The 288,358-nt window shown below is 40.3% G+C and overlaps 1 protein-coding gene across 3 annotated transcripts; it reads left to right on the top strand.

Moving 5' to 3' along the window:
* Positions 1–48,996: 48,996 nt before the first annotated feature.
* Positions 48,997–216,779, top strand: EML4 (EMAP like 4). 3 transcript variants are annotated; one of them, XM_086744340.1, is made up of 24 exons: positions 48,997–49,206; positions 144,783–144,965; positions 156,295–156,424; positions 162,115–162,288; positions 164,406–164,534; positions 167,935–167,960; positions 168,405–168,437; positions 180,989–181,112; positions 186,350–186,499; positions 187,940–188,009; positions 189,367–189,477; positions 191,042–191,137; positions 193,276–193,410; positions 193,652–193,787; positions 195,644–195,795; positions 197,340–197,465; positions 197,613–197,744; positions 198,357–198,424; positions 201,414–201,502; positions 203,705–203,802; positions 208,329–208,416; positions 209,679–209,777; positions 215,270–215,400; positions 215,883–216,779. In XM_086744340.1, the coding sequence occupies exons 1-24, from the start codon at positions 49,182–49,184 to the stop codon at positions 216,345–216,347; spliced, it is 2,970 nt and encodes a 989-aa protein (XP_086600466.1). In that variant the 5' UTR covers positions 48,997–49,181; the 3' UTR covers positions 216,348–216,779. The 3 variants fall into 3 exon arrangements, with proteins under 3 accessions (XP_086600466.1, XP_086600464.1, XP_086600465.1); XM_086744338.1 differs by lacking the exon at positions 48,997–49,206 and adding an exon at positions 123,447–123,620; XM_086744339.1 differs by lacking the exons at positions 48,997–49,206; positions 168,405–168,437 and adding an exon at positions 123,447–123,620.
* Positions 216,780–288,358: the final 71,579 nt, after the last annotated feature.

Raw genomic sequence — 288,358 nt, forward strand, 5'->3', positions numbered from 1 at the left:
CACAGACTTTTTTACAACTAAAAGTATGAGTTAAAATGAACATATCTGGACTTGATCACTCTCCTATATATTTGAAAAGGTAGTCTATGAAGATCCTCACTGAACCAAAATATGTAGTGAGCCATGGATCTCTCAAAGCTATCTTTCCCATAGCCTAGAATCTGGAAATTAGTCTAAACTAGGAAACACTTAGATACAGCATGTATATAAGTAGTAAGCATGACTCTCTGTAATGACTTCTTAAGGTTCACATACTGCTCAGTATTTTCTTACTCAAGAATTCTGAATTTTAGAATTACAATACTTGCATGCATGCACACATAGATGTTCTGAAGTGTAAAAATAGAGTGCAAAATTAAAGTATGACACGCCATGCAGCCTTTGGGCAATTTTAGGGGAAGGAACGTCATGATCACTGACTTTTTTCCATTTATCCTAAAATATATGAACAATATTTCATGAATTTTTTTCTCTACTTACTTGGTTATTGTTATTTTCTTTTACTACTTTTGTTTTCTTTTATTACTTTCACTTTTCATTCATTAAGAGATAAGCATTCTATATTTTGTACCCTTTTTTATTTAAAGATAGGCAATGTAGACCATCATAAAAATAAGACCTATCTGAAAAAAAATGTAGACTCAAGAGGCTTAGAGTAATGGTCTCTGGGTAGCAAATTCCAAATCTTTCTGCCTGCCCAATGTGAAAAGATAGTTGTTGCTTCTTTCTCCTTTCCAAGTTGTCTGACAACAGGAACTTATAACAGTGGAAATGCAGAGTAAATACTCCTGAGAGTTCTTGACAGAAAAGCAAGCCATGTCTCGAATGGAAAGCTTAAAAAGACATTTTTTAATGGCAGCGATTTTGCAAAAAAAAAATTTCTTATAAGCCAATGGTTCAGTAGCATTTTCAAGATCAGGAAATCCTTTCTCTACAATGGATACTTTGTCATGCCAACAGACAGATCCAAAATTGCATCGTGACTCATTCATAAGGCATTCAAACGTTTTTATTTTCTTCATATGTCTGGAGTTTGAATCATCCAAATCTCCATCAAAAGAAGCAGCAAGCAAGCACTTTCTCCTTTCAGATGGGATGTTTTGAGAAGCGGCTATGTCTTTCGCTGGCCAACGTGGACACGTGTAGCACTCAAAGGTCAGTAACAGCAGTCAGCGGTGTTTGCCATATCCCAGGTGCTAAGGGGCTGCTTACCAACTTGTCTCTACAGATTTTTACCTCTAATAGAGTCTTTCAAAGAACAAAAGTACTTTGGCTGCAGTAAGGTATGTGTACATCATAACAACTTAGTACAAGCTATGTACCGTTGAAATCAATCTGTTTAGACAAGTTCCTCACCTGATTCACAGCTTAAGTAATATACCCATGAAAAGGTTTTAATGGGGCTTTATTAATTTCCTGTGTTGCTTCTATTCAAGTATTGCTGATGTAGATGTTTTTAGATGAAGACAGGAACAGCAAAGGTCTTCATAACTGACATTCACAAAACTACAAATTTTTTTCAAAAGTTATTTTATTCTCTGGTACACTGTATATTCCATGAAGCACCAATAATGAGATCACAGAGGGTTTGAAAGAATTAGTGCACAGATATTTTAATTCAATGTTCACTTGTGAAATCTCACTAAAAATCTGTGAGGATTCTTTTAATTCATTAAAATCTATCAGGTTCATTTTATTTCTCATTTTGACTATCTGCTGCACCTTTCATTACTGAGCACTTTTCACTTCTGAGTAGTGGAAAATGGACCCATAGGTGGAGAAAATGAATTTTGGTGTCTTCTTCCCCATTTTTCTTTTATCTGAGACTGATTGGGTTTTGATCATAGATTTAAGTAAGTACTGCATACAATACTGTATTTAAAATTTATATGAGAAGTACTGTACAGGTTAAAGGACCAAGAGTTTTGCCCTTTCAATCAAGTGCAAAGCATACTATGCCATTTTGTAATTGAGAACAAGTACATCACATCACAGATAAAACCAGGCAGATCACATAGTTTGAACCAAATCAGTATTGAAGTGGCTGGTAGGGTTATTAATGGCACATAATTAACCACTGATCACGAAACTGCAGATTCAGGATTGATAATGATAATACAACAGGTACAACCCAGTACTCTAAATGTTAATAAACACTTGAAAAATTCTAAACACATTTCTAGCAGGGTTGTGGTCACTGCTTTTCCCACCCTGAGGTCTCACCACTAGTTGCAGATCTTCATGTTTCCTTATAGATCATCGATCTCCTCCAAAACTTATAATAACTGTTAATAATAAAGGACTGTGAAATATCTTGGTTCTTGCTTACAAGCTAAGTGAAGCAAATTAACTAAGTTGTTACAATTTATTCACTCGGCTCTCACTGAACCCAAATATAACACTTCAATTTTACGACTCTGATCCTACAGGCTCCTACACATCCCTGTAGGACTGCCTAATTTTACCACAAGGAGCAATTCCATTCAGTCACTGACACAAAGAGAATAATGAGAGTAAAGCAAATTTATGAATGTGTGTTAGATTGATACTATGTCTTAAAAGTTGGTATATTGAAACAAAGTTATTCAACAGGTTTATTTAAACTCATTGATTACTTCGACTCTATTTTAATGATAATTCAGCCTTTAGTCTCTTCATTGCAATAGTGGTTCAGTAGCTACTTGCTACAAACTTTACAAAGTACTTAAAATTATGTAGAATTACACCATGGTTAGTTTTTAAGAAATATTTTTTAAAAATGGATTGCATATTTGATTAGAAAGAAGTCGATTCAAAAAGTTTTAATCTCTAAACACACACACAAAAAAAAAGCCTTATAAGTGGAAAGTACAGGCTCTTCACATCCTCAATACCTGCTTCTGACTTTTGCAAAGCAGACACTCAAATGCTGTGAAGACTGGCACACACAATTGTTGGTTAATTGAACACAAATACCATGGCCTGTATAACATGCATCAATCTGTGCTTTTCCACAAATGGCATGCATCTGGTTGCAGCAAGATTTTGAGGGTACGAAATATTTAATTTTGTGTTTTGCATGCTAAAATTAGAAACAAATTTTTTTTTTGCAATTTCTGTCAATTATAATGGGCTTTAAAAAAAAATTTAATCTCCACTGAGTACTTCTACCATATTTGTTTCGCTATCAGTTAGAACATTACAGAAAAATGCTCTACCTTTTTCTACAACAGGCTATTAATCCAGCAGAATTACCTTTTCAGATTTAGAGATATACATGCAATATAGTATTTCCAGTCTTTGTTCACCTCTCTTTAGAGCTGGAACAAGTCTAGATAAAAACTGCCAACTGGAACACTACTGGTGGGACAACAGATTTACCAAGGGCTTCATTACACCATGCAACCATAAAACCCCCAGGAGCATGTTTTAACTACTCTTTCTGGAATAATTTGTCCTTATCTGTTGTAGTAAGTCTTATTAAATACAGAGCTAGTTCAACATCAGCCTTTACTGACACTCACCAGGAGCAATAAGTGGCATTTTAAGGTAGATCATGACTATGGGCAAAATCCCAACCACAGTCTGTCTCTCTGGAACACCACTGACTCCAGTGGACAGAGGGCAAAAGATTGTTTGGATCTAATTGCTATTTTTGGAAAAAAAAATGTTTCAGAACTATTAAGCAGCAAAGCAGATTGACAGTTTTGCTTTAGATGCTGGTGTGAACCAGCATCAGGCAGCACTTTTCCTTTTAAAGGAAAGTTACAGCCAATAGAAGTCACGACTGCCTGCCACTAACTTGCAGAGAAAAATGCCCATTTCCACAGTATGATGCACTCAACTGCCTTTAGGGTGGATGTTTTCCTTTGTGTGCATTTGCAGTCCATACCATTATGAATACTCATGCAGCAGCAGATTGAAGCTTGAGTCATTGAACTGAACTGTAAAACACAAACTTCCCTGGAACAGGATATCCATTAATATACCAATTCATCTTAGAGAGCTTATAAATGGCTGTCACGGCACAATAAAGTTACTCTGAATAAAAAAACAATTAGCTTCTAAACACCACTCCAGCGGAAACTAACCATGAAGTCTACATAATAGTAAAGCAAACAAACAGAACCTACTGGGAAGGAGCTTAGTAAACCATGTCACATATTTTCCTCGCTATCAGCCCTGTGGACCCGTGAAAAAGAAAGAAAACATGATTAATGCCTCTCTGCAGTCCACCAGTCACTAGGTACCAGATTGTCCTTCTATGCCTGTCAGTCGCCAGCACAGGCTAGAGCTGAAGTCGGGATTATCACAGTTATGCCAAAAGAAAAAGATCAACCATCCCACTGGAGGAAGGAAAACTGCAGTCTACACTGTCTATGCTCATCCTCCTCTGGTCCTGCCAGCTTAGTCAAGAAAAGCTCAATACTAATAGAGTATGCAACATGGAAGTATAGTTTTTGACTTGAAGCAAATATGTCATGAATGTACCCAAGTAGAGTTCAAGACAAAAAAGTGCTCAGGAGTATTACTACTGAAATGCTCCTCCAAGGGGGCACATGTGATTCTGCTGTTCTGTTTCAAAAGTAGGCATGACGTGAAGAGCAGCTATGGCTCCTACCTTCATTCATTCACAATTCAGTTGTGTCAGAAACAAACACCCAAAGGCTGCTGACGCTTTTGTACCTAGGCACATATCCATGTCCATTACGACACGCAGCAGTGCTTTCCTTTGGGGAAAGCAGAAAATACTCAGGTGAACATACTCAAGCCAGGAGAGCTGAGGTAGAACATTTCAAGTCACAGTTACTTTCCAGGTGACTACTGCAGGTCACTGGTGACCTCAGGTCATCCCAGAACACATAGTTTCAAATGGAATCATATTATCAGAGGCAAGGCAACAAGTTAACAAGGGGCATATGAGGAACTTCTTCAGACACAGCCTTATGTAGAAAAAAAAAAGATACTTTTGCACTCGTTCTTTCTTTGAACCTTATTACGAGAGCATAAAACACTCTGTACTGTGAGCATCCGTAATTGCAAAGCAAACATGTCATGTAATCATGCTCTATGACTCTGTTTCCTCCCTGAATCTCAAAGTCCTTTACAAAGGAAGAGAAATATGGCTATTTCTATTTGAAGTGTATGGTTTCCATTTCACAGATGTAGTTACCATACCGCACGGTCCCCTCAGACAGCAGTAATGCTTTCTTGGTGCAGCTCTAGCTATAAAGAGAATCAGCCCAGTGATGCATTTGGACCAATGTGCCCAAGAGAGTCAAACACATGGTTTAAAGCATTTTATTTCAAAGTCTGTATCTCTAGAGGACATATGAAGATTAGAGAAGATCTTTCTTACAGACCCACAAGCCCAAACACCTGTATGTTCTTTTGGGTTATTGTATATAATGATTTTTCTTTCCATTCTGCTCTACAAGCACATCTTCCTGACAACTGGAAATGGTTAGAAAACAGCAGGAAAATGGGGGTGGGAGAGAAGCAAGGGAAAAAGAGAATATTTACATGCTGCCTCAAATATTTTCCAGATTTGAGGTTTCAGGGTGGGGGGGATGAAAAGGAGGGGCCTGTTTTTCTAAAAATCATGGGAATTCAAAAGTTGAAATCTTTAAATTTCCAAATGCCAAAAATCAATGGCATTAAGTCAAAACAGATATTTCATTTTTATTCACATTTTTAAAATGGATGCAAGTTTGAATATTGTCTTTTCACTAAAAAAAAACGATTCTGTTTTAAGAAGTGCTGTAAAGAACTCAATTTTCCTTTTACTTGAGGTTTTTTTTTGGAAAGAGATTTCCCCAGGGAAGTTTCAACAGGAAGAAAGAAGGGGTGTTCTAACCTCTTCTACCTCCAAGCTTGACTTTAATCTGCAATGAAAACAGCTCACCTCATGGTCTTTACTATGCTGTGCTCAGAGAAAGATGACCAAAGAAGGTGTTAGAATATTCCTTATTGGACACTATATGACGATACAATTAATTATGGGCATTGCAGGCACTACCTTTTACCACTTATAATTTATGGGGGAACAGTAGGATATAAAACTGAAGAAAAGTAAAGGACTTTGCAATGCAGAAACAGTGTATTTCTTATAGCTCTAGGGTGTTTTTATTTTGTATTAATTTTCCTGTCAAGTTTGTTCTAATGTGTAATATACTTTTTATGATCAATACTTGACATTTTGCATTTTAGTGACAATTTTTAGAAAGACAATGTTATATTCACTTGAAGGAACTTTAGAGTAGTCCATGCAAATATACGTATTTTGTATATGCAAGTGTACATACCTCTGTATTTTCACTTTTAATCTATTTTAATACAGCATGCCTTCAATACAAAGGCAGAAAAATTCTAAATACTGATTTTCCTTAGCTTAACTGTTTGCTATACTGAAAATGCTGCTTTGTGGATGACACAGTTGACATATTTGCATGGAAATGCAAAGTCTTTTATAAATTTTGAAACTAATCACCTGGCCTCTGCAATCCCATTCCCTTGTAAAGATTCCTGCACCTTCACAGTAACATTTATGCAAATATGCCCACTGAGATGAGACTGAAAGACCGGAGAGCAGTTAAAGGGATTTTTTTTTTGTACAACAGATAAGCATAATCTGAGAGGAAGAAAAATGCAGCTGCAAGACACAGAGTTAACAATGTGGATCCTGTGTCCAGGGAAGGAGTGGGGAAGGACAGCAGGGAACATGTGCCTGAGGATTCAGGCAAAGAAATACTAGAATTGCTTTGCAAAGGACAGAAATAGCTTGTGTGCTATTTTTATCTTCTGCAAAGTAAGTTTAAATAGCACACTAGAGCCCAGGCTCAGAATTTTTGAGATAGAAAGGATGTAGATAAGACACTTTGGGTGCAAAGAGAAAAAATGTCTTATCTGGCACCTAACTCCCACTGAAAATGAGGAGGTGAGCAACGCGCTGTAACTTTTTAAAGTCAGTCCCCACCTCCACATGCAGGCAAGTATGTGTATAAGTGTGTAGCATTTCATCATTAAAATGTTTTTCCATAACCCCTCAAACACTGACAGTGTACGAGGGCTCTTTGGCAGAGAGCAGAGTGCCACAGGAGCACCGCAGTACAGCAGGATGTCACTTCTTTTCACTACTAAATTTGCACCCTCGCTGTCCTTTTATAATACACTGCAAGAAAATGCATCCATTACATTGGATTCCATCATAGCTGAGCTGAGCCTGTGATTTCAGGGGCAAGAAGAAAGTCCACAGCTTTCTGAAAGAGTGATTTTTGCTCGCTTTATCTGGACCTCAGCCACACACCTCCTGCAGAGCTGGGGCAACCTTTTATTCTTCCGTGAATTACCAAGAATCAGACTTCAAAGTCTGGTGGGGTTCATCTACCCAGAACAGCATTTCCTGAGGGTGAGGAGGTGGCTGTGGGAGTGGGTGAGCTGTAAAACCCGGCTCCTCTGGGGAGCCCACACTTGCTGTTTGGTCCCAGAGAAGCAGCGATGTGTCATCCGTGGCGGGGAGGAGGATGCAGCATGTGTGGGAGCTCCCTGTCCTCCAAGTCGGCTCCATCCCAGGCTGTCAGCGCGGAGGCCCATCGCAGAACAACATTATGCTTACAACTAAATATATTAGCATCTCTGGCCCCATGCTGGCTCTTGATTCGGCTTGCTGCCTACAAGACGAGTAAATCCCATTTTATGTTGGGAATGTACAGCTAATGTGCACAAGGTTGCTTTTCATCTGAGAAGGGGCAAAGCACTTCTGCACTGGGAGGGTCAAAGCAGGACAGCAGCTGAAGCCCCAAAGCTCCTCTTTTTATTTCCATTGGGATATTTTCTGTTATCATGCGACTTTAAGAGTACTCAAACCCAAATGATTCCAAGCAGATGCTAAATAAAGTTAAGGAAGAGGTTAATATAAACTACACAGAAAGATATAAATTGCACAGAAGGGTTTTCAGTGTAAGCAGACAAGAAGCCCAGGGCGAGACAGTGAGACATAAAGAGAGCAGGTGTCTCAGTCAGCATCGCACAGGGAGCTGGTGAGAGTGGTACAGCTTTCTGAAGTCAAACCTGAATCTCCCTCCATTTCTCTAGCTATAAAACCATGGGTCACCAGTCCCCTGTGCTGCTCTTCAGTGGCTCAGGAGTGAGTCTTCAGTTCACAAATAGCAATTTTCCAGCTCAGTTTTTACTGTTTGGGTCAAACTTCCCCCTCCTTAAGTGTGTGGTAAGGTAGGTATTTCTGATTCATTAAACACAACATGTTCATATGACTGTGTGTTTCAGGACTGGAATCTTATTTCAATGCTTACTAATATTTATGGAAGACTATTTACACTTCTCTTAACAATCAGTAATCGTTATTAAACAAAACAGTTCCTTTTTTTTTTCCTCAGAATCAGCATTTTGAGCTCTTTTTTTCCTTTGTCCTTGGCCTGTTCGCATTCCCTTTACTTTCCCAACCCATCCTGTTTTCTCTTAGGTGATTTACAAAGAAAGTCACTGACCTACCACAGTTTAACTCTCATACAAACTGGATTGACGGATTACTGGGTTTTAAGAAAGTGGGTAGGTGGAGGGGTCTGACTGCTCGGCTGATGAAGCGGCTTCCCCAGAGCTCTGAGTTGGGCTACGCATTGCTCGCAGAGCTAGATGACATCGTTACACAACATTAGCTTCCCAAGAAGTAAGCAGGTTATACCACTATGTTCTCAAGAAATTATTACTTCTTGAGAGTACCTTTGTTTTGATGTTAGCCTCTATTTTACCATAACTGGGTGATTGAAATATTTATTGTGGCATTTCATCATTACTCACAGCTGAACAAGTGCAGTCAGTGATTAATTGCACATTCATTGTGGGTCTTGGATACCTGGTGATCTGCATCATGGTGCTTAGTCCCCAATGTCTGCTACACTCAGAAAACATTGTGAAGAATGGAGCATTTGTAATGTTCCTCTGAAGATTTTTAAGCATGTTTGCTTCCAGTGTGTTTACAGTAATCATGTCTATTATTCTTGTGCTGGTGGAACTTGTGAGCCCTGAGCTATGTCTTGGCACCTGCGTGCAGACATTGTATAAATATATACGTAGCAGATTTTTAGGCTGCTCAGGACTGGACTAGCTACTGCTTCCTGGCAGTATCTTAGCAGGCAAGTTTATTGGCACAAATACTCATCAGTTAAAACAAGTCTGAAGTGGCTCTTATAGAAGTCTATTCTGAATTGGTATCATGCAAAATCTCAGTAGGAGCCCAATTCCCTGAGGTATAGACATCTGATCGAGGAATGTGCTGGAATATTTGCATCCAACAAACACACATTCATCTCCACGCTTTTGTGTGATATTAAACACTTGCAGAGAACTGACATTTTCTAGCGCCACTCCCCATCCTGAAATTCCTTGTGCTCCCACTTCAACACTCTTTCCATCAGCCAAGTCCCCTACAGGAAAAAACCTCCCCCCTCCAAAACCATCTCACAAGGAGAAGGGATGCTGGTGTCTCTGCTGCTGGGGATGTCCAGGGTGGTCCTGATGGACCATAGCCCCAGCCAGCAGCTTCCCTCCGCCTCTGCTAGGGGAGCAGACAGGCTCAGCCGCAGTCTGCTCCACATCTGGTTGGCTGCCCTGGCTTTTGGCACCGAATCCAAGTGGATATTTGCAGTCTGTTGAGTGGTTTGATGAGCATGTCAATAAGATGGTCAAGCACATCAGTTTTTATTTCACGTAGCACTGCCAAAGTATGATTTTATTTAAAGTACGGCTATTTTGAAACTCCCTTTCATTCTTCCGTGATGTCTCACAGATTACTGAAACTCTCTTTTGGAAGGCTGAAGTGGCCTTTACAGCTTAAATTCCATGTATCCCAGGCTGCTCAGGGAATCCGCACACTCCTCCCCACCCTGAACTCTACCATGGGCAGGTAGAGGAGCTTTCAAGATTATGCTTTGTGTGTACAAAAAAAACCCCAGCAGTGCTCACATTTTGCAGTGTTTGTACCTAACTAACCTAACTGTTTGTACCTAACAGACTTTGTCCCTATTGGAAGGGGTTGGGCAGGATCTGAGCAGTGTAAGAGCTGTCCCACAACAGGGGAGTCTTCTTCAATTTAAGAAAGCACACAACAAGGAAGGAAAAAAGTAAATCTGTTTGTATGAGTCTTTCTGTACACAAGGGTTAAAGTCGGCTCCCTTTCTTCCTTGTTCATGTCAAATACCCCCCGAAGGATGCTTCTGCAGCAAATCCTTCTCTAGGAGTAACTCCTTCTTACTTTCTAGTCCTGAACCATTACAATTGACCTCATAAATTTATTTTCCCCATATCAATGTTTAGAACAAGGACTATCTGAAGGGACAAACAAAATGTGTATTTGGGCAAAGCTAAAAAAAATCTTTGAAAGGGGAGCTTCTGAAAAAATCAAGGGGGAAAACAGCTAAGCCATGATACTGGGGGAAGGTTCTTCATGAAAAGAGCTGTATGCAGGCCTATCTCCTTGTCCACTTCTTCATCTGCAAGGTTCAAATCTCACCCTTCCTCCCTCTTTCTACAGTAATCTTATCGAGGGGGCAAAAACATCTCACTGACTTCAGAGAGAAGCAGAGTATCAGCCCAGTTAGCCCAACAGCCGCTGCAGGAGAAATGTCTTAACATTATTTAAGTTCAGACTAGTCTCTGAGAGGGCTGTGTGCTTGTACAAATGAGGACACCCACCTGAGAAAGTTAATTCTTATTTGTTTTTGAAGTGGATTGATTAGACTAAATTAAACTCCCACATAGATACTTTTACCCTTCCAAAGGGAATAAGCACTGACAGCCACACTGGTGGGTTTAACAGTGTCCACAGGGCAGTTTAATTCAATTTAATTAAATCATTTTGGAATTCATTCCTTTAATTAAATTCAAGTTCACTTTCTAAATATATGATTTGTTGACAGGCCTTGAATGCATAGCCCTTCAAACAAGGTTGTCTTTTTTTTGCTTACCAAAAAATGTGAGAAATAAATCTAGAACACTAGCATTGCATAAGGGGAAGGAGCTGTAAGAGGAACTGGTACAAGAGGGTGCTTTGCTTTGTTTTAAATTACAAGCCTTTCTAAGACATTTCATATCACTCTTCTATTCCTGCTTCAGGTTTCCAAGGAAAAGTTCAAGATGCAATTAAATGATAAGAAAGTCTCCTGGTTCAGTAAGGAATCATCAGTTTCTGTAGATCTGTAATTACTCAAAACTTAAAAAAAAAAGCAAGACCAAGCACATTCCCTTGCAGAAATATGTTACAAATGGAGCCTGCTCATCCCAAGTCTGCATCTCAGATATCAAGAATGGACAGAGAGCTACATTCATTTTTACACAAAGAAACACCAGAACTTTTGGTTCAGTGAGCTAAAAAGTCAGAGACATCCAAGACCTGTTAGATGACTACAGTTTTTAGGAAAAAGAAAAACAAACTCGTAACATAGAGTGACATGACTAATGCGTGTATGGCACAGTTGTCTGTGGTCTGACTCCACAGCCTGTGGTATTTTCAGGATGCATGAATACATTGGTGCATAGCAAAAGTCTTTTTAAAAGGCAAATGCTGAGTGAATTGAATTGCTGTATATTGTCTGAGAAATTTTGGGCAACTAAGATACGATTCTCCAAGGGATTATTAGACATTATCTTAATCTAACAAAGCACTTAAGCACCAAGCTCAAGAGCTCTGCTGGATCTTTAAGTCAGAGGGCTCTGCAACACCTTGGTTATCAGTTCCTATGTGAAAGCTGCTTGGTGATGTCCAAGAAAATAAAGTGCTTCCAACCCACTAACAGTTAAAAATGCAGCTGCGGCATTCCCGTAATAACATCCGGGAAGCATCAGCTCCCACAAGATCACATTGACCACAAAAATCTCTCAAGCCTAAACACTCAGAAAATTGATTACTGCTACTTTTTAAAAGTGTAGTGACAGCAGGTTTATGAAGTAGATTTGTAGCCACAGTTATGGCCAGTATCAAGTGGATTTCTTCTCTGGAAAGAAGGAAGGATAGCAGCAGATGCTGTCCTCCAAAGGTCTAAAAAAATAAAACCTTGAGGAACTGTTCAGACTTTTCTCTGAAGTCCAGCAGTCATCACCTTCCACAGTTATGCAAGCTCCAGTTCACAATCCCACACAGAACATTAAGCCAATTTTCAGACTGCTGTACCAACCTAGCAGCACTGTAATTATATCTCATTCAACACCCAAATGTTTCGTTCAGTCAGACGGCTGGGTCATCAGTTTTGCTTAGTAATTATACAGCGCAGATGTCTGCATTTGCCGGAAACATAAGTACAGATCCATTGTGGCCCCAGGTGCATGAAGTACATGTGGGTAATCTGGAAATTATCTGTAAAGGGGCAGATCAGCTTTGGTGTACACACCCACAGTGATATGGGTACAACTGATCTTTGCTAAATGTATGGCTGCTGTCTCAGCTTTCCCTTTCTGAAAATATGTCTCCTGGGGTTGATTTGTCCTGAATTTCCTTTGCAAAGAAAAGAAAAGTCTGAGCACATAACTTCTCCCTTTATCTACAGGTTTTCTATGGGTTGCCCTCATGGTCTTCAAGGATGCCACAGAGGGCATTCCTGCCTGGAGGGCAATGGAGTGCTGACTCTTACAAGAAGACTTTTGCCTCATTGGTAGGGATCTCTCCACAACTCTTCCACATCAGTATTTTCTTCTGGCTCCGTAAGGTCAACTATGTACTTTACCCCTTCACCACTTCAAGGGAAACTCCTTATCAGCCAACACCTCCTCCTTCTCCAGTTTCTACCTCAGGGAGTACACTAATCAAAACACTGTATGGTCGGTTCTTTCCCTGCCCCAACTATTAAATACACCACTTCACCTTTTGTACAGGCCTTTGTCTCAGTCACCTTACAGTCTTCCTTAGCTTCTCCTTTTATTAAAAAATCTTTTTCAGGGATTGTGTTCCTTGCTGCCTTTCTGCCTCCACAGCCCTTCCGCAATCCTGCCCAAGGCACTGGAGAGATCTTGCCCAGCTCCCAACCTCTTGAGAAACCTCCCTCCATAGCTGCAGCACCAGTGATTCTCTGGGTTCCTGTCTGTGTTGGTTTTATTTAGTGAGGGAGTACTAAGGTGGCAGCTTCTGTAAGAAGCTGCTAGAAATTGTTTCCCCTTTGTCCAGTGGACTTGGTCAGGCCTAGGGTAGACCAGCTCCACTGCAGCATGGATGAAGCCAAAACGCTGAAACAGAGAAGGGGGGATTCACACATGGGATAACATCTGCAGGAGGTGGATAACACCAGGCTGATCTAAGAGACTGAGCAAGGTGGCGTGGCCCCTGCAGCCCAAGTTTGCATGAAACCTGCTTCTGATCCAGGCTGATAATGAAACATGAATGAGTAGATCTGAGCCCAACTTTCTTTTAACCATCAGAGCACCAAAACCCATGATCTTAGACAATGCTATAGCACTTGTAGACTAATGAGGAATTAATTTTTCTCCTTCAGGACTATTACTTGGATTGATTGTCCTCAGCAGGAGGTGACTTGTGTGCCCATGCAGAGATGTGCAGGGTGGAGAACTCGCCGTGCCTCAGTAGATATCTGTAAGATGGGAGATTGTTTCTTCCTGGGTGGTATTGATTTCAGCGTCTCACTTTACTGATTATTTCATGGCACCTTGACAAAATTCAGATTTATCTGCATGTCTGGCATTAAGTACTTCAAAACCACACCCATATGCCAGGACCAGCCTGAAAAAAAACCTGTGTATGGTCTGAAAACTATATGTATTTTTCCTACTTTTGAGAAGCTGAGCTCCATTTTTAATGATAACAGCTTCAAATGGCCATAACATTAACAGAGCCCAGAGTGTGGTATTTAGAGAGCAGCAATTAAGCAGCAGTTGAAAAAAGGTGTCTAAGCAGAAGAAATACATTTTATTAGACTTGGTGCTGTTACAGGAAGAAACAAATAAACTCTGGCCTTATGTGCACTGAACATCTTCTGAATATCTTTGTTTATTTTTCCCTCTACAAACCATGCCTTTCTTACATCTTATGTAATAGAGGAAGATTAAAGAAACAACAGATATAAATAAGAAGACAAAGTTGGTTCCATGAGAAATAAAAAAATATATATTCACTTTTTCAAATGTTAAGGTGTTAAGCAAAATCCTCTATTCGAATATGGTCAGTTTACTCAACCTCAGGTCTTAACATCTGCAGTATGGCACAATCCATATTCCTAATTTATTGCTTTCATTTTTATCAAAGCAAAGTAGCTCAGAAGCTCCTTGCCAACCCATATATTTGTGCCACACATGCAGAAAGCAGATATTTTCTGCTTCTTCTATTTTTTTCCAAGCACATCTTATGTCACTGTTTAAATCTTGGTAAGATCTATTCTCCAAAGCATTATAACTGCAGAAAATCAAAATTGCAGTCACAAACATGAAATACTTAGATTCTTGTTTGGGATCAATCTGTAAGTCTAGATGATTTCTCTAGTTCTATTTCTGAAGTACATGCAAGCACAGATGTAAAAGGAGAGGAATTATTTCAAGATACCAAAACTCAGTGGTAACTGAATCTCACATGATTTCTTCCAACTTTGGTCAAAACCTTTGCTAATACCAAGGAAACTTGAAGGATGCAGCGAAATAAGAGATGGAAATTCTTTCCTGGCAGTTGTTGATTTAAAAGCCAGTTCAGCACTGCATATAATAATAATAATAATAATAATAATTGGGGCTAGGTGAAGAAGGTACAACCTTACTCTCTAGAAAGGGCAGACAACTACAGTCATCACTTAACTGTCATTTACATCTTGATCTAAAACTTTCCACCAACAAAACCACAGTCGGCGAGTCAGAGCTTTTGCCAGGGAACCAGCATTGCCATCACTATCCATGCAGGAAAATGTCTTAATCCAGCAGCAGGCCAGAGCCTTGTCCCCTCGCTGGCACTGGGGACACGGTCACAGAGAAGGGCATCCACTAGCATTGGCAGTGCCTCAGGTCTTGGTCCCCATGGCCAGAGGCAGTCAGGGTTTGTGACAGGGCTGGTTGAAAGATGGGGCCATCAGCTCTCCCCCCAGACTTTCTGGAGGTGTGACTGAGGGCTGACTCAGAGGAAAACATGCCACCTACTGACTCTTGCAGCACCCGGGATTTTCCCTGAAAACTCCTCTTCAGAAATTCACACGGAGCTTCACTGATTTATGGGTAAGGGGTCAAACAAGACAAGACTCATCACACAGAATGAGAAATTGGATCTGCTTACTAGGCTTTCTCTCTTTGCTTTGTACCCTTTCGACTTCAGTTTTCACTCAGATAACCTACTGTAGATGTCAGAAAAAATTTTGCCCAAGAGGAACTTGTACGGTGCTGCTCTGCAGTATCATGCAAAATAAACTGTGATTTTCCAGTGAAATAATATTAGTTTCAGGTTGTTTATGAGATCATGCTGCTAATGGTCATCCCCAGAAATAGAGACTGTGTCATTTGTATACATTAGCTGCAGTGGACATCTTCCCCAGATTTGTGTTTGTCTAGTTAGAGTCAGTTTCTTCCGTACATATTTTAGAAGATTTACATCACTAAACAGCCCTTAATGATGAATAGTGAAAGAGCTCTAAAAAATGAAATTTTTTGTGATGCTGTTCTTTTACCTCTTTGTCTGCAGAGGGAAATAGGGGAATTACTGCATCTCATTTTTGTGCCAGATTCTGCTCTTTTTTACATTAGCATTAATTTTTAGCAACTTCATTCATTTTGTTTATCTGTACTATATTTTGTATCCTTACAGAAGAAACTGCAGCCTTTTATGACAGCTGATGAGACAAATTGTACTTCATTACATGACCATGCACCTAAAATGAATACTTTCCAAAATCCATTGCATTTAGCAGAGGTAGCATCATCTCTCACAATTTTCATTAGTGACTCCAAAGTCTTATTTTACTAACAAATAGGATAACTAATATCATTTAGATCGACTTGAAAGAGTCTTTCCTTGAGAAGATAAAGTGTCAGAGCCATTGAACCCATTTACAAGCTAATTAAACTGCATAGTGGCACTATGCTTGCTGTTTCTGAAGCTGTGTAAAAAAAAAGTCCTTTTTTTTGGCTGAGTGTGGTCCCAAAAATTTTCAGGATGCCTTTGTGGCTGTTTCATTACAAATTCAAATTTTATGTTTCAGAGGATTTAAACAAGTAGATAGCTGGGTAAAAAGCTGTGCATATATTGCCTTGCCTGGCTTTCTGACAAGATACCACCTACTTTTCCCTGATCAGACAGAAACACCCAGAAAAGAGCTCTGTGCAAGCCCCTGCTGTGGGCAAGTGAGTACACTGAATTTAGATTTAATCACATTCTGATGCATGCTCATTCATGTAGTAATTTGTCTTTTTGCATCAGGAATAAAATACACAAGCTGTCAGTTGAAAACATGCCTTTTCCCTTCTGCTTCTGTTATTCTTTCACTGGCAGGCCCCAATATCCATATTCTGAAGTGAATTTCCACAGTTAGGTTATGTTTTCTTTTGGCAGATCAGATTTCAAGGCTTTTCTCCTACATGTGTGAGATCTGAGGTTAGCTGAGCCTCATTGCCTCAAAAACGGGGCTACAAACTGGAGTAGTCTGCCAGAGGAAAGGGGTCAAGTACCCAGAAAAAGCACAGTGTCTATTAGAGGTTTCATACTATCACATACTCAGAGCCTATTTTTAGTTACAAAAATGATCAGTGGTGAGATGATTTTTTTGTTGTTGCAAGCAAAAAAGCAAAATGTCTTTTGACTTCCTTTCCCTTCCAGGCATCTCTGACTATTTTCTGCCAAAACCAGGTGAAGTCAAGTGGCCAAAAAGATGTGGGGTTTGGCAGTGCCAGGTCCTTGGTCTTGGTGGCAGGGTTCATGGCTACCCCTCCTCTGGAAGGGATGAGAGGGCCGAAAGACAGAACAACATGGAGGAACCAGTGGCAGCTTATCTTTCCCCAGCATCTGGGCAGATGTGCTCCTTCCTCGGCCTACTTGCTGCTGCTTCTTTGGGTATGAAAAGGCTGAAAGTTTGTGAAGCTGAATTTAGAGAAATGTCACACACAGACAGAGGAGATAAGATGGAGGAAAGAAGACCACCCTCTTAGTAATTCATTCACTCAGTCTCCTGATAACACCCAGTATCTTCCTTTTGCAATGCAATCTCTCACCCTGTAATTCTTCATTTCTGCTGTTTGTGCTGTCTCCCGTGACTGCTACATGCTCCTCCTCCTGCTCCAGTAATTTGGAATTGCCTCCCCCCACAGCCTGTTGAACAACTACGGCCCCCTTAGAAAAATTAACACCACTCCTAGCTGCACCGAGAGCTGCTGAATTCATTCTTCAAGCGTCTGCCAGTGCTTGAAGGGTTACTTCCCATTTTTGTTCAACATTCAGCCTTCTGGCCATATTCTCAGACGCTCAGTCTCTATCCTTCTCCCCTCCAGCCAGCTTTTTGTTTCCTGCCACTCAAATCCAGTCTCCCCTCTGCACCCCTTACTGAGAAGGAAAAAGATAAAATAAAACTATCCTAGTATCCTTTCTCAAATTCATGAAAAATAAACTTATCTGCAAAATGTCAGGCACCAAACTACTCACATCTATGACACATTTCTATTAGCAGATGGAGCAGCAACATATATTATCTCAGAGAAAGTCAGAGAGAAGGGAGCTTTTGCAACATCTGCATTTTCTGCTGTATATTCATATATTCATTCTTCTTTTTTTTTTTCTTTTCCTGCAGGGAAACTTAGTGCAATCAATATTTAAAATAGTGTCATTCTTTGATCTACAATCATACTGATATTTCAGCAGGGAAAAAAAATAGAATTTCCTAATAGCCACAGGGAAAGAAAAAAAAAGATTGCCTATTAAATAGCACCAGTGTTGATGAAAACAGATTCTGGTGACTGGATATTCACATTGTCTGCTGCTCATTACAGCAGCACACAGTTGTACCTATTACAGTTGAGACTGCCAAGGTTTCCATCCTCCACCGCTCTGGGCTGAAATGTAGCCTGCTGGACATGGGGCATCTTTTATTAAGCAAACAGCAATTGAAATGATAGCAAGCCCTTAGCCAGCGTTGAGTTTCCTCCACAAACCCATGAGCCCATGCAATCTACTACTAAATGCGAGAGAGAAATCTCCTGCAGCAACACGGCACTCCTATAACTCTCAAATAATGCCACATTATTCATCACAACAGTATCTCTCATTAGCAGATAGTTATCGCAATGAATATAAGCAAGGCAAGGCAAGACTAGGGCAAGACAATTTCTTTTATTAGACTAGTTGGCATATTTGGAAGAAATGAACAAGCTCTGAGGAACACAAACTCTTCTTCAAGGCACCATCTGAAACCATTTTCAGCCTGTTCTTTCCTCAGCCACTCCTCACTCCTCTCAGAGGATTTTTTGTTCTTCAGAGAAGTTTAGGAGATCATTATACAAATTACACTCCCACAGGCAGATTGAGTTTACACCACAAACATATTTGTATCACGTAGCCATGATGTCTGCTGGTGCAGGAATCAAAGGAACTGTATAAAAAGACATAAGTCCAGAGGAAATCCAGGGTGAACATTTTGGTATGAAAAGACATCAAATATCCAACTTCTGGGCTATAGTGATTTTTAAAAGATTATTATTATGCACGTTAGGGTGAACACTGTAGGTGAGAGGATCAGTGGCTGGGAGGGAGGTCTCCAGCCCAGTCTGCTGCTCAGGACAGAGTCTCAGCTGGGCTGTTGCCATGCATGCATCCCTGGCCGTGGGCTCCTCGGAGTGTGGCCCTGCCACAACAGTGAGCACCCCAGAGGCTGCAGTAGGAGAGGGGCATCCATGGGGACAGGAGATGCATGATGCTGGCATGGCAAGGGGGTCCCCTGGCCCAGGAGCCCACAGAAAGGATAAAAAACCCAGCCATTTGTAGCAATGGAAGATCTACCATCATTGCAGCAACGCACATGCCTTGTTTTTGACAAGAGAAGTGGAGGATGCACATAACAACGGCAGTGGGTGACAGCCTGGGGCAGATGTCGCAGTGCCAGAAGGGCTCAGCCTCACTGGAGGGTGCCAGCTCCCAGCCCTGCTCCCCAGCGAGGGACGTGGCTCATGGTGAACAAAGCCACTGCTTATGCAGCACTCCGGGGAAGAGGCCACTCTGGCAAGCTGTCACATCACAGTCTGTGTGTTCTTTCCTCATTCGGGAGCTGGCAGCCTCCTCTAGCAGACTCTGCACCTCTCCACCTATGCCTTTAATAGTCCTCACCTTCCCTTCAATACCTTCTCGGTTTAAACATCAGGCTCATGTTGCAATCACCTCTCAAAGTCTTTTGAGTGTGCTTTTCCTGAATGCTAAATCTTCAAAAATTAAGCATGTCATACAGCTTATATGCATCTTTATCATTGCACTTCCCATCCTGAGGTCTGACCATACAGACAGGTTAGCTTGCACAATGGTATCAGAATCTCATGCATTTTGTGATTTTCCCAAGATCTCAGCTCTTGGCATAAAGCAAGGGTTTGGCTTTCTGTTTAATTAAGTACAGTTCTAGTCCTTACAAAAGCAGGAGGTTTGAAAATGAACTGCTGTCATTCCAGAAAATAAAGGGCAACCAAAACCAGAATCCACAGTTATTATTTAAAAAAAATCCATGATGTCAGACCATCTCAAGGTTTCTGAAGGCTTGGGGCTGGCAATACAAAACCTGCCCCTGGTTCCTTCAGTCTGGAGAGAGATGTATCTGTATTGCAAAAGCACAGCAATAGAGATTTCATTCTCATCCTGTTATCATCCATCATCACTCTGCCAGGCACAGACACACACACACCATTTTGAGCAGACTGGGCCACATCCTTATTTAGAGAACAGTCTCAGCTTCCTTGTGCTTTTGCTCAGTGCCCGCTCATGCCATGCAGCACATTAACATAACAGCTGACAGAATTAATCAGCAGCAATAAAAGCACTTCCATGACTCGACCCGTATAATCTATCTGAGGACGTCTCCCTCTTGCCTGCTCTTTCACTCACCCTCTGCTTTTATGTCTAGCTCACTTATTTTTACCCGTCATCTGCAGAGCCATCTAAACACGCTGCAGCGCTAGTGTGATTACTGAGCTACGCAGCAGAAGTTACTGTTGGCAGGGGCTATTGTATAAAGCGGGTCAAATATAGCTGCAAAGTTGGTTTTGGGCAGCCTTTTTTTTTTCCTAAATGAAGACCTGTATTGGAAAAATGTCATTTGGTTTGAGACAAAAAAAAAAATGAATCCAATTAAGTTTTTAAATAATTATTAAGAAGAGGAAAAGCAAAAAGTAAAAAAAAAAAAAAAAAGGAAATAAAAGGAAGGAAAAGAAAAACTCTTTCTTGGAAATGACCACAGGAGTTATTATGCATGACAGGAGACATCACTCTTTTCTCCTGGTCTGTTATTGTTGTTAATGAAGTACATTTAATCTAATCAAAGGACACAAAAGGGAAATGTTCAGACTGGAGTAATGAAATTTTTTACAGAGCTGTGGGCCTCCCTTATGAGAAGAGATGAAAATGTCTGATTTTATTTCATGCGCAAAGAAGTAAATGATGAGGACATGAGTAATTCAACACAGCCAATAGAAAGGAACATCCAAGAAGAAATAAGGGAACAATTACAATTTCAGCTATAATCCAGGTAGAAAGATGATTCCCTGCCTGGACTGATGGTGGAGACGAGGCAAGTCAAGCAACAGGAAATTCCTTCTCATGAAGCTACACCTATGCATGTTTTTCCCTGGGAATACTGTTTTGTGTGTTACCTCCTGAGGGCTTATCCCAGGAGATTTGTATCAGTGGGATCCTCTGAAGAGCGGGACTGCATACTGACCGCCCTGCATGGCACATCAGCTGTCAAGCTGTGAGAACAGCTCTCCAGCGCTGGGCTGGCTCTTCCTGCTCCCATGGGTGCAGGTGACATCCAGGATGTGCTAGGAGGGTCTGATACTGCGACTGACATGGAGAAGGATGCCTTTCTGCCCCTAACTTCTCATGGACAGGGTGTCACTAACCCTTATCAAGAAAGTTGAAGTACTGGAGTACAGGCAGACGCGATTCCCTACGCTATTTTTAAATTTGAAAGAATGCAAATACACGTGCAAGCAAGGCATGGCCCAGGAGACCTGGTCTGCTGCCAGGGTACAGCTGCAAATCTGAGGGGGTTCCTGGATTAGGTAATTGCATGACTACTCCCCTTAAATAGGCTAATGATTACAAGATACATTCCCTGTCTGCGTTAGAAATGTGTTTCCCTTCCTTCGTTCCATGTTGCTGTGATAGACCTCACTTGCATAATTCTTGCCTATAAAAGTACCACAGAGAGACAGGTAAGGATGAATAAATTAACTTGTACCTTATTAAATAGGCTTCCTAGTTGTTTAGCTTATATGCTATCCATTTCCTGACAGCTGTTTTTCCAATTGTGTTTTAATTATAAATTTACTCAGTATCTCTCTGATTTCATACTGCGATGCCTGTGGAGCTGCCTGGACAGAGTTGTGTGGGGCAGCGCAGAAGGCATGATTTCCCTTTGCTGGCTCTAGGAGATGGTTAAGCTTCAAAAGAAAATGAGCATGATTAGGTCAGGTTGTAGAAACAATCTCATTTCTTTGAAATGTGCAAATCTGAACACTGGTAAATCTTTGCTGTTAGTGTGTTGCAAAAAGCAAATCTGGAAACAGAATTTCTTGGTTCTTTATTTACTGGGCTGAAATAAATGGAAATGGCTTTTGGTACAGAGTGGATGGGAGAGTTGGTTTTGCTTTTTTTCCTGTGTGCCTCATGACAGTCCTTAATGACAGCTCTCCCCTGAGACTTACAGTTACTAATGCTAATTAGACTTGTTAGAAATATCAGCTACTTTGGATAGGCACTCTGGTGTCTCCTTTCATGTTTGGACAAAACCAGTCACCAACTGAAAAGGTTCTGCAGTAGCTGAGGCTCTGGACTATCCTGCCCTGCACACCATGCAGATGTTTCCAACAACTCTTCCTCTTTCCATGCCTTGTCAAGGCATAAAATGCCATCTCCAAAAGGGTTCTGCAGCTCTTTGTGAACTATCATAAATTAATTACCAAATGTTCAAGACTTTGTGAACAGGCATCTTACATTTGCATGTGCTTCTCACTGGTTTAACTTGCAGATCCCTACACTCAAGATGATGGTGCTTCTCTATTTGTCTGTCTGCATTTCAGTGAAACAATACAGCTCAGGAGGGAAGCCATACATAAAACTAATTGACTGGCACAATTTCACCCCTTCTCTGCATATGTTTTTTACACAGAGACTGGCTGAGCCGTGGATCTCCTTGTCACAGAGCACTGCAGTTCCTAAAGGATGACATGATTTCATAATGTGAGAGGATTAAGATATGTAAGTAAATATCTGGGGCTGTAAAACCCACAAACATTACCTCTAGGACAAGAAGACTCCAAGCCAAACTTTTCTGGAGTTGGAAGAGATCCTTTATGGAAGTTCTCAAGCTTCTCCCCATGATCTGCTATTGGTGACTTTCTGGGAGGACAGAGAGTGAGGCTATACAATCTTTGATTATCCCTTGTCCTCTTTTCTTATCAATCAATGCAACAAATAAGTTCTAAAGGTATTTTATTTTGCTTTTTATTTCCTAAGTGACCTCTATATGCAGTCATACAATGGCCAGTAATGTTTCCTCACTTGAAGCCAGTTCTTGGTGGTTCTGCTGTGTCTGCTGAGCCTGGATCCACAGAAAAGCTCCAACACTACCTGGGACCAACAGAGAAACTGAGGGGGTCTTGACCAAACGTATTCAGGAAGCATCACTTGCTTCAGTTCAATGTAGAAAGAACTGGCCAACAAGAAATCAACCGGGAGGTCCACCATTTACACATAGGACATGGAAGAGGATGAACCTACTCTTCATATGGCAGAAGGCAGAAAATGGCCAGCAAGCCATGACTGTCAAAGGGAAAAGAACTGAATAAAATTGTGCATAGCTGGAAGACTCACGCAGAGTCAGTAGCACAGAGAATACAGAAAGTAGCCTTGAAATTTCAAAAATAGCCCATGGAAGAAAAAAGGAAGTTTATGATAGAAATGCGCATCAGAAATGCATTTTACAAAGCATTGTAAAAACTTGAAAAAGGAAAGCAAAAATGTGAGAAGAGATCTTTAAAAGATAAGGAGTGAAAGAACTAAGTAATTCAATGCATGTGTTGGAACAAATGGGCAACTTTGAGAAAGTGGCCAAATTTTCAACATAAACAAGCAAGAATGTCTGATAGTAGTGGGAAGGCTTGGAAAATTTCTATTCAAGACTTTTACAAGATCTGGCTGAAGACTTTTCTGAAATCCCTCCTTGAGTAATTTTTTGTTGTAGGGTTTTTTTTTTTTTTTGTATTCAGCAGCTCTTGGAATGTAGGGGAAAACCTGGGAAAAGAGATTAAAATCACTTAGGATTGTGCCAATATTTAAAACAGGTAGGCAAGATGAAAACTATTACATGGGTGCTCATCTCTGAATCTTGACGGCTATATCCATATATCTCTCATCAGTCTTAAAGAGTATATCTATGAAGCACAGCGCAGCTTTTTGCTGAGATAATATCTTGGTTTCAGGAACAATATAGCTGCATCAGTGCAGCCTCTGCCCTATTTTAACTAGCCTGGGCATACCACTGTGCTAATGCAGCCAAACTGTTCCCAGTTCTGGAGCTGGTTCAGTCTGAGTTATGTCAGGTATTGTAGCATACCTTGGTATTGTACCATGAAGACAGAAAGGCCAGACTCCGTATGTCTGCCCATGTAGTATATTGCTCAACGGAGAGGTCATACTTGTACCAGCAAAGAGAACTTCCTATTGGAAGAACAGGCAACAATACAACATAAATCTCACCAGCTGTCCTTCTAGCAGGGTAATTTGTACTTGTCTCCAGCAACCGTGCACTTACAGTGTTACAAACAATGATATATGAGCATTCATGTGAAATGTGGTTCAGATGTTGCCATCATATCATGAACTACTTTGCACGAGACTTCTTAGTGCAGATGAGGTCAAAAAGAAGGTGCCAGCCATGACGATTTATGCACACAGAACTGTAAAGAAAAAAAAAAGTTGAGAGAAAACTCTCAATTAGAAGGGAAAATAAAAATACTGAAGATATAAAAAATCATCACATATTCCAGAACATGGTTTGCTGAAGAATAGAAAATGGGATCTCTCATCTGTGTATAATTTTGTTTTTCTTTTCTGTAGTTGCATTTTTGGTAACAATTTCTCGTAGAGTCTTATGGGACTTCTTCCACAGTAACTGCCCTGGAAGCTATTATATTAATTGCACAGATAATTCCTGCAACCCACACGCTAGTACTTGGACTTGGCTTTCCCTGCTGCCAACTTTTCATTTTCCCCCATCTGATTTTCTTCCTTGTTTAGTGCCACACTCCTCATCTTTCTCTTTTCCTCCCTGCTGTGAAAATACATTTCTTTTCTGCTCTCTCTAACTCTAAAGCTTCTCTCGGCTGAGCAGGAGATCTGGGATCCCATGGAGCCATCCACATGCTGCTCGTAAATAGGAAAACGGTGGCTGTAGCAGGCCTTTGCGGGGCAGCACCTTCCCAAGGTGCCCAAGCTGTGTCCAGCAATGTCCTGCTGGCTGAGAAGCACCATCACTCACTCCCAGAGGAGTGGACACATGACTATCCTGCTTCTTGAAGCCGGTGCTTCCTGCTCCTGCATACCCTTTGATACCCAGTGAGCCGCGCTTGGTGCCATCAGCACACTGCGTTGTGGCTCAGGCTCTGGCGCAGCTGGCTTCTCTTTGAAGAACATCAGCACCCTGACTTGAACATATTTAATTGCTTTCATCACTACAATGACAAGCAGATAGGATTTGTGGGAGCACAGACAAGAGGGAAGCCCAGCTGGGCACAACAACAGGCCCTCTCTCCTATCCTCCAAAACAAAGCAGAGATTACAGACTCGCATCAATCTCTGCCCTGCTGCTACTTGGACTCTGTCCTCAACATTCATGAGCTTTCACCCCTAGTTACAAAACATACCTTCAACATCCCTGAATGTGCATGTAAAATCCTAAGAGCAAGGCTGTAGGAAGAACGAACGAGAAAGAAAAAATATTGTTTGTATCTATGGCTCCTTCAATGAAAGGGGAAGCGTGAGGTAAAGTACTAAGGGAAGCCCAAGGCTATTTCGTGGTGGCAGTAAGGCTTTCTTTCCCAAGCTAACACCCAATCTGCTTCACCGTGAGATTAGGGAAGAAAGAAATACGATCTTCATGATTAGTTCCAGAATTTGCAGTGAGATGCTTAGCTCTCCTCTCGTAGAAGGGCTTTTGTGTGTAGGCCTATGCTTTTTAAAGTCTTTGGCAACCTCCCATCACTACAATAGAGTCAGTGCAAACATGTGCATCATATTAGTAAGTTATATTGTCCTTCTTTACCTTCCTTCATCATGTCATCAGTATCAAGTTCTGGAATTAATTTGATGTCCTCTTTCTCCATTCTAATTGTAATAAACCAGTCCTTTGCAGCTACTCATGTAATATTTTGAGTGTAATATTTCTAACTTTTACCATTTGAGGGTTTCTTTTGTTTTTGTTGTTTTTTTTTTTAAACTCTGGTTTCTAGAGTCATGTAGATTTCATTTAAATATTAATTTCCCCTTGGGATTGCAGAGAAAAGTTGAAATTAAATTGAAAACTTCTAACAATCCAAGCAAATGAAAAGAATTGCACACGTAGTATTTTTCTATATCATTTTTTTTAGACCAATCTAGTGATTTTTTGTGATCTGCCTTTCAACTTCTGAATGCACAGGGCTGGTGTATCTGCTTCAGCTCCTGTTGCGCTGAGGGAGCATGCTGTTCACATGCTGAAATTCTAGCACTTCTTAGGGAAGAAACTTTTTCTTGGGAAGTTACTCTGCCATCTAGTTCGGGATGCTGCCCATGTCCTGTAAATAAAGGATCAAATACTGGGCCACAGCAGCTCCAGGTGAAGGAAGGCAGATGTTCTCTTTTCCATCAGTAATTAAAGGTGGACTTTTGTTTATTAACTTTCTGCCGGTGCTTCTCGTGCTCACTTAAGCATTACCTCCCAGCAGAAACCCCACATGCCGAGGCGTACTGCTTTCGTGCTGCAAAAAGCTTGCAGAGAGCAGACGGGAGTTTTCACTTATGAGACAAGGACAGCACATTTCTTCAATTTACATCTTAACCTCAGTGGATCAAAAAACCTTACTTCCTATTTACATCTTTATAAAGTAGGAAAAAATCAGGTTTATGAGATCCTGTGTTTCTCCTGAGGTATTTTTTTTGACAAGTGAGGTCCTGTTACAATTCGGTAGGTGCAGACCAGGGTCCATCAGCGCAAGCTGCTCATTTATCTGTCCCATGGACATCTGTGTACTGCCAAGTCTCAGCTCTAAGCCAGTTCTCAATACACATGCTGTACTAAGCAGCCCAGTACATATGCATACTTGAAGTAAAATAAGTCTTTTCTTGCATTCTCTGCACGTATTGTGTATCTTTAAGTTTCGTACAGCTATGGTAGAAGTTATTCCAAAAATGAAGGTGCTAAAAATATCTAGGCTTCAGAACAGAAATAGCATCCACATAGTGCAGCTTTTTTCCTCTTGGTATATGTCCTTCTTATAAAAAAAAATGCTAATAAGACTCCTGTACACAACCACATTACAAATAAAACAGCATCACACATCTTTTTTTTATAATATTATATTGTTTAGCAGCATATGTACAGACTGATAATCATTGGAAGACATGGCACAATACTACCCCAGTTCTCGCATTTATACAAAATGCTGAACCAAAAGGAATCTAGAAGACTCCTCCTCTCTGCTTTACTTTCATAAATTAAATACACAACATGCCCCTTCTGGAAAATGCAGACCACATTTCCAACATTTAGTCATAATGAAAACCAGAAGGCCACAGTCTGGCTGCTCTGGAGAGTATGTCTGCTGCGGAGAGAAGGAATAGGACCATTTCTTCTGTTTGCGTGTCTTTTGTGAGGGAGCTGAAATCTCTGTGAAATGGTGGGGTTGAGAGGCTGCAGGCTTCATGTCCTGAAGGTCCAGCCCTGAGAACCCTGTTACTGTGTGAGGTCTCAGCTGATGTTTCAGCCCTGACAGACACCAGGGGCAGGGGGGACAAAAAAGCAGGGCAAAAATCAGCTTTGGAATATGAGCAAAATCTCATTATAAAGGCTTTGGATTGGAGGGGTGGGAAGTGTCCTTCTCATCTCAGCTGCTTGTTGACACCAGGATCCTCAGGAGCACATTTGGTCCCAGAGCCCAAGGGCTCTGGCAGCAATGGAGACAGCGCCGGTGGAGACCTGGGACAACTTTGCCATAGGCCGCCTGTTCCCTGAGGGTGAGCAACGTGAAGGCATTTGGGGAAGCATGAGAGAGCCACTGCCTCTGCGGGCCCTCTGGCAGAGGGGAGCCCTGGGGTGCTGTGGGGACCCCCCACTGCCACCACCACCTCTGTCCCCGCAGGCAGCAAGGGGAAGGGGAAACTCCTGCCTGCGGCACAGCTCAGCCACCCAGTGAAACAGTGAGGAAGTGGCAGTTATGACCTACAGAAGGCTTTTGAAATAATTTTGAAATATTGGATAGGAATATAACATCCTCTTAGCTAATGTACCTAAGAGTCAGCTGAAGGCACTGGAGAGAGCCAAATTCTTTTCTCCCCCTGCAAATACATATGATTTCCTTCCGTCTGTGCACAGCACTGCTGGATAAGAACAGCCACAAACTGTACCAAAATGTACTTTCCAAACAGTAATCAAACGTGCTTAATTTATATACACATCCTTTTTGGATCCTCTTTCTGAAAACATCCTGCTAAAAACATCTCTTTTTAAGACTGCTCGTCTTCACAGAACTAACAGTGTAGAAATTCATAAGGAGACTACGTGGGGTTTGTAATGGCAGATTTGCAGAGACTAGAGGGTAGGCTGAGCCAAAACGGTGTCCTGGGTCAGAAGCTGGGTGTAGGGCTCGCATGGCTACCGAGGAGCTGGTGCTCAGGTGCTCTTTCACCGGTGCGCTGTCTATGCAGAAGTTCCCCTCCTGCACCTACAGTGAACTGAAACGCAGGATGTCTGCATGGAAAAGGAAGAGAGGCTGAGCCAAACATAAATCATAAACTCCATTGCCTCTCAGGAGGCTAACGGCCCTTTCAGGCAACGAGGAACACCACTGAAGACTGTGACTAGCAAGAGGGGTATTTCATGGTGAGGGAAGGATTTGTTACCTCCTCCGTGTAACAAGTGGGAAACTATAAAGAGGGGAGAGCACTAAATTGCGTATGCAGTCTGCCTGAGGAGCAGTCTGGAGACAAGGCAAGTCCAAGGTAATGTACTGTTGACAAGCAGAGCACAGGAACAAGGAAAATGCTGTCGTGCTAAATGCATTACACCGCTCTCCAGGAGCTCGCGGGAGAGAACACTACATTTTCCAAAGAGTGCCAGCGTGGAAGGGAGCAGGACTGAAGTTTATTTTCTAGGAAGCTCATCAAATCCAAATATTAGACTTCAAAGCTATAATAAAGGGACATGTTAAAAGACCATTGAAATAAAAAATAATTCCAAGAATTGCACCCAATCAATCGTGAAATAGAAATTAATGGTGTGACTGGTGCAACCAGATCAAAAGTCCAGATCACATTGTTTAAATGACAATTGTGGTTATTTTGCTGGCATAGAAACAGTTCTTGCAAAATATGTTCTTCATAGATAATTAGAACAACCCATACATTCATAGTCTGTGAGGAAAAGGAGAACGACATTGTAAGTACAAATAAACACAGAGCTTTGGTTTGACGATATGCTGCTGAAATGTGCCCTGATTTGCGTGCACCAGAAGTGGATCCACTCTCTGGTGATTTTTAACGCTACTCGATGTTAACGGATGCAGCAGATCTGACGGTATTCCCATCTATTTGCCCATTCAGAGCAAGCACACAGGATCTATCGTTCAGCCACACTTTCTGCAGTGGATTAGGAAGAAAGATCAGGTTGCTGCCAGTGTGGCTGTTGCAGGGAACCCATTGATGTGATTAAGGCATTACAATGGCAAAAGAGGAAGAGAGATTTTTACCTAACCATTATCTCCCCAGCTTTTCCTGCCAGGTAACATCTTTGTATGCCAGGTAACATTATCTATTTGTCTCTTTATAACTGTATAGCACTTTTTCATCATAGATAGACCTGCCTTAATATGAGATTAAGAATAAAAGCTATATTTAGGAGGAATTGGAAGACATCTATATTTAAAAGGAAATCTTGGGAATGGGAGTTTTAGGGAAATGCTAAATATATAAAATGTGGCCAAACCAAAAGGTGGTGTTATATTGAGAGAGAAGATTTTGTTGTGAAAAATGCTTACGGAGATTTCAGACTTAATGTCTTCACTACAAAGGGAGGATATGGTGCAGTAACGGACTGTGTGAATTTATAGAGCACCAATTATCCAGCAGTAGCTTCCTTCCCAGACATACCTAATGCATAATGGATGTAAGGTATCATATTGCATTTTTTAAAGTAAAAGTGCTGGTTTTCCTATGAATACATAAATGCAAGACTTTGTCCTCCATGACAGAGTGATAGCAGGGAGGGAAGAAGCAGTTTGCAGAAGCAGTTTGTCCTAGATGAAGGCAAGGCACCTGGCATGTTCACACCAGTTTCTGAGCAGGGCTCAGTACAATACCACGTACCTGTGCTTGACCTCTCTTATGTTGTCCAATAGCAGATGTACAGCGCTGTAGCTCCATTTTATTTTCAAAATGAGACAGCTAAGGTGCAATACAAAGAGGTAAATGCTTCATTTCTAGTGTTAGAAACGCACATTTCTGTGGTGTGCTTTATTTCCCTTGCATAACCTTTGTGGGTGCAAAGCACAAGATGTACTGGACAGGTGAAAGAGGTAAGGTTAACCATTAGTAGACAGTCTTCTGGTCTGTTCTTGTTTTCAAAAAAAAAAAAAAGACAGCAAAAACATTTGGTGGCTTTTCTTCACTGGTATTTTACAGTGTTATAACAACCCCACTAGCACTCGTTGACTTGTTGTAGAAACCATCCTTGGGGAAGTGAAGAGAAAGGACCAGGTAATGTGAACTCGTAGAAAAACAAAACTCTAGATTATTAAATGGACAGAGTTTTTCCAGAGAGCAGTAAAACTTCAAAATGTAATTAAATGAAGAATTAGCCCAGCAATAGCTTTCAGCAGAGTCATACATGTGTCTTTATGCAACTTCTTGCTCTACTTCAACACTATTCCAAATGAAAAATTGTCCCATTAAAACCAAACTCTATGGGGTTTAAAATATATATCTTAGATTTTGACTGATAGTGCTTGGTTAGGAATAAAGTACTGTTTGGAAAGAAGATAGAAAAAATTTATTTGACAGCCAGCAGAGAAAGAGGAGCCCTCTTCTTCCCAGAATAATACCACCAAAAGGACTGCAAGAATTACAGTGAATATTAACAAAAACAAACAGACAATGGAAATTTATACCTGGTATTTATTTGTGAGTTCAGCCATGACCCTTTAAAAGGAAAGAAGGAAGAACAGGAAACTTTAAGGTTCCCGTGGTATCATTTTAATCCTGTACTATGTATCCCACCAACTACAGGTAGAGCTGTAATGGGAAATGGGAGTTTGGAAGTTTGAAGACAGTGAAGGAATGTTTTTTACTAAGTCATTTATGTGAACAGTGAAAAGGCATAGGCTAAGTCACGACGGCTTTCCAGTACAGATAAACATCTAGAGAAATAAATTAAGCTAACACAGATTAGGAGGTGGATGTTAAAATCTTCTCCTGATTTTTTTTTTGTATGTCCACAACACTCAGTGCCTGATATGTGAAATTCCACCTGTGTTTACCAGCCTCAGATTCAGATAATCTTGACAATTGACGGCCATCTCAGCATTACCCTGGCAGATTCAGGAAAACAACAGAAAAAAAAAAAGCAGAAAAAAAGACAAGAGCTGATTTTAAACAGTGAAAGTAAAAAATAATTTAATTAAGACATACAGTATCCTAGGAAGGTTTTCTTAAGTATTTCTCTCTTCTGTAGGCAAGCAAACGTAGCTGTACAGACTTTGCAATCTCCTTTAAATCATGAGGAAACATTAGTCATTACACAGACAAAAATATAATTATACAAATTGAATTCCTGGTGGAAGGTTATCTTTGCGATCAGTGGCGTTAACACTTAAATAAAACTGAAGTTTTGTCATTGACTTCAAAGAAATCAGGATTTCATCCTTAATTAAATTTTTCAAGTGAAATTATAGGGTCTAATGCAAAACCTTCTGAAGCTAACAACAAATACTGCGATTGATGTCAGTGGATTTAGTGGGAGTAGGCAGTAAATTAACAATGTATAATAAAGGAGCTACTGAAAATACGCAATAATATTTCCCAAATCTTCTAGAATGTCTGTTTCAAATTCTGTACAGTATATTGGTTATTCAGACATATATCAGTAAGTGTGAGTGAACCAAAAGGAGTGGTTTAGAGTTTGAGGCTGCTTCTGTTGGAGTCAATTAAAGTTTGTCTCTCATTTTTGTTGGAAGCAGTCCTAGTCCTTTCCAGAGCAGCAAAGCAGAGCAGATCATGAAGTGAATCGGCAACACAGTATTGCTAAGGCGGGGTTTTTTTAATGAAAATCACTCTTGTGTGCCTAGTGTCTGCTAGACACAGCCCTTTCTTCTCTTTTATGTAGTTTATCGCAGAATCTCATTTTCTCTGAAATTATTATTGATAAAGAATATTAAGCCATGCTTCATTGATCACTCAACTGATAGCTTTATTTGGTCCAAGAAAGGTTAGAAAAGCACATTCATGGGTGGAGGGTGTGATACCAGATCGGTGTCTTTGCTTTCCTTGCTCTTACTATGCAAATTTGTCCTTCTTTTCAAAGAGGTGCTGAAGAGCCACATGTATTTATTCCAAATAAGATCCAGACTCAAGGGCTACACTCAGCAGCCAGCCTGTAGTCCTTTCTCACACCGGATCTCCCTCACTTCCTTGGGAGTCCCTCGTGCAAGGCCATGCGCCGGGGATAGTGTCCGTATCAATCACAGCCAATTCTTCCTCATATGGCAACGCTGGTGTGGTGCGACTGATAAATAACAGGTGGCTAGTGCAAAGGAATGCAGGCACATTACAAAGGCTGTGCAGGGTTAAAACATTGGGATTTTGCCTGCAGCTGTCCACAATAAATATGCATAAGTTCATTTTTTACTTAGTTATGGATTCATCCACCTGTTTTCCTGAGAGTGCCAGACATTTTGTACTCTAATTATTACCAGGTCCTATCCAAAGTCCATTTAAGTTAACATAGAAGAAGTTGTCAGTGATGTCAGCGAACTGGGATCAAGCCGTATGGAGTGGTTTCACTAGGATATTTATATTACAGGTTCTCAGTTTTGACCTTATAAGAGAAGAGCCTGGAAAAAAAAAAACATTTTTTTCCTGGTGCAAGGGACTTACAGATTCTATGCTGGTCTTATTTCCAGGTAATTTTTGAAAATAAACCTGTGCTCCTGTTCAAGTATTCCAACAGATATCTCTGCAGAACCACAAAGTCAATGGAGGATTCAGAGCTGCAGCCCCAGGCAGCAGAATTTGACGTTGCTCTGCTGATGGCTCCCACCCTGCTTCAGGCTTCAGACCTTCCCAGGCAGCACAGCAATGCCCATAAAGCAGATGAAGCACTGCTGCTACAGAAATAAGCATGTTTCCTCCTTCAGACCACCACTTTTGACACTTCTTCTGATGCTTGTTGCTTTCTACCTTCTCTTCTCTTCGACTCTCATCTTATCAGTTTACGTCTGATGATTTTATCTATAATGCCTTTGTAAGGCCATAGGGTATCCTACAGGCGTAGTTAATCAGTGAATAGGCAGAATAACAGCCCTCAGAAATATACACTCATCAGGAAAATATCTACGATCTGAGAATGCTCCAGAAAACTCCATATACAGGGGTCAAGATTTGCAAAAGAAAAACAGGATACCTAGACGTAAGTTCCCACAGGCATAATTCAACAACTCTGTAGATAATCAGATGTACAAAGTATCAAGTGTTACCAGTTTCCAGTGAGTTTCAGGATTCATTTTATTAATCTGGAAGTGTATCATATAACATACCATATATCACTTAAGAATACATTTAATGATGTAAGCCATCATATCATGCAACCTAGCCTTCTCTATACTCCATTTTCCCTCTTAGCGAAACAATCAGTGAAGCAATTTCTTGAATTCAACACTGTGTGGCTACTCAGAATCATTAAATCTCATGCCTTATTTTATAATAAGACCTCTAGTTAATCAACATCAGACTTATCTCTTTTTATTACTGTCTGGTATTTACATTGAAGATGTTGGCTAGTCTTGAAACTGAGGTGGTAGAAATGTGGTTTGCATTTAAAAAATGAACCGAAGTTCACTGACACCTCTCTGCACAACTATTTTCTGGTGTGAGTCCCTTGGGATGGAAATCCTTATCAGCCAAGTTTTGGGAGGTTCATGGATATGATTAGGTGATGGTGTCCCAAGTGGCCTGTGCGCACAAAACAACATAAAATCAGTCTTCCAGTCTTGGCAAGTAAATGGAAGAAGAGCTTGCCTAGACTTCTCCTTTTAATATATCTTTAGTTGTTATTTAAATGTCTTCATTCCTACATTATACTTAGGTTAACAGACTAAGCTAAAATTTTACAGATAGTTTTCCTCTCTGCAATACTGCAATTTGCATTAGCTATTCGTGTAGACTTACTTATGTGGCCCATCAGTAGCAATCAACGGTTTGGAGCTGGAAAAAAAAAATCGGGAAGATTATTTCCCCAAATCAGTTTGCTTTTTAAAGGCTGGAACAGAAAGTTAGAAATATCTACTCTTAATATCACATTGGTGAATCAAGGTGCATTTGCTTGCCACTGACTGCTTTTCATGGAGTACTCTCGTGACTATTTGAGTAAGAAAGGCCCCTCTGATACCACACAGGATGGGAATCCCTCCGTTGGATCCAGACGTGGAGAAGCAGAGCTGCTTGCTCAGGCTGCCCCAGGAGGGGCTGAGGAGCGCTTTGCTCTTCATGGTCCTGTTAGTACCTACCCAACTGATCCATGCCCTCTCTTGCTGAGTGCTGCGCAATCAAATCTAAGATCAGATCTATTCCATTGATAGACGTGTATTTTGGAAATAGAAATGGTGCTATGATTATTTCATCGCAGAAACACCGTGTGGCGTTTTCTGCTTCTGAAAATTGTTGCAGCTCTGTGGATGTCTAATGATTTACATACCATTTTTTTGAGACAGACCTCAACATTTCAGAAAATGAAACATTTCAGAAAGACAAATTATAGATTTTTTTGGTGCAACATTTGTATTAAAATACAGTGTATATCACAGAATAGATATTACATTAAAATATAATATTCAATACATTATTATTTATGTATCATATCATTATTCTTGTCATAAACTATTAATATTGTAACATTGATGATGGAAATTAGAAGTCTGTTCTTAAGTCCTGGAAATCTGATTACAAGACAATTTCAGGTATCAGTTAAAAGCAATTTCCATATTCTCTGGTGTGAAGAAAGTTCAAAAACCTAAGCTGAATGCAAACTGAACAGACCAAAGGAGAAGAAAAATACACATATTTGTTAAAGCCTTTTGTAAGCTGATTTCATTCTGCAAGTAGAAGCCTAGTAAAAGTTGATTAGACACCTGATTAAAAAAAGTAAAAAATGCTAGCAAGCAAAAACTGAAATAATTCTCTGCACAAGTATCCAGGCTGTTACTGAACTCTGGACCTGAATGCCTTCCAGCCTCCTCTGGTATGGCCAAGAAATTTTAAGAGATAGATTTTCCTTTCAAACTAATATTCAAAAGAAAAAATAAAGCAGGACTTCAGGAAGATAATCTCCTGGGAGTTGAATAATGCTTTTCACTGGAGTTTGCTTCAGCAAGTCAGTTTGTACTCATGACTGCTGGGAATTAAAGAGGCAATTAGCAAAAAAACAGGCAAAGATGCTTAATGGGGTGAACCTGTGCAGCTCCCATGCAATCCACAAAGACTGCCAAGACAAGATGAAGACAGAGTTAAGACTTTGCTTTGTTTTTTTTTTCTTTTGATATACAAATGCATAAGCACAAGATTAAAGCTACATTTTTAGTAAATCATATAGCTATCATACCTGATGCAAAATAGCACTCAGCTTTAGGGCTCTGGCCCACATCATAAACCTTATGTACGAGAAGTTAATTGATTTGGCTCTGTCTTCAAGACAAAGTTTTATTTCTCAGAAGCATTAGCGTATGCTGTAAAGGGACTTCAGATTTATGGGAAAAACACGCATCGCAGAACCATGCTGATTTTACCATAAATGATCTGCTTCAGGAAAAAAAGTTCTGCAAAGAAATATTCCCTGAACTTAATAAAAATACAAAGTGCTTGTTCCTAGTAAGCCTGAACTTTTTCTGGTGAGATTATCCCATGCAATAAATTTGGCAATAATTACCCCTTAAAAAATTAACTAGTCTTACTAAGCATCACTAATAATGTATTTAAATCTAAAAACATATATGCAAAGAGAGATTAACATAGCAAAAGAATTCTGAATTCTGCAGCAGCTGAGCATACGGAATCATTTCAGTACAAGCAGACATCAGTAACAGAAGACTTCATGGATACTATGTAAGAATTTATCCTTGGTTTTCATAATACATCATGAGCAAAGAACATAAGAACCTAGAACAGAATGAAGTACATAATATTAATACTAGGAAAACAAGTTCTGTTTTATCTAGTTAATGGTAATAACACTGCTGCCAGTATGGATGCTGGTATTTTAAATATCAATAATAAGAAAAAGTATATTTGGAACACTTTTATAATTTAGAGTGTTCTTTTATTAGTGACTTCAAAGACCTTTAAATAAATTTAATCAATTGTGGTAAATCTAGTTTAACAGTGACAATCTAGGTGGTCTGTTTTGATACTGTGTTTGATATTTCTGTGTGTCCTGAGACTTCAGGAAAATATTTTGATACTCAGAATCTGAAGAAGTAAACAATTAAGAACACTTCTGCTAGCAGTGCTGATTCTTCATCATTTTGCATCTGGTCTAGTAATTTAGAAATGTGCAGTGTCAGTGCAAAGCACTACAAAACTAGAATTACACTGTTCCAAATCCCTTTATGAAGGTGCACAAAATGCAAGGCAGGCAACTGCAAAGTCACTCCCAGTGTCTTGTGGATCTCCTACTGATGCTGGGCTGGATTCTAGTTTTATTCAAGTAAATTCTTCGGATCTGATCCTTTTTACCCTTAATTCGCAGTCAAAGATGAGACTTATGGACCTGAACTCATGAGTGCTCTCACGTACAATGTGGTTTCTTTGAAGAAAAGGTAACCAGCAGTAAACATGGGCAGACCCTCAGTTAGGTTCTGTGGGGTTTTTTTAGGCATTTGCTGGAATTCAAACACCAAGAGTCTGCTCTGTGCATTTTGCTGGACAGAATATGCACAAAAACATTTTCAAACTAAATGCAGCTGGTTCTAATCCTCTGATAATTCAATCTACATGTACCCCTAGCTTTAACATGAACCAAGCCATCTGTAAAATGTTAGTTACATTAGAAGACACAGATCTAGTTTTTGACCAGACCTGCGCCAATCAATATGACTTACTTTCTTTGATCTTTGTATTTTCTGGAAAAATGGCAAGAAACCAAACAAAAGTCACAGAAAATCAATCCAAGCCATAATGCAGTCTTATAACTGCTAGGCGCTCTTTTTGATGAGGGGCTTCTCTGCTGGTAGAGTTTCTTTGCTCCCCGCATGCATTCCACTGGTGATTCAAATTCCTCTGCTAAAATGAACTTAGAGGATAAAGTGTGCTTACAATCATATAGCAAGCAGTAGGAATACTGAAAAGGAAACATGAATTTTCTCTTGAAAGGCATATATGTCTCTCCTTGCGTTTTTTTTTCAGATGAAATCCAGACCCAATTTGTTTAAATAACCAGTATAGACAATACAGGAACTGAATGCAGGAAGAATGCTGAGAAAAAATGAAAACGCAGCCAATTCCAAGTACACCGAAAGGATTTTATTAATATTGTATGCTCACATTACATTCAAACTGTGCTTATTCCATACTCTCACGATCCAGCTCTAATGTGGTTTCAGTAGCATTTACAGGTAACAGTTTGTTTTTTTAAAAAACCCAAGGTTGTTTTATTAAAAGGAAATGAGTTCACATGACAAATATTGGCTCTTTTTGTGAAGGTCCCTTTATGCATCATGTAGTTTTCCTCCATTTGTGAGATGCATATTCTTGAGTCAGGATTTTCACTACCCTACATTTATCTAAGTGAGGGCTAGATGAGTAGGAATGGGCATAAAGCACTGCTGCTGGCGTAGGGTAGTGTTTTGATTTTGCTTGGTGAAATCATCCGTGCAATGGACAGATGAACAGAGCAAGAAACTTGTACCTGCCCACCAACTCCTCTCTGGGCCTTGGGGAAAGACTGTAGCACTTCAGATGCCCTTGAGTCATTTTTTTGGCTACATACAAAGATGACTCGGATGTCATTCTTCACTTGCTGCTTGAAGTACACAGCATGTTTTCAGCAATATTCCTCCTATCAACCTAAACCCATAAGGCACAGAAAATGATGATGAACTTGATTCCAGGTCTGTTAAAGAAAGGTTTCTCCATTCCTCCCATTATTAGGCATAATTCAAAAGTTCTCCTCCATGGTTTTTTTTTCGCAGTTGCTGCAGTCTCACATTTTTCTTGCCATTTTATTCATGTTTATTAGCTTCAATCTACATTTTCTGCAGTCCTCAAGATCAGTAACTCTTTTCTACTATATGGAAACAGCTAGAATAATTTAAAAGCCCTTCCAAATGCCTCTCATCAGAACCAAACTTTCACTGTTTCATTTACCTGAAACCCTTATAGTCTAAGTAGTGCCATTTTCATTTGGACTACTAACTAAGCTCTACTAGTGCTTGATGGTGCTATTTACCTTTTCCACTTTGCTATTATCTTTACAGTCTCCTCTTAAACCAGAGGACTGCTTGCTCATCCCTTTCTTCCATGCTGGTAAAAGATTTGGGCAGGCTCCATCCTTTCATGCACTCTACTGGTGTGGTGTGCCACAGCAGAATGGGTGGAAATGGTCTTATTCAGGTATATGGTCAGTACAGAAAGCCTCTCTGGTACTCTCAGCTCTGAAGGATGCTGGAAGGCTGATATAGGTAGGGAGGGACATGACAAAAAAAAACCATTCAGTGCAGATCTCCTGGGCTTCAGAACATTTCCTTAAGCACAAAATATAGTAGCAATCATATTGAAGTAAAAAAAAAAATAAGAGAAATAGATAAATTCCTTCTTTCCTATGCTGCGACCTGTCCTCTCCCAGCAAGATTCTTGTTTGACATTCTTTGTAGAAAGAACATTTGAACCACATTTTGATCTCCATAAATTGTAACAGCTGGAACAGCAAAAGATAAAACATCTCACAATGGCTTTCCATATGAAGAAACGCTGGAGACATCTCCAGATCCTTTGATTTGGCAGACAAAAATAGTATGTATAGCCAATGTAGTCTGTCTGGTGCATCTTTTATTCAGAAAGAAAACATCATTCACTATCATGCATACCTCAACCAAAGCATGCAGAGATACAGAAAAACAGAGGAAAACCTTTAAAAGGCTTCCACAGGAACAGGATAAGTACTGTAACTTTGAAGTCACTCGGTGACCGTAAGAAATTTTCTTGTTTAAATCTGAAACAAAGAACCTTCAGAAAACCACTATCAGTGGTGAACTGGGAATGGAACAGGCAGTCAACCCGGCAGGGCCATCTGAGCCAAAAAATCTCTTATATCCCACAGTGGAAAAGAACATGGTGAAAGAATTAGCAGAGTAAAGAGAAGAAACATTTGGAAATACATGGCTCTGAAGAGGGCTGGGTTGCCTCATCTGAGATGTGGTAAAGGAATCTACAGAGCTTGAGACATCTGAGTAGCCAGCATATAATACATGGGAAGAGTAAGAAAAAACATCACATGAGAATGTCCGCAAAAACAATGGAATTGGGGAACTTGCTCAAAAAAAAAAGAAAAAAAAGAGACAATATTCAGAATATCACAGGAATGGTTGAGACATTTTCACTAAATTTGACTCTGTGATGTTCCAATGCACTTACTTTGCTCAGCTATGAAGCCCTCAAGGAAACTTGCCCTTCTTACTGTTCAAGCTTTATTTCCTTAAAACATGTTACACCTCTGCAGAGACGGAGCTGCAGAACCTAATGTAGATGCCCTGAAGTACCTGTGGAAATCTTACCTCCACTGGCCACTGGCTGCTGTTTAAAGGATGAATTCATGAGCACCTGGATATTAAATGAAACTTTTGTCTTTAATGCCCACCTCACAACTTCAGCAATAGTAGTTTTTGAATGATGCTTTTCTTTCTCTTTTGAAAAGCATTGCCTTTGCCTGTGACTCCATTTATTTATCACATGATGCTTAGGCAGAAATTTTGTCATATCTTATCTCCAGTCTAATACATTCTCTGCATCCGGCAATAAAACCTGGGAGTTGTGGCCCTGGCTCATGAAGGATTTTGTCTGGGAAGCATGCTTGAGAAGGAGAAAAGTTTCTGTTCACCAATATATTTTTAAAAAATAAAAAGATTGAGTGGCTCTGGGCACTCACCTTTGCCTTCAGCATGATTTCTCAAGAATTATAAACCACATAAAAGGACAAAAGATAATTCAGTGCCAGGCCAGAGAGACTGGAGCCAAGAAATACGTTTCCAGGACAAAGATCACAGACCTTGAGATCACATGCCTAAAAGAAAAGGTAATTTTCAACTTCCTTATATTTTCATGACCAACTAGAAGATACATTAGCCAAGAAATTATTCAAAGCCTACCCACCAAAGCGAAGAAGGCAAACCCCAGGTTTGGATGTACGCTGTCTCTCTTGCTGCCATCTGCTGTCTTCATGTGGAAGCATGGAAAATTCCAAATATGATACCATGATTTTCCCTTCTACCTACTCCATTAACCCTACCTACAATTTGGCAAAAATTTCATGGACCACATGAGGAGGTATCATTCACACCAATTCATTCACTCCATGATTCCAGAAAACAGCAAGCACAGCTCTTTCCTTTGCAGAGTTACTGACAGAATCTGCTGTTACTGAAGATGCCAGAATTGAGACTGGCATTGCTCATGAGTACCTGCAAGAAAACCAGCCTGCAGCAGGAAAGCCTGATGCTGGCTGCACACCTGAAATGCTCTGAAGAAGCTGCTCTGTTAATCCTTCGGGAGCAGAAGGGCACCAGGGATGTGCTATCGGGCACTGCTCGGAACTGAGGACCCGCAAAAGTTGTGTGTATTACTCTGGTCTGACAAGAAACTCTTTGTGGCTGCTGCATGAATACTGTTCACAGGCTTAATAAGAAGTGGATGCCAGAAAGCTTTTGGAAGTATTTTTTAATGTGTTTTTGTTTGGCAAGTGCCTGGTAAATTTTGCTCATTATCTTTAAAAGGAAAACCTGAAGCAGTTCATGATGCTTTTACTGAATGACTCGCTATCCCCAAGATATGGGCCATCCTATGACAGAGGTGGCTCAATCCTGTGACATTTTTCTCTTGACATGAGGGGGAACTGGCATTCTGTAGGACTGGACCACATTTTTTTCAATTTCTAAATGTAATCATATAAGCAAAATTAAAGGGAAAGTTTTCATTTTCCCATTTAAGAACTATAAATTACTAATTTGATCTGGAAATCTTTCCTTTACTTTTGCTGCCTATTGCAAGGGGCGGTGGGGGCCTTGACATGAATTCCCATTTGGGGCAAAGGGAAAGCTTGGTCACTTCTGCTGAGAAGCAAAGAAAGCAGATTAATAAGGGAAATAATGTATTCATTCTGGTGTATTATATGCTTTCTATGAGTAAATTTTAATTGGATGACTTGCATAAATAGAATGTAAATGTGTCTACAGCACAGCATGGGTCTGGTGCTTTAAAAGGCAAAGTTCAACTCCTAATGTCATTAATCAGGAACTATAATTTGTAAATGTAGGGTAGGTTATGGAAATTAAAACAAATGTGCTTTATTAACGCATTCTTCGGGCACAGGTAAATCTATTTGAAAAAGAATTCAGTCAGCCCAGCTACATGCTGCGTGCTTAAGACAGCCTGATTATGAATAAGTCAATAATCTACTGCCTTTGACTGCAGAAAATCTAACTCCCCTGGCTACATCTCTTAGGGACCCATGTACAGGGATCATGGTGCAAGAGAAGTCTGAAGCTCTGTCTTTGAGTCTTCACAGATTTTGTCCAAAGAAAGATCAGCTATCATCCTCATCACGCTATCTGCCTAAATGAATTTGAAGGCCCTCTGAAAGCAGGAGGTACTAAGCTGAGACATATCATGCTTTGATAAGCATTAAGAAATCAAGATTAGAAATATTATTTTCTTGGTTGACGGCGATGGTCCTGATATTATTCGTTCAGAAAAGATGCAATCAGATACCTCATTAGACTTCGCAAGTGATACACCATTTCTGTAGGACCCACCCTGCAAAGGACGTAACAGTGCAAGTGTGTCCAGCAGCCTGGCAGAAGCCTCCTTCCTAGACCTACATTTTCTTGTGGAGTAGTAAAGTAAATGTCTGCTACTGCAGACATCGAAGATACCAATGCCTAAAAGCTCAGCTGCACAATGCTGGTATACAGAAAGCAGGCTTGCCCTTAATCCAAGTTATCTATATATAGATATTACTGCAGGATTATTTTTTTTTTAAATGGCAACAGAGTTTCCTTCCACTTTATTTCAGTTTAGCCTTTGCTGACCTGGTTTTGGTCTTCATTCTCCAGCCTATGGTCTTACATTAATGTCCTTGTTGGTGTTCCCAGTCTGTAAAGTGGAGGATGATCACTGTGCTGCTGGCTGAATTTGGGTGCTAACATTATCCTTTCTAAAAGAAAACATCACACACCTGCCCTGCTAGCTAATAACCAGGCAATAGGATGGTTGTCACAGCTTAAAAATGTAGAAATGGAAATGGGAAAGAATCCCAAACTCCCAGAGGGGAAAAGGCCAAATATAAGAGAGAACTTTATTGCTGAGCATGGCATAGCTGAAAGACAATAAACGATTCCTTAAACCGGCAAAACAACAGGACAAAAGAAAAACAAAACCCCCTAAACCATGCCTGTTCATTTTCATTATGGGGTCGGCTGCAGCCTGCCAGCCTGCTTTAAAATCAACACTTCACAGCAAGAAACGATACAGTAATATATCGCTTCTCTGCAGGCACTTCCTTCCACTGACAAATGGTTCAAGCGCAGTAATAGCTTAAACAGAACTGCGCAGAGGGGCGAACGGCACGGATGAGGAAGGATCTATATGAGTGTATTTATTTACAGATACAGACACATGCACGCGGGCTATTGTGTGGACCAGCTTCTTATTGGGGATAACGATCTGTATAAAACACAAAGCTACAGGAGGTGGTTTAACAGTCAGAGGAAAAAAAAAACTAAATTCCACACATGATGCTAATTTATTCTGTCCCCAAGGGTGATCCCTGTAAGATCTCCAGTCTAAAAATCAGCTTCTCTTACAGCAGTTTTAACACTTACTAGCTAGCACCCCTAGTTAACATTGCTAACCAGCTAGCTTTACCTTTTCTTAATTTTCCGAAGTAAGGAGAACAGAAAAGGTATCACTCCGAAGCACATCATAGAGGTCCTGAGTACAAGCTGAAGCACATTTTTGCCTGAGACAGAGAATAAACTGCCCCCTAATGTAAATGGCTGATACAAAGCCAATGCACCAATTTATGCTTCAGCTAAATCCTTAACTTAGCACTTATGTAAGACATTAGACTTTTATAGGGCTTGGACCACAGCATGAATTTCATGAGGAGCTCACTAATTTGAGAAAACAACTGAGTGTGCTCTTTGGTATGACAAACCAGACCACTTATCCATTGGGGAAAGATGAAGGAAGAAGATTCCATTTTTCCAGCTTTGCGAAATGTTTTTCAGATTTCCTAATTTAATGTAAGCTCCATATCAACAAAATTTCAGAATAAAATTTTTAACCTGCTCTCTAATATAAATGCTAAGCCTTTCCCCTCATGAAAAAAAAATTGTGTGCACAGAGTTTCAACTATCTCTGCTCGAATTCTGCCAGTTTTCGAATGCTTAGGAATTGCACTGAATCTGCTCATTCCCCACCAGGGCTGGTGAACGAATTAGCACTACAGCTCTGCTATTTTTCTCTTACTTGGTAGTCACATTCCTAGGAGACTGCCATTTTCTAAATCCATTAATGCAATAAGGTGAAATTTAGCTTAAGCTAACACAGTTTTGTAGGTCCTACACTTGAACCAAAATGCGCCTTTGATGAGGACCCCAGGAAACGATGCAGTTCTTGCCTAAGTTTCATTAAAGGCTTGGATTTGCAATTTTGGAATAATCAATAAAAAGCAGCAAACTGTAAGCTTGACTTTTCAGGAAGTGAGTGCTCAGCACTTCCTCAAAATAAAACCATCTCTATTGAGACTCCATTATGGAGGCCTTCACAAATCATTAGTACTTTTTAAAAATATGCTTTTTTTTTTTTTCTGACTGTCAGTAAATTATATTTATTGTATTAAATGAAGACATTTCTGAACATTTGGCAATGACTTTGCAAACTGTGATCAAAATCTATTTGCAATAAACTGGAAAAGTAAACATACAGAAGTTAATTAAAGACCAACTATATATAGCAGCAAAGACTGACTCTGCATGAGGTTTTTTTCGTGTTAATCAACAATGAAGTAGTAGCATTAGAGAAATAAGACTACAATCCATCTTACTACAAAAAAAGTCCACCTAACCGAGTTTAGCCACTTCAAACCTTCTGGCAAGCTTTGATATTTTTGTTTTGGAAGACAATTTCTGTTCCTATTTTATGCAGCAATGGAGGAAGATCAGGAGACCATTAGGTATGCCTTCACCTCAGACCTCTAGGAATAATTCACAAAAATGGAGAAAAGCAGGTACACAGCAGAATCATAAAATCACATAGTAGTTTGGCTTGGAAGGGACCTTTAAAGGTCATCTAGTCCAAGCCCCCTGCAAGAAGCAGGGACATCTCCAACCAAATCAGGTTGCTCAGAGACCCGTCCAACCTGGCCTTGAACGTTTCCAGGGATGGGGCTTCCACCACCTCTCTGGGCAACCTGTTCCGGTGTTCCACCACCCTCATTGTAAAAATTTTTTCCTGTTGTCTAGTCTGAATCTAGACTGGCTTCTAACATGTACTATACAGTAGCATCTAGGCATCTTTATCAAAATTAATGAGGATACACACAGCAGTTAAAAAATTCAGCCCCATTTAAAAACCCCTATGTCATATTTCAGTTAAACACATTATTAAAAGCCTTAATTGAAGCTCTCTAGTTCTCCTCAAGTCCCTGGCAAGGTTCTTAGTGCCTTCCAGCACGTTCAGTGTTACAGGTGCTGATGCCCTAGGGTAATTTAGAGGGACTGAACCTTAGGCTGCTTCTGTAGGGAGCCAAAATCCCAGCCCAGAACGAAAAACTCCAGCAACTGTGTGTTGGAGGTAAGAGGAGTACCCTCTATAAATCAGGAAGGAGTAATTTAACCTTCCTCTAGGTCAGGCATCCGATTTTTTTCCCTTACATCAGTGACCCCTGGGAACTTCTTACAACTTGAGCCTGGCTTGGGAGAATTAACAATATCCCATGCCTGATGGCAAGCCAGCAAAGTTGTTCCTCTTCAAAACAAGGTATCATAAAGAACCCCACATATCTGCGAAGGAAAAACATCTCAAACAAGGATCACAGGGAGTGATCCTACACCAACGACACCATCACCAGTGGCAGGGCACTGCTGGTTACAAATGGCAGCAGTTTTTCCCCTCTTCCAGGTCTGCCTGTTGGGAGCAGGCAAAAGGCAGGACCAGACCTGTGGTGCTGAGGCTCTCTGGCTGCTCCTGGCCACGCATCCAGGCTCTCACCACTTGCTCTGAAGAGGTGCACCAGAAAAACTGCAGGAGAGAGATTTCCTTCAGATGTTTCCACTTTGGTCCAGGAAACTGGATACCATTGTGAGTAACAGGAGACGAGCACTGGGGGAAGCAGAGTCCTCTACTCAACAGCGAAGTAACACTGCTTGCAAGTTCAGACTCCCAGCTTCACGTACAAGAATCTCAGCAATTTCATTTTCAGTTGTTAATCATTTTTATGTTTCCTCAATGGAAAAATGCTTAAATATCATTTACATTCAAGACACCAAAAAGTTATAAACAATTCCCAGGCTGAAGGTTGCCAAACTATGTCAATTGAAAAAAAAAAAACCAAACAAAACCTAAAACAAACAAAGGTGTTCTTACAAGAAGTACTGCTCAAAAACCTGCAGTCCAAGGAAAGTGTGCCAGAGAAATGAAACAAAGGGGGAAAAATAGCCTATTTCCTTCAAGAGCTGGGTAAAAATCTCTGGAATGTGTGTAGCCTCCACTGTGTATTTCAGTGTGACCTCTTTCTGTGTTTCATATTTTCCGTAACTTCCTTCTAGTAAAAGGGAGACTCCATGTGTATGTCCAGGTCCTCAGCTCGGGTACATCAGCCTTGTTTGGTGAAGTCAGTAACACCAAAGTGATTTACTGTGGCTGAGGTACCGGCTCGTTGCTCACTCGCTACTCTGAGCAGCATAGCCCAGGTTTTGCCCTACCCCAGCACTGGTCCAGCCACTTCTGGCATCACTGGGACTTGCAAAAGGTCAGGCTGCACTGCAGAGAAGCGTTTGGATTTCCTCAACTGTGAATCTGTCGAACAGATGTAAAAATCCTGCCTGGTGGTATCGCAGTTGTCTTTCTCTATTTACCATCTGGATGTGCAGTAAAGCACTGGATGTTCAGCTAATTTGAGAGTTGAGGTTTACTCCAACCCTGAATAATGTAATCTTTCCTCAACATCAAAACGTAAACTAAAAGGAGACAATCACTGAGCTTGTTAAAACTTTGTAACATTTTTTCTTTTTAACCATTGTCAACTAAGAAACAGAAGTTAAACTCCCTAGAGCACTATACAATTCCTCCCTCCCCCAAGTTAAGCTCCAGGTACTATACCAGAGGCAAGAAATCACCTTGTCCTTAGGGTTTGCACCTGGAACAAGTAAGACTGTTTCCCCATCTATAGGCTATATTAAGTAATTTGCCAGTACCTGTCTGAAACCTATGCAAACAAAAGTATTTTTTGCTTTAATCATAAGTTATTATGCTTGGCAGCCAAGTAAAATTGTTGAAGATGATAAACACACACCTGTATATGTATTGACTGCAGATTTTTGGCTAAAACTCTGCTTGTTTATTGTCTATACCACAATTATCTCTGTTATCTATGCCATAAACACAACCAATAAATAAATTAACACTCCAGTCAAAACCCCATCTAAATTTACGTATTATCCAGAACTTGGCTTAGACTGAAGAAGTTAACACAAGAATTTAAAAGCTGGAGTTTGCCCTATTCTGTTAAGTTCTGCATAGTGTTTGCTGTTCAGAAATTCCCAGTTAACAAGCTGCACAGAGGTAAACTTCCATGCTTTTAAAATTCTTTGGTTTTGTTCAGTTCCTTAACTCTGCAGCGATATAGTTTTACTTTTAAAATGTAGGGATCAAAGTTCGGGGTTTCAGCAGTACTTAAGTACCATACTAATCTTGGGTTTAAGATAAGATTATGGGGAACTAGCTTTCTTTGAAGATCTTAAACTTTATACATAGCGTTGCAGAAGCTCTGCAGGACCCAGGTAATGAAAGGTATTCATTCATGCTCCTAACCAACTTCTGTAGGAGTTGAACATCTAGATAAGCATCTGTGCTGTCATCCTCACCTCTGTGCCTCAGTTTCCAGCCTATAAAACAGAGGCAACACTTCTCTACTTACAAACCTAAGGATGTTTGCAGTGACTCCCTCTCTGGTGTGTCTGAAGGATGGTCCTGCTGGGAGCTCGAGAAGGCAGCTGGGCATGCTTTTTATCTGTTTGTTTGGGTTTTTTGTTTGTTTAACAGAACAGCACACTGAAGTACACAAGTCCCACCTGAGAATTTTACATAAGGCTCTGCCTCAGAGGCAAGGGGCCCTTTTCTAAAGGAAACTGTCCCTTTTGTAGCTAGAGATTCGTCCCTCTGTACTCCCGATGTCTTAAGCAGTTTGAAAACCTGGCCTGAGGCAGGTAATAAACAGTGGGGCACCGAGATGCGACTACAGCTGTAGTGCCTTGTTCTTGCTTTTCTTTGTAAAATGAAGCATTTTCAATGGAATTTTGACTGGACTGGACTGATTGCAGCATTCTTTTGCCACAGCTAAAAGACTGTGGAAACAGTCTACATAGAGCCATTATACAGCCACAGACCCCATGAGCAGGTAGGAAGTCTAATACTGCGAGTAAGACAGACCAGAACTTAGTGGCTAACGATGCACCCTTTATAGCAGATCAATTGAAAGGCACCTCTTCTGACAAGACTACAGGACGTATGAAGATGGATTATTTGTTTATGTAGTTTGCAGGCAGCCACACTGGAATTCATTGGTGCAGCAGCTGTTCAGTACAATTTGCTGGGAAATCTGGTGGAGATTAGGTTTTAATGGAAAATTTCAAGGCGTTTTTCTCTAATGTGAGCAAGCGTAAGCCTCTCGGGTTTATTTTATATTGCAGATCAGTATTTGCCTGAGCAGATGGAAGGTGCTGGGGAAATGTGTGCTGCTACCATCAGGTCTGTGCTGCTCTCCAGCACCATTTTTCTCCCCAGTTCTGTTCAACATCATCCGCAGAGGGCATGGCTGCCAATGCCAGAGACATGCTCCTGAGGCAATTATCCATTTCCCTGTAGGACCGCAGCACTAGCACTGGAGTGCGTTAAAGGAAAACGCTTAGAGAAAAACAGGATGTTGCGATGGGTACGTAGCTTTTCCTGAGCAAGGAGAAAGCAATGCATCACACAACTTGTTGATGTTGCTTAACGTATGAAACACTCTTGGCAAAGAGATTAGATGGTAACGCGGCATGGCTGACTTGAATTTCTGGTTCCACTTTCCCTTTTCCCTCATCATCAAGCACATGGCTGGAAGTTGGAGGAGAGAGGTGGGAGTGTGGCTGGCTGGAAGCGGAGGGAAGGGATCGCCCATACACAGCTGTAAGAAACAGAAGGTTACAGAAGCAACAGTTTCTCTGGCCTAATATCCAGCGAGGAGAAACTTCCCCAAACCAGTCCGAATGAAAGTTTTTAGATTAATCTATGAAAATCTCTGTTTTGATCGCTGGGATGGTTATATTAAACTGCCCCATTAACCCTGCCACAAGCCGCCCAAAACAGTACCAGCTTCTGAACGTAAATGGGGCTGTTCCTCCCAAACGGCCTTATCCCGGGGAAGGTGCGCTAGCAAAGACCGGGGCCTGGCACCGGTGCCCCTGGCCGAAAGCTGCCGTCAGCACCCCATCGTCCCACCCTCCCCTGACCCACGCTCCGAGAGGGCCTTGGCAACCTGCGCCCCCCACGCAGCAGCAGCCGAGGCTCGGCCGGGGCGCGGGAGGGGCAGCCGGTGGCGGCTGCGGCGGGGGGGGGGTCGAGTTGCCCGCCGGCGGGGGCCGGGGCCCGCCCGCAGGGGAAGCGGCGGCTGCCAGGGCGGGCGGAGTCGGAAGCACGACAGCACGGGGCGCTGGGGCGGCGCTGGCGGCGGCGGCGGGAGGAGCTCGGCACTCGCCGCCGTGCTGGGGTCGCGGCGCAGGGAGGGAGGCGGGCAGCGCCGCCGCCGGCCCCGCAGAAGCAGCAGCAGCAGCAGCAGCAGGAGCGTGAGCAGCAGGAGGAGCCGCTGGAGCCGCCTCCCGCCGCCGTTGCCGAGCGCAGGGAGTCCGCGGGAGCCGCTGCCCCGGGCGGCTCATGAGCGCTGGGCTGCGGCGCTGCCGCCGCTCCGCGGGTGAATGAACCTGTCCCGGCCGGCGACAGCGGCTTCGCCTCGGGCTGCGGCACTGGCCTCCCCCCACACAAAATGGACGGTTTCGCCGGGAGTTTGGGTGAGCGGCGGCGGGAAGCGTGAGGGAGAGGGCGGGACGGGACGGGATGGGACGGGGGGAGCCGAGCCGAGCCTGCCGGCAGCCCGCCCTGCCCTGCCGCGGGGGCGCCGGGACCGGGGCGCACACCTGCGGTCGCCGGGGCTGGGTTGGGCTGCGGGGGCTGCGCGGGGCCGGGCGGGCGGCGGGGACCGGACCGGCGACCGGGGAGCGGGGGGGGGTCCTGTCCTGCGCGGCGGCGGCCGGGCCGGTGCGTGCGAACAGCGGCCGCGGCAGGAGGGGAGGCAGAGGACAAGAGGGGAGGGGAGGGGATGCCAGCGCGAAATCTGGTCAGCTTCAAACCATCTGTTGCGAGGGCTCCGGCTGCACTTGCCTCCTTTGTTCTTCCCTCGCCGTGGGCTTGCGCTTCCTCGGAGTTAGTTGCTTGGATTTGGACTTCTGTTGTTTATTATTATTAATTTCTTTTTTAATACTCTTATTTTATTTTTCGTCCTTGCCATTTGCTGCGGGGCTGGGAGGGACCCCGGTCAGCCCGGGGCAGCGGGGCCCGGGTGTCGCAGTGATTTCCCCGGGGAGCCGGGACCGGCCCTCCCCGTGGCCCGGCTGCCATGCTGGCTCGCACCCCTCAAAAGTGGGGAGCTATGGGGATGGGGTGGTGGGGGTCAGCGTCGTCCCGGTGGCCACGCATCGGTGTCGGTGCCCGGGGGGGGCCGGGTTCCTCTGCCGGGAGCTGCTCTGCGATCGAAAACGCTTACTCCTCCTTTACCCAGATATTCCTCAAAAAAATCTGACAGGCTGTGTGCTCTTCAGTTTTCTCAAGGCTGCGGCAAATTGTCACCCGTTTCTTTAAGGAAAAACACTTCATGGGCCCACTTTCCAAGTGATTCGGAGGACAGATTGTGTGTGGTGCGAAGTCATCCTGATTAAAACTGTGAACTAAAGATGTATCCAACTGTAAGAATTACAAGGCATGCACACTCCCCTGTGTCTTCTGCAGGTTGTAAGGGTAACGGCGGTCTGACCGTTCGCTCTGCGGTGGCCTTGTGCATGGTGCGTACCTGCTGCTCTCGTCGCACACCTTCTGTTCGCTGCGGCACCTACTGCAGGCATTTCGTGGTCAAACTCGCTCCGTCTTTTGTAGAAGAATCAATCTGTGCCTCTAAAAATTAGATTTATTTTTTACAGCACTCCCATGAAATCTGTAATAATAGTGAATAGTTCTCAATTTTCTGGAAAAATTGACTCATTTAAATACTTCTGAGTGTGATCCTAACCTTTCAGGTTTTTGAAATGTCAGCTCCAGCATTTTGGGCACCTGTCCAAACCAAACTGGTGCACCATAATTAACAGTGCGCTTTGGTAGTTTGGCTCCTTGCCTGATAGGCTCTCTGTGCTCGCCTAACTTCTATGGTCTCTTTATATCTGATGATCAAAAAGTGACACACGGAGGAATTGTAGGGGTTTTGTTCCCAGTTTTTGGAGGAATGACAGTGCCTGTGGGTGACATACGCAGATGTGCTGCCGTTAATATTTATGAACCCCTTTACCCAGTAGTGGCACTGAGCACCATCTCAAAGGGTGCTTTTAACTCTGTTACTGGCCCCGCTGAGGTTAGTGATTAGGAATAATTCATTTGTGTTGTAAGTGGAAAAAAAAAAAACCCAATTATTTTTAAACAATAAAGTGTCATTTTTGTGCACGGAGGTTGCTCTGGGAGCTGCAGCGCAAGCTGGTTAAGTGGCCCAGCACCTTGTGCTGGAGTGGTGGTCAGCTGCTAGGGGCATCCCACTCGCCTTGCTAATGGAGGCTCCAGCTGAACCTTTAATTTGTTTCTCTGTTTTGTCAGGAAGGCTCTGTGATTTTATTAGAATTTAACGAGGATTAAGCTCAGCTCAACATTTTAAACTGTGTATCATGATATTCCCTGTTAGTTGGCTGTTGATTTTGCTTTTACAGCAAGCGCTGTGTATGGATTTGGGCTGAGGAGAGGGCAGTCTCAGAATCTTCATCCCTTTGAAGCATGAAACTTTATGTGAGTTTCTCATTTTCTGGCTTGAACCACACTGCTTAGTCCTCTTCTGTATTTATAATCGCTTGTTGGTTGCTCTAGCTGCTAACAAGCATGCAGTGTTCACAAAGATGTGTGAATTGTTCTCAGATTTTTTTTTTAAAAGCATCTCTAATTAAAATCTAATGGCTTGAATTTAATTAGCTGTCCGCTAAATGTCTTTTAGGAAGGCCATAAATTAATGTAATTCAGAATGAAATGTATAAATTAATTAAAATTATTGTTGGCAAAACTGTGCTATCTGTTTATGTGTGTGCTCAACCAGTCGAGCGAACTTATTAGAGAGCAAGTTGTCCTTTTAATGTCTCCTGTCATTATCTGGAAGGCAAAATGTTATTACAGATTGTGCCTTCCAGCAGAGGCAGAAATACCTTCTTACATGTTTCTTGCAGTTGAAAATACTGTACGCAGCTGTTTTCCTTTGGCTTCCACATTGAAATTTTTATGAGAATAAACAGATGAAAGAAACCATTTCATATGTAATTTAGAAAACTGTTTTGGTTATTGGTTTAGTAAATGCTTATATAGCACTCTACTTAAAAGTGTACAGTTACTGTATAAAGTTAAAAAAACACTATTATGAGTTAACTTGCATAGCTGAAATAAGTATTGATTTACTCTTTTGATAAAACACTGAGTTATTTCAGTACCTTCTGAGTATCACCAGCAGCAAAGTGGTTTTTGAATCCCATTTATTGTCTCAAGTAGGACTATCATACCTTACATTTGAGCATTTCCAACAGGACGGTTGTCAGAAGGCTCAACGGATTTTGGCCATCTGCTTATTCAGAAGCATCCCTTGAACTGAAATAACGTGTTTCTGAATGGGAACAAGAAGTCTGGGAACTTGGACTGGGGGCCTAGGCTCCTGCCTTGTGCCCTTGCCGAGACAGGAGCACAGCATGGGTGTCTGGCTCCGGCTCTGCCAAGTTCTCTCGTGTCTTAGGGTCCTGATCAAAAGAAAGCCCTGTAAATTCCACCAAAAGAAGTGAGTGAGAGAGTTCTACCAAAAAGAAAAAAGCTCTTTGTGCTGCAAACTGCTGCCTTGCATCTTGTCCACCCTCACATCAGTGCCTGTGAGCCCACGGTGAACTGGTTCAGAGATGCCCATCTGAGGCCTGCAGGACTACGGAAGGCCGACAGTTTTGCCAACAATAATTTTGATTTTCACATATCCTTATGGATTATATTCATTTACAGCCTTCCTACTTGCCCCAGGTATTTTGGTGAGTTTCTCCCTAAATTGGCCTGTTAGAGGGTAGGAGACGCGTGGCGGGTAGTGGGAGGGAGGTGGTGGGAGCCTTCAGCCGAGGGTGGGGGTGACGTAGTGACACTGGGTAGCTGGCAGCTCTTAGGTTGGCTCTGCTGTATTGTGAACCTGCTGCAGCCTGGAGGGTGATGCTTTTCTTGAGCCTAAAACTAAATTTTCTGGAGCTGGTATTTTCTCCAGTGCAGCTGATGCCCATCTTCAGCTGAAAAGTGTCTCAAAGTGCTGTCTTAATGTGAAGCATTTGTCACTGTCATTTCTCCATGGCACCTCTTAAGCTGTTCATTTATCTTACTTTTTGTAGGGTTAATTGGCTAGGGTGTGAGACCTGCTGGATTTAGGCTTGCAAGTCATGACCGGCTGCCTGGGGCTGGTGTTCTTTGGCGGATGGTTTTCCATGGCTTGTAGCTGCTGCGTTGCTTTCCCTTCTGAGAAAACTTCTGCTAATTGAGCTCTGTAACAATAACGCATTGTAAAGAAAGATACGGAAGCATTCATCAGATTAAGTTGTAAAAAATTACTACAGCTGTTTCCAAGTTTGTCACCGGCGTCTGATGATAACGTGTTATAAAGCATTTCAATAGGACTCTCCAGTGATGAGGTCTGTAGCAGAACAGTAACTCATAAAAATAAGTGAAGAAGTCTCAGCTTCTGGATTCAAACCATGGTTTTTGTGCAGCTGTGCAGGATGCTCTAAAGCTTAGTCGTCTTTACTGAAAAATTCTCTATAATTGAAAATATTTCACTGAGAAATTGGAATTAATCTTCTCTTGCAAGCAGAATAATTTAGGATTTTTTTTTCTTTAAAAAGAGAGTTGAGCTTATGTGTTTTTTTTTTTTCAGAGAAATAGAAGGCAAAGGAGAGCTATAATGACTAGGTAGAGACTGATGTTTTGTTCTACTGTTGATGTTATTGGAAAGAGCTGGAGAAATAATAAGAAAGATTAACTTTTTCATTTTATTTAGGATCTATATATTGTTCTGTCACTGTGCTACTAATTGCGGGGTATGTACTAACTACTTACTGGAGGGGTGGCATGTAGGTCAGTTCCTAATTTTTTATTTCCCCGTATTTGTTATACTGGGTATTGTATAAAAGTTGCTGGAAAACATTCCTGTTTCATGGGTATGTCAGGTCTGCATCGGGTGGCTATTGCGGCAGCGTCACACGTACATGCTCCTCCTCTGCGTTTGAAGAGCCATCAGTGTCTATTGAAGCCATGGCTTCGCTAAAACCCAGTAAGTTGTCTTCTTTGAAGCCCTTGGCAATGTGCAGGCAGGTCTGCTGGAGGGGCCAGGATCCTGTGGTCCTCTCAAGCTGAGAGGATCTTGTGGTCGCCGGCACTCTGAGCCTGGGGAGCGTGTGTGCGTCGTGAGTCATCTCTGGCTGGATTCAGTACCGAGAAAAAGGAGCGTGTGGAATGACTACAGCAAGGTTGGGGTATTTGTCACTTATTTGGGTTACAATATGAAGTTTTACGGTTGTCCGTCTAAACTGCGAAAGTGGCCGTGGTGCTGCAGTGCAATCGCTCACAGTGATGGCGAGCTTGGCTTAATTCACGGGGCTCTGTTCATGGGATTGCTGTGTGCTATTGTCAGTGTTCTAGTCATCTTAAAAATAAAAATGCTGGCAGGACGTCAGTCTGTCCAGCCTGAGAAGGATGGCCTCGATTGTGCCAGGGACGATTAAACTAAAGCAGCGAGGAAGACGGGCTGTTTGCTTTAGAAACTCGGTGGTGGCCCACCGTTGGCTGAAAGGGACTTTCGTTAATGGGCAGCGAGGAGGAACTCTTTGCTCTGTAGCCAGCTGAGAAGCAAAGGATCTTGTGTTTAAAAAACAATCCTTTTTTTTTTTTTTTTTTTTTTTTTTTTGCACAGAGCAATTGGCAATATTTGGCCTGGTTGTGAGTAACACTCTCGCTTTTGAAAACAACAAAAAAAACCAGAATCCCAAATGCAGGAGTGTCTAGTAGAAAGCCTCTCTTCTCTCTCCTTTAGAAAGGCTTTTAATGCCTAGGATGCTGAGAAGAATTTTTGGCCTGGGAGTGTGTTTTCATACTCTTTAACAGGATATTTTTGGTATGGGAGGTGCAGTTATCTGACAGAATTTTCTCTTATCTGAAGAACCGACTCTGAAAGGATTTTTTTTTCTTGTGCTTTACATCATGAGGTATGTAAGAGGGAAAAAAGTGGTCACAAACAGTGCTCTTATGAATCCTCTGGGTTTTTTTTTTTTGTAAGCAGCATTATGTTGCTAATTGTGCTGTTATTAATGTACAGGGAAATCTATATGCTGCTCATTGCTCTTCAGAGTAGCTGCTTCCCTTCTTGGTGTGGTTTCTATCAATTACTGAGGTTTATTTTTCCCTTCTCTCTTTAGGTCCTTGCTAAAGCTAATCCGTAATGAATGTGATGTTAAGGCCAAGAATGTTGTTCCTGTTTTACCCACACATAATGTAATAGGAAGGTTGTTAGAGGGTAATTAATTTTCTAGTACACGGCATGTATGATGACAGTGCAAGTCTCTCTGCTCTTGCTGGTATTGAGCGTTTCTAGTAGGGACATTCTTCTGGGTAGGAGATGAGAATCACCTGAAAAATAACTTTTTATAAGCTTCACTAACATTCTTTTCAAGAAATCTTTCTACTGTTACCTATGAGCTCAGGTGGAGCCACTGCTTGCCTCGTTTTTCCTCTCTGTAAACAGGTGAGCATAGGCACCAGCAGTTTAAAGACTGCTGGTTAGCCTTTCTTCCTTTCATCTGCTTGTTGAAATGAATGCAGAATGGTGGTTTTCTAGGGTTTTCTGTCACGAGGTGCTGAAGGATGGATACCTGGAAACACCACGTGCTGAGGTGCAAGCTCTTCTGAGTTTTGTGTTGTCTTGAGGAATAACACACTTGTGCCCTCCGATTTGAAAAGGTGGTGTTGGTGGGCAAGCCCGCAGTCCCAGCCGAGGGTGAGGCAGTCCGTGGTCATGGGTGGTGCTGGAGGGGTGGGATGCGAAGGGAGACACTAGAGACATTTGAGGCCTGAGTTTGTTGCTAAATCTTGGAACATAAAAAATGTTTTTCTCTTCTGGTTTTGCTCTTTTTTAATTTTTTTTTTTTCTTCCTCCTCCCTGCTCCCTTCTACTTGTTATTTTTTTTTTTTTATTTTTTATTTTTGCTCCATGCTGTGAGTATCCATGAGACATACCATCAGGGACTGTTACAATGTTATTCCTAAGCTTTCTGCCCTAAGACTTCTTACTGGGTTGGATTAAATAGGGGTTTTTTTTTTTTTTATTAGGTCTTTTGATTGTTTTGCCTCTCAATGTGTTTCCTTTTCTGCTCATACTCAATAGTTTCAGCCTAACTTGTTTACTAAATATAGCTGTGTCTTGATGTTCTTTAACTGCTAGTTTGCTGACAACTCTCCTGACTTTTTTGTATCCGTACTGCTCTACTTTGCATGACAGGGCCGTTCATTGGGAAGGACAATTATTTTTTTAATAAGTGCTGGAGAATCCAGTTTCTTTCTTTGGTGATGGTCTGTGCTGCTTTTTGGCCCCGTCTAATGACATGGGTTGCGTGGTCCTGCAGCTTTTGGGCAGGATACTTTTGAGTGCAAATCCGTGTAGCAGAAGTAGGTTTACTCTTTGATTTTATATATATTTTCTTTAGGTTTCTGTAGCTGCTTGTACATGTGTGTTGCTCTTACACATAATGAAAGTGCAGTGGAAGGGGCAGGAGAGAAAACCACACAGATAGGCTCTATAAACAGTTAAGATATATTTTGGAGAGGTAGAGCTACCATGGATTTCAGATGTTGTGTTAAATTAAAGAAAAATAGTCACTGTTGTCTCTCGATGGATTCTCTGTTGTTTCGCTGAAGCTCAGCTCGTAGCTGTGAATGCAGTGCTCCAGCCTGGAGCTGGTTCCCACTTCTCCTGCCAGTTTCTTTGGGCTTAAAAAAAAAGGAGGGGAGAGAGAGGGGGCTGAAACCAAACTGTTTTATGTTTGAATGTATTTTGGATTTGTGTAAACAGTTTTAATGCATCAAGCTAAATTGGCAGGCTTTCATAATCCTCTGGGAAAATTGGGAGTTTGAAACCCAGTGGATGAATTAAAGTCGCAAATGCTTCTAAGCCCCAGATTTGGCTCCCTGAAGGGACTGCTGGAAATTAGTTAGGCCTAGAAATGTGGTTTAGTTAAAGTAAATGAAAATACTTTTCATGAGAACTTCATAATTTTAAAGACAAAAGAGTTTGATTTCTTTATTCTAAGTTGAGGACACAAAAGCAAGAAAATGGCTGTTAACAAGAGAAATTTATATTTGCTGTCCAAACACAGGCGATAATGATTTCACCACTTTTTATGGTTTTTAATGAAATTCTGACATAAGGGTAGTAGAAATGGTTTTAAAATGCGTCATTTCGGTCTGCTGCTGAGGTAAGCAAGCACTCACAAGCGCAACTGAATTAACAATGCTGAATACATGTAAAATGAATGGTAGAAGTGTTAGTTTGCTTACTGTTTACTGTATGGTACATCCCCCCCCCCCCCCTTTTGAGAACAAAAGAAAAGTGTCTCCTTCTCGTCATGGTTCTGACGAGCTCTGCTCCCATCGCTGCACAAAACAACAGAAGCAGGGTGGGCTGTAGTTTGTTTCCTTCCCGCCTTGTTCAGGGTCACAAGCAGACCGTGCCATTTTCTGAAGAGGTTTCCTGTTGTGTGCATTATATGGATCTTTAGTTGATAAGAACACTCAATTTCATTGGCAAATTCTGCTTCAAAATGGCAGGATAAAGCCAAAGGTTTCTCTTGCAGGTTCAGTTTTTGAGGATAGATGTCACCATCCAAGTGGATGTTACCATCCACTTGGAAATCCCCAGAACATACTATGTTTTTTAGACTGTCGCTATACATCTTACAGTACCTCTGACTTTTAGAACTAATAGACAAATTTTTGGAGTGGCTTGGAATTGGAGACTTAATCATGTAGTTAGGGTATGGTTGACCTGATTCCTTTCCAGGAGCAGTAGCTATTGGAAACCTGACCACGTGGAATGGAAGGAAAAGTGCTGGTGTCAGAGGTTTTTCTCATGCATCTCTGGTTTGATGTAGCTGTGGTGAAATCACACACTGAGCCAGAGCAGTTCTGAGATGATGGCTACATGTGTACATCTGGGCTTCTCTGGGAGCAAAGTCCACTTTGAATATGTTGATATGCCTTACAACTGTTATGATTTGGGGTTTTTTTGGATGCCATTTAATTGAATGGAATTTCAGGAGAGCGTTCCTTAAAATGTGCATCTCTATGTTTCCAAGGAGAGGTATGGAGAGGAGGAACCTTCAGCAGTAGGCACCGTAAATTAAACTTTCAGCTGCAAGATTCAGAGACATGGCAATACTCACATCTGCATAGCATCACTTTGCTTTTTTAAACAAGAACTCTAACAAGGAGAAAATTACAACTTTGTTTAGCTATGAAATTCAGCATCGAACTGCTATCGCCTCCTCTCCCAACATGTACTGAGCAAATGCCATCAGAGATCTAGCAGGAAATCAGTGGTTTGAGTGGCTGTCATGCTTACTTTCTGAACTCTGAACATTTTTTTTTTTTTTTGAGATGGTTTTAGACTTGCATGTGTTAGAGTGGGTAATGGGGAAGATTTCTGCATGTCTGTTTTCTAAACGCTTAACGTGTGGGATGGCATTTTTCCATGAAAATGATATGACACATTTAAGATGACTTGTTGGCAGTGCTCTTCTCCAGATTTGGATTTTGTGCTGTATTTTCAATAATCTCTGATCAGAGTATTTTCTAAAAGATGCTCAGGGAGGTGAAGAGTTGGGTAGCGTGGATAAGGCAGCAGTTAGGCTGTGACCATGGTAGCAGTCTGCTTGTTCTTTGCTTGCTGTGATTCTTGGACCCAATTCTTGTTAGAGGAGTGAATGTATAGTTAATGTGAATATATAAGTTGCTTTTGAAGGTAGATGTGATGAAGTGCTTAGGAGCTGAATTTCTTTGAGTTTATTCTTTACGCTAGAGAACTGGAGTAATAAAGCCATTTATTTAGCCAGCATAGACGTGATGATGGTATTCCTGATGTAAATGTAATTTAAAAAAAGAAGTATTTTTTTAATTAAAAATGTGTTAGGGGAGTTGCTGTTTCTGCCTGTTAACACTTTTATATTAAGTTGTTCTAACTTCTTTTTAATTGGCTTGATCTGCAGAAACTACTGTAGCTTGGGCAAGCGTTTAGTGTGAATCTAAGAAATACTTGAAATCTTGTTCTGAATTTGGTACCTGTGCGTGTTTTTCAGGAAAAGCTTCCTGGAGGATATCTGCCTTTTCTGCAGCATTGCCCCTGCCCTGCCCTCAGGTTGTTTTCCTTTTGTTTGTGACCTCATAGCAGAAATCTGTTGTGGCTGAGGACCCAATTTCTGACAGGCTGGGTTAGAGGGAATAGGAACTGCACAAGGATACTATGTCGTTGCAGAGTTTGTGGTGAAATGTGATAGACTGAAGATGCAGTGGGCCCAGTGGTGATGAGGACGGATCCAGTAAGGAAGGGTAATACAAGTGTTTATATAATTCCTCATGTCTTCTGGTTTTGTATAACAGCATAGTATTCTTTAATTTTATGACTAAACCTGCATTTCCTGATGTCAGTAAGCTAGTGGAGTTGGGTTTTCCCAGTTTGTGGTGTTGGTTTGGGGTTTTTTTTTTTAATTTTTTTTTCCAAGGTAGACTATTTAGCCTTGATTTTTACTTCTTGTTTCAGTTCTGTTTGAATTTTAAAAAATCCTATGAACATTCAAGCTATTACTATTGTGAGGTTAATGGAAGCTATAGCTATGAAGTGTTTAGTGGCTCTATAAACAAAGTAGTAGAATCATAGAATCATAGAATGGTTAGGGTTGGAAGGGACCTCCAAAGGTCATCTAGTCCAACCCCCCTGCAAGGAGCAGGGACATCCCTGACTAGATCAGGTTGCTCAGAGCCTCATCCAGCCTGGCCTTGAACGCTTCCAGGGATGGGGTCTCCACCACCTTTCTGGGCAACCTGTTCCAGTGTTCTATAACTCGCATCGTAAAAAATGTTTTCCTAATTTCCAATCTAAATCTACCCCCCTCTATTTTAAAACCATTAGCCCTCGTCCTATTGCAACAGGCCCTACTAAACAGTCTTTCCCCATCTTTCTTGTAGGCCCCCTTGAGGTACTGGAAGACCGCTATCAGGTCTCCCTGGAGCCTCCTCTTCTGCAGGCTGAACAGCCCCAACTCTCTCAGCCTGTCCTCATAAGAGAGGTGCTCCAGCCCTTTTATCATCTTTGTGGCCCTCCTCTGGACCTTCTCCAACTGGGCCATGTCCTTCTTGTGTTGGGGGCTCCAGAACTGGACACAGTACTCCAGGTAGGGTCTCACCAGGGCAGAGTAGAGGGGGAGAATCACCTCCCTCGACCTGCTGGCCACACTCCTCTTGATGTAGCCCAGGACGCGGTTGGCCTTCTGGGCCACAAGAGCACATTGCTGGCTCATGTTAAGCTTCTCATCCACCAGCACTCCCAAGTCCTTCTCCTCAGGGCTGCTCTCAATCCATTCCCCGCCCAGCCTGTATTTGTGCCTGGGATTGCCATGACCCATGTGCAGGACCTTGCACTTGGCCTGGTTGAACTTCATGAGGTTGGCAGGGGCCCACCTCTCCAGCCTGTCAAGGTCCCTCTGGATGGCATCCCTCCCTTCCAGCGTGTCGACGGCACCACACAACTTGGTGTCATCGGCAAACTTGTTGAGGGTGCACTCTATCCCACTGTCCATGTTGCCGACAAAGATGTTGAACAGGGCCGGGCCCAGCACGGACCCCTGAGGGACGCCACTCGTGACTGGTCTCCACTTGGACATTGAGCCGTTGACCACCACTCTCTGAGTGCGGCCATCCAGCCAACTCCTTATCCACCGAGTGGTCCGTCCATCAAACCCATGTCTCTCTAGTTTAGAGAGAAGGATGTCATGCGGGACATCCTTCAAAAGCTGTGTCAAAAGCTTTGCACAAGTCCAGGTAGATGATGTCAGTTGCTCGTCCCTTGTCCACTGATGCTGTCACCCCGTCATAGAAGGCCACCAAATTGGTCAGGCACGATCTGCCCTTGGTGAAGCCATGTTGGCTGTCACCAACCACCTCCTTGCTCTCCATGTGCCTTAGCATGGTTTCCAGGAGAATCTGCTCCATGACCTTGCCAGGCACAGAGGTGAGGCTGACCGGTCTGTAGTTACCTGGGTCTTCCTTATTCCCCTTTTTAAAAACTGGGGTTATGTTCCCTCTCTTCCAGTCATTGGGAACCTCACCAGACCTCCACGGCTTCCCAAATACGATAGCCAGTGGCTTGGCAACTTCATCCGCCAGTTCCCTCAGGACCTGCGGATGGATCTCATCAGGTCCCATGGACTTGTGCACCTTCAGGTTCCTCAGATGATCCCGAACCTGCTCTTGAGTACAATGGGTGGTTCTTCATCCTCGCAGTCCCTGCTTGCACCTTCTGCAGCTTGGGCGGTGGGACAGAAATTCTTGTCGGTGAAGACTGAGGCAAAAAAGTCATTGAGAACCTCAGCCTTCTCCATGTCCTGGGTAACCAGGCCACCAGTTCCCTTCCGGAGGGGGCCTACATTTTCCCTGGACTTTCTTTTGTCCCCTACGTACCTATAAAAGCTCCTCTTGTTGCATTTTATGTCCCTGGCCAGATTCAGTTCTGCCAGGGCTTTAGCCTCCCTTACCTTATCCCTGGCCACTCGCGCAGCCTCTCTGTAGTCCTCCCAGGCTACTTGTCCCTGCTTCCATCCTCTATAGGCTTCCTTTTTTACTTTCAGTTGGTCCAGGAGCTCCTTGCTCATCCACACGGGCCTCCTGGCCTTTTTGCCCAACTTGTTTTTCATCGGGATGCACCTCTGCTGAGCTTGGAGGAGGTGCTCCTTGAATGTGGACCAACTTTCCCGGGCCCCTCTTCCCTCCAGGGCCGCCTCCCATGGCACTTGGCCCATCAGCTCCCTGAAGAGGCCAAAGTCCGCCTTCCTGAAGTCTAGGGCAGAGAGCTTGCCATGTAGTTTCCTTGCTGCCCCGTGGATCTTGAATTCCACCATGTCATGGTTGCTGCAGCCAAGGCTGTCCTTTAGTTTCACATCCCCCACCAGTCCCTCCCTGTTGGTGAGCACAAGGTTGAGCATGGCACCCCTCCTTGTCGGCTCCTCTATCGCCTGCAGGAGGAAGTTGTCGTCCACGCATTCCAGGAACCTCCTGGACTGCCTGTGCCCTGCTGGGTTGTCTCTCCAACAGATGTCAGGGTGGTTGAAGTCCCCCATGAGAACCAGGGCCTGTGACCATGAGGCTGCTCCTATCTGCCTATAGAGCGCTTTGTCTGCTCTGTCCTCCTGGCCAGGTGGCCTCTAACACCCCCACCGTAACATCCCCTGTCCGTCCCCATCCTCTAATCTTGACCCATAAGCTCTCTGTCAGCTCCTCCTCCATCCCCAGGCAGAGCTCCACACACTCCAGCCGGTTGCTGATGTAGAGAGCGACACCCCCTCCTCGTCTCCCCTTCCTGTCCTTTTTAAAAAGCCTATACCCTTCCATGTTGACACTCCAGTCGTATGTGTCATCCCACCACGTCTCCGTGATGCCAACGAGGTCGTAGATCTGCTCGTGTGCACGCATCTCCAGCTCTTCCTGTTTATTCCCCATGCTGCGTGCATTGGTATAGAGACACTTCAGCTGGGCCCCCGACAATGCTGACTTGCTGACCGGAGCAACAGGAGTTCTTTCAGACCGCAGTTTAAGTTCACTTGCACACACCTGCCATCCTTCCTCAGCTTCTGGACCCTCGGTGCTGGCACTGGCACCATGCTGACAGCAGTGGGCTGAACTGTGCTCCCCCTCCCCCAGCAACACTAGTTTAAAGCCCTCCGGACGAGCCTGGCAAGCCTTCATCCAAGCACACTCTTCCCCTTCTCGGTTAGGTGCATGCCATCCACCCCGAGCAGCCCGGGCTTCTCAAAGCACGCCCCATGGTCGAGATACCCAAAGCCCTGGCTGTAGCACCACTCCCTGAGCCAAGAGTTAACCTGCCAGATACGTCTGGCCCTTTCAGGTCCCTGCCCTTTGACCGGGAGGATTGATGAGAATACCACCTGCGCCCCAGAGCCTTTGACTGTTGAACCCAGAGCCCTGAAATCCCTTTTGATGTTTCTCAGGCTGCTGCCAGCTGTGTCGCCGGCCCCCACATGAAACACCAGCAGTGGATAATAGTCTGTGGGCCATATGAGGCTACGTAGTCTCTCGGTGACGTCCCTGATACGAGCCCCCGGGAGACAGCATATCTCCCGAGAGAGCGCGTCGGGGCGGCAGATGGGTGCCTCCGTACCTGTCAGGAGGGAGTCACCCACTACTACCACTTGTCTCTTTTTCTTGGTAGCGCTAGTTATTACACGAGCCGGGCATGCTACCTCGCACGGCTCCCGTGCCTCCCCCAAGGTGCTGGGTCTTACTTCTTCAGTCTGCAGAGCAGCAAAGCGGTTCTGCAGGGGCACCTTGGGGTTCTGGGGAAGCTGCTTCTTCTTCTTCCTCCTGCACCTTGCCCTTGCAGCTTTGCGCCTTGCCCTTGCACCTTGTAGTAGGTGATTTGAGATATTTTCAGAGTAGCTTTAAAACAGAAATTGCTTATTTTCCTGTTAAACATGGAGAAAAGTCACTATCAGGCATAGTAGTAGAAAACTGTAAGAGGTTCAGATTCTTGGAAAAAACAATTTTTTTTTTTCTGAACTCTTGGTCTGACTTACTAGTGTTTAATTGGAAAGGATACTCCAGTATGGCACTGCTCCTGTGCTATTTGCTAAAACAGCTAACCTGAATGGTCAGGTACAAGCGTTAAAACAGGTGTGTACCTGTATCTGTGACTGCTGGTGTGCCTCCTCCATTCTTGAGGTGAACGTGCTCACCAAGTGGGACAGATATGGCTGGATGACTGGGATGCTCTGTGGATTGTAAGCTAAGAGATGTTGGTGATGTGCGTTTTCCAGAGGGCTGCAGTACTGTGGAGGAACGCAGATACAGAAATGAATCATCTCAGATGTCTTCTGTGCGTGTGCGAGAGGGTTGGGAGCTGCTGCATCAGGAGCTCTGTCCTCATCGCATGGTGGGTTTGGGAGGAAATGATTGCCGACTCCCAAGCGCGGTAGAGCCTCAGGTCTCATCTCCAAAATCCACCCAGCACATTAATCAGTAATTGTATTACAAATTGGTATATGTTTTTTATGATTGGATTTGAAAACTTTCAAAGTGCACAGAATACAAGTAATTTTTGTGTGAGATTAACATCAGGCCTCAAGGTGCTAGCTGGTTTAGATGCAAAGAAAATAGATCTAGGCTTGCAATCTGCAAATTTCTGAACTCTGATATTTCGAACAACTGCAGCTAAGAATGGAAAATCAATCCAACTTTATTAATGATGTGGAAAAATACATACTAGAAGTTATTGTTTTATCATAGAATGGTTTGGTTTGGGAGGGACCTTAAAGATCACCTAGTTCCTACCCCCCTGCCCTGGGCAGGGACACCTTCCACTAGACCAGATTGTTCAAAGCCCCATCTACTAACAAATTTAATTCTAAAGTATACTTCCATTTTTCATTTTTTTTTAGATGTCAAACATGTAGATGTTAATAGCTGTTAGTTATTTAAATTCTGTTGCAGATGCAAGCTTTTGTTTTAAGATGCATTGTATGGGAAGTACCTATTTGTAGTTGATAACAGCGCAAATATACTCAATGAGTTGCTTAAAGACTTTAATGTAATAAAAGTCGTATTGATTCATGTGCTAGCATTGGAGAGAGGAAGTGGGAAAGATACTGATGCAGGTTAAGGGAATTAAATATACCAGGTAATCTGCATCAGTTATTTCTTTGGCACTGTTAGATACGTACAGTGTACAGCACAGGAAAAAAACCCTCCTATACTGGTCATTTGAGTGTGACAATTTAATACATTTAGATGTAATATTTGCAAGAATCCTTCCTATAAAAGGGGGTAGCTCTTGTTACGTTGTTGCATGCCCTTCCGGGCTTGTAGGCCAAATAGCTTTGTCACTGCGGGTCTGGCGATTATTTGGGGTGTGTTTTGGACTTTTTTTTGGAAGATAACTTGATGTAAGCTTCTACTTTTCACTCTGATGCTGTTTAAGTAGAGAAATGGGATTCCGTGCTTTGGTGCATCAGTAAACATCCTACTAAAGGTTTTATTTAAAAAAATATTTTAAACCTAAATCCTAACCCTACTTGGCTTTTTTTTTTTTTCTTTTTCTGTGCCAGGTCAGCAATGCTTTCTATGATATCAACATGCTAGTTTCCACTTACCTGATTTTGTGCTCCCTTTTGCAGTAAAATTGCTGACCGTTTCCTCAAGTGGGAGCTCCGAGCTCTGGTCCAGGCAGCTGTATTGCTGTCTCTGTGGGAACCTGAATTCCAGCCCTAAGAGAGGCAGGGCGAAGGCTGGATTGAATTCATAGGGGATCCTCCTGCAGTGGAACCTGCGAAAGGCACTTGTGAACTTTTAAAGAGTGTTGAGGATGCTGGCTGGAAAAATGAAAGGTACAGGCAGGGTCTGTTCTGGGTAAATATGTTGCCAAGGTAAATGTGGTGCAAAGGTATTCAAGCTGCAGGCATCAGACTGGCAGTTGTTATCGATCTCTGATCTTGATGTACTGCAGAGTGGTTTCTTTTGGGTTAAATATCCTGCATTAGCAAACGCAGAAAATGCAGTTCGCTTGGAGGAACCTTATGTTGATTTTCATTGGGATAATCTATCAGTGAGTTATATGGTATTGGGCAGGACTTAATCTGCCATCCTATTTCCTGAACTGGGGTGAGAGACAGGTTTTTTCTATCAGGTCATCGGAGTTTTGAGCAGATTTTTGATCATTCATTTTGTATGTGTGTGCTAAGCACGTGGTTCTGCTACAAAAAAGTGTTCTTATGTCTGTATGCGTGTATTTCACTCTGCTCTTAGAGGAATATGGGGTTGGGAGAGTATTTAATTTGAATTTTACTAGGCAAATGTTGAAGCAGTCATCCGTCTCAACCATGAAGAGCATGAGCTGTTTACTGCTGTGTTAAGGTATTTCGGAACACATGCACGTACAGCTTGCCAGCTGTGCGGGCACCAAGCAGCCGGTGTCCCTTTCTGTGTACCTGTGCAAAGCCTTACTGCTCAGTATGTGACTGGTTCCTCAGCACGGCCGAAGCGGTGGGACAGAGGGGAGGCTCTGGGCCGCTGCATGAGCACTGCGGTACATGTGTGCTCCGAACCCTGGGTGCTCGCCCGGGACCAGCAAGGAGTTGTTTCGTGAGAGGGAGGAAGTTGCTTCGTGCGTTGAGCAAGAGAACGTCTCAACTGCGAATGTGCAGCTTCCCCCCACGCAGGGATCACTTGGGACTTTTTCCTGTTGCTTTCACAGGGGGCTTGGACCTCTGATGCCCCTGTATTCAGTCCATTTCCTCCCATTTATTTGTCAGGTCTTCCTGTTTTAAGTGGTACTGAAAGCATGGGCCATCAAAGAGTTAAATGTCTGTCCTTTAACTTGGATATTTATGGGTTGTAAACTATGCATTTGAAATTCTGGCTATGCTGAAGTCAATAATAAAAAATGTCCCGTTGGTGTTGACAGAGCGGAGGTTTTACCTTTTGTTTCCCTCCCCTGAAGGAGGCCCCGTTCTGGTTCTCTGCCTTTTCTCCTGTTGGCCCCCGTGCTGGCAGAGCTGAACCCAGCTCGCTTCCTCTAAGCCTTATGCATTCGGGTCAAAGGCTGGGAGAAGGTAAAGAGAGGAGATGGTGCCTGTGTAGGTGAGATTTGAACCCCAGGTGGGACTTACTTCATCATCCTCCCCCTCTCCCACCCAGCATATCTAAATACGATGATTTGAAATCTTCAGAAAATAAGAGAATGAGAACTACTGTTTGTGCACTCTCTGGATATCAGTTCAGTTATTGCCTAGCTAAATAATACAGGTATGTATGTAGGAGTTCTTGCTAACATGCTTTTTAGTTATGCATTTATGTAATTAATATTTGCAGTACAAATTTCAATTTCCTGTTCCTGTAGCTATAGCAAACTTACCAGCAAAAGGGCTCTAACTTGGCTGCTGTTTATGTGAATTAATGGCAATATTTGCTGGTGTTTTTTTTTTTTTATAGACCACAAAAGGATGGTTTTTTTCAGAGCTGCAGATAAAATGACAAAGGGAATTGCAAGAAAGCAAAAGGGAATTGACAAGAAAGCATGCATGGAGTATTTGCTGCATATAGCATATATTGTATTTATCGGTATGTGTGGATTTGTGTTCGATAAGATCACTTACATCTGCCTCTCAGCCTTTAGTTGAAGTTAATTAAAACAGACAAAATTTGAGTAGTCCTTATTTTAGTTTCCAGAACTAATTGGTAAGCTTCCAGACTCAGGCGTATGCATACATATACCACCACCACCACCTCCCTCCCTGGGTTTTATTTAAAGGAACTGGTCTGGCCTTTCTTAGTTCATAACTGAACATTGAAAAGAATGTCATTACAGTTTGTTCTGGACCTGGTAGTATCTTACATTTTCAGCAGTGTCCACAACAGGTCTTTTTGACTTCTACAAAAACTGCATAAAATCATTACATAGTGCTCCTGTAAACTCATTAAAGTGTATATACATTCTTCAGTTGAAATGTTTCTATTATATTATATAGCCCTGTTTTCAGGTACTTTTTGTATGTATGATTAATACATGTTTTAGTTTCTTTTCAATATTATCGGGTCTTGATTATCTTGTGCACTGCAGCTTGTATTTCGGTTTTCCAAAACTTTAAGCTAATTTTGAAGTAGCTTTTTTCCTCTTTGCCATATTGCTGTTTACAAGTCTTTTGCATACAATGTATGGATTACAACTCAAACACCTTCAAAGTTAAACTAATTGTCAGGTAAAAGCAGATAGAAATCTTTATTAGAAAGAAGTGGCTTGCCTAAGATTAACAAGAAGCTACACTTTGGCAAACAACTCTCCTGTACTATCGTATGATCTTTGTGTATGTGTTTTTAGAAGAAAAATGGGCAGGGTTAATGTCATCTTAACTCTTCTTCATCAACTTAATTACCCAGGGACGTTACAGACCCTTGATTTGCAGTGCTAGCTGAACAGCCTCAGGTACCGGCTTCTGCTTTTGATCTGCATGGTTCTCTGTTGTGCAATAGGGGTGTAGAAATAACCATTTCATAGTGGTTTTCCTCATCTGTTTCATTGGCTTTGATGCATATGCGTTGATGTCCCCTCTTCTGTGCAGTGCATCATAGACGTTGTACCCAATGTTTTCCTCTAAGCTCCAAGAGAAGTGGCTGTCCAGTGGTCTTCAGCCATGTGCTACCCATGGGCACTGTCGTACTGGGAAGCAGAGCCAGGTCCGCACCGGGGTTTGGGGTAACCCATCTGGGTGAAAACCTCTGAGGTGTTGCTCAAGATGAAAACCATCCCCGCGGCTGCCTGCTCATCCCACTGCACGTGTGGTCCTAAGTGGTGTCTAGGGAAGCTGGAGGTGGGTCATAGGACAGCAGAGACTTCTGTGCGCTTGCACAAAATAGGAGTAATGTTAATCATCAGATATTAAATACAGTTTTGGCTTGCTGTGAACAAGCAGCACCGTAGTAGGGAAGGGAAAGGCAGACATCTGCCTCTGGAAGAAAGGCCTCTAATCAGAGGCTGTGGGAGCCACCCTTGGCTACTCTCTGGGATGCTGACAAGCTGCAGCTGGCAGGAGCCGTGCTCTGCAGAGCAACTCCCATTTCTTCCTCTTGTGTTAGGCTGCCATAACATGTGCTCCTCACCACAAATACCTAGGTTTTCCAACACTAAAATTTTGTAGAACTTCTACCCCTCTGCCCCAGTGTCTGTATGGATGTTTTATTCTGTGGCGAGTTTTTTTAACACTCTTATTCCTTGGGGAATATTATTTTCTGTTTTTCACTGACTGCCACTTAATTTCAAGTTTTTGTTGAAAAATTCTTGAGATGAGTCCTGACTATTCTTGCTGTTGGCTGCAAGGCTCTAATCCTTGCAGAAGAGACAGGGAAAGGTGATGATCATCCTGCCGGCATACTTGACAGGGAGAAAGATGTTACTGCACTCTTCCTTCACAGTGCTGCTGTGCTAGGGAGAACGAGGGAACTGGAGGTGACTTTACTTTTCTTTTTGTACATTAAAAATAAACAAATGGTGAAAAGGGGAGGCCTGTGGATTTCTTAGCCTCGGCTGCTGGCTGCACTCCTGTCGCTGCCCTGACTTGGGCTCCCTGACAACGTGTTCCCAACCCCGTGGTAGGGACAGAAGCACGTCATCCCTCAAATCTGGGGGCTGCTGAGGCATGAAGGCAGCCCTGCTCTGCACACATTTCTGTTTGTCAAAATCTGATGGTGCACAATGTGCCCCTCAAGTTGTCCTGCTACGCTTTCGGTTGTCATCGGCTATTTTATGTCATGTCACTCTTTTTCTAACCTGTGCCCTCCTCAGATGCTGACTTGGAATGGTTTCAGCATTATAGAAGCAATTTTCTGTCTCTTGGAAGCAGCTGTTAGAATAGATTTTAGGAATTTAACTTTTGTGTTACATTAACCATCAATATTCTCAAAATGGAAAACTGAATCATGTTGATGCTCTGAGAACTTGACATGTTGCTGGGCCGTTTCCAGGGAGCTTACAGCAGGAGGGTGCTGCTGCTGCTCCGTTCGGGATGTGCCGTCCAACAAGGATTTTCTCTTCAGTTCTCTTCTAACAAGAACCATCCCTCTTATTTAGTAAGATGATGGCTGCCATATGGCTTTCTTCTTTCCCCTCTTCCCATCTTTTAATTTTCATGTACATTTATGTACTAAAAGCATCAGGAAGACCATTTTCTCTACTATTATAACACTGAAAGTAGGTAAATTTCTACTTGGTTTTAGGGGTAGTTTACTCGCAGTTTAATGAATTAAGAAAATGTTTTGTTGATGTTTGTAAACTATACTCCTAGAGTTCTTGAAAGTTCTTACATTTATGGAGTTTTGATGTTTCTTTTTTTTTTTTCCAGAACAGTTAATGCATTTTAAGATGACTTTTATCTACAGAAATGTGACACAACTTGGTTTTGCAAAATAGAACTATGCTTTTTTAATATGACATATAATCTTATTTTAAAATAATTTGCATTGGAGAGGCCTTTTTTGTACTGTAAGTTAGGTTGTTAATCATTATGGTTTGATTATTTTGTTTGAGATGACTCATTTTTTTCAAGGACGTTTATTGCGGCAATTACACATGTACAACAGGAAGCCTAGAAGGAAGTGCGACATCGGATCACTGAAGATTCTCTGCTGCTTTTACAGCTGATTTTCATGTTTTGTGGTGTTAAAGTTAATGATTTCTTGCTGTGCCTCTTCTGTTTCAAGTGGGTAGTGTATCTTTTGTCTGCTTTATCACTGAGAATATTTTTCTGAACCTACATGCGTCAACATAGTATTAAACTTATCTATGGTTTTGTGATTGAACACACTTGTTGTATTTAAGAGCTTTCTAGTGCTGCTTCTTTTGTTGATCTAGGAATAGAGGTAGTGCAGCTCTTCTGCTACATATTGTGATCTTTTTATTGCCGTATGTGTTCTTTCACAGTCATTTTGCATTTTTTTTTCTGCTCCCTTTTGAGTAAGCCTGAGAGAGAAGCTGCATATTGAGCAGTTCAGCTACCTTCTACCTACCAGAAAAAGCTCAGTTTTAGTTTTGAGGTAGTATTTTTAGTCCTTCAGTAGGTCGTTGTTCCTGTTTGTATGAAAACATTACTAAGAGTGTTGGTGAGGGCAAACCAGATGGACTCGAATTCTGGCTGTGTTCTCACTGCCTGCCCTCCTTGGACCACGGAGGATATGCTGCTGCCTTTGGGACTGTGCTTTGCTTTATGAGTGTAAGCTCATCTGCATGGTCCTGTGCCATGCTGGACCTTGTCTGGAGATGTTCTCTGAAACTCATGGCTCAAACTACATGGCCTGTGAGGCTGTGTTGGAGAACCTCAGAGGGTTGGAGAGAGGCAGCTCTGGCAGCAGAGGACAACAGGCTGCCCAGTGCTGTTCAAGGAGAGAGCTCCTAAGCGTGGCCTTGGAAAACAAAGGACTTTTTATATATGTTCTTTTTAATAGTCAGCTCTTACAAACCCTCTTCTGGTGAAAACTAGGTAATGGCTGCGTTTGAGGGCAGAGGAATGAGAAAAATGAAAGGTGAGTGCTTGAATCCCAAATAATGTCTTGTATAAAATGTTCAGGATTAGCTGTGTGCCAATCAGCATGATAATGGGTACATTTCTGAAGGAAATCATCTTATTAATGATGTGGATTGCCAGGCTAGACGATTTACCTTGCGGTAACTGCTTTTCTGCATGTCTGGGGTGGCAGTGGTAACTCTTCTATTCCTTCAGTCATGATGGAGAAACCCTCCAGCCTTTCTGAGGAGTTTTGAGATTTTTGAGCCTTGTAGGCTCAGCTTTGCCCTCCACGAGGAGCCAGCACTGGTGGTGTACCAGAACTGCCTTTGACTTCGGTAAATTGCTCTTAGTGCCTATATAGGAGGTTACCAGGAGTGTAAATTTGTCATCTCTGGAAGACAGAAGATGTGGGTCTTGGAAGTGAGTGGGCAGATGGTGGTCTGAAACCTTGATTTGGGAAGTGCAGAGATAACGTTGGGCCTCCACCCTTTTGAAGAGCTCTTGCTTGGGAGGAAATTAGAAGGCGGTGCTGAGCTGTGGTGTGCTGCCTGGTATGGCCAGCCTGTGATCTGGTTCCCCTTTGCGAAGACCGTCTCTCTGCACTGTGGAGCTCCTGTCTGCCAACATGGTGAAGATGGTTCACCTCTCAATGCGAAGGGGAAAATACCTCCTGGAGGTATGGCTGCAGGGCTGAAGCTGCAAGGTAGGAAAAAGTACTTGGTATGGTGGTAGAGTGGTCGGGGAGCCAGTCGAGTGCTGTTGAACACCCCTGTTCCTCTCTTCAAAACCTAGCAGCTTGCTTCTCCCACTCTTCCTCCACTGATTTCCTTCCTTCTCCTTGTCATGCCATCCTCAAGAAAGGTATATGAAAAGAGAGACCAGATGCTTCCATTTTGGGAATGGATTTTCCTTCCGAAGCTTTCTGAAAAAGGTGAATGTATAGCGTTAGACTATGTCATCGCATAATCTCAAAAATCATACATAAACAAATGCATTACTGGGGCTTTTTGAGACAAAAAAAAAAAAACCCAACCTTGAATGCAGCTGATGAAATAATTTTCCCACTTGAAATAATTATTGTTATTTGTTTATTGGATTTGCATGGCAAGGTTTTAGTAGTGGGGATGGGGTATAGGGGTGGCTTCTGTGAGAAGCTGGTAGAAGCTTCCTTTATGTCTGACAGAGCCAACGCCAGTTGGATGCAAGATGGATCTGCCAGTGGCCAAGGCTGAGCCCATCAGCCACGCTGGTAGCACCTCTGGGATAACATAGTTAAGAAGAGGGGGAAAAAAAACTACACTACAACCTGCAGCTGGAGAGAGGAGTGAGAATATGTGAGAGCAACAACTCTGCAGACAGCCAGATCGGTGGAGAAGGAAGAGGAGGAGGGGCTCCAGGCGCTGGAGCAGAGATTCCTGTGCACACTATGGTGAAGCAGGCTGTCCCCCTGCAGCCCATGGAGGCCCATGGAGGAGCAGAGATCCACCTGCAGCCTGTGGAGGACCCCACGCCAGAGTAGGAGGATGCCAAAAAAAGGCTTGTGACCCTGTGGGGAAGCTTGTGCTGGAGCAGGCTCCTGGCAGGACCTGTGGCCCCGTGGAGACAGGAGCCCAGGCTGGAGCAGGTTTGCTGGCAGCGCTTGTGACCCTGTGGGGGTCCGAGGCTGGAGCACTCTGTTCCTGAAGGACTGCATCCCGTCGAAGTGACCCATGCTGGAGCAGTTAATGGAGGACTGTCTCTTGTGAGAGGAACTTCACGCTGGAGCAGGAGAAGAGTGTTGAGGAGTCCTCCCCCTGAGGAGAAAGGAGCAGCAGAGACAACGTGTGATGAACTGACCACAACCCCCGTTCCCCATCTGCCTGTGCCACTAGCGGGAAGGAGGTAGAGAGTCTGGGAGTGGGAAGAATTCGGGAGAATTCTGGGAAGAAGGGAGGAGTTGGGGGAACATGTTTTAAGGTTCAGTTTTTATTTTCTCATTATCCTACTCTGGATTGGTAATAAATTAAACTAATTTCCCCAAGTTGAGCCTGTTTTGCCTGTGAGAGTAACTGGTGAGTGATCTCTCCCTGTCTTTATCTTGACCCACGAGCCTTTCATTGCATTTTCTCCCCCCTGCCCAGCTGAGGAGGGGGAGTGACAGAGCAGCTTTGGTGGGCACCTGGTGTCCAGCCATGGTCAACCCACCGCAGTTGTCTAGCTGTCCTCATTAAGGCAGTTATGCATACGTTCCAGATGAGAAAATGTATTTTAATTCAGTTTTAGTGTTGCTGTGTGCTAAAAGAAGAAAAGAAGCCAACCTAATTCAGTCTGTTAGCACATGTACTTTTTATGGAAATAGCCTCAAATTAATGAATTAATAACTTTAACTTAATATTTCTTTTGAAAGACCAGATTGCAAGCCCCATATTCTGAAGCTAGTTTGTTATGGAGCAGCTAATCACAAGAAAGGTAAATAAGTATCAGATTACAGAATTTTTCTATGTTAAAAATATGACCATGTGTGCCTTTGAGTAATTCCAGATGGAAAGCTGCTGGTTTATAATTTGTTGTTTTGGATTTAATTTCTTCAGAATTCTTTTTTTTTTTTTTTTAATTGGTAAACAAGCCAATCCATAGTGTGCATTACAAACAGAAGAAAGTAAAGGAACATATTTGGTTTGCTAAGTATATAAATAAGTGTATAAATCTAATCTTTTTGCCTATTCTTTCTCCTCTACCACCCACCAAGACTGTAGTTGCATAGTTGAGCTATCAGGGATATGTCCGGTTTAAACTGGTTGGATAGACCTTTGCACGTATTATCATTATGTAGTCTCTAAGTGATCATATTTTGGACTATGATTATTTTCTAATATGTACTTTTAAGAAGCATATTGAGATGCTTACTGAGGGTGTTCCCAGAATGAAGATGAAACCTTTCAAATAAAAGGTAAACCTCTGAAAACAATCTTATAATGGAAATTGTTCTGCAGCCTGGGCTCTGGCTGCCCACATAGTGTGCCCTGCAACTGCTTAGGAAAGAAACATACTTTAAGAGCTTGACAGCTTATTCTCTCTACTGATTCCTTTCTAAAAAAAAAAAAAAAACAAGTGTTTTGTATTTATTAGGTAATTTTAAAGACTCTTTTGTTACAAAAGGAACCTTAGAAATAAACACAAGCTTGGTTTATGTTGTCAAAGGCAGTGGCTAAATATCCCATCTCAGTAATTGCAGCTGCACTTTCCTGGTAAGGTAAGAAAAATGCAGTTTTAGATTATAGCTAATGAAGTCTTAATTGTTCCTGTATCTGGGGTCACTTGGGACACCTTTGCTTCAGGAGTGGTTTGTAGTAGTCCTCCGTGCTCTTACTGTCCTGCCCTAAGCAACTTCATCATTCTTGATCCCCATGGGGAATGACTGAATCACATTTCATATCCTTATTAGTCCTTGTTTGCTTATTCTTTGTGATAAGGCACTAGGATATCCCAAGGTAATTCAGGATGTTCATTGCAGTTCTTGCTGTGTGTCTATTTGTGTTTTCCTTGGGTATTTTATTTACTATTTCCTCACACAGTTTTAACAGTATTTTATAAGTCAGTATAGGAAAGAGTAGGAAATAACTGTACTCATGTCAATAGATAGTTTATTTTTCATTTCACTCGGAGCATCACATGGGGTCCATGCGTGACCTATGAATAACACAGATGATGGGCTTGGCATTAAAAGTGCCTGTTCTATGTTGCTTTTTCATCTTCATCCTCCCTTAATTTATTTCTGCTGCCACAGTAAAATTTCTGGAGTTTAAGAAAGGCTGTGTACTGTATTTGCTTCATAGCGGAGGAAGGTATAGGATTTAATCTTGGCCATGACAATCACAAAGTCAGAATATCTGGAGAACTCATTTTCATGGATGAGAAATTTATCCTGCTTTTACTACTTCTTGAGGCTAAAAATATTGTTTATTGATTATTCAGGAGTCATATGAAGTAGGACTTTCAGAGCTTTGTAGCTTTTAAGCCTTTACAAGCTGGCCCAAATGACTTTCAACTCATTGTGTGAAGAGGTTCTTTGTATGATTTGGTGAGGTATTAGCTGTTCGTGTCTGCAAAATGTGACTTTTCTTTATGTAATTTAAGAAAACAAAGTTCTGTGATGTCCTTTTTACAATAAATGTGAGTCGAATGTGAGAACTTTTTAAAAATCAGGTCAATGTCGGCCAATGTTACAAGTATGTGTGATTTAAGAGAGAAATCATCTTGATTTCCTCAGAAGCATCATATTTTGTAGAATTTTTGTGGAAAAGTGCAACTTGAGTAAAATATTTTGTGGAGTACAGAACCTACTGTACAGTGCTATTTCTGAAATACTGCTAGGAAGGAGGCCAGGATTAGAAGGAGAGCAAAATTTAGCAGTATGGAGGACTGGGATTGCTAACGGTAAGCACTTTCTCATGCTTGTGACTGTACCGTTTTTATGCAGCAGTCTCTTAGAATGTTCAGAAGAGGCATAATGTGATATGCCCTTTTGGGCTCAAGTACTTTTGTGGTCATCTTTATCTGTGGCTTAGACTTCTTTTGATTCAAATTGTATGTCTTAAAGGGTTTTATCACTTTTCTGTGAAACTTCTGCCCTGACCCTTGAACATCTTGGATGGAAACAGTTCTGTGCAGCTAGACATTCCTGTTGACTGGCTTGTATCTCACTTGGTGTAGAAGTTTAAACATGCTCACAAGCCCTTGTGTAGAAGGAGGAGGGTTTCCATGCAGTTGTTTTGAGAAACCAAGGGATGAATGAGCTTTTGCAATACTAGGCTTGTTTACGAGCTCGCTGTTAGAACAACTCCCTCAGAAGTGCTGCTTTGCAAATTAAATTCTACTTACTGGTCAATTTGTTTTAAAATTAAAGATGGCTTGGCGAGCTGTTAACCTGGAAAACTTGCCGTGACAGGTAGGGCAAGTTAATGTGTACAATGTGGTGTTCTTTGCTTGCTTTTTAAAAATTATTTTTAGCAGCTGATGTAGCAGCAGTGAAGCACTGTCTGGCATTTTTCAAGCTCTGTCGTCATTCCTCTGCATCAGGGTTTCAGGAAGACACTGTCACCACAGCCCCCAGCAGCTCCCTGTTTTCTGAGGACTCCTTTTCCTCCTATTTCCTATGGTGTCTGAGGGATTCAGCCGTCCAGAAGCATTTGTTTGACTCATTGTGTGAGGCGACAGGATTTTGCTCGGGAGTCAGAAGCCCTTGAGCAAAACCGTTGCAAGCTTACAGAATCTGCCAGCGTGTGCCCCCGCATGAGATGCGGGGCTGGTGGGGGGCATGCGGGTGCACCTACGGTCTTGGAGTAACTTGATACAAACTGTGTTTTGGAGCAGAAATGGGTTACAGCAGCACCAGTTTTCTGTGTGGAGCATAAGGAAGCTATCTGTGGGGTGGATGCATAGACAGCTTAAAAAATGGCCAAACCAGTTACATTGAGTCTTTCTACAGAAATTGCCTTTAGGTAGAAATCAGGCATGAAAAGCACTGGCCCATGTGGAAGTAATTTGATAGAGCTACGAGGAATTAAAATTAGGTAAAAGAAAAGGCAATGCTGTAACAGGAGATGTGGTTGCTTCCCTGAGCATACCCTTCCAGACAAATTATTGGTGTTCCTTCAGGTGAAATATCGACTAACGGAAGACAAAAGTCAGCATTATATCTCTAAGTAAGCACTTAAACATTTAATTAATATACTATATTGATCTATGTAAAACCAAAAATGTGTGGAGCAGAGGATGCATTAGGAGCTATTGCAAAGCACTGTCAATGCATTCCTAAAGGGAGATAGCAGAGGTGACTTCTATTTACTTTTAAGAAGTAAAGATTTATTGAAGAAATAGCAAATATTATTATGAATATGAGATCCATGCTGTCCTCTCCTCCAAAGCAAAATATGTTACATTAAGTATGGATTTTTTTTAGTATATAGTAATTTTTATGCTATGCAAATAGTATGTGGTCTCACTTCTTTATAGTTGGGGTTACAGTAACCAAAATGTGTTGAAAGTTAAGGTGAAGCATTGCATAAAAATCTAAAGTATTGTTGAATGACAAAAATTTGTGATACAGTTAATTTCTTAATAGAGAAGTTTCTCAAGATTACTCAAAAAACATGCTATGGCTTTAGGCACAGGTATGTTTATGAATGGATAATATTTGGTTTGAGAGGCACCTTTTGATTACTTTGCTCTTTGTATATGGGTGTGTTTGAAATTTTTAGTTTCCTCTGAACAGGAAAATGGTAGGCATGTTCTTGCTTCTGCAAACAGTTGATGCACTCAAGAAAAACTGCTAATGGGAGGAAGTATAGCTGCTAAAAATGACCCTGTCCTGGTTCTGGCTACGATGGAGTTGATTTTCACCTGAGCTGGGAGAGGAGCTGGAACTGGTGGCCCCTGTGGCTGGGGGACACAGCTGGGACAGGTTACTCATTAGTCAACAGCTGGGATCATTTACCCAAATTGGCCAAAGGGCCGTTCCACCCCATGGGACATGGTGCTCAGGCTATGAAGTGGGGACAGTGCAGAGGGGAGGCTTCTGCTACTTGGGAGGGAGCTGGGCATAAGGATCCACTGTGAGCTACTGTAAGTTACTTGCTTAAGTGTTTTCTGTTACTAGTTTTTTATTTGTTTATTTTCCATCCCTGTTTTCTTTTCCTCTGTTGTTGTCTTAGACTGTTATTATCTCAACTCATGAGTTTTGCATTCTTTTCTTTCCTGAATCTCCCTGTCCTACTGCGGGAGGTGGTGAGGGGAGAGTAAGTGAGAGACTGTGGTATTTTAGCTGCTGAAGGGCTCAACCACGACAGCCTGTAGGCAGATGTTCTCAGGTTAAATCCCTAAATATGTAAGAAATATACTGTGAAATGTTTCAGATTTTTGTTTCCTTAACTGGATTACGCAATGGTTTCTCCAACTTTTTTTTTGGTTGTCTAATCTAATTGCTTTAATTGTCCAAATCTTGAGTGACATAAGGAGACCACCGAGGGACGAAAGAGTGCAATTGTACAATTAAGTTTTCTTGATATTTGTCGCAGATGTATGTAAACCTCTAATCTGTAGAACCTTCCCAGTTTAATGAACTGTGATATCAATATTAGGTGCGACTACGTACTTTCTTCAAATGCCTGAGTGGTTATTCAGTTTTTCTCTATTTTCTGAATGGATTAACCAGATATATCTATTTAAATCCTGAATTTCTGATGCCGCACTGTCTTCAGTCATGAAGTGTGTCTTGTTCACTCAGGCTGCTTTTTCGTAAATGACACCTGACAAGCCAGCAGGCAGGAATTTAGAAACTGCTAAGTGTTGGCATCTTCAGTCGCTGGTCAAACTCTGCCGCATTTGCTCTCTCAAAGAGTTTTAGTGTTCTGAGGGGTATTCCCCCCGCCCCCCCCCCCGCCTTACATCTGTTCATATAGGGCTTATTCTTTGCTTGTGAGCTGATTTGCAGACATATGTTAGTTGGGTTATTTTTGTGTTTCTTTCTTTCCAACCAGAGAGCTAGCAGAAACTGTTGGAATTAATGCCTGTCTGCACATCGCTTGCATTACTGGTGTAGGTGGTTTTGCTTTCCATCAGTGTAATGCATGCTCAAAGTGTTAATTTGCAACTCAGCAGAATGGTGAGGAATTTAGCATTTAACATCTTTCCCATGTTTTTGACAGCATTCCTGCAGTACCTATGCAACACATTCAAATGCACTCCTTTCATCAGATGTCTTGGAAGACTTAGCATTTTGACCATCAAAACAGGGAATCTTCTACTGAAATAATTTTTCCCTTCTCCATTATTTTTGTGATTTTTTTTTTTTTTTCTTTTCTTGCATATATGCTTACATAAATTGCACTGAGCTCAGTAACTTTTTGTACAGCTCACGTAGAAACAGTTACAATAGAGGCTATGCTTTCCAAATGTTGGAACTTGCATTCTTACTAATGGTTGAGTACCTCTCTGCAACCTGTCTCAACCTCACTTATTTTAATTACAGACCTTTTAGTGCACAATTTCTCCAGTATTTTAACTTCTAAAGGTCTGATCACCTCATTTTTCTTCATTTGCTTGTGGGCTTGTTTGCAACTGGATGAGGCTCTGAGCAACCTGACCTAGTCAGGGATGTCCCTGCTCCTTGCAGGGGAGTTGGACTAGATGACCTTTGAAGGTCCCTTCCAACCCTAACCATTCTATGATTCTATGATTCTAACTGCCCACAACTTTAAGCAATGTGGAGTGAGTGAGGTTTGGTTTTTTTTTTTTTTTTGGTGATGTTGTGCTGGACAAGCCTGGGTTCTTCTATCTCCCTTCCTTCTGCCCTCCCTCAGGCTATCAGCATTTCCTATTCCAGAGAAATGATAAGATTTAGACTGCAGTTCACAGTGTCCTATTAACCTCCTGAAATTCGCAGTCCCCAAGTGAAAACTAAATTTTTCAAATGAAACCAGCATTTTCAGTAGAGTAGATGAGATGTGTCCTTGTAATGCCAGGAAGCAGGAAGATCAGTGTGTGCGAGGGCCAGCTTATTACTGGCTCTCCAGGTTCTACTGGCATCTAATTTTTTCACCAGTGCAGGGTCCTCTTACTTGTTTTATCTTGCTAAGAAACCCAAATTACGCCCAGATTCTAGTCTCTGTAGTAAATTCTAGTTTGTCTCCTAAAGCTAACATTGACTTTAGACACAGAATATATTTTAATTATATTTTTTAGGTAAAAGCAGTAATTACTTCTGTATTCTGTGTGTAGAGTAGACTGGTTTCACATTCTTCAAAAAGGTGGTGTGCTTCCATCCACTCACAGCTTAAACATCGGACACTGAAACAACCCATCTCTTACCCTGTTCTCCTTAGACTTTCTATCGTGAGGACTGTCCACCAACATACATCAAAGTTAAAACAACAGAATTCACTGAAGTTTTTTCAACACGCACAACAAAAGCACAGCAGGCCAGATCTGCTCTCTGTGATGGGGTTCTGTTGATTAACATCAGCTGAATTTCTGGCCCAGCAAGACCAGCGCTCTCAATTCCGAAACAATTCCTGTACTCATTATGTGAGACACCAGGAGGATATTGGAGGAAAGTTTGTTGTATCAGCTGTGTTACAGAAAATCTATTTTCCCTGGGCTGTTTGTTATGGATTTTTATTATTGTGACTTTGACTAGCTCTCAGATGCCTGGATTTAAACAAACAAGTTCTTTCCCAAGTTTTTCTCAAGATGTTCTGCAGTGAAATACCTCTGAGACAGAATGGGTGATACATATGTATTTAATAAGTGACATCAGGATGTGTTCAAACACATTGATAAATGAGTCATTGAATTGTGACTTCAGAGTAGGATCTAATGGGAGTAAAACAGCAGAGGGCATCTTAAAAAAAGAAAAAAAAAAAAAAATTTCCATTTCAGAACGCTTATCTTTCATCCCAGATGTTTGTTCCCCTGCAAGTCAAGTCTATACTACCAGCATCTGTGCTACCTGTGTCTGTTACTCGAGGGTGAGCTGCAAAAAAGTTATCTGCTGTATATAAGGTAAAAGTCTTTCCAACATATCTGTGCATAAGAACTGTATTTGCATGTCTAGACTTCCCCCCCACCCGCCCTTGCCTCTGGGTTTTGATCCAGCATTTTGGAGCATCTGCTGATAAGGGTATGTCAAAAAAGACTGTAGAGTAGATCTTCTATTCTTGCATTTTGGCTGTCAGTGCATTTTGGCTTGCTGATATATTACATTTGTAATCCTATACGAAGCATGCTCTCCTAGAATAGATCATAGAACCACTGAAAAATGTAGATTGGAACTTCTGGAGGTCATCTGGTCCAACACCACCCAGCCCCAGCAGAGCTGGCTTCAAAGATGGATTGTGTTACTTGGGGTCTTGCTCCAGTTGAGTTTTTAATATCTCCAAAGTTGGAAAGGCTGCAACTCTAGGTACAAAGGAAAAAAAAAATTCCTCATTGGGAGTGGTTACGAGCTAAAACAGGTTGCTGAGTTGGAGTTTCCGTTGTTGCAACTTGTGATGGTTGTCTCCTGCATGTCCCTTCCCTGTGCACCTCTGAAAAGGGTTTGGTGTGCTGCTCTTTATAGTCCCTGCCCCTCAAGGTAGGGAAGAGTAGAGCTGTATCCCAGTTCTCACAGCCCCTGCTCATAAATCATGTGCTGCAGCCTCCTTACTATCTCAGTGGCCTTCCACTGGGCTCTCTCCTGTTGGTCAATCTCTGCTATACTAGGAGACCCCAAACGCGACGTGTGTCTAGCTGCCACTCAGAAGGGAATAAATGCTTCTGCCAACTCGTTGGCTGCACTTTTGCTCATACAGCCCTGTGTGTGGTCAGACTTAATTGCTGCAAGAGTGCCTTGCTGACCCCTGCTCAGTTTGTCCCCCTGGATTCCTTGCTCGTTTCTGCCAGTCACCCCAGCTGGCACTGCTGCCTGGGGTTGCCTTGGCACTGCTGCAAGACTCTGGATTTGTCTGTGCTGAATATTGTGAGACTTCTGTCAAGCTGGTCTTGCAGTCCCTCCTGATGCTGGGGAGTGGCAGCCCTATGCCTCACCATTTCAGTCCTCCCCCAATTTGATGTCATCCAGAAATAGGATGAGGGTCTGTCCATCCCGTTGTCCAGGTGAAGCAGTATTGACCTTAGTACTGACCCAGGAGGGATGCCACTTGAAATCAAACACCAGTTGGATCATTAGATCAGAACTATTGACGTTTGGACCAGAACCATTACACCACAACCACTGCATTTGAAGCCTGATGACCCAGCTAGGTTTTCACCCACCTTCTCAAAATGATTATGTATCTTTGCTCATCCAACCCTTACATTGCAGAAATGCAAATTTGATAAACAGATTGGTGGAAAGCTGAGCCGTGGAACAGAAATTGTTTATATTGTAGACGTCTAAAAATGCATCATTGCTTTTAAGAAGGAATGAGAACTGTTTGTGAAAAGGAACAGAGTCCAGCAGATTAATTTTTTTTTTTTTTTAACCAGTCTATATTAATGTTGAAAGTGGTACATTCAAAGTGATTTGAACTGGAAAGAAATTAAAGGGGGAATTGCAACTGTTTTGAATTAATTTTTTGGATACAAATTTACGTTATTTGAGCTTTATTTTACTGATTGCATGTGGAGGACCTTTATAGGAAAAGCAATTGAGGAACAGTGGTTTTAAGGGAAATACATGACAGTAAAACAAAGTGTCAGGAGAGTTCAGCATATTGGAACTATTTTAAAATCATTTTTCCTTTAAAATCACTGAAGTTTTAGAGTCATCTTTATGTATGACTGTCTTCATTTTTCGTTGTTTTTTTTTTTTTTTTTGGTGGGTTTTTTTTTTTTTTCCCTATAAGATTTGGGAAACTCTCTTCTGGACATGCTGGCAAATTATTGTTAGTCAGAAATTGTTTTGTAAATTATTCTTCATCTGAAAACAAACTTGAGTTTGGTTTGGATAACTCCAAGGTCTATGTGCTTGGCTGTTCTTGAAACACTTGAGCACTGAGCAAGGTTTGGCTGAGGCGTGGTGCAAGGGGATTGTTTTGTGAGACAATCTTAGAGAATGTTAGGAAGTCACAGCTGAACACCATGGAGCTGTGAACTTGCTGGGGACAAAATGGAGATGGGAGGACATGTTCCCAGCTCAGGAACAGCTGATACCCATTAGCTTTGTGAAGTGTTTTCCCCCTGTATGAACGTGAGGAATGGAGTTGCAAATCGGGGAAAACACACTCTGGGCAGAGGCAAGGTTTCCAATGTCGCACAGCAGCTTAATGCTGGGAGACTTTAGTCCAACAGTCCTGTTTCAAGGGAAGATGCACCTGGAAGTCCTGTGTGGTGTTAATTGCAGGGGTTTTATGCCTCTTCTTGCTCTCTGTCCTTGACACCTCCCTCTCCATCCCTCTTCCTGCCTTGGCAAACTAACCAGCACCTGCCACCATCTGCCCCATCGACAGGCGCTTGTGTTCAAATGAGTATCTTGGATCTCGAATATATATGCATAGCTGTGCATAAGTTAAGGAAATCTTGCTGTCGTACTTTAGTATATTCATTTTGCTAACCTCACTGGATCCATTATTACTTACACTTTTTTTTCCTTTTTTTTTTTTTTTTTTTTTTGATTTGGACTTGGAAAGGCTTGCACAACAGCAAAGGTGTATTTGAATGCCTTCTGACTAAGCCAAGCAGCTTTGATTGTCAAAAGATACACAAGTATGTTGACTTTGCAAGCGGACAAGCGTTTGGTAGATGGATTACATGATTCTATGGAAATCTTCTTCTATCAGGCATCTTAATAAAAACAAATATTTATTCATTGTGCCACAACTGACTTGTATTATCAAATTTAATGGTCAGAACATCACTCAAAAAAAGAAAATTCCATGGCGGAGATCGGCTCTAGTGTTCTGGAAATGAGTGAAAAATTATTAGCATAAATTGGCATGTGAATTTTTTTTTGTCCTAAGTGTTAATACAATTTGTTTGAAGGTTATAATAAAATTATGTAACACTTTCTATCCAAATAGCTTTTTTGTTGAAACAAAACAAAACAAAAACCAAACCAAAACCAACAAAACCAAATCCTAAGAATTCTTGCAATGAATTTGGAAAAAAATTCCTTTCCAAGTATGAATTTATACAGCTGTGCATGGTACTAGATATACTGACTTGTCAAATACAAAGGAGGCTGGAGATGCATTGACTTTTTGTTCTTAAATGCTCAAATTTGCTGGAAGCACAGAATAAAATAATGATCTATTGCACGAGATGCTGGATGTATAGATTGATGCCAGCAGAGGTACTTACTCAAAACTGAAGGCATTCTCTTTATTGTAAAAGCTTATTTCTCGTACCTTGAGGAGTAGTCACTCTCCTAAAAATAATTTACTGTCAAATACAGGGAAAAAGTGAGAGCTATCAACTTGCAGCCTAGTTTACCTAATGGAAGATGTGTAATTTTTGTTGTTGTTTTTTTTTTTTTTTAATTATTTTTCATTGTTGACAGTGGAAAGTGAGTAGGTTTTTTTGTTTGTAGCTTTTTACCTCCTCTCTCTGCATGTTGCCTGAAGCTCATCTTGCTGTGATTGAATGTGGCATTGGGAAGTGAGCTGTGTCTGCTGGAAGGAGCTGCAAGTTCACCTTGAAGTGCTGTTGCAGCAAGAGAGGGCTTTGGGGGAAATGGGGCAGGATTTTGAGAGCAAAAAGTACATGTACAGCTGGGAATTTCCCTTATTGTGCCGCAGGCAGAAATAATTTATTTTTTTTCCCTATATATAATCACTGGAGATCTTGGCCTCTGTAGGGACTTAGTCAAGATCATGTGCAATCTTCAAGTTTCTGACACAAGTCAGTAACTGTAGTTTGGAGAAGACCACTAACTTTTAGGCAACTTTCTGTTGATCATCAGGTACATGTGCCCCTGGGTATGACCCTTGATTTGCAGTTATAAAGGTGTTTAAAACATCTTGATCTTTCAGTCTGATTGAAATCTAAAAATCAAGTTAATTTTGGAGAATATAATCGCTATTCTAATAATTACTAGTGATCTAGTCATTACTTTGCAGCTGCATCAGTTTGTGGAATGCTCATGTTGAGCTTTAGGTTAATTTGTCTTTTGTGCTGTTAGAAATAAGCACAAAAAAACTTGTGATAAAAATCTGATGCTGATCTATAAGTTTGTTGGATGGAGCTACTGAGGTTGAGTACGGACAGAACAGTTGGACCACATGAGGCAATGGTGGCAATGGGATCCAGAATGCACAGTTTTTCAGCACACAGCTTTGTAAGAAATTCAAGAGGAAGAGACTTTATCGAGCTGCGCATGGGGTTTTATACGTTATTTTTTAAAGACAGAAATATAGTTAAGAGGGTGTTGTTAGCTTGAGAGCTTATTTTTTTTTACTGAGAGCATCACATTGTTGCTAAATATTTATTATAAAAAAAAAAAATTATTTTCCAGGTATGAAATAAAAAAACAGTTTACATGTGAAAATATACCTGTAGCTGCATATGATACTATGTACAGCATATTATTGGATTATGATGTAAAAGTTTTGCTTTTTCATTAATATTTCTGATGCTTTTCCCTGATGCAATAAACAACATGGTATAAATATTGTACTCTTTTTGTCAATTACATAGGTTTAAGTCATAGTAGCAGTTTTGAGAAAGATAATTATGAGAAGCTTTTATTATGGTCATCCAAAGACAACATGGTATCTTACGGGGTATAAAGCCTGAAATGCATGGTTCTGATTATGTATGACTTTATTTTTGGGGGGCTGTGATGTAGCTTTGTTTGGTTTTTTTAGTAGCTGGTGGTGTTCTTGTAGATAACTAGTGGGGTTTTTGTTGTTTTGGTTTTTTGTTTGGTTTTGGTTTTTTTTTTTTTTTTTTTTAAATTCAAAGCTTTACATCATTTCAGTGGATTCTGTGATTTCAGCAGATATAAGGCAGTGGATTCTTAACTAAAGCACTTGAGCTCTGAAATCATCCTACTATAATACCTTGTCAGGAAGAAAGCTGGTGATGAATATAATAGGAATTTTGAGCTTGTCTTTGTTATGAGTTGCTAAAACAGAAAGGAAAAGTATGTGTGCTGTTTTGGAACTGAGATTTGCCACTTTCCTGTTATGCAGTGGTCTTACCCAAGATTGCCTAAAGCCAGAGTTCTATAATGCAGGAGCTTTTTTTGTTGTATGGATACAGCAGATCAGCAGATCTGGAGCTGGTGTTTAGTTCATAACTGTGTTACATTTTACATAGTAGAACAGGAAGAAGAGACTTAATTTCTGCAGGAGGCAGAACACCTACAATGGAAATTTTTTTTTTTTTTTTTTTTTTGTTTCTGTGGATTATATCAAGGGATGCACAGAAATTGTCAGAAAAAATGGGAGCACAGGTAGACTTAAAATAGAAGTATAAATGGAATTAAAAATGAGGTTAGAGCTGAAATTGAAGGTAGTTTAAGAAATCTGTTCACTAACTTCTGTATGATCGGTCCCCCAATTAGTCAGTTCAGTTGCTTTTACCACGAACAAAAGAATGCAGAAGTTCTCATTACCTTCCTGAATGGGTTTTTTCGCCCCGCCCCCTTGCAGATCTAAAGTGCTGACTAAAGTTTGATCTGCTCTATGTGTGTCTACATATAAATTCAGACTGCAAACAATACTTTGTAGCATCAGAACTGCAGACCTGGAAGTCTCCCTTGGCGATGCACTGGCCTTTTCTCCCCCGCTGCCCCTTGCTGTACTGCATCCCTCTGCTCCCCTCCCTTGGCTGCTGCGTTTTCTTATTTCCCCCAGGTGCAGGCAGGTGCTTAAAACAATTTACTGGCAGGGACCAACAGCTTTTTCCTCTTTGCTGGCGGGATTTGAGGAGGTCACCTGGGCACTGGCTCCAGGAGCTGAGAAATTGCGTTGCAATCTGTTCCAGTTAAGTTTTTGTGAGTAATTGTAAGCTTCTCGTGTCTGTATTGTCTTAAGGTTTTCTATTGTTAATTGATTCGGCTGCATGAAGCTGTGACAGCTATGATAAGCCTTACCATTTTTTACTTCCTGTTAAATATTTATAAAATGTGGATTTCACAGTGTGTGGCTTGAAAGTCAGATGGTGAGTCTCTGAATGTATTTGTTTAACCGCCTGTAGCCAAGTACAATTAGCGTGTACTGAAAGGGCAGCGGTAATTTTCCTGTCTAGCAAGCATGGAGAATTCTTCCTTACTGGAAGATTATTTTAATATTCCCTTGGTGTAGCTTGGGGGCAGCAGGGGAGGTGGATCCCCATGCTAAAAATAATAAAGGAAGATGCGCGTTTGTGTGTTGCATCAGTTTTCAGCAAGCTTAAAATAACAGATTGTGCAAGAACGTGTCCCCTTCAGCTGGTTCTCTAAAGACTATTGACAAGCTCTGCTTCTTTGAACAGCCTTCCGCCCTGTATACCCTGTATGTACACGTATTTAGTTCATGTGGAGAAAGCTGCGTTCACTGTTCAGGTTATAATATAATTTGTCCATTTTTATATACTGTTCTAAATTCAGGAGGATCTGCACTTCAGGTGCAGATTAAATGGCACTGAGGAAAGGGAAGGATCTGTAAAAGTGATCAGGTGCTGCCAGAGGTGACTTGAAATGTCTTGGGGCAAAACAAGTTTGTTTTGCAGTTTCTCACTGAATGAAGAGGCTAGTGGTTTGCTTACGTGGAAAAGAAGAGGCAGTGATACCTTTAACTAAAATACAGTATTTTGAATTTGATTGATTTGGCACGAGCCCTGGTCTAATTAAATAAGTGCTTTTTGAAAAGGTTGTTAGGTGTCCGTGTACTTTCTTCAGTTTCTTTGTTCCCCAGGGAAGAGAATTGGAGAATGGATGTTTAATGTGAAAAGGCTTTTTGGGAATGAGGGGATGTGTGTGTGGCCGGGGACGTTGGTGGGGTTTTTTTGTTTGGTTGGTTTTTTACAAGTGAAATCATATATGGGTGTGTTGGCAGTTTTGGAGTTCTGGGAAATCAAGGCTTATTGTATTGCTTGCTTTGGAAATGTGACAGCCTTATTGCCTGTTTACAGGGCAGGACTAAAAAACGTTAAGGAATTGGGTACAGGATGAGGGAGATCACTGACAGTAACGTACTTCTAACCCTCAGCTTGCTGTTTAGAGAGGAGGGAATTTGTAAAAAAGGTGCTATTTTAACTTTTCCAATTTGAATGGATTCTTGCACTTATTGATGTCTGAGTCAATACTGAAATACAGCTTCTACTGTCTCTTTATATTGACAGTGGAGCAAAATGAGCCAATTTCATGGAAAGACACACTGTGAGCTCTTTTATTTTAACTTTCTGTAACAGGACTGATCTGAAACCATATGTCTGTTTAATTCTGTGTGCTAGGGCCAGGATCTCTTGATTGCAACTCTTAGTAATTCAGCAATAAACACATCCTTCCACAAATAATGATTATGCATTACTGCATGTACTTGCTTATAAAGGCACTACAAGAACTGCAGTATGAAATACCTTGTACAACTTCCACAGAGATGCTTAAAAATAACTACACATTCCTCTTTTCTGTTTTGCTTTAGTTGTAGAATAATATTTTTGTTCTCTGCTTTGGTGAGTTTTGTGTTTTTCTTCAGTATAGTTGATATTTTGAAAAAGAGCATAAATGATTGTTCCCAGCCCGCTAAGTAGCTATTGACCCAAATGTTTAAAGCTTAGCTTGGAGATGTGACATTGAAGTATAACTTCCATAAATAAAGTGTCAGCTACTGTGCTTGAGACTTTTATTTATTTTCTGCTCTATTTCTCACTGTGAATTTTTAGGTGTAAAGTAAATATAATGGCATCGTGAAGAAGAAATGAAAATGTAATTCCAATCTCTTAAGACAGTCACTTAAACATTCGCATATGCTGTTTCCTAGCAGGTATTTTCCTTCTGGGGCATGCATCCCCTCAGCTGGACTTGGCTTGGTGTGGTGCATCCCTGCTCGCTCCAGCACTGCTTCCCGTTTATTCTAAAGCAGATGGCAGCTGGCTGCCAAGCTTATCTGTAAACTCCTCAGGTCCTTTTGTCTGCTCAGTGCTTACTGCTCTGATCTTCATCTGGCATTTCTTGGGACGATAGCAGTGGAAATAACAATGCGTACAAATATCTAAACCCGTCTGACTTGGACTGCAAATCCATGTTAAATTTAAAAAGCATATAACTTGTGTGCTTGACGAAGCAGTATTACATTTAACTTGGAAGAGAAAAATTAAGAATCTGAATAAAATGTTTTAGATTATGGTTATAATATTAGAGAAGGCATGGTGCAGAAAATTGCACTTTTACCCAACTGGTTTGTTCATGGTCTCAGAACCAGGGAATAGGTAGGCATGAAACAGAAGGTTTTTACCTCATCCTGAATAAGGTGGTGGTTTTGTGTTTTGATTGTGTGTTTGGTTTTTTTTTTTTTTTTTTAAGGAGGATGTGTGTGTGCTTTCGAAACTTTCATAAAGAGCTGACATTTCTGTTTGTGCTTTTGTAAAACACTGGCACATCTAACAAAGTGAGACAATAAATCAAGGCGATTTTATGAGAATTATTTTCTCTACTTGAATAAAAATTTGAGCTTAAGTGTAGTTCACAGAATAGGCTTAAAAGTGCAAATTTGATTTTTGTCTCTAAATAATTAAAGGTTTCCAGATATTACCGCATATGGGAGTCTGTTAAACTACATTAAAATACTGCTGTATTAAAAAAAAAAATCCATATAAATGTGTAGAGTAGAAATTATAATGTGCCTAATAGTTTATTGATTTTCTGATGAACTTTACTAGTCTACAGTTAAAATTAAATAAATATAAATCAAGATCTGATTTTTTTTTTTTTTTGTGGCTTGAAATTTACATCATATTATGTTGTAAGGGGCTTAATCAGGAGCCCATTGCTCTTTACCTCTATGTTTTTACATAGAGTGCAAGGTCTTTTAAAAATAAATAACCTCTATATAAACAATGAATGTTCCCAGCCTTAAGTAATTACTGATACAGATAATATCAGAGGTGTAATTGTAGTTGTATACCTTACACTTTCTTACACTTCATTCTGGTTACCCGTAGGATTTTAAATCTCTTACTTCTGAGGGACACTTTTTGTGTTTTGCTGCTCTGTGTTTCTTGTCACTCCGAGTATGAAGGAGGAGAACTTTTTTGCCAGTGTGAGAACTACTTCATACAGTTTTGCATTACAAGGTATGGACTGGATTTCGGTAGTACTTGCTGATCTGGAAAGATGAGCTAAACTACGTAACGTGCTTTAGCAGGTCCCTGCGGATTTGAATGCCTGCCTTTTGTATGCAGTAAGTACAGAGGCAGCTGATGGGGATTGACCAAGTTCTGCTACATCAGTTATAATTATTTAAGCTTAAACATGTCAGCTGTGATTTTAAAAATTCAATTAACATTTTAGAAAGGTCTTTCTCTTCTCTCTTCCCCCTCCATACTTATTTAAAGTAAAAGCAGATTAGTTCTGAGGCAAAAATGTTTTGAACAACTTTGCGATAGACAAAGGAAACTAAGCCATGATATTTGTCTTTTTTACATATACGAGGTTTTTCTAGATATTTTCCTAAATATAATGGAAAAGTACTGTTGGAAGTAGTAACCTTGAACTGGTAACTAATGCTGTGCCCAAACAAGCCCAGTGAATTTGTGGAGGAAGGATTTAATTGCTGCCCTCCTACCCCTTCAGACAGAAGTGTGACACCATAATTTGACTTGGGAAGCAAAGAAACTTGCATAATTAAATTTAGGTCATAAAAGTTTAAGTAACATCCGGTCTCAGAAAGGATACGTATGTCTGGAGAAAAAAAAAAAAAAAGACAAAAGGGAAGTAGGAAGACTCACCAAGGTTGAGTCAACAGAGGCCCTTCAGAAAAGGGAAATTCAACCCTAGCAAAACTGATACAGAAAGCCATAAAATACATCAGACAAATGTATGAGGAGGAAATCAGAAGGGTGATAAGCCTATGAAGCAGATGGTCTACTTGGTAATACATCACCTTACAAAAATAGGAAATAAGCGAAATGGTTCTTTCTTTGGTAGATAAAGGAGAAAAATAAAAAAGGTGGAACTGTGGTGGTAAGCACTCTGGGTCTGTGGGGTGTTTTTGTTTTGTGCTTTTTTTTTTTTTTTTTTTTTTTTTTTTTTGTCTTGGTAATAAAAATGAATTACTGTCTGGCTATAGGATGTCAAATAAAAGGTGCTGGAGCTGGTGCATTGAAACACACTGCAAATGGTCCTGACCGGTTGGATCTGCCGAAGAGTTCTGAGAGAATTTAAGGATGGTGAGGTTGCTCGGTTCCAAACATGGGCATTTTACTATCGGTGTGAGCAGCATGGTGAAGTGACAAAAATTCTGTAAGAATAGTCAATTATTTAATTTGGTTAAGGCTAGGCAGGTTTATGAGAAAACTCAGAGTAACCTGATGAAGCAGTACGAGCGAGCAACAAGGATATGAGGACAGCACGTTGGACTTAAAGAGGATTTACAGAGGCTTAATTGCTGTCTTGGTTTGTGAAAGAAAGGGGCAGGACAAACATGAATTTACAGATAAGAGGACCTTGATGTAGATTCTAAATGCATAATTTAGCAACCAAATTTTAAAGCAGTCTATTTTCTTCCATAGTCTTATCTTAGTGCTCGTATCCAAGGGATAAAAAAAAAAAGAGTGGGGGAAGCTTATGAGACAATGGAAAGGTAGAACATCTCTTGTGAACAATGAACACTCAGCGAAACTAAATCCAAGGAAAAGGAAATATTCCCACCCACTCTTTTTTCCTTATCCTTGTTCTCACAGAATTAGTGTTTACATTGAAAAACACATCTCCTTCGGAGGCTACTTGAAGCCGAGAACTATCCTGAGAATTGAGATAATTTGGACATTTGTATGAGTAGCAAGTAAGAGGTGTTAGAGTAAATAATCTGGTTTTAGAAAACTAGAATTATAATGCTTTTGGCCATAAGCACATTTCAGGGGTGTGGGGATTTTTTTTTTTTAATCCCTCCAGAATGAAGCATTTCTGAATGTGTTATTAACATAAATGGAGAAGCAAATGCTGTACATTTTTAGAAACATGACGTAGGTTAGATGCACCAGTAGTCTCCCTAGATCAAAATTTTTTTCTGAAGTGCAGCCCTACCACATGGGCAGCTCGTGACCTCAGTGTGCATCTGGTCCTCCTGAGGTGGGAGGAACATTTCTTTACTTCCTTTTAAAAAAAAAAAAACAACAAACCAAAGTCAAATACTTTAGTTTGTATGTCGCTTGATTTTTAAATTTTTAAAAATTATTATTATTTATTATATTCCTTGGGAAAATCGTCAGGGATGACCATATGAGTATCTTCTCTCCCACTTTTAGGAAGTTGATACGAGGCTCTAGCATCAATGGAGATGTGTTAGGCACTTAGTTCTGTGAATATAAGCAGAATTAAATGGGAATTGCTCTGGCTGGAAACTCAACTGCCGTAGCAGTTCAAGTGCTTCCAAGAACTAATGACTGCTAGAGCCACATTGCCATCATCTACCCAGTGCTGGCTACTTTGCAGCCACTGCTGTCTCCAGGGAAAAGACTTGTGAAGAGCTGAGACCTTCCCTGCAGCACACGAATTTCCATCTCAGATATGCAAATAAAATCTGAGGGCTGAGCAAAGGCTGGTGCAGTAGAGTCAGTCCTGAAGTTGTCAAATGCAACTTTTGGCTTCTTTCTTCTCTTACTAAAGAAAAATATAAGTTAGTGGATGTCTGGTTTGGCATGTTGGATCTTCTTGTCACTCCTTGAGATTTCTGGGATCTGTTGTGCAGTTTCAAAATATGATGTAGAAATAATAAGATGAATTTTTAGGACGTGGGTACTTTGGCAAGTCATGCTGGAGAACATTCTAATCTAGTGCAGATGGTGACTGGTGGTCGTGCCCCTCTCTTGTGGTACTGGATGCTCCATAGTTTATGATTATGAAATAACTTTTTCTTTGGATGGTCAGGTTGAATCCTAGACAATTGCCATTGGTAAGCATTAAATGGTATGAAATATTTTTTCAGAGGGGCTCTAAACTTTACAATGTACTTAACAAGTATTCTTCTCCCATTCACTATGTGCTGCAGAGCACATCTGCAAAGCAGTTTACATGCCTACTGCATTTATACTGGATTTGTTACATTTTTTTACCCAGGTATGTGTATGTAAATCCTTGATGTGTGAATTGCTTGTGCAGATGTCCTCAAGTAGAAACCCTCCGTTTCAAAGTCTGTATGCTGCAGGTGTAAAGTACTTTTTTGGGCATGAGGAGGCCTCATGTCAAAGTGTTATCGCAATACATGTTCCCAAGGTGCTTAACTTTAACTTTTCTGCTTGGGGAGAGGGGGAACCAACACCCTTTAATTACTGTTTGCATTGAGTTACAGGAGTTAATCATTGCTCATGTGTGTATGTGCGTTGAGAGAGAATGTGTTCTCCAAAGGCAGTAAATCTAACAGTTCAGGTTGTTTTCTTCAGCTCTGTGCACTCGGTGAGATATTAAAGTATGATTTTCCTGTGCTAGCTGCTTTGAAAGCTTTTCTTAAATCTAGTAACCACTGGTGAACAGTGTCTTACCAAAAATGCTCTTGTGTTGTTTGGGTAGTGTATATTCTGAAAGGCAGGAAAGCTGAAGTGTAGCTGTGCATCCTGAAGTAAGTAGACATGACAACTCATACATTTGCCAAAGGCAAAAAATAAAAAAATACAGCAGTCACATTGTTTTCTTTGTCATCACTCAGTAGTCAGCTGGTAGTATTCAGTACAGAGTAGCCTGAAAGAGGAACACACAAGTGAATCAAAAGAAACTGTGGGTTTTGACAATTGTGTAGGAAAGCTCATTGCGATACTCTCCACTCACCTCATGAGCTTCAGTACAAGAACACACTGGTCTGTCTAGTCCAGTGTCTTGTGTTTTAACTTCAGGCATCAGAAGCTGATTTCAAGAAAGGTGCAAAACCTTCCTGCCAGGCAAACGTGGGATGACCTTCCTCCTTATTCTTAATAGAAGTTGTTTTAAATCCTTAGGGATACTTTGTATCTCTTCTAAAGCACTCGTGTTGTAGGTTTTTTGTGGTTTTTTTTTTTTTTTTTTTTTAAATAATCTTACCTATGATCTCTGTTTTAAAAACTGGCTTTTCTTTGTGGTTTTTTTTTTGTAATGACTATTTTTGTCAAAAATAATCTGAATGTATTTATTGGGCTCCTAAAAGACAGTAAGTGGCCTTTGTAAGAATGATTGCAACTTTTGACTTTGCTTTAATTAAATGTAAGTGGTTTTTATTAATATAAATACAACAGTACTTGTAATTAGAGTGCTATGCTGTTTTTAGGGAGGATATTGATATAGGTTACATAATCCTTATTAATAAACAAGAAAATGCTTTTTTTCCAAACATACAATTGCATTAGAGTTCCTACTATAAAGGAGAACAAAGTCCTCAGTAAATATTTTTTTCCCTGTCCTTAAAATTGTTTTGAAGGCAGCATTTTCTTCTACCAAAGTAATTAAAAAAGACATTTAATTTTGTTTTACTTTGCCAAAGTAATAATAACAAAAATAATTTTGCTTGCAAAGAATGTTAAAAATGAGATGTAATAAAGAAGAATATGAATCTCTGAAATATTTATTGCCTTTTTTATGGATCTTTTTGTTCATGTTTATTTGTGGTCAGTTGGAAGGAAGTAAGCACTTTGCATCCTGCTGAGTGTGGAAGGCTTTAAATATGTATTACTTGGTGTTAACTTCTTTAAAACATTACTTATGACTGATACATCCTGGTGTAGTTTACTCTTCCCGCCAGTGACCTTGAAAGCACGTCTGTGCAATAATTGCTTATTGCTGGAACAAAAGATAGTTCTGTCTAAGATTTGTTTGAATTCAGGAAGCCATGTTTGCCAAAGTAAAATCCTGGTGACGCAACCATGTCAGGTTTCAGCGGCCACACCTCTGCTAAGCAGTTTCAAGTTTTCAGTTTTAACCTTTGTTCATAGCTGTATTCCTTTTCCAGCAAAGCATCTGAGGCAGTTTTCTTTCTTCCTTTTGCAATGGAGCCGTGCTGAAGAAATGCAGAGTTTCAGAAGAAAAAGGAACGGCAAGTGCTGTTGAGGTTTGCAGTAGATTTGTGTTAAGGTAACTGGACAGCAGAAGGATAAATGGATTCTCTCCCCAATCATTGTGGTAAGGATAATCAATATTTCTAACTGTTGAAAGGTGTAGATGGTGTGGGTTTTGTGGAAGAGGATTTCATAACGAGCTGTGCGTGAGATCTGAAAAACAACGCAGAATGCCATCACTGGGCTCCAGTTGCATTCCGTTGCACAGGGGTACTGGATCAGATTAAGTAGCTACGTCTTCACTGCCGTCGTACAGATTTCAGCATGGCTCTGGGGTATTGCATTAACATTTGTCTTTGATATTGGTGTTTAATGCAAGAATACCTTTCTAATGAGCCGTGCTGCTGAAAGTGCTCCCTCTAGGACTGTGTGAGTGTAGTTTTCACTGCTTTATGATGAGGATTTGCTTTTCTGTAATTATGGATTTGTAAGAATCCCTTCAAAATTAATGGGTTTTGGACAGCAATTACAGTTCTGAAGCATATTTCACTATTAATGTGCTGAGCTGCGGAGTCGGTCCCTTTGCCTGTGCTGTACCTGCGTACATTGAACTCTGTTCCTGTGCTGCATGTGCTCTGGTGAGTGCAGGGCTGAGTCTCTGATTAGCGTAAATTCTCACCATTATCAAACTGAAAGTGAGCATGTAATTACAAATTAGCTGTTCTAATTGCTTTGGGGAAAAAACAGGGTTTTGAAACAGAGTCCTGAAGAATCAGCATTTCAAAAGCAGATCCATCCATTTCTGCGTGGCACCATCCATATTTATGGGCATGCATACAAACGCAGCTTTTAATAATCAAATACTGAAGTTTTGTACTGAAACTTCTGAAATCTGCCCCTCAGATGCAAATGCTAATTTGTCAAACCCGTGAGTGCTCTAAGCATCTCTTTTGAATATTTCCTAAATGTAGAGGGCTGAAATCAAGAGCCGTGATCATGGAGAGCGCTCAGTGTGTTGTTGATGCTCCTCTCCAGCCAGACGTGGTGCCAGGGGTCAAACCTTTGTTTATGGCAGAAAAAAAATTAAAAAAAGCAATGTTGTTATGAGTGGCTTGCAAAGAAGCAATAGTGGTGGTGTGTGCAGCCTCTGTAGTTTGCTTGTTTCTGTGTTCAGTTGTGCCTTGTCTTTGTGCTGTCCCGATTTACTGACAAATTATGGGACAGCTGACAAAGACCCTTATCGAAAGCAGTTTGTAATCTTCTGTGGTGAAGTACCTTTGTACTCAACATGGTGGCATACTTACCGTGATGTTCATCAGTACAGTCCACTGTCACTGAGTTAATGGACATGCAAAATTTGTTGTTTACAAAAATAGACATTTTTTATCCACAACTTGTCCAAGAATGACATGTTTCTCTCTCTTATGTTCCTGCTTTTTGACTTGACTTCTTCCAGAGCTACTCACCACTACTGCTTTTGTAAGTCCCTTGGAGGAGCTGGTCGAGGATACAAGCATATTGTGGTCCTTGAGGGACTAAACTGTATTTTCTGCTAGGCATGGGCTGGGAAAATGAACTTACAAACCCAGGGTTTTTACATGTGCAGCACTGTCGAGCTAACTCAATGATCACCAGAGTCAGAAATGTGTGTGTGTTGGTTTTTTTTTCGTGTGTGGTGTTTTTTGTTTTTTTTTTTTTTTTTTAAATATCTTAATATGGTTGCCGAAGTATTTAGTACAGTTTTCCATTAGGAAAAAAAAAAAATTCCATTTCCTCATTGAATGCATTCCCAGTCATTGATATATGTTGACTTGCCTGCTGTAATGCAAATAGGGATCTGCTGTGCTCAGCGTGGTCAGAGCTTGCATCTGTGTAGGAGACAGTGAGTATCTGCAGAGAGAATAGCTTCAGCTTTACTTGAAGTAAATCTGTTATGTGATAGATACAAGATACCTGGAATGAGATCCAGATACTCAAGAGTGGTGTTTCCCAAATGGTAAACAAAAGAAAACTTTGTGTGCCTCAGAAGTTTGGGGAATGTACTTCCACTAGGAATCAGGATAGTTGCTCAAGTGTTTCATATTTATTGAAAGTTTCCTTGAAAAAAATTTTTTTTTTTCCATTCTTTCTTCTGTGGCTATAATAGTAAAAAATTGCAGGCCTCAAATTAAAATGAAATAAAAAAAAAATACTTGTTGGAAAAGGCAGTGAAAAAGTGGAGGTATACAACAGCTGTTATGGGTGAAAAACCTCTTCTAGCTTCCAGGAGATTGACTGACTATTGCCTTCTCCTTGGGCCACACAGTGGTGAATGCTAGGGTGATGTGAAAATGGGATGGTAAAAGACTTGGAAAAAGCATGAAATAATCTAATTTAAGAATATTTTAATTGAGCATTGGTTTTCTGGCTGTATTTAAATATAAATGATACCCATTTACTTGGTGTGTGACAAGCTCTGAGAAGGGCCAGGGTATGCTCTGAGCTTTTTTGCTTAGTTAGGAAATATATAAAATTAAGAGCCTTGATAATTGAGTACTTAAATTTGCTCTATGCAGAGATGATGCTTTGACTTGAAGACAGATTTACGTGATATTCACAGCCTATAAATCATTCCTGCATTCCCTCCCTGCAAGACTATTGGCAGCAGTGTACGCTACTCAAAATATGCCTGTTTTCAATTAGCTCAAGGAAAATTCTCTAGTCATGGAAAGAACATCCATGTCTATTACCTGCCCTGAGAATTAAACACCCAAATACATTTGCATGAAGATTAGCAAAGTTTACTCTGCATAAACAGTGGTAAGTGCTGATTTTTAAATAGGAGAGGATAGGAAGATTTAACACAACTGCCTTTGAAATGTTGCTAATCCAGAGACTCGGAATTGTGATCAGTTGTGGGATAGCTCCTAAGAATCCCAGAAGCACAGCAAAAAGCGTTTTCAGCTTGGAAAGCAGGAAGGGTTTGAGAGCGGTCTGTGGCGAGTACGCTGTGTGCTGGAGCTGGTCAGTCACTGCCGCGGGATGCCAGCACGCGTCAGGCGCTATGGCAAGGCAAGGGGCTGCCTCGCTCATCCTCACTCACTCTTCTCTTTTGGACAGAGGAATAACGCGGGTAATTTGTTGCTCTTCCTCTTTAGCAGCAGTTTTCTGTACACTCCTTATACAGTCTTCCCCCTTTTTATATCTGGGGTGGGATATTTTGAGAGCTTTGTAGTTTTGTTTTGTCTTTAGCTTCTTCTCTGGAAAGCACTTAGACACCCTTGCTTTTTGTTTGTGGCTTGGCCCATTTGTTGTGCTTTGGTTAAAAAAGGGTTTTTGGTCCTTGCAGTTGCAGGTTATAGCATGGATCGTTCTCTGCTCTCCCAGTGTTTCTTGTATAGCTGGTTCTACCTCTCCTGCATCGACTTTGTTCTCTTAATGGGAGAGAAGGCAAGGGACACTGCCAGCTTTCACAAAAAGCTGCTTCTGTTCCAAGGGGAATTGAAATAGTTTCGTCTGTGGTTTTTACTATTGAAAACCAAGTTTGCGTGAACTGGCATACTTAGAAATGAACAATGTCCCATTAACATGGTCAATCCTAAATCCCTTTTTGAAGGCAGAATGGGTGATCTTGATTTGTGTGAGGTTGCCAAAGTAAATGTCAGTTAAAGCCCTGTGGCTTGCATTTAGCTGGAACAATGTACCTGGCCTTTAAATAAAGCTGCTTTTTTCACTGCCTGATCCAGGATGAAGAGCTAATTTTATTCTGTTTTGCTATTAGTGAACAGTTTTCTAAGGATGCCAAATAAGTAAGCACAACTGTTTTCTTTTTTCCTATGAAAGAAGTATTTACTTCAGCACGTACATCTTGGTGTATAAAACTTATGATGAACATACGAGTTTTTTAGGAGCATCTTGTCAGCTTGTTCTAGTGTGGAGTACAGGCCGTTTCAGAACGCGCGCGTGTGTATATAAATTAGGTAATCTGTTTTGTGAATGTGTATGCCTGCTGCTTCTAGACAGTGAAAATTCCCATAAAGTAATATCACCATGTGTGTTTAGATTAAGATCATGGTGGTGTGTGTTTGGGCTGCTAGGGAAATGCTAAGCATCTAATAATTTAAGTAGTCATCTCTTTATTGTGGTCAAAAGAAATGGGTCATTTTGCAACATGCATAAACCAGGAAGAAATACACTCTGTGGCAGGATACACTGAGGCTTTTGTTGCACAGGCATGCAAAAGAAACACTTTCTATTATATATATGTACTGGATCTTGGGAATCATTGACATTTTTGATACTAGCACACAAGTCTGCATTTATGAGACTTGTAGAGAAACATTCAAGGCCAGGTTGGATGAGGCTCTGAGCAACCTGATCTGGTTGAAGATATCCCTGCTGCTTGCAGGGGGATTGGACTAGATGACCTTTAAAGGTCCCTTCCAACCCTAACCATTCTATGTTTCTAAGAACCTGAGAGCATAGCCATGTCAGTGGAGAACTGGCCTTTCATTAACCTTTCAGTAGAGAGTTCTGAAGGACTGTTTTATCATGGCCTGAAGGGCCCAACAGGAGATGATCTGTTGTGGCAGACGACTGTTGAAGGACCTTTGGCTGCCTGCATTACACTTCTCAAGATGCAAAATATTCTTTCCTAAATGTAAAACCTTGGCTGGGGGTTGAATGTAATATTTAGAGGAACAGATTCTTTTTATCATGTATCTAACTGGAAGGTGAGGATAAGAGAAGAAAAGGAAGGCACTGACTTGTGTAGGTCAATTGTCAAGGGGTAACAAGTGTCATTTTATATATTGATTTTTTTTTTCTGTTGTTGTTGTTGCTTAGTTGTTTTTTTTTGTGTGTGTTTTTTTTTTTTTTTTTTTTAATATATCCATAGTCTCAGGCTTTTGAAGGCTCAAGGAGACTAATGCCCAGTTCTTATGAATTCAGATACTATATGAGTATCTCTGTACTGTAGGATTTCTGGAAAATGTTATTTGTCCTTCACTTGAACAATTAAATTAAAAATTAATTGGGGAACAGATTATTTCTTACCTAAGTACAGGTTCTGTGCTTTAGTCACAGTCGTATGCTTCCCTTTTACAAATGCTTTTACCCTCTTGACTATTGCCTCCCATGTAAACGCTTTCCACTTGAGGAAATCTTGAACTTCCGAAAAACCACAGATCTGTGGCAGGAATAGAAAGGGACTATTTTAATAATGATAATTGTTGTTATAATATTTTAAAGACTTCTTAGATCTTTTTGTAGAGCCTGAAGAGAAGGAGCGTTGGGGTTGCCGGTGTACCTTTGCAGAAGCAGCTGCAGGCAGTTCATTTGCCCTGGCTGGGCAGCGCAGAGGGAACTGCCACCACCAAACACAAACACCTGGTGCCGTTTGGTGTGCCAGGCTGTTGCAGTGCCAGCTGTCAACTCTACTTCAATTTGCCAGTGATTGTGTAGACAGAGCTGAGGGTAGCAACTGGGAGAGCTCCTGCTCCTTTCAGAGTTAGTGGGAGCTGTGCCCTTGCCTTCTGGGGAGAACAGGTGAACTCCCAGGATGAACCGAGATGCGTGTAAAGCCAGAATTATGTGCATCTCACGTGTCTTAATATTTTGTTCCTGTCGGAAGTATTTTTTAGAAGGATTTTTCTGAGCGATTACTGGGTTACCACCACAGCCCTAGGTTAAAACTGCTGAGGGTGGGTGCTGTACTGAAATGTTACGCTGTGCCGTGAAAGGGAGACAAAGCTGCCACAATGCTTTGAGTTGCTTTTCAGGAACAGATGATGCTCTTTAAGAAGTTCCTTTTTTTATGCCTTCCAGAGAGCAACTTTTAAAATTTAAGCATCCTGTTTTTTCGGTTGTTTGCGTAGAGCTCACACGAGCCCAAGGAGGAGAGAGCAGATGCTTTACGCGTGAGCATGCGCTCTGTTTAGCATAGTCAAAGGCTGATAGTGCCAAATACATAAAAGCAAGAAAACTGCTCTTGATTACTGAGGAGTTCTGTATTCAAAGGGAAAAGGGGAAAGAAAAAGTATGATGGGTTTCTTCCAGTCCTGACTGATAGGATCTCTGTTGCTTACATAATTTGTGAAAAGGAAATAGTCCTAATGGTTTTTCGTGGATCATTGGTTTACGGGCTTGGCTCCAGAAAACCTTCTTGCAGAAAATAATTTAGTTAAAACCCTGACGCTAATCAAGTGAAACCGAGAGGGTAGATGCTCAGCAAATTCAATAACAGGATGTTGATTCTTTTATCGATACTGTCTCCCAAGTCCAGTAACTGTGGTCTTCCTGAGGTTACTTGACTTTCCTAGGTGGCACATGAGAGCTTCATCTGACTTTTTTTTTTTTTTTTTTTTTCCCTTTTTTTTTTGGTGTGTATGTGTGGCTGCCTTTAGTGGCAGGATCCAAGGACCTGTGCATTCACCAGGGTCCAAGCTGGAAGGCAGAGGATCCTCAGTGAGACTTCTGGAATTGAGGTGGTGCTTTTTGAAACTCATTTTCCTTAACTATGTGTCTGAGCCTCCTTTGGCTCTAGCAGAGACAGTGTTTTCTAGAGGACCGAATGTGCCAGGACTCTGTCCCGCTGGCTCCCCCAGAGCTGAGAGCAGCAGCAAGCAGTACCCAGATTCAGCAGAGGGGTCTTGGCTCCCAACCCTGTGTGTTAATGGGTCTTTTTACCATCCTTGGTGGTCTTCTCCTAGCACCCCTCTTTTGCTGCTTGGCAATGAATACACTTCATGAGTGGATCAGGTCAAGAAACCCTGAACTGTGGGACATCTGAGATTCCCAGAATGATAACATACTTGTTACGGAAAAGTGTGGGTTTTGTTTGTTTGTTTTGGTTTGGTTTTTTTTTTTTTTTTTTTTTTTTCCCTGAACAGTGTCATAGTTTTCCAAATGTGTTCCTTTTTGCTGGTAGCTCCAGTACATTTCCACAAAGTGGACATTTTCATCAAGTTGCTAGCTTGAGATACAAATGGAGATTTTGATCCTTTCCCCTGGTGCCAAGTAGGTGTGTAGTGCAGCAGTAGGTGGTAGTACCAGCTGGTATGCACTTGTGCACGGGAGATGCTGGGGCTAGCAATGCAGTGGTGTGGCAGTAGCTCCTGGAGCAAATATTGCCACTCATTGCAGCGTCACAATGTGGAAAAGCTGTTAGCGATGGCTGGGTGTTTCATATGTGTTTTAAAAGCATGCCATGCACGAGTTTAATGCGTGTAGTTAAATACCAGTGCCACTTTAAACCTCCTCTGACCTGTGCATTGACCGGTTCTTCCAGCAACGTGAAGGTGTAGCGGCTGTGGGGGAGTTCCTGTAGGGATGACGAACACTTGATGCACTGGGCTGTTAGTGACACATAAAGCACCCCTGCTTCCTTTTGCTTCTCCCTGCAACCCACAGGTTGTCCTGCCGCCTCTTCCCAAAAGTCGAACCCGGATCCATGTTAAGCCTGGTGATGAAATTCAAACCTACACTCTCTGAACAGGACTTTCCTATGTTATTAAAAGGCTAAGGGTATAAGTGGTTCCTTACGCATGAGGTGTATCTGCCATTCATGCAGGTGCTGGATGGGTATCAATTGGCGGATACTCCATTATGTCAGTGGAAGAAGTTACAGGGATGTTTTCTTAGCGTGAGTTTCAGATGGCACCAGTATTTAACTGGTGGTAATAAACCCCATATTTAGCCCCTTGCATTTAAACAATACAACTTATATATCAGTTTCCTATGAAAACTTTCAGAACATCAAGTGAGCTTTCCTTCTATTCCTACTGCTACATGACACCAACAACTTTGTTCAGGAGGAGGTTTTTTGCTTTTTGGTGTGTGTGTGGTTGTCATGTTTGCCTTTGCCTTAATGTAATCCCCAAATAAAATTAACTTGCTGTGTATGGTATGTTTTCATAATCGATTTATAGCAGACAACGTGTTAACGTGCTGTCAGAAATAACAACATGTTCCTTTGGAGGAGGGAAGGAAAGGAAAAGAAAGGACAGAGTTCTTGTAAGTGGGGCTAGCTACATTCTTATAAAGCAGAGAAGGCTGGTGAGAGAGATATTAAATAACTTGAACAGTTTTGAATAGATTGTATACTGTCTTTATACTTGAATAAAAAAAAAAATCCACCGCTGCTCTGTAAAGAAAGTTTTGCGAAACATTTCTTATACTTCTACTAAAAGCAAATTAAAAAGAAAAAGTAATTCCCCTGTAGTTGGGAGGTCTTGACTTTTTTTATTCTTTTTTTTTAAGCTACTTGTCCTACTCAACTGCTTTTCTTATATTCTTGCTGACTTTATCAAGTTTTGAACAGCAGAAATGTGATAAACAGCTTGATGTCCTGCAAACTGCAATGCTTGAACATAAACTGAAATAAAGCAGGATGTTAACTGTGGGACTGCAGTTTCAGGTTCTTATATGTGTGTGATATCTTTTCTTATATACCGGTCTTGCCAAGGCCTTTCAATGAGGTTTGGATCCCATAATTTATACATAGAAAAGAAAGAAAAAATAAATAAAAAAAAAAGCAAAAGTAGACTTGATAGGACTTTTGCCCTTTATTCTTCCTTTCAGTTATTTTTTTTTCCTTCCTTCTTTTATTGACTGAAAAGTCACTATCGAGCAGGGATAAAATCAGGATCAGTTACACAAATCAAGAGCACCTTCCTCCTCTCATAGTTCATCTTACTGCTTTGATTTTACAGTAGCCTGCTGCTTTCAGGCAGCTACAGACCTTTTATCAAACACCACTCCTATACTCCAACCCCCTTCCACCCCCCCAACCCCCCCAAAAATAAAAATCAGAACAACTACAGATGGAGAGCTGAAGTTCATTTTTTTTAACAGGATGCAAATATGTTTGCAAGTTGGAGAAGGGAAGGTAACTACTCCAAAGTATTATAGGGTATGGCAAGCTGAACTTGTCTTAAAAACAGAAAAAAAAGGGGAGCAAACCAAAAGTAGCAGGAAGGCGGGGGGGGGGAGATGGCTAGTTTGCTAGAAGAATACTGTCATGCTTTCAAGTAGAGGGTAACGCTAGAGGCATAGTGCACACAAAGTAATACCTACATTTGCTGAAAACCAATCATTTTTGGGCATGCCTGTGGCTTCTATTGAAGTATCGTACAGATACTCCTTTTATGCGTTATGTCTGCCTTACCAAGAATATGAAAACAAGTAACGTGTGTATGTACATCTTTACAATTTAGTGATTAATATTAATTTTAGATACTACTGTATTTTGTATGTTATGCCCAGTGCAGGTAGTCCTGTTTGCTGGATGCCATGCAAATGTGAGGAGAGAACAGAAGTTATCATGAAGCATCAGTAACCAAACGAATCCAAAAGAAGTGTAATTTCATTGGTAGTCCAGTGCAGTTAAACAAATCAAAGGTGTTGCCAGTAAAATGGGATTCAAATTCACTTTGCAATGTCTAGAGTTTGTGTCTGTGAGCTGCTAGGCTGTGTGAGGCTGCTTGGCAGCAGCATAAGTTGGGGAGAATTGCAGTTTAATTTTGAAAACGTATTTCTGTTTGAAACTGACCCCTAAATAAATATTTCCTTTTTCTTTTAGCACTGAGATTTTTAGCAGTGGGGAACTTCTTGTCAAAGTGCTTAGTGCATACCTTGTAATGGAAATTGTGGGAGAATGTGAATAGAACAGAAATAGACCCAGCGTTTATCTGATAGTTCAACAAAAAGTAAATATTGAGATTTGTTTCTCTTCTTGTAATGGACTATTAAAGTACAGCTGACTGGGGAATGGAGGGCTGAAGGGGACAATTTCCCCAAACAGCCATGTAAAAAAAAAAAAAAAAAAAAAAAATTAAATCTAGACGGGCCTGTTGCTTACTCTCATCCTGTGTTCTAACAAATTTAAAGCCTTAATAAAAAGGCTGAAAGAGTGAATAAACTGTAGTGGGCCCTGGGGAAACAGCAAAAAAAAAGATCAGAGACGTTTTTCCTACATCAGTGTTACAGCAGGGAATGTACTAAATATAAATGTCTAGATGAGTGGGGAAAAGACCATACCTAAACTACAGAAGGAACTACCCAGGAAAGATTCGCTCAAACAATAGTAAAAATACAAGTGTGGCGCTGTGCAGACCTTGCTGAAGTTTGTTTTCATGTAGAAGTACAGCTTGCTTTTCATCCTTCCAGCTGGAGCAATACCCCTTGTTTCAGGGAGTGGGAGTCCTTCCATGCCTGAGCCAGGCAGAGGGTGCTTGGAAATTTATTTTTTTTTCCTTATCTCTCAGATAATCAGCAGAAGCTATCAGTACAGAATTTAAATTACTATAATGTAGTATGTGGTGCATTAATGAACCTTCTTTGGACTGCCTCTTAGGAAATCAGTCAGATTGAACACCTGAAGCCTCAAACCAGGAGCACTTTGTTCCTTACATATTTGAGATTCAGTCTTCCTCATCTGCCCCATCCAGTTCTTCAGGCACTCCCACCCCTTGGGTTGGGACCAGTCTCTGCTTTCCCACCATTAAAAATCCTCTTCCTTGTCCTATGAGGTCTGCCCTGCTCCTACACAAGTCACACCTGCAGAGCTGTGTTGCTTTCAGCACTTAATTGTTAGGCTAAAGCATCCCAAGTGCTTTAGCTTCTCTCATAAAATAGATTTTTCTCTCTCGTATCTTCTGAGTAGCCTTCTCTGCACCAGTTTCAATTAAATTGGTTTTGGGGGAAGGGGAGGCATGTGGCTTCATTTTTGCTTTGGACTAGGTAGCCACAACTATATGTGTGTGTGTGTGTATATATATATATATATATATATAACAAAAAATTACAAATAGTGGTTTATCAATACTTTATATAATTGATCAGTCCTGGTTTTCTACTGAAAATACCTTTTCGTGTGTATGTGGTCATTATTCATAGTTTTCTTTCACTTCATATGTTTAACTTTTGTTGCATTTGTGTTGCTCCAGCTAGCCCCAAAAGGCTGTCCAGTTTCTGTGAGATGCTTTCAGAAACAGCAAGTTCTCTAAACTTTGGTCTCCCAGAAGTTATTAGTAGATACCTGCTTTTTTTTGTACAGTCACTGTGTAACTTACTTAATAGCTCTGATTTCACCAAACCTACAGAACACAGTACCTTCTCTTTGTCTGGATATCTTCTCTGTCTTTCTTTCAGACAGTGCTTTGTTCATCTTTAAAATGTTATAGGTCTCTACCTTAAATATTATTTAATGGGATATCGCATCACTTCTTGCTTTAACTCTGGATTAAGATCACTATGTTACCCTTTTTTGAGGAATGAATTACTTAGTTAAAATAAAATTAGCCTTATCTTCGTTTCACTGTTTAATTACATTTCCTTGATTTCTTTTGCTTGGATCTCATATTATCAAGGCCATGCTTGTGTGCTTGTAGCACCAAGATTGCTTTTCCTTCTCTCCTGAACGGCTTCCTTTCCCCCTCCTTCTTGTAATGATTTTTGGTGTATCTGTCATTGTTGTGTGTGCCAATTATTTCAGTGTTGTGGGATGGAGATTAACCAGATCCCCTTATTTCTTTATTGTAAATGGTCTAGTTTTGTTTCCACACAGCATGTGGTAATAACCATTATCCTATCCTCATTTTCAGTCTATCGTTTTGTTATCTTTCTTGAAACAGAAGGTGAAGTGTTTGCTTTGGTGTTTGCTCCTGCTTTTTTTTTTTTTTTCCTAAACATCCTCTTAAACCTCAGTATGTAGGTAGCTGTCTTTCTCTTCTTCTTTTGAAGCTGTGATGCATAGTAGCAGCGATATCTTCGTTATTGCCTTTGCATGGTACAGCTTAAGCAGGCTCCCAGTTGGTTTTACTCTTCTGTTTGTACCCTGTAATCTCTGAAACATGCTTTTCTTAAGCTTTTTTCCACTTTGTGGAGAAAAGATTTCCTGCTTATTTCTTAGCATTACGGGTCAGATTTTTGTTCATCCAGGTAGTCTGGGAGTCCTCCTCACCGAATTTTTTCTTTAGCTTGGAAAAGAAACCCAAGGAGTGCGAATACCCTCTGAAACCTGTTTACCTCATCAGCTCCATTAACAAATTGCAGTTGTTTCCTGAGCTTTGCCCTTCCTAAATTCCAGACTGTTTGACGTGTTGTCCCTGGGAAGTGATTGGAAATGGTTAGGATTGGGTTGTGATTGCTTGAGCTACTGGTGATCAACTCTCCTGTCTGAGAGCGTGAACTGACTCTGAGACAGCATCTATGTTGACCTGTGACTGATTATGACTGTTCACCAAAGGAATCATTCAGCTATCATTTTGGGGGGGTTTGGGGTGGTTTTTTTTTTTTGTGTTGTTGGTTCTTTTTGAAACCAAAAAGTTGCTTTCCCAGGAGTTCACACATTTCATTGGCAGTGTATGAGAAGTAATCTGTGGACTGCAACCTTTGTTCAGGTGTAAATCTCTGTAGGATCCCAGTTGCTCTCCAAAGTAATAATTGCCAAAAGTCTGTTACGTTTCAACCATTCTTTATTTTTTACTCATTTCCTTGGTATGCAGTGCTTCCTCAGTCCTTTATATTTTTTTTGTCCAGCTTGAATACCTTGCAGCCCTCGGTGCCTGCACTGAGGTTGCCATTGGTGTGTCAGAGGATAGATGTTGCCCATGTGCTGCACAGCAGCTGGCTCTGCGTTCTACAGTCAGTGATCCTCCTTGGCAGTAAAACATAGGCTGAGCTCTTAAACTCACTGATACGGTCAATTGCGATGTCTTTCTATGTTAGTAGATTCTGACAGATGGGTGGATGAATCTGGTGATGAAGATCTATGTATGTTAGTACTTCTCTTCCTTTATTTTTCTCCTTCCCCATTGACAATTTTAGCCTTTGTGTAAGTATTGGCTACCTCTCAAAGGTTATGTTTCTCTTAATCTACTTCTTGTATTTCATAATGTGGCAGCGACTCGTCTTCTGTGAGACTAACACTTTTCCTTTTGAATATGTTAGTGACTTCTCTCTCTAAAAATGGGATGATAAATGTTAATTTTACTGAGAAATTGTGTAAGCTTTGAACAGTTAAAACTTGCTTGTACATCTGGATCTGCTATATATGTTGGCATACCATTTCTGAGTGCTCCCTTCATGGAGTTGCCCAGCCTCTCTTCTGTGCTTGCTGGGTTTTTGTGTCTTTGTTTTGTGTGTGTGTGTTTGCGGTTTTTTTTTTTTTTTTTCCCTTTTATCTTGCCCTCCCTCTTTTTTTTAATTTTGGGGTTTTTTTAATTTGCTTGTTTTGTTTAGCTTTACTTAAGCTCCAGAAGGGGAAGACATCATCAGGTCTGTTGGTTGTGGGTGTGCAGAGTGTGTGGGATATTTTTGTTGTTGTTTGTTTTATTTTTCTGAATTAATGGTGAGGAGAGGTGGGCAGAGGAAAAGCATTAGCAAGTCATGATGTCTGGCAAGGTTTGATTACATTGGAAATAACTAGTTGTAATTTTATGTTGTTTAGTTTGTGATGAGGAGGAAGTGGGACACATCCTGCCTAACAACTTGTGATGCTCTAGGATTTATGTGCAATAGTATTGCTCAAATAGTATTGCTCAAATTGAACATTTTTTCACATAGAAAACAGTGTTGTCAACTGTTGAGACTTCTGCCTAATATTATCTGTGCTGGTGGACAACTCCAGGCTTGATTCTTCTCTGTAAACCTTTGTAGTCAAGTAACCCCAGGCATGTTGTTGCTGCTGCCCTCTTAACAGGTGAGCGTGTTGTGTTTTTAATGTTAATGCCCTCAGATACAGGGAGGGATACGGAGAGATTCAGAAGGGGCAGGGTGAGACAAGGTCTCTGTTACTCTCTCTAGGGATCTGCAGAGATGTTAGTGTAATCTCCCCTTCACCAGTGGCTCCTGCCAGAAAAAGGGCCCTAACACTTTTGGGCCCAGAAACATGTCATTTATAAATATCATTTTGTCTTCTCACTTTACACAGTGCTTCCTTCCTCTCCTTTATGGTCACTGAGCAGATGCAGCACCTGTTAAAACTCAGTCACATGTTACAGTAAACACTCTCTACCGTGGTGCTAGGTTTGTCCTGTATGCACCCTGAGGGCCCAGGGGCACCTAGCTTTGTAGGTCCCAGATACATGCATTTATATGTAGATATATATGCCAAGTGGACTTGCAAGCTGTTTTAAACTGAACTTGCGAATAAGTTGCTTCCGACCTGGTGCTGCACGTTGCTTAGTGTTGGTGTCAGTCACTGTCCGTGCAGGCGGTTTGCCCCATGAGAGTTCCCCTTGTCTACCATTGCACAAGGTTGGCGATGCAGCTGTGTCCTCCTCAAGGAGCATCCACATAACCACCCTGGCAGTGACGGGGATTCCTCCATGGGCAGCTACTGCGTGTGAGGGTGTCTGTGCCTGTAACTGCAACAGGGGAATAAGATCTTTCGGGGCAATAACTCCTTTAAGAAGTTATGCTAAATCTTGAAGGCCACTTTTTTTTTTTTTGGTCTTCTCTGCAGGTGGGATCTTGTTTGCTCCTGTCACTAAGGAACCTGCTTAACCCCATAAACAGGTTATTTTAAAAATGACTTCATGTTGAGATCTAGGGACTATTATAACCCTGTCCCACTTTTTCAAGAAAGGGAGCCTTTAGTCTTTGTTTGGGGAAGTGCAAATCTCATTAAGTGTTGAGTTCTGTTATTTGCCACTTGACAAAAGAAGGGATAGTGTCAAGTCTTTCTGCTTTTGAGCTGGGGAGAAGGGAGAAAAACAACAAATAGGCATTTGAAATAAAGTGTTTTAGTGGTTGCTAATCCAGATGTAGGTTTCTTTTTTTTTTTTTTTTTTTTTTCCAGGGTCCTTTTGGGGAGTGGATCAATGTATGAATTTTAAATCTCTTTTCTCTGTCCTTTTAATGCTTAGAGAGGGCTGGAATTGTGTATGTTATGAGAAACCCTGCAGTAAGGGTATGTGTTTCAAAGCACAAATACTAAGAGAAACTTATTAGATTGGGAAGTAAAAAAAATCTCCTTTTTACATCTAAGCATCTCTTTTGGCATAATAAGAGTCTCAAAACAGTTCCTATCATCAACACTTCATATGAAGAAAAGCAAAAAAAAGGATAAAAGGAAATATTTAATGGAAATAAAGGTATTTTGTTGGCCCTCTATTCTCCCCTCATTGCCAATGTCCCCTATATATTATTTCCTGCTTGGTGCTTGATGTCAAACGTGCCCATTTTACACCTGCTGTGTTCCCAAAGATGTGGGGTTTCCACCTTTGTGCATGTTTACAAAAAGGAGCAAACAGTTTTAGTGGCATTATTTAAAGGCAGTCCCTGGAGGAATTTGGAAACAGAGGCAGAGACCCTTTGTGTGTGCGCTGCTGGGAGTTCGTGGAGTCTCCTTCGATGGTGTTCCCAGGAGATCATCATGGCTTTGGAGAGACGTGAGGCTGGTGTGCATCACGTCTGTCAGAGGGCTGGCAGCAGCCCTCCACTGTGTTCACTAGAAAAGCACTGCAGCCAAGGGTTCACCTTAGGAAGGGACGTGTTCAATGCAAGGTTTGGGAAACAAAATACTGGCTGAAGTAGAGAAATCCATCCTGTCACTGGGACAGTACAGGAGGGTTTGCGGGGTGATTGGCATTTGTGTGGCTTGTTTGGGCTTTTACTTTGTGTGTCTGGAATATTGTTATGTAACCCTGAACTGTTTGGCATGTCTAATCAATTACCACTTTGCTAGATTTTACAATCAATTAGAAATTTTACTGTTTCCTTAATATGGAAAAATCATGAGTTTGTTTTTGTCAATATACTTTACTACTTTGTTTTCATGATCTACAGAGAAATTACAAAATTGCAATGGGCACAAAATGTTGACATACATCTGAAAGAATGAAGAGGAGCCAAAAATATACAGTCTTATCTGGCTTAAACCGAAACTTTAGGAATTCTGCACTGGTAATTCAGATGTGTGGATTTGCAGTTAATATGTAGCCTAACTGTGTTGGGAATAATACAGCAATGTCAGTAATGCCTAGAGCAGGTTATGTAGTTATTTTTTAGAAAACTGAAATAGTGTTAATCTGTGGGAAGGTTCGAAAGGTAAACTCACAATTCTTTCTCATCAGTTATGTCTTGAAATTATTTTGGAAATTTACCAGCCTGTATATACGACTATGGGTTATTTTGCAGAACGGCACACGCTTCGGTCCTGTCTGACACAGCCACTTGCAGTTCAGATAGGTTAAACAGAAGAGAGTTTTAAAGGCTTTCTGCTTAATGCTCCAGTGCAATTAAATCCTGGCTTTGTTTGTAGAAGATAACGATCAGCACACATCGGAACAATCCATATGACCCATAAAAATAAGAGGCTTTGTTCATGTTTCTTGTGAACGTTCAAGTAAGCCAACGTGAAGCGAGCTTCAGGAAGAGCTGCTTGTTCAGGGACTGAACTCCAGCTGTCCTCCTGGTAGAGACACCTTGGGTAGCTCCTGATGTGGGTTTTTTTTACATCAGCAGCAGCTCTGTTGCTGGTGGGTGAGAATGTTTCAAGAGTTTGGTTTTCCTTAAGGCTACTCTTGATGAAGCTGTGAAGTACGATGAAGAGGATTTCTGTATTTGTTTAATAAAACTGGGAAATTAGCAGTTGCAAAAGTTGCAAAAGGAAAAAAAGCATGAAAACCAGACATCTCAGAGGTGCGATGGTGAGGGGGGAGGGGGAGGAATCTTGAAATAATGAACGCAAGATGACCAAAAACAATTGCCCCCCTCCCAGTAATTCAGCGTTCTGAGGGCAGCCTTGTATTTAAGATCTGCTTCATAAATTACAAGAACTTGGATGTGGCAGCTACCTGTCGTATAACAGATGGTTTAAACAAACATATTTACTTTACACTGACGCTGTTTCTAGCTGTCCTGTTCCAATGCTGTCTCACTGAACAGACCCTGCTATCTAGTGGCTGTATCCGGCAGACAGCCTCGCTCACCTGAGGAGGGCTTCACCCTGGTCCAGCTGCCCCATATACTGAAAAATTATTTTTGCAATTGTAGAAGATGCTTTTCCCCCTCCCTGACAGGAGGCTGATATTCCTGCCCTCCCCACTCCCTGGAATCATTGGATCATTTCAAAAGCAAATCCAGAGCAGGGGACGGATCAGTGTTTTATGTCAGCTGTGTTCAGTTCAGGCAAAGCTGAAACACCGATTCCCTTGTCTCTTTGGTGCTTTGTGAGGCCAGCAGGAAGCTTTAAACATAATGCTTTGTGCAGGACAGTGCACAGTCTTGTTTATGCTGCTTAGGTTAGATCATAAAGAAACCCAAAGCAATGGAACATTAAAAAACAAACAAACAAACAAACAACAAAACATATTGAAAAATGAAATGCCTTGCTTGGGGGCTTAGTTTATATTATTCCATACCATGAGGGGTGGTATCTACAACAGTACCAGGGCAGCAACCTATATGGGGAAAAGATGACTTTCTGTTATTAACTATGAAGATATTTATTTTTCAGACTTCAGTGATACCATCTCACCTTTTCTATTTAAGATAGAGCTTATACATAAATGACAAATCAGTGACATTTTCTCTCCAAGGAAAATGTCTTTTAGTAGTAACTAATGTTTCAGATTTTAGTAATGAATTAACTGAAATGGACCAATATTCAGGTTTACTTTCTCCTGGGAGGGAAAACTGCCCTCAATATATTACTATATAATACAATATAATTTTAGTAGGTAGACTCACTTACCTGGGATTTAATACGTGTTAGTGAAATTCATCTGTTGAAGAAGTATGTCACTAAAACCTGTGCAAGTCCTATTTCATGAGGTACTCTAAAGCAGTTTTTTCTATGGAATTGTATTAAATAAGCATATTTTTTGTCATCTTTATGGATATATTTTTATTTTCCAGCAAAACAAGTATGAGAAATCAAAGTATTTGAATAATTTGCAAAAGCAACATCTTTTTAACTCTGGTGGAGTAGTAATATTTATTTTTTATATTTATTTTTTTATATTTTATATTTATTATTATTTTTACAAAAGTAGCTCTGAGACTCAATCATTGGGAACATGTAAAAGAAGTAGTGACAATGTAATGTAGTATTTACTGTATCCCAAATTGCCCAAATGCTACTTCGGTGTAGTTTTATTAAAATGTTGTTTTTAAAAAGACTTTTGTGTCTACAAGGATGCTTTGTTTTAATAACTTGTTGTAATTGCCATAAGATGTTTAAATTATATCAGAGTAAAGGTGTAATAGTCTTGAGGTGAGTCCCTGTTCCCTTTTCAGTCAGCTGGAGTTTCTCGCTGATCTTTAGCCTGCCCAGCACCTCAGTTAGGAGATGGTCTGGGCAGGAAGCTGTGTCCCCCTTCTGCCCAGTGCCACAGCTGCCAGGCAAACTCCTTCCTGCAAAATTGTGCAGCAAGATCTAAAAATTTCTTGCCAAATCAAATCTTCCAACAGTGAATCTAGTTTAAACCACTAATTTAGTGATGACCTAAACCAAACTCCTGACTCAAGAGGTTCATGCCAAGTATGGGTTATTTCCACTCTAATCCTTTTACCGAAGAGCAGTACCTTGAAAGCAGTTATCTGCAAGCATTTTCTGGTGAGTTTTCAGGGATGGCTGGATTTGTTCCCACATCTGGTGCCTGGCTCCATCCTGTCTGTAGAAGAGTGGACCTGTGCTGAAAAGCCACAGTACTCTCCCCACCTGCATCAAGGTGCTCCACACCATGTATACGTGTGTGTGATACAGACAGCTCAAGGTGTTGCTTTGGGTTTGAAAATCAGTAATGTGTTCTTGTAGAGTAGAGGACTTTGCTAATTAACATTTTAAAATTATTGCCACTACAGATTCAGGCAGGTTTGTTTTTAAAGAAAATAAATGTCCAAGTTTTCTGAAGACCAAATGTTCATCCCATGTTGACATGTGATGCCCATGCTCAGTAGTCTTGGATGCAGTCTACCTTTGGACCATTTTGTATGGTTCTTGCAGTGGTCAAATAGGATCGGATTGCAAATTCAGTTTACTGTTTTGCTAGTTTGTTCCTTCCAATGTATATCCTGTCTAAGGATAGCAATTGATTTTTGAATGAGAAAAGGAAGGATACAATGCAAATAAGCTGGTTCTCTCATGTCGGTTTTAATGCCATAGACCTGATTTCATCAGTGGAGACAGAAAACAGCAAGATGCTTCCTCCAAATTGTTGTTTAGTTTAATCCTCTTCCCTCCACTTCTCCCCACCTCCCTCCAATGCACACATCCTCCATGGGTTTTGAGGATACTACAAGAACAAACTGATGTCTTCTGATTGCAGGTATGCTTTAAAACCTGTAATTTGCCTTAATGGCTGACCGCTTGGTAGTGGTGAAGCAGATAAGACTGGTTGTCTGATTACCCATCAAATGAGTTAATCATTAAATCAAGTACTCCTCCTGTGGTGAAACAAAATGAGTGATTTGGAATCTGTCAAGAGACTAGCAAGGAAAAATACTAAGGTATAAATCCTCTGTTAAGAATATCTGGAAAGGTGTGGAGTATAGTCATTTGCAATCCACAACTGCTTTCTCTTGACCTTGTTTTAAAGGGGCTGGGAGGAGCTGCCTCCTTGTGAGCCACCTTGCAGGGTGATAAGGCACTTTTCAACAAGGAGGTGTTTAGTGACAGGAAAAAAAAAAAAAAAAGCAGTTGTTTTGAGGATTACTTTTGAGATCCACATGTGTTTATGTTAAAATGTAGATATCCTGACTATTCAAGTGTAGGAAAGCTGCACAAGTGACTTGCAACAATTCATTAATTCCTGATTGCTATAGTGTAATTTTATACTTTATTTTCCTATGGGGTGGCAGAATATAGAGCAATTTGACAGAAGAGTGAAAACCTGTGGTTTCGATTGATTGATGCCTCTAAGGTTGCTTCAGATCTGTTACCTTGCAAACTGAATCCATCCTCAAGTGATGCCTAAAGAAACACACAACATTTAGTGAAAACTTCAGAAAAAGAGGCAGGAATTTTCTTTGGTATTTTAGCCTGTCTTCTCATTGCTACCTAATACCATTCCTTTAATTCTGGTGTCCTGCAATATAATTTGGTAGTGTATGCTTTCCTGTAGAAGCATTTTCATTTATATTGAAAACAGAAAAAAGGATATTCATGCTGTAAATACAGCCAGTGGAGAAATACAATAAAATGTCCAGCATTCCAGGTTTGTTACTTTCAAGCAGATGTTGCTGCAGGCTCTGTTATGTTAGGAAGACTCTAGCACTTCGTTGAATGAAATAGCTGAGTCTTCCTGTTTATAGAGATAGCAGGCAGTACATTGCTACTAAATAAGACTTAGGCTGAAAACATAATTTTGTCAGTTCCTTGGTGTCTTGTTAAGCTCCTGTGTTGATTATAAACTTACAGAGAAATAAATCACTGTTACAGTTTGTCTTCTGAAGCTTTGTTTTGACAAAATCTTTTAAAAAACAATGAAATTCTTTTGGCTTGGGAATAAAAGAAGGAATAATGTGGGGATTTGGAGGCTTGTATATTGGACTGAGTGTTTCAGTGGTCAGATGTGACCTATGGTATACATGATTTAAAAAAAAAAAAAATCTTATTTTTGTTAACTAGTTTAGAGCGCTTTACTAAGATTTGAACATCTTTTGTGTGTCAAGACTGCTTTGAGATCAAGAATTGCTTACTTTAAAAATTTGGAATATGAAAGAAAAACGTAGACTGTAAATATAATGATGCTTTATTATGTCCATAATTTAAAAGCCCTGTAGCCATATGCAGTTAAAATTCTGTGATCCCCCATTTTGGCTTTAAGCATTGTACAAGCTGATAAGAAAAAAGTGCTTACAATCCATTTCATAGGAAATACATAATTCAAATTGAAGCTGTATGTTCAGGTTCTCTATAGGGTTAGAACTTTGTGTTAAAAAAGAAACACACACAAAAAAAATCCCCAGAGCTTGTATTTTTTTAAAAAAAAAGCTATGTGTAAAGGTATAAGTCAAGTTTCTATGTAGAAGTCCAGGGGTGGAATTGTGCTCACATCAGTGTTGATTGTGTAAACTTGCACATAAGCAGCTAGTTACGTGAAGCCTGCTATTTCATGGATTGGCGATACCCTCTTGTATTAAGAAAAATACAAATGCTGCCATAGTCTGTATTTCAAAAAACAAAAGGTGAGGAGGTGGAATAGTTTTTATTCTTTTTCCTATGTAAATATATATAGATTACTCCTTATCCTAAGCCCTTGGGAGCTCAGAGCAGTCAGTACTGGTCTCTCTTCTGCTAGTGAAGAAGTTGCTTTTAATTGTAGTCCCATCACCCCTCGTATTTTATTCACTTAGATTATGGACTTTCAGCCTTCCCAAAGAGCCGGTGGGTAAACTCTTCATTTGAGGCTTGATTAAATTCCTGCTGAAGTTGTGACTTAAGTGTGTTTGGGATTGTTCTCTTCTTTTCCAGCTCTTACTACTTGAGATGACTAGGTAGATGTGGAGTACAGAAGCTTCCTGTGGTGAAACAGGACATAGCGAGTTTGATCATATACTGCCGTAACCATCCCCACCTCCAAGGGCTGGTGGTTTTGCAGTGTATGAAGATGCCTTTTACGTAATATGATAGCATCAAATTCCTGCTGCTTCTGACCTTTAGTAGGTCTGTGAAGCTCTGGCAAGCTGAATTCTTGGAAAATACAACTGCATTTCTTAAAGCCACTAAGGACCTTCTCCGTTTTTCTTGTGTGGTGTTTTTCCCCCCATAGTGTGGTGTGTCCTTGTCTACACGACAGCTGTTTAATCTGTCAGTTCAGTAAGACCTCTGCCGCTGCAGACTAGAGTTTTCCCCTCTTTCTTCCTCTCTCCAATTAGCCTTTTTGTTGCTTGCGTTGACCTGTAGCTGTCGTAACAGGATTGATAATCCAGAGGAAGAAATTACTTTTCCTGACCTATAGAATGGTTTTTCTGGCTATATCAACACACATTTCTGTAGTCAAAAGTTGACCTCAGTCTTGACCCGTGAAAGAGCTACCGATTGAAATGGTGGGTTGCTTGTTGTCTCTTACTGTCCTTTGGTTTTTCTACAGAGAGGTTGGCAAAGGTATGAATTGTGTCTGTTTTTTATAACATTACTATTGCTACAGGAAGAACAAATTGGAAATCAATACCTAGTTTTGTGTCAATAATGTTGTTCAGGCTTTCAAGTAAGTGTGACTTCTAGTCTGGCAGATTTCATTTGTTGACTTAGCTGAAAGGTCTCTTTTGACGTCTGTGTGTGAACCAAACTGGTTCCTTCTAATTACAATTTTTTTTATGAAACAATACATGGAAATAGTGTGGCTTGTTCTTCCCATTTGATATTCACTAAGTTTTAAAATGGAGCTGAAATATAATACTGAGAATACTGCTGAAAAACAAGAGAATTAAACAGGAGTTTCCATATTTGTCTTTTTTTTAAAGACAATCTTTTACATTCTTACAACAGCATAGGTCATAAATGCTGGCTGAGGATTTCACAACAGTTCAATCCTATATTTGTAAACAAACGATGATGTTTATTATTGTGACCCATTTTACTAAGAGTACAAAATCTACTGTCAACTAAATTTAAAGGAATGACACAGATACAAAACTGTCTGTACAGATTCCCTTTAAACCACTTTGTTTAGCAGTCTGTGCCATCAGAAGGGTAATTAATTTATGGACTGTACAGCTGTTATATATAATATGTCAAAACTGTGTGGCTGTAAATGATCTTTTGATAAGGTCAAACTCTGAAGTGCTGTAATACTTTAAGGTCTGACACCTACATCACATTTGCATGTACCAGATAATATTTACATCAAAAATATTGTGTTTATGGAGTCACAAATTGAGATGATCACCCCACCTCTCAGATGGAAGATTTGGGTTCTGCTGGCGTATGCAGAAGTCTGGAACCTGAAAGGTGTTCCTAGCCATCTAGATTAAGCCAGACTGGTGCCTGTGGGTTTTCTTTCTCATTTATGTGCTGTACCAAGACGAATGGTTACGTCTGAGCCACCCTCTGGGTTGTCTTTCCCATCCCAATCTGCTGCCCACACAGTAGCTTTCTGTGCACAACAAAGATTGAGTCATCCCGGCGCACTGCTGAGCCGGTCACACGCTGTGTGAGCCCTCGGTGGATCTGCAAGTCTTGTGCTGGACATTCTCATTAAGACTTAGTTTTATGTGAAGGATTGTCCTTTTTATTTCATAAAGGTTTTTCTACTTCCTCAGCATCTCAAAGTGGATAGTAAATGAGAAACTCTCTGGTCTCTGTCATAAATAGTGGACTCTTTCAAATTCTGATTTGATTTTTTTTTTTTTTAATTTTACACTTAGTTTATTTTTTACCACTTTAAAAATAGTCAACATTGCAGCAATATATTACTGGAAACAGGCAACATTTGGAGATGTTTTAATATGCAAGTATTGCATTTTAAGCTTTTTTTTTTTGAAAGAATATGCAACTTTTAGCAGTGTAATATTTCTAGAAGTAGATACTTTATTTTGAAAGTGCTTTGTTAAAAAACACTTTTGCAGTTGGTCTCTTCCCTACTGTTTTCCCTTTTCTGCATGGCAAAAGCAACATTTTTCTTTCTGTTGGCACGAGCTAAATGATTAGACAGCAGTCATTTAACCGTAGCTAGTCCATAACTATAGCTTTGATAGGACTAAAACTACCAGTTAGTTGTGCTTATTAAATATCAAACTTTTGCTGATCTCTTTCAGAAAGCGGAAACACTTCATATTTAACAACCTTGTATGATTTGCCTGTAGTTTTAAAAATATCACTTATGCAAAACTGCTGTGTTTGAAGCAGCACAGGTTCTTGACCGGAGATGAAACTGTGATTATCTCCACAAAAATACAGACTGCACCTAACAAGGATGCTGCTGTTCAGGCTTTTCCTTTTCCCAGGGACAAGGTTGCACGTTTTCATGGGCCACCATGAAGGATACGTGGTCTGGACTGTGGTCTAGAACATATGCCCAAAATAAAATTTGCAGAAGAAATCTTTTTGTGGCTGTGTTTTAAATTTAATACGTTTTCATCTTGTTTGCTAGTTGTTTCTGTACTGTGTTTGATGGGTAGGCAGGAAAGCAGCTGCAAGCAATCTGCTGTGCAAGTGCTCCAAGCAGGCAGCGGAAAGCATGCTACAGCTGTGGTTTGATGTTATGCTCAGTGAAATACCAGCCTTAAACAATGTCACCCTTCCTACTTTCCACATCAGCCTGCTTCCGCCTCAGTCGTGTTGGTCCAGTGGCCTCTGCAAACTAGGGTAAGCAGCTGATGCAGCAGAGGACCCACCTGACAAAAATAGATGTGCAGGTGGTTATTCTTAAAATATGCATGTGCATTTGGAGGGCTTTGTTATTGTTTGTGAGTTTTCTTTTTCAAATTAGTCTATGTGGTTTGGGGTGGGGGGGTGGATATAGGTTCCCGTTCAGATCCCTTTCCTAGGATGCATGGATGCGGTTATGGTTTAGTTCTGCAGGACAGCCTCAGGACAGCTTTTAAGATCTGATGTACATCTATTGGTTCTCATGTTTTCTGCATGCTAGCTCTGTTTGAGAAGAATGCCCATGGGACGTAGGAGTTCAGTTTAGCATCTGGTGGGGGGGTGATAAAGGAACCGCCTGTGGCACTGCTGTGTGTTCTCTGCTGTGTCCTGCCCTGGCACTGCTCACTCCAGGACTTCACTCTCTTCTGTGTCAGTTCTTATTTCGCTCAGTTTTCTGGCAGTGAAATGTGATTTACAAGCATAGCTGTTTCACAATCACCTTAAATCATCCACGGGCAGAGCTGCTGTTGATGGGCAGGGTTCCCGCGACTCTTTCCAGAGGATGCTGCCACCTCCCTGCTGCTGCAACATGGTTCCTTGTGCCATGTGCCATACGACTGGCCTGGTTAGTTTTCCTGTTTTGGTGTTGATGGGTTACTTTTCATGCTGTTCAGTCTCCCAGTGTGCTTCCCTGTGCAGCCCTGTGAGCGGTTGTGGAAGTGGCAGGAACAAGACGGGGATGAGAAGGATGCAGGAGAAGGGCAGGGATGCTTATTTTAGCAGTAGTGTTGCTGTATGCCAATTCTAAGTGACCTTAATCGTAGCCAAAGGTCCTGCCTTCCGTCACTCTTGGTATAAATACTTCAGAGAATGAGACTTCAGTAGGTTTTTTTATTGCCAGTGCCAGCACCTGGAGCGAAGAGGAGCGAGCAGAGGCTGCTGCATCTTGCAGGCGTGAATGAGGGAACTGGGTCCTGTGAAGCTGTCCTTGTCCTTCATAGCTTACAAACCTCTGTACACCTCACAAGTCCTGCTGGAAACAGGCCTGATGCATTGAGTGTCCTGAACTGAAGCGCCTTTTAAAACTCTGCTTAATTATTTTTGTCTCATTTGATGAGATGATTTTCATCTGTTGTGCTAGTTAGTGATTGCAGATAAAACATGGTTTTAAAAACAGTGTGTTGATTTCAGAAAGGTTTGGGTTTTGTTTTATTTTTTTTTCCTCTACGGAAAAAGGAATAAAAGGCTTCAAGTCTTTAGGAATTGGGTAGTTATTAAAGAAATCATTGTTGTTCTCTCTTTTCCATGGGGTAAAGGTAATACTGGAACAGAGATGCATGCAGCTGCTGAAAGGTGATACTGTTTGGCCATGAAGTTAATTGCCAACTGAAACATTGCTGCAGTTTCTTTTCAGAAAGAAGAAAGCAAAATAATTGAAGGATTGTTTGCCATGAAGAAACAGCATTAACTAGTGCCTGCCCTCTTGCAGCGTAACACCAAGAGAATCATTAAACTAGTCTCAGTCCAGTTATCACTTTATATTGTTTAGGTACAGTTACAGCTACAGGTTTTCTGAAGGAAAGGTAGGTAAGGAAGATCGCTTACCAAGGAAACTCAATAAATAATCTTCCTCTTTAGCTTTTAATTACTAAAGGTGTCCTGGGCTGGGTGGCTTTGGCAGGGACACCCCCAGTTCCCTTGGCTGGCTCTGGGTCACCAGAAGGCAATGGTGGGGGTGTGGGGCAGGGGAGCTGCTGCTTCCTCCTCTTCATATCGAAGTGATGGCTCCAAGGAGTTCATGCCTTCCTATGGCTCTCTTTGAAAGCTGGAGGAACCATTTGCTCCCACCTCTGAGGATACACGGTGGGTTGGAGTGTTTTTTGGCACGTGAAAACCTGAAGTGTGTCTAAAATGACTCCTTTTGTGGGTTCATAATCTGACTGATGCTGCTGTGGTCTTTGAGACATCTGCTGTTCTTACCAGATGTGTAGTGTTCCTAAATATCTGCGTGTTGGGCACATATAAAACCCAAATCTGTACTTTTGTAGTGTGCAGGGCTCTGTTCTTGATCTGTAACTGGCTTTATTATGTTAGATTGAAGAGTTGGGTTTTTTTTGTGGTGTAGCATTGCACTTTGCACCACTAATATTCTGAGATGTTTTTATCTAGGAAATGGTTACTTGCCTACATCATATGTGTTTTGTTTTGGTCTGCGCCATATTTTAAGTCCTCGTTTAATCATTTGTGCTTATCTAAAATACCTGTACCTCCTCATTCCCCACCATTCATGTTAAATGACAGCAGGGAAGAGGAGCCTGAGGTAGCGTTTAAGCCTTGAAAAGGTTAGAAGTAGACAGCTGTTGAAGATAGCAAGATTGCTTAGGACAGGTATGGGCCAGACCTAGAAGAGTGAAAAATCCTAATGAGGAGTTAAGGCTTTCACGGGAGATTTAAAGGCAAATCAAGAAATTTTGATCCAAGTCCTCAGCCCAGCAGAGAACAGACTGGATTGAGACTGCTTCTGCCATTTTCAGGATGAGCTGTATACAGTGGGCCATCTGAAATGTAATTTCAAATGTTAGCATTTGGAGAATCCTTTTGAAGGTGTTCTGACATTTGCTTTGCTTCCTTCTGCCTCACCCTGCATGCTCTTGATTCAGCAGGCATTAAGCTCTGTTTAAAGTACTGCCTTAACTTGGTTTTTATTATGTTGGGGAAATCCATTCTTTTTAGAGCTAAAAATCATAGATATCTGGAAATATCAGTATTTCATACCTTTTTAGTACAGTAGGAGATCTTAATTTTTTTTATTATTTTATACAAAGTGTTTTACTCTAAAAATGAGACCATCTAGAAAATTTTATTCACTTGAACTCCCTTGAATGGTTCCTGCCAATTGTATGTAATCTGTCATAGTTCGGAGCACTGGTGGCCACTTAAAATGGCAAATCAAGCCTCTCCCTGTGCTGGTCTTGACCAGCACATACAATATCTGTTTGGCTTCATGGAGGGTTTTTGCCTGCAATTTCTTTCAAGGCTTCATAGTTGTGTTGGGAAGGATGGTGAGTTTGAAGGGATACCAAAATGTCTGTCTGTGTAGGTTAAATAATTATGTGTGTCCAACTCACGCGAGGTAAAACTTAATGTTTCGTCTTGCAATGGTGATTGTTTAATCTGACAATGTAATCCAACATAGTGGTTGGGACAAGTTGGACGCGTGAGTTCTTGGTCTATCCCGGTGTCATAGCTGTGTGTTGAAGCTCTTGGCTTTAGTTAGGGCCCTTTCCTTAATTGTGTGCCCTTGCCTTTTACTCTGTATCATCTTCCACCATTCAGTTTCCTAGTTCCGTCCTTTTATTAATCATGGTAGTTGGCTGGCTGGCTTCATACTCCAGAGCTGCGTTCAGCTGACTGCCTTGCTCTTTTTATAAATCACTGTGGAGGTCGATTCCTTTAATGTTTCAGGAGCTGCTGGAAAATGAAGATAGTGCTGGAATGGTGTAGCTTGATAATTCTGGGGGAAACATACAAAACCTATTGTGTGCTGTCTTAACTACATGTGTTGTTATGAACCTTCATATCAACTGTTTGTGAGGGTGGAAAAAAAGTACTGCCCTTCTTTGTTTTTTGAATGGAGACATGGACTTTGACCGTAGGGGTTTTTTTGTTTGTTTGGTTTGGTTTGGTTTGTTTTTTTTCCCCCCTTACTGTCCCACTATTGTGTGGAAATCAAAACTTTAATCCAGAGTTATTTAATATGCTTGCAAGGCTTGAAAATAATAAACTATTTGAAGTATGATAGAGAGAAGAGGCAAAATATATGAAGTGCATATTCGCAAATAGTTTTGTTTTGACATTTATCTTGCTGTAGTCATTCTGCCAATTGGCTTCAGGCACGGCTACCAAAAGAATGAACACATGTTGCATTCATTAGTTCTCATCTGGCTGTGCTTCATCTTGCAAGACAGACGAAATCATGATCATGCTAAATAGATTGTAATGCGTTTGTAATACGAGTTCCCTTCTGCTGAATAGAAACGATAGCTTTGCAAAGCCACTGCTTTTCAGCCACATTTTTCTTCGTTTTAGTATCATGGACGCGAGTATATTGCCAGTGATGTCATTGCTTTTTTTTTTGTCTGGAAAGATGTCATATAAAAATATTCAAATATAACGCTAAACAAACAGCCACCCCCTTCCTCTCCCTCCCCGTGTGAACTTTTCATGTCATGCTGTGCTTTGACTGACGTGGGATCCGTGGCGTTTCTGACACACAGACAAACGTGCTTTAGAGTGGTAATGGTTTATCTGAACCGGCCGAGTATAAAAATCCTTTTCATCAGTCATTTGTGGTAGTTCTTTATGCTCGGACCGAGCGCAAATCGAGTGCTGTCGGCTTTTTATCGTCGATGTCACAATTCACACCTCGCGCGGTGCGGCGCGTCCGGAAAGGACGCCTGACAGCCCCGTTACTGCGATCCCAGTTGGGAAAGGGTGCGAGCCCCGCTCTGCGTGCACACAGCGGTCGGTGTCCTGCGTGGAAGCAGGTCGGGCGGGCTTGCTGTCCCTGAGGAAAGGCCTTCCCCGGTGCCGCCGTGTTCGAGGGGCGGCCGCCTGCCTGCCCCCGGAGCCTGCCTGACGTCGGAAGGGGAGCCACTCCCTGCGGCAGCCGCCGGGCCGTGTCCCCGTCCCGCCCCCGTGGGCCTCCCGCTCTCGCCCGGGCTGCGGGGACGGGCAGGCGGCGGGGACCGGCGCCGCTGTGCAGCCGGGGTTGCGGGGCGGGTTTCTCCTGGGAGCCCGCGGCATGCCGGCCGGGCCGGGCCGCGGGGGCCCGCTCTGAGCGGCGGGGCGGCGCCGGTGAGAGGGATGGAGGACGGCTTGGCCGGCCTGGCCGCAGCCTGCGAGCCCTCGGCGCTGGGCAGCTTCGGCACGGGTAAAGTACCGCGGGGCGAAGGGGGGCTCCCTCAAAATGACCTCTGGCTCTTTTCGTTCCCTGGAGGGGAAGAGGGGAAGGAAGGGTGTGGAGTGAATACCGAGGTGCAGTACTTGTATTGAGGGGTCAAGTTCGCTCGGCGCCCCCGTTAGCAGCCGGCAAGGTGTGCTCGCTCCGAGGCTGAGGCGGCTCGCTGCCGTGCGGCATCCTGACCTTGAGAAAACTTAAATTAAAGAGGAGTTTGATGCGCGCGGACAGCGGCTGCAGCGGCAGGCGGATAATGACGAAGTACTTGCTGGGCAAAGGGCTCCTGGCGTGGCCGCCCCAGCGATGTGGGTGCCGGGGCTCCCGGCGGAGAGGAGAGGAGAGGAGAGGGGGGGAGTGTTTTGTGCGGAGACCCCCGGCGGCCCCGGGGAAGGGGCTGCCCCTGCGTGGCCGGGCCCGTTTGCTTCGAGCGCTCGGCTCCGTGAAGGCAACGGCAGGGCCGGGGAAGGCGGGGGGGGGGGGAGGCAGCGCCGCCTCTGCCGGGCAGCGCGCGGGCTGCGCACGGGACGGCGGCGGCTGCAGGAGAGGCGCGGGCGGCGCGCGCGGCGCTGGGCTTCCTGCGCGTGCAAAAGCTGTGCTTCAGAACTGGAGGGGGGGGGGGGGGGGGTGAGGTGTCCCCTTTATTTGTCGTGGTGTCCCCTTTATTTGTCGTGGTGTCAGAGTGAAAATGGAGTATTTCTGCACATATTGCTTTTCTTTAACCAGCTGCCGTCAAACCAGCCGCTCCCGAGCTGGACGTAGGGTAACCCATGGCAGCTTTCTGCCTGTTACCAACCCAAAGTATTGGAGCTAGGCCGTGAAAAGACCAGCCAAACAAATGACCCCCGGCAGGAAATCATCATATCAGAGGTAAAACGTATAGGGCTTGTATATGGTGGAGAAGCGTTAGTGGGAATGAAACAAGCATCGCTGAGCAGCTCTTCTTTGTTTGCTGATTGGTGCCGTGCGGTTTTGGTACAAATACGGCGTCTTGCACAGAAAAACTTATGCTTCTGGCCTAAAATATGACGGTCAACAGGAAAGCGTTTTAAAAAAAAAAATTAAAAAGGGCAGGTGCGTAATGCATAGATGGCTCTGTGTATTTAGTGGGAGAAAGGAATGACTTTGCTACAGCGTACTCTCTTAAAGTGAGCAGCCCGCGGTACTTTATCTGCTTCAGAATTCAAAGCATTCAGTTTAGAATTCAAGATGTTGCAATGCGGGGGAAAGAGGGAGGCTAGTTGGAGATTTAAACACTACAAGTGCTTCATACAGTGATTTGTGAGCTTGCAAGAATTTTTACAGTATAAAAGAAAGGCTAATGTTTAACTGTTTTGTCTTCAGAATAAAAATTGAAAGAATGGCAGCTTTTATGGCTGTAACTTGCAACGTTGTTACTGATGAGTAGAGGTTTCTCTTGAGACATTTCCATTGAGTTTAATGGCTTTTAGCAAGAGTCTCTGTGATCGTCTGAAAACAAAACAAAACAAAATAGCTATGTCTTAGACTTGAGCTTGAGGCATATCTTGAATTTCAGAAGCGAGTGTGGCACTATGGGCTTACCTTTGAGATTTGTCCAGAAATCCATCAGAATAAGGTGCAACAAATACATTATTTTCTTAACGCATATGTTCTACTTCAATTTTTTTTTTTTGCATCTTAGAAAATAATTTTGCCTCAAATCTTGATACAAGACTGAGGATTTTGCTGAATGAGAGTTAAAGACAGCATTTGTAATTGAAAGAATATGTGGCTTTGGATACTTTTAGCATGGTAGTGTATTCTGCTGATTTAAAACCTGATTCCTACTTATATGATTAAACCTAATGTACTTTTTAAATAAAGTTTTCTGAGTAATGTGTGTTGGCTGGCAAGTAAACTTACAGCCATAAGAAAACTGGTAGGATGGGGGCTCAACAAGTGCTTTGTTCAGATGAACTGTCTAACCTCATCCTTAAGAGTTCCTTGCCTTGAGGGCTTTTAGCAACTTTGCAGTGGTGAGAAGCAGAGAAATATTTTCTTTTTTCTGTATATGCTCATTCTTGCTTTATTTGAAGGAGAGTAAGGCTTTGTACTAACAGTAGCATATTTCAGGTGAGGTTTTGGGGAACAACTTATTAAAAAAAATAAGTATCTTATAGTGATTTGTTTTTTCTATAGGAACTTCCTTACCTTTAATTGTTATTTGTTTTGTGCACAGGTATCATTGTACATATGTCCAGTTGCTCATTTCTTGATAAAGCTAAAAATAAATTCGAAATTCAGCAGTGAAGAACTAGTGCTCCCTTTTAACATATGGATTATCAGTGCTGATGAGCAGTTTAATCAGATTTTTTTTTTTTAATTGATGTCAGTAGGGGTGACTTATCTTTTCTACTCTTACGTAATTAGCCTTTTAGAACTAAAGCTAAGGCAGGGGCTTATGTCATAACATGTCCCTTCGTGAAGCGTGAAGATCTTAGCTATCAAATAGATCTGGGCTAGAATATGGCTTAGGTGATACAGATCAGGACAGAAATTTTCAGTTTGACCAAGGAATTTACCTGCAAACAAAACTTTAATTTTGCATGCTTCTTGATTAAATATTTACCTCCAGTGCCATTTGACATCATAAACAGTATTTATAAATGGGGAAAAAAACCAAACATGAATGTCCCCAAATTTGTCAACTTTGTTACTTTCAGATTCTTAAATTGATTTGTATACATTTATCTTTAATGTTAAGATCAGTAGAGAGTTTCTTAGGTGTTGTTTCATGGTGGGGATTTGCCAGTTGCTGGAGGCATTGATGGTGAAGGTGGTGGTGCCATGGTGACTCTGCAGGGTTTTTTGCAGGGGTGAGACCGAGCCCTCCTGGGGCTTGGTGCTGCTCACCCAGGGGCTGTCACTGTGCCTTGGAGGGGACCTTGACTGGCAGAGGCTTTGCTCTCCGCCTCACTGCCAAGGGAGTGATGGTGTCAGCACATGGTGCTGCTCGTGCTGCCTTGCTTCCCTGCCTGGGTGCTCATGGAGAAGTAGTACTTACTTTGGATTAGTATCTAACACATGGAACTTTGCTTTAAGTGTTTAGATGTTACAGGCGCTTTTTTCTTTCTAGTCCCTGTTATGTAGGCAAAAATAGACAAATTTGACCTAGAAGTCCTACATTCAGCTTGATGTTTTACCTAAAATGGTTAGATACTGGATGGGGACTAAATTAACCAAGTATCAGCCTATTTCAGGGGATTATATTTCCCTAAATAGTGTTTTTCTTGTCATCTTAGACTGCCACAACTACAATGTTTGTGTTGATGCAGTGAAGCCTTTTTAAATGAGACAACTTTAGCTGTAATTGCACTGAAGACTTTTGAGCTAGCCTTACTTTAGGCGCTGCCAGTAATAATGATGATAAATGTAAAACTCCATATTGCTATTTTAATAAAAAAATAATAAAAAAGCAGTCTGAAAAAATTTGTATCCTGGTAGTTAATTCACCTAAAATGTTGCAATATTCAGTGTTTGATTAAAAATGTAACTTGCTCTAGGTTTCAGTGTATTTGACACACAATTGACTATGTGAGAGTCAGTGCTGTCATACCTGGTTTTAAAACTAATTTAAATTATTTGTTCTGAGTCATTGCTAAGTAGTCAAGCCACGTTATAATTTCTGTCTCCCAAAAGCAAGTCCCTTCAGTTGGTACATTTTTATGGAGGAGGGGAGAATTCCCCCCAGCCTGTCTTATAAATGTGTGCTGGCTTACATAGTGCGAGATTTCCAACTGGCAAGACTGGGGAAGGCTTTTGACATACTGTGAGTGCTGCTGCGGGTCCATATCCCACATTCAGTGAGCAGCAGGGATGAGGCTCAGGCTTGCTGAGTTGCCCCAGACTCACTTAAGCGTTTTTGCTGTCGGGAAGTGACATTAGTGAGGAGGTTTCAAGAATTAAAAGCTATATTAGAATAGTATTGTCCACAGTCCAGGGCTAGAAATGTGTTAATAGTTTCTCTGAACTTGCTTTCCTGTTTTCTGGAAAAAAAACCCTAATAGATAGTAGCTCGCTTAAAAGAATGGCAGCGAGTTTCCTGGGTGAAGGAGGCAGTGTGTTCTCTGTTCTAGAAATGATGAAATGCAACCAAGGTGTTCTACAAGAGCTGCAGCAACTTCTCCCCAAAGTTAGAGTAGTCCATATACTTCAGGTTATGTTTTGGGAAAATTCTCTGCTTCCTATTGATCCCCCAATAGAAGGGCAAACTGGTCAGCAGTGACCAATAAATGAAAGTGAAGGGTTGCGTTTTTGTAGACATTGCCACTCATGCTTGTAATTGAAGGACTTAAATGCCTGGAAATCAAGCTTTCCAAATGCAGGAATGGATGGCATATTGCTGTCGTTGTATATGTTTCTTTGCTTATTTTACCATACTTTACAGAAGGGTATGATGACAGACACCACTCTACTGGTATAATTTTCCACATCAGTTTGACGTCTTCCGCTAGGATGTTTGTCTTGTGTCTAGAGGTGAAATCCCATCTCATTATGAAAATTGTGAAAATAGCATTGTTGCCTTTTATGCAGCCATAGGTCTACCAGAGTTTGCAGAATAATGTATACTTGTTTTTAAGTTCTACTTATTTATCAAGTTAGTATAGTTTAACTTAACCACCTTCTATTAATTTCACAGAGTTTAATGAAACTTTTATTGAGTGGTTATATTGAGTAATTATAAGCACAGTTGGACTAAGCAGTATTTGCTTGCTTTGTGAGTTAGCTGAGCCTACGCTTAATGAAGTGAGAGGTAAGCTAGATGGGCTAGCTCTTTCTAGGTTTCATTACATCCAATTTATTGTCAGAGTGCCATTTCATCATCAGATACTACCCCCTTTCCAGGTAACAGAGAGAAGAGACGTGCCTAATGTGACCTGGCTGCACACAGGACGCGCTGGTGTGGTGGCATCACACAGAGCCACGGGGATCGTTCTGTAAGGTCAAACACGGTGTTTGACTCTGCACGTCGCCAAGTGTGGATGTGCACGTGTGTATTTGCACGTACACAACTCACTAAAAAAGGTCTTTCTTTTTGTTTCTCCACTGGGAAACAAGAAAAAGTATATCTGGTACATACTTTGGTAAATATCTGCATTATACACTATAGCATGTGGCTAAATTTCTGCAGTATTGCACTGTAACAGCAGTGCTATGTAGGTAGGATGTAAAGTTACAAATATCGTAAAGGTCCGTAGGGGTTTTCATCTTGCGCTGTTTGGAAGGTTAATGCTTACCCTGACTCGATGGAAAAGTCTCATTTAACATGATAGTTAACTTTCAAATATGTGGTTACATTTTTTGCTAATGTTTCTTCTGCTTTGTCTGTTCGGGTCTCTATCTGTCACTTCTAACAGTTCTAGGAATATATATTAGTCATCAGAAGAGAGTTATGAAGATGATGACTTGTGCAGGGTAACGGTTAGCATTTTCTTAGCAGTCGCAGAAAGTAATTGCGAGGTGAAGTGACTGCAAGCCATGCTCAAAGTTGCTGAAGTATCAAAACTGGTGAAATATCAAAGGTGCAGTTGATGCAGTGAGCTTGTCGTTAAAGGTCAGATAAAAAGGTTCAGACTGCACACACTTTCTCAGCACTGAGTCTTTGCTCTCAAATTTTGAGTAATGCCTAGATTAAGAAACCTAAGAAGGTATCTTTATGAACCCTACATCACACCCCTGCTTCACACTGGTAAGTAAATTAATCAGGCAAGCAGCAGCATTGGAAACCTCCCTTTTGCAACATGCAAAACTAAAGTGCTTCTGCAAAACCTGCTCCTACTGCAGTGAGCCAGAGCAGCTCTGAGAGCAGAACTTGCGATGAAACACAGGAAAAACTGCTGGACCTGCAAAACCCACCCTGTGAGCAGGGAAGGAGAAGGAATGACCAGATGTGACAGTCATTAGTCACAGTTGTTTATAGTGTGATGTGAAGATGCTGTGATGTTTCCTAAAAACAGATAGAATTTAGGTACCATGTCTTCTACCTTTGCTCTTCTCTCCCAGCACCTTTTTTTTTGTTCTTCATATGCTCTAAAAATGCATAAATTTGTTGGCTTTTTTTTTCCTTGTTTGCGTGTGGTGCTCCTCAGGAGCATTTAAAACCATGAGATTACCCACAGTCAGATTTCTAATGCCTATGAAATGCATCGAAGGGAGTGTTCCCTTCCACAAGAGGCTGATTGAGTTGGTCGTTCAGGTTTTTACATGCTGTTGCCACTGGTGCTTTTACTTGTTTGCTCAATGGCTTAAGTGGCATGATGTCTTGCCCAATAAGATTTTTCTGTGCAAAAAACCCCTTCAAAACTGCTATTGATTTGGTTCCACCTGGGGTAGTCATTAGCTGTTGCAGAGAGGTTCCTCTAGTACCGAAGGTGCAAGCAGTTAGAGAATTTAGGGAGGCATCTTGGAGGGATTTTGACTGGTGCTGTTGGAAGTGTTGTGTTGGATCTAGTTTGTGATTAGAGAGATTTAGTCTTGCACTCCCAAGAAACAATGGCCTTTCAGAAATGTCAATGAAGAGGCAAAAATTGGAACTGGAAGAGGCTTTTGATTCCTGAGTGTTTTATACTGATCATGCGCAGTTTCTGTATCAGGGTTACGCTATGCGGGTGTGGTGAAGTGGCCCAGGGGCTGTTGGGCAGGAGCTGGCAGGGGCAACTCCTGGCCCTGCTTCCTCTGCACTAAAGCAGTGAGGCCGCTGGGGCAGGGTCACTTGTCCTCTCCTTCTGTGGATTGACACCGAGAGGTCTTCCCCAGCTCTCAGAGGTACAGGCTGTATTTCATGTAGCGCTCTCGTATGAGATCTTTTTGCTATACAAGTTGCAGGTTGCAAAGGACAGTCACACCTAGTTAGAGCGTGGACTTGCACACGCATTGGAGATGGCTGAGTGGAGGTAGAATCTTACCGCATGTTGACACAGTAGGTTAGTAAATGTGGATTAGTAGGTTAAACAGCCTGGCACTTACTCTTGAGTAAGAGCATATGCTTGAGTAGTTACTATGTGGAAGCTGTGGTGCTGTTAACTCCGTCTTGGGCTCACTCCCTGGTAGTTTATGTGGCCATACCCTAGGTCATAGCCCAGAGAACATGCTCGTACTAGCCCAGTTTTAGTTCTTTCTTGCTAACACTAAAAATAAAATAATATTTGTAAAATAAGACTTTTGGAAAGGTTAGAAGATGCTGAAAATGTATAAAACAATTCTATTCTTGTTGGTGTTGTGGGGGGGAATACTTTTCGTACATGAAGGATCCTGTTATTTGACTGACAGTATTATGCAGAAATAGCATGCTCCTGGATAGTTCTTTTATATGTATAAATAGCTGAATTAGTATAGCTAATGCTTAATAAGTGTATGTGGAATTAATCAATCTTAAAACATAAGGATTAAAGGAATAAAACTAGATAATTCTGTGGTTTAAGATGATAGCTGCTTTCAGAACAACTATTTTCTTTTTTTTTGCTTTAGGTTGTTCTCGCCACAGGTATCACAGATATCAAGCAAAGTTATAGAAATCTCTATGATTTTGAAAAGGGAAGAGAACTGAATTGCAAACGGTGGACACCTACAATATATAACTTTCCAGTATGTTTTTCACTTCATTAGTATGAAGTGTATTAATATGAGGCTGTTCACTTGCATCGGTGCTGGTGTACATTTGCAACAAAACGTTCTTGCTTTTTTTTTTAATTTGTGTACTTTACCACATAAAGATTCCTCTTTCTGAGGAGCCTTTGATTGATGTCAGTTCTTGATTAATTAATGCCTTGATTTTGGGGAAGAAGGAAGAAAATGGAAAAAAATGCAGCTTATTCCTGATTTGTGACACTGCTGTTACTTAGTCCCAACCAGGCTTAATTCTTGTTTCCGTATCAAGTATTTGTAGTACGTGGTCATTTCCAGTGCCAGACACATCCATGATCAGTCCCGTCTCCGTTGCTGTTTATGGGGACGTTTTCTTTACCTAAAACCTGTTGCATTGTAGCAAATAGTGGGAAAAGAAACCTGAAGATTTTTTCCACTTCAGATGCTCCATCTGTGGAATAAACAGATAAGTAATCTACTTATGATACAAAACATGATGTATTTAAGCAACTTTGGTAGAAATACGGCCCCTTTTGAGTTTAAAAAATCTGGCAAACGTTCCACATAAGAAGTATATGTGTTTTCCTACAGGATCCTTTGAGAAGGAAGGAAGAGGTATCTCTGTGAAAAGGTGCATATTTTTCCCATGCAGGCAAATTCCATGCACATATTTGTGATGTTTTCATATGATTTATCAATAGCGATTTTGGCACTTCAATTTTGTGTAGGATTTCTACATAAAATATGTTCAAGGTTAAATTTTAGAAGGTCTTAGCCTGCGTACGTCATCCAAAATGTTCTGTACAGTGATTGATTTTTCTCTGGGAAGTTGTAGCATCACATTTTTCTGTGGAAGCAGCCTAAGTATAGCTTTTTAAAATATGTACATAGTCACACCTACAGAAGTCTGTCATGCTGTTCAAGAGTTCTTCCTCTTCATGAATTAAATTAGTTTAATTTCACAGTTAGCTCATTTGTTTGTAGAGCACTTGTGGAAACTCATTGTTGATAGTGTCGTTGCTAAAGAAAATGTAGCAACACTTGATGGTAGATCTGCAGTCTGAATTGTTTAAAATAGTATCTTTCTTTGTGAAATAATAAACATTAATATTTCTACAACTGTTCAGATGCAGTGTGTTGCAAAACGGCAGGATCAATGACCGGGCAGTCAGTCTCCTGTCAGGCAGCGGCAGCCACAGTGGCAGGAAAGATATGAGCAATGCTTTCCAACCACACCTTGTTTATAGGTGTTAACTTCAAAGCTTCACTAGGGCTGTTTAATTGCTAACAAAACAAAAAGAATGTAACTAAAGAACTAGTCGGTTTTTAAGTTGTATTTGTGCTCAGTTTCCCCCTTGGAGATATTTCTGCTTGCTATCTGTCTGATCTGAGATGTTCTCTATGACACACAATATGCAAATATTCCCTTTATTTCTCAATACTTGTTCCTTTCTCAATACTTGTTCCTTTATCGTAATTGAAATGGAGATTGTGACTGATGTGCAATGAGTGGTTGCAGATATCACCTTACAGGTTGGCTGTGTGGGAGTCATGCAGCTTGTCCTTTTCCTTGAAACTAAGCAGATAGTTTAGCAGCATCTCTACTATGACTTGTCAGTATGGAGACGTTTTAGGTTGTGGTTTTCGGTTTTTGGGTTTTTTTTTTTGTTTGTATGCAAAAAACCCTCCAAAACTGCTATTGATTTGGTTCCACCTGGAGTAATCATTAGCTGTTGCAGAGGTGTTCCTCTAGTATCAAAGCTGCAAGCAGTTAGAGAAGTTAGGGAGGCATCTCAGTGGGATTTTGACTGGTGCTATTGGAAGTGTTGTGTTGGATCTAGCTTGTAATTAGAGAGATTTAGTCTTGCACTCCCAAGAAACAGGACTTTCAGAAATATCAAAAGCAAACCTTAGGGTTGTTCTTGCTTACAAGGTACAGTAGAGGTTTTACGACTGTGAGATGATATCCCCTGCTGCAGCAGTCAATGTAACATTTTCAACACTGAGCTGGTTTAAGGGGTGCCTTCTGCAGGAGATGCTGCCTGCTGGGACGGGCATGACAGGAATGCAAACAAAACTGGTTGACCTGGCCTTACTGCGGCAGCACTTCAGCTGTGGGTGGTGGGGTGGTCACCGGAGAAAAAGTAGCACTGGAATTAATACTCCCTCCAGAAAGCTTATCTCTTAACAGAGTTTGGTTGGGGTTTTTTTTTTTTATTTTTGTTTGTTTGGTTTTTTTCATGAGAAAGAGCGCGTGTTGTTATTCTTAGCTTTTGGATAAAAAATGCAAAGAACAACAATAACTTTTCAAGGTCACTTTAGCTTGTTGGGGAGAAAGTTGGCATTTTACTGAATGGTCTCTGGTATTGTGGAGTAATAAAGGTCTGTGATAATTGGAAGGGATTTGTATACCTGAAATACCAGAAAACTAAGATAAGGCAGTGAGTTTCTAAGTCTCTTTCCGAACAGATTGTGCCTCTGTCTGAAATCACTGTGTCCTGTGACTTGGAGAGATAAGAGCCGTCAAATACCCCGCTGTGTATTCCAGCCCTGGTCCCTCTCCCCTCCTCTGGTGTAAGCACGTTTCTGCTGAGCACAAAAACCCACCAGATCGCACTCTTCCCAGCAGAGCCGAGCAGGTTTCCTCCACTGGGTGGAGGAGTGTTTTGGGAGAGGGAGCTCTGAGTGCCAGGGGGATGCCAGCACCACAAAGTGAAATTGCAGTGGGTTGTGGGGAGCCATCACCCTACTTGGGAGGGGGTGCAGGGCTCTGTCCTGTGGGAAATGTGTGGTATCCTGCCCTGCTCTCTGAGCACCCATGAGAGGTTCGGTGTGAATTTGGGTGAGCACTGATGAACAGGGATGTCTGCGCTTTAAGGCTGAATTTTGAGCCTGAAATGATGCTACGAAGGACAGACTTGGGGAGCTTTTCCTTAAGCATGAAGGAAGATGAGTGAGAACAGTATTCACAGTGTACTCTGTGTTTGAGATTAGTATCAAGAAGTGAATCTCTTTAATATGGCAGTACCCTAGTACTGATATTTTTGTATGCGTGTCCATCATTTCAATAGGAGACTCTTCTTGTGTAAACATCATACTAACTCTGGAAGACAACATCCTATTGCCTGTGAAACATGCAGCTGCTGACAGCTGCACAACCTGTGCAGCCCAGATCCATAAGTGGACAGTATGGACAAAAACATATTTATTTGGGAAAGGAAATAATAAAATAGGCCAGGACACTATTTTTCCTGACTTAGAGTTTTGCGTAGTGGCATTTATGATAGAGTGGCTTAGAACAGCACAGAATGAGATCAAAGAAACTTAGTTTGTACAGTGGTATTTCTAATGTTACAAATTAGATAGTTATTTATGAGTCCTGGGGGAAGGAATGAAGAACAGCACAATGAAGCAGCCAGTACAACAAATCTCAGAAATGTTCCAGTACTTTTATTTGCAGAGATAATATCTGACTTGATTGCTGGATAACAGAAGCTGGGGATTATTCCTTTGTGTTTCAGGATTTGAGATGCGTAAAATCTTGTAAATAAACATTGCATGGTACGAAATAAGTTGTATACATAAAAGAAGAGGGTATGTTTCTGTGTCTGATGTTCCCTCACTTAATAATTTCAATGCTTTACTGGTTTGCTGCTGAAATTATGCCCTAGGATTGCTGAGAATATAGCAAACTTAAAGAGTAAAAACAGCTTTCCTCTGGGGCAAAAATGTACTTGATAAAAGCACATCACAAACAAAGACTCAGATAAGTTTGTTGCCCAAATAAGCAATAAATATTTAAGATGTTGGAAGGGTTCCCAAGTTTCAGATTAAAAGTATGTTAGTACTACTGAAATGTTCTGCAGCAGAGGAGATGCACTGCAATCATAGGGAATATTGGACTTCCCCTGCATTGTTGCAATCTAAGACTGAATGTTTTGCAAACTGCATTTTATTTGCCAATTACTTGGAAAAAAATGTATTGGAAATATATTTTGGAAATATAGTATGAAAGATAAATGGTATGAATTGGGACTCGATTCTGAAAAAAAAAAAGATACTCTAAATATACGGACACTTCACTGAAGAGGAATTGGCGTCATCACTTTGACAAGAGCAGTTAAAAAACAAGTGGCCCCGGGGGGAGGGAGGGGTGCAGAGAGAGATGGAGAATGAGATTGCTGTGAGTGCTTGCTCTTCCCACCTCTCGCCCCCCACCATTCCATTTAGAAACCTTCGCACCAACTTCCTTGCCTGCCAGATAACTGGTGGGTACCTGTTTGTATAAATGAGTTTGCAAAATACTCCAGGTAAAACCGGAGTGTTTGAGATATTCCCTTGTTTCTCTGTGAGCTGTCTATGACATTTGCTGGACTTTGTAATATTTTGGATCCTGGTACTTTTGTCCGAGCCTGAATATGGTTATTAATATCACTCATTGTGTTGAGCAGATCAGTGACAATTAATGCTTCTTTCTTTTGTAGATTTATGCAGTAATGAAATATGGTTAAAGAAAAGTGTTATGAGTGGGAAGTCGAAGACTGAACATAAAAGCCAGAATTGGAGTAGTCCTTCAAGCCTATATTTAATCTTCTGGTTCATATAGGTATTAAGATGGAGCCCTTAATTACTTGATCATAGTTTCCCCCAAGTCAGTGCTCAGAAAAGGTCATTCTGCCTAAAAAGCAGTTGCTCAGTATTTTGAGTTGCCTTCATTTTCTTTGTATGTCTCCCTATGTTATTTTTGTGGCAAGGCTTTTCATAGAATCATAGAACAGTTTGATTTGGAAAGGACCTTAAAGATCACCTAGCTCCAGCCCCCCTGCCCTGGGCAGGGACACCTTCTACTAGACCAGATCTTGCTTTTCAAATAAATGCATTAATTTCATCATTAACTTTACTGCAGCACTTATGGTGGTGCCTTAGTAGCCCACAAGTGTTAATTAACCTTCGTTCCTTGTGGGATGATGCTTGCATTTAACAGATGAAGAGTGAAGTTAAAAAGATTAAGGTCAAAAGCATCTGCTAATTACTTAATTTTCTAATTAAGTAGTTGCCCAATTTGAAACTTGATTGTCAAAGTGCATAGGTAGGACAGCCCTGTACGCGTCAAAAGCCGGATTGCTGCTGGTGTGAGGTACCTGTGAAAGCTCAACACTTTTCCACACCAACATCTGGTGTTTCAGGTTAGGCAGAACACACAGGTTCTTCCTCCCTGTAGTGCAGCCTTGAGAGTGCGGGAGGGATGCTGTCCTGCTCTCGGTGACCTGCTCTGGCCAACCTGCAACCACAGACAGTGTCTGACTTTGCCTTCGTTCTGCAAGGCTGGAGACTGTTGAGTTTCTTCATGGGGCAACTGGGGTCCCACCCACTTGTGGTGCAGCAAGATGTGTGGTGGCAGGGTGCTTCTTGAAGAGGAAGATCTCAGAGGTCTGATCCCTTTTCAGGATGTGAAAAGTTGTTTCCTTAGGAAATTATAACTGGACCAGTTTGGGCATAGGGGAGGGATAAGGGAAAGGAACTCCAGATGCTGAAATTTTTAGCCTACATAGTTTCATGCTTGTTAAAGTTATTAATTTGTAACTTTTAAGTTAACATTTTATTATAGAAATGTTCTAACACTTCTAGCACAGCATGAAATGTTTTCCACAAAGGAATGCTAATACATGTGTGCTAAACTGTTACTCTTAATGCATGTGTAACGTAGAGTAGAGCAGTTCATTGTGGCTGTGTCTTTGGTTGCTATGTGAATTTCCAAGCATTCGTGAATGCTCTCTGCTCCTCTTTTTCTCTTACTGCGACGTCAAAATAGGGTGGCATCAGATTTTAAAAAGAGCTTGGGGTGGCTGGGATTGCTGCTGACTGAGTTATGCAGGGGATCCCAAGAAGGTGCCTGTAGCCGCCGTGAATTATGTCTATGGAGTGCAGAGGTTGCTTATCTGTTTAGCAGGAACACCATTTTGGAAGATAAGGGCATGTCCTGCTGGTTGAAGGCCAAGCGTTGGAGAGTCTTGAGCTTCAGAACAGTGTCAGGAGCTTCAAGAGCTAAGCAATGCTAGGGGAAGAAAAATACTTAAAAACCACAAGGCTTTTTAAGTAGTGGGTGGTGAAAAATCCTGTGAATGGTCTTACTGTTGAGATGCATCGTAATGGAGGTGGAGCTGATACAAAGTATGCAGTTGGGGAAGGATACATGAGAGCGCCAGCATAATTACCTGCCTCTTCCAGTAATTATATGGATACCAGTGTCAAATATGAGAAGTGTGTTTAAGTCTTGGCTTTGTTTTGTTTTCTCAGTCTACATATCAAAACTAGTATTGGCAAGTATAAAGTCTGATCTGTTTCTTCTTAAAACTTGTATGCCCAATAAATTATACAGTTACTGGAAACTTAGGCACGCTGAATACTCATGTTGGTCAAATGCAGTATGGGTGGAGTTGTGCCTGCGAATTTCATGCTGATACATTTCTAGATTATTTGTATTAAAAATGAGTGTTTACAGCAGCAGAGGCACCGGATCATTACAAAAAAATATTTTTGTCATAACAGCTGTAATTTGTGGTTATTACAGAGTTATTTTTTCAGAATGTTTTTTTATCACCTTTTAATCTTTTGCATTATCTTGCTTTTTCATGTCAGAAAAAAAAAAAAAAAAAAGATACCAAAGCCTATGTGCACAAATCTGTTTAGCGTACACAAGTAGAGCTAGTAATTATTAGAAACAAAGTGACAGATTACCTTATACGTCAGACCAACCCTTTGGAATGAAATTGCCTGAGAACACGGGTGGCGTTCTCTGTAATGTAATGGTCCTGTGGTAGGCGTGCAGACATGAACTTGCTTGAAATAAACTATAAAGCAGTCCACATGTAGCAAAGATCAGTAGGGACTATTGCATTGCAGAATAGTCATGTGCTAGGTAAAATCTTCCCATGGATCATCTACAGACAAAACACTGCAGTTGTATAATGTGTATGTGTTGTGCTTAATTGAGAAGTCCTAAGGAAACTTTGTCCAGTGTAGTCATGTATCTTTTGTTGTTGGTTTTTTTTTGTTTTGTTTTTGTTTGGTTGGTTTTTTCTTTACATTTAGTTTTGAGGTGTATGATTATCTATATAGATATATACAGATAGGTATAGATCTATTCCACATGGGCTAGTTTACATTTATTCAAGTAATGCATAAATTCTTAACAGCATAAATTCTACTCATTTATGGGTTTTGACTGAGGTTTTAGGCACAGTCTAACTTGTCAGACATGGGTGAGTGTTGGGGGTTTTTTTTTTTTTTGGTGGTTTGGTTTTTTTTTGTTTTTTGTTTCTTTTTTTTTTTTATGGCCAAGTCCTGTATCCATCAGTTAATATGGTGGAATGCACTGCTATGTTTTAAAGTGAATAATAGACAATCTTTTTACACAATTTATGATTAAAAATGCAAATTAGCCATTGGGATGATCACTTTTGATGTTTAAGGTACTATCCGCTAAGCGTCGCACTCTCATTTTGTGGTCTGATTCTGCAGTAGGATCTGCGCAAATAAACTTACTGCTTACTGTGGACTTGTGAAAGGCTAGTAGAGTGTAGTACATCTTCTTTATTAGCTAGCATGCAGGGGGCTAAAATAACATTGGACTATGCAACATTAAACAATCTAATGAGCTGCATAAGGAAGACAGTTTTCTCAGCGTGGTGGTCCTCATGCAGTATCACCCTTGAGCAAATGAGTGGTGTGTGACAGCGTTCGATCTTCCTGGAGAAATGTCTGTGGAAGAGAAAAATAAAAGGTTTAGCTAGTGTTGGAAGTACTAACATGCCCCATATTTGTGAGTTGAGGACCAGTGTCTGCAGTCAATGATCTATCTGTACCCATTTCAAAACATCTGCATTGTTGTTCTACAAGAAAGTACAGTACTTTTGTCTCCAGTAATAACTGTGAGATCAAACAATGTGTTGTTTTTAATTCTGAATGGAAAAATTGGGAAATTAGGGCAAGAGAATGAAAAAATAGGAAAGGAAGTAAAAGATAATTGGAGTAATTGAGAGTGTTAAAGGCCAGAGTCCCGTGTTTGCAGGAAGGGGACTACTTCCATTCCACCAGGTCTAGCTTCTAGAGGCACATTAGAACTTGATACAGTATCATTTGGGTTGGGGAAGCTTTTTTAATCTTCCATGTTTGTGTTGTGTGTTTTAATTCCTCTTCTCATGTTCCTTCCATGACTCACATCCTTTACAAAACCAAGATAATTTTTGTGTGCTGGCATTTGAAGGAGGTGGAGGAGATACTGTGGGTAAAAGAGTGTAGAGCCTAATTCTGCTTTTTCACTATTTATTTTTAGAGATAATTATGTTTTAGAGGTATGGAACAGAATTCCTGATCTTTGTACCTCTTATAAGCTAGTCTTAAGACAAGTGAGCTGCCAAAAACTGCAGAGAATTTTTTTTCCACTTAACAGGGTAGGAAAAACAACTATGTCGGTTATCTCTTTGGAATGATAACCCTCATCCAGAGTCAAATTATTCACTGCTCTTCGGAATAAAAATTGCAAGTTGTGCAAATACATACCTTCCTGCACATAGTACTAGCGAGAAAGGGTTCTTCTGGGGCAATTATCTCCTGAAATTGTCAGCCAGATCTTTATACCAGTCCGAGTAATTTCTGTTGCGTTTTTGTAATAGAAGACTCATACCACTCTGGGGAAAACATAGAAAAATGTGTGGGTGCCTTGGCTGCCTGGGATTAAAAAAATATCTGTGGTTTGTATGGCTTTATTGGATAAAATGTAGGATTTTCCACCCTGTGGTTTAAATTTCCATGTGCTGGAGTTTGTAGATTTTTTTTTTTTTTCCCCCTGAAATCTTGCTTATGTCTAAAATCAAGTCCTTATATTTAGTCGAGGAGGGTAGGAATTGACTCAGAGAAGTGATGGATGCTCTGGAATTGTTTAGGGGCCCCAGAATAGACTGTTCAGTAGTAAGATATATATATTTTTTTTTTTTCAAATGTAACCAGTTCAAATTTCTCCTAGGCAGTGAGCGATGAAGGGTGATGCTTCTCAAATGCTGTTATCCTCACGTGTCTGGTTGGTGACATGTGAGGAGAGGAGCGATATGTGGGTTGGGAGGTTTGTTAAGTACCATCACTATGTATTTGATACCCCTTTCGAAGCTCCTGGCCAAAGTGTAAGGGGCAGTTTGAGCTGCTGCTTTGTTCAGTCTACTGGGAGTCCCACGTAGTGTAATGCATCTATTTAATGCTGTTTATTTGCTATGAAAAACGAACCCTAATTTTGAGGGTCATCTACATGCCTATTGAGTACTGAATGCAAGCATCCCGTATACATCCCTGCTTACTCCAAAAGCAGGGGAAGAATTAGTGTTTTAATGGCTAAAATTAACAATCAAACCAGTGAACTATGATAAAATAACAAGACATCTTATTTTGAAAGTTAAAGTACTGTATGTTTAGACCTAGCATGTTTTTGCTGTCTTATTAGTACCAATACTCTTATCTTAAACCACTTTTTAAGACTGGAGGACCTTAGATCCACATAGGTGTGGATGTCTCCTCACGGCTACCAGCAAGCACTGCAGATAGTGCTTTTTTTTTGTGATGGATCTTGCTCCCAGTGGCTACCTTGAATGCATAGGTCATGGATAGCATGGGAAATGTGACCAACTCATCATAAAGGATGCTATTTAGTTATAATAAAAATAACCAGATGACTAAAAAGATCTTTTAAAAATTAATTAAGTGAATGAATCAATAAGTCAATTGCACTGAGAATTTTTTTTTGCTATGTTCCCCAATCTGGTTTCCATCTTTAAATAAATAAATAAACCTCCCTCTGGTTTAGTAAATTGAGAGTGGCTCATGGAAGGCCTGGATGGATGTCTGAGACAGCATGAGGGAAAGGCCAGATGTTTAGCTGTGGGAGAAGAGGAAAGGAGGAGATGGACTTCTACTTCATAAGTGACTGACTTTGTATTTGCATAAGAGCTCTTCCCCCTCTAAAAGGGGAAGGGCATGCCCTTGAAGGAAACCTTTTATTTAAACATCTTTTGAAGTAGTTCTTTAGATTACAAGAAAAAAAATGTATGGAAAATAAAATTTGGAAGAGATTTTTAAACCTTCTGTGACAAAAAAAAAAAGGTATAGTTTTGCATTGTGCAGATTTGTCAAAATGATCTGAAGGATTGCAGTTGTGTTTACTTTCAAGGCATCTTCTTTTAAGCTAATCCCTAGACAATTTACTTTTCAAGACACTGCCAAGAAGGGCATGTTGGAGTTCAGTTGAATATTTGCTGTCATGGGTGAGGTATTTTGGTTGGGAATAATTCATTTTAATTCTCTAATAGTTGTCAGTGTAATATATGACTGCCATCACTTGAAACAGATGCTGCTTCTGTAGAGTGATAAAGAACAGTAAAGTATCTTCCCAGTGTGCTGTGTTCTTCGATCAATTAAAATATTCTTGATTTCCAAGTGATCTTCTTGCTCTCCAGCTTCCTTCAGTCGTTGCGTCTCACGTGTTTGCAATGCAAAGCAGCCACTGATAATTTGAAACCTCTTTTTCTCCCGTTGTACATAGGTAGCCTATTGCTTTGCCTGGTTTTGAATCAGCCAAATGACTTAAGCTTGGTTTCCTGTTCGTGCCCCACTTATACAGCTGTGTCACCTGACAAGCTGTTGGCATGAAGCCGAGTTTGAGGGTCCTTCTGCCTCTCCATGCCACATCTCAGAGTTAAGCATCCATAGCACAGGTCACAGAGGTGAATGCTGGCCAGCTCTTCTGCCATCTCATTTGATATGTGGAGGAGGTAAAAGCATTGCAGCTCACCCTTAGAGGGGAGAAGGATTTTCTCTCTGGTTCCTCTTTGAAGTTAGTGACAGAACTGTGGCTTTGAGAGCTGCAAGGGTCCCATCTAATTTGTCCCTTTTTTGGGGTGCTGGGGGTTCAGCAGAAGCAGTCTAGTCAATGTCAGTAGTCAGTGGGAAAAAAAGATGCCCATGTCAGGCAGCTTCTGCTCTGGTAGAGCACTCGCATCTGTGCTCATCGGAGAGACCAACCGAAAGTGGAGCCTTTCCTGGTTTGGTAATTACTATTATTTGGATTCTGCACAGGGAACACAGTGAGGTCTGGCTTCTAAAATGATGACTTGACATAGCTACTTACTCCTTTTACAAATGTTTTAGAGTAATTTGTATGTTTATACGGCCTGATAATTTAGCCACAATTTATCCATTATAAGACCTTTTAATAGTTCATTAATTGAAGGCTTTGGCAGACAAAAAGTTAAAAATTAAGCTTTCCCTTCTTTTTTTTTTAAGGAAGTGTCAAACTTCTGTGTTTGGACTATTACTCCAGTGTAAGATGAGATATAAAGATCATAATATTTTGAAAACAATTGGCACTGTTTTCTGCATTGTTCATTTGGACTGGTTTACTGCATATGTTTAAAGGCTAATGTGGCAAGGATAGCAAAAGTATGAATTATATGGTATGTCTTCCAGTCCATTTACTCCCCTAAAGTAAAAGCTCTTCTTCATGGATTAATCTATCTAAATTTAGCTTGGTTCCCTTTTACATACTGTATAGGTACGTGTGCTTGCAGGAATTTCTGTTAGCTCTGTAAAACAGATGGGGTTTTATGTCTTGAAAATGGAGGTTTTTAATACAGGAATCTTAGCCCTTCCCAGCCTGAAGTAGCTGTCACTGGTCTGGATTTGTAAAGTACTATTGAGAGAGCATTGGATATGCTGGGCTGTAGAGTAAATAAAATAACTTTTCTGCATATAGGAGGTACAGTTATGGTTGGTGATATTAAAGGCATTTTGTTCAGAGTTGTTCTCATCTGCTGTCTCCAAATGTCAGTCTTGATTGCCTGCCTTTTTAGTTCCCCTGCAGTTCTTTTTATTTATTAGCCTGAATGGATATAGTATTAACCATGAAGTGATACACTGCTGCTTTTGTTTTAACCAAATAGTGAATTAAATCAATATGCATAGCTGTCATCTTGTAGGAGTTGTTTTTATCAATGTAATCTTAATTGTTCTTTCCAGTTTAATAATAATTGTGAATACATTTCACTACTAATACTGGTTTGTTTTACTAAATCCTTGTAGGAATTTTGTTAATGTTGTGAAAGTACTACTGTGAGTCTTTATTTCAGTTGATTCAATTCTTGGTCCTTCAGTACTGAGTATTATGTTTTATCTGAAAGGAAGTTGGCATTAAACTCCTTAATCTCTTTCACATTTAATTTATTGGAGGTGTTTGGCTTTTGGTTTCTTTTGCATATGTTTATTTTAAAAGTGACCTTCTGCAAGTATTTCAAAGATTACGGGTTTTTTTTAGTGAAAAATAAGGGGTTTAGGATTGTGGCTTATATTTTTTTTTTTTTTTTTTCTTGGCATGTCTTCATAAGATTAGTGAACTGAAGTTTAGTTTATATATAATCGCAGTAATAATATCCAGCTATTTACCCTTGTGTGTAAATTTGCTGTGTTTATATTTCATACAATATGGACTCATAATGTCAGTTTGTATAATACAGGTAAATTTTGTAAAACTGTATTAGAAGTTCCTTTCTCAGTTTTTAGTAAGCCTAAATCAGGCTGGATAAGGAATTCAGTACCTTGTGATTGAGCAACATACTCTTTTATGGGTCTTTTTTAGTGATTGGCCTGTGATTTATTGAAACAGCCAAATACAAAAATCTGTTATGTGTTATTTTGGCTTGGCAGAAATAATGCAAAGAACTGTCAAAGACAAAGGGTATGCAGAAGCTGTAATTTCCTTTTTACCACTGAAGAATAGATTTGGCTGGATTATGCCTTCAATGCTAATCTACCTCTGTGTGGCCAAACAGATTTTTGGAACCTTTTTGTAGCATATTTATTTTCTGTTCACTTCAGGCCAAATGTTATAATGTAATTTTTTTTTTTTTTTTGGCACATGCTGGGTGGTGATGTGAAAAAAAAAAGTCAGAGAAGGAATTGGAGTTAAGAACTCTGATCTAGACCATTTAAATTGAGGTTGCCACTTTATGCAGTTAGGCCATGGCTAGCAATACATGTATGTTCAACTACATAGATATATATTTTTTTAAACTTTACAAACAGTTCCAAAAGAATATATTGTGAAATTTTACTAGGGCTTTATACTTTTTTTTAGTTAATTCTGTTGGCTATTTAAATAAGCTTAATTTCTGTCTGTCTTCTACTGGTAAGCACATTTTTCTACACTATTTTAACAGAAAGCACATTGCCTCTTTTAGTTGTAATAGGACCACACTCTTTAAGCCTTCTGTCTTAGCTAATGGTTAGTAACGTTTCTGTCTTGAAGCATTAATTTGATATGTTTAACATAATATCCATTCCTTCTTTGCCTGAACATGTTTTTTTTTTGAACATCTTCAGTATTTCAGAATGATGAGACAGGCATACTTATGCTGTACATGCTTCTTTCTGTGGCTTTTAGTTTAGAACAAAACAGTTAAATGCCTCTTTTTACTCTGCTTTCCTGCTGTACAGATGACAGCATATCAGCTACGAGTACGTCTGATGTCCAGGACCGTCTTTCAGCCCTAGAGCTAAGAGTACAGCAACAAGAAGATGAAATCACTGTGCTAAAAGCAGCATTGGCTGATGTGCTAAGACGTCTTGCTATTTCTGAAGACCATGTAGCTTCTGTGAGAAAATCAACACCAAGTAAAGGTAAGCCCATATTTGGTAAATTACTTTTGGAGTCAGAATGTTATCATTTAGAATGTTCTCCATTGATCACTTTTTAATCTTCTCTGTCTCATTTGAAAAGGCAGGTATATTTCGAGCTGGAGAGGTTAGTTTTTTTGAGTAGCTGTATAGTACTTGGCTACTAGGTATCTGAAATATGCTTATTAATTTTGCTATTTGCTAATATTTTTATGAACTTAGTGCTCCTGAAAATTTACCTTACTTGTTGGTGAAAGGTTCCTGTTTTAATTTAAATGGTGAAATGCTTTACACATGTGGTCTTTAACCTACCAGTGGGGCTCTGGGGCTTATGGGCAGCTCTGAGTCTCAACTTTGACTTAATCTAGAACTTATTCAACTGAAGGGGCATATTAGAGGCTACATTTCCCCGGCTCCTTAAATTAAAAACAATACAAAAAAACCAAAAACAAAAACACATTGCCACCAAATAAGGAAATTTTCTAGAATGTAGTTAACTTTTGTTAATCTACAGAGATAACTTGCCACCAGTAGGTTTTCTTGTAAGAAGTGACCATGAAGCCACTCAGCAGTATCTCTTTTGGCAAGTTGCTAGTAGCTTTCACATTGCAACTTTGGAATATATAGAATTGTTTTAAAGTAAAGAAACTAAATGCTCTTTGCATTAATTTTTACATACTTCCCCCTACCCCCCCGTGACTATTTCATTTTCTATTCTGGACAACTGTTTGAATCAAGTTATTTGAATTTACTCCAACTTAAAATTGTGTATTCAGAGAGGACTATGGCTATGTATATTTGTGGTATATATTAGGGCTCTGATTAAATTAAAGGTTAGGTAGTATTTCAGATAATTCACAGTTCTACTTCACCATAACATTGCATGTATCCCCATCAAACCATGCAGCGCAGAGGTCTCTGGGCTCAGTCCCTGTATTTCAGCCTTGAAGTACACTTATTATGCCAGTGCCAGTATAACACTGAACTGATTCATCGGTCTGTGTTTGTTTGGGTTGCTGCATTGTACAGGCTGAAAACGCAAAAGCTGAAAATGCTGAAAGTTTGAATTATTTTAGATGTGGCAGAGAGATCAAATTCCTTAATTAAGTTTTTTTTGCAGTCTCTCTGCCAGATGGAAGGAAATGATGACACTTAATTGACTTGGGCTCTGAATCTTCCCGTTCTCTCTTGCTTGCTAAGAGGTAGACTCTTGTCATCCTTGCTTATAAAAGCAGCTTTTATCTACGTGGTACATATCTCTGGTCTCATCAAGATTGAGACTTTCTTCTCTAACTCTATGTAAATAGAGCTCTAGCAAGTATTCCAACTAAATCAGTTTTTTGCTGTCTGCTCTCTGTTACAAAAAAAAAATAAATGTCCCAGTGAAAAACTATGGGCAAAATACATGCAATATATGACCTTATTCTTCCCATTTACATGCAGAGGATCTGGGATGTGTGTGAACATGGCTAAAGACCTTTGGCTTGGAGCTAATAACCAGCAAACTACATGGATAAGCGAGACGAATTTGCTCAAAAATGCCTTGGGGCTGTCTCCTTACTGGGACTCTGGGGGTATTGGGGCCATACAGAGTTCTCCAGGTGAATCTGCTTAGTGAAAAGGAAACTGTTTCTTGAGAGGGAGAAAGGGTGGAGTATCTAAATATCCTCAGCTTTGTGCTATTAAATATCTACCAAGTACTGATAGCAGCAGAACACACTTCTCTGAAGAAAGTGATGGGAGGGGTTGAGAAAGTTTGAGATGCTCACATATGAGCTAATACATTGAACATAAATAGGTTATGACTAATTGGCACTGTATTTAATTTGTGGAGGATGTGTCCCCATTGTGTTCAGTTACTGAATACCACCAGGCAAGATATTAACTTCACAGTTTATCATGAAATCAGCTACATATGGATGAAATAAAAATGTCACAAAACCAAAATTTTTACATACACTCACTGTAATTTTGTACAAGTCTAAAATTAGACCTAAAAATGAGCTAGAGATTAATATTGATTTAAACATCAGTATTTTAATAAATATTTCCATACAAGATTGTACGTAGCTTTTTGCTGTACCTTAGGTTCTACTTTTGATTTCTGTATTTTAAGTTCATCCAGTAGATAAAGAACTCTTGAAATGTTTTAACAAAGAGAAATGTATTATTTTTGTGAATGAGTAGGATTGGCAGATGATCTGAATTGTTATACAAAAATAATACTCCAGGAGATAATTGTTAATTTTTCTTTGAAGTATTTTATCGGTACATAATGGGGCTTTACTAGTCAAGTCACGGATGCTGCAAAGGTTATTGTATTCCTCCAAAACTTTTCTTGGTGTTTGTGATCCTGTCAAGAATCTGGATTAACATGACAACAATTGCAGTTTCATGGTAAATATAGGTAGATTTTCTTTAAAAAAAAATGCTGAGGCTTTGATTCACAGAAGCTGTCTCTACAGCATCCCTTAAATACTTGCAGACATAAATAATAAACGAGAATAGATGTGTATATACTTCTGAATACATTCAGAGAGATGTATTTAGTTTGAAGTATGGCAACACAGTGAGCTAAATACTTTTGAAAAACTGAGTTTACAAGAATCCTAGTACTGGAAAAAGCCATCTTGAATCTTTCCATCAAACAAAAGGGTTTTAATTTGAGTAAAAGACAGTATCTGTCCTAGTTTGAAGGTTGCTACTTGCTGCTGAAAAGGGTTTTCTGAAATCTCTCAATTTTTTCTGGTAGCCACCTCAGCAGTGTCTTTTGAAAAGAGATTTTTCATAGGCTAAAAATAAGTGTTGCGAACAGACTGAATTGTGCTGGACGGGACAAATACTGATCACCTCTTCACTGATTTTTCTCATTCTGAAGTTGATAGCCCAACTTAGTGCAAAAAGAGATCTCTTAATCCATTGTCATAGTCTGTCTGCATTTGCATATCTGGTGAGGTAGTTCTGTTCTTATTTTTCTTCTCCTTTTATTTGAGATTCACAGATTGAAGCTAAATTTTTTTTTTTGTGTTATCCTTGTAGTCTTTCTTCTTTTTTTTAACCTGCATTTCTGTTGCATGCTTATTTTGAACTCTAGTCCAGTCTTCAGTGAAATAATTTGCATGAGCATGGCTAGACTTTTATTTCTAACCCATGGGCCATCAGTCAGGAGGTTACTACCTATGATTTTGTCTGTCTAGCCCTGTGTCAGAAGCAAGCTGCTCTTCATACAGGGATAGGTCATTTGTGAACTCTATGAGATAAGTTAAAGGGTGAGGTTTTTTAGCCACGCTAGTGCCTCTTAGTAAAGCATGAAGCTGAAATACTGTGTGAGGGAAGTATCTCTAGTAGGGATTGCAACAGATCTAGCACTTGTCTGTTTTTGCACTGCGAAAAGCAGACTGGGAGTGTTCTCATGTGACTTGTTTTCCTCTTTAGTATTTCTGAATGAAAAGTCATTCAAACAGAGAAAACCTTTTCAAAATAAAGAGGCTACAATATTACTTCTCCATCTCTGCACACAGTGAAGAATAGCCGCACGAAGGAGAAATTACCAGGTCCAAAGATTGTGTTGAGAATTCTTAGAACGTGAAAGGCCTTGATTAGGGACCAAGTCCCCAGCAGCTACAGGGTTTGAGTGGATTGTAATGTGTGGGTGCATTTTTAGTAGTTTTTTTCTTTTCTTTCTATTCCACCCCCCTTTAAATAGATGGCCTGGTAAGAAGAATTTCTTTGGTGAGAAGTTCTTTGCTTTTGGCAGCTCTCTGCTCTTGTTGCCACATGTCTCTGCTGTTGATGCATGATTGATGCTGTTAACATTCACAGAAAGTTCCGAAAACAAAGATTACCTGGACAATGAAGAAAAGGAAAGCATAAAGCAGTCTGGTACTTGTGGCTGCTGGCAAGATAGATTGTCTCTCAGCTGGTGCCTGGTAAACCTATTAAAATCTTCCAGGGTGTCAAAATGTGTGTTACAGAATTCATCCCTCAGGCTCTGGGTGTGGAGACAAGTTTGTGGCATACAGTGGCACCAGTAAAATACCTCAGTTTAATCATATCACTGTGGTATGAGCTCTTGCCTGAAAAAGTGGCCATGTCCCAGAAAGTACGTCTGATGTCTGCCCATAGAGAAACAAAGAGTTTGTGTCCTTTTTCTGGGCTTGGAAGTAATGAGGAGACTTGTCACAGGTTAAACCTTTGGAGGAACATTTCCCATTGCTTGGACAAGAGCTGATATCAAAGAACTCATATGCAAATTGAAATCAAAGTAAAATTGGATCAGTGGGTGGCAGTTTGAAGAGAGAGTCTCTCATGACAATGAAGGCTAGCAGATTGAGAGGTATTGATTTTACTTAAAGCAGTGGTCTTGGGGACCTGCAAAAGCACCTGAAATGCAGATTTTTAATTTTTTTCTTAATTTTTATTTAATTTTATTTTATTCTATGTATTCCTTTGTGGAGTGGATTTTAATAGGAAGCAGAGAGTTTTTCTTTTGCTTTCATGCTCCCTTCTCTTACGTGAAATAATACGTCTCTTCAATAGGAAAAATCCTAAGTATTATTTTGCATCAATTTTCATGTCATTGCACTAACCTAAGAAAAGCACTTCAGATGTAGTTTTTAACTTATCTCAACAATGGTTTCATTTCAATAACATTAAGTCATTTTGGATTATGTTAACAAAAATTGACTTCAGGTGTTCAGCAAGCTTCATTAATGAAAGCTTAAGGTAGACTTGCATTTGTGGTTTTAGTCTTAACACAATGTTGCAGAATTGTGGTAATAACTGGGTACATGTTTGTTGTCTAATCAGTAAATGTTGAAGTAACAGAAAATAGGAGTGTTGATAGGAAAATGTGTATGGTAGAGGTAGGATGTAGGCTCCACGATGTTAAGACTAACCTGGCAAGCTTGTACGTGTGTCATTTTACTCATGGGAATAGTCCAATTGAAGTCTGCAGGCTGTATGCTCACATAGCAAATAATTATACTCTTGAGGTCTTAATGGATTTTCCAGGTATTGGTTTTAGTGCCATCTGTTCTTTTGGCATTAAAATTACTTTTTTTCTACATTTCTTCCCCATTTTTCCTATCTTGTCTCTGTCTTCTTTAATATTTTCTTTTTCTTCTGTCATACTTATTATTTTTCATGTTCTTCACTTATTTTCCTTTATACAAAGAATTTGAATCTAGAGGGCATTAATGGGCTAGTCACTAACCAACTAAGCCAAGTTTAAGGAAAGAGAAGCAAAGAAGAAAAAAGTTCAATTTTTTTAGCTTCTGTAACCTGATAGTCTTGTTCATTGGAGAAGATATTCAGAGGTTGTAGAGGAGTGTTTTTCAGTTGTGATGATAAGCATATTTGTTCTTTTTCCATATGCTTCTTACAGTTTTGGATATGTTTTGTACATTTGTGTGCCTTTTTTAAGAACAGTGTGGGCAAATTTCCCTGAGCGGTACTGTGCTGTTCTCCATGATCCTTCTTAGACTAAGAATTGCAATGTTGGAAGAGTTAAATGGTGCCACTAACTTCTTCAAACAAAAACTGGCTTGTTTATAACACTTGAGTAGCTCTTTCATCACTGTTTGCCAGAGTATATCAAATTGTTTCCGAATACCATTGTGAAAATTCTATTTCCTCTGCTTGGATATAGCTCATTTGGCAGTTGGTTGAGGAAGTAGGTGGTGCCTCAGGTAAAGTATAGCAAAATAATGAGGTGGTAGGGAGGGAGGAGGAAAAGGACTGCGTGGTTTGAATAAGCTATTGGCTCTTCCTCGGCAAGGAAGTCTTCAGTTTCCCTCGGTAATAGGTTTTAAAAGGTTTGCCCAAAGAGCCAAGTGCTGTAGCAGGGGCATGGCTCCCCTAGACTCTTAAGAACACAGCACCTGAAAAACTAGTTTTATGTCTCTAGGAAGATCAGTTATAGTTACAAACGTACGCATGGACAGTAAGCTACTAGATATAAAACACCTCTAAATAAATATTTAATTATTCTTAACATTGTAGGTAATTTATTTACCTACGGGGAGGGATTTACCTGCATTTCAAGATACTTATGCATTAGCTATACATTCTCAAACTGTTGCATACTAACATGCCTCTATTCAGGTAGTTATTTTCCTTTTAATAAGGAAATGACAAATACTGTATGTTTAATGGCCAGTTGACAGTTGAGATTTATGAAATTGAGTTTCCATTTAGAAAAAAGTATAAAAAGCACCTGATTTTTCTTCAACTAGATATAATTGTTGTAAGAATAGTAGGTTTTGTCAAAATTTAATTTGTCTTAGAGTTGAATTATTAACCAAGATAAAGTATAACCCATAAATAGTGAATGGGATTACTTTTTCCTGAATTATATTGCTCATTATTTGAGAACTACTGTCTGGCCATGACCTGTAACATTTGTTCATGTGATAGGAGTACTTTTTTTCTACTTAAGAAGGCTCAATTGGAATTTGACTCTTACTACGTAAGTGAAGTAGTTGATGAAAACAAAATGCTGAAGACCATTTCTGCCTATCCTTCAGAATACAGTACTCTTCTTTGAAAAGAGTTTTAGTGCTCCCAAGCTCGCTCTTTACTAGCATCTTCCATGAGCTGAGGCTCTTCGCATCTGTTGAAACTTTGGAAGCAAAACGGTGACTACAGTTAGTTGCTTTGATACAATTTATTATAACATCTTGAAGTAAGTTTAGGATTTGCCATAATTTCTAGTTCATTTTTGATGTCTTTCTTTTAGGAAGGAAGTGCAGATAAAATCTTATGTTCTGCTACACTTAGAACTATTTCAGACTGTTTTTCTGTGGCTCACCGGTGTGGGTTCTCTGGTGACTAACAGAGTGGTTGAGCCCACACTGTACCCTTCTTTAGTAAGAGTACTAAATTAAGTTTCTGTCCTTCAAGCCATTAGTTTTATTTGCACAAAACCCCTAAGTATGTAATACATTTGACATACAGAAATCTTCATCAAGTTTTGCTGAAAATGAAGTATTCTAAGGTTGTTGAAGGACTTGAATGTTGTATGACTTACTGTAAAAAGGAAAAAAAAAAAAGGAAGGCAAACTTTAAAAAAAACAGTTTAAGTTGGTTTTTTTTTTTTTTTTTTGGTAACATGTAATTTGTTGCGCTTTTTGTTTTAACTCCACTTGAATGAAGTATCCAGAGAAGTTATTTTAATATAGCTGCAGCTACTTACTTTAAATTGAAATTATCTGAAGAAGAGAAGAAGAGTTTGTTTTTCCTTTGGAAGAAAGGCAGTTTACTTGTCAGGATATCACCAGATACAAAGGTATTAAGCAAATCATTGTTCCAGTTAACTCAAGTAATAACATTAATAAATGATATTTTAATATAAAAAAACCTGTGATTTTTCAGTTTGGGGAAAAAGAAGTGAATTACTACCTGATCCCCAGCTCTAGTTACCTTATATATATATATTTGGAAAGAAAAGTTATCATGTTATCACAGGACACACATTTTCAAAACTTAACACTGTTTCTTACAGCTTGGCTTCAGTTTTTACCCAGTTAGCTAATCAAGGCTGATAAAGAGTTGGAAATAGATTCTTTGTTTATTGTGGTCTGGTTTTTTCTAATCCTACTTATCTTTCATTCACACACTTGTGTACTTGACAGATGTTAATGAAATGCTTCTTTTGAACTCAACAGATGCTATTCTATGAAAATTATCAGAACAGAGATGAATCCATTATCCATAAAAGACATTTTTAACCACTTTGATCTCTGACAATTTTGCTTTAATCCTGGTCACCATACGCTGACTTTCATTTTACATTCAGTCTGGCTTTTGTTCCAAACTAACAGATAAAGCTGAGTGCTATTCAGTCTGAAAATTTTCAGACTGTTTATGCTAGCAGGTGATGTATGACATGGTATTGGCAGAGATGCGCAATCCGAGTGCTGGGAGAACTCAATTCTTTTAGTTTATTGATCTGGAATTTGTGTTCTCCTGTGCCGCTTTGTTATTTCCCAGGCCTGTGAGGCAAAGTTGCTTGACTGCTATGAAGGACTCTCTCTGCAGTGAAGGTGATAGCGTTGTTAATTTTTGACATCTTTTGACTGTAGAGATGCCCTGGTTGAAAGTCATGAAGAGAGCTGCATGGTTTGGGACCAGTGTGTCAACTTCACTGGGCTTCTCACTGCTGGGAAGATCCTGGCTGCGCGTCTCTGACCCTGTGGGCAGCCAGGCGTTACTGCTTCGCTGCCTGGGACGTGCTCAGGGCTTAAACCTACTCTTTCTTCTCGTGGTTTAAAATTTAAGTGCTTTTTCTTTACGCATAATTGCAGATGAATTGAATTTTAAAATTTTTTCCTCTTTAAAAATAGATATTCTAAAGGTCACTTTTGAATGTCTAGTTAAAATGGAATACATAGAGAGCCTGGAAAGGGACTTGCTTCTTACAGGTGTTTGGTTTGGGGTTTTGGAGGTTTTGTTTCTTTGGGTTTTTTAATTATTTTTGTTAGGTTTTATACTTCATTGCACATTGAGTGTGGCACACTCAACTGTGACTGACCAAGATTTTGTTCTGGAGTGTAAGAAAGCCTGATATCTTTTTGGCACTTGAAAAAATCTCTTCCTAGATCTTGATGTTTTGGTCTGTATCCAGATATTTCAGTCACTTTTTCAAGAAATTAATGATTCAAGACGTCTGTGTTATATGCAGTTGTTAGCCATTTTACAGTAATTGTTTTTATGTTGATTCAGAAATTTTCATCTCAGATTTAATTTTGCACGTGAGTTGTTGAAATTAGGAGGTACTCTCCAGATCTACCATCAAGAGCTCCACTTTACTGAAAAACAAATAACCCCAAACCTTGCCGTACAGCTCTTTTTAAATTTTTTTTTAATTATTAATTATTATTGCATTCATCATTGTGTGGAGCAGAGCACATTCCTGTCATGAGTATACATTAGTGTCACTTTTGTGCACAGTTTTTTCCTTCGATGTAAGCAGCAACTAACACTTTTTGTACCTAGTAGGGGGAATTATTTCCGATAGCATCAGTGAACAAAATAGCAATGTGATCCTTGCTTGAGAAAACAGCAAATTTTTTGCCTCCATCTCATTAAGTTCCTGTACTCTGTCTGTAGTACCACTGTTCTTTACATTTTCCGCTAAATGCTTTCCCCACTGCACTAAGAATTACTGCTATTATGTCTCCTGATTCACGTTTCTGGAAAGCCAAGCTAGTGCTGGTTGGAGAAGCATTGGTCTATTACGATGAGCAGATGGAGATGTTAAGGTCATATGCAGTTCAAGAGTGAATCACAGGCCTTGATACTATGCATCTCCACAAAGAAGATGATTTACTTTGTCACTGAAAATAAAAGAAGCTAATTTATAGGCTTCTAATACTAAAAGTGCTTTTTAACCTCATACGCTTTTGTTCTTGCATCTAGGTTACGCAGGGGGCTAAAACTCTCTTGAGCTTTAGAGGTTTTGTACAGTATATTAACTTTTAGAGTAAAATCTGTATTGCAAATGTCTATGTTGCAAATAAAACAATCTCTAAGAGGTACTGGTTGGAAGGAATGACGTGAAGTTGATTTATGCAGAATTTAGGAAGAAAAACAATCTTTGCAGTGTTTCTCTATTTAAGTGTATCTTTACTTTCTTCAGATTTCCTTTATTCTTATTTTTGCCTGAACTATTCTGCATGCTCATTTTGACTTTCCTGATCTGAATTTCAGATGTGATCACATACTGCTTGACTCTTTTGAAGCGGTATATGGTTAGCACAGGTCAGCCCATTTCTGCCTTCATCCAAATAGTTCTGAAATCTGATATTCCCTTGATGGGTGTCTCTCATATGTAAAGTGCTTGTTTAAGATAAGAATTAATTTGCCACTCAGCCTGCCTGATCGAACTGCAATGTGGACCAAATGCTGATATTGTTCAAATGATGCATCTGTGCAAGTTTGCCTTCAGTGCACAGAGCAGTTTATTCTCCCCAACTACTTTTTACTCTTCACTTTTATCTGCAGTGTATGGCCTCATGCCTTATCTGCCTCACACTATTCCAAGCCTGCCGTAAACACAGACCTGTTATTTTCCTCTCAATCATATCCTTTGTGCTTGTTGCTGAAGTCAGAGTGGCTGGACATCACGACCCCATGAGCTGCAGTAACAACTTGCTGTTTGTGAAATGGAGATGTGGTGTGGAGATGGGGTCAAAAGGGACTGCTGATTTTTGGATGCTTAATGCGAGATTAGCCTGGGATTTTTTTTTTTTTCAGGGCATGTGGTGCTTCAGAGGGGAAGAGTGCAGGTCTAGCACTTAGAGGGAGGAGGGAGCAAAAGTCTTTTCTGAATAAGACCTTATAAGTAAGACAGGCACACAAAAAAAAGGAGACACAATTAGTGGGAAAGGGTGAAATGTCAGGTTTGAGTAAAATGCCTTGTATTTCACTGGCTGTCTGCAGCAGAGGCAGGTCTGGGAGCCAATTGCCAGACTAGCATTCAGCTCTTTAAATAGAAGAGCCTTCACTCCCTCCGTCTTCCTTGCAATCCCCTCCCACATTCACTGCATAGTTTCAAACTTCTGCAATGACTGAAGTGGGCATCAGCCTTCTTCACATATACAGTCTTGATTCATTCCCGGAGGGAGTCTGTAATGTTCACTGGATGTGGCAGACGTTCTATGGAGTAAACTGTATCAGAAACTTAATAACTATACCATAGTTGCGTGTACTCAAAGGTCAATACCTTTCAAAGATGGAAGGGGCAGCTGAAAACAAGCTGAAAAACTTTATTTTTGAATCCTTAGAATCACAGCCCTTAAATAACTTAATATTTTTTCTCAGAATAGAGAAAGCTTTTGTTTGCAACTTCTTTGAACTTTGGTAAAAACCAAACACACTGAAAGCAACAAACCTCATGTGGTATTATCTGAGCTGTGATGGTTTTGAACAACAAGAGTTGAAATAAACAAATCTGCTGTCCCACAGCTGTTGGGCCCAACCAGCTTGCCAAGGCTAGCCACAATCTATAATTCTCCCTGTGGATCACAGCTGGGAAGAGATGTGGCATGTTATTGAATTAAGGTATTTGCTGGCAGCACAGCAGTAGAGAAGTTGACCCCTATCAGAGCGTGTTCTTGCCTGTCTTAGCATCCCAGATCTCCTGTCTCCAGCTGCCTAGGTTAAGACTTTCATGAATGTATATCACTGGATATAGGCTAGATGGTTGTCCTGAATGCTGGGGCTGCTGCTGTGTGATACCAGGTCCACATCTGAAAGCTTTTGGTTTTTCAGATGGATCTTTGGATACAGCTGTAAAACCTTGTGTTCTTCAATATTTTTTATTTTCTAGGTCAGCCAAGCCTTCGAGAAGCTATCTCTATGTCCTGTATAACTAACGGGAGTACAGGAAGCAGGAAAACAAGCCACAGTTCTTCTGTTTCTGTTGCCAGAAAAGAAACTCTTTCATCTGCTGCAAAAAGGTACCAACTTGTTATTAAAATTACATTTTTTTAAAAAATGAAAAGAAAAACAAAAACAACAAATGGAGAAAGAGTTTGATTTTTGCCTCTGTGTGACTCTCAGCAGAGCTTTCTGAAGTCTGGTAAGGCACAAATAAACTATGGAGATGTACCCTGTTGTTGGGCTGCTTACAACAGGGTTCTAAAATGATTCATAAATGGAGAGTATTGAGAGTATTTTTATAGTGTATAGTGTCCAAAATGCAATCTCACTAAGGGACAGAACGGGCAAATGTATTTCCAATACAAACGGAAATTTTTTCCTTCTGGTGTTCATCTGCATCTTTTTTTTTTTTTTTTTTTTTTTTTTTTTTTTTTTTTTTTTTTTTTTTTTCCCTAAGGAAATTAAAAGACAAAACTGACTTCATGGTTTGGAGCGTAAATAGTAGGCAATAGCAAAATAGCTATGAAACAATAGCGAATTGTGTAAGATAAAAGTTTACATTTCTGTGTAGAAAATCTCAACTCAAAATATGTCTATTTAGTCTTTATGAAGAATGTATATATCAGATCTCAAATGTGTAGAAATAACACTGCGTGAGTATTTGTAAGTTAAATGAGCTAAGCACCAAACAACAGCTTTTTTTTTTCGTCCATGTAGTAGCTTCAGCTGCACACAGTAAACAAAGTGTTTGTATAACTACTTTCTTCTGTGAGTCTGTCAGGGATTGCATGGCTTCTTTAATCAATAGGTTTTGCATCTATTCCTATTTGTTGGGAAGAACAGGCTGCTAGATAGAGCCACGGGGCAGAGAATACTGTAATGTACAACTGTGGTAAATTATGTGAACAAATTCTTGGCATCTGTAGCATACTCTGGTAACTCCAGTGGCTGGATGTCTTCTGGTGTGGATGTAAATACTGTGCTATACAATGAGACAGGAAAATGATATACTTGAGGGAATAAAAATGCTGCACACAAATATAAACTGTGTGAGAACAAACCAGAAAAAGTTTTAGTGCCCTTTGGAATTTGGAAAGCAAGGGTAATGCCCTGATCTTCACTCTTTTCCATTGTTTAGAGTTGCATGTCTTTCTTTTTATTGAATTCTTATGTTTACTTTTCAACAATAAATAGAAAGTGATCACTGTATGTCTCATATCTGCTAGTGTGATAGGTACCGGGACAAAGACACTCCTGCAGGAAGGTATTTCTTAGTGAGCACTTTACCATTAATCTTACCCCTGTGGCTCTTGGCACTTTGATGACAGCCAGTCTGGTTCCCGTGGTGTGCAGCTTGCGTTCAGGCTGAATCACCTTGATTCATTGGCTGCTCACCACTTGACTGCAGAAGAAGAGCAGAGTGGCTGGCTTCCCTTCCATCCAAGTTAAGATCTTTAAAAGGAGATAGGATAGGTCAAAAGACGAAAGCCTTTGTTATGCAGAGGGCAGCTCTCCCTGGACCCCCAAATCACTGTCCAGGGGAGGTTTTTGTTCTTCCAATGTGTCTGAAGATACCTGACTCCCTTCTTCAAGGCTTGTTTTAGGAAGGCTTAAATCCTCTCTTTAGTTACCTTTTTAGCAGTTCCTTTCACTTTTCTGTCTTTATACACTCTTCCATGACATTTACTTGGTATTTGGGAGAAAATAGACTTGTCCTTTTGTAAAATTACCGTCTCAAGAAAGGTGAAAGAAAATGTCAAATCTCAGGCTTTGTGGTTGTGTTTTTTTAACAAGAGCAAAACTGTTCAGTACCAAATAAGTCAATGTCAGTAGTAGTCCTGTTTTTTTAAAGTTAGGGTAAATGTGTCTATTTCTAACATTCTTGTCACGGTGAAAAGGAGGGAGGACAAAGGAGAATATCAGCTGGTAATGGGATGCTTCACCTCAGCTTGTCCAGGCTTTTCTTCAGGCTGGAGATTGCACTGGTACAGCAGACGGACATGATCATTTGTTGATCTAAATTACACATTAGTTACTAATCAGCCCCCGTAGCCTGCTTATAGCTCTTCACGTTCTAAATATATGTAGCCATACATCTAGTCACAAATACTAGAAGGCCTGCTTGTGTCTGGACTGTTATTGTTGTTGAAGTTTAGTGTCCGTATTTTGTGAAGTTTTAATATTGTACATCTCTGGGTCTCTGGCCTCTGTAGACCTGCCATCTCTCAGAATTTTTTCTGTTTCATTTCCCGGAGTGTATAATCCTTGTTCTAGCAACGTGAACAGTGAGATCATGGAGATGACCTGATGGCTCAGTAGCTGCACAGCAACAGCACATCTTATTTCAACAAAGGTATGCTAAAATATCAGCTATCACTGAAACCGCAGCCCAAGAGTGTACTACAAACAGCAGGTAGATGATGTCCCATTGACAGAGATAAAGTCATGTAAATGTTGAGAAAATTTTGGCCCTGTATTCTGGAACTGACTTATGATAGAGTTGTCAGAACACTTTAGAACAAAAGCCATGCTGCATACCTTATGTTATCACTAGAGCTGGAAACAGGTTTGTACTTCGTATTGCAGATGACTGTCACAAAGATGTGCTGGATCATTTTCCTTAGGACTTAACATTCTTCTGAAAACAGCTTCTGGTAAGAATAGTCTTCATGTTTCAGAATGACCGTCCTCCACAGTAGCTGCCAATGTGCTGTGGTCCAAAGAATGAAACATTGTGCTAAGTGAAATCAGAGAATCTGCAAAAATAGGACAGATAGTAATAGCTCTCAGTTACTCACATGTAGACTGAAGAAGTGCCTCATCGAGTTGGGATTTTGAAAGAATTTTTGGATGCATTAAATGAGTGCTTCCCAGAACAACTAGTCTTTAGAAACCCACAAGAAAAGGTGCTGGTTTTGATTTGATTTCAGCTGTTGCACAAGACCTAGTTGAAGATGTATTAGTGCAAGAGCCACTATGTAATAGCCAGTCATAATACAATTAAACTGAAGATTTTAACAGAAGTGAGCAAACCAAAAAAATTCAGTACAATTCAGTTCAATACCAAGACTACCACATATCTACATAATTTACTTTCAAATTAAAATGACAGTCAAAGAAGCTGCTCATTTGCAGCCTGGTGGTAAAGCAAAGCATTGTGTTGGAACACAAGGTGTACCTTGTGCTGCAACCCAAAGAGAAATCCGAGTGGTCCAGTGATTCTCATGGCCCATCAGAGAAGTGAACCTCGTGGCAAAGGTGTGAAATGGATAGTCCACAGCTGAGAAGCTCAGTGAAGACATTGAAGAGATTCCCACACTGAACCTGTGGTTTCTAAGAACTGGATCAGATGAGCTAAATGAGTTTGGGTAAGAACACAGAAAATAAGAGACTGAGTTGGTGAGTTAGATGATGTGCTGCTGTCAGCAGGTGGCATTCACCTGAGCCTGCTGGAGTAACACAGAATTGGAGGATTGCTGGTGTCATTGTAAACAGGACATTACAAGAAGTATGGTGAAAGGGACTGCAGGTAATGACCTCACTGATGAACTCTCTTGTGCTACCATTGGAGATGGAACATGGTGCCAGGTGAGCCATTGTTCTGACCAAGTAGGACCATTCTTTGTAGACTTGCAAGCTGGAGTTGTGGAAGTCATTACATTTGTGTGTTCTGTCTCCTCCTGCTTCCCTCATCTCTTCTACTATTATTAAACTGTATTTTGAAATCCCCAAGTAGAGGCAAAGGGAAAATTGGAAGCATGTCTTCCTGAAAGAAGACAGTTGTTTGTTTGTTTGTTTTTAAGCAGTAGAAGTAGTCCATCTAGTAGATTGACTTCATTGTGAGAAATCCTGCATTTATGGAGAATGAATGCAGCAGTCTGTGATTCTATTTGTCAGAGTAGGAATAGAGACTCCTGTTTTCTTTAGTGACAAGAGATTCCAAGAATTTATTTTGCTATACTGCATTTCTTGCCACAAACTGCGAAAAGATTATGTAGTGTGCTTTTACATCCAGCAATGCAAGCTAAGTCTTCTGATTAAAAAGTAACAATAATTTTAATGCTTCTGCTTAATTAAGGACTTCTGGCTATAAATTATTAACCAAAATCCCACAGTTCTTCAAGCTTTGTTCTCTATGATCACATGTATGTCCTCAAGAAATGTGAAAGCTCTTTCTGGTTTTTTTTTATCTATTTTTCTGAAAATAAAATGTAACTTTGGATTATATTGACATTTTAAACTAGTTAATATGGTTTACAGAAGAAATCCTGAGTGATTCTTATAAATGTAGGTTTGATTTTATATTATTTTTCATGTTTTGACCTGTTCTTCAGTGCTTTTTTGGAAGCATTTAGGAAAGTTGAACTTTATATAAGCATTGAGGGCTTTGTCTCAGTGGTAGATGATATACTTTAATTCAAATAAGAAATGAAACAGAGTCCTATTAATGTTGTATTAAAATCAGAGACTCGGTTTTATTCCCTTATTTTGAATATTATCTTACTGATTTTCATTATTTTGCAGGGAAAGGTAAATGAAACACAAACAATTATGATTATACAAGGGTGCACGAGGGGGGAATTGGTGTGAAGGATTGTAAATTTGGATTCTCCCATTCAGTGAGATACTATTTCTTTTTTATTTTGTAGGTTACTTTGAACCTAAGAGAAAAATCTTTTTCCTTTTTGGATGGTGTTTGTATCTTGCTTTGGTTGTTTACTGAGAAATGTGTCTTGGAAGATTTTTTTTTTTTTTTTTTTATCTTAAAAAAACCACTGTGTACTACAGAATACTCTTCCCTTTCAGGTCCTGCTACTGTGTGTGTGTTATTCAGTATAGTGCAAAGCATACTATTTTATAGAAAAGTCTTTTAATTATTCTTTCTGTTTACTTAGTGGACCTTTGGTTAGGTTCTTAACAAACTTAAGGTTGTTGATTACTTGTATTTAAAGCTGTTTCAAATGTTAACCTAATAAACACAGCACTATGAAAATAAAGATGTATTCTTAGCTGTCGTTTACTGAAGGCATTAAAGAAGTGAGAAGACAGTCTGATGATAATCAACTACAGATCAAAACAGCGATGAGATTTCAGGGATGATTTCTTTTGAACTCTAGTGCAGCCAGGGAGAGCCAAGGGACTAGCAACAGCATTTCACTCCAGTGACAGCACAAAGATAAGCGGTACGACGTGTTTCCAGAAGTACAGAGAAAGAAGTATAGTTTCACAGCAGGCTTAAGCTAGTCAGAGGTAGTGCACATCACACTCCTGCCTTTCGCTTGCACTGAGCCTGAACTGGCAGCATGGTAAGGTAGTCAGTGAGCTGCACCAGAGGATGATGGGGGTTTTTTTTGTTTGTTTGGGGTTTTTTGTTTGTTTTTTTTTTTTTCTTTGAGGGACAGAAGACTTGTGGTGCATCAACTTTTGTCAGCTTTGAATGCTGTAGAAGGACATACTCAAATCAAAATTTTATTAATTTTGAAATCAGAGCAGACTTAGTTGACTACACAGTAAAAATAAGTAAATAATCTTCCATGCCTCACTCACCTTTTTTATCTTTGGAGCTGGTGGATAAATCTTATTTTAGCAAAACACTAACCTGAAAAGAGTGAGTAAATAAAGCATTATTTTGGTAATTATATATAGTAAGTTGTTACATACTTCTCCCATCTTTTCACAGAGAGAATTTTCTCCCAGCTTTTTAATTTATTTGCTTGTTCTCTTTTTTTTTTCTCTTTTCCACTCTGTGTTACACTTTATTTTACAGTGGTACAGAAAAAAAGAAGGAAAAACCTCCAGGACAGAAAGAAAAAAAAGAGGAATCTCATTCTAATGATCAAAGTCCACAAACTCAAGCATCACCTTCTCCCCAGCCCTCCTCACAGACTCTCCAAACACACAGGCAAACTCAAGAAAGCAAGAGTTCTTCTCCAGCAAAAAGGTTTTCACAGTACCACAGTACAGAACTAGAAAATTACTGTAATGATACTGAGTTCATATTTGACAACAAGTCATGTGAAATAGTTCCAGTCTCATGATCAAGTTAATGAATGTTTGATATTTTTTTTGTGCTAGAGAAGATGCATTCAACATGCGTTACAACAAAGCAAATATATAAAAATGCGGTTTTTCTTAGAGGAAATTTTTAAGCTAACAAAGGGGTTTTAATTATCTATAATTGAAATCCTAATATAGTAAATTACCTCTGATCAGTCATTATTCTAAAATATTTAATGATGACTGACTTGATCTTTCTCAAAATACACTCATAGGTTTTGTCTGGCATAGCAGAACTGTGGAGTGTATTTTGCACATGGCCATTTACTACATCTCATAACAGTGTTTGTTAAATACTAGTATCATTACAACACTTCCTTTGGGAGTTTTTCTTCTCAAATTATTCTATAAAGTGACTGCAGTTTGGATTTTTTTTTTTTTTTTTTTTTGTGGCCTTTCTCTTTTCAATTCCTGCTAGGTTGCAGGGTTGTTCATGTCACTTTTATTCTGATTCTTTACGTGAGTGAAGTTCTAGGTTTTTTTACATTCATATCATAGAACTGCTTGACTTGAGTGAATGTTGAAGTTTATTTAGGATTGCCTCTAAGTTCCCGCTCATTTTAGTGGGAATTAGGCACAGGAAAAAAAGCGTACTTTTTAAAATTACTCTTTGAATGTATTTTAAGATTTGGGTGATTACTTCTGAATTTCAGAACTCTGCAGCTCACTCAGTATGGCTTCTTTTTTTTTCTTTTTTTTTTTTTTTGGTTCATTGTCACCTTTTTGTTTTGGAAGGTGTGAAATTTTTCTTTTTTAGTGGTTGACATTTAGGAGACTGAAACAAGCTCTTAAATAAATGAAATTTCTTCTTCTGAAATTTACTGTAGTTCACAAGATTGTTGTCTTGCATTGCTCGAATTCACAGCTCTAATAAATATTTAAACTTTCACTTGACTGATGCATGTTATAACACTCCATAAAGGCTCTGTCTCCATGTCTTGCACAAACTCTTAAGTTGTCTGAAGCTGAATTTGTGGCCTGTTGTTCTTCTGCCTGGGTATCTCACTGTGAAGATGTTTGTCTGAAGTCTCGCTTACTAATCTTTTGCAGTGTGCGGAAAAATTAAATGCCTTTTTTAGTCTTCTAATGGTTTAACTTGATTTGATCAACTTGTTTGTCGCAGGACCTTTCAGCCTCTTGAGGTGCTGTGGAAGGAGCTTGCCATTTCTAAGGTTCCAGTTCAGGAATTACTCCTGCAAAAAGCGTTTCTGACAGGATGAAGTATGATACTGTTAGCAGGACATATGCAGACTCTAAATCATCTGGTTTGAAGAATAATTGGGGCTAGATCACTTTTGAACTTGTTTTCCGTTATTAAATGCGTGTGAATTTTCATGAACTAGTGATAGCAAAACTTGCAGATTTTCGTTAGTGTAAATTGCTGAAAAATTATATCAGAATTCATGGATTTAATTGTCTGTGTTACTGGACCGAACCTAGCTTGCATTATTCGTGCAAGAAGTTTGCAGACATTTGTTTCAGAAAGATTAAAGCCATTAATGTGGTTTAGGATGTGCTATTTGCAAAACAGACGTATGAAACTGTAATCTGATAGAACTGTTCTGCCTCAGAAATAAAGCTGGTGAACAGTTAATCAGGGCAAAAATTTCTACTTTTCTTTGTTACCGTCTTAAGTGATTTTTTTTTTAATAATTTATTCTTTAAGGCTAATATACTGTAGCCTCATTTTTTGTCCACTTTTGTAATTCGTTAGCAGTATAGTAAAGAAGTATAGAGTTATTTTGTTCAAGTCTTTATATAAGAACATTTGGAAATGGAAAGGAATAGATAAAGCATTTGGCAACTGTCTTGCTGAGTTGTTTTCATTCATCCAGTTAGAACTTTTTGACTAATCTTTTTTTTCCTGTTTCATGCTTCAGCTTGAAGGAAGACCTAGCTCTGCTTTTGTCTCCTGCTGCTTGATCTGTCAGTTGCATACCAGTTCCAGTTATTGTTATCTTATTATCTTGTCATTTAAAAACATATTTTTGTTTCTTCTAGCATAAAGAAATCCTTGACTGCTGAAAAACCTCACAGTGCTTGGGAGAGTTCAGATGACAGTCGTAACAAGCTGCTGAGAGTAGCATCAACATCTAAATTAATATCAAAAGTGGCAAAGAATGCAGACAAGTATGTATCAGTTTGTTACATAAAAGCAAGTGAACTTCAGAGTAAAAATATTACAAAATTGCATAATTTTAGTGAACTTATGTATATGCTAAGACCATTTACATCTTTATTTTTACCAGGAGTAATTAATTACTTGTGTGACTTGACAATGTGGCACTCCATGTGCCTGTGAAATCTTAAAATTTTTATAAAATATGAATGCAGGATTTGAGTGTAAATATATTTAAATATTGCCCATTTGGGTTTACAGAATTACGCGCCATGAGTTAAGATTTCTGGCTTAATGATACTGTTGTGAAGCTTACAGCCAGTTTTTTCGTAATTAAAACAGATTTGAAAATGCAAGTGTATTTCCTTGAAGTTAGTTTACTGGGTTTGACATAGTATGTGTGTTTCCAAAGTAGACTGTTTTAGTAAGAATATACTTTTATGGTTTCAGGTAGGTCTCAAATTACCTGTTTTAATACGTTCCTGATTGCAGTTTCTAGATAATAGGCAGGGATCTTCTTTTCAGCTTCACCTTCAGTAGGTGACATGCTGTAGCAAATTTCTCCCATGCTCTTCTTCAGCAGCAGATTTTCTCTGTGGTCTCCAGTGGAGGCCTCACTGGGGGTGAATAGCCCACAGTAGTTACTTCTTCTACTCCTGTCCGCACAGGGACAAGAGTTTGCTTTTTGCTATACCTACACATCGCTGACCCCTACTGTGACCAACTTTTTGTCATAGAATCATAGAATGGTTAGGGTTGGAAGGGACCTTTAAAGGTCACCCAGTCCAACCCCCCTGCAAGGAGCAGGGACATCTCCAACCAGATCAGGTTGCTCAGAGCCCCATCCAGCCTGACCTTGAATGTTTCCAGGGATGGGGGCATCCACCACCTCTCTGGGCAACCTGTTCCAGTGCTTCACCACCCTCATCATAAAATTTTTTTTCTAATGTCTAGTCTAAATCTACCCTCTTTCATGTTAAAACTATTACCCCTTATCCTGTTCCTACAGGCCCTGCTACAAAATTTCTCCCTATCTATCTTATAAGAGCCCACTTTAGGTACTGGAAGGCTCCTGTAAGGTCTCCCTGGAGCCTTCTCTTCTCCAGGCTGAACAGCCCCAACTTCGTATTAGTGTACTTAGTTTCTTTTTTTGACTTTGTTGAAATTTTGCTGAAATTGTTCTGTTGACTTTTTGACTGATCCCTCTCCTGTTTGCCAAGATCCCTCCAGTGTGCTGGAAGCTTCTCCCAGCTTGATCTTGTGTGTGGATTTCATACTCACTAATCTTCATTCAAATAGCCATTAACTGTTCCGAGGTAGACTTACCTGAAAACCCCTCCCACTATGACAAATAAAACTCTTCAGACCTGTCAGAGTAATTTCAGGTCTTTTTAAGGTCGTGTCTGTAGTGCTTTCCTTGGCCTTATAAGACTGTTAAATACATACTTAGAGTCTAGAGTGGTGCAAGTGCATTCCTTCTTTCCTAGGAATGGCAAGAACAAAAACATCTTAAAATTATCTTGGGTGTGGATATCAGCACATTTACTAAAAGCTTTATGCTTAGCCTGAAGAGTTATGCAGAGCCATGAAATGCTGTGTGTGAGAGTTTATGGGTTACATATTTTGCAAGTATTTCTTTTCCTTTTATAATTTATTTTCACTGTTGGAATTTAAAAGCCCTTTGGCAATTTAGATTATAGCAGAGTACTGCTAGATAATATTTTGGAATGAAAAAAACCTCTGCCTTGATTTCTACTTATCAAGCTTCTTTTCTTGGTTTTTGTTATGCTACTGAAGTATCTTTCGCAATGTGGTATACACTTCAAAGTTGCCAATAACAAAAAATAAATTTTACTTTTATTGACATTTTAGGAATGATCAAAATAGAGGTATCTTGTTTCATTTTCCTGTGATTCTGCTTATTTTCTAAAAGACTTCCACAGTCTCTAATGTAGGGAAAACTTCATTAATTATTGTTAGAGAAAGTTGTCTGTTCACAACTTGAAGCTGTTGTATCTTAAAGTATTTGGCAAAAACTAAAGTTTCAAACATTATCAATTGTAGACCACCATCTGATTGAAGACTGGGTATTGTATTGTTTATGTACCTTGTTCTTATGCTCAGATTTATAATAACAGCAGTATTTGCATTCAAGAGCATGTGTTAATGCTCATTTCTTACTCACATCCTGTGTGCCCAATTTCTAAAATAATTGATTGGGATTGCGCAAATACATGTTGTTATGTTGTATTTATCAATCCCAGTTAAGAAATGTTGGGCTAATCTGCCAGAAGTTACCCAAGCCTTGTGTAAGGGAATAGAATTCAGCCCCTCATGTGGGCCCCAGGGCAAAAATGTCTTACATATGCTTTGCACTACCAGCCAAAGATAGGAACTTTGTTTAGTAAGCTCAGTATTTAAGCCAGCGCTGTAAATCAGTCTGATAAAGCCATAAGAAGTAAGAGGTTCCCACGGCAGCCCATCATTCAGTGTTTTTCAGGCAAGACTGGGAATCCAGTTTCCATTTTTCATTTGGCAGTGTGGTGAAGGATGATTTTACCAATAGCCAGAGATTACTTTCCTTATGTGAATGCTTGACCGTTTGTCACTGTTAGAAAAATTTGACCTCCATCCAGCTAAAAATACTGGATGCCATTCATATCTTCCTGCTGAATTTCAAATGAATTTAAGAGGGTTTTTTATGCAAATACACTCTCCCATCAAGGAGTGTTATTCTGGTAAGAAGTAGTTCTGATGCTGGAAATTAGTATTTCTTCCCTCTTCACAAAAAAGGATTGAGATTTTTTGTGAGTAATTCATTCCTGATTCTGGCGAGGAGAGTCTGCACTCCTTTGAACACTTTGTGTTCTATGTCTGGTAACGCTGCTTGGATCCACTTTAAATGAAGCTGCAACTTGCTTACATTTAATCCATGTGTCCAACAGGGTTAATTCCTAGAAAAAGTTGTGTTGTTGTGTACTGACAGCTTATTTTGACAGGTGTTAAATACTTTGCATGCAGGCCTGAGGGTGTTTGGCAGCTTAAAATATTTGGTTATTACAAGTTTGCTCTCTCAAAATGGAATTTTCTGTGCACAAGGAATATGCCCTCCATAATTTATTTTTAAAAGCTTTTTGTATTTTGTTGTTATCCCAGTAATTCTTAGGAACCCTTACCATAGAGCCAAAGACTTTAAGTTACTTGAAAGATACAGTGAACTGCATGAAATAATATAAGGGTAAAAATGCACTACAATGACCAAGATTAGTTATTTAGCATCCTATACTACAGTTACACTGTACACAGAATCTGATGAGATTGCTAAATGCAATAATGTGTAAAAACTAGATGATATTGACTTGATAAGCATTTCACATATTATTAATGATATTATGTTTATTTTTTCCCCAGGCACAAAGATGTCATCATCAGCCAAGGTAAATAAAGCCATTTATTTTTAAGTACTGGCTGGAGTTGAAAAGATTTGCTCTTGACTAAGTGGTATTTTCTGTAAATAAATACATTGAGACATATGCTTATGAAACCGGGATATAGAACTAAAATAGTATTAATAATTACTCCAAGAATTCATCTGGCCAAATGTTACCTAAGACCTGTATAAGGATCTTTGAAATTATGGAGAAACGCCTCATCAAATTGGATATTTAGGAAGGACAGAAATTTTTTCTGGGTGGTGGGAGGATTTGTTTTATGAAACAACCTGTTTTGATTATTTTCTCTGTGTGTATGTGCATAAATTTGAGAGAGGTTATGAAAATAAAAATCTGAAGTTTTGACCTATGTGCCAGTCTTCATCCAAGCAGGTGTGAGTGAGACTTTAGAAATAGTTTTAAGATATTTTATTTCTGTCCCATAACCAGCAAAAATGTCAACTCGTGAAAAAAACAGCCAAGGTAAGAATTAAGCTATGCCCTTTGGTTGCTTTCTAATTTAGCACTCTCACGAATCTTTTATTTGGCTTTTCACCATCAAAGAGCATCAGTGCACGATCTCTTAAAAACTTTAGGGATTTAAGTAAATATTTCAGCTTTTTTATTATGGAAATACATTTGCATATTTACATTGCAATCTATGTGAGGATTATTTGAGGGTAGTCTAAAATAAATTACAACACACATAATTTCCTCAGAGAAGAATGTGTGTTCAAATAAGGTTCTAGAAGTCTTGCATTGTTGCCTAAGATATGAGAATATTAAGAACTGCCAACTGAAAGATTTGTTTGATCTCAGCTTTCTGTCTTGCCAATTTACCAACATATACACACTGATTAGACAAGAACAGAGACTGAAGGTTTTACTACAGTCTCCTAAAATGAAAACTGAGTCTCTTCTGAAGTGTACGTCTTTGGAACAGTGAATCTTGTGTTCTGTGGCTACCTGCTGCTGCTGGCTTTTTCAGACAGGAAGGGGAGCCATCTATCCGAATGTAGCGGGAGGGTGACAACAAAAGACATCCACTTTTTGTGTTGCAAAACTACTCTGCTTTGATGTCTTGCAAACTATACTGAAGCATGCAGTTTCGAAACTAAAGCATGTAACCCAAGTGCATGCTGTACACAGCACATATCTGTGTAGAGATGTTCTGTCTCATGCTTTTTTGCTGCCAATTAACAAATCTGTATTCTCCAAATTCTGTGGTGTAAGCAAGATTACATTATACACAGTGTGATTACTTCTGGTCTTCTCTGGATTTTCTTTCAAAAAAAAAAAAAAAAAACCCCAAAAAAACAACACTCAGGTTTCTTGGAAGTTAACACATGAATTGCTGTAAGGAAAACAAAATGAAGTTGAATACAATTGATTTATCTGATTCTAATTCATAGAGAAATTACAGATTTAAAAATATTCTAAATTGATGCTTACCAAAGGCATCCTTCAAAGACAGTAGGGGTGAAAGAAGTACGTGAGCATCAGAAACAAAGAAGAAATATTTCTGTATGCTAGGTTGCTTAACAGCAGCTGTGGAACGGTACATATGTGCAGCAATGGTTACTGTAAAAAGAAAACTAATTGGTAGCGTCCAGACCAGCTGCAATTTAGTGTTGCAAGACTTAAATAAAACTGTTATATTAAAAATACCCTTTTTACAAACATAGCTTTTCATAAAACCGAGTTGCATAGAGCTAAAATACCTTCAATACTAATTCTTTCCTTACAATGTGCTTGTATAATGCTACATGTTCTGCCAAGAATGGGCTGTCCTTCAGTTCTCTCATCCTGGTAGCTATAACTTACGTGGTCTCGATGTGTACCCTGCTATCTATTGTGTTACTCTGCAGATGATGTGAGCTTTCACTGAAAGATGAAACGGGTACCTAGTCTGTTCTGAGTCCAACTGGAATGAAAGAGAAATATAATGCAGATGACAGTGGCCCTGTGTATATGGAGGGTGGAGAGAAAGTCTTGTCATAGAAAATGCATTTACTAACATTTTAAACACGTGTAGTGGCAAAACATCATTCTGCCTTTAACACAGATGATGTTGCAATTAGCAGGATTCAGCCTCCAAAGATGATTTTTTTTTTTCTAGAATATGGACCAATTAATGTATTTTATGACAGTTTTTAGAGTGTATGTGTAAGGCTGTGTTGCACTTTGTGTTGTGTTTACTGCCACAGAGATAACCACATGTTAGTTAATCTAACAGTTAGTTGCAGAGGGTCACCCCATCCTTTCCAGTATAAGCTTAGCCATACTCAACTGGTTCTCTGTAGTGCAACATCCTGTTCAGGACAGGTGATTTTAGCCTCTTTTACTTGATAGTTGCCACATAAATAAACCAATTTCCAGTTGTCACCTTGACTGAACTGATCAGAACACTGAAGGGTTGCACAGACAGTTAACGTGGTTTCTGGAGGTAAATCCTGTGCAGCTGGACAACATTCTCTTGGGCAAGGTGGGATGAAGGGTAGCCTTTGCTCATAACGTTTGCGCAGGACCTTCCTGTTCTGCAACCCAAAAGCATGAAAAGTTTTAAAGCTGCTTAAATGTTCCTTTGTGGCTTGCCAGCCTTTGCCTCTAGAGGCGAGTGGTTTCTAGCACGGTGTTAATTAATTTACAGCAGCTCCCATGAGCTGCTCGTTTCACTAGGATGTGAAACACTGCATACGCCCCTGGCATACATCTCCCACGCTAACGGTTGTGTCAGTGCGCTTCCTCGAAATGGTGCGGAAGGGGACTCTTGGGAAGACTGCTGGTGTGCAAACCGTCAAGCTTCAAAGCAAATCTGTGTAAAAATACTTCAGTGTCTTTATGCACACATAAAATAAGTTTGGAAACACAGTGAAATTGCAAATTATAGCAGAAGGTGTTTGCATGGCATAATAGGATGGAAGGTGACAATTCTGTGTAGCTTTGAACATCCTGGAATCACTTCTGTTTCCTTTTTTTGATTCAGCTATTAAAAAAACTGCTTTGAAATCTATCTTTATAGTACAGTACCACAAAATGTAGAGAAACATGGTTTTGCATGTTTAGTTCTTGGAATTTTATTTTTCTAGCAGCATAAGTTACTGCAATATTATCTGTTCTGTGACCATCTGTGCACATTCACTGTGATTTCTGTTGATAGTATGTAGTAGCTGTAAAAGTGAAAGACTTGAGCAAGTGAGGATTAATTTTAGATGAGCTTCCGTAACGAAAGGTATTGGCTTGAGTATGGGGTCCTCCAGAGCATGTGCTGTAGGTATTGCATGTGAATGTCAGCAAGACCTGGGCAATTCTCTCCTCCTACCAGCAGCAACAGCGTAGGGAGCCACAGCCTCCAGATGCCTTGTGGGCAGTCATCTCAATTTTCTCCTTTTAGCACCATGCCGAGGCCATGCATGTTACCAGTGCTGGTCACGTCCCTTCTCTCTCGGTACTCAATTTTGCTCCTTCAGTGCCTTTATCACTCTCACTTGGGTTGAGTTGCACCTACTACACGTTAAGGTTACGCAGCTGGGTATATGCTGAAGCAGAGGTAATACAGACAGGAACACGTCGGTGATGCCAATCTAATGAGGGAAGTATTACACACACATTCAAAAGTTTGCAGAAGAGATTTTTGGGTTTGGGTTTTTCAGCTTACTTTTGAACATTCATTGTTTATTCTTGCAAACCTAAACAACCTTTTAACAATAAATTCCACTACTAACGAGGTATTAAAATTCTGTGAAAATCCAGTAAAGATATGGGTGAAATGAGCAGGTGCTTACTACAGACTTAAAAGGATGCTAGCTACAGTTATTCTTTCCAGTTCTTTACCAGCAGGTGTTTGTAATTGCCTGGAGAAGCCATCTTGCTTTTCACTTCAGCAGAGACATTTTAAAAGTATTAATCATAAAGTGTTCAAATTTTTATAACCAGAAGTTAAAGACCTAGGTTATTTTAAGATAAAATATACTTTTTTTTTTCCACTGAGATTCCATGTTTTAGTTTGTGTTTCAGGGATAGCAGCTCCATATATGAATCACTTGTTCACTTATTATAAAGTAATAAGAGACACTTAGACTTTTTTGGATGGCAATAAAAACCATATGTGAAAGAATTAATGAAGAACATTCACTGCATTCCTAAGTTTGTTTCTTTTTAGATTGTGCTTTATTAGTTTCCAGTACTTTTTCTTCTGTTAGTTTAACTGTACTATAGTTCTAGCTTCACAGAACAGGGCGATCCTGAAACACACGATGGAAAAATTTACCCTGCTGACAGTGTGTCCTGTCCACTGAGAGTGCAAAATTTAGCAACTACCTTGGATCGTTTTTTTTCGTCAGACACAGATCTTCTGTCAAGATGCTTATTGAAGGTGCTCATGTACCTGAGGGCAAATGGACACTCAGTCTGTCTCATTATTATTGGGCTCCTTGCTCTCATTCAGGCACAGTGCACATCATTAAAGACCATAGATACTGTCAGAAAAACAAATTGGTGTTTGGGAGTTTTGTCATTGATTCTTGGTGAAGTCAGAATTTTATTATTTAAGCAGGAAGCATTTTGATACAGCCCTATTGAGCTTGTTTGTGTCCAGTACTCCTTTTTATGAGTCTTTCTTTAAATGAAAAGATAGAGTTTAATATTAAACTTGAATCATTTCAATTCAAATGGTAACTTTTGTTAATACCTAGATTCTTAATGTCACCTGGTACATGCAAAACCAGGATTTTAACTATGATTTACTTATCGAGTTATGTAAAATTTATAACCAAAGATCTATTAAGATACCACAAGACAAAACTGTAAAATCATTCTAAACTGAGGCAGATTTCTTGTCTCATCTGCTTTTTTCGACTTTTTTATTTGCCTTGCACCAGTGCTCAATAGCGACAGTGCATGTCCACTTGTCAGGTTCAGCAAGCATTGACACATAGCTCAGGGTGAGAGAAGGCAGACCTGCAGCTGCATTTTAATTCCACTGTAACTTAAAATGTAGTGGTCTGAACATGGTGGCTAAATTTGGTTGTATTCGTCTCTGTGCTGTTAGCACTGGTATAAATTAGAAACAGGCTTATAAGCCTTTGTCCCTCAGGTTACTAGTCCTACAGAGTTCTTGGACACAGGCCTGAAAGCAGAAAGCTTGTGGGAAAGAAGCTATTTGTAGTATTAAAAAGCATAATTTCACTGGTCAAGCAACTAGAAGGTGAAGACAGATTAATAAATGTACTCTGGATGTGGTAGCTTATTGTATATTATTAGAGAGTTCGGCTTGGCCAAGCTAGTTGGAGCCTTGGGGTTTTTTATTTGCTTGTAATTCACTTTAGGGGTAAGATTCAGATGCTAAACACAAGTAGAACTGAGCTGGGGGTTTTGGTGCCCCGTGTTCCTCTTTCAAACTAGATGAGCCAGGACCTTTTGAAAAATAGTCACTAATAATGTGCAAGATAAGATTATTTTAATGATTCCTTAAGAATTAAACTTATAAACATGTAGACAAACATAATTTTGTTATTTATTCACTGTTACCTGCTCTGTGTGAGTGTGTGTGTGTGTGTATATCTATAAAATCTACTGTATGCCCATTAGACTTCCCATTACGCATACACTTGCTAACTGAAGAGCAGTTATTTACAGCACAGAATTGCCAGGCTACCTCAGCGTCTGTCTAAATAATGAGGCATACTGTGATATAAAATATGTTCTTCTAGTATTTTGTCCAGTTATGTTGAAGAAATCAGTAATTGAGGATGAGGGCTTCTCACATGCTTCTAGGAAACTACTGTGTGTTCCTTGATGATTTCATTTTGAGACATGTTTTTTTGGAAACCAGGACGATCTTGGTTTTGTTATGTCACTGTCTTCAAATTTCTGAAGGATCTAAACAGTAGCTTTCATGTCTCCTGAATTGCTCTTCCCTGTAGATACTTCTGAGTTAATCTACAAAGACTTCTTTGATCTTTTTTTTTCCTCCTCCTTTCAGTTCCTATTATTTTTATTATTTTCCTCTGAAAACTTTCCATATTTCCCTAAGAATATGATCGATGGAAGGTAATAAATTACTTAAGTGACATTGTGTCAGTGTTTCTATGCTGACTTCATGGAATCACTAATTTCAGACTTTCAGATGGTTTGTATTGTCATATCTTTGTTGTCTGTTATCACCTGCAGTGTTTTTCATTCGTCTTACCTTCCAGCTTACTTTCCTTAAATTGATGGGTTTTAAACTTTCTTCCAAGAGCAAATTAATGGGCATTGTTTGCTGTTACCTTTGTGCTGCTTTTTCTTTTTTGTTTTGTTTTTTTTTTTTTTCTTGTATAAGGTGTGATGATTAAAAGCTTATTTATGTTAATGAGGATCTCCTTTTGATACAAGGAGAAAATCTGGTAGAAAATTTTCAGCTGCTGTCTACTGTTTGTCTACAATTTTTTATTTGCCTGTAGTTTTAGTCCTGAGTTCTTGGTGTTGTGTGCCTTACCAGCAGTTTCCTTGCATGCAGAGTAAGTACGCTGGCTTACAGTGATTCGTCAGTGAAGAAGATGCACTTGTTTCCTTGCAGATCAGGCAGCTTTCTAGGGTTCCCTCTGAGTAGCAGCACCTTGTTTCACAGATGTATTTATTCCTCTCTTCTCTAGCAGTCTAAAAACTTTCAAAGAACCCACAGTAGATACTCTGGTTGCTAAAATCTGCCTGCAGCCTGCTGGGACTTATTTGGCTTAGTGTTTACACTAATGAACTTAACACGGGAAAGTAGAAGGACTGATGAAATTTCCCCGATGACATGAAGCTGAGATACCAAAATAATACAGTGGAAGCTGAGATTTTAAAACAGTAAGACCTAGATGTTCTTGAGACCAGGAGTACTATAAGACAAAATTAAATTACTCAAAGTGCAAGATCACACATGCAGGAGTTGCTAGCAATGTTTTAGCTGTAAACAGGCTGTCTGCCAGAATTAAATGGTGAGGAAAAGGGCTCTAACATGCTGGTTAATCACATGAAAATTGACTCACTCACTTATTATGAAAACACAAATGCAAACCCAGGATATATCAGAAGTAATTCTAACAGAGATACGCAGCCTTATGGAAAATGTTAATACATCAAAACCCTGGTAAGTTCTCCTCTGTAACACTGCATGCAGTTATAGCCATCCACAGTCATAAAAGGTAAATTTTGTGGTGGTGTGGAGCCAGACCTTATCACTCAAAAAGACAGCTAAATAGCTAGATATTTTCACTTGTGCAGAATGTAGGCTGTGAGGAGGAAGGGCGTGATAGCTGTTTTCATGCTCACCTGATGCACTTTCAGACAGCAGATGTGCAGACCTGTGCTGAAGGTAACAGCCATGCTCTCACCTGGCCAGGCTTTATTGATTCTTGGAAGTTGAGGTTCCAAACTATTAGGAGGAGGTTTTTGGATGGTATTCCAAAATCAGTAGAGTGTGTTTGTGTGTATCCAGTGATAGCTAAGTCTCTGCTGTCCAATGCAAGTGCTGCAGTACCCTGATCCAGTGAAAACTGGAGTGATGCAGGTGGAGACAGCACAGCAGGGCATGTTGTGCGTCAGTGCAGCAGAGGTAGTCTGGACTCAGCTGTGATGTTCCTCCAGCTCATGACATGGGTTTGCAGAGCCTCGTGGCTGATCCACACTCAAATGCATCTTTAGAGGGGCTGGGCTCTGTCTTTGTCACTCTCCCTGAGTGCTGCTTTGTGTCCCTTCAGCTGACTGGAGGCACAATTGAGTCAGATCAAGTGTTTCTGCGTCTTTGGGGCTGAGTTAATAATTTCTCCAGACCTCTGAGGATCCCACAGAGAGCTGAGACCTGCATGGAGTTTGCTTGGACCCAGCACAGCCAGAGCACTCCCATGTGAGACTAATAACCCTGAGCTGATCCTGAGAGTAAAAATTGGGAGTGCTGGTCCTGTGTCCCCTGGCACTTGTGCAAAGAGATTGTTGAGGCTCCAGAAGTGAATTGTTGTGGAGCCAAGCAGAGTCTGGCAAGGGCTATGAATCTGAGCTCAAAGCTGCACAAAAGCAGCTACAGCTGTTCCCAGTGAAGAGCTGGCCCCTGAAGCCAGAGTGCTGCACCAATGTGATGCTGCCTTTTGTAGCAACCCTGGGCCTGGGCTGTTCCTTTTCGTGTGGCATGGATAATCCACAGCACCTGTGCTATCTACAGAGCTTCAACCGTACTTTTAGGTTGGTTTGATCCATATTTGAAAGGATTTATAGCATATCTGCAGTTGCAGATTTATTAACTTAGCAAGTGCTAAGGTCCTTTCAGATATCCCCTCCTGTCCTGTTCCCTCCCCTGCCTCAAATGCTTTTGCACAGTAGTAGGGCCTGAACATGTCTTTATATGGCATAGAGAATTTTTACTTTCATAGCTACTGTTTTCAGACTGGTAGATACCAGAATTGTCGAGGATTTTTTGTTTGTTGGGGGGAAAGGTTCCCCACTCTCTTAAAAACTTCTGATTTTGATCAAGTGAGGGGAAAAAAGAAGTCTTGATATACTGCTTTGTACCTGGAAATAGTGAGAATGCAGGAAAAGAACAGGTAGCCTAATACTCTTGATTATTCATTTGAGCTAGTATGTTGTGAAAGAGTTAAATCACTGGTTTTCTTAACTTGCATTTACAAGAATTTGGCCTTAGGCAATTAGCTGCTCTTTGAGAATGGTTTTGTTGATATGCTGCCATCCTCTCTACTATTTCAAAAGATTTTTACATTAATATTATATCTGCCCTACAGGTTCTTCTGATGAAAGGAAATTTACTGTCTTAGACAAAAATCTTTCAGTGGGTTGTCTTTTTTTTTTTTTTTTTTTTAATCTTTCGTCTTCTGTAGGGAGAGGCTTAATCAAGTTATACCTAGCCTATGTCTCTCGAACAAGTGTGTTAAATATGTATCTTCAAAGGTAATATTGAATAACATGCAGATAGCTAATAAAAGCAAAAAATGTTCTTTCTTTAATAGAGAAGTTCAGGAAACTAATTTGTATCTGAATGCCCTGCAGATAATCTTTTTCCTGAGATCCAGGAGAGCCTCTTCTCTTCTGGCCAAAGACCTGACTGAATTCCTCTTGAACTCTACATCTCTCTCATCTTCAGAGTCCCAGAGGTGCAACTGCCTCCATCCATGTGAATTTCAATTGCAGCTTGTCTCCGCTGTTCTAAGCAGTGATGAGAAATTTGATCCTAAATTTGTGGTGTCATTTTGCACTGATCTTGTGGAAACAGAAGTACCAAGCTCAGTGTTAAATCAAGAATTTAACTTGCACAAGTGAGTGGCCTTTTCTAAATACCCTCAGGCTACGCTGTATTTTAAGTTGTAGGAGGTTGATTTTAAAAGGAAGGTCATTGTTAATACGTTAGTCTTGGTTTTAGCCAGTATTGTTTAATCTCTGTAAACTACACACTATAAAAAATAATTTAGTGGAAAAATCAGATCTGTTGATAGTTTGGAATAATTATCTAAACATTTATGTAAAACTATATTGACAACACCAATCTTTAGCTTTTCTCAGCAGTGCAATTAAGCAATGCACATTTGGTAAAATAACTATTGTTTCTAATTTAGCTACTGGGAAGTTATTTGTTCTTTGATATTTGATCTGAGGCAAGTTTTCTACTGTTGTCAGTGGATGGACTCACAGGGTTTTTGTTTAAAGGGGTTGTATTTGTTCTTAGAAAGAAGCGGGACAACTGTTTTTCATCTCTATTTGTCCCTTTAATACTGGATTTAAATGGGTCAACTTTCATTATATTAATATTCTAAATAAGGAAAAACCTTTATGCATCTGTTAGTTTTACATTACTTAATTGTTATGATTTCTGTTCAGGAATTATTTTTTGAGCCTGTGGCTTTTTTGCACTAACTTCCAAGTTGTATATGAACTGTCATAGGAAAATTACCATCTCTTGCCTCCAGTGCAGAGTAAACCTACTGTCAGAGTCTAAAGGGACACAAAATTCAAGTAAAATGAATTATTGGTTTTCGAAGGTTGACTTGAGCACACTAAAAGTGGAAAAGGAATCACACCAATCGTATCTTTTAAGTCTGGGAACTTGGTAAATTTTATAAACTGTGATTTGTTTCATCAAACAATTTTTAAAAGCATCAAGAAGTCAAACTACAGTGTGTTAAGAGGAAAAACAAAAATTTTTGACAAATTAAGCCACATGTGTTATGAAATCTTCAAAGTGAATATCAGACACGTAGTAGAATACTTTTAACTAGCTTATGTTTGGGTACATGGATTCATTGACCTAGCTAAGTTTGAGCAATGCTGTGACAAGTGGTGTTAAAACCACACAAGCTCATGGGTAGTTCTTTCTCTGGCTAGGAGTTACTGAATATATTATACGATTTTGTCACCATAGATTTTTTTACTATGTGTGTCGCTGCTGTCCAAGTCACTGGCATGTGCTAGGATCATCGGCTGTATTCAAAGCTAGTGCTTTCCAGTGTTTTCAGAGCTGGGGTGGTATTCCACAGAATTTCACACAACTCTGATAAAATCCTCTATGATCAGAAATACTTTTTTAAAATAACCTAGAATATTTACCAGATTTTTTTTGTTAAACTGATTGTCAATCTTCTTGTCTTGTCTAGCTGCAGAAGAAGGGCCTTGAGTGTCAAGAACTAATTTCCAAAATTTTTGCGAGACTGCTTTATATCTCTGGTGCATAAAAATAGTTACAAGTTTTTCCTCTCTCATTCTTTTCTGACTGCAGTAAGACAGAATATGTTTCTACAGTCTGTATAGTAGGGTTATATAAAATTCAGAGAATGGTAGAGACCTTGTTTTAAGGCTAATCTTGCTCACAGCTTTGATTATTTCTTGATCTTTGCATCTTCTGAAACGTTTCTGTAAGCAAAAGACTATTTTGGAGTCTATGTTGCTTCTGCTGTCACTGAAATTATCTGCTTTCTTTTGGCTTTTTTAGATCTCCATGTTTGATTTGAGCTGTTAAATTATAATTCTGTGGGATTAAGTCTGAGTTTCTCACAATTTCAATTTTAGATGTTTTATGGAATGCAAAACGTAGATTGCACATTCATGCAGTCTGAGTAATAATCTTACACTTAATTGGGGAAATACTTACAAGCATTCACTGATTATTTACAGGAAGTCTGTCTCATGTTTTTCTTTTGAAAGAAATAAAAATGTAATTGTTTAAAGATCTTAATTTTAGACCTCAATATTGGTTGCATCAAATGCGATTAGAGATTTCTTAGTACTGTATTACTAATTCACAGCTATTCTTCTGCTCCAGTCCTACTCAACTATTTACATTTTGGTTTTAAACTCTGAGTTCCCTCTGTCTGCTATGATTTTCAAATCCCTACTCATAAAAATATCAGAGCTCCAGATTCACAACAGAATATTATATTACTTTGCATTTGAGGTATTTGTTACGTTAACAATTGGATATTAATGACTAAAGAAGTTGAAGAGTGATAAAAAGTTACCATTTCATTCATGCAAAATTAGTGAAATACTTGTGTGTTTGTCATCAGTGCTTTTCAAATGAAACTCCTGTGTCAGCAGCACTAGAGGCTGGCATTAATTCCTGTGGATTTGAAGCCTGATTTAACCATATTTAAACAGCACTACAGTGCTGATTTTACTGTGTGGGTAGGGTGTAATGGCTTTTAAAAGCCTCAAAGGGCTCTTCTGGTTTTCTGAAGTTAGAAAATCATTATTGTTGTAGTGTGGAGGACACCTAATATACTGGTTGCAATTGTGTATCCCTTAGATGCTAATGACTTACCCTCCAATAACTAGCTAATGTCTTTGACCAAGTCACTTGGCTACTCTGTGATTAGCTTTCTTTGGTGGAAAATAATCTTATGTTTCTTGAACTCCTAAAGGCTTATAAAGTGCTCAGATGCCCCAGCAGAGAAATGCATGTATTTTGTCACAGCTATAGACAGTGATACAGCTGGAGTCACTAGGAGCTGTTGTTTCTTTCTGTTATTTAGGATATTATGCAATAGCATGAAATTTGAATGATTTCAATAAAATAATAGTTCAGGTTAGTGTATTAGTTTGTGATTATATATAATTTAAGATTATATTCCTCAGCAAAGCTTTTGACACTTTTTCCTGCAGTATCCTTTGGTCTTAGCTGGGCCATAATGGTTTGGATGGGTGGGCAGCTAGGTGGGTAAAAGAACCAGTTGGATGGTCGGCCTCAGAGGGTCGTGGTTAATGGGTCATACTCTAGCTGCTGCAAATGGAGTCTGTCCTGGACCTGTCCTGTTTAACATCTTTAGCAATCACCTGGAGCAGGCAATACAGTACAGTGTTGTAGGTGACAGCAGACCAGGGTGTCTAGTTGATATGCCGGAGGGTAAAGCAGCCACCTAGGGGTACCTGGGCAGGTTAGAGGAATGGGCCTGGAGGAACCTCACCAAACTAAGCAAGGACAGATGACCAGTCCTGCACGAAAGAAGAGCCCTTGGCAGAGGTACAGAGGTGCTGCAGGGAATAGGTCTGTGGGAAAGGCTCTGGGAATCCTGTCGGATAGCCAAGTGCCAAGAAGTTTTGGGGTCTCCATTGTTGGAGATTTTCAAGACTGGACTAGACAAAACCCTGAGCAACCTAGTCTGACCTCGTGACTGAGCCTGCTTTGAGCCAGAGGTTGGACTTAAAGACTTCCTGAGGTCCCCTTCAACCTGAAATATCTTATCCTGTGATTCTATGACTACTAAATTTATTCAGTTTCAGATTTTAATTTGAAATTTCCCTTTGTTATTTAATTTGCATGTCTAATATGTTATGTGCTCATTTTGTTCTATCTCAAATTCGACTAACGCTTACTGCGTGTGTGTGTGTGTGCGCGCATTTAAGTGTTCTGTTAAAAAAAAAAAAATCTGGGTCTTCACCAATCTTGCATTTCAAAAATAATTGTTATATCACAAGTGTTGTTTGCATCCCTGTGCTTATTACTGGTTTGTTTTGTGCTTATTTATTGTGTAAGCTTGCCATATGATTAATAAGCTTTTTTTTTGTTTCAACAGAGGGAGAATATATCAAGATGTTCATGCGAGGTCGACCAATCACAATGTTCATTCCTTCTGATGTAGAAAACTATGATGATATTAGGACAGAGCTGCCTCCTGAAAAGTTAAAACTGGAGTGGGTGTATCCTTGATGTCAGTAACTACTTGCGGTTCCTTTTTTTGTCTTATCTTGCCTTTTTTTTCCCCCCACTTTGGAATCTGGTCTTGTTTCTTTTCTGTACTTAAAAAGAGTACTTAAAAGTGGGGAAAAAAGGTTCAGTTTAATATAACAATTGAAATGGTTTGTGGCTTACTTTGTAGTATGGCTTTAAGCTGCAAAATATGTGGGCGCAGGAAAACTGTACTTTGTTTTGCTGTTGAAACTAATTGCATTTTTATTTTTAGTGTGAAAGTAAGCATCTCCAGACAGTGAGTGAGTTTGAAAAATCCCCCCCACTATATTAATGTAGGCTTTGAATTCAGGAACTTTGTTACTTTTCAATCGTTGTTCATTTTTAGGAAGTTTTAGAGTTATGAACAATCTTGGATAAGATCCAGAATTTCTTGTCGTCCTTACCTATGGAGCGAGGATTGCAGAAGCAGCTGTCCACAAGGCTCTTTGCACTGCTTCAGTGTTTCAGCTCCGAAGCGAAGGGGTTCACTTCTTGGGGAATAGTATGCATTAAATACATTTATCATGTAAAGAATGGCATTAGTTCATGTGTGTCTGACAACAATTCTCTAGGCTCAATAGATCAGACTTCAAGTTCATTGCAAGAGACGTGTTTCTGCACACGTTTGGGTCTTCCTTCCTGTCACACCCCCTGTTACTTCAGATTCTTCCAGTAAGCTGTGATTGTATAAGTAAGTTTCTTAGTATTTCAGTAAAATAACATGTCTAGACAGCACTTGAGTTCGTGTAATAATCTCAAGTTTGATCCTTCTGATGTTGTGGAAAGCAGGAAGATTTTTAGGAATGTTGATGATACACTGTCATATGTCAGGATATGTACAGACAAAGGCTGTCCATACCTCTCTCAGAATATCCGTTAATGACTAAGGTGTACATATATTTTAAGCCACTCCTTGTTGCTCACTTTAGGAAAGAGGATTTCTCTATTATTTTTCCTGATTTTATTAACCAATATATGTGTGAAACATACAATGTTGGGTACTTGGTTTTGAAGAGCAGCTGTGGAGCTCATGTCCTCTGAACTTTTCAGTGAGACTGTGGAACCTTAGACCATAATTGGACTAGATGACATTTGAAGGTCCCTTTCAACCCTAACCATTATATGATTCTATAAAGGAGGACAGTTTTGGATTAAAAGTCTGACTGGAAGGAAAACAGAGCTCTTAATTAATGCTTTGCAAAGCTGTGGTGCCCAGCTTTCTTACAGCATCAGCTCCTGGGTGCTGATGCTGGCACTCATATGACTATGGAGGGAATTGGGTAATTTCTGTCTGAAATATAATCTTTTTTTTTATGTGGAGTTAACTTTCATCAGGATTGAGTCATTAATTTGATTTGCCCCACAAACATGCAAGGGCTAAAACTGACATACTGGAGGAAGGTCAGATCTGCTTTTTCAGCAGCAATGAGGAGTTTGGACTGATGAAAACTGATCATGAAATCACACCCTCAGTTAAGTAGGTGCAAATCCCAGTGTGGACACATTTATTTAATGTTCAAGGACCTTAAGTTCAGGTTAAACTAATTTCATGCTGAGGGCTAATTGAAGTGAAATAAATGTAGTCTAAACAGATTGTCCATATGTTTTTTGAATCTTTTTAAGGAAATGTCATCCTAAATCAGACTAGTATGTTTATGAGTGTAGAGTATCCTTTGGATACTCTAGTGGTGAAGAAAGCACTGAGGAAAAGGCAGTAAAATTTATGAGGGCTTAATAATTGATCTCTATGAAATTGCACAACATTGCTGTTCAGTTTTGGAGACAGAAAGACTGGAGACCGGAAGATACAGCAGCAGGAGATCGTACTTCATGCACGGGTTTAGCAAGGGGAAGAAATCTAAAAGCCAACCATTACTTCAAAATGTGATGGCAGACTGAAGTCTCTACACCTTATTAAAAAGACACGAAGACAGTGATTCAGAGGATATTTTAGTAATGTCAGTGTTTTTCAACTGAAAGTTCAATTGAGTTTTGAGTTTTTCAATCTATAAGTTTTGGTTTGAATGCCTTTGATTCTCCTGCCTTCTGGACGATTGTTTATAATTGTGTTTCCTTTTATATTACTGTTTTGGAATATGCTGATCAATGATGAACAAGGCAAGAAAGAATGGTTCTTGGTATGGTTTTTTTTTTGGTATGTTTTGCGGGTTTTTGTTGGTTGGTTGGTTTGGGGGGAGGGTGTCCTTTTTAGATGAACTGTGTCCTGCCGGTGTATTCAACTGCTGGTACTCAGTACTGTAGATTCAACAGAACATGCTTAGCTTTTGTCTGCCCTGCAGATTACTGTCAATTGAGGAAATACCTAAGCTGCTTGGCAAGATAAGGTAGCTCATGGGGAAGTCTGAGCTCATGACTGTGCCTGGTTCCTGTATGATTTCATTTAAATCTAATAATTTTGTTTAGGTATCCCTGCTTTGTAGCACAGTCTTTCCTACTGCATGTCAGAACTGATTAAAGCATATCTGGTATTCCTAGTAACAGTGAAATAGGCTTATTTAGTAGCTACAGAGGTCACTGTCAGTGCTGTTGTTGACAGACTCCTTCTCCCAATGTATAGTAGCTCAGTTTCTAGAGGGTATTTCTGACTCTGTTTTAGAAGATTATTTTTAGCACTGGTGCTCTTCTTTCTAAGAATAATTGAAGCCAGCGGTAAATATACAGTTGAATTCTGGTGTACAGAGGATCACTTTTCATGAAGGCCATGGCTATTCTTAGCCAATTAAAAAAAAAAAAATCCCCAAACTAAAAGGTCTTAAGAATATAAAATATTGTGACAAAACAGTCCTCGTAATTGGTGAGAAACATTCACGATATGAAGATGACTACCTCTGAATTTCCCGAGTTGAAACATCAGTCTCGTTTAAGGATTAACATTGGAATTTAGTGGAAATCAATCATCAAAATTGTGTAACCCCTTTTTCTGTAGAGACAGTCAGTCAATTATTGTGTTAACACATATGCTACTTTGTGTGTGGAGAAGGAAAGAACTGCTGTGGAGCAATAACCCTTCTAATTTTCTCTCAAGATAGCCTGGGATGGAGAATGAAGAAAGCAAAAAAATTTCTTCCACAGAACAGGTTGTTCCTTTACATGCTCCTAGAAAATGCAGCAGTTCTTCAGTGCTTTAGTATGTAGGAGAAGTAAAGGAAAGGAGTGAACTGAGAAAAGGTAACAATTTTTTTGCAGCCTCATGAATGCCAGAGCCTCAATGGTGGGTGCTGAAATATTTAGCCTTAGTTTTGCATAGTAGACTTCTGCTATGGAAAGGCATGTTTGTGTAAGTCGTTAATACTTTTCTAGGATAAATGTTCAAAGATGTCAATCTTAATTAATCCTTATCAATACACTCCCTATTGTGTACAGCAGATTAACAAGATCTGCCTTTCTCCTCTGAGAAGGTATTTAGAATAGTATTCATGCTTCAGGATAGAAAAAATATTTTCATTGGTTTGAAGCCTATTGTTTTTGAAAGTTCAGTGGTCTGGTTGGTTTGGTTTGTTTTTTTTTAATAAAAGGTCATTCTGGAGTTTCTTTTTGTTCTGTCAGTGTTTAAAAGAAGAAGAAAGAGGAAAATTTAGTGGGAAAGTAAATAGTGATGGAAGAGAAACAGGCATCCCTTTTTTTCTGCCCTTAGTATTGTGTTGTATCAGCATTTCTCTTGATACCATTTGCTAAGCAAGCCAGTGAATAATCTCTGCTTCAGAAGAGCCATTGTGTTCTTCTGTAATAAATGGAAGACAGCAAGATATAAATCTGTTTTATTTTCCGTACTCTTAAGAGATTTAATTGACAACTGAAAATGGTGTCTCTCTTTGAACTATTGTTTAGTTACAGCATGTGTTTAATTTTGCAAGTGTTCCTGTGGTATAGCAGTCCTGTGGTTTGATAGGACTACAAAAGAGGAAAAGTGGTGTGGTGGAGGATTTTTGGGAGTGGGGAGTGGCATTGGAAGGAGTGTGGTGGTATTTTTGATAGAAGGGTAGCCCTTTTCGAAGAAGAATACAGGCCAGGCTATCAGCTTAGAAGATGTCAGTTTACTGACATCAGATGTCAGATACTCCCAAACTTGGGTTACTGTACTTTCTTTCATTTGTGAAAAAGGGCCAAATTCATCCATCCAACTTTCTCCATGTGGGTCTTTGCCTTCCATTTATTTGCCTGATTAACCACAACCTAAGGCGAGAATCCTTTAGCTAAAGTTACTTAATGTATTTCCCATATTTTCCTTGCTGTTGCAGATGTGTTGGTTGGCACTGAAGTGGGAAATTCTCTGAAGAGCAGGACATAACAGGAAAATTGTATTTTTTGAGGCTACAGAGCTACTGTTAAAGTCTTAGTTACGATGTTAATTGTACATAGTGACCCTGGGAACTGAAGTACAGGCAGGCAGCTACATTCTAGATGAAGAAAATTGCACCTGTTTCAAAGAAATAACGAGTTCTAATAACGTTTGATCAGTGCTAACCAAGGCAGGTTTGCAGCGTGTAAAGCTTTTGACTGTCATTAGGAGTCGTGCAGGTTTCCTACAAAAAAAATAATCTCTTTTATATTTTAGGTAGATTTGGATAGAATATTTTTTCACTGTGTCAGGGTTTTTTTGAGGTTTTTTTTTGTTTGTTTTTTTTTAAATACTCTAAAGCAGTCTAAAGAAATATTTCCTGAATTTGGCAACTGCTGTGCAGAAGTTTGCGTTTTTCTGAAGGACATTAGGAATTTTCACACGCTTTTGTTAAAAGGCCAAATGGAAGTAATACTCTGCCCAGGGTGCAGATGCAGAGTTCTGTTCCTGTAAAAAATATTAAATCATAACAGTGAGTTCTGCTGTTACCTAATGAAACTTCACATGAAGGTTTTTATAAAATGACAACAGTATTTGTTTTACTTCAATGTGCCTTATGTATTTTATTTTTTAACATCAATAAGCATCACTTTTTAAGGGATTTGGTTTCCTAAAGTCCAATTTTATGGGGTTTGTTTTGTTTTGCCTTTTTATTTTTTTTTTAAACTGCGTTACTGAAATTGTACTACAGTTCCAGAAGAAAAAAATAAAGGGCATTTGCTGACATGAGAGCTCTCCAGGATTCCTTTATGAAAAAATTTAAAAAAAAAAGTTGTGTTTTGTTTTTTTTTTTAATAGTATACAGTGATTATGAAAACCTTGACTTAAAAAAAAATACCTATATAGATATGGGTATCGTGGAAGAGACTGTCGAGCCAATGTTTACCTCCTTCCTACCGGAGAAATCGTGTATTTTATAGCATCGGTGGTGGTACTATTTAACTATGAGGAGAGAACTCAGCGACACTACTTGGGTCATACAGACTGTGTTAAATGGTTAGTATATAACATTTGCGTGTAAGTATAAGTGTAATAATGCAGAAGTGCAATTTTTTAATTCTCTCCTACTGTATGTATGAACTCATTTATGTCATCATAATTGTAGTTATTTTCTGTTTCATCAGTCCCAGTAGATTTCACTGTAGTAAACACTGCACAAATGAACAGTGCTAGAGCTAGCTTCGGATTTCTGGCTTAGATGTACCACAAGGGGATATACAGACAATCTAAGAGAGTGGAATTAGAAAAAGGATCTTTGCATAAATTGTTCTAAATAGATGTCCCAGAAATTAAAAATTGTTGACAGCCTACTTCTAAATCAGTGATTTACAGGCAGTATGGCAAAGGTGTAGTCTTTAAGGAGAATTAGAAAACCAAATGGAAAACTGAGCAATAACATTCTCATTTTTTAATAGATGCCCCATCCAAGTATTAAGACTGCCTGGGAAATCAGAAAGATGTTTGCAAAACAAAACAGAGAAGCAGGGAAATTGAAGCTAGCATCATTGTGGATGCAAAGGCAGTTGCTGACTTCACGATGTTAGTCTGAAGAGTAGTAAATATAATGTAGTGGTGAACATAAGCCGTCTACTGTACCTGAATGGAGAAGAGTTGCCATCTAAACATCTCTTCTCCTGGCTGAGCTTTGATAATTGTAACTGCTTCCTGTGGGAAGAATGCTGTCAGTCTTGTGTTCTTCACTTTCATTCAAAAAACTAGACGGACCTCTTCAGGCTCCCCCCTGCTCCTCTTTTCCTGTTTCAATGGCTTTCTTTACCTTTGTAATTTTACAGAGAAAGCAAGTAAGAAGGTTGGTCAAAAAAAATCACTAGAACTAAGAGGATGTGTACTCTGAAATCTGTTTTTTTTTTTTCACATCAGTTCCGAAGCAAAGTGTGATAAGCAAAAGCAGATTTTTACTTTATCCAGTATAGTGCACTACTAGTGTATTTCACTAGTACAATCACATCACTAACTCATTTCAAGTACCAGTAATCCCTGACTCCTGGGTGCACAAACCCTCAGCCAACTTTTCAGATGTTTTTTTCCCTAGGTTTAGGCATAAAATATGCTGTCGTTTTTATAAATATGGCACATAACTGCATGTAGGAAGTTCATCATGAGACAATGTAGATTTTGGTACAGTGGACTCCTGATGTAGTGCAAACTAGATTTGTCAGAGTACCTGTGGAGGTGGCTCGTCTGGCACTCCTGGTTGTATGCCAGAAGCCATCACAAGAGCCTGATCGACCCATTAGTACAGTGTGTAATGAAATAGTCTAATGAAAAACATTCAAGCTGACTCATTAAAAGTGGGTTAGGATCACAAGTGTCTTCATGGGCCTCTGTTGAGAAAGAAAAAAAAAAATTACAAAAAACCTCTCCGTTTTAAAGACCTATGACAGCAAAAGCAAGTCATATTTCTGTCTGTCTTAGTCTTGCAGTTCATCCAGACAAAATTAGAATTGCAACAGGACAGTTAGCTGGAGTGGATAAAGATGGAAGGGTAAGTAATAGAGCTGTTGAGCAGTAGTATCTTGTTTTGAAAATCAGGAAAAAGTGTTTTGGTTTTTTTTTTTTTAATCTCATCATCACCTTCTGTTTGCAGTTTGTTTTGTGCACTGCATTTTACTGAGATATTTTGATGTTTCTAAGGTAACAGCCTATATCTCTAGCAAAGGACAGTAGCAACTCAGCACTCAGCCATACATCAAAAAGAGCAGAAGCTCATAAACTCCTTTATCTGTGACATAGGAAACTCAATCTTAGTTCTGCAAGCAACTGTGAAGCTTGTAATTGATTTATAAGGCCACATAATTTCTGTCACATTTCTTTCAATAAGTCTTCTCCCAGAGGAGAATAAGTGCCCCGTTCTGTGGGTCACTGTAGTCTTAAGGCTTCATGGAAGGGGAAACCAACTGTGAGAATTCACGGAAGGTGTGTCAAGCTTTCCTACAAACTTCCTCGTTTGAGAGCAGGTGTGTTTAAATGCTCTTGTCCCAGACTGTTGGCAAACTCTGTCAGAATTTGAATAATTGGATTATTTTAATGAAGTTAGAGGGGGGGCAAATAAAAGACAGATACTATGAGGTGTAGAAGCACTTTAAATACAACCCTTACTCAGATGTTCAACTTAATTTATTAGATTTTGTAAGAAATTGATGTGGGGTTTTTTGTATAGATATTATGATTTCCACTGAACATTTGTTGAATCTCTTATTAGAGCTGGTTGGTTTGTTTTTCTATCAGTGGGATGATTTGTTGACACATTCTATGGTGAATGCTGTCCTTAAGCCAACTTAATTCCCACTTTATTTGTGATGTTTTACATTTATGAAGCTAAGCTGGTTTGGGATAATACTTGTATGAAATCTAACCATGGAGATTTTTATTTAGTGGTTGGTGATGGTTAGGGGACTTGGTGCACCAGGGTTTGGTTTTTGGTTTGGTTTGGTTTTTTTCTACTTTATATATTAAAGATAACGAAGTTTCATCATTATTTTCAGTTATTGCATAAGATTGCTAGGTCTGGGGTCTGAAATGCAAGATGACTCTTCCATTATTTGTTCAGTTACTTAAAGTGGGCAAAGATTTATTTTCACAACTACAGATGCCACCATACTTAATTTCTTGCCTCAATGGCACCACTGCCATATTTGTAGCCCAGATGCAGGAAGCAAGGTTGTCTTGACTCTCACCTTTTAAGCTTCAAGATACTATCAAACAGCATAGTTAGCACAGGTCATCCTGCATTTTGGTCTGCAGCTTGTAATTCAAGTAGTATCTGCTTAACAAAACTTGACACCTGCATATGGTCCTTGCATTGTTGATGACACGGTTTGTCCCATTGCTTTTTTACACAGCCTCTGCAGCCCCATGTTAGAGTATGGGACTCTGTGAGCCTAGCGACGCTGCAGGTTATTGGCCTCGGGACTTTTGAGCGTGGAGTGGGGTGTTTGGATTTTTCAAAAGCGGTAAGACGCGTGCATTTACTTGGTGCGTTAAATAATTTATCCAATCCTATGTAAATGGAAACGAAATCTCTGGAGATTTTGTATGTGGTTGTCTAGCTGATCTGTTTTGGTGTTAAAAGTGTGTCAGTAAAGTTTATGTGTACTTCATAAAACCAGCTGACAGCAAGCGAACTGGAAAACAGGAAATTGCACATGTAAAGCTATGATAACAAACTAGCACAGTGCATAAATAGCAGGCAAGAAAAGCCTTAACTAGAATTTGAAGTCCATCCTGGGTTTAGTGGTTTGGTTTTGTTTGTGAGAGGCTTGTTTTTTTTTGTTTGGATGCTAAAACCAGGTTTGTTAGTGAGATTCATGAATACAAGTTTTAGTGAGTTCTGATAGAAAGGGTAACTTTTCTGCTTGCACAGCTGGAGTAGGTTTTTATCCACCAACAGGAAATTAAAAAAGAAACAAACATTATCTGGTGCTGGTTTTTCCTAAGGAATGGTTTGTTCAATTTGTGCCTCTACTTCTACACAGAAAAAAATAATAATAGAAGACTTATTACTGAGCCCACGGAATTTATCAGAAATAATCAGTAGCAAATGGAGATGTGCTATATTGGCATTCTCATTTCAAAATTGGCAATGAGCTTATTTTTTTTTGTAAAGTATTTGTATGTTTATCTTAAGCTGCCTTTGTGTTTTCACCAAAACACTGAGATGTATCAGACCTCCTGAAAACGCAGGCTGTGATGCTTGCATCCCAACAAGAATTAATGTGTGTAAAAAATAAAAAATGCAGAGACAGAATGTCTAGTGTATTTTGCTAATATAGGAGGAGATGCCCAGGACAGCTGAAGTGGGAAGGGAGGTCTGGAGATCACTTCATCCACTGTCCAGTTTCACTTAACATTAAACCATTTTGTTGTAAAATTGTTCAGAGCAAGCTGTTTCAGTTATTTAATAGCGTAGATGCTAGTCTTTCTGCTCTGCAACCATCATTTTATTCAGAAAGTGTTACCTTTTCTGCAGTTTTCTGCAGTTTTACCAACTATGTGATGAAACTGCTGGTACTTAATGCTCCATGAGGAAAAAATCAGATGGGCTTACAAAATTTGATAATGTAAAGTTGTGTATATGTGGTGGTGACATTTAAGAAATAAACACAAGTGGAGCTCTGTGTCTGTCTTCTGAGACCTGAGGAAACACAAATATTTGCAGAACATAAAAGGGAGAAACCTCTTTGCTACTAATATCATATTGCAAACAAGAAAGCAGCAAAGGATGATAACAACAAAAAGCAACTAAAAGGGAAAGATTTTGTGGATACTTTTAAAGCTTTCCTAGAATATTGTTTGAAGCATGTTTGGTTTTTTGTGAGATTATGCAAAAATCTATGTCTATCTTTAAGAGTAGAGCTATACCAAGTTTATAATTCCTTTAAAAAGACTCGGTTAATTTATATTTTTTCCTTTGTGGTTTTTCTTTTTTTTTTTTTCTTTTACAAATTACTACTCTGCGCTGTTTCTAAATGGAATATGATAATACCTTGTCAGCGCTTTTTTTTCTTTTTCCTTTAGGATTCTGGTACTCATTTGTGTGTAATTGATGACTCTAATGAGCATATGCTTACTGTGTGGGATTTGCAGAGGAAGTCAAAAATAGCAGAAATAAAGGTAATTATTGTACAAGTTAATATTCTGAAGTACAAGTGCTTTTAATCCCATAAATATAACAGTTTGAGATACACACATTTGTTTATATTTGGAAACTACAACTGTGTAATACTACTGGCTTGTGGAAGGGCACAAAAGAAATGTATTATTAACTTGTATATTGGAAGAGTTTTGACTATCGGAACACTTATAACTGCATTTTACTCATCCCTAGGGGCCAATCCAAATAAAGCAATTCTCTAATATTTTCCTAGTTTAAAAAAATTAATCCTGGGAACTTTTAAGAAACTGAAGTGATGATTCAATCTGTAGTTGTTTGTTTAAAAAAAAAATACTCTTAGACATTTCTTATTTTCGTTTTTGTCTGAATCAAGTTCCAGACATTGTTTCTCACTACAAGTGTTTCTTCTCATTTGTAGTTCATTAGTACTTTTGTAGAATGGAATCTTGTTTGTTTTCCTGTTTCTTTCATAATCTTCTAATTTTCTGATCGATGAGAAGAATTCAGAAGCTCAATGTTCGTTTGATTCCACTGGAAACACCTAAGCCAATAGTAACTTGCTGTTGAAGACCATATTTTCAGACATCTTGCTTTGCATTGTGCAATATCAAGCCAGGAGATACTACATTGATATGAAACTGAGTATTTTTTAATATTTTTAATGATGAGTCAGCAAGTAGAATACTCTGTAGTCATATATGTCTATATGATTACAAAACTTGAAATTTCAGATGACAAAATCAGGTTGATTTGACTCATTTGGTTTAAATTATGTTGACCAATGCTAATTATATTCTGTTCTATAAGTTTTAATGCAAATCTATGTCAGTATTTTGATTTCCTTACAGATCCTTAATGTGAAGCTATTTGGCATATGCCTTTTACTTCCCATTTCATTGACATTATGTTTTTACTATTTTCACTCTTCAGGGAGTTCCTTGGTGTTTCGGAATTGGCTAAAACAATTTGGCAGAGACAGCTTGACCTTCAGTATTTATTCAGATTTAGGACTTTATCTTGCAATATCTTAAGCACCTTCCATGACAGTGGTGTTTGGAGTGAGCAGAGTTTCATCCCTTGAGCTAGGGTGCAAAACAGAAGCCTTTTCTCAGCTGAACTCGATTAAATTTTTCAGTCCTTAGTTTCCGTATGATTTGTGCATATAGAAGAACCACTCATGTGGAGGAAACTGTGTATGAGAAACATAATTTGATAAATATAGCCATCAAAAAAAAAAAAAAGAAACATAAGATGATTGTTTTCCTGAAGTGAGCCAAAAATTATGAAGTGGGAAAGGGTACTCCCACAGGTGCTGCTTCAGCAGCACTTTTATATATACTCCTTTGACACATGGGCTTAAATCCCATAGAAGTAAATACATTGGTGTTTTTATGTGTTTGTACAGTCACTGCCTTCAGGAGATTGTCTTCAAAGACAGTTTGCTTAAATATACATAGAAGTTAGATAAATGACCAGTCAGTTTGTTATCTTTGTAAAATCTATTGGTAAAGGATGAAACACTAAGGTGTTAGTAATCCAATAACAGTATATGTAGACAGTAAAAATACAGTGGTGGGACTCTGTTTTAGAGTTTTGAGTTAGGCAGGCTTCTTTTTTTCCTCCTTCATGATGAGGAAAGGAGGAGAAGAAAGAACTCAAAGGAATTTTTACAGAATTTGAGGAAGAGAATGGTGAATATAATCCTGCTATGTTACTGTTGTCTCAGTTGCCTCTGTCACAGTTTTATTAGCCAGAATAACAGACTAGTCTGTGTAGAAACTAAGCAGAGTTTTCAACCTGAAAAAAATGTCTTTTATATGTAATTCACTTTTCATGACAGAAATTTTCGCTATTCCAGAGGGCAGAAGCTTTTGTGATTTTTAAAGTGAATGTAAAATCTTGACTTTTCTAGTGAAGTTTTATAAAGATCTCTTAAGAATGTAAAAAATCAATATGTATAAAATGATGTGTGTGGTCATTCAGAGAGTTGATTTAGCCCAGAACACTTATGGATTCTTTCAAGCATACAGGCAGCTGTCTAGTTCCTCCTATTTTTGTTCTGAAATTTGTGATTTTACATGTGTTTCTAGTAGTTAGTGTCTTGTCTGAATAAATATTATTTCTGTTATTATTTCAGACAACAAATGAAGTTGTTCTTGCTATAGAGTTCCATCCAACTGATGCAAATACCATAATAACATGTGGCAAATCTCATATATTTTTCTGGACCTGGAGTGGCAATTCATTATCAAGGAAGCAAGGGATATTTGGGGTAAGAATGTCTTGATATCAGGTCAGTTTTAAATCAACTGATTTATAGAACGCCTAGGCGTTCTATAAATTTGCTCTGTTGTTACCATGTACTGTTTGAGCAGAGAGGTAAACAAAGAAAATAAAGTTAAATTCTGCTTTTATGTATGCGGGTTATATGGGTGAGGGTACATTATACTAATTACATAAAAAGAACAAGCAGTTATCCCTCTTTTTTTTTTTTTTTGCTTATTTTGTTTCAGAAATATGAAAAACCCAAATTTGTTCAGTGTTTGGCATTTTTGGGAAATGGTGATGTGCTCACTGGAGACTCAGGTGGGATAATCCTTATATGGGGCAAAACTACTGTAGAATCTACTCCAGGAAAAGGATCTAAAGGTAGGATACATTCATAGTTAATCACAGTTTTTAGATAGTCTGTAGAAGACAAACATACAGGATTGGTTTAGAAAAGGAATAGAGAAACAGGCCTGAGTAAAGGTGTAGACTTCCTGTTATTAACAGGTGGTACTAAACTCCTTCAAGTCTCATGAATCTGCTGACTTCAGAGCAACCTGGAGTTTCTCAATAATTAATGAGACTGTGCCTGAAATGAATGGAAACTACTTTACTGAAGTATTTTGCTTTTTAAAAAATGTACAGTTAATCAGCTTTCCTTTCATCCTGAGATTTGAAAAAGGTTGTAGGATCAATTTGAGGATTTTGCGGACTAACTTTGCCTCTTAAGGCTTATGTTGTACCATGCTTAGTCTCAGAGGAATACCACTAAGTGTTGAAGCTGATGTGAATAGGATTTGTATGTGAAGGAAAAAATATAATGCGTAGTTGTACCAGTTATGCAAATAACAGTATCTGGTTTAGCAGATACTCAAGTCTTGGCTGTAAAATATACTTTAAAACCCATCTTATTTGAAAGTTGTGTTGAACTTACTCTTTAGGGAAAAACTTTTGTAAAAAAGAAAGGAAAATTATTTGTTACCGAACATATGCAGACCTGGCACAGTTGAGCCCTAAGGTAACTTATAAATTCAAGGATAATTTATTTTATTTGGCAGCTATTTCAAACACTCTGGTTTACATTGGTATGCCAGGAAAACATTAATGTAAAAAGTAAATTTTTAATGGTAAGTCTGTTTTTGTGGGTAAATCTTTTACTTGTCTTTCAAGCTAACTGCAACGGAAAAGTAATTTAACAAATTATCTGATGTTTAATTTTGAAGTTCTTGTGCAAAAATAACCTTTTCCCAGTATAATCTTAAAAGATATGGAATAGAACATTTATTTACATTGGCTTAATTAAATATGGAATCTTTTAGTTGGTTTATCACATTAGATTGGTCACAGGACTTGATCTGAAACTCTTGCACAGTGTAAGAGCATGCTGACTTGAACTGACTTGAGCCATAGGCAGAGTCAGCGAAGTTAAGTTGGTATTTATTTGGGTGGTGTTTTAGACTTTTTCTGTGATTACCATTTGAAAATATACAAGTTTCAGAGCACCAGAATCTTGCAGCTTTTTTTTTTTTTTTTTTTTTTTTTTTTTGTAAATATACTTTCCTACAGCAGTTCTTTTGACATGGAAGCAGAACTAGGATGCAAAAGGCTTCCTTTGCTACCTTTGTTGTTTAATTTTCTCCTCTCTCTTTCATTCTTCCTAATATTTCCCTTTGGGTAGACTGCTGTATTGATAGATGCCAAATACTGGTTATACTATTTTTATGTGAGACAACATCCAGCATTAGATATTAGGTTCATGCATCCTGGAAAATTTGCTATAAATAATTTGCTTTTTATTCCCATAAGACTATAGACAGCAAGTCTTTTGAGTTGCTTTAAATAAAATAACTTTAAATATCTTCTAATAATGACTTGCTAAATAGTTATTGACTCTAAAGGACAGTTTCTCTTGCATCTGGAAAAGCTGTGTTCCCTTGGATAGCAGAGAAATGAAAGCATTTTGCAAACAGTTGTTGCCTTCACAAGTTGTAGGGCAATCAATCTCGAAAAAGTTTCTATTCAGAAAGGCAGGTCCTTTGTTTTATCTTTTTATCCTGTAAGAAAACACTACCACCTTGTGTTTGCAATACTAATGCAATACTAATAGCCTGATAGTCCAATTTTAATTATTTATGATACACTATTACTTTATTCTTCTGCCAAAAGGCACAGCTTCTTGTAAGCCCCGGGTGAAAAAATTAGTGGTGTTCTTTATTATTTTCTTTTTGTGCATGTAGGAGTATATCAGATAAGCAGACAAATCAAAGCTCATGATGGCAGTGTGTTCACACTCTGTCAGATGAGGAACGGGATGCTGCTAACTGGAGGTGGGAAAGACCGGAAGATCATCTTGTGGGATCATGATTTGAATCCTGAAAGGGAAATTGAGGTAAGAAAGCAAAAGTGACAAGGAAATTGCCTTGAGCAAGGTATTGATCAGCAAGATTGAGCCCTGTCCACCCTTTGGAGGATCGCTAGTTTATCTTCTGGTTGCTGTCTTCTTAAGTGGATGATGATGTTTTATTGTAAAAGTGTTTAAATTTTCAACCCATATATGGGCCTATACAAGGTTTCAGTTATCCTTTAAGTTGAACAGAAATTTTTAGGTTTTTCTTCCCTTCAAGGCCTTCCTTAGTTTATTTTATTCATCTGTTTTTGGAGGATATTCTTTTGTATTGCCTGTGTTTTTGTTAAGCTTCTCTGTCTAGAGAAAGACAGTGTTACCAGGATTTGATGATTTTAATACAATTTTTTTATGTAAGGCAAACAATTGATAGGATACACATGTGTGTTTTGTAAGAATTAATGAATAATAAGCTATGTTGAGGAACTTATTTTAACTTTATCCTTAAACAGGAGTTTAGTGAATAGGTACATTTTTGTTATTTGACTAGATGGCAATGCTTGGTAAATGGGGATGAACTGGAAAAAAAAATTGTACATTATGGATTTTAAAACAGTTGGATTTTTTTTTCTGACAATGAGATGATCTCTTGAAGGTGGTGTTCTTAAACAGTTGTTCTAATAATGGTTCATTCCATTTACCTAGTGTCCATTTATAGCAGCATTTTTTCCTTAACACATATGCTTATTTTCATCTACAATTTGTTACTACCTTGAATTTAATACTGACCTTTAGAAAACATGACTGAGAGTAAGTCAGCATTGACTATCATATACAACTCTTCGGCTTAAGTAACATGTTTTGTTCCTATCAATGTCTCTCTTTTCCTTTTGTTAATAATGTTATGTTAAAGCTAATTTTTTATGTTGAGAAATATTACCAGAACCCTGACAGACAACTTTCTGAATGATTGCATTGATTTTCTTTCTTGTGTGGTTAATATTAAAGTTAATGTATTTTCTGAACATAACAAACAAATGCACACCACAAAATAAAACAGTGTATTAGAATTCAAGCATGCAACAAACAAACTGAATAAAATTTGAAATCATTGCTGACATAAGGCATATGAAGATTCACTGAAGGCTAATCAGGAAGTATTAAGAAAATCAGGAAGTATTTACTGTGTGCTACAAGGTTTTTCTTATTTTTCACAATGTGTTTTGAAAAGTAAACAGTAACTATGTATTATTCCTGTGCTTGTAAGATGAGTTGTAAGGTTGTGGAGTGCATTTGTTTAGTGTATTTGGCCCTTAAAAATCCATGTAATTTAATTTGTAATTTTTTCTACTGAGACTTATTAAAATGGCATAATTGTGATTGAAGTGAAGTCATTTTATATGCCTGTATTAAACAAATAAATGAGGTAGGTTTTGGGTCAAGTCTTGATTTAGTGTATACATTATTAGATTGTTCCTTTTTACTGGGAGAGCTACAGTTCTGGTACTGTCGTTGTGCACTATTTGTGGCCTTCAAAAATAAGTGCATATCAGGATGTGATGTGATTTTACAGATATTTCTTTTCATAGGTTCCTGACCAGTATGGAACAATCAGAGCAGTAGCAGAAGGAAAAGCAGATCAATTTTTAGTTGGTACTTCACGAAACTTTGTTTTGCGGGGAACATTTAATGATGGTTTCGTAGTAGAGGTACAGGTGAGCACAACTTTTTTTTTTTTTTTTTTTTTTTTTTTAAATTATAACTGAAAAAAATGTAAAGGCTTTCCCTGCTGGTGTGTTATTTGTTATTTTAAGAGAGTCTTTATTTTATTAATTGTTAAATTGTATGTGTGTTCTTTTCAGGGACATACAGATGAACTCTGGGGACTGGCATCCCATCCTTTCAAAGACTTATTTTTAACATGCGCCCAAGATAGGCAAGTTTGTATGTGGAACTCTGTGGACCACACACTGGAATGGACCAGGCTGCTAGATGTATGTCAACCCTTTAATGTTAAATATAAAGCTGGAAAATAAGAAAAATCATCAGTTTTCTGCAACCCCTTGTCCCATCTGATTGCAAGAGAAGCAAAAATCCTGTATTTATGACTTCAAAAACGGCTATTCGGAAGCTTTGATAAACTTAACCAGCCTCGTTAGACATTGTATAGACTGTAATCTGATTACCGTTATCTGATGCCATTCTGACAATTCAAGTTGAATAAAACTTAGTCCTTTGTTCTTATTACAGTTTAACTTTTTTCCCAATTATTGAAACAATCTGAAGAGGGTATGATACAGTTGTGCAAGGGTTTGGCTTTCGATGTCCTGCCTTACTATCATTGTTCATTTCATGTTTTGGCTAGTTCTGTCCTAGTACCTTTTTGCACATAAATTTAGACTTTTTACTTTCAAGAAGGTCATGTAGTGCATGTCACTGATACATTAAAAGAAAACCTGTCTTGAGGATTTTAAGCATGCTGCTAACTGATTAATTTTCCTTGTGTCAGTTCACCTCAGACTTTTAGGCTAGCTTTGGCATAAGGAGAGCTGTTTGACCATAAGGAAGTGGGCAGGTAAATGACATGTGTGTGCCTCTCCATTCAGGAACCAGGGCACTGTGCTGACTTCCATCCCAGTGGAGCAGTGGTTGCGATAGGAACACACTCGGGCAGGTAAACACCTTTTGACTGAGTTGTGATGACTGAAAGTTTAAAGCAAACTGTTTGATACTACCTGTCTCATATATTGGGATTCATGCTTTTTATTCTTTTTGCTTGAGGTTAAGTAGCCTAAAAAGCTTGGGAGAAGTGGACAGATCTTTCTTACATTGATTAGATGAAGATAGAAGGATTATTTGACTGTTGTTAGGCTGTTTTGGTTTTTTAGCTACTTTTTGCTTCCTTTCTTAAATTAATAACAAAATTGTCACAGTGCGCTCTTTTCTCAGTCAGCTGCGATTGCCACTACTATCTCTTGTTCGGAAAACTTCTTGGAGGATTGGTGTCACAAAATCCCAACTCCTAATGCCAAATAAAGTTCACTGTGCACTCTTAAGAGCAGCACAAGTTTTGCATTATGTTTAATACTACACAATACCACCTCTGTGCTTTCAGTAAAACAGGGAGGTTTTGCATGTTTTTCCAGATGCATTTTAGGCTTTGGGTGTTTTGAATTTTACATACTATTAACTGGAGGATTACCTCGTTCAGGTAACAGCCTCAAAGAACCAACCTAAAGACCTGGTCTCAGGGTCAGCAATAAAAGGCATGTGTCTGCTGCAGCAGCCTCCCTGCCCTGCTTTGGTTGTTTCGGGACACAGAGGGCTCAACTCTCCCCATGGCTGTCTTGCAGAAGTGCTGTGCAGCACGGTCACCTGCAGGAAGGCATGGAAAGGAGGTCGCTATCCACTTTGTGGAAGAAGGCTACTTTTGGTTGTTACTGTGCTGATAATCAGTTTTTTCTATCCAGGCACTGCAGTTATGCTGCCCAAAGTAAACAAACAGGCATTATGCTGTGTTGTCTTGCTAGATAAGTAGATTTTACAGTATAGTGCCTAAGTTTTCTGGTAAAGCTAAAGGTCTTCTGATCTCCTGTTTTGCTGTCTGCGCACAAGAGGTGTGTTGCTGAGCTGGGCTGAAGCAGTGAGGAGTCTTCAGCCTGTGCTGGATTCAGGAAAACATAAATAAGAATAATACAGTGGGGCACTGGCTTTCAGACCAACTCCTCATGTTGCTTGTAAACCACATTATTTCAACTTGGTGATGCCTCCATGTGTGTTCTTCACACTTCTCTTGTGGCCCTCTCTGGATGTACTTTTAGAGCAGTTTTGCTGTCGTGATGGTGTGATTGTTTTTCATTATGTGGGGGCAAAATGACATACGTATCCTCTCCCTTTCCCCATGCCAAACCCTTTTGTGGTTTTGGTTTATTTTTTGTTCGGTTAGGTTTTTTGTAAATTTATTTTGGTTTCTTCTTTAATATCCACACCCCATCAGGGTTATCAGCCAGGTAACATTTTGGTGAAGCATTTGGCAGGGCCAAAGAGGGGGCATAGTTTGAATAATACAAATTATAAATAATGATAAGTATCAGAATAGGAACTTGTAACTCCTCATGCATTCAGAGAACCCTCAAAGCTTCAGTGTGTAGATTGGAAGAAATCAAAAGCTCACTTTCAGCAGAGGATAACAGCAGAGAAACTCTGAGTGTGGTTTCTGCTGTTGTCCAATGCAAACATATTAGCTTTTTTTCCACTGGTTCTCTCTTGCACACAGATTATTCAGCAGTCCATGGCATGTGAGGCTAAGGGGTTTTTTTATACGTATGTTGTTTAATTTCTTTTATGCAGTTCTCTAACCACAAGCTGATTTCAAGCCATTGGGACCAGGCCTTTTTACAGATACCTAGCTGCCGGACACTGGATCAGCGCAAGCTGGAATCTCATGTCCATCATAGAGAGCAGCAATCTGCACTGTTGTTTTTGGAGATATTTTAGCTTATATAAGTTTTGTTTTGGAATAGAGGATCCTAGCTTTTGCAGTGTGTTTGTTCCAGTGAGTTCACCATTAGGTATCTGTGTGAGATGGCAGGTGGAATTGCCTTACTCGTTTCCACAGTGCGTGAACTCACCGTTTATCACTAGGGACGGAAACCTGGCTGTAGCATCCGCATGTGGTTGTGAGATCAGAAGTTTGGAGCAAAGAAATTAGGTTCTGAGCACAGCTTTAATGTGTTTAGCCATGTTGAGATCTTATGTTTTCATTATAAACATCTATGTATATATATTTTTATTAAATTTTCATTGTCTTTGTTTTCTTAATGTTTGCTGTATTTAGGAGTTAGATGGGCATCAGAACTGTTGCAAAACGCTCAGGTTCTGCTGATCTTGCCCGCCCTGCTGTGGTGGTCATTTTGGTGTACGGGCCACTGAGTTTTTGTAAGCTTCCCTGAGCTTTTTACACATGCCTCATAACTAATACTGCAGGTTAAAAGTCATTGTTAATTAATTAAAAAATGCAATTGATTGGCTAAACTTAGTTATAAATCATCCAAGCAGGAAATTTTTAAAAAATGCTGAGTTACGAACCATCAAATTTCAGTAAATGGTTATTCCTTCTTACTTTGATAAAACTATTCATAGAAATTAAAGGACTGAGGGGAAAAATACCAAATTAGAATGTATTTTATATTTAAAATGAGTGTGAAAATGTTTTCCACACTCTCCTACTACTTTTTTTTTTTTTTTTTTAACCTTGCTTCATACAAATTGAAGGATCAGTTTTTATATCAAAGCTGTTCTTCAAAATGGGGAAGTAGTAGTAGGCTAAAATTCAGCTGTAGCCTTAAGGCTTCAGGATTATAAGGTGCAGTCATATCAGCTATCTGGTGGCACATTTATTGTCCAGTAGACGTTCTGGTGATCACTACAGTGTTCGAGGGAGGAGGGAAAAATTGGGCTGTATATCTTTTCTATATTCTTCACTGAAGCTTGTATCACTTTGTGAACCAGAAAAGCATTCCATTAAAAACAGGTGGTTTTAGATGTGCTGTCCTTGAGGGGCCTAGCATGAGAAAATGAAGGCAGGCAGTGATTGTTGCTCTTTTGCTTGTTTTTTTTTTGTTTAGTGGAAGTGATGCTTATTGGAATTTTCATCTCTCTAGGTGGTTTGTTTTGGATGCAGAAACAAGGGATCTGGTTTCAATTCACACTGATGGCAACGAACAGCTCTCAGTGATGCGCTACTCAGTAGGTAGGCAGACTTCTACATTCAGAATAATTGATGAAAAATGAGATGTCAGCTCTGCTAAACTGTGTTAAACTACTCCCCAGTCACTGGAAAAGGCAGTGGTTTGAAAAAAAATTCGTATTAGATGCTTAATATATAACTGAATAATATATATATACTAAATCCTTGGAGTTTTGTAACTACAAGCATTACAGTTGCCTTTCCCAGCCTTTCGTTCATGTTGAACTGGGCTGTTATAGTAATTATTAGCTTTGCTCCCAGAAAAATTAAAAGTTCTCAGTTAAACAGCCGACCAGTTAACAGAAAAGTCTGTAAAAAGTTTAGTATTTCAGTGATGTTTTGATATACTACTTAGTTAATTTTCAATTTTATTAATACAAAACCATAAAACTAAGCTCTAGTCCATCTGAAACTCAGAGCTGTTTAAGTATTTGCTGTGGGATTACATGGAGTCCAAGCCAGTACTGAGTCTCTTCTTCAGACGTGACGTGACAGATCATCAAAGGCTGACTCCTCTCTGTTGAAATGGGATGGGAAAATACTTTTGTAAATCTGTTTCTTGTTTTCTCTTGGATAACATGCTGTGTCAGTGGGCAAAACGTTCCTCTGCTGCTGCCGCATCTGCCAAGCACAGCAATTTATTTTAAAGCATTGATGTTCGTTAACACTAGAGGTGTTTCATCGTGATTCAAGGCAACTGTGGTGGATTGACCCTTGACTGGATGCCAGGTGCCCACAAAGCCACTCTATCACTCCCCCTCCTCAGCTGGGCAGGAGAAAGAAAATGCAACAAAAGGCTTGTGGGTCAAGATAAGGACGGGGAAAGATCACTCATCAATGACTGTCACGGGCAAAACAGAGTCGACTTGAGAAAATTAATTTAATTTATTACCAGTCAAATCAGAGCAGGATAATCTTGAAACACCTTCCCCCGACTCCTCCCTTCTTCCTGGGCTCAACTTCACTTCCAAATTCTCTACCTCCTCACCCCAAGCAGTGTAGGGGGATGGGGAATGGGGGTTGTGGTCAGTTCATCACACGTTGTCTCTGCGGCTCCTTCCTACTCACACTCTTCTGCTCCAGTGTGGGGTCCATCCCATGCGAGACAGTCCCCCGTGGACTTCTCCAGCGTGAGTCCTTCCCACGGGCTGCAGTTTTTCACAAGCTGATCCAGCACGGGTCCCTTCCATGGGGCACAGTCCTTCAGGAACAGAGTGCTCTAGCGTGGGTCCCCCACGAGGTCACAAGTCCTGCCAGCAAACTTGCTCTAGCGTGGGCTCCTCTCTCCATGGGGCCACATGTCCTGCCAGGAACCTGCTCCAGCGCAAGCTTTCCCACAGAGTCACAGTCGTCTTTTGGCATCCTCCTGCTCTGGCGTGGGGTCCTCTGTGGGCTGCAGGTGGATCTCTGCTCCTCTGTGGACTTCCATGGGCTGCAGAGGAATCTCTGCTCCAGTACCTGGAGTACCAGTACCTCCTTCCTCACTGACCTTGGTGTCTGTATGTTGCTCTCACATGTTCTCACTCCTCTCTCTGGCTGCAATTGCTGTTGTGCAGTTGTTTTTTCCCCCTCTTCTTGACTATGTTATCCCAGAGGCACTACCATCATGATGGGCTCGGTGTTGGCCAGTGGCAGGTCCATCTTGGAGCTGGCTGGCATTGGCTCTGTTGGACATAGGGGAAGCTTCCAACAGCTTCTCATAGAAGCCACCCCTATAGCCTCCTGCTGCTACCAAAACCTTGCCACACAAACTCAATACAGCAACTCTTGTCCACGTACTTTTTTTTTTAAATTGAGACAACACAGATTAGGAAACTGCTTGTAATGTTTGAATGCTTCACCTCTCCTTTAGACATGATTTGGTACTTGTTTTTATACATTCCCCCCTCCAAAGCTCAGCTAACTGTAGAGTAAATACTGCTCTGCTTCTTTGCTGTTGACAGAAATCCAGTGCAATCTGAGGATTTATACCCACTCCATTGGACACTTGCTTAAAAAAAGTAGAAGTGAAAGGACTTGTTCAAAAGCTATACCCACAGAGTAAACAGATACTGACTAAAAGACAACATAATGTGAACAGCGATATATCCTTAAATACAATTTGTAAGCAATAGTTTGAGACTATTGTTTTAGTGACTAATCTGAAATCATTAAAATCTGGAAAACAAACATTCTGTTAATTATACCAAACATTTTGTGTTGTAGATGGCACCTTACTTGCAGTTGGATCCCATGACAACTTTATTTACCTCTATGTAGTAACAGAAAATGGAAGAAAGTATAGCAGATATGGAAAATGCACTGTAAGTTTTGGAGCAAATATAATCAGTTTTTGCACTTTGATGTATAAACATAGACTAAGATGTTAAGCAGTGGGACTGTTTCTGGGTTGGTGCTTTTCCTTTTTTTTGTTTTGCTTACAAGTTTTATGGGTTTTTTTCAGCATTTGACTTCAAACTTGAGTCTGATGGATACTGGAAGCATTAGTGAGTGTTAGGTGAATGCTTTTGCATCAATTATGACTGATTTCTCAGACTATTGACTTTTTCTTTGAAATGGGAAATCAGCAGTAAGATGGAGAAATGCCTTGTAGCTATACAAATATATTACACGTGTTTGGGGGTATTTTCCCCCTGTTGGTAAAGTACTCCTTGGGCCAACATAACATTAGATAATGGAATTTCGTTAGAATATGTAGTTTTGGAGGTTGCATATAAGCACTGTTTTCGGCTCTAATTGTTACTACCAAATTTGAAACTGAGGGATACATTAGCAATAAATTTCTGGCACAGGGTAAATAAATGTAAGTGTAGCACAAGTAGTGGAGTTTATATTAGTCCTTACACTTACATGAGGTTGTCCCCATGCTAAAAAGACATACTTCTTTTTCCTTAAGTGTTTAATTATCTAACATCCTGGCCTTAAGTTCAGCTATCTCTTCAAGTTAGTGGAAATATTTACTTAAAGAACATCTGAACCTTAATGAGATTTGCAAATTATATAATGAGTATGTTCATATTTGACATGTGCAATGCTTTTTTTTTTTTTTTTTTTTTAAATGCATCCCCTGCTCAAAACACTTTTCATATGTTTGTCACTAATTGCATTTCTTTGGCTTTTAAAAATAAAAATTTTCAAACTGTTAATTTGAAAATGGGAGGTAAGTGGGATGTAAGGCTAAATTCTGGGCATTTCATTTTTAAATTTCTAATATGATATTATTGGTGGTGGTGTTATTCAGCCTTTGATGCTAGACTTGCAGTGGAAACTGTTAGTTAGGGGGAAACAAACAGGCATTAGCCAGTGCTTTAGTGCCATATAGAGTGTCTTTGAGAGATTTCTGCCTATCATTTGGCTGAGGATGCCCTGAGCTGCTAGAGCATGGGGATCCAGAGAAGCTTTGGTCCAGCTGCTGTGAGGGGCACAGGGCTACCAGGGTGGTCAGCAACAGTGGGTTTGCTCTGTCCCTGTGGTGTGTAGGCTGGCAGCAAGGGCTTAGCGCTGGCGTGGGATGTGGCTGGGAGGGAAGTCTGCTGGATGTGCTGGAGACTCCTCGATGAAAGGGTTGTGGTACAGGGTGAGCTGGAGCATCCTGCAGCCCCTCACACAGGGTGGTGAGGGAGTTAGCCAGTAGCATGATGGTCATGAGATGGGAAATCAGGTCTACAGCCTTCCCAGGGAGCTCAGGCAGTGGGGAAAGGACTGAGCCTGCAGGGAGGTCCAACCGGGGGCCTGATGGGGGACGGCAGTTGACAGCTGCACATCAGTACAGCATTTCAGCCTATCACTTATTTTTTAACCATAAAAGATAAAAGCACTCAGAGATGGCTAATCTTAACATACGTAATATTTAGCTTGCTATGTACTATGTCTCTGTGAGCTCTCTGAAGATGTATGAGATCATTTATTTCTGTATATCGTGTGTACTATGTATCAGGAGAGAGCATATTGTAATTTAAACCAGCATGTATGTCTGTCTAGCCCTCTGCCTTGGCAGGAAAGAGGTTTATAAAAATTGGGATGGGAGAAATGAGCATTGTTATACTCTGACAGAAGCATTGAGACTTCAAAGCAGATTTCTGTTAACCTTTTTCTTCAGTCTGAGTGACTGCGCGTAGAAGCCAAAATTAGCAACCTGGTTTCTGTCAGTCCTGAGGTCCCCTGACCCATCCAGCTTGTGCAGAAAGCAGCCGATCGGGTTTCACGCGCCCTTTGCCTCCCTCAGCTGCCTGCCAGCATGCTGGCGGGTCAGTACCAGCTTGATGCTAAGCAGAGAGGCACCCGGGCATGCTCAGGACCCGGAGCGCTCTCCTGGCTGGTGCTTGGGCACTGGCACCGCATCCTCCTGGCATTCTTCTGTCATTCAGTAGCCTCGCGAGTGACCTCCAAGTAGTATGACTCAGTCCTCCTGGTAGTCAACTTCTGGCTGTTTCTTCCAACTTGGATACGTTATTTGAATACTTTAAGAAGGGTTTTATCTACTGAACCAGCATCAGCTTGTGCATAAGGGCTGTATGCCCACTGTTATATTTAAATCCCCTTTCAGTCATGACCAGGCTTTCTGCTGCTCCCGGAGAGGCAAGTCTCTGACCTGTGAGCATGTTTCCACAGTTGAGGGGTGGTGTTGGTTGTGATCAGAAAGAATTTCAAATGAGCTGAAAAAAACATTTCGACTACTGCAGCTGTTTTTTGAGGGCTCCAGCTATGTAGACAGCAATGTGAAGGTATGGGCAGGGGTATGAACTTCCAGCATGTCAGAAGCTCCAGGGTAGCGGGCGCTGTCTCTGTTTGCCTTACATCAGAAATATCTGTTAGCAAAGGAGAAGCAAGTGCTGTGCATTTACCAATGGAGCTGTGGGGTGAAAGCCACACTGGCAGCCACGCTGTGTGCCCACCCCATAGGCTGTGGGCATTTCAACCCTTGTACAATTTAAATCTGAAACAGATAAACATTACCAATGAAGGAGAGGTTTTCCATTTAGTCAGAGATATTTTATTAGCCAGTAATAATGTGAGTAATTATGTTCATTGTATATAAAGGTACAGAAAAGGAAAGAGTAAAATGTTGCCTTATCAGTGGGAGGCTACCAAAGAAATGTTTTAATAGAAAATGGGATCATGCTATTGAAAAGTATTACGACAATGTTATATTCCAGTTCATCATTCGGTGACTGCTTGCCTGGAGGGATTTTGCAGCATGGAGCCCCCTGGCCAATTGCTTTATTCCCTCCCCCGCCACCCCAGGAATTTTAACAGCTGCCAAATGTCTGGCAGGATTTAGTAAATGACTGACCAATTCTTTCCCGTGTTGGAGTTTGCTTGCAAATTTGAAGACTTGGAAAATAAGGAGGGGAGAAAAAGTTCTAGCCAATTGTGCATATTTTTTTTTCAAAATACCAAGTTTGCAAGTCGATATCATATATACCACCCATGAGTGCAAAGTAGTTACGGCAATACACAGTTCCTCTGCCTGAGGCAGAGACTAGTTCATAAGTTCATCTTCAAGGCTAGCTTTTCTCCTAAATGTTTTTTGCATTCTCTCACAGAGGATCTGGGGATGGGGAGACAGACACGGGTGTGTTTCTACATGTAATTCTGGAAGCAATCAGGATCTCTTAGAGCTCTCTGTAGAGGAAGTTCATGTGGTGGGTGGTGTGGCAGCCAGTGCAGTACTCCAGCGAGGTCCTGGCACGGTGGGTGCAGACTGGGCCAAGAGACCTTGCGGGGGACTGAGGGACACCATAATGCCCGCTTAGAGAGGGAGATGAATTGGCATCTGTCAGTCAAGAAAGTGGCATTTTGTTGCCTGACAGAATGACTAGGAAGGGAAGAAAATGGATGGTCATACACGGGGAAGAGGAGCAGTAAGAAGAAATGGAAGGGTAGAGGAAGAAAAGGGTGACATGGACATCGCTTTTATTAATTTCCTACTCTTTCCTCTACAGAGAAATAGTTTATTTCTACCTTATCCAAATTTATGGCTTCTGTGGAGCCTTTCATAGCTTTTGTGTTGCTACTATTACTGTTGCTACCAGCAAAAACATTTGTGCACAGGAAAAATATTCTGACCAGCTGCATTTAGCTTCTCCCTCAAAAACAAAGATAAGTGTTTAGCCCTTAGTATGCTCTTGATGGTGATACCTAAGCAATCAGGCCACAGTGTTTTGATTCTTCTCTAGATGCCTCTGTGCCTATAGGAAAGAGTCCTTTGGAAGCTGGCACTGGCATGCATGCAGTGTAAGAAGCACAGCAGAAAGTTTCAGAAAGGTTACGAGGATATTCTTGTAATCAGTCCTTAGTCTTGTAGTGTTAGATGGTGGTTGTTAACCAAGGTATCCTGAGTTTTCAGAATGAGCAAAGGTTATTTGAAAGTGCGTTCATTTAATGGAAATTATTTTGAATGGATAGAAAAATCATCTCTCATTTTTCTGTTGGCATCTAAAAATTATCCTATGCAAGTTATTTCCCTTTCTCAATTATTATCAATGTATCCTTTCTTAATTCAAGTACAAATGTGAGTTACTCAGTATTTTAGCAGCATACCTCCTAGGAGTAATCATTCTGGGGTGCTAGAGGGACACGGTTTACGAGCGAAGAATCCACCGTGTGGTGGGAGAGGCACAATGCCCAGCCTGCGTTTGTTTAGCTGTTAGCGAATGTGGCACTGTGAAGTACGGAGCCTTTAAAGGAGCACAAGTGAATTGTGGCAGACCTGGGGTGGGTGGGGAGGTACTTTTTACTGTTAGCTGTAACATCTGTGCATGCGACTTTTGCTTCTATTTGAATTAAAATAAGAATTTCACATTGGTGTTACTGCATTCTTCTTCAGGGACATTCCAGCTATATTACACACCTTGACTGGTCCCCGGACAACAAGTATATAATGTCAAACTCAGGAGACTATGAAATACTATACTGTAAGTATGAAATTAAATACACTGGAAACAGAAGTATGTATTGGCTGTTAGACTGTTTAAAAGAGTGTGTTTGATCAGGACTGTACAAAATGCCTACTGACAAAAGAACCAATTTGAACTTGTGTAACCTGATATCTTGATGTTATTCAGAGCTGTGTATTACCTAATGGCAATGCCAAATATAGCTTACTTCTTTACAAGGTCATAAATCAGTTTAACAGCATAGAATTTACAGAACAAGTGGCACAACATTTTTATGTTGGCCCAAAGTTCTGTAGATTGAAAATAATATATACAGTTGTCTAATTAGAATCAACAGTACCAGTTATTTTAGGGGAATAAAATCAGTGGGTCTGTGCCACTGTTCTGTTCTGGGATTTCTTTTTTTAAATTTTATCTTGGCTGGTGGTGTGAAAACTAAGTAAAGCAATAATACTGCTTTAATGAGTTAGTGATAATACTGTTTTTGTGTTTGTCTTTTTTAATATGTGAAAATATGAATTTAATATAGAGTGGTTAAGTCAACAACTATCAGTCTGTTCTTAAATTGGTTTTTTGTATTCTTGTCTTCATGTGACACTAAGAAGATCCAAGAGGATTGTGGTTCTGTTCCTGTATAGGCAAGAAGAGAGCCATCAGTTTAAATGTCTGTGACCTTAACATGTTCTTTCAGCCTGTCACAACTTAGGTTTCAAATATGGATAGTGCAACATCTCAATCTACCGAAAGGAAGTGTTGGTGTTTGTAATTAATTGCCTGTATAGTGAAACAAAATGCTGTGACCTATTAGTACTGGGCTGATGTATTGAAAGATGGACATGCTTTTGGGAAACGACCTCTTCTTCACTAGTTAGAATTTGAAAAGCAGTCTAAGGCTTCTCTGGCAGCACTTTTTCAAAAGCAGAGCTTCCCGAATGATTGATTGAATTTTACCACATCAATGGAACTTGAGGAAGGAGAAATTATTATATTACAGACTGTTAAAGCAATTTGTAGAGTAGGTAGCAGGGGACTCAAGCTGCAGGGAAGTGTTTTCAAGATACACTGATCGGAAGGGGGAAATGAGAATTAAATGTGACTCTTGAGTACCAAACGAAGCTTCAAGTATCTGGAATTTGATAAAGGTACTGGTCTGTTTTTGTCTCTACAGTGTGATTCCAGATTGGTTTTAAGATGTGTTTATTTACTGTCTTAGCATCTTCAAAGAGCACATATGTAAATACAAATTATATGGCATAAGTCATCATTAACTTTTTTTACAGGGGACATTCCAAGTGGCTGTAAGCTAATCAGGAATCGTTCTGACTGTAAGGATATAGATTGGACAACATACACTTGTGTACTAGGCTTCCAGGTGTTTGGTAAGCACTGTTTAACTTGCTTTTAAGCTATTCACACTGTGCTTTTGTGTTATCTTTTTCTTCAGTTTGTCATTAGAAATACACTGTTGATGATTATTGCGTGTGATGCTGAGATGACAGACCAAAGAGACTGACAAGACTTGTCCGTGATATGGAACACTGGGTGCTCTATAGACAATGTATAATTGGTTTCTATTTAGTCTTGAAGTTTGGGATTTGATGTTTCTGCTGTCATTTCAGGCCACCAGTTTCGGAGGCACTGAAGCAAAAAGCTGATATTTTAAAGTGCTTGTATGGCACACATGCATTCTCCTTTGTTTACTTTGTTTTGAGATAGGAACATGGAGTTCAGCCCTGATCGGGACCAAACTACACAGTCTCTCTCTCGCTCCCCCCACCCTCCGAGAGAATAGGGGGAGATGATATAAGGAAAAACAGCTCGAGGTTTGAGATAAGGACAGGGAGAAAATCCTTAAGGTTACCATCACGGGCAAAACAGACTCGACTTGGGGAAAACTATTCATTTATTTCTAAAACTAGCAGAAGAATGAGACAGGGAACAAGATAACCTCCCCCCACCCCTCCCTCTTCCCAGGCTTAACATTATCTCTGTTACCTCCCCTCACCCCCCTGCCCCAAGCGGCACAGGGGGGAAGAGGGAATGGGGGTTGCGGTCAGTTCATCACGCGTTGTTTTATGCCGCTGCGTCATCGTTGGGGGAAGAACTCCTCGCATTCCTCCCCTGCTCCAGCGTGGGGTCCCTCCCACGGGCCACAGTCCTTCGTGGAACTGCTCCAGCGTGGGTCATCTCTTCCACGGGGTGCAGTCCCTCCAGAACAGCTGCCCCAGTGGGCCCTCCACGGGCCGCAGCCTCCTTCAGGCCTCCACCTGCCCCAGTGTGGGGTCCTCCACGGGCTGCAGGTGGATCTCTGCCCCTCCGTGGACCTCCATGGGCTGTGCTCCACCGTGGTCTTCACCACAGGCTGCAGGGGAATCTTGACCAGGAGCCATGTTACTCCTCCCCCTCCTTCTTCACTTCCTCACAACAGGCTGGCAGATGCCTCTTAGGATCCTTTTTACGTCTTATTCACTTCTCATCTCCTCTCTACTTCTTGCAGCCAGGCCGGGTCAAGTTGGGCCCAGTCAGCTGCCTGGCGGGAGGCCAGAGGGGCGGCCTGCAAGACTGACAAGGCTTGCACCTCCCCCTCTCTGCCCCCGCTCAGCTGCTTCACATCTCTTTTTTTCTTGTTTTCCCCTTCTTAAATACGTTATCGCAGAGGCGTTATCACAGGACATTCTGCTACCAGTCGGCTCAGCTTTGGCCAGCAGCAGGTCCGCCTGGCCAAGTCCACTGAACAAAGTGGAGCAACTTCTAGCAGTTTCCTACAGAAGCTACCACCTTAGGCCTCCCCTCACTAAACAAAACCAGAACAGAACAAGACTCCATGAGTGTAGGTTGTAGTTCTTGACTCAAAATCATGACAGCACTTTGATACCTGTAGTCAAAGGTGAGTAATACACACTGCTTCTAAAGGGTAAAAATGCTTTAAAGATTAAACAGAGTCTTTACCTAGTAGTCCATTTTTTAAATGCACAAAAAAAAACTTACAAAGCTGAGAGATCCAGTTTTAATAGTGCAGTTCGACACCGTGGCCAAACAATTCAAACTGCTTTTGCTGAAGGCAATTCTGTTGGTTGTAAATGAGGAGCCCCTCTGTGAGGGGTTGAAAAGTATGGTTCAGCCAGTCAGTGTTGTAAAACCAAGTTGTGTGAGCAGGATGATGAAGGTCTTGCTTTCACTGCTGAGATCAGATACCCGTCTCTGTTCTTCATGTTGTTGGAACCATCAAAAGCAGGTAAAACAGCAAATTCTTTAGAGATGAGGCGTAGGTCTACAAAATTTTTCTTCACAGCTAGTTGGGGTTCAACTTTGAATATAAGTTTATATGCAGAGTAGAAGAAAATCAGTTAAGTCTGAGTGCTTTCCACAGCCTCTGACACCTATTGTGCATATTTTAGGACTGTCATGTGGTTAATGAGCAAGTAGTCTTGAAGGATTGCAGTTGATTTGTGGGCCAGCACTGACGCTCTCGTGTGGCATATTGGTTGGGTGGAGGGCATTTGGTGCTTTATAACCAGGCTGGGTACCAAAGACCTGAGGCAGAGCAGGGAAGATAAAGGGGTCCGAGAAGGAAGCTGACTGGTTGATAAACTGCATAAATATTTTTGAGTTGTTTGAAGCTTGAGGTAGGTAGCAGAAATAAACAGGAGCATGCTGTTCCTGGAGCTGAATTCTGTTGTTTATTGCTAGTTTGATGAAAATACTGTCTCCCATTAGCCTGAGAACTGGGAACTGAGTTGTGTACATGTTTGTTTTTATTCAGCCTGGCTGGCTGAAGTAGGGAGTGGATGGCTGTTTCCTCCTGATGCTCTATGCATGTAAGCCTAGGCTGACAAGGAATTGGTCCACAGCAATAGTTTCCTCACTCTTTGCTACTGCAGCTGAAATAATAGTGCAACAGAACTTCCTCTTTTAAAATAGAGTATCAGAAGATTCATGAGACACTAGAGAAAGTGAAAAGCAAAACTCTATTTGACACTAATATGGCATCTTTCTTCAGGAGCAATGGCAACATTTTGTAAGGACTGAATATTCCTTCTGGAATAGTCTTGGAGCTGAAGCCATTTTATATTTTATGCAGAGTACTTAAATCTACCAGAAACATGGAGGTAGCAGACAGTGGCCCTGTTGCCACTGAACACCACTGTTTGGTGGTAGAGCAGACAGAATAAGGGGAGCAGCTCTCTGAATCCACAGTGCTTTCCCAGAAGTGTCCTTTACTCCTGACCTAAGGAGATAAGGTGTGGGAGTGCAGAAAGAGTTTGGTTTCCCATCTAGACCATTGGCTTTGTCTCTTTAACAGCTGTCAGAACTACTGGTGAATGGGGCGAGGCTGGAGATAAGCAGCTCCCATAACTAGTGTTTTGAGAAGCCTTTTTACTTTTTATTTTTAAAAAGTGGGCAAGTCTGCTGATCTGTCTGCTTTCCCTTTTGGAATAATACAAAATATAACCACTCCAGATTAAGTTTAATTAGTCTCAACTGCTCCAAAATCTTCAGTGTACGAGAGGACCTGGGAGTGAAGTAGATAAAGCAGATAATGTGATATTATTCTGGGGCAGAACAGAATCTATTTAAACTTCCCAGCCAAGATTAATCATACTTTAATTTTATATTGTCTGATAGGCTGACACCCTTTGCAGAAATCTTAAAATTATGGCTTGTTCTCAGACGAAGGCAAGATTTTCCCATTAAATCAGACAGTGTAGCTAAGCCAACCTAGCAGATATTTGCTGCCCAAAGGAGAAGTCTGGTTTTGACCTGAGGGTCAGCTGTCTCAGGGATCCAGACAAGCCAAGGGCTGCTCACTTTGATGTTCAGGAGAGAGGGTTAAGTTTATGGGATTTGAACTTTTGGGATATGTGTTTTACTAATTTAGCTCTGTGGATAGTGTGTCCATAGGCTGAGGCATTGTGCTGTTGTCAGCAGAAGAAAGAGGATGGAAATGCATGGTTCAGATGAGAATAGCATCGCTCCTTTTTGGCAGCGGATATTACTACATTGGCTCAGCAGTATCATCCATCTGCACCCTCAGCACTTGAAGTCACTCTCTCGTTTACTGCACATTTCCCACACTTTTGTCTGAGCAGATTCTTTTGAGAGACTTACTGCTGTGTAGCAGAAGTTATTAAAATGGAAGTGCTGCTGCCATACCTAATAGCAAAGTCATATTATTTTGTATTTTTGTTATTTTTACAGTTATTAAGAACTAAGAACTTGGTCATATTACTATCTCGTATTTTCCACATTTGCCTGATGCATTGAAAGCAAATCCTACTGTCTTAGGACAAAGGGTTGTCTTACCTTTGGAGCTGCTAAAGGAATTTGTGAACACAAAAGATGTTTAATAAGAGATGCAATCTCGACTATTAATCTCTTTAATCTTAAATTAAAAAGAAGAGGAAATAGCATGGCTGTTTGGCAAAATCTGTCTAAGTTGATAGCTGAAACTTGAGGAAACTGATTTGAAGTTCATTTATTACTCCCACCTGATGACAGTATTTTATATATAGAATGCTGGAGGAAGTTAAAATTCATTCATTTTTGAGCTACTTGAAAATTCTTAAATAGTATATGTATTCCAGATTTATTTCATTGATGCAAGAGCACTAAAATGTTTCTGAATACTTTCCTTAGCATTTCATGTCTTTTGTAAATTACCTACAATGTAGCTTATTCGCATTGTAACAAGCTTAACAAGCTGCCTTCGTTACTCTTCAGAGAAAATAAAGTTCTTGCTCCACTCACTGAGAATGGAAATAAAACTTTAAAGTGAAATGCTATTTGCCATTTTGCTTAAAACAAGAAGAGATAGTGTGGGAGTTTGAAAAAGATAAGGCAGTTCTAAGTCAGTGTTTTGTGCTGTGTAAAATAGCAGACAGCACGTTTTTTATTTTACCAAAGTCAGTGATTGTAAGGGAGGAAGAAGATATTTTCATATCTGATAATGGGCATCCTTCTCAGTCAATCGGACACACAGTTTTTTGGGGTGGGGGTGAAATTTGAGTGGGGAGAAATTCTTTCTAATTCCTGAACTAATCAGAAACCCAAGTCTTGAGGTGTAAATTTATGGTACCTTTGACATAAATTAGTAACTTATAACCCATTGCTTACCTTTTGTTCAGCTTTTCCTGCAGATGTGAATCATCAGTTTTGTTATGGGAATCTCTAGGGTCTTTATTCTTGGTTAAAACTAGAGCCTCCCCATTCCCCAGTTTGTTCAGTGCTTTTTCATCCAGGCAATGTTGTTATTCTTTTGTCTAGACATATCAGTGTCATTCTTTTAACTTAAAAGCATATTGAATTGTACTTAAGCACTTGACAGCACTTCCATCTATAAAACTTGTACAGGCTGGGTTTCTGTGCAAAGTATCATCAATCAGTTGTCTGCTTTGAATCATGCAAATACTAAAAGTTGCTTCAGATTTAAAATAAAACCAAAAGAAATCTCTGCATAATGTATCCTACCTGGGCTTGTTCCATGCTTCAGCATCAGTCTTGCTTTTAAAATGTTTGGGCATGAATGAAAGTGTTCATTTAAGAGTTGCAAGTTTTAGCAGCAAATTTAATCCTAACATAAGCTTTTTAAACCAGACCGAGGTTTTGAACAGGAAATGTATCAAGCCCAAGAGGTTATCCTGGTCAAGGTTGAGGGTTTAGGGGGATAGGGAGTAGGGGAGCAGCATTGGACTGGCAAAATATTAATGACATTTAATGCAATGCATAATCCATTTTCCAGTTAAATGTCTTATTTACATTTTGTTAAGCTTTCCTTTTCTCACACCTTTATAGATTTTATTTTTGTTTATGGATTACCTTTTAATTGTTTTTAAAATTACTGTCACTAAATATCTGCTCTGCTCTCTCCTAGGAGTTTGGCCCGAAGGATCAGATGGGACAGACATAAATGCCCTTGTCAGATCCCATAACCGAAAAGTGATAGCAGTTGCTGATGATTTTTGTAAGGTCCATCTCTTTCAGTATCCCTGTTCCAAGCCAAAGGTAAGTCTAGACCAGTCTAGTCTATGTGCTTGTTTGCATTGCATGAAGCTTTCCTTGCCAGACACCTGCTTCCAGCTTGGTCGGTTTGGAACCTGGCAGCCAAATGACTCATTTACATCTGAGAACAGTGCTAGAGACAAAAGCGTGGTTTTCCCTATTAAATTTATATAAAAGATATAAAATATATAATATAAAGTAATACACCTAAAAGTGAAGGAGCAGTAGTTATCCTTAAGTTGTGGGGGCACAGGCCTGATGCTTTCTGTTGGCTGGCAAAGATCTGAATCTGTCCCAAGTTACAAAGCTTAAGAAGAGAAGGTGTATTGTGCAGGGAAAAATAATAAAAATTTAGTTCTTTGCTCTTACATGAATAAAGAGCTCTCTTGAAGGCCTAAACAAAAACAACAGTAGTAGTTATGCATTTTTGGTACCGTGCTCTTCTAGGCAATCATGTGATTTACCTTTCTGTTTGTTTTTAATAGGCTCCAAGTCATAAATACAGCGCTCACAGTAGTCATGTGACAAATGTCAGCTTCACCCATAGCGATGGTCACTTGATTTCAACTGGAGGGAAAGACACGAGTATTATTCAATGGAAACTTGTGGAGAAGGTAACTCTACCACAAAATGACATTGTCGTAGACATCGGTGCAACCAAAGTGCCCATCCCTGCCAGTGAAAATACTGTACAGTCTCCTGCACCTCTTCCACAGCCTTTTAATGAAATGAACCAAAACGAAAGTGTAACTGGCAGCTCTCTGGCTTCTTTGGAGAGCAACTTGGAGCAGTCTGCGGAGGCCAGCGAAGAGCAAAGTGAGGAGCAAAGCGAGGGGAGCAGCCTGGATCCTGCTGAGCCGGGCTACGAGGAGCCCTCCAACGAGACGAGTGAGGAGCACAGTGAATCCACGGTCACTGAAGAGCATCAGGATAACTCACTGGTTTCTTAACGCTCCTAGCTCAAGTGGTTGTTATTTTCCCTTGGTGTGTGTGCTTTCATTACAGGGTGAGGGTTCAAATAGGGAAAAGTAGCTGAGATTCATGACCACTCCTGCTTTTGAGTTTCAGTGAGATTTTTAGTCTGAGCTTCAGTTCAAAGTGTGGAACCATCCCAAGGGCCTGGCTTTGGTGATCTGTGTAAAGATCTGGTCACAGTTAGTAGTGGACATTACTGTAGATCCATTTCAGTTCTGAAATTGCTGTCAGGAAGTGGCATGAAATATATACTGGAAAAAAGGTTAGCTCTGAGAATTAGCTGAAGTAGACCACCTTAACTATGTGAAAGTGCTTTCTGAAAGAACTAAGCTGATGGGAAGCACTGAGCTGTTCCAGCTGGGGAGTATCATGCTGCTTTTTCCAGGTGCGAAGACAAACAAAACAAACAAACAAACAAAAAAAACCAACCAAAAAGCTATTTGTAGGGCTGTTTTCCTTTGTTTTTTCTTAATGAGAAAAATAGAGGAAAAACAATGTAATGATGCCACATGTATGGCAATGCCTTCTTGATCTAACACATATGCAATTTTCTAGCACTACTAATTCCTAGTGGAGTCTGGATGTGCTCGCCGTTGGTCTGCCCTGGGTGCTGCTAGTTCTAAGGCAAATCCTGTCAAAGAACGGTGTCGGCTGTTCCATTTTCACAGACTATTTAATAACAGACTAACCAAATACTGGGTGTTTCACTTTTCATGACCTGAAAGTTAATTTAAAGTGTAGGATGTCATTGTCTCTTCAAATAATTGCTTGCCTAGAGAGTCTGAAACTTAAGAGAGTGACTTTGATGTGAACAGCAGAGGAAGCGTGGCAAGAACACAGAAGTCAGATGAGCTCCAGAGTTAAACTTTAAGCCTTCAAGCAGAACTTGCTCCACTTCTAGTAGGAGAAATATAAATACAGTTAACTTAAATTATTAAATTGGTGCTTAGAACTAGTATATTAAGTTGATATTTTTTTCTTCTGAATTTTTAGAGGTAACTAAGAATCATTAAACTGCAATCTCTGATTTGTGGTTTTTTTGTTTTGTTTTTTTTTTTTTTTCCCCCGGCTCCTTTAGCAGTTTTGATATAAACATACAGTAATTTAGATGATGTGATTTTTTTTTCTCTTTTTCCTAGACTTGCTGATCTTTTATTTTTGTGATTTTTTGTTTTTTGTTTTTTTTTTTTTTGTTTGGTTTTTTTTTGTTTCTACCCCACCCCTGCCTGGGTTGCTCTAAGCCATGCAGCTCTCATGTGGCTATACCTGGCCAGTTACGGGATATCTTGGCATTTGTTATGCATTTGGAAAGTTCTTTTTTTTTATGAAGTTTGTCAAATAGCAACTTTTTTTTTCTTAAGTGCGTTAAGTTTCCTACTTTAAAAAGATATAGATTTACTGACAGATATCCATTTCCTATGTACTTGTTTATATTTTGATTACATAGAATTTTCTTTTTTAACTTGCTGCATTGTGCTGGTATTTTAGTTCTTAGTTAGAATATCATGTTTAGAAACTTTGGATGAGTTCATAAGTCTTAATTGTGCAAGCGTTTACGTGATTGTGCCATTCCAAAGTGCATCAAAACTGTCATTCCCTTGCTAGTATCTTCTCAGGAGAAATGCTACAGATCAGGTATTTAGTCATCATTTGGAAAGATAAAAACAAATGGACTCCCAAAGGACATTTAGATCATTTATATATAAAATATATAAATATATATATATACACACACATATATATATATGAAAAAAAATATCCTCTTGTTTACAACAGTTCCAGAAAACCTCAAAGTAGTTCCCTTCAGATGGAGGGAGATATGGATTCCAAGCAACCCATCTGTTTAAACTGTGCTCTGTACATAGAGTTTTACTGGAGAGCTCTAGTATGCCTGACTTGCAAATTTGCCAAATAGCAGCAATGGAAGATAAAGGTCAGCTCATCAGAGTACTTGGTTCCAAATGAGGAATATGCTGTAGGCTTAGAAAATAATCTTAGCAAAGGAGAAAGGATTCTAGAGCTAACGAGGCGCAGAGCTCTCTCTGTCATTTTTATGAACTCCACATAAGCAACACATTTCTTTTTTGAACCTCTGCCACCTGGGGTTGCCATGTAAAGTGAGAGTTATCGTTGTGATATTCTTGTGTTTGTAGTTCAGAAGACTCTACTAATATGCAAAAAGCCTTACAGCTTTCAATTCCTGGTAACTACTGTTTAACAAATAATTAAATCTGTGATAATGGATGGAAATGGGTGGGATTATGTAACTGTAGATGTTTTAGAAAAATAATTGTGAATGAACTATGATTAAGAGTGTTTCATGTGAAGATGTTTGAGCCATTTCTATCTATCATGCATTCCTGTCTCAAGGCAGAAAATTTTGAAGATTAAAAAAAATAAAGTAATCAAAATAATGTATTGCAGTGGCTTTCTCCATATCTGTTTTGCTTCCTTCTGTATATAAAGTGGATGCTGTGATTGCAGTTGCAATGTCTAGGTCTATGATTTTGGAAGAACCTTTTTAACATGTGGTCTTTTGATAACCTCCCAGGCTGCCTAAAAGTAAGTTAATTCAGTATCATGAATAGTACTGGCACTCCTAAATATTGATCTTATTTACTTTTTAAAAGTTTTATAACATTTCCCGTTTCCATTTTTGCTTAATAGCCACTAGCATTATCCTGCTGTATCTAATTGATGGGCAGCAGGGGATTACAAATAGGTATTTGTCCTGATGTGAAGTGCGGTTTTTCAGGGTTCTGCCAGAAGCTTTCTTCTGGAAGTCATGCAAAAAGTACAAGCTTATTTTGGGTATAAAATGCTAAATACCGTGGTGCTTCCACATTCCTGATAGTCTCTGTCCAATTGCAGGTGCAGAAGGTTGCAGTATGCTTAATATATTCCTTGTGAAAGATTCTCTTTTACAGGTCTTTTAAAGGCCTTTGAGTCACCTCCATTTCTTGCAGCTGGTTTCTTCCCTTCACAAAAGGGGAGGGTGGGAGATAGAAGAAAGAAACCTGCAAGATAGGCAAATACCTCATGTTTATCCTCGCTTAAAGGAAAAAAAAAAATAAAAAATCACTGACTCCCCCTGAATTTGACTGGAAACCTCAATGACTCTTTTCCACCAAATTGTCAGAGTGCTGCTGTTCCAACTTGAGCAACAAGCAGATGTCCTAAGGTCATGCTGTGGTCTTTCCAGCACACCTGCAGCATCACCTACCACTTTGCCCTGGGGGCAGCTGTGCATTTGTGTGCTTTTCTAGGCTCTGCTCCCTTTCTCTCCAAATTCAGCTCAGAGCTTTTGCTACTGCTTCTCCTGCAATGCTCAATAAGGCAGGAGTCTTCCTGAAGAGCAGGTAAGCTGATCTTCTGTGATCTTCCCTCAGTGTGGAGGCAGGATACGGCTCCAAGTGCCCCCTCTTTGGGACAGCAGCATCTGCTGCCAACTTGGGTAGCTGCAGTGATGGTATTTGTTACATGGAGCTGAAGTTCAGGGTGGATGCTCCCCTGAAGCATTAAAGTCTAAGTCTCATGACATTCCATTTTACATGATTGAAACTTTACATTCAAATTCTGCATTAAAATATTTGTTTAGGTTCCACTGTACTTGAATGTTACAAAATGAGAGGCTTATGGATTCTTTCACTGTGTGGCCATGTTGGGTGCATGTCATGCAAAGTGATATTAATTGAATTTTAAATATAAAGGGGACTTTTCAGGATATGACCGAAAACTTTGGGGTTTTTCCTCCCCATAGACGTTCTAGGATAGGTGAGGAAGAGGCTGGGGACATGGATGGGTAATGATGAATGAAGCATTTCTTAGGTTTGATCTTACTGTAATTCCTATTGGATATAACAAGTGCTAGTTTTTGTACATGATGCACATCGCATTCCAGCCTCTTTTTCTTTTTTTTTTTTTTTTTTTTTTTTTTTTTTTATTCTTGGAATGCATAGATTCTGGCTTTGTCTCTGAAAATAAGGCAAAAATTAAATTTTGATTGTTACATTGATTGCAGTCTACACTCAATAGTATGTTGTATTTTCTACTTTGTGCTTCACCCCATCAGGTGTGTTACACCCCCTTATACTTCCCTCAGTTCGGTGCAGGATTTCATTTGAATCAGGATAAAAATAAGTAGAACGTCCTTGTGAAATTTAAGCTAGGCCAGAGCCAGGCAAACAACAAATTCTCCTTTCCGCTACCTCATGCCAATAAAATGTTGGTTCCTTGAAATGAAAGGATTAATATTACATGAGGTGGATTTTATTTGTGCGATATTTGTGCTGCTTGTTTGCTTTCCTTCTGAGCAAGTCTGAGCCCATTGCCTAATCTTTATTTCTGACAGATGTTTTATGTACTAATACTTTAATCAACAGAAAATGAAAAACTGCTTACAGTAGGATTATAGAATTCAGAAGACTGGGCAGTGTACACGTTTTAATGTATTTAATGTACGTGGTGGTGTCTTTGTGTGCATACATATATGCAAGCATCAAACACATACAGCTGCTCAAGGCCATTTGGTTTTTGTTTGAAAGAGAAACGTGGATGACTTCACGCTGTGGTGAATTAAAAAGGGTTTAGGAGCACAGGCAAAAAAGGCGTTCCCAGCAGAACAGCAAGGCGAGAAGACTGGGAGAAGAGGTGCAGTGGTGGGACGGCAGTTGTTCCAGAGCTGGTTTTCCTAGATTAGGTCCCCAGTAGCCTCTTGGGTGCGGGTCCAGCTGTCCACCTCCATCAGGATGGGCTAAGCGGAAGCTCCTGATGCGTCCTCTGAAGGCTGAAGTTCCCTAAGTGATACTTCACAAATGCAGGACGCTCAGATAAATGAAAGGCCCCTTCAGAGGTCTAACTTCGTTACCTTAAACTTGCTCAGCTCTCTTAAACTGAGTATAGGCCTCAGATTCCTCTTTATAAAGAGAGGAAAACTTAAAACTGGGAAGCTTGGCTGCCTCCTGGCATGGCTGAGCATGTTACAGGAGCACTGGGGGGAGGAGGTATGAAATGCCTGGTTGAGGAGAGACTCCAGTGGATGGAGTTCTGTTGCCATTGAAAAAGGAACGAGAGAAAACAAAAACCTGCTGATACTGTATTTAAGGCACTGCGTCAAAATGACTAAACCAATTTTAAGGAAAGAAAGCAACATTATCACTAGATAATTAAAAATATATATATTTTTTTTTAAATTAACTTTTTTTCCCTGCCCCTTCCCCCAGTTTTCCTCTGTTAGGTTTTGTCTGTATGCTAAAACCTACAAGAGCTTCCACTTCTTCTGTTAGAAGTACTGGCTGGTTTTGAGAAACACTAAGTTCATGGAGATTTTGGCTGGGTTGTATTTCTAATAAACAATTCTAGAAAACTTGTTTTGTTCCAAGAAGTTCTTCTAACAACCCAAAATCTGGAAAGAATCTACATCTTCAAGGGATACGTGCGTCCTTGTGATCTAACTGGTGGGTTTTACAGCTCAGTCCCTTCTGAAGGGGACCTCTGGATGCTTCCCAGCTCTCGACAGACGTTTGATCTCCTGCAGAGCCAGCAAGGTCCATACCCTGATAGCAGACTCTGCTGTGTCCTCTGTGTCGATCATGTTATTTTCCTCTCCAGTAACCACCACGCTTCGTTTGTTCTTTGGGACTGCTGTAAAAACCACTTTCTATAAATTCTGTCTGAATTATAGTCGGTTATATTGTCCCAGCTTTATTTTTTGATAAAGTGCCTTTAAGTTACTATTTATAGAACATGCTTTTGTATGGTGAGCCAAGTAATTGCTCCAGATAGCTCTTGAGATGTTCTGTTGCCTCTTGCGGGATATTTCAGCAGTTTGAGGTTTCTGTCATGCATCACTTGTTTTGCAAGTTGACCTTGCTCTGAATCTCCCCTGACACGCAGCCCGTTCCTCGTCCTGTGTACATCATTGCCTTCCCAGGCTAAAAACAAGAGGTGACATTTGCTTTTAATGTTTCTTCAGAATTTATTTCAGCTTCCTTTAAACACACTGTCTTGTCACTCCAGTTAGTGTCTCTGTGTGTGTCTGTTCCCTTTTTTCCCCTCCCACAGCTCTCAAATAAGAGATCAGTCCTTGCACTGGAAACAATTTTTCCTTTTAATCTCTCTTAAGTCCATTCACACTTTCCTATGCATCTATAACTGCATAGAGGAAAGACATAGAGAAGGAAAATCATAAGCCATCTGTACCAGACAAACCATACAGCTTCAATAGCTATCTAGTATGCAAGTACAAAAATTCCTAGTACTTTATATTATATAAATGAGTGTTTCTGGTGTCATGTGAACACCGGCAGTAGAACTGAGAACTTAAAAACCTATTTCTGTCCTAGGTAAAAGGAACTTGGAACAAACTTGGTGTTATTGCTACATGAGAGAGGCCTGGAGGCTCACCTCATAGCTCAGGAAAACAAACAAACCAACCCACCAACAGCTAAAGCCTTTTGCTTCAGTAAGGCAGACAAAAAAAAAAAGTTTTCAATTTGATAGCGAAAAAAGTGGTGTGTGTGCAGAGGTAACTGTGTGCCAAACTGGCTTGTGCTATCCTGCTTGCGGCCCAGAGGTGGATATGAGGGGCACCCCTGCTGTGGGTGGGCACAGCATCTACCGACGCTGCAGATTCTACCTTAGGCAGAACTTCAGCGGAAAACCTTGATTTCAGCATTGTGTTGGTTAGAATTTTTCCTTGAAGAATTGGACAAAGCCAAATTAAGATTGGAGAAAGCAATCAACGTCCTGCCCACACACACAGGTATCCAACATTTGCTAACGCTAAACAGAGTTTTGTCATGAATGTTCAGCGTGCAATGGCTGTAGTATACACAGGGTGCTTGAAAGGATCACATTTGTCCCAAGTTTGGCAAGTGGAAAATTAAATGTCAATTGAGCCCGCAAAGCTGCGTTTCTTATGTCAAAAGTAGCAATGCATTTTTTAGATTGATTCAGAAATCAGGAGATACGCAATCCTGTGGATTTTCTGCCAGCTAGAAGGGAAACAGATGTGAAGCATTTCAAACTTTCAAAAAAGCATACCTAGGAGGGGGTTTTCAGGACAGGTGTCTGTTCCAGCCTTTACCAGGACCATACAGATCTGTTTACATTATATTTTGTGTGTGTATGTACACATGAAGTACTGCTTATATTGGAGTATTTTGAATTAGACTCGATAATTCCCGGGGGGGGGGACCAAACAACTCCTCCTCAAATAATTGTCTTCCAGGTTACTCTCGGAGGCCTTCCTAGAGCTGTGCCTCTGAAACGTCTTTCCACAAGTACGTCTCTTGCTCTGATAGATTTATTTTTTTTTTCCCCACAGTTATACATAATGTTTCAAAATGTTTTTTCTCTCTTACGACCATGATGACCTTCCAGGTTATTTCCAGCAATTAAATCAGACTCTATCTCCCTAACCATCAAAGAGGGGAACAGCTGCAACTTGCACAGGCCTTCTGTCTTCTGGAGATTTTGGGTAAGACTTCAACTGTCAAGACAAAGTTGTCCTACACTGATGTTGCAGTTACAGACTAAACAGGGTTGGTTGTGTATGTACATAAATGCATATAATTTAAGGGGTCAGTGGGAGGGAGCTTCTCAGGGCTCTCCAGCCCCCAGCAGCTCACGGAGCACCGTGAAGGCCACCCTGTTTTGGTGAGCACTGTGTTATGGCACATCAGCGTTACCAGCCCATGTGATATTCCTGGAGCAGTTTCTGTTCCTCAGATTACTTTCTCCTGGAGTGTTTCTAGTTTAGCAGAAGCACGCAGGCTATTGCAATCCATGAATTTCTCAGAGAGGAGGGGAAAGAGGCTGTTATATGCAGTGTTCTCACTGCTTTGATTTTTACTTTTTTCTTCTTCAGTCTTTCACTGATTTAAATTTGTTTGACTGGAAATAGGCAAAGGAATGCATTGTCGCAAAATCTGCTGTAGGTTTGACTGGAAAGCTTATTCCTGCATTCTCCCCATCACTTTGGAGCCTGACCAATGTCACAAATAGCATGAAAGACATTCTGGTTTAGCTCTGTTGTAAGGAAAGAACTAGGGAAACCATGGGCTGTATCCCATTTTTGGGTCCTGAGTTATTGCCAACCACAATATCTCCCCACTGCCTGTGCTATCTCCCCAGTATCACCCTGTGGGAATAAATCACAACCCTACAGTAAAGAGCAGAAAGGACTTTCGTGCATAGTGATGAGGGCTGCAGATGGGGAGAGCTGCCATAAATGGCTTACTTGACAGTCCAGCTTTTTGCTGAATTGAAAACATTTCTCTAGACTTGTCTTGCTGTCAATCACGGGAATCGGCTCCCGAGTTTTAGGCTAGGTACATCCGCATGAAGTTGTACGTACAGAGTACTTGGCCTGGGGGTACTGTGCTCTGTGCACATGTTCTTGCTGCACATCTGTTGTGCCGTGTCTCTGTAAAATATGTATTTAATGAAATGTGCATGAAATGTGAGGAATTAAAATCATGTGTGCAAAAGAATGGGCAAGTTTTTGATCAGCCCAACATGCAGCTCTTTTGTAATCGTTAACCTGGTTTGTTTGTTTTCCCTTCTTCCTTTAAATGTTCAAAGGCTCTCCATGGTGTTTAGCCCTGGTAGTTCTCAAGGAGTTCCAGTTCAGAGTAATTTTCAGGGCAGAGCTGCACTTAAACAGTAATAAAATGCACCATTGTTTTCTCCTGTGACTGAAAACAAGTCAATCCACTGCTGATGATTTGACAAAACATTATAGTAGTGAAGGCTGCACCATGACTGAATACAGTAGAGAGGAAAAGCCAATTCCATGTAGTAATGACAAACAAAAGCCAAGTGCAGTAAAGGCATACCAGCATACCATTTTTCGTACAGGTATGTAGACATGATAATTAGACTTGTTTGCCTTTAGCAGTTGCTTTGGCTGAGTAACACAGATACTTGTTTTTCCTTGACTCTCGTGAAGACAATAGCAATTCTTGCCTCATGACTGGTCATGCTGCATAGGAACTTGTGACTTTTTGTTGATGTTCATTTGGAGAAAAAAAAAAAAAAATCCTTCCCTTATCATGAAGTTGCTGAATATTTTGTTTGCTCTGAATTATTTGATGCCTTTAAAATTTAGCCGGTCCTGCTGCCACATTTTTAAAAACTAAAAGTAAAAAAGTGTATCTTGACTGAGATTACACACCTGAATGATGTCTAATGAATATTGACCTGGAACAGTCACACTGCTGTAAATGTTGCATCCACCTTGCATTTTGTCACAGAGTACCACAATAAGCTTCTTTAGGGGAGGGAAATTTTACACCAGGCAAATTCTAAGCTAGCACTAAGAAGAAATTTCACCGGTATAAATTTAAGCTTTGAATGGAAAGGTGACTGAGAGTTGATTACAGGAAGGAAATAGGTGGTCTCATATGACTGATTCAACAAAAGAAGGGGTTCTGAATCTTCTTAAACACAACAGACAAACGGTCTCCAAACACTGGTATAGGTAGCTGAGTTAGTTCAGTAGTGAATGTATTCTAGGAAATAAGGATATGTTTCTTGAGTAATCTGAATACTGAAAGAAAGGAGAAAGCTGCAAAAGGGGATTTGCATGGGAGGGTCATCCTGCTTTTCTTAGCCAAGGAGTGTGCTCACCACTGCAGCACATTGCAGGCTAGACGGTGGTTTTGTAAGTCCTATTCTCTAAATGACAAGAATTTGACCTTTTAAAAGGGTCTTTTATATTCTAGTAGAGAAAAGGAAGTATGTTGTGCAATAGTCTGTCAAAACTAGTTACAAAGCAGACTTTCCTAAAGGATTTTTGTTGCTAATTATTTTTAACTATTTTTTTTTTAGTACTTTTTTTTTTTCTAGGGCACTAGAATAATTTCTGACCACTACCTCAGTATAAATTAGAGCTGGATTGTTATCCAGCTGTGTTGCTACCTTTCTTACCAGCAGGTGGAAAATCTGCTTGGGTGGAAAGATGCTCTTACCTCCCAACTTAGAACTGTAAAACTCCTATACCAAATGAAGACAGGAGGATATGCAATGAGACTGTTTTATTTCTGATGTTGAAGTTAGTGTATAGCTTGGGAAACTCTACAGAGTTGCAGAAATTTCTACAGACATTTCAGATTTTTTTTTTTTAATTTTTCCCTTTTTTGATGCAATATTTGATTAATTTACAGTACCTTTGTTATAGCTGTAATTAGCTAAGTTGACTCTGTGTAGCCTTATGGTAAGACTGAATCTAAACAGTGATGCACAGTTGCTTTTCAACTTTGGGAATGTTTCCCAAAAGTATACCCTGTTCTGGATGTATTTTTCATGTTGCTTATTTTTACTGTCTCATTTACTTGCAGAACATGTGGGTATTTCTCTTTGCTGCAGGTAGAAACTAATTATTAAATCTCTCTACCAAAACTTTGATCACATGGTGAATGGTATCAATCACCAGGATCTCTAGTCTGGGCAGTGGCCAAAAAGGTGTGTGTTTCTCTTTTTCACCAGAGCAGACTCTGTGCATGGGGGAAATAGGAGTTTGCCTCTCAAGAACATTTAGAAAGGCTGCTGTCAGGAAGGCTGAACTTAATTTAATTAAATTCAGCTGCTCGATCTGATAATCCACAATATGGAACCAAATGCTTGTATTAGATTTGAAATTTTCTGTGTATGTTGTGTTTCTAATGCACAAGTTGCTTGCTTTCAGCTTTTTCTCCAAAGGAGGAAGCAGACCTCCTAACCCAAGTGAGGTACCCATATGTCTGTGTGCCTCTGTGAAGCCGTGATGGTTTGCACCAGCTCTGGAGGAGGCTGGACTGTGAGGGTGGTGCCGCTGGCTGGCGGGGGGAAGCCCCAGCAGGGAGGGCCATGCTGGTGTGAGGCTGCATGCACAGGAAAGGATATGTACGGGCTCTGATCTGCTCGGTGACATCTCATTTCCTACCAAATCCAAAATCTAGACCTTCCCAAGGCATGCTTGCCATGGCAGGCTCTGGGTAGCCTTTGAACATTGGTTTTGTTTTCTTCTTAGCATGCTGCACCTTTAAAATTTTCAGCTGAGGCCCTTGGAGGGATGCATGTATTGAGTTGTTCGCTGAACTCTCTTGGTGGGGAGATAAGCCATTTAACCAGCAACTCTCACTCTGACACTCCTAAGCTGGGACAGACAGACTTGGTAGCGAATGATTGGGTCTGTTTTTATGAAGGGACCATGATTATGTGAGGTAGCGATGACTGAGTACTAATATGCTGTCCGAAAGAACAGCACCGAAAAGGTCAAGTCTTACAGAGAGGTCTGTCTGCATACACATGTTAAATCTGACCTGCCATCCTACAACTGCTGCCAGGAGGGTGAAGAGTCCTGCAGAGAGTGGGGCCAGGGACCGTCCTCCCACTGCTCTGGCACCGGCCGGCTCCAGTTGCCCTCTGGGCCGGCAGGGGTTTTCCTTCCCCTGCTCTGGGAGGTGGCCCTCCTGCTGTGATGGGTTTTCCAGCGTTGGCTATGTGGGCTTACCCTGAGCTCTGCAATACTGCAATGAATGTTGAAACATTTAGACACTAGGGATATGACTCAGATGCCTGTGCCAGATACGTGAAAACAAAATAAGAACAAAAAGTAAACCCTCCAGAAGGAGGGGAGGGCTCGCATACATGTTTAATTGAACAAGAATCGGGCATTTTGAAGTCTTTCTGAGAAAAAACAAGACCAAACCGTAAGCTAAAATGCTCTATGGCCATTTTGAAAGCCATTCCCTCCCCTCCAGCTGATATAACAACTGGAACCAGTTTCCACCCCTGTCCCTCTTTTATCTGTTTCCCTTCAGTAAAGCCTGAAGAAAGTATTTCCGCTCCCTTGCCCTTCTTAAATGGGGAGGCTGCCTGATATCCCCTCAGTCCAGGGGAAACAGAATGAGAACTGTGATGGGATGACTTGTTCGGTTACAGTCGTGCACAGCTCCTTGTCCCCAGGACACAGGGTGCCAAAAGGTGACAGTTCTGTACATGCCTGCGACTGCCTCAAAAACCCGGTCTGAAATATGCTGTGGGAGAGAAGCACGAGGCTTTTAAGCACACATCTTTGAAAATATGAGAGCTTAAGAACTGGGTCACATCTGACTGCTACCATCTGGCCCACTTCACTCCAAGATTACCCAGGAATGTATTTCACATGTGCCTTTGGAACAAGATTGTGAGCTGCCAAAAAGAAAATATTTTACAGCTGAGCATTGCGTTTCGCTCGGAGTGATTCAAATGCAAAAACCCAAAGAGGAGGATTCCACTGGAGGGTATCACGCAGGCCGGTCGGGATCAGCCTCTTTGTTTTGTCTGCGTGGTTTTGTAAGACAGGGCTCCTCGTTGATTGCTGGGTTGGGTTCAAAGTCCATGGTTGGGACAGCAGCTTCTCAACAGAGAGCAGTCTTTTAGACCAGAGTTCTGGGTAGATATCTGACCTCGTGTTAAACTGGAGTCCCGGCTTAAGCAAGGCGGCTGACCTTGTGCAAATGGCGCCTCAGGTGCGCCGGTGGGGAGAGCTGCAGTGGGTGGAGATGCCTCGGGTGGAGGCTCGAGGTGTCAGAGTGCTGCTCCCAACTCAACAGGGAAGCTTTCACCAAAGGTCTTCACCCTGTGTCTCAGCTTCCCTGCGTGTAGAACAAGGGCATCTCAATTCCGTAAAACTGAGGTGTGCTCTGCCAGAAATATAGATATATTTATATAAAGATAAATATTATTTAATAGTATGTTTTAAAACATATAAAAATAAGTGTTGTGCTGATGATATTTACTTGCAAAGGTGCACAAATTTCTCCCTGGCAAGCTAGCATGTGGGCCAGGAACTTACATCAGGAAAGAACATGTTGCACTGCTTGTACTTGGGCTGGAGCAGGTTCGTTCCACGCAGCACGAGAAAACCCTGCTCAGTAAAATGGGAAACGTGAGGGACAGCAGCACTTCCCTTAGCCTCTGTCTGGGCATCCTGTAAGAGGAAAGGGAGCTTTTTGCTAGTTGTTCTAAGCAGGATGGAGTTAATCCTCTCTCTGTCTCAAGCAAGAAAGGCTGCAGGACCAGAGAGCTGAGCCAGCTGTGGAGGTTTTGTTTCTTGCTGCATGCTGGATGGTGGGATGCTGAGGTTAATGAAAGATACCAACTCTCTGGGGAATGCTGCGATACTGCTGAGAAGGGAGTGGGAGTGCATCCCTCTCTGTTTTTTTTTTGTTTGTTTTGTTTTTGGTTTTTTTTTTTTAATAAATGGAAACAGCCACAGTTCAATTTTGTCTTGATTACTATTTTAGATTTTGAGGGAGGGACATTCTGCTTTTTAAGACTTAAAAAACCAAGTCACATTCATTTACCAGTAGGATCTGAGCTCTGTCATGTATAGTGCAGTATGAAACTATGCAAGTGTGCAACGCTTCTGCAAGCTGGAGCCACCCGTCCCGAGCTTTGGGGGAGTGGGAAGGTGTGTAGAGGGACCAGCTTGATGCTTTAAAAGGGTGGTCATGAGCAAGTCTTCCCAAGGCTGCTAGCCTGCAGAGGCATCTCCACGCCCTGCCTGCTAATGTGCTGCTGGACTTGCACCAGATTCTTCCACTGTGGTAACAGCGGCTACAAATAGGCATAGTCTCAGCAAGGTGGCACCTCTCCTCTTTCAGGATAAGACTTTTGGGTCAGACCGGAAGAGTTTTGGCTGCAACACGAGCAAAGCAGTTCAGGTTGCCTTTGTTCATGCAGTGGTTGCACAGCAGACAAAAGGTTCAAATTGCTACACCTTTGTGTTTCATCCCTCTCAAACTCGACTGGTTTTAACTGAAAAAAAAGAAAAGAAAAAGCAACTCATGAATCATGTTAATTTCTCCAACTGCAAGGATATATTTGCCATATTTGGAAACATTTACTAGGCAGCTATGAAATCTTGTTTGTTCTCTAAAATGGAAGAATTTGATAACTTCTGTGCTGCAGTCCATACTTGTAAATTATAACAGGCTCCAAACACGGACAGTGAAAGTAGTATTTTGTGGCTTTGCTGCAGTCTGAAAGCACTGAACAGGATGAGACAAGAATCAGAATAATAATTCAGAATAATTAATTGAATTATTTCTTGATCGGCTCTGCCCATTTCTTCTAGCCTAAAGATAGTCTGTGTTTTTCATAATAAATGTCAATTAATCTCAGCTTTCTCTCAAACACACCCAAGGAAGAAGACAGCACTGAGCAGCAAATAGACTTTACCTCAGACTATGTTTTCCTGGGAATATCTGTGCTCCACCCCGACAGTCTGTGTGAGCCAGTTGTTCATAACCACGTGTAGTGCTCAGCAAGAGAGGGGATGAAGGTTTCTGTAGTCTCGGTATCATTTTCTGGGAAATATTGTTTTACAAAACACCTGTTGTTGGGTGTGTTGAAAGTTTAAGAAATTATTTTTTTTTAATTTGACATTTCTCAATTTTTCCTTTGTTGGTCTTAGAGAAGAACGTCTGTAGCATGGGAAGATTGTTCTAGCCAGGGAAATGCTTCCCTTAGCTTAATACTAGGAAATACTTAATCTCTGTTTGAGCTGTCAGAGAACTTCTTCCTGCCCCCACCCTCTGTCAGCCTAAAATCTCCCTTGGAACATCAGTAAAAGCATTTAGGGAGTTGAAAACTTCTGCATCTCTCATCTCTGTTCATGTCTTGGCTATTCTCAGAGCCCACAAGCAGAGTTTTTACCTCGTATCTCTTCAGGGAGCTGTGTGGCATATAAAGATTTCAGCTGATGTTTGCTGTGGTCAGTAGGTGTCTTTCATCTGAAATACAGAAGATGTTCCAGGCCCTGTGTGACATGCTCACTTCAGCAGGGGATTTAGATTTTCTCTCAGTGGGAAAACATAAAATCCCATAAAGCAAAATTTGATATAAACGTTACTTCCCCCTCTCATTCTTCGGCATTTCTAGAGTAGTTTGAGCATATTTTTTGACACGTTTTCTTCTTCTATTTGCATACATCATGTTATGTGCTAAAATCTAGAGCATGTTTTACAGTTTAAATGTGCTCACCTAGATGTACAGGGCTTCGTTCATGGCAGAGCCTTGTCAACGTTACAAAGAACATAATGAGTTCAGGCTCTTTTATAATCTTCCCCTCTGTTATTTCATATGCTTTCCTTGCACCCTGTCAGAGAGAGTACATTATACTGCCAGTACGATTGAAGAATGAATTTTTGGTCAATAAGGTCTTACAGATAAGAGCACACCTTTTGAATTCAAACCTGCTTAGCACTAGGTGGCACTCTGCTATAATCTAAAGTAGTTTGCCTTAGTTTTGAAGTTTGGTAAACATTTTTGCAATGGGAACAACAGGAAGAGATTAGATTCATCAGCAGATTACTGAGATAGGCACCCGTCTTGTGATATGAGGGGAATTTTAACTAGACCGTAAAGCTATCTGAGCCTCTCTAACGCCCACTGGAAGAGAGAGCAGGGAGGAAATTAGATCCATGCACTTATTCTAATAGTGCCATTCATTGTACCTACTGCTGGGAAATCAGTATGGTGTTTTGTGGGGTAAATAACGTGGTGTGCTTTGGAGAAGTGTTACAATCTGAAATAATTCAAGGCCACATCAGTAGAGAATAAGATGAGGATTGTGGGATGCCTGCTAAAAGAGTGGCCATTCTGCCCCGTTTGTTCTTAGTACATTTTGCATCATGGAGGCTCAGAAAGGGGAAGCTGCACTATTTATAATTTTCATGGTTTTGCATTATCATGGGTTTTTTATTATTTTAATGGACTGAGTGTATGGTGTGTGTGAAGATTTTATAGAGAGGTGAATTTCTGGGAAAAATACTGCTTGAGTGGATGCAAGACCAGCTGTCAGTCCAAGGGGAGGATGGAGTCTTGGTAGTGGGTGACGATGTGGGCATGTTTGCAGAGTGAATCATTAAAGGAAATGGAACTGATGGATGTAGGGCTTGAATGCTGGAACTCAGTTTCTGGTGATAAATAATAATCTGGAAACTCTGGAGTGAGGCATTGCGATCCATCCAAACTCTAATTTCAGGAAGAGGTGTTGCCTGGGAATGCTGTTCAAGTTCTCCTCTAATGACATCAATAGCATGACAAATGGAGGAGGAGTGTCTCATGCACCGCACACCTGAGAATGAGCTCTAAAATTCTGTCTCAGGGGGCTAACTATGGGCAATAAGACAGTTTCCTGGAATATGACTGAAGGAAAAATCCTCTGGAACCAAATATTTCAGGAATGGAATCAGGTGCCCTAATTTCAATTAACAGAAGTTGTATCTATGTTAAAAAGTAATATGGTCCAGCAGGAGCAAACCTGTGGACCTAAACATGGGATGCTAAACTCCTGGTATCCATGCTTTACAGATTTTAAGTGCGTATACTTTGAGCTAGCTCTAGCCTGGCGCCACTGAGTGCCCCCTACCACCTGGAGGATATTAGGTACCTCTTGAGGCTCATCCTCTAAACAGGTTTCACATGAGACTTGGCAGATGTGAATAGAAGTACAGTCAGGAGATTTGCTTTAGACATTCTCTCCTGATCCAGGTTAAAAAAACCCTTGTGCCCTAGGGTAGCCACCATCTAGAAATGGAGCCCTCCTGCCTCCCCTGGAGGTGTTCAAAGCACTGGAAGGCATTACTGTCTTTGGTAGCTCCTACCCCATGCCCCCTCATGCAGCAAAGTCGCGTGTCATAGACTGTCTGCCAGTATCAGTCGTCAGCCCTGAGCAGAGTAGCACAAATGCCACATGTGCTCTCTGCATATGTTCAAAGCCATTTTTGTTCATGGATGGGACAGAATTTGGGTATGTGCTGCTCATCATGAAGAAATGGATAGTGTTAGAAAAACTCAGCTCATGAACGCTGTTGAGAAAAATACACGACTTGGAAAATGGCTGTCAACTGTTGATCTTATGTCAATGTTATTTTTGGGCAGCTTCAGAGGAAGGGTGACCTATTGCTCAGGACAGAAACCCAGCCCTGGGATTTCTGCTTTGATGTTTGAAGTGTGGCGATACAGACTTCCTGTGTGACCATAAACACTGAAGGCTGGATTCAGTCAAAGGCTGAGCTACTTTCGCCTAATTCATCCCCTGACTCGCAGAGTTTAGGACCTGGGGCTCTGCAGCCAGTACGTGATCAGTTAGTATGCGAGATAGACAAATGAAACATCTCTGCTGCTGACCAGAGAAGAGGGAGTTGTTGGCTAAGCTGAGGCATGTGGGGAAATTTCTTGTGTTCGACAGAGCTTAAAAGTGTGTCTGAGGCTGCTGGAGGGGTACCTGTCCCCTTGGGAGCCAGAGATTGGGGTCCTCCCAAGGGGGAAGGCAGCCAAAGGCATTTTCTGTGAAAGCTGAGCAGACCTCACTGTTCGTCCTTGAATGTGGGGCTGTTAGGTTCGTGCCCAGATTAGCTGTTTGTAAGAAGAGAGCTGCAGGGCACCCGCAGCACCTGGCTGGGGGGTCTGCAGGCTTTCCACCTCCCACCTGTGGCATGGCTGGTGGGCAGGAGGATGGAGCCCAGCCCGGCCCAGTGCTTAGGCCATTGGCTTGGGGCAGGAGGACTGGGCCTCTGGCACCTCCGAATGCCAGGCTTTGCTAAAAGAGAGCAAATGTGTTTTGTCTGAAGTGGGTACGTGTCTGTGGGTTTGTCGCTGATGGATGTTGGCTTTTTAATGCCAGGCTACGACCTTTGTGGTTTGAGTCCTGTCCCTAACATTAAAGGCTCCCTCCTGAAATACCTTTTCTTGTGCTCCGTGTGAACTGGTTCTTATTGCCCCGAGTGACTGGTGCTATTTTCTTGGATGTATCATTTGTTTAGTGGTTTTCTTCCAATAGTCAGTTTACTGGGTTGTTTTCTTTTCCCTTGAATTTTATCCCAGGGTTGTTTTGTGCTGTAAGAGAGCTCTGATATTTTGGATCGCCCCTATTATTTGCTCCCCTTCATATACTTGCAAATAATTAATTTAAATTTCTAGAAGATCCTTGTTCTTTTTTTAATGGCAAAAAGGAGCATATTTTGTGTATTTCTTCTTTTCTAAGGGGAAATAAAGCTCAAAACTGCTGCATTTCTATCTGGACGCATGCACGCAAAGAAAGATAAAGCCAAATGAGAGTAAATGGCTGGCTGTACACACTTGTGTAAACGCTATTTTTTTCTTTAATCTTTCAGTGAACTATTGCTTCCCTCCCTGTAAAGATTACGTTACAAAAATTTCCATATAAATTCAAATCCTTCTGAGGTGGTTCCCAGTGAAATGTGCCCAATTTAGCTGTTCTTTGTGGTGGAATACAACTGCAATTGGTGGTTTCAAATCAGTCCAATATGTGGTGGAGTACTGGTAAAGCACGCTGAGGCAGCCTGTCTTCCAGTGTGTATTTCTGCTGGCAGAGGCCCTAGATGTCCTTGGCCAAGCATTCAGTGCTGGGATAAAATCTAGATTCCCAGCAAATTCTCAGTTAAGTGCAAGATGTTTTTCGAACACAGAGCCAGAGATCAAACTGAAATAAGGCTCACTTTCAGAAATATCTCAAAAACTGTTTGAATAACCTAGTGTATACAAACATTTTAGGTCAACTATCATATTCTCTCAAGACTTGTAGGCGTTTCTGTATGGGTGCCAGCAGCACTGCATCTCTAAAGAATGGAACCAATGCTGATTTCGTACTTCCACTACTGTGTTAGTGAATCCACCCACGGCTTGATAACGTCAGTGCAATGTGATGGAAAGTTTTAATTATCGTTTGGCTCTTGTGTTGTTTTAGTGATTTTTTTTTTTTTTTTTTTTTTTTTTTTTTTGGTCAGCATTGCAAGAGAAAGGAGAGGGTAGTATCCAGGGACACGAATCAGAAAGTAAATCATCCAACTGTTTGAAGACAAATTCACCTGGTCTTAATTTGCAAAGAGATGCTGGGAGCCAATCTTTCATTTTTTTCACCTTTAAAAGCCTGGCCTTAAATTAAAGGATAAACAACCCTCAGCAATTTCTTCTGTTGCATTCCTGAAGGTCTATAGCATCACATCTGTGAATAGCGCACACCCACTCACATGCCTTCCTAGAGCCACAGACACATTCGGATACTCTGTTGATGGGAGCAAATATGACTTAGGATGTATTATACTGAGAGAGGAGCCCAGGTCATCAGACTGCACTGCTAACCAGCTACCAGCTTGGTTAAATTTGTGGTGCAGACAGAGCTTAAGTTGGTATCTCACTTCATCACGGTAACCACTGTTCAGTCTGCTGACCAGCTATATTTAAGTATTTTGGCAGAATCCTGTTTAAAATTGGAAGGAATGCTTTTAATAGTCTGTGCATTTCTCTTGGAGGCCTGCATTAAGGATATAGTTGCATCCCACACATACATACGTCTGATTGGAAAGCACGATATGGGATGGATCTACGTTGTGGCTATGGGATGTCAGCAAGACAGATGTAAAGTATGTTGGCTGAATGACAGAAGAAAGATTCAGATGTTTTCAGGTTAGAGGCCAGATTCAGATCTTTCATATATGAAAGCAGCAGCAACTTTGTTGAAGTTAATGGTGGTACTGTGCTGTTACACAGGTGAAAAGATTCTGCATGCTTAATTATTTGAACCAAAGCGTGTCTGTGCTTTTATGTCACTTCGAGATTTTGTACATGGAGCTGTGAACCTCCTGAGAAGCCACTACGCTTGCCAACTGCTGTTAGTTTTCACACAGGAGAATTTAGCTCATCCAGAATTCATGCAGTAGTTGAGAAGATGAGAAATCCATCGCTGTTCTGCAGTCTGTGGTATCTGAAAAGGGATGAGGTTTCCAAATGCCTCCAGTCAGTTTTTTGGGGTTGTTGAAAAGATACCTGGTTTGCTTCTGACTTTTGTGCAATTAGAGAGAGCTCTGTGGTTTGCATGTACAATGTACAGGTCTCACTTTGCATAAAATGTTTGTAAATGTTGTAATGGGGCTGTGTCAGCATGTGGGTTGGATGAAAGAGTTGTCAGCCACAAGAATTCACAGCTTAAGCATTAGTCTCTTCTCTCCTTGCCTCCCCTCCCCAATTAAATTACAAAAAGGAGAATTTATTTTCGTGTTAAATATTTTGGCTTCTTTGTTTACTTTTTTTTCTGGCTCACAAAATGAAATTGTGCTCTTGGATTGCACTATAAAGCTTTCCTTTACAGCTACCAGAACTAGAAACTTATTTAAAAAAAAAAACCAAGGTAAAAGGGAGGATCTTTTGAAAAGTTGCTGATTCCTGAAAGAGACTTGAGCAAAAACACTCAAGAGAACACAAAGAGAACACCAATATCCAAAGCCTATTTATAGGCCTTCAAGAAGAGACAACAGTGAAATAGAGGATCTCCTTATCTTTTTTTTTTAATTATTATTATTATTGTATAAAAGCATGAGCAAAATGAGCAGACGGTCAATTATGCCTTGAGCAGGAATAACAGTTTCCTGCAGAATAGTGATAAGCAAGAGCATCTGGAAAAGGGAACGTGCAAACTGTCATCCCACCCATCAGAATTTTGCTGAGCAGAGGAAGACATATTCTACCTGGCGTGTAAGTGGGTGCATCACTTCATAATATGCTCTTTTTCATTGAAGGATCAGAGAATTCAGAGAATGTTACAGAGTGAGTCAGGTGATGTGGATCCAAGCTTACTCTTCAAATGGGAGCTTTGATGGCAACTTAATGTTTTGTGATACTTAAATATTTTTCTAACACTTCCATGCAGAATTATGGAATCAGGTGCTGATCTGAGCTATGGATGTGGCTTCTCCTCTTTATATACAATTTCTCTATTGTTGAAGTTGGAGTGAGGAACTTGAATCGTGGTCATCTCAACAAACCTGAGTGTTTTCAAAGACTGCTGACAAGCCTTTGAGTAATCTGTATGGGATGTACACTGACTGCATGTTGGGAAAACAGGTTCTGAGTATAAAATGACATGTGAATCTGTAGATAGGTGATCTTATCCTCAGAAGCCTTGCTATGGAATCTAGGTTCATGGTAGTGAATCCTGCAGCACACTCATGCCTTTGACAGCATCTTTAGGAGGACACATGGTAGAAAGTATTTCTTGAGATTACATTTGTACACCTACTGAGACTGACAGACCCACCTCTTCTAGTAGCAATCGTGGGACTCACTGTGATAATGACAAATATTGAGAGGTAGAACAGAGGTATATTTGAGAGGTATATTTGTAGGTGAGATGTTGCAAGTGGAAAAATAGGCAAAAGAATGTGAATTAGGAATATGCAACATCTGTGAATAGATAACACAAGAATAAATCTTTTCAGGTCTCACTTGATTCCTTTCCAGATTGGTTTGAATGAGCTAATTATTCCTCCAAAGTTACACTGACATTAACAAAAAATGCTTTGCAATAGGAGATGATCTGTAAGGTAAAACTGTTAGTACTGGGGAGCCTGATATCTGCAGCATATGCTTTGGGAAAATTTATTTTTTAATAGCTCTAGTCTGATCCTGTGGACTTGCTACCCATTAGCACTGTATATGCACTCCTGGAGTGCGTTATCCTGGTGAATTTCATGCATAAGGAATTCATTGTGCACTCTGAGATATTCTTGGGATATAAACCAAAATGTAGTGAGTGGGATCAACCAGGAGATTTGCTTCAAAGTTGTGCTCCTGACTGAAATGAACACAGAAGCACTCCAGGCCACACAATTTATCCTCTATCCCCCTTTTGGGAGAACTGTACCTGGGAATTTTCAACCTCCTCATGTCCGTGCATCTGTCAGTCTGTCCTGCTGGAGGCTTTGGGAAGCATGGCCAAGCACCACTGCTGTCAGCAGCTTGACTGTACAGAAACAGAGGACTTAACCAACAAGGATTCCATTCCAGAGAATCCAAACCAGGATCTTCTAGATCTTGGCTGAACAATTTTAAGTATCAAATCAACACGAAGGAAGTCAGAAAGGAAAATCAGAACAAATCCACCTGATATTTACTATTTACTACAGGACCATTTCTCTCAAAGCCAGGAAATGGGAGAGAGAGGGCTCACCTGCTGGCAGTGTATTTTTCCCTATATCTTAACGCTGCACACTCACAGGCTGGATCTTAAAATCTGCTCTTTGCATGTCAGCAAAAAAGGTGCGTGTTCACTTCATTACAGCACAATTCTTTGCATTAATAAGTCCTAAAGCTTCCTTCCCTATTGTCTGACTTTCCCTTTTTTTGCTTACATTTTTATATTCCTATGGGAGGTTCCCCACTTTCATTTCCATGCAGTCTTGAAGCTGGGAATCCCATTACTGTTGTTCATATGACCTCCGGAATGTGAGTAAATGTTTCACAGCAGTATATCTTCTTGGCTGTCCTCCAGCGCCTGTAATTAACTCCATATATATTCCTCTATCTGTTGTGCCGGCTTAAGATCTGACCTAATAGAAGCAGTGGAAGCTGGAATAAAAAGTAAAGCTTTATGGAAAAACATCAGATTGGTATAAAAGGGTGCCTGTCTAAAGAAAGTACTTTGCTTGCTGATAGGTCTCTATGTGTTTACTGTGCATGCTCTCTCCTTTTAACAAGATTGCACTTCTAGGAAAGTGCTGCCAGCATAAACCAGCCCTTCTAAATGATCACTCCTACTTGCAGTGTGCAACGGCACGCAAAGTGGTAGGGCATCCTTAGTTTTTTAAAGCATAACAGTGAGCACATATAATTTGCGAGTGGGTTGAATGAACCTTAACTCAGATAACAAAAGTTTTTAATTTAATAAGTCATTTAAATACTTTATCATCCTGACTAGCTAGCACATTTTTCAAAAGTAGCTCCTTTTCAAGTAATATACATATGTCCTTTTTCCTTCTCTCCCTTTATTCTGCTCTCATGAGACCCCACCTGGAGTACTGTGTCCAGCTCTGGAGTCCCCAGCATAAGAAGGGCATGGACCAGTTGGAGAGAGTCCAGAGGAGGGCCGCAAAAATGATCAAAGAGGTGGAGCGCCTCTCCTGTTAGGACAGGCTGAGAGAATGGGGCTGTTCAGCCTGGAGAAGAGAAGCTCTGCGGAGACCTTATTGTGGCTTTCCAGTACCTGAAGGGGGGCCTACAGGAAAGATGGGGAGAAACTTTGTATCACGGCCTGTTGTGATAGGACAAGCAGTAATGGTTTTAAAATAGAAGGAAGCAGATTCAGACTTGATATAAGGAAGATATTTTTTATGACGAGGGTGGTGAAGCACTGGAACAGGTTGCCCAGAGAGGACGTTGATGTCCCATCCCTGGAAACATTCAGGCCAGGTTGGACAGGGCTCTGAGCAACCTGATCTGTTTGGAGATGTCCCTGCTCTTTGCAGGGGGGTTGGACTAGGTGACCTTTAAAGGTCCCTTCTGAATCGAATCATTCTATGATTTTATAATATTTGCTTCTGGAAAATACTCATTCAGATTGTATTTTTTAATTCTCTCATTATTTACACCAAGTTCTTGACAGGACTGAAATAATTCTAGACCTGGTTGAAAAAAAAGGTAGGATTTGTAAAAGATTACAGGTACGATTACAGGTACAACACACACCCTTTGCTGGGATATCAGTTAATTCTCGACCAGTATTTAGATTAGACCAAATTCAGATCTTGGCTATGCTGCTGTAAATCTGGAGTGGTAACACTGAAACCAGTGCACCATCAGAGCTCAAAGTAGAACTTGGCCTTTATTTTGTTAAGTACCTCATTAGAAATTCCCCGTCTTTGATCCATTTGGTTTTCTGTGCACTCAGTTTATCTTCTGTATCTGATTATGTATATTTAACCTTGATTAGCATAACTATTCAGAAACAAAGGCTGTCTTATGTTTTCTGGGCTTAGGCTATTGAGATGCATTAGACACCACTTGTGGGGAAATGTTAGTGGCTCAGCCAGCTACTAAATATCATATCTCTCTTGATGGCTTTTATGTATGCCATTCACCTGGAACAGATGTTTTCCCTCCTGCTTTCACCAAAAATATCTGAAATAAAAATTAAAATACAATTAATATGCATGTCTATCCAATTAATTTAAATAAATTAGCATTAAAATTGATTCTGGATTTATTTAGACACTTTCTGCAGTAGCCAAAAATAATCTTGATGCATGACTGAATTCTATCAGATGCCACAGTAAACAGCAGAGACTTTTTTTTTTTTTTTTTTTTTTTTGAACCAGGAATCTTTATTACGAGATTGTAAGTCAGTCCTAGAACCAGCCTCTGCTTTCTGTGAGCAGAGTGAACCCTTGGATTTTGGTCTGTTGGGAAAATGGTAGAAAAGAGGACTAACTTGAAATAGAAAGAATAACAGTCAGTTGAATCTATTGAGGTTTTGGGAGAGGAAAATACAGATCAATTGGATATAATTATGCCTAACAGTATGGACTATAAAGTTATGCACTAAGCACTAGTTAGCACAGCAATTCCTAGACTAGAGGTATTTCTAATACACTGGAAAATAGGTGTTAGAGGGTGTTGGACGCTCAGGTAAGGAGAATTGTCCATCCATGATCAGAGGATTTGACATGCCAAATTTGCCAGCTCCTCTAGAGACCATGGGCTGACAGTGATGACAGTGTGGTGGCATGTTTAGAGAGAATCTGCTACAAAATAAGTCTGATGCCAGCTCCAATCATTCTCCAACTCAATCTACACAAATATATCTTTAAGATTGGCCATGATCCTGTAGCTAAATAGCTAGCTGTTTTGGACTTTCCTGACTGTAGTCTTAATTGAGATAGGACATAAATTTTCTCTGGCTTTTAGGATTGACAGAGTTGGAAATGTCATGTCAGTGTGGAAACCAAGTAAAATACAGATACAAGGGCTTTTGTCAAGGGCACTTCAAACTCAGTGGCAAGATGGTAATGGAGTGTGAACACTAAAAAGTACTGCCTACTCGTGGTGTGAAAAAATCAGGAAAAGCTGAAGAGGTTGGGATTAGAATTGGCTAAACTTTCTTGTGTGGTGTTTTCCTCCTCTCCAGATTGCTTTCTGTGACTCAAGATCTGCCCTCCAAATCACAGCACTCCAGTCTTAGGAGCAGGCTGGTGAGGTGAGGGTTGTGGTGCACCTTTGGCTTCTGAAGATACCAGGATCCCAGAGAAGTAACCACTCCCAGCCATGCAGCAGGTCAGTCCAGAGCTTTGTCACCAAGGAAGGGGTGACACCAAGTTCTCTGCTAGGACAGCTCTCTCCCTCTCCCTCTCCCTCTTTCTTTTGGATTTGATTTTGTGCATAAAATCACTAAACCATCAAGCACAAATTGATGGAAGTTTCCTCATTGTACATTCTAATGAAGCTTATAAAAATAGTAAATAATAACAAGCCACTTTTTAAAAAGGTACAAAATGAATCATGATAATTTTCCCTTTCCTCCCCCAGAATATCAGCTGTTACTCTTGTTCCTCCCACGGGCTAATGATATAAGAGCCTTCAAACAACAGGTGAAAGCTGGAGTTGAACCAGAATACTAAAGAAAATTTACTCTGAGGTAGTCAGAAAGATTTACTAAGTAAGCTTGAGTCAGCTGTATTTTTTTTTCTCTTAGTCTAAAGCCTGACCTTTCTGAAAACTGATGACTTAGAATTTGTACCTCACTGCAAGAAAAACAAACTGAGCATACCAAATACTTGTAATTTTATTTTAATGAAATGGTGCCGTGAAAGATCCATTTTGCTGGCTTAATAAAGGTTTTGTCAGCATACCAGTGAAAATGATGAATTATATTGTAGTTTGAGCATACCTTTTGTGTGCAGTTTAGTATTCTCCTGTATGCTGCAAACTCTAGGTAGGCTTTAAGGAGTCTGCAAAAACAAACATGTAAATGAACATGAGTCATGATGTGCTTTCTGGTCTGTGTGTCTTTCCTGATTGATTTAGTGCTAAATTTTTTATGTGATTTGGCAGTTCGTTGCTTTAATTCGTAAGACCTTCTGAGCTGAGTCGGTGTGAGGGCAGGTGTGGGATGAGCACTTGGAATGTCAGAGCTGCTGCTTCCCCCACCTGGGGAGATGCTCTGGTCAGGTATGATATGATATGGCAGTGTGTCCTCATTCTGGCAAGGAATCAACAAACTGAGCTATTGTCAGCATGGCACCAGTGCCAGCAGAAGGTGCTCAGAACCTGGGGAAGGATTGCAGGTAAGTATGAGAACACCTAAAGTGCAGCTCAAAGGAATTCCAGCTGCTCCAGCCAGCAAGTTGGCCTCATCAAGGGCCCAGCTTAAATGCCTCTATGCTAACGCATGTAGTGTGGGGAACAAAAAAAAGATGAGTTAGAGATGTATGCACATCTGTAGGGCTACAACCTTGATGGCATCAAGGAGACCTGGTGGGATGTCTCCTATGACTGGAGTGTTGGAATGGAGGGGTATAGACTCTTTAGGAAAGACAGGTGGAGGAGACGAGGAGGGTGTGTTGCCCTCTATGTGAATGACCAGCTGGAGTGCATGGAGCTTTGCCTGGGAATGGATGAGGAGCAGACAGAGAGCTTATGGGTCAGGATTAAAGGGAGGGCAGGGACAGGTGACATTATAGTAGGAGTCTGCTACAGGCCACCTGACCAGGAAGACAGAGCAGATGAGGCCATCTGTAGACAGATAGGAGCAGCCTCACGGTCACAAACTCTGGTTCTGAAGGGGGACTTCAACCACCCTGATATCTGTTGGAAGGACAACACAGCAGGGCATAAGCAACCCAGCAGGTTCCTGGAATCTGTGACTAATAACTTTCCCTGGCAAGTGATAGAGGAACCAATGAGGAGAGGTGCTATGCTGGACCTTGTTCTGACCAACGAGGAAGGTCTGGTGGGGAATGTGGAGCAGAAAGGCAGCCTTGGCTGCAGCGACCAAGAAATTGTGGAGTTCGAGATCCTTAGAACAGCGAGGAGGCTATGCAAGCTCTCTACCCTGAACTTGAGGAGAGCAGACTTTGTTCTCTTCAGGGATCCGCTGTGCAGAGTACCATGGAATAAAGTCCTGGAGGGAAGAGGGTCACAGGAAAGCTGGTTAATATTAATGGATCACCTCCTCCAAGCTCAGGAGCAATGCATTCCAACAAAGAGGAAGTCAGGCAAAAATGCCAGGAGGCCTGCATGAATGAACAAGGAGTTCTCAGACCAACTGAAAAACAAAAAGGAAGCCTACAGATGGTGGAAGCAAGGGCAGTGACATGGAGAAGGCTGAGGTACTCAATGACTTTTTTGCCTCAGTCTTCACCAGTAAGAGCTCTAGCCTTGTCACCCAAGTCACAGAAGGCAAAGGCAGGGACTAGGAGAATGAAGAACTGCCCACTGTAGCAGATTAGCAGTTTCGAGACCTAAAGGTGCACAAGTCCATGGGAGCTGATGAGATGCATCTGAACTGGAGAGACATGTATTTGACGGATGGACCATTTGGTGGATAAGAAATTGGCTGGATGGCGACACTCAGAGTTGTCCAAGTGGAGAATGGTGATAAGTGGCGATCCTCAGGGGTCAGTACTGGGACTGACCCTGTTTAACATCTTTGTCAGCAACATGGACAGTGGGATAGGGTGCACCCTCAGCAAGTTTGCCAACACCACCAAGTTGTGTGGTGCGGTCAATGCACTGGAGGGAAGGGATGCCATCCAGAGGGATCTTGACAGGCTGAAGAAGTGGGCCCGTGAGAATCTTATGAAGTTCAACCAGGCCAAGTGCAAGGTCCTACACATGGATCAGGGCAATCCCAAGCACAAGTACAGGCTGGGCAGAGAACAAATCGAGACTAGCCCAGAGGAGAAGGACTGGGGAGTGCTGGTGGACAAGAAGCTCGACGTGAGTTGGCAATGTGTGCTTGCAGCCCAGAAAACCAACCACATCCTGGTTGGTTTTCACCATGGTTCCACATCAAAAGAAGTGTGGCCAGTAGGTCGAGGGAGGTGATTCTGCCGCTCTGCTCTGCTCCAGTGAGAACCCACCTGGAGCACTGTGTCCAGCTCTGGAGTCCCCAACATAAGAAGGACATGGACCAGTTGGAGAAGGTCCAGAGGAGGGCCATGAAGATGATAAAAGGGCTGGAGCACCTTTCCTATGAGGACAGGCTGAGAGAGTTGGGGCTGTTCAGCCTGGAGAAGAGGAGGCTCCGGGGAGACCTGATAGCGGTCTTCCAGTACCTCAAGGAGGCTTATAAGAAAGATGAGGAGAAACTTCTTATCAGGGCCTGTTGTGATAGGACAAGAGGAAATAGTTTTAAAATAGAAGGAGATGGATTTAGACTAGACATAAGGAAGAATTTTTTTACACTGAGGGTGATGGAACACTGGAACAGGTTGCCCAGAGAGGTGGTTGATGCCCCATCCCTGGAAACATTCAAGGCCAGGTTGGACAGGACTCTGAACAACCTGATCGAGTTGGAGATGTCCCTGCTTCTTGAAGGGTGGTTGGACTAGATGACCTTTGAAGGTCCCTTCCAACCCAAACTATTCTGTGATTCTGTGATTCATGTTGTAGAGTATGAACTTACTGCAGCGATCTTGCAAAAACAAAGACTGATCATATGATACAGGCAGCCAAGACGGCTGTCAAAATTATCTCTTTTCATCAGCTAGAAACTTTCCCTTCTGAGGCTAAAATGTTGCTTGGGAAATGCACAGCCCTTTTTCGTCGTTCAAGAAGTGTTGATGAGATGCTTGTAAATGCAAAAAGAAAAAAAAAAGGAATATGTTTGCCCTTTTTGAAAACATTTAAAAATTAATATTTGAATAGCTCTGCAGCTACAAGTTAGAACTGACATTTGGTAGGGATTATAGCTTTCATTGGGAAGGACTTTGGAGACTTTCTGTGGAAATTTGGTTTGATTTGTCCAACTTGCTGAGCCTTTGAAAGGTATAAAATGCATAATGCTCAGTATGTTATGTTTTTTTTTCACTGAGCTCATATGGATGTATTCATAATGCATTCCAGTGTGGATAACTAGAGGTATTATGAAATAGGAAATGAAAGTCCACAGGACCCACGGCACTCGGTTTCTGGTAAATGACCCATTCCCTGAGGTCAGACCTCTGTGATGAGGCACCTGTGAACTGTGCTGTTGGTGGACAAATCTTCTCGGGCTCTGGAGATGTGCAGGATCACAGGGAAAGGAAGGTTTCATTCCGGAGCTTTGAGAAGGTCAGTGCAATGTTGCTTAGAAGCTCCTCTCCCTGCAGTAGATGTTGATCATGCAGCTGTTAGGAAATGCTAAATTGGATGTTGTGACCTTAACTTGGAGCTTTTAATGCACATGCTGCATTTGACTGACTATAGCTGTTTATGAAAAACCAAGACACGGTAGCATGTGATCCTTACATGATCCTTACAAAAATGATCCTCATTTTTTTCTGCACTGTACTTTATTGTGCTGTGTCTCACGGACCAGTGCAAATGGATGAGTGTGCCTCTCGGGCAAGAGTCAGAAATGCAACAATGAGGAGTGTCAGGGGGGAAGTGTGCTGGTGTTAAGAGACCACCTGCATTTCCAATTCATTTAGTTTCTTTAGTCCTGTCCTTGCCCAAGTTATGCTCTATGTTAAAACCCATCCCCAACTAGGAATTTTGAAACACTGTTTTGGTGACCTTCTCCTGTATTTCCCCACCTTAAATATTAGAATTGTTTCCTAATATCTAGCTTATACCTCTCTGGCAAGTTTTTTGGTTTTTACAGAGAACAAAGTATTTACATGCTTTTTCATAAGTCTTCTAAATGTTGAAACTGTCATTGTGATCTCTTTGCCTTGCCTTTTCTTGGGTGGACACACTGCTTAACTTTTTTTTTTTTTCCTTGTGCTTTACACACAGTTATTCTTTGCTATCTTTACAATCACCTCAGATGGTCAGTTCAGTGGGAAAAATATGTCCAAAGAAGTCTGGTAATTAGTAGCCAAGTGGTTAGTGTTCTCACACACAAAGCAGGGAAACTGGAATGAATCTACAAATCTGTTTTTTCCTATTTTTAATTCATTTCTCAGAAAATCCTACTGATCGGGGTAAGGTGGGTGGAAAACACATCCTCTGTATCTCCTTTTCAAGCACAGCAGTGGCTGGTGAAGAATTCAAGATTTCAAGAGTAAGTATGAACCTGGCTCTGCAACCCAGTGCTTTTGCTTAGGAGGAGGAAATGGTGGATTCCTGGCCATGTACATTGTGTCTGTGCCTTTTTATGTAAAACATAGACAAGTTTTCAGGAGCAGAAATCAAACCTGGACCACCCCCCTATATGCAACCTTATCAGCTAGCTGGTGGGTGGGCACTTTTCTGCATGCAAGGACTTAGCCTCAGAAGCTTACTGCTGAAATAATCTGCTGATACACCCAGCTGACATGTATCCTGGGGCTGCAAGTGAGGAACTGGGGAGTAAGTAAACTGGAAAGGGAAATTCCCTACCAGTTTCTCTCTAGTGTGACATTTCTTGAGTGGTTGCAAGGTCAAAAGTGAGCAGGAAGCAGGAGGACTCAAAAAGGAGGAGATTGTCCATGAGAACCCATGCTAAATGCCTTTGCAATGGGTTGTGGTCTTTACTGGGAGCACCGTAAATATACCCTGGGAGTCAACATGCTCTGTCAACAAATGCCTCTCCCCTCTTTATAAGGAGATAGAATTTCACAAACTAGAATCTATTTTTATTTAAAAGCATTCTGTAAATTATGAATATAAAAGTATTTATTCATATTTTCAGGTATATCCTGAGAGGATGTTCTCTAAAACATTTGGCAGACTTTCCATACTTCTTTCCATAAAAAAAAATTCTATTGTTCTCCATTAACCATCCCCAGAGACTTCAGTTGCTCTCACATAAGAGTATAGAGCTTTTCACATGTCAGGGGATAATTTATTTCTTGAATTAATGAATGTAATTTCATTGAGTTTAATATTTTAGCCAGGATTTATTATAGTGCAGTCTCTAATTTACGTTCAGCTCAGGTGAATAGTGCCTTACATTTGTCATCATAATGATGATTGATTGGAGGTCTCTTATTACAAAGCTATGGTGTCATGGCTCCCATTTTATTCTGAATAAGAACGAGTACAAAAACCACTGCTGTATATGACACTCTCTTGTCATTATTTTACCGTCTCAGCTAAGGTCGACTGAATTGGAAGGGATCTTCTTCTTTATTTCTGAGGTTGTCTTTCAGGGCAAATTTGAGGAAAGTGCCTCAAATCTGAGATACTACGTGCTCCCCATCCAAACCTAGCATTTCTGGTGTCTGCTATGTACCTACAGTTTTTGACTTTTAAGCTTTCATTTTTCTTGACCCTAAAACTCATTCCTAGGTATAAATCTACCCTCAGCAAGTTTTTATCTTTGTGAATTTGACTAAGTCATTGCTCACCTCTTCCATAACAATGATCAAGGAAATAAAAATTATCTTATCTGTCTCATTGTCTTTATATCAGTAACACAAGAGCCAATTATCTATATCTAACTAACTTTCCAAAAGAAGTACTGAGTACCTAGAATATTCTCCAGTTATATTCTCTGTTTTTCTTTAGAAGTATGGGTTTTTGTTTTTTAAGTATTTGTTCGGTGTTATTTGTGCCAGCTGTAGGAGTTAAAGTAACTAAAAGCATGATATTTGGTATTGCAGTATAGAAAAATAACAATTTACTGATTAGAGCTGCTTTGTTGATTCCTTATGTAAATAGAATAAAAGGACTGTTTGGCTCTGAAGAGGCAGTGAGTAGACGCCAGAGACACAGATTAGGAATAAAAACTGTCCCAGTGAAGAACAAAATGGTGTTGAACTCTAAGTGTGCGCACCACTCTGGACATAAACACAAAAGACTGATCAAAATTTATAACTGTAGAGAGCATAAAAGTTAAAACCCCATATCTTTTCTGGACCAAGCTTATGTTCAGGCGTGGCTTCTATTGACATCTGAAGACTTCTACTGACCTTGTCTAAAAGCATAGAATCATAGAATGGTTAGGGTTGGAAGGGACCTTCAAAGGTCATCTAGTCCAACCACCCTGCAAGGAGCAGGGACATCCCCAACCAGATCAGGTTGCTCAGAGCCTCATCCAGCCTGGCCTTGAACGTTTCCAGGGATGGGGCCTCCACCACCTTTCTGGGCAACCTGTTCCAGTGTTCTATAACTCGCATCGTAAAAAATTTTTTCCTAATTTCTAATCTAAATCTACCCCCCTCTATTTTAAAACCATTACCTCTCGTCCTATTGCAACAGGCCCTACTAAACAGCCTTTCCCCATCTTTCTTGTAGGCCCCCTTGAGGTACTGGAAGACCGCTATCAGGTCTCCCCGGAGCCTCCTCTTCTCCAGGCTGAACAGCCCCAACTCTCTCAGCCTGTCCTCAGAAGAGAGGTGCTCCAGCCCTTTTATCATCTTCGTGGCCCTCCTCTGGACCTTCTCCAACTGGTCCATGTCCTTCTTGTGTTGGGGGCTCCAGAACTGGACACAGTACTCCAGGTGGGGTCTCACCAGGGCAGAGTAGAGGGGCAGAATCACCTCCCTCGACCTGCTGGCCACGCTCCTCTTGATGCAGCCCGGGATGCGGTTGGCCTTCTGGGCCACAAGGGCGCATTGCCTGCTCATGTTAAGCTTCTCATCCACCAGCACTCCCAAGTCCTTCTCCTCAGGGCTGCTCTCAATCCATTCCCCGCCCAGCCTGTATTTGTGCCTGGGATTGCCATGACCCAGGTGCAGGACCTTGCACTTGGCCTGGTTGAACTTCATGAGGTTGGCACGGGCCCACCTCTCAGCCTGTCAAGGTCCCTCTGGATGGCATCCCTCCCTTCCAGTGTGTCAACGGCACCACACAGCTTGGTATCATCGATGAACTTGTTGAGGGTGCACTCTATCCCACTGTCCATGTCGCCGACAAAGATGTTGAACAGGGCCGGGCCGGGCCCAGCACGGACCCCTGAGGGACGCCACTCGTGACCGGTCTCCACATGGACATTGAGCCGTTTACCACCACTCTCTGAGTGCGGCCATCCAGCCAACTCCTTATCCACCGAGTGGTCCGTCCATCAAACCCATGTCTCTCTAGTTTAGAGAGAAGGATGTCGTGCGGGACAGTGTCAAAAGCTTTGCACAAGTCCAGGTAGATGATGTCAGTTGCTCGTCCCTTGTCCACCGATGCCGTCACCCCGTCATAGAAGGCCACCAAATTGGTCAGGCACGATCTGCCCTTGGTGAAGCCATCTTGGCTGTCACTAACCACCTCCTTGCTCTCCATGTGCCTTAGCGTGGTTTCCAGGAGAATCTGCTCCATGACCTTGCCAGGCACAGAGGTGAGGCTGGCCGGCCTGTAGTTACCTGGGTCTTCCTTATTCCCCTTTTTAAAAATTGCGGTTATGTTCCCCCTCTTCCAGTCATCGGGGTCCTCACCAGACTGCCACAACTTCTCAAATATGATGGCCAGTGGCTTGGCAACTTCATCCGCCAGTTCCCTCAGGACCCGCGGATGGATCTCATCAGGTCCCATGGACTTGTGCACCTTTAGGTTCCTCAGATAATCCCGAACCTGCTCTTCGAGTACAATGGGCAGTTCTTCATTCTCGCAGTCCCTGCTTGCACCTTCTACAGCTTGGGTGGTGGGACAGGAACTGTTGTCGGTGAAGACTGAGGCAAAAAAGTCATTGAGAACCTCAGCCTTCTCCATGTCCTGGGTAACCAGGACACCAGTTCCCTTCCGGAGGGGGCCTACATTTTCCCTGGACTTTCTTTTGTCCCCTACATACCTATAAAAGCTCTTCTTGTTGCATTTTATATCCCTGGCCAGATTCAGTTCTGCCAGGGCTTTGGCCTTCCTTACCTTATCCCTGGCCACTCGCGCAGCCTCTTTGTAGTCCTCCCAGGCTACCTGTCCCCACTTCCACCCTCTACAGGCTTCCTTTTTCATTTTCAGTTGGTCCAGGAGGTCCTTGCTCATCCACGCCGGCCTCCTGGCCTTTTTGCCCGACTTGTTTTTCATCGGGATGCACCTCTGCTGAGCTTGGAGGAGGTACCTTTCATCCAAACTGGATCTGAAAATGAAAAGTCTCAAGGTCCTTGAGTTCGTTGCTCTCTTGCAATTTGTCTTGGATTAAAACACTCTTATATAATCAAGGATTAAAAGCGTTAAACCATGCTAAAGAAATATAAGCATGTATTTTTGTCCAAGTTACCAGATAATAGATCTGAAAGCATTTTTTTATTGTTTCATCAGAACATATTCCTTTTTTTTTTATTTGGACTGACTAGCCAAGCAATTTAAAAATAAATTATTTAAGTCTGAGAGCTTCTCCTCCTCCTTTGCATATTTGGCAATGGTCAGAGGCTGACCATCTTCCTTATCTCCTTAAGCTTCAATCAGGTTTAAGTGTAGGCAGCTAACTAAACTGCAGTGACATGTATCCCTTACTTGATCGTATGAGACTTATAGCTAGGGTTAAGTCCAACCAGATACAATCCCAGTGACCAAATATAAAACACAAACTTAGGTGATTGCTTGTGCTGTATTGGTAAGCTGTGGGAATTTATTTGAATCATTCTAAACTCTCTTTAGAGAAAATAGTATTTTCAAATATTTAATATTTTTTTTACATTTAAAATGAAACTTTACATTAAAATTGTATTTAACAATTATTACTACTAGTATTAAAATAAAATAAAAATAATATTCCCTAAATTCACAAAATGACCTATTTTTTTTTTTTAAATAGGTTACATCATGTGCAGTAAATGTTAGACTGGAATACAGAATTCATTTGGTCGGAGAGATTTCATAGCATGCACTAAGAATGACTAGGTTAACTAAGCTACAAATTGCTCAGAAGGTGCCTTACATGACCTGAAATAGCTAATAGCGGATTGTGAGCGAAACAGACAGGATACACTTGGCCAGAGAAGATCTGCTCTCTGTTTCCACAGTAGAGATGAAATAATCCCAGATCATAAAACAAAAGCCATTAGAAAAAGTGTGTGCTGTAAGGAGGTGCATGGTACTGACAGGGGAACAGAAATCTTTGGTGGCATTCAGGGAGATGTGGGGAAGGGCATTCAGATACTAAATCCAGGGTCAAATGCTGCACTTAGCCTCCCTCAGGTATATGACGGAAAACGCAGGCTGTGTGTTTTACCTCCTAATTTCTGGTTTGATTCAAACCTGGAAGAGTTCCTAGACTAACTGATGCAGCTCATGGAGTTCTAAATTTTAGTACCTCCCTGGGTTGACCATTGGCCTTCATTTTTATCACTGGGAGCACCACTGCCTTTGCCCATGCTTTGGGCTAGCAAGATAAGGGCAGGGTGTGCCCAGTGTCCACAGGCATCTGAGCTCGTCAGCCTTGGACGAGAACCACTACGGCAAGCTGGAGCTTTCATCTGAGCTGACAACTGTTGTTCTAAACTGTTATTCAAGAACGGATTAGAAATTCAATCAATTCTGAAGTGTAATGTAAGTGATTGTAGGCAGGCAATTTCTCTCCTGCTCTCACAGTAATTGGATTTTACTGTTTTGTGGCTGTATTTTCCAGGCTTATCAATAATAGTAAATACTTTCTTACATTAGCGCTCTCAAAGCCAATTTTGATGGCAACAACCTTGCCTGTGCTGATTGCTACAACCACAGAGAGGAGGTACTGTCCCTGATGGAAAAAGCTAAGAATCAAGACTTAAGATAAAATACGTTAGTCTCAGTAAACACTGGGATGTGCTCTTGTGCAAACATACTTACTAGCTCTTTATTTCCATGTATTTTCTGTTCTTTGTTCTAGGAGCAGTGCACTTAAACAAGGACCTGTCTTCCAGAGACGTACAACTTGTTTCACCAAGAGCTCTGAAGAAGGAACAGAGTCATTTTTCTACAGGTGCTCTGCAAACATTGGTTGAGTCGCAAGTAGAAAGGATTTCATCTATTAAGGACTAGCCATTTACACTTGCCTTCTAAGCATATCACTTAAAGTACATTGATTGGACAAACCACATTTTCTAGGGAACTGCAGATAGAACAACTGAGTATTAAACTGGTAACAATTAGAAATTAATTTTGTTTGCTACTCATCACTGAATCACATGAGACTTGCAATGAAAGAAATTTGCAAAGGATCAGAAAGATTTTAATCATTTTTTTAATTGTGGATTTTCTGAAAGACATTTTACTGGGGGGCTGGGGCGGGGGGCGGGGGGCAGGGAATGGGGGAAACCCCGAACAAACCACACACTGTTCTGTTCCATTTGGTTGTATTACATTGAGAACTGGACTCTAACTGGTGTTTTACTGGGAAAACCTATTTCCAGCCCTGCAGCTTTGATGGTGACAGTGCTTTTTTGATTCCTCTTCTGCCTCCATAAAGGGCCTAGATTTCCTAACCAGCTTCCTATTTCTCACCAGCTTTTCTGTCAACCATTATGCACTGGTGCTTCTTGATCTTCTCTTCTCTTGGACGACCTTATCTTTTCTCATACCTTCTCTGATGCGTGGCTTTGGTCAGCTCTTTTCAGCTTGCTCTTCATTCACAGCTGCTCTTAGTAAACAGACTTTTCTTTTTCCTTGCACGCTACAGAATAAATGTTTTATCAAAACGTGTATCATATAAATGCTTATCTCATAATTTTTGATGATGAATAATCACTTGTATTCCATATTTTTTCCTAGTTCGCCATCTGGTCCTTGAAGTCACGATGCTGTATTCCTTTACAGATGATGCCTTAAAAACTTGACCCTGCAAGTCGAAATCATCTTGTCTAATCTTGGCAGAAAACATTATGTTCAGGAGTAAGTGTTCGGATTTAGCATCCTGGGGTAGACATTCAGTGTGGGATTGTTTTCTAACTTGACTTTCGTCAGCAGCCCTGCCAATAATCCCATAGGACAAGAGGTTACTCTGACATCAGCCCAGCTGTCAGCCTTTGCTCTCAAGTTTACTGGTAAAATGCCACTTTCACCATAAACAAATATTCAAATTAGCCTATTTTGCATAGTCGAATAGTTCCAAATTCATCATGATCTAGCAAGAGATACTTATTATGCTTATTTTTTAAGAAAACACAGAAAACAGTTTGTATTTGTTAACTTTATTTCAGTGAATATCAAGTGCAAAAGAGTGGGCTGAGTTAGTACTGTACATTAACAAAGAAAGGAAGAAGAAAACACAGTGACTGATATAATTGTTCAGGCTTGTACTTTAAGTAATGTCACATTTGTGGTACAGAGATAAGAAGTGACTAGTCTGAGGCACCCTCAGGGAGCTGGTAAGTGAACAACTGGAACACATGGAAGGAGGATTATGAGACTAATAAATAATAGGGAGGGAATAAAATTAAGACTGATAACACATAGAGTCTTGCAGCTATTTCTTCCGCCTCCCAAAGTAATTTTAGCTGATGATATTTTTTAGAATGATTTAATAATGAACAGAGGGTTATGGCTTAAAATACTGGCAGAGGGAAGAATTTAGCAAATAACTGCAACATGGAAGTCAAAAGAGCTGAAGATTTTACTGGCAAATTGTTACCAAAGCAATTTCTTGTAAACTAAGGAGTGGTAAATTTCTTTCTGACTCAAAAAATTAAAAGAAAATCTGTGAACAAGAGGAGGTACACACCATGATATGTTTGACTATGATCAAGCACTTATATTGATTTTAAAAATGTGGATGCATGTCCTTGTGCTTACAAGACGATTTGTAAAGTGTGTGCTTTCTCTCTAGCAGTGGATGCAGAGTAAAGGAGGTCCTCAAAGACACTGACATTGCTTAGAAGGGCAGGCGGCGACAGAAACTTTATGATATTGCCCTATGATATTGAACTGAACTGAGCTCAAACAGGATTCAGACTTATTCACCAGAGAATATTAATCTCTAAAAAGAAGTAAGATAGCTGCACTTTTGATTTAGATTTATCAGACATACTGCAGTAGATGTGTTTCTCCATCACCAGAGATTCAACAGAACTTAAAGAAAGAAAGAAAAAAAAAAGTAGTAGGGTGTGTAAGCCAAATAGACAGGATTTTGATGGGAGTTGAATGAGATGAGATTCTTCTGTTCCTAATGCAGACCAAAAAATATCTGGTTAGAGGAAAGGAGTGAGAAGGCTGCTGGCTTTATCATGTCTCTTATATTTTACAATCGCCCTTTTTCTTTCTTTTACAATTTGTAGTCTTGCCCACTGTCTCTTTTTCCTACTCAAATACTTGCTGACGTTTTTAATGTCTTCGACGGTTCTCCTTTCTCTTCCCCTCTCTATACTATTCAATCCTCTGCTTATCTATCTTAAACCCTCCCAAACCAATTCTGTCTCACATCCTCCCCCTACTTCAAACTACTTGTCTCCCTTCTGCTATTCAGAAAAATCCACCCAAGTGATGATGACCAGCCTGAAGTCCTTCCTCCAGCACTCTGTCAATGTAGCCATTTATCTTCCAGGAGTCACAAATCTTTTCTTTGGAATAGCTCCTAACTCTCTGCCCTGCTTTTCATGCAGCGAAGTCTTTCCCTCTCATCCAGAAACGATCTGGTGTGTTTTGTTACACGTTACCAAGCCTGTAGAAGCTAGAGCAAAGAAAAGAGAAGGCCAGAGCATATTCTGAGTTAATGAAACTAGTCTGAGTTTTCTACTGCCTTGCCTGTTTTCCTAAAGAGAGCCAGCATACATCTGGCTGTGCACCCATGAGGCACAGCTTTAAGAAGCTGTGAGCTTCTTAAATACAGAAAAGTATTTGCACAACCTGGGCCAGCCCAGGGTACCTCTCAGAGGTTGTAATGCAGTTCTCTTGGGAGCTTTTTTTTAGCTTAAGGACAGATTGTTGGGATAGCATCCTGAAGATGAAATGAATCTAAAACTAAATTGCATGAAAAAAAAAAACCAATAAATATATGAAGGGAGGAAATTTAGAGGCAACCATTCTGCAAACAATGTCTCCTTGGTCACTTGCCCATTGAATCCCACTTGCACGGCTATAAAGACAAAAATATGTCTCACACACCTTTCGCCCTTCTTATGGGGTTAACAGTGAAGTATACATTTATGATTGCATGACAGCTACATCTGAGTCTCAGCAGGGCTGGTGTATGAGTTAGGCACCAAACTTCCAGCATCGCTGAGCTGTAGCCTTGGTCATTCTTTGACATTTAAGTGCGTAGCTTAAATCTAATTTCCTCTAAGGTGACGTGGCAGCTGAGAAGGGCATCACAGCTCCATCTCATGTACCTCAGAGGGGAATGTGTACTCTATTTTTCTATCTTGTGGACAGGAGTTTGAAGCTAACCAGCACTGAGGCCTGTGTGGCATGTGTTTTACCTTGCGTGGAGGTGTCTCCCATGAAATTTCGTTTGAAAGAAGTCAAAACTGACTCTCTGGAAGGAAGCACGATTGTATTTTATCACATTGGAAAGAAAGAAATGCATCTTCCTTGCAAAATGGACACTAAAACTGTTTTTCAGCATATAATCTATTTTACACTTTGTGTACAGTTTCTGTGACTAGTTTGTTGGGAACAGAAATTCATTACTTTAAAAAATTGGCTTTAAGTTTTCTTAAGTTTTAAGAAGATAAATTGTGTAAAAATCAACAAGCTATTATTTTAATAGGCATTTGTTTCTTATCTCTTAATAGTCTGATAAATCTCTCTTTTTACAAAGAAAAGAAGCCCTGACTGGTGATGTTACTGAAATCAATGTTTTTCAAACCTTTTTCCTATAGTTTTCAAGTGCATATGTAGGCTCCATGCAAATGATGTGAGCTTATGGACAAGGAACTTTCTTTGCTTAATTAACTTTTGTAGCCTCTTTAGAAATACTTCAGAGATCCTCAACAGACCATGTACCACAGGCTGAAAAATAACCACTTGGGTTGACTTTATTTGTCTACATATTATTCATGTCACTTTTGTTATTATCAAGGGTGAAATTTATAGATACAATTTATTAAGTTTTGGCTTGTTTGTGTGTGTGTGAGCAATAGACAGTAGATGTTCTTTGCTTTTGGTGATAGTCACTCCTGGCATCCTTGGTAGCTTGTACCAGACCTGCAGACAGCCCTTGCATTGATGGGAGTGGCCTAAACTTGTGCCATCCTGTGCCAGCAAGCAGTTTACAGTCCCTTTGCTGTCCTTTCCCAGAAAAATCCTTCTTAATTCAGTTTGTGCATTCATCAGAGGAGAGAAGAGATTAAAGTGTGAGGGGACAGAAGGGGGTGTTGGAAAATGTAGTTAATGGCTTCTTTGCGTACAGTACAGACTGAACTCCCTCCTCCCATAATTTAAACTCCCACTGTCTGCAGAATGGGCCTTTTGTGCCAATATCAGTTATATGAAAGTACAGAACAATTAAAGGCTGACGTACTCAATTTGCTGCTTTTGCTGGACTGCCACTGCCAGAATCTGTCACTTCTGGAAACCTATTGTAATCTCATTCCTCTGGTTTTGTAAAGCATGTTTACATAAAGCCCCACTCACAGCCGTTACTCACTCAAATGCCTTTGTGGACAGATAAAAAAAGAAGCAGCAACAGGAATATGTTAAAGGCAGTCATTAGCATTACCTCAAATCAAACAAAAAAAAAAGTACTGCAATTAATCATAAGGACATCATTTTTCTTAACCTCATTTTAGATTGCTGGTTTAGGTGCAATTTATGCCGCACACCCACCCATGTCTCTTTCAATCAAACATTTTGTACTGATGGGTAAATTAAAGTCATGTAAGAACAGAGAGCCGAGATACGTGACAGAACAAATAAAAGGTTGTTAGGCCCCTCTTTCCAGCACTACAATGTACCAGATAAAAAAGCAAAACAAACATAGGCAACTTTTTATCAAATAAAAAGACCTATGAATCTCCCAAACCAGTCTGACAAAAAGTAACATAATGTCTTCTCCATTAATGATTTAGTGTCACCAGAGCATCTACAGAAAAGTGGAGAAACTTCACAATTCCCATGCAGACAGAAGGTAATCTGACACTGCTTATCTCTTGCAAACATTGTAGATGTGTCAGAAATAATTTCATTTAAATACAAATACTTTTGTTTCACTGACAGACTCTTCCTCTATAACCATGTGACAGGGTTGTGTGTGTCCCAGCAGTCACATTTAAATAGCATTGATCTACCGATGTTCTTGGTGCAGATCTATTGTGTATTACCTGAAATTGGCTGCTACTCTTTGCTTTGAACTGATTTTGTTTTTCAAAGAGGAAATTATCTATATAAGCAACAGTAAAATTGGAGAGAGTGTGGCTTGGCAGCAAAAACTAAAAAAGCATTGATGTAAGCTGTCTCACTGCATCACTAGCCCTCCTACTGTTTCTTGTGCTTGAATTTCCTCTCTCTGGATATACCATCCATCTGCATCTATGTGCTGAAACTTCAAACTGTATCAGCTGAACTTCTCTTAATGAGCAAACATGAGTGTAAATTATTCTTGCTTTTGCCACCAGTCTAGCAAAGTCTCTCTGTCTAAGTCAACAGGAACTATTCCTGTTGTTCCATCAATGACATTTCCCCCCACAATTGAATGTACTGGGAAATTGTTGCTAATATTTGTATTTTTGACACCACAATATGTTGCTGTAGCTCAATTTCCCCTCTTTTTTTTTTTTTTTTTCCTTTTCCCTTTTGGATAATGTAGTTGTTACACCCCACTATGATGTTGGTTTCTGGCTCATTTCATTCCATCTCAGACATCTGATAATTAAGATTACTGGTTTTAATATATTAATAAATAGTCTAAACTAAGTTATTCAGTAGTTTCAATTCAAAGTGTTACAAGAATCCGTGCTAAAATGTTCAAAATATTTATTTTAGTGAAAATGTCAAGGTAAGTAGTCTTCTGAATGAAAGTGAAAGGAAAAAAAAATCAGCTTTCCACTTGAACAGAAATTATGTTTAAAACTACATGCTTCTGAATGAATAACGGATCTGTTCCAGAAATTCAATTTCTTTCAATTACTCAAACACTTGAACAGATATATCATGCCAAGGTCCATCTAACCCTGTACTGTATCTTTGATGCAAAAGGTAACTAATACTTAAGGAAAGCTACAAGAAGAAGGGAGGCACAGAGTGCTAGGCATATCAAGCCTTCAGTCTTGATCTGGCTGATCACTTCCAGAAATTGCAGCAAGCAAGGATTTCATGTTCAGGTTAATGCCCACTGTGTAAACCAAAACTGGCAGTTTGCAGAATTGGGCTCAATTTTTTTTTTATGAGAAACAACATTTCCAGCATTACCAAAAGAAAACATTAACTGTTTTGGCATATCATTTTCCAAACAACTCTGTTGTTCACATGTAAGCAGGATTTGCCTTTATCAGATGCTAGGGAAAACCACTGCAGCCCCTGCAAGGTTAATATTAATTATTATTAATATGGACTGAATCTATTTTGGATACAAACTCCTTGTACATCAGGAGACCTGGGACTGTGATCCAAATTTACAAAATGTAGAACAGGCACGTCTGATTTAGGGTGTTAAAAATGTTATTTGACCAGTTTCTGGCTGCTTTTGCATCCATTTGTTCCCTTGTGTCATCAGCTTGGTGAGAAGTGTTCTGAAGAAGCAGGTATTACTAAAACGCAGCTATTATCTGTTCAGTCTTGAGAGAAGTGGTCACAAGAAACTAAAATAAAAACCACATAACTGTATAGCTACCAGAAAGTTTCCTTTGCAAGCTCTGACATGTAAGGAAAGCAAAAGCAGCGAAGGGGAAAATCTAAAGCTGGTGCTGCTGGTAGCTCTGCTATCTCCTCTTTGTTAAACCAGGGACTGGATCAGAGCTCTCCTTGGGGTGCAGGAGATTTGTGCTCACTCCCCAACCTGTCCTGGGGGACCTAAACCCAGACACACATGCGCAGGCATGTCCCAGCTCCCAGAAATCAGAATTCAGACAGAACTCTCATTTCTTTGCATTGCTGGCAGCCACTCCAGTTTTCCTTGTTTCCTACAGAATTTTCTGTTCTTCAATGTTTTGGTTTAAGCTCTAGCAAATTAGAGTTCCAGAAGTATTAGTTATGTTTTTGCAAAGCTCCATTGCCTCCCCTATATGACAGATGTTAGAAAGATAGAGATGAAAACTTGTACCAAATACTCTGAGACATCTTGATTAGCAGAACATATTTCTATAAACAGGCTTATATTTAACAACATTTGAAACCCATCGGATTACCACAGAGCAGCAGAATGAGTTCAGGATGTTGAGAGGATCTGGAAGGCTGTTATTTTACAGTAAATGGCTTTAATCATCCTGATAACAGAACTGTGCTTTGTGTGTGAAAAACCCTGTTTCCCTTTCACCCTCGCCCACCAAAATGTTCCGTATCGGCTTTCTCTCTGAGCTCAAGCCACAGAGGATGTGGACAGTCATGCTATATTCCATTTGCTCTGTCTGCTGATTAAACAGGAAAGATTAGGCTCATGTCATGTTACCCTTTTAAAAATCATTGCTTTTACAAGTATGTATTCTGTATTTTAAAGACATTTGCCCTTTGAAAGAGAGAGGTTACAAAAGCATAAAATCATTGTGAAGAGTGGTTAGAATTGCACCTAGTCTACATTTTTGCCTTTAGATCAAAAATGCATTCATATTGTATTTTATCTTGCAGCTCTTCCACAGCCTTAGCTGGATGCTTTGGAACAGATCACCTTTCATCGTCTCAGATGTGGATCTGGCAAGGAGCTTCTGTGCCGAGGTTGAGTTCTGGGAAGTCTGAGCTCCACACAGTTTGCTTCCGTCAGAAGGAAGACGGTCACAGATAAACTTAATTGTGGTGTACCACACAATTAGGTTTATGAGACACAGTCTGGAAATAATTTAATCCACAATTAAAATCGAAAAGGCAGCAGAAAGAAATTAGTATCTTCATAAAAACAACAAAAGGCATGCAGCATCCTAGCTATTGAAAGTCAGTTGGACAGTTGCTGGATGTTTTTGACTTGCTTGATAGTAATGGTTCATGAAAGTGGCTCACAAAAATTATGTACATTTTGAAAACTGGATTTGAATATTGTCACTAGTCTGCATTTATGCAAAACCAACAAATACTTTCTCTACAGAGTTATGCCTTTCTGTGAAAAGTAAATCTCCCCTGAGCTTTCAAACCCTTTCACATTGTCTCATGCACCCCAGGCTCCTCTCCCCCTGCCATTGGTGGGCAGCTGGGGACCCTCGGCTCTCCGGCGCGGAATCAAGCCTCTGCTTTGTCTCAGGTCCTGCTTCTCAAGACATGCTGTGTTCAAGGGAGACTCAAAGTGATGGGAGAGGAGGAAGTCTGGCAGAAAGGACTCACGTGCCCAAGCGCTGGATAGGCCATGACTTCACCCATGTGCTTCCTTCATAATGAATGTTCCTGTGACACCATTTGCAATCATCGTTTACTTGCTATTTTCATTATCACAGCTGGCAACGTTTTAAAACACACACAGGTAAGTGAAGGCGAATTCCAACAGAAAATCAGAAAGCAAAGCCTAAAAGATTGCTTTGCTTTAATAATCAACTCTTGTAAATAAATGTGCGTGCTGGAAATGATGAGTTGCTTCCTTTCCAGTACAAGCACAATTATTCATTGATTTGGTTTGGTCAGGAAGTTCCAGGTCCCTTTACGTTTCATTTCTTCCCATAATGGCAAAGGGAAATTTACCAAACACATGAATTGCTTCACTAGGTGTTTAAGAGCCAAGAGGCTGAGGGGGACAGAAGGTAGCAGGAGGATCCAGGAGCAACCTTGCTGCAGCTGAGGGCATCTTTGTGGCGCACACCTCAAAGGGGTTGCCACAGAGCAGGCAGAGAGGCTTCCTTTGGGTGGCTTTCCAGAGGTATTTAACAAAGAAGAGGAGAAAAAATACTAGTACAGTGAATGTCTGGGTAACCTCTTCATTTTCAGGTGTTCTTTTGCCCTCTATGAAGATCAAGGTTTAAATGTATCAGCAGAGCTGCCTGGAGCGTACCCAGTATGCTTTTTCTCACTCCCTTCCAAGAAGTAAAACAGGTAAGAAATTTGATGTGGCAGAAATCTAGCTGGCTGGCCAGCCGTAACTTATATCACATAGCCTCCATATTTTGTTTTCTAATAACATGTATATGACAAAAAAGTTGCTGGGTTTTTTTTGGTTTTTTTTGGACATCATTGTTACAAGTGATACAATAGTTGCATCTTTGGATGTTAAAACTGGTATTTTCTATTTGGCCATCAAGTTTGCTCCTATGGCCTAAGATCTCTCTTGAGGAAGAACACTTTTAGTGCACTGGTAAAAGATGTCCAAAAAACCCCACCGATCCTTGCCAGCAACTAGGTTACAACTATCAGGGAACTATGCCTGCCGTAAACAAATGCTAAATAATCAGCGTGGTAATTTACTTATGTGTGAACCTGAGTAGGACTGGAGAGGACTTGATAAGGTGCTGTGACTCACGTCTTGACATTCTGTGTCTTAATAAGAAACTGTTTAAACTAGACACATCTCTACACTGCGATTATTGGGATAGTGCATTGTTTTACTGATACTGAAGATCATGTAGCTGATGTCGTTGCCAGGCCACTCTCAGTGATATTTGAAAAATCGCGACATTCAGGTGAAGTTCCTTGTGACTGGAAAAAGGGAAACATTGACTTGTTTTTAAAAAGAGTAGAAAGGAGGACCCTGGGAACTACAAACCCGTCACATCTGTGCCTGGGAAGATCATGGAACAGGTCCTCCTAGAAGCTATGCTGAGGCACATTGAGAACAGGGAGGTGATTTGACACAGCCAGCATGGCTTTACCAAGGACAAGTCCTGCCTTAGCAACCTAGTGGCCTTCTATGATGGAGTGACTACATCAGCAGACAAGCAAAGAGCTACAGATCTCATCTATCTGGAATTCTCTAAGGCCTTTGACACAGTCCCACACAGCATACTTCTCTCTAAATTTGAGAGATATGGATTCAATGGGTGGACTGTTCAATGGATGAGGAATTGGCTGGATGGTCACATCCAGAGGGCAGTGGTCAGCAGCTCAATGTCCAGTTGGAGATTAGTGACGAGTGGTGTGTCTCAGGGGTCTGTATTGGGACAAGTATGGTTTAATATCTTTATTAATGACATGGATTGTGGGATAGAGTCCACCCTCAGCAAGTTTGCAGATGACACTAAGCTGAGTGGTGCAGTTGAAACGCCTGAGGGGAGGCATGCCATCTGGAGGGACCTGGACAAGCTCAAGAAGTGGGGCCATGTGAATCTCATGAGGTTCAACAAGGCCAAGTGCAAGGTTCTGCACCTGGGTCAGGGCAACCTCCAGTATCAATACAGGCTGGGGGATGAAGGGATTGAGAGCAGCCCTGTTGAGAAGGACTTGGGGGTCCTGGTGGATGAAAATCTGGGTGTGACCCAACAACATATGCTCACAGCCCAGAAAGCCAACCACATCCTGGGTTGCATCAAGAAAAGTGTGGCCAGCAGGTCAAGGGAGGTGATTCTCCCCCTCTACTCTGCTCTTGTGTGACCCCACCTGGAGTACTGTGCCCAGTTCTGGAGTCCCCCAACATAAGAATGACATGGACCAGTTGGAGAAGGTCCAGAGGAGGGCCACAAAGATGATAAGAGGGCTGGAGCACCTTTCCTATGAGCACAGGCTGAGAGAGTTGGGGCTGTTCAGCCTGGAGAAGAGGAGGCTCTGGGGAGACCTTATAGCGGTATTGATCACATGCAGTGTTCAGAAATTAGCAAGTATAGAGTTCTATTAGTAGATTATTTTACTATTAGACCTTATACAGTTATGTTCAGTTATTTTTATTTTACTTTAAGTATCTCCAAGTATGTCCAGGGACCAACAGCCAAGGGTCACAGGGACACGAGGAAATTGCTGTTGCAGATTGTGCTGCACAATACAGACTGAGGGCAGGAGCTGGAGTCTGTTTCTGAGGCTGTCAGACGGGGACACACTTGGTGTGGGGAAAAATAATGAAAGAACAAAAATAAGGGGAGAATTTTCCCTTGTGATAGAGGTCTTTGTGGCTGAGCACAGAAGGGCTGGGATGAGGGAGGGTTGCGTCTGTTGCAAAGGTTGCCCGTGTCTTGTGATGAAAGTTGCAGTGTTACTGCACAGCCTCCCACCCACATCGTAGCCACAGGCAGCTACATCCAAACCTGTCTTTAGCAGTCCTAAAATGTGTGTCCAAACACAGCTGTGAATAATATTTTTAGACGTGCACAGGAAGACTGACTATTCCACGTTGTGTGATTGGAAGACTATGAAAGATTCTGGGATGCCTCAGTAAATCCAGAAGGGATGCTTTCAGCACAGTGGAACATTAAAATTTCCCAATATTTTTAAAGTTTTATAATGCAGTGACAAAAAAAAAAAATCACTTAGACTAGGCAATCTTCATGGAAATATTTAGTCTTCTGTCATGTGGGAAACAGACTGCAGCTCTTAAATTCTGTTCTGCAAATTCAGAGTCAAAGGGTAATGGTTCCCCACGTGGGATAAAATTGATATATTATACCTAGTTGCTGAGAGCAATAATTAGAAGTCGTCGCAAGACTGCTGAAGTCTAACTTTTTGTTATGTCAATTATATTGCTTTAACAGAGATAATTTAATAAGTAGAACAATATTGTCCCTAAAATGGACATTCCTCATTTTTTTTTCCAGTGCTTTGGACCTTTTTTTGCATTAGATATAGTAGCCTAAATTCATCCTTGCCATAATTTCACTGGTGTGACTGGAGCAATGTGAAGGATGTACATATATGCCAGTTTGCAGCCATAGCATGTTGAGAAACTCTCCATAATAAGTGGGACAGTCTGGATTGTGCAATCTCTGGTGATTTTCCAGCCTAATCTCATCCTTTTTGAGCTGGCTGCAGGCAGAGATGGGCAAGAAAACTCTTGTTTGGATGTTTGTGTGGTTTGGAAGCTCATTGTGACTCCATAATTTCTTAATTACTCTGTGGTGCTCAGATTTTACCTTCATTATGTGCTCTAATGGATTTATGCAAAGATATCATATTTTGAGAATGCGCATTATTTACTTTCATAACTGCAGCTTAATTAACCTACATTAACTTAAAAAAAAAACCCCACAACGCAGTCTTGAACAATATACTTATGGTATTTTTGCTTTGCATCAAACATATTAATATTGTGTACCCATATTATGCCTTTTAGCTCTTTAAAGAGCTTTAAAATAATGGTTACTAATAGATATTTGCATATACACCCCCTTAGAAGACACTATGTGTGTAACATCTGGTAATCACGATGAACCTTTCCAGACTGTCCAGCACAGAAGTCAAATGGCACCAATTATCCCTCTCCTGATCATAAGCCAGGTTATATATTTATGTATTTTTATATATATCTAGAGGTAATGCTGTGATTTTCACCTTTACTGAACTATGGTCTGTGTCTTTTTGTCCCTCTCTCCGTTTCTTGCCTTGAGTTCACAAAATAAACCAATAAGCCCCCACAACTATTAGGTTGAATTAGATATTCTTAAAATACGCCCCAAGCACATTTTATTTCAGATTGCTAGTATTACAGCAGGTACATGATAATTTCCATGCTAGAAATATAAAGATGGAAACAATTCCTCTAAGACTTTAATAAACTGGAAAAGGCGCTGCCACGTATAAAGCTTATCTCTCTCCTCCTCCCTAGATCTTGGCTTCGCTGCTCTGTAGCTTAGGGCTGTGAAAGGTGGGGTTTTTTTCCATGCTTGGGAGCAAAGTAGCCCAATTCTAGTCATAAATCTGCCCTGTATGCAGCAGGAACTCTTCATTTGAAGACATATGAAACACAGACCTTGGGGAGGAAGGAATGACTAAATGATAGAGAAAAGCTGCACTTTACCCAAAGTGGGGGGGAAACGCATGCTTTATGTCTGTTACAAGGAGCTGTGGGAGAAGACTGTGTGCAAATGAGTTTGGGGATGTCACGTCTCCAGGTGGTGACTGTCAGAGGTGAGAGGTGTTAATGAGGCAGCCCTGCCTTGCAGTGAGCCCCAGCTCTTTTGCACTCTGCACACAGAATAATTCATTACCCAGCACTGCTCTTTGACTGTCACAAACAAGTCATGGGCTGGATTTTTTTTTTTTTGCATCTCTACCTAGGAGACAGTACTTTGAGTATAATGAAATGTTTGTGTTACAAATTTTTTACTTTTGGGGAGTAACAGGTCAAGAAAAAAGATTTTAATATGGTTTTGTTTATTCATATACTATGTAGTGTACTCAATTGTCATACCCACTTGAGGGAATATCCGTATGTCATTACATGGAAGCATTTCTCTCCCAAGCTTTGATTTTGTCACTGAAATATTTTATGCTAGGTTTTATTTTCTATTGCTACACTTACTTGTCTTACCAGAACCAGAAAGTGTCAAGACAGTGCAGGAGATGTCTTTTATTAATGATTAAAAACATAGATGAGCATGTGGATATGATGATTGTTCAAACAGAAGAAGAACACCTACATTTAAGGCCAGGTTGGATGAGACTCTGAGCAACCTGATCTAGCTGAAGATGTCCTGGCTCCTTGCTGGGGAGTTGGACTAGATGACCTTTAAAGGTCCCTTCCAGCCCTAACGATTCTATGATTCTACATTTCTGCCCATTTTAATTTCAAGACATACTTTTTTTTTAGGACATACATTTTGCTGCAATGATAGTGACAAGTGGATCATGTATTTTTAAATGACAGAATTGTGTATTAATTCCTTTATAATTAGGGGAGCATTTTTTTTTTCCACAGATAAAGCAGAGATACATAGGGAGATATCATTCTATGATACACTGGCAGTGATGAATAGTATTGAAGATTCTCCTGCTGTGGTGCCACTGTGGTGCCAATATGGGAGATTTCTAAGTTTGTAAACAATGAGCACCCAGGGAGGTACTTTAACTGTGTGCTAAAGTTTAGTGCATCAGCAACTATGATTTTCTTGACCTTTTTTTCCCCTCCCCTGCAGTGCTGAGACATGAGTATTGGAAAGCACAGAAAAGCTAAGATGAGGACATTTGGACTAAAATGTATGATGAATTCTTATTCCAACATACCTCAATGATTACATGAGATAGACAGAAATTATCCCACCTGCAGACACCCCAAGCAAGACCTCAGAAGATCAGTGCTGCAGAAGCAGCTTAGGCAGAGCAGCTGTTCAATGGTCCATTTTCTCTTTAAGCACTTCCCAGGAACTTGGCTGACATTTCTAAGGTGGAGAAGAGCAATATTCCCTGTACTGTGGCAAGGGCAAGCTATGCTGTTTTCAAGGGGCTAAGATGCAGCCTTCAGCGTTGTTCACTAACAAGAGGAAATTTTTCTCTCCCTCTGAGAAATGCAGAGTTCTCAGCCACAAAGAGAAATTTCTTGAATCACACAGAAAATGAAAAGGTATTTATTTCATCTTAAAAGTTTTCATCCTAAAACTTCATCTTAAAACATCCTGAAACTTTTTATTTTTCAGGGTGAGAAGAGTTAAGCTTTTGATTTTCAAAGGGAACTCAGTTTGCCTATTAAAATTTTGTTCTTGCTCTTTCACCTGCACACAATAATGGCTAGAAACGCGTATCATTTCTTTCAGTGGTTGAAGGCTAAGCATGCATTTGTTGGCTCAATCAGATAATTATCTATCCAAGTAATATAAAACAATTGTAAAAATATTTGCAGTCCACTCCACTTTATTCTCAATTACCATAAAACTAAGGGAATGTGAGGAATGAAGTCTGGCTTCATCTCTGAACAAAGCAGAGACTTCTAGAAAATACACTTTAATTACATTCCTCCTCTTGTTGGAAAGGTTGTACATCAGGAAAAGTCTTCTGAGTCTTTTCTGTGGCAGAAATGTAGCTGCCATATAAAACCTGTAATAAGAATTGTCAAATATAACAATTTTATGGTGTCTGTTCATCATCTGGGCAGTAAAAGGAAGCTTTCCTTAATGAATGCATTGATCTAACAGATGAAGGCTGAGGAAGAAGCAGCACAAAAGCAATACCATGGCTTCACAGAAAAACAAAGAGATAAATATTTGAAAGACAGAGGCATAAAAAGGTTTTCCTGATTTGCAGTTGTTTTTCCACTGCTGGGGTGGCAGGTTGAAGGTGAAAGGTAGGTGTGAATCCAGCCAGGAAGACGGGGCAGGGCTGAGACCCCGTGTGTGCTGCCCAGGGAGACCAGGAGGTCAGAAGTGCAAGCTATCAGATACCTTGTGGAGTATGTAAATCTGGAGGTATACTGTTGAAGTTTGGGCTCTTGAATTTGTTTAAAAACAGAGTGAGATTACAACTAATTCCTGTAGATTATCTATTTACAGTAGGCTGAATAAAACAGCAAGGTTTTTGGAAAAGCACATTATTTTCTCTCTTCATGCTGAAATGGAGAGAGAGAAAATAAAAAATTTGCTTTTTTTGTAAAGAAAACTTTACAGGGACTTAGAGACATTATTACTAAAACAGTCAGGACCTGAATGCTGCATGCTCCCATGACATCAGTACAAACTGGCCACAGTGGTTACGCTCCAGTAGGATCGGATCCTGCTGGCCATGTCTCCGGTTGTTGACATAGGTGTAAATTAAGTGTGAATCTACTGTGGCCAGCGCAGGTATTAATCATCATGTCAGCATATTAGAGAGTTGCCTTTGACCCCCCATTGAACTTGTTGAGGTTTCTACCCCATGATAAATATACCATGGCAAAAGCGATGTTGAAATGCTCATCATGCAGCACAGTGTTCCTTCCCATCCACGCAGGTGTTTTGGGAGCTGGTACCTCCAGCACCACAGGTGCTTTAGGAAACTGCTCCGTAGTTTGTGCTCAGTAACCATGCGGTGCAGCGTGCTGATTGTCACTCATTTGTTTGGGCTCAAAATCTGTTTACCAAAGCTTTTTACTGCTACATGAGACCTTTCTCCCTCTCCCATGGCCTTGTTATATCAGATTTTGTAATGCCTGAGGAGTGGTGGTTTAGCTCAGACCACAGAGCAGTATCTCCAGAGGACAAATTAAGTCAGCAACAGCTATGAGGCAGTATCAGCCCTAGAAGACAACTATGCATCAGCTGCCTGGAAAGGAGCCTTAACACAGGGTGGAAGACAAGATTTACATGGTAAAATGGACAAATAGCTGCTACAGTAAAGTATCTGTAGGAAAATGCTATGGATCCACAGGAAGAGAGCAGGGGTTATAAGAATTTATTATTGTGGTGGTCTAGTTTTTTCTTTCTCACTGAATTGCAAAACTGAGTTCCATGTTGAGATAGATTCAGGTACTTGAGATTGTTAACAATTTGCTTTTGATATTAGTAATACAGATTATAAAATATGGCTGGAAGGTTTTGTTCACCTTTAAAATACAAAACAGACAATTTAAAATATAAAAAGATAAAACTGCTGTTCTGAAGTCCATACTGAAAAGTTGGCTCTTGCTGTTTGCAAACACATACATGCACAAAAGGAATTCTCTTGCACTAAATGGGCCCTGAAAGTCACTCTATCTTGGGAATAACTGCTTTCCGCATGCATTTTCTTTTTTCGTGCTAAGTTCTGCAAGGCTGGTTAAAACAAAGTAGGATTTTTTTTTTTTTGAAAGAAATTTAATTCTTCATAACTGATGACTTACTTAGAGTTTTGGAATGTTCAAGATGAACAAGTTTTTATTATTGCTCTTGTTATTAGGAAAGAAAGCAAGGGCAAGGGCACAAGCCATAAGCTTTACCTAGAGTGGACCACTACTTGTTCTGTGTGTGTTGGAGCGGGTTACAGCCATGGGGAGGAGGAGTGTGTGTCTGCGCAATGCAACTGGTATGCAGGAATTCTTTTGGGATGCTGTGAGTGAGCCTGAGACACAGATACTGTGATCATGCACTACTTCAGGTCAGGTCTGAAAACTCCCAGCAGGTCACAGGAATGGGCCATGTCTATCATGGTTTCCCATTTTCTTGTAATTCTTGAAGAAGTAACGCTGAATAAACAAAGGTGCATATTTTATTCTGTGGTCTCCAGAAATATGGCGTTGCCTAGTTTTAGCCACAGAATACGCTGTTCTGGAGAGATTTTATTTTGCACTAACAGAACTTGAACTTTCTCAAATCGAAAGTTCTGGATTAAAGAAAGTGCTTGGGAACTGAACGTGAATCTTGACAGTGGCCTTATGAATAGGATTTTTAGTACACTCAGATTTTAAGGCTTTTCTCACATTTTCTTTGGAAAGCTCAGGTTTCTATTTTGGGGGCTGAGTTTGTACTTTAATGAATCAGAAAGTGTGAAAGCAATATGAAAATAGGTTGTTAAGTTTTGGGAGGAACAGTCATTCAGAACTGGCTATCAATAGAAAACTGCCTTCGATAGGCTACAGCTTTCCAAAAGCTGAAGGGGAAAAAAAAAAGCCTAGCTATATAGATAGTAATCTACATAAATACATCTATTTTAAGACTGTACAGTGCCTGCCTTTGTCCTCAGAAAGAAGAGTGTGAATGAAGGCTTAGTATTTTCTATTAGATAAGTTTCTATCTATTTATTTTACAATTAACATAAAATATAGAATGCACATAAAGATATAGGTAATATAAAATTCTTAGTAAAATTTTGAAAAAAATACTTGAATCACCAAAAGCCTGCTCAGATAAATTGAGATGGAAACCTGACCTTGATTTCTAACTGCCCAGGCAGTGGTCCTGTGGCTGCCCTGGAGATCCCTGGCATGCATTTGTTCTGAACACTGAGGTGCTACAGATGGCGTAGGCAGTGCAACACTGAAAAAAAAAATTATTTAGGAAGTCAATTCTTTGGGGTTTTTTTTTACCTCTTAGCTTGAATTACTGATGGATTTTCTTCCTTGTTTTTGTTTTTTCATCATGGATATGCTGAAGAGAGGTTACCCAAATGATTTTGCTCTCCGATACTGTAATAAGGCTGAGAGATGAAGAAAGTGGGCCATCAGTATTCCCAAGCATTCATTTGGCCCAGAAGTTAAAATGGCTTAAATGCAACAAGAATAAAGTTAACATTTAAACAGGATAAGCAAGAATCTGTGGTATAGTTTGGCCAGGGAGACACATAGAAGAAAGCACAAGTGCAACTCATAGATACAACTTCTATGAGAGACAGTAGCAGCATTGCAGCATTAACATTTTCATTTTTAGAGCCAATCAAATTACAGATTTTTTTGGTCCATTTTTTTACAATAATATTCTTTCAGGCCCCAGAATATTAAAGAAAAGACAAGACTTGGGTTCAGATGTCATTGGGTTACTCATTGCCATCTGAACAACACAGGGCTTACAAGTAAACTGTGGTTTTAAAATAGGTTTGCCAAATATTACATAAAACAATCAGATATGCACAAATCAAAGCTGTTGAAAGCTATTTGCATGCTGGATTATAGGGAGATAAAGCTCAATGAACGTTGCTGCCAACAAATAATCTAACTTATTTCTGCAATGAGTATGGAGTACTTGAAGTAACTGATGGCACATTTTAGGTAACGGTGTTGATTTAAAATAAAAAATACCCCTACCCTTCCTGTGCTTTGAAATCAGGAGAGACCACTAATACCACCTGCAATTTTTCAAAGGCACACAAAAGCTTTTTCATGCCAGGAATTTTATTTGTGTTCATAATTTTGAGATATAACACCTCAGGTGTTACCAGACTTTAAACAAAACAGGAGAAGTATCCATTTAAAAAATTCTTGCTTAATTCTTTAGTCAGCTCTACCAATTTCTGTCCTCTTATGGTAGAAAAAGAATCAGGAATCCATTTTTTTTTTTAAATCCTGGTGCACTTTTTAAAGGTTTGCTTTGATTTGCAAACATGCTTTTCTTTTGGATCCTTATGCTTGTCTAGATGGCAAAATGCAGTATTAGTTCAATCAGATCATGTGCAAAGCAGTCCAACCTTTTCGCTGGGCTTCCCAGCATCGTTAATATTTTGGATCAAGCAGCACTCTCGTGGCTTTATATCTGAAATTTGCATAAATCAGAGGAGAATTGGGGACTGTAATGATTTATGGTCAAACATTAGGTCTTGAAATGACAGACCTTCTCTGTTTTCCTCAGGACTGTGAGAGTTACACAGTCCAGTTACCAACACACATCTGTGTGTTGGTTTAGACCAACTCAAAACAGATGAATTGTACTTGACAACTCAAGGAGAGCTTGGCAAAATTTTGCCAGTGAAATCTTGGCTGTCACTGGAAGGTAGCAGGAATTTTGCCATTAACTTCATCTGGGATAGATTTCTTCCTTTTGCTTCTCATCTCTGGTAGAGTCTGCTTAATCCCCTCTCAGGCCAGCTAGATGGAGCAGCAATGAAAATGGCATGGTGACGTAAAGCATCAGGAAAAAAAAAAAGATAAAAAGTTGAGTCCAGAGAACTAGATAAATATTAATCTGTCCTACACCGAACCACAGACATGTACGGGACTGACAGATGTAGCTCTTCTTTCTCAAACAGACAGAAATCCTTCTTAGATCCTTAGAATCCCTGAGCAAAATTTCTCAAAAATCCTCTTTATGTTGTGGAAAGACTTTAAAGTAGAGTAGAAAGTTTTGTTTCAGGGGAAAAAAAAAAAAAGAAAACAAAGAAAAAAGCACAACTACTTAGCATAAGGAATCACCTGCTCATCACCTAAATCAATGAAAAAATCTTCTATTTGTTAATTTAAATGAGTAAAGTTTTATGTATGGAAGAATAAAGTCAAGTCAGAATATATAAAATATTCCAGAATTGTGTATGTCTTACAAATTTCTGTCTGACTAAATTATTCTTCCTGGATTTATATTGCAAAGGAGAGTGTCAGCAATACTACAAATTTGTCATAAATAATCTTTAACAAAGGTGATATTTCAGTAAGAAGACCTGGCAAACGTGTTTCATATGCCAATGTCATTTTCAGGTTCATGTGCAGTCAGCATTTCCTATAGCTCCAGTCTGTCATTCTCTATTTAGGACCTGATTTTCAATTTCCATTGCTTTCAACTGAAGTTAGCTAAATTTGCCAGAGAAATAAGCCTTCTTAAAACTATATCCAGAATTATTAGTAATAGGATATTTGTGAAAGAGGCCAATTTCTGTCCCTTACAATTCTATAAATGATAGCTAATTTAGAGATGGGTCTTCTGCTACAAGAAAAGAGCAAATCAGGAGGAGAAAATGGCATGTGTGATAGGAGAATGCATTCTATATTGAGGGCAAAGAGCTCTCTTCATGCTTAAAAAAACCAACAGTTTTGCTAAATTGCCAATGTGAATATTATACTGCACCCAAATTGAAAAAGTTTAAAAATATATTTTAAATGGACATCTAAATACAGGTCACATTTTCATTCCGTATATATGCTCAAATATTTGCAGACTACCCTGGGTTTAGTGCAAATGTCCTTTCCTACAAACTAGTATAGAAGTTTACGTCTAGCCATTGGTTTTGATGGCTCTGTTTGTTCATTCTTGTCCTTTACAAGTGATATTGTCTGTCACACTGCTGTTATAGGTGTGAATATTGCTGTTAGTTATTTTCTATACACAGTGACTGTAGAATGAACCCCTGCGCTGCTCCTTATGGGTGCTTTATTTGTAGCTCTCATTTTGCAATCTTTATATGAAGTCTTGGTCCTCAGGGCCATAAGGAATGTCAGTCTACATCCCAAACAATATGAATAATTTTGGAATGTTATCGTTATATAAGGAAACAAATTATTACTTCGTGTGCATGAGATACCACTGTAGCAGCTCAGAACCTCAGCTATGGGCTAATATTCTGTTGCATTCGGTATTGGAAAAACCATTGAAAAGACATGATTACTTTCTAACATTGAATCAACAGGTTCTTTTCTAGCACCTTTATTTTCTGAAAGATGAACTAATTTGTTTATATAAAGCATTAACTATTGAAAGAAATTTACAAAAACAGAGGAGATCAAAGACACTTTGGTGATAAAATGTTTTTTGTGTTTGATTTGTCAAAGTTTAATTGATGTAAGTAGGAGAGTTCATATTAACTCATTGGAACTGATGACCTAGATCCACTAGGTCTCATTCTTGAACAAACCAGGTGTCAGGAGCATGAAGTATTTGATATCTACATAAATTAATAGTTCTCTGTACCCTTTAGTACAATTAAGTAATATTTACTAAGAAGAAAGAGTCAGAAGGACTTGAAAGATCAAAGACAAGAATTTCTCATTCCTTTTAGATGCAGATATTTTAAACAAATTTGATCAGGCTGTGTCAGATTTTGGATATTCTGATATCTTTTTCAAGGGATCAGTTTTAAACCACACATGCCTCTAGTCCCAGTGGGGCAGAAGACAAAGTGTGACAGCTATGTTTACATCACATTAGAGACGATAAATTATAAATCACCTGTTCTGGTTTTGTTTAGTGAGGGGGGGCCTAAGGTGGGAGCTTCTGTAGGAAACTGCTAGAAGTTGCTCCACTTTGTTCAGTGGACTCGGCCGGGCCAAGGGCGGACCCGCTGCTGGCCAAAGCCGAGCCAATTGGTAGCAGAATGTCCTGTGATAACGCCTCTGTGATAACATATTTAAGAAGGGGAAAACAGAAAAAAAAAAGAGAGAAGATGTGAAGCAGCTGAGCGGGGGCAGAGAGGGGGAGGCGCAAGCCTTGTGGGCCTTGCAGGCCTCAGCCTCTGGCCTCCCGCTGGGCAGCCGACTGGGCCCAACTCGGCCCGGCCTGGCTGCAAGAAGTGGAGAGGAGATGAAATGTGAATAAGACGTAAAAAGGATCCTGAGAGGCGTCTGCCAGCCTGTTGTGAGGAGCGGCTGCAGACGCCAAGGTCAGTTCAGAAGGAGGGGGAGGAGCAATGCGGCTCCTGGCCAAGATTCCCTGGGGGGAATGAGAGAGAGACTGCGTAGTCTGGTCCGATCGGGGCTGAACTACGACACCCTGCAGCTCGTGGTGATGACCATGGTGGAGCAGGTTGTTCCCCTGCAGCCCATGGAGGTCCACGGAGGGGCAGAGATCCACCTGCAGCCCGTGGAGGACCCCACACTGGGGCAGGTGGAGGCCTGAAGGAGGCTGTGGCCCGTGGAGGGCCCACTGGGGCAGCTGTTCTGGAGGGACTGCACCCCGTGGAAGAGATGACCCATGCCCGAACAGTTTCATGAAGGACTGTGGCCCGTGGGAGGGACCCCACGATGGAGCAGGGGAGGAATGCGAGGAGTTCTTCCCCCGACAATGACGCAGTGGCATAAAACAACGCGTGATGAACTGACCGCGACCCCCATTCCCTCTTCCCCTCTATGCTGCTTGGGAGGGGAAGGTAGTAGAGATAATGTTAAGCCTGGGAAGAGGGAGGGGTGAGGGGGGAGGTTTTCTTGTTCCCTGTCTCATTCTCCTGCTAGTTTTAGTAATAAATGAATAGTTTTCCCCAAGTCAAGTCTGTTTTGCCTGTAACAGTAACTTTAAGGATTTCTCCCTGTCCTTATCTCAAACCTCGAGCCGTTTTTTCTTATATCTTCTACCCCTATTCTCTTGGAGGGTGGGGGGAGTGAGAGAGAGACTGCGTAGTCTGGTCCTGATCGGGGCTGAACTACAATATCACCACAAAGCATCACTGGGATAAAGTAGCCAAGTTTAATCTCACTCTTTTAGTGCTGCAGCAAACAATTGAAAAAGCATTGCAGTAAGTATTTCTTCTTTTTAAGTAAAATACATTTTTTGCTACAAGTAATCTTGTAAGAGCAAAGATGATATTTTACTGAAGAAATCTGAAATTTATGGTGGTTTAGAATTACATTACTGAATGTAAATAGACTCACCAGGACCAAAAATGTTGACTTTGCTGTTTTTAGAGTACCCAGCACAATGAAATGTTTTTTTACTTTCAGTAACTACCTTCATCAACATAATTTATATAAATAATGAAGGAAATATGCCTATAACATCCAGAGCCCTTACATGAGCTAAAATGTCTCTGCATAAAACAGCACCTCTGTCTCACTCTGTATCAGAGTTCAGGCCAGTTTTACTGATTTCAGAGAGTCACAATGAAATTCAGTGGAGGCTGAATTCATTGTAAAGCTTTGCCCAACTCTGTTCTATTGGAGTTGGTCACTAGTGACTTCCTCACTGAACTTCTGCCTGAGTGGATTCATATCCCCAGTTTCTGTCAGACTGAAATAACTACTAGACTATTCGTATTTTTGAGATTATGTTCTTTAAGCTCCACTTACTTACATGGTTCCCCTTGCATGGGCTGACTTCCTAGCAGCTCAGGGGGTGTACATACAGACTGGTAACTGGAGCACCTGTGGAGGGTAAGGGCTGGAGTTCAGTTCCTTTTCCCATGTATGCTTAACAAAATACCTAAATAGATGCTGGAGCAGTGACGGAGTGGCAGGTCATTCACTGAAGGAAAATTTCCTGATCTTTACTCATGCTCGAGATCATTCTCTGTCCAAAGGCATACTTAAATAGTCTGTAAAGGTTGAACTGTTTCCAAAGAAGAGACAATTAATGTAGTAAACCGATTACAGGTATGGCTCAGCCCAGGCATGCTAGAGCTGGTGTCTGAGGCAATAAATCAAGAGGGAGGAAAAGGAGATGATAAGGATGAAGGGACAGAAATAGAGAGGCAAGGAGATGTAGGAGATTTTGGCAATGAAGCCAGTCCATAAAAGCGGACTACTCTGTTCCTTCTCTTTGCAGGGCCCAACCCAGCAGATGTACTTTGAGTATGTCCGTTAGATGAGGCTTCACAGATGAGCCAGAGCAATAACGAGGTCATAATGCCCTATCCCCTCTGTCTCTTCCCAGAGCAATACTCTTCAAGTGCCACAGGACTCTAGAAACAGAGGAACATGGGCCTTGAGGAATGAAATTTACACTTTAAAGCCTGTCTTAGCAGTTAGCCTAATTATTGTCCTAGATTTGGCAGAAAAGTTGTCTTTCTAACATGTCTCTACTCTTTTCAGCTATCCATATAGATTGTGAAGATTTTTTCTGTATTGCTTTAAGATGCCAAAGTTCAGGTTTAAAACAAAAGAGACCAGAAGCCAGAAAGACATTGCTTTACTGTCAAGCATAACCTCACCTCTCAAGCATTTGAAAGCCTGAAGGGCTTGGAGAGAAAAAGAAGGAGGGCGTCTAACTTCCATGGGAACATGTATTTCCTCCCTGATCTCTTTACTTATTTTGGTAAGAACTATACAGAAAGAGGACAAATATGTTGCAATTAATAATGCTGAACTTATTTCTGCAGGACAGGCGATGAGATAACTGCAGGAACCCAAGCAAAGCCCAGATCCTGCCACTGTGATTTGCTGATGGATAGGAACCTGTGTGACAAGTGAAGGAAGCACTGTGACATGGAATAAAGCTGCTGTCAAGGCCACAGTCTGGTTACACAGGGCAGATCAAACACCAACTGAAAGACAAAATTGAGGCCTTGCACAATGAATGACACAAGTAAAGAGAATACTAGAATCATAGAATAGTTTGGGTTGGAAGGGACCTTTAAAGGTCATCTAGTCCAACCCGCCTGCAAGGACCGGAGACATCTCCAGCCAGATCAGGTTGCTCAGAGCTCAGTCCAACCTGGCCTTGAATGTTTCCAGGGATGAGGCATCTATCACCTCTCTGGGCAACTTGTTCCAGTGTTCCACCACACTCATTGTAAAAAATGTCTTCCTTATGTCTAGTCTAAATCTACCCTCTTTTAGTTTAAAACCATTAACCCTTCTCTTGTCGCTACAGGACCTTTTAAGAAGTTTGTCTATATCTTTCTTATAGGCCCCTTTAAGTACTGAAAGGTTGCAATAAGGTCTTCCAAGAAGATGAGGTGGAGCTGTAAGGTGATGTTCCAGCAACAGTGTCACCAATGAAAGCATGGGTGACAAATCGTGACCTGCATTCTGTGGCTGGTAGACATCAACTTCACCCCCATGCAGGAGAGAAGCTGGCAGCTTCTGCGTAAGGAGACTTCTCATATTTAAACATTTCTAGTGTATTTTTGTGCTATGACTACCACCAGAGAGAAAAATTCCAATAATTAGTTTTGGTGTTAGAGGGTATAGGAAAAGTATGGGTGCTGTGCATTCAGCAAGTCAGGCACTGAAGCTTTGGAAAGATTTGCTTCCAGACATGAGATGCCCTTGTGAAAAGCATGTAGTAATGTAGTCCCTGATTCATGAGACTGAACTTTAAGAGTGAGATCTTCCAAAATAAATTGCTAGCAGCAAGTTCTGTGCAATCCTGGAACATTTAGCTATTAAGTACTGATTTTTTTTTTTTCACTAGTGGTATAATTTGCATTTTGATTAAACTAGCTGAATATTTTGTTGAACAAAAGAATATCTTGGTAAACATAATTATGTTTTTGGTCTAGATGACCTTTTTCCTCAAAAAAAAATCTTGGTTACCTTTTCTATTAATAAAAAGTTGATTAATGTAGTTGGATAAATTAATAAAGAAGAGATAAATAAATTAATCATATTTAATGTAATAGCAAATTGCTAGGAGCTTACAGATTAGTCTAATAATTTCCCTTCATGTTATAGGCTAATATAAATAGACTTAATTCAAGAGGACTATGTCCATTTTCTTCCTGGCCTTACTCACAAATTAACAGTGCACTAGTAAAAACTCCTGGCATGTCACAGACACAGGGTAACACTTGGGATAAAAAGACCATAGAGGTCCATGTTTTCCGCTGCTTGTTTTTAACAGGAGCTAGAAATCTGTTCTGTTTGAAAAAAAATATAGATTTTCAGTTGTCACAGAGAGTAAAAGTTTGCTATTGATTCATGATGGATTTGGAGATACTCAGACCTTGCAGCTGATGAATGTTTTGAGCTGCTCTTTAGGTCCCCAGTTGCTTTGTTAATGCAAAGCATGTCAGGTGCATTTCCTGACATGTGAGGTAGGTAGTGCAGCAGTTGACCAACACACTCTCTCATGTTCATATTTTAAAAGAAAAGAAGGTCAGTTCTGTTCTTCTTTTTCTTTCATAGACCTTACCATCACACAACCTGTAATTATATCGACAACTGGGACACATGCAGAGGGTGCACAAAACCAGTGGGAACAAGATAATAATGTTTTTCCGCTCTCTGGGAGTGTGTGATTCTTCTTGAGGAAGAGACTGTCTGAAACCATTGGATTCCAGTGTAGCTTGGCCTATGATAGACCCAAATGTATAATCGCAGCCCTTAAAATGTAATGAGTTCCTAATGTACAGTGAAACAACTCTAGACGGGAAGAACCAAAATGACTCTTTTGTCTGGCCATAAAGTGCAAAAATACTCTCTCTAAAAGGTAAAAATCTAATGAGCTTTCTAACATAAAACTTTGTTTATATATGTTCTTCTCCACCATACTTCTCTTCAGAATTTTTTAAGCACCTTCAGAAAAAGGGTTTTTAAAAAAAGGACTTGAATCCTCTTGTTCTGTTCTGTTCCTTTCCTTTTCTGTTGAAAAAAAAACCCATATGTAGTTTTTGCATGTAAATATATAAGCATGTATGTAAATACAGAATTGTGTTGGACCTTTAACAGCATCCAGCAGGTGGTGACCAGCAGAAAAGACCTAGGTCTGTAATTTAATCACGTGCAAAGGGTGTGTGTGTGCGGGGAAGGAGAGGAGGCACCTCTTTTGTTGGTGTTGATATTTGCAAATTCTCATTTTCATGGAATTTCACTTCTTTGTTAGATCTGAAGCAGTGCCCAGTGTGAGCTGTGCTTCAATTTGGGTGTAATGGTTATAAACACAAATGGCAAAAGCAGAGCAAACATGGAGCAGCACACTGTATTTGCTCACAATGTTTATCATATCACCAGTTAAAGCATTCCTGAGGTAAATGTTTATTTATCAAAGACATTTTGCAAACTGCATTTGAAAGGTTAAAAAAAAAAATCCCTGTTTTCTCCCAAAAGCTTCTTTATACTGAGCTCCAACATAGTCTGACACTTTCTGGCTGTAGAAAATAACAGAGTTTCCATTAGCAAACCTGAATGGTTCTAAAAAAAACTGTTACTTTTTTTTTTTTTTTTTTTTTTTACAAAAGTAGTTAATCTCAGGCTTAAAATTGCCTACAATCTGCTAGACAGCTTTCAAGACTGATATATAAGTAGAAGAAAAGGATGGTCTCCAGAGAGCTAATCTTGCACCTAGTAATCCTTTGGGTTTTCAGCCAAATAGGATTGCAGACCAGGTTTTCTATGAAAAAAAAAAAATGATTAAGATGTCTATATAAAAGTCAGTTTAGGATTTATTTTTTTTTAAAAAAAAGGGAGCTGAGAAAAGCTTTAATGGAAAACTAAAATCTCACAAATCTCCTGTTTCATTAAAATTAGTACTTCTCATTTCAGTGGAAGAATTTTTGTTTTATTTTGTTTTCACTGCATCTAATTCCCATGGTTGTACTTCACATTGCAGGACACTGGGTTCATAGGGGAGAGATTATGCATCTGATGTTGTATTCATTACACCCAAACCAGTATGCTAGCACAGCCTCCTGCAGCGTGCTTTGGGCTGTGTCTCCTTATTTCCATGTTCAATCCCAAGCACTAAAGTGAAGCAAAAACGTCCATATATTCTTTAGCAATACCATGGAAGCATGAAAAATGTTATACATGAGTCAAACAGAAGAAAAACTAATTTTTAAATCTTGAGTGAGCCCAGATTTGGACACTAATGACCAAGTGGAAAATTGTGAGAATATTCTGGCCCAAGAGGAAAAGAAATTTCCCAAGAGTAACTATACATTGATTTCTCACATAGGGTGGAGAAGTTAGAGTGGGAAGCAGGGCGAAGGCTTGAGAAAGGCAAAGCTGACACAGGTATTAAAACACATGCTAAAGCTGTTCATTTTTTTTGTGTGAAACAGTAGCTCATATTGTAGATGTATAAAATATAAGTATTTTTCACAAGAAACAAAGAGGACATGAGGTTGCAAAGTGTTAACACGGCAGATCTTCCTAAAGACAGACAGCCTTTGATAGTCTAAGAAGAGAGGAAAAAATATAGCTATTAGCTGCCAAGTCCTTAAACGACTATGATTTTGGCATAGTGTCTCTGATCATATGATGCACATTCTACTAGGGAAATCAGAGTTCTGTAAATTCTTGCAAAGTATTTTTAGAAAGCTATGAAGAATTGTCTGGGAGCAAATCAGAGGAGAATTGCCCTAAATTACAGAAATGTTTTAATTTCATTGTTAAATGTCTGAGAAAACTTACAGGAAAAATAACCAGCCTCTCTTAACAGGCTATAATAAATCACTCGGTATAAATTTTCCATTCTGCGTATTGTTCTTGCCTAGGTTTGTCATTTAATTTCTACACGTACTGTGAGAAATCACTTTGCCTAGAAGGTTTTCAGGGCTTCTGTTACTTTTTGGAAACTTAAAACCCTTATGTGACTCCATATCTTGAACAGCCATTCTGCTGTTAGGGCTGTGAGTTTGATGAACTCACAATGTTACATTAACAACTCTAAAGGTATTCTTCTAAAAGTGGTGGAATTTTTCTTACAGATCATTTAAATTACCATACTGCAGTTTTTGCATCTGCAGGCAAAGAACTTCTGATCTTGATTCAAGCAAATGCACCTCAGGCCATTTATTTCTTTTTCCTCTATTTCTGATGCAATGGGTTCCTTTGAAAATGAGCATTTCCAAACAAGAACTTTTTAAAAATCTGTAACAGTCATTTGCATCCCTCCCTCCTGGCATTTAATGGCTATGAAGAGTACCAGGAACTTATTTTCTTGTGTTTTGTTGCTGTTATAATGATTTCAAGTCTAAAGGAGGCACCTTGACTGTCAGTGCCAAATGCAAGACCTTGGCAGTAGAGGAGGTCACTGTTCTTTTGCAGCAGACCATCCCATCTGTGTTCTCAAAAGGTTTCTGTACATCTCCCAAACTGCGCATGACATCATTGCTGAGTGAAGGAGGAAAAGGTCATCCAGGTGAAGATGCTAGCTCTGAATTAGCCTGCATCTTCATGTTCAGGGCTTTTTTTTTTTTTTTTTTTTTTTTTTCCCCACAGCACTCATTAGAGTGAATTTTGTGAGGTGGTGCATTTTTCCTAGGTGACTATGCAACCGCTTCAGCTGAAGGTCTGTAGCCTCATCTGTGAGATATTCAGCACTTTTATACTATTAAGCCCTAAACCAGTCCTATAGATGGTGGTGAAATAACATTAACACACTCTTTTTTTTTTCCAGACCTGAAAGGTGAATGTTTAACATTCACTTAAGTCATTAGGAGTCCAAGGTACTCAGCAGCTTGAAATTTGAGCTCTATTCCACTAAAAAGAATGGGAAAACTATTAAGAGATCGGGACAGCAAGCAGAGTGCGCAACAATAACTGCAACAAGGGCAGAAAGAATGGAGATTGAAAGCTGTTGAAAATCTAATTTTGGGAAAGGTCTGAATCAGAACTGAGTAAGTACAGAAAAGTCTAATTCAATTAATGTTCATTTCCATAATCCTTATATAATTTGTGAACAGCAAATGGTATGAAACTGCAATGTATAAAACATAGTCTTCTACTCCAGATTAAAGCAGTACATTTCTTCCTTTCACTGCATCAAAATATTTACTAAAAATGGGGATGTTCTAACCTTTACAGTTTCACTCTATTGTTTATGGGAAGGATGGCCAATATAAAAAAGTGGAGGAACTATCAGAAATGTGATCACAGTTCCAGGAACAAAGTAACATCTTTAGTAAACTCAACAAAACCAAAACAATTTATTCTCCTTATATAAAAAACCAGCATTTGTCACTGTCTGTGGTACAATGTATAATTATGAGACCCTCAGGGAATGAGCTGCTATGTATTTCTCTATTACTCTCAGTGCAAAAATCCATCAGCTACAAAAGCTTCCTTTAAGACTCAAGCAAAACAACTTTGTAGACTCCACTTATAAAATAAAAGTAATCAAAAATAGTGAAGAAAAATATGTGAAGTAAATTAAGGAAAAATTATAATGTGTCTCATCCAATTTCAAAGTAGGAGCTATCTTCATTTTATACCTCTAATTAATGTATTTGTGAAGCCTAATAAAATATCAATCAGGATTTTTGCTCAGTGTTCATTCCCGTGGTGAGCTTGTTCTGTCCTTTACATTAAGCAATGAAATGTATAACTGTGTAAATATATTAGTGGAAGTGAGAATGCAAGTAATGATGTCAGGATGGTCCAGGCTGACCTGGACGAATGGGGATTGGAGAGGGTCTCCCTGGTAAGCAAAAGTGGCAGGAGAAGAGACACTGACTCAGTTTAGGGTGGAGGATGTCTGAAGGAGTGTGTGGAGAGAGTAAAAATGGGGAATAGTTCAGGGTACTAGCTAGAAAGGTAAGCTCAGAAATACCACAGAACTGGAAGGTGTTACATATTCTAGGACGTTGGCTAGTAGTACTGGAGGACTCCATGTATATGAAGCCGAGATAGCTCTTCTTTTCAGTCAAATGTTTACAAACTACAGACCTGTCCTATTATTCTTAACCGTGTCCAGTACATAGACTCCCTGGCTTTCCTCTAATCCCACTGTAGAGCAGTGCAAGACTGCCTTTCCAAGATTCCAAAAGGTGGCAAATAATGAAACAAGAAAGGCCTGGCTGAGCTGAATACATAGCAAGCCCAAAATTTTTCAGATGCAGCAGCCTTAGACATTACGTATTAATATTTTCTCTAGTAAGAGAGAGTTTTGACTGAAGGAGGCATCTTTACAAGAAACTGTGTTTGGCTTATTTTATATTCAATATATTTTTTAATCAAAGCCCTCCAGATGTTACTGTGTTCTCCTCATTCAAAAGCATCAACAGCCATATGCTACATCACCAAAGGCTTAATTGCAAGGATGTATCTGGAATCCAGCAAAGTCAGGGGAGATAAGGTCAAATTTCATCAGTAATCCGGCAAGCAGACGTGGGCAAGATGAATAAATAGTGAAGAAATATGTTCAGCATTCTTGCTGTTGAGCAAGTTTTCAATTACTTCCGGGTCCTACAAAAAAAGGGAGTGAAATTCATGCCTCACATACATGTGAGACACCTCTTATTTCTTTAAGTACCAACCAGCAATTGTTACAGGAAAGGTGAAATTAGGGAACACACAATGAAGAAAATAAAATGTGAAGAAAACACAAAAAGATACATTTTGATGATGCCTTGACACTGATCTTGTGAGGAACCAACATCTGTCCAAGAATGAGACAAAATGGAGACAGGGAAGGTGGCATCTGTGGACGGATGGAACTGATGCATAATGATTAAAATGTATGAGGTTGTTGAGATAGAGTTTGTGGTTATTTATAATGATTAAGTGACCAACACAGAGTAAGTAGCTGTGTCTGTGCCCTGTTACAGAGCATAATTTGCCTGGGTCTGCATTATTGACGTATTTCATACTCTTGCCACTTTAGATTTACTTAGTTTGAATAAAACATATGAGCTGGCTTCAGAATATGCAGCATAATAGTCATTGTGATTAATCACTGTTGTTGTTCTGGGGTCTGGTTTCATCCTGCCGTTCCAATAATGTGTTTGGATATACTTTGAGAAGAATAGTCACATATAATGCAAATTAAATACATTTTTAGCAAAATGTATGCAAAATTCCATAGTCGTCACAATATCCCATACCAATTAAAAAATTATTCCAAAATTTACTTTATTTCCACTAGAGGTCAGTCAATAGATGGTAAACATTCATGTTGTAGAAATGTATATCGTTAGCTTCTTTACATGCATAATGCGTGCAAACATGCTGAACAAGAAAATTATTGTATATTAAAAGCTTATGCAAGAAAAAAATATTTTAACCATATGCTGAATTTTTAGAAGCTTATCCATCATTCTATTCTATGATTCTATGATCATTATTGCAAGGTGAAGTGCCCCTAAATGCTTAACTATTGAACAAAAAATGTGTGTGAAGAATTGCTTTTCCATAGTCGCAGCACAATCTGGATAGAAAGACTCTGCTTATTGTGGAGTGTTTTGTAAATTATAGAAACTGATTGGAAAGCTACATAAGCCTTTTACTAAGCTCAAAACTCAGTAAAACTACTGTTTTGTTTTGGGTTTTGTTTTTTTTTAAAGGCAATCTGTCTTAACATAAAACCAAAGTGTACCAAAGTACAGCTCTGTGGAGTTAAAGCCATTTGTCAGGTAAATGGAAATTCAAAAAAGGTTGCATTTTTGTTCTCAGTGAGTATTTTCCTAATATTTCAGTTTAAATGATTCCACTATACTTGCATGATCTTCCATTTTCCACTAAGTGTCACCAATGATGATGGCTTTAATCACACTCAAATGCACATTTTTGTTGCCACCCCTGTGCTGCAACTGCATCAATGCTGAGACACAAGCAATTTTTCCTAAGGATTCACCACAACATTGTTCACGTGCGGACTGATAACATCATAAATGTGAGCACCAGTACTGAATCTATGAATATATTACATAAGTACACAGGCTATATGCTTTCATATCTCTGCTTGTTACTCAGATATAGATATGAGCCCTACTTAACATTACTCAGGTATAACACTTGGATATTTAACAATTCCGCTTCAGGAAAACTGAAGTGTAATGTTTCTAATTCCAGAATCATTAGCTGGCTTCTGCTGCAAATCACATGATCCATGATTATGAAAAGCTTTGCAATACTTACGATATTGTAAAATTGTTTTATGAAAGATATTTTTAATGCAGATCTTGGTGGTCCCAAATTGCAAGTCGCTAACATCTTAAGCAAGAGTCATGGAGTAGGAGTACCATTAGCACTGAAATATTTTCCCTGCATTTGAACTTGACAGTCAACTGAGATACAAAAAAAGCTCATCCCTGTGAAGCCCCTGGAGGAGCAGAACTAGCGTTTTCAAAAATTCCTGTTTTCCTAAAACTATCTGTTGGATTGAACCTCTCAGTATTAAGCTAAAGAGGCATGCACAGCTTTGAGCATAGGTCAGAGGATTTTGGAATTCAGTGGCAGTATTTTCAAAAGGAGTTATTTTTTTTTGCCTTAACTCTGCTTTTTCTGACATATGACATTTGAAAATCTGTTTCCGGGTAAAACTAGCAAGAGAAGAATGAGCTTGTAGACCTCCTGAATCCAGTTTAAAATACACTTCTTTCAGCACTTTACAGCCATGATGTTATAAAAAAGAAATATGCTTTGAGACAAACTTGTTGAGTTGATATCTATTATCTCAAAATGTTTGGGGTTTTTTGTTCTTTGATTTTCAGTCCTTAAAACCCTGTGGCTCAGTCTGAATGAGCTGGAGATTCAGCTTCAGGCATCTATGAGAAAATGATGAAGTAAATATATAATCTTGTCCCTTTACAGCAGCCAAGGATTTGGTAGTGTCGTAGCTCAGCCCTGATCGGGACCAGACTACGCAGTTTCTCTCTCACTCCCCCCACCCTCCGAGAGAACAGGGGGAGATGGTATAAGAAAAACGGCTCGAGGTTTGAGATAAGGACAGGGAGAAAATCCTTAAAGTTACCGTTATGGGCAAAACAGACTCGACTTGGGGAAAAACACTCATTTATTTCTAAAATTAGCAGGAGAATGAGACAGGGAACAAGATAACCTCCCCCCACGCCTCCCTCTTCCCGGGCTTAACATTATCTCTACTACCTCCCCTCCTGAGTGGCACGGGGAGGGGGGAAGGGAATGGGGGTTGCGGTCAGTTCACCACGCGTTGTTAAATGCCGCTGTATCATCATCGGGGGAAGAACTCCTCGCATTCCTCCCCTGCTCCAGCGTGGGGTCCCTCCCACGGGCCACAGTCCTTCGTGAAACTGCTCCAGCGTGGGTCATCTCTTCCACGGGGTGCAGTCCCTCCAGAACAGCTGCCCCAGTGGGCCCTCCACGGGCCACAGCCTCCTTCAGGCCTCCACCTGCCCCAGTGTGGAGTCCTCCACGGGCTGCAGGTGGATCTCTGCCCCTCTGTGGACCTCCATGGGCTGCAGGGGGACAACCTGCACCACGAGTTGCAGAGGAATCTTGGCCAGGAGCCATGTTACTCCTCCCCCTCCTTCTTCACTGACCTTGGCGTCTGCAGCCGTTCCTCACAACAGGCTGGCAGACGCCTCTCAGGATCCTTTTTACATCTTATTCACTTCAACTTCTCATCTTCTCTCCACTTCTTGCAGCCAGGCCGGGCTGAGTTGGGCCCAGTTGGCTGCCCAGCGGGAGGCCAGAGGCTGAGGCCTACAAGGCCCACAAGGCTTGCGCCTCCCCCTCTCTGCCCCCGCTCAGCTGCTTCACATCTTCTCCTCTTTCTTTTTTCTGTTTTCCCCTACTTAAATATGTTATCGCAGAGGCGTTATCACAGGACATTCTGCTACCAATTGGCTTGGCCTTGGCTAGCGCCCTAGGCCCGGCCAAGTCCACTGAACAAAGTGGAGCAACTTCTAGCAGTTTCCTGCAGAAGCTACCACCTTAGGCCCCCCCCTTACTAACAAAACCAGCACAGGTAGTTAAATCCCTTTGCTCCTTTTGGTATGACCTGCAGCAGAAGACCACCTTCAGAAACCTGGGAAATTTTGGTTTTGTCACATCCCTTTTGTGCTTTTACTGTGAAGGATAGCTTTCCTCAAGACAGAGTGGAAGGGGTGGTTAGAGGACAGCAGAACTGCACAAAGTAATGAACACACATGGAGTTGGTAGAAGAAACTCATTTTGCTTGCATGTCAGAAGAGATGTGGAACGTGCCTAAGGGAAGCAGGTTTCGAATGAAAGTTGCTGAATTTTACATCTGATGCTCAAAGGTGAGCACTTTGCCTAATGGCTGCTCTGGGAAATTTACTCTGGAGCTCTTTGAACAGATGCTGACTACAACAAACAGAGAGGGTTGTTTTGTTGGTTTTTTTTTTTTCTTTACCATGTAAGGCAAGTCTAAATGAATTTGAATTTTCACTAAACCAAACTTCTCTGAAGATGCCCATCACACTTCATTCTCCTCTTGGGTGGATTTACTGAGGCGGCACACAGTTTTGTCAAACATGGTCTCCCACACATCACTGCTTGGTGCAGTTGCAGTCTCCTTGCAACAGTGGGGAACCAGCCTGCCTTGGAGCTGCCAAATAGCATAGTGCCACAGCTGAGGGCTCGTTATCTCATCCACATTAATTTCTGAGATGTTCACGTCCCTCCTTCTCCTTACTGCCTTAGGCCCTTCCTACCAGGCTGAACAGAGGAAATAAAGTCCTGTAAAGACGTCGTATTAAGGGCTTTGTTCACTGTAAAAAATTCCCACCAGCTAGCTAGGCTGCTTTCATACTGGTATGAGTAAAACTGTATCAGTGATTCTAGATTTGCATCAGGGGTACAGCTCTAGTGTAGCTATGCCAATTAACTGCAAACGCATTACCTCCAACTGCACGTCCTGAAAGCAGGTAAGCTGCAGAAGTGTTAAGTGTTTCTAGGGACAGTACCTTGCTGTGACTATCCCAAATAAGCAAGCTCACTTTGGCTGGATTTATAGTTCCTGGTAAGTTATGACCCTCTCCCTCAGCCCTCAAGAGTTCTTGAAGGGTCTTAGATGCACTTTAAAAAATTCTATGCATCCTTCAGATTTAAATTCACATGGCTCCTATGACCTAAGTGCAATTTTATCATTTTATACCAGTCCTGCTGCAGTCTCTGCCATCAGAAGTTCTGGTCCAGTAAAACTTATTAGCGAAAATGCTGTGAAAAGCCTTGTTCATTTACATCATCTGTTTTTCAGAACCAGACTGGCCATTTATGTGCTTTTCTTTGATGACATATTAAAAATTACCTTGGGTACATGGAGGACTAATATATATATATATGTGTGTATGGATATGCGTGTGTATATAACAAGATCCTATAGCCTTATCTATTGAGTTACATAGTTTTGGGATTGAATTCAATAGAAATATGAGTATGGAAGGGTAAAAAATAATTTAAAGGAGAATTGAAGATTCATAAGAAAAAATATTTTGATTTTAAGACTGGGCAGTGCATGCTTTTTGCATGTTAGTTTTACTCTAAGTTCAACACTCAACTTTGCCATAAAGAATGGCCATAGACAACACTGTGTAAGTCCAGCTGTTAGATGCCAGGTAAAGCAAGACTCTGGGGAGCATTTCTCATTGTATATCA

The sequence above is a fragment of the Chlamydotis macqueenii genome, chromosome 3 (genome assembly GCF_036417535.1).
Source record: "Chlamydotis macqueenii isolate bChlMac1 chromosome 3, bChlMac1.mat, whole genome shotgun sequence".
In the NCBI taxonomy this organism is placed as follows: Eukaryota; Metazoa; Chordata; class Aves; order Otidiformes; family Otididae; genus Chlamydotis; species Chlamydotis macqueenii.

Excerpts from the sequence above, each read along its gene's own strand:
- EML4 (XM_086744338.1), top strand. The coding sequence starts at position 123,554 with ATGGAGGACGGCTTGGCCGGCCTGGCCGCAGCCTGCGAGCCCTCGGCG. Across the intron at positions 156,425-162,114 it reads CTTTCATCTGCTGCAAAAAG|TGGTACAGAAAAAAAGAAGG; the intron begins GTACCAACTTGT and ends TTTATTTTACAG. Across the intron at positions 215,401-215,882 it reads ATCCCTGTTCCAAGCCAAAG|GCTCCAAGTCATAAATACAG; the intron begins GTAAGTCTAGAC and ends TGTTTTTAATAG.